This window comes from Dasypus novemcinctus, chromosome 24, assembly GCF_030445035.2.
Source record: "Dasypus novemcinctus isolate mDasNov1 chromosome 24, mDasNov1.1.hap2, whole genome shotgun sequence".
NCBI classification, from domain to species: Eukaryota; Metazoa; Chordata; class Mammalia; order Cingulata; family Dasypodidae; genus Dasypus; species Dasypus novemcinctus.
In genome coordinates, this window is record NC_080696.1 from 66,894,780 (window position 1) to 67,128,524 (window position 233,745).

Sequence of the window (233,745 nt, forward strand, 5' to 3'; positions counted from 1 at the left end):
CCCTGTGCCAGGCTCCCGCCACTCTTGCCTCCTGCTGTCCAGGGTCCACATCGTAGCTTCTTCCTGCGCCCCCCGCCCCTGCAGAGGCTCTGCCCTCCTGCCTGCCCACTACACTGCTCACTGCTGACGCTGGTCTGTTGTTCTTTCAACAAGGATATAAGCGGCCCAAGCAGGAGCCTTGCTCAGTCAGACCCCGGGTGGGCTTCCAGGGTGGGTTGAGTGGGGGTGGTGGGCTCTGGCACTTCCCTACTTTGTGGCTGAGCACGTGGAGACAGGCCGCCTGGCTCCGATGGGGAAGCCCGGCAGGCAGGGCTGGGAGAAGCGGGGAGTCTCGGCACTGTGTGTGTGTGTGGGGGGGGGGGGGGCACCCAGCTGCTGCCCCAGGCAGGAAACAGCAACTGACCCGCCCAGCCTCTGCAGCGGCTGTATTTTGGCCAACCAGAGAAAGCCAGATCTGCTCGCTTGGCCAATCAGCACAGAGGCTGGTGGAGAGACCCCCGCCCCCGCCTCAGTCAGGGCCCCTGAAGCCTTCCTGGGCCCCCGGAGGCTTTCCCCGCCTGCCCACCTCCACCGACAGCCGGCTCTGGGGAAACCCCCTGTGCTCCTTCCCCAGGGGTGTTTTTCCTCCAGGGTTGAGGGTCACAGACCTGGAGGCTGTGGGCCCAGAAGCCCCCAGGACACAGCAAGGAGGGTGGGGTTCCGGGGTGCAGGCATGCTGGCTGGGCCTGAGCCTGCTGGGGACTGGCCGCAGCCAGGCAGCCGTGACAGGCCAGCCTGGGGGGAGGCGGCCTAGAGGGGGGCCACCAGGGGCACAGCCGGAGGCCGGGGGGCCCAGTGCCTGCACACCGGACTCACGGGCTCCCGGCCCACCCCTGCTATGCCTAGGGGCCGCGCCACCTCTCCCCTGGCACTTGGCTGCACACGCCACAGAGCTGTGGCTCCAGACCCACGGCCGTGTCCACCTGCCCATCCGCCTCGTCCATGCTGGAGGCTCATCCTGGGAACGCCAGGTAGGGACCTGCTGGCCCCGTCCCAGGCGGCCCGAGCCGTGACACCATGCGCAGTGTAGGGCTTCCGGAAAACCCGGCTGCACCCCGAGCAGGGAAAAGGCAGGTGATGCCCCAGCGTTACTGAGAAGTGCTGACTGGGGGAGCCAAATGGGGCTTGGGGACCCCCAGACCACAGCTTCTCAAGGTCAGGACTGAGCCTGGGGCTGTGTGAGGCCCAGAGGGCGGCGCCGGCAGCCAGGGGCCAGGGTTTCAGCCCGGCTAAGGACTCAGCCACGATCCCTAAATCACGGAGACACAGACTATGAAAAACAGTTTATTTTCCGTCAAAATACCGAGCAGATACTCGCAAAACACGAAGTGGAGCTCAAGGCACTGCTCGGCCCACTTGCCTGGGCAGCGGCTCCAATGGAAGTGCTCACCGTCCGAGGACAGGCAGCTCCGTTTCCTCAGAACCAGGCCCGAGGCCGCCCGCCTGCCCAGCTGCCACCTGAAAGCCCGAGCCTGCCCAGTGCTGGAGGCTGCCCTCTCCGGGTGCCGGCCAGGCCCCAAGGGGGGGACCCAGATCCTCAGGGTGGGCCGGGGTGGGGGTGCACAGGCACCGGGAAGGGCTGGGGCCTGGGACTGCGGCCCCCTCAGTGGGGTGTGACCTCGCAAGGATGGCGATCGGCGGCGGGGGGAGCCCACTGGGGCCGCCTCGGGGCGTGGGACTGGCCCCAGCCTGGATGGCCGGCTCAGAGTGTCGGGGTGAGTGAGGGGCTCTGAGCGTGGCGCCTGCTTGCAGCTCACTCCGCACAGCCCTGAGATGACCCTTTCCTTCCAGGACCTTGATGGCCTAAGGGCTGAGGCAGGACAGGCCAGCCTCAGCCTTGCTCTTAAAAGAGGAAAAGCAAATCCAGATGCTGCGGACAGATGGAGGGACCTGGACTGATGGAGGGCCCTCGAGGCCGCCAGTGCCAAGGGCGCAGGCTCTCGTCCGCAGCGAGGTTTTCTGTGTGGGCTGCACTGCTGGGTGCCCGGGATGGAGGCGGGTGGGCAGGCCCTCAGGGCGAGCAGGATGGGCTGGGCACGGGCAGGGGCGCGCGGGAGGCGGCCGTGAACAGGAGTGTAACAACCCGAGGCCTGACGTGGCAAAGGGCGCTGCCAAAGCACTGAAGGGGCTTCGGGCGCATGGCGGGACGGGTGGACGCCCAGCTGCTGAGGGCAGCCCCACACAGTCCCGTGCCCTCCAGGCGAGGCGTGGCTGCTGGCCACCTGCCGGCTCGGCTCTTGGTGGGCGCTGCCCCACCCGAGGGCTGTCTGGAAGGCACCACAACCCCAGGCGGGGAGCAGCGCGAGGGCCCAGGGCCCTGCAGTGCTCACAGGCAGCCACGGGACACCTGCGCTCCAAGACCACCTTTCTCCCGGGGACCTCGGCCGCGCCCCAGAGGGCCGCCCTCTGCGGGGTCTTTCCCAGCAGGCCCCGAGTGAGGGCTACAGGTCTGGGGGCAGCTCGCCCCATAGCCGCCTGGGTGCCGCCTGCCCTGTCCCGGGCCCGGTGGCCGGGGCTGCACGGCGCCACGCTCCCCGCAGGACGCCCAGGCACCTGGGCTGAGCAACACGGCAGTGAGGCCCAGCGCGGGGTGCGAGGGGCCGAGGGGTCCTGGCGACCCCCAGCGGCTGTGCAAGGGCTGCCCTCGAGCCACCCATGCCTGCAGGCGCCCCTTCCCCAGCCCCCGGGACGTTCCCATGGTCTCCCCTCGCGCACCCTTCCCAGAGCTGCGCTGCTGCCGCCACCCCGACCGAAGCTCAGAGGGGGGTCTGCAGCAGGGACCCTCCCACAGGGGGGCACTGCCCACTCCTGGCCGGCACAGGCAGGGGCAAAGCCGTCCAGACCTTGCACTGACCTTCACGCTGGACACTGGGCACTGTTTAGGGCAAAAAGGCTCTAAACCTTGCTCTTCCTCAAAGCCTCAACAGACCACTTGGTGGCACCCACAGGACGTGGCACGGCTGGCCTATCCCGGGCGCCTCCTGGGGCTGGAGGACGAGGCGGCCCTCTGCACCACTTGGGCATGGGGAGCCCTGGTGCCGCCCAGGCCCGGCCCTCCACTGCTGCCCACCCACCCAGGTGCGGGGTCCCGGCCCCAGCAGGCAGCCTGCAGCACTCACAGACACAGGGGCGAGGCCACTGGGCGCACCGAGGCCTACAGGAAATCCCACACGTGGGCAGCCCCTTCCCTGGCGGCTGGGCCTCTGAGCGGGGCAAGCACTGGGGCGGACACGGTGCCGCCTCCAGGAGGCCCCTCACGGGCGCCAGGGCTCTGACGCACTCCGGCTCTGCTGCTACCTCCTCCCCATCGACTGCCCTCAGCTCCCGCTGAAGGCCCAACATGTAAACGGTATTAAAAAGCAACGGATGGAAAAATATATTTCCCAAGAAAAAAGAGGGAGCGAGTCTGAGCTTGAGGACTGACTTCACGAGCTGGCGCTGTCCCGGCCCTTCTCCTTCCCGCGGTTTCGGTGCTTCCTCTCTTTGGTTCAGCAGCCTGCGGCGGCCCCACACGCCCAGCCAGGCCCGCGCCCCCGGCAGGCAGGAGCGGGGCACACCCCTGTCCGGCCTGGAAAGGCCTTGCCCGCCAGCCACCGGCTACTTATGCTCGTGACCCTCTGCCACGGCGGCCACCTCAATGGTGGCCGTGTGCTCCTCGGACCCTGGGGCCGCCACGGCGCCCTCGACGGCCCCCGTGGGCACAGTCACAATCGTGCTGCCCCCAGGGCCCACCTGCGCCACGTTCTGCAGGGCGGGGCCCAGGCCGGGCAGCGTGAGCAGCTGCAGCGGGCTCACCACCTTGACCACAGTGCTGCCGTCCTGCATGGCGGCCGTGCTCAGGACCGTGAGGCTGGACGCGTCCGGGTGGATCTCCACAGCGCCGGGGAAGGCGGAGCCCGAGGAGGCCAGCACCGTGTAGCCGCCTAGCAGCGGGGAGGCTGGGGAGCTGGCGGCGGGGGTCTGCGGGGAGCCTTTGCCCAGGAGGGAGGAGGGCAGCGCGGATACCACCTTGCCGAGGGGCACACTGGCCAGCTGGGAGACGGGCACGCCCTGCGTGAGGGCGAGCTGCGTGGACTGCGTCAGCACCTGCGAGGCGATGGCGGCCGGCCCGGACGTGGCCCTTGCCAGCCGGGGCCGCTTTGTGGGCGGTGGAAGGGAGACGGGGGTCAGCGTCATGAGCACGTTGTTCAGGTGCTGCGATTTGTGCTTCAGCTCCTTGGCGCGTTTCCTGTGCTCGTCACAGCGCTGCTCCAAGGCTGGGGGGGGAAAGACACCATCACAGCGCTGCTGGGGAGGACGTCACAGCGCTCCTGGGGGGGCAATGCCACAGCACTGCCAGGGGGGACATCACAGTGCTCCTGGGGGGGACGGGACGCCACAGCGCTGCCGGGGGTGGGGGGGAGTCACAGCACTGCCGGGGGGGGACGTCACAGCGCTGCCGGGGGGGACGTCACAGCGCTGCTGGGGGGGACGTCACAGCGCTCCTGGGGGGCAATGCCACAGCACTGCCAGGGGGGACATCACAGTGCTCCTGGGGGGGGACGTCACAGCGCTGCCGGGGGGGACGTCACAGCGCTGCCAGGGGGGGACGTCACAGCGCAGCTGGGGGGGACGTCACAGTGCTCCTGGGGGGGACGCCACAGCGCTGCCGGGGGGGACGTCACAGCGCTGCCGGGGGGGACGTCACAGCGCTGCCGGGGGGGCAATGCCACAGCACTGCCAGGGGGGACATCACAGTGCTCCTGGGGGGGACGCCACAGCGCTGCCGGGGGTGGGGAGGAGTCACAGCACTGCCGGGGGGGACGTCGCAGCACTGCTGGGGACATGAGGAAACCCAGATGTCCATATGGCTGCCAAGGGGCAGTCAGTGGGCAGGACCCCACAGAGAAGACCCTCAAGATGAGATAAGGTCCAATTTGGCCAAAGTGGACAGAGATGCTGTGTCAAAGGCAGCACCTTGAGCTTCCAGAACTTTCCCGTTAATTTAAAAATATCCTCATTTTAGGAGTAATGTTCCGGAAGTTGCTTGTGCTGGAGACCAAACGAATGCGACAGCCTGCCTCACACACACCGTGTCCAGACACCAGGAGAGGCTGACGGAGACACACAGCCCGCACCGAGGCGAGCTCGGGGAAAGTGCTGCCAGGGGTCGTTTCCCTCCTCTGGAAACTTGTTACAAAATTACTTGGGTTCACTGCAGAAAGTCAGCAACCTCACTTCCTCAACGGCCACACCTGACCGCTGCGCTAGACCCTCAGTTCCTACAGTGGCCACACGTGGACTGCTGCGGTTGGACTTCACCGACTTGCCACGCGCGGCCTCAGAGCCGGGTCCCCGTCCAGCCGCTCTCCAGAGCCCCGACCCACCTGCCAGGTCCCGGGTGTACTGCTCCCGGGAGCGGTCCATCTGGCACTTGTGGCTGGCCAGCACCTTCTTCACCAGGTCCAGCATGCCGAAGTTGTGCACGATGTTGTTGAGGAGCACCGCGTCTGCGGGGGCGAGCGGGCACGCCGTGAGCCCGGGGACCCCTCCGGGAGGCAGCCGGGAGCGCAGACAGGCCCGCCCCTCGGGGTCCTGGGAGCCAGGACGCGACGTGCGCACAGCGGGCCGGGAGCCCTGCTCCTGGTCCCCGCTCCCTTCCAGCCCCAAGAGTCTGGCCTGTCCAAGCCTCCAAGGGGCAGGCCAAGCTCTGGGTCCACAGGGAGCACTCCCTGGAGAGCGGAGCCCCGTGGGGTGCCAGCCAGCAGCACGCGCCTCACCTCGGAGCTGCAGGGGCGGGTCGTGAGCCCGCTGCTGCAGGCCCCGCATGGTCTCTGCCAGCTCCTGGTGGAACTCCTGGATGACCTCGTCCAGCAGGCCAGCTTCCTTCAGCCCCCGCCAAAAGGCAAACGTGTCGTCTGCGGAGGCAAGGAGGTGGGTAGGAAGCCCCTGGCAGCCGTGGTGGGGGCATGTCTAGGACCATGCTCCGTGCAGCCTCCCCAGAGACACGCATGCCCCCAAGCCCAGGGTGCTCCAGCCGGACCAGAGGGAGCCCAGGCTGTGGGCAGTGCTCCTGTCAGGCGTCTCCCAGGAAGGAGGGTCCAGCAGCAGGGCACAGGCCTTGAACAGCCAGGATCACAGCTGCATCCTCGAGGGTGGATGCCACCATCTGAGGGGGCTGCTCAGGGGAGCCCTGCCCCCTCCAGGCAGGGTCTGGGCACTTGGGTCGCTGGGTGGTCCAGGGAATCCACCAGTTTGCAGCGGACTGGCAGACCCCACTCCCCACGCCCTACGCAGACGTTCTTGGCCACAGCCCTGCCCTGCACCGCTGCCCCCCAAGCAGCCCCCTACCTCCGATGGCTGTGGTCCAGTCGCCAGGGTCCTCGCAGGTCTCTATGGTGATGGTGGCAGGAGACCCGTTCACTGCAAGTGAGAGAGGAGCCGCGTGAGCCACTCGCGAGGTGCTCGGGCCAGCTTGCCCCAACCCCCTTCCGGCCCTGCCAAGCGCTCTCAGACTGCATGTTGACATGGCTCCTTTGTAATGATTTTCACAAAACTGACACACAGTACATATGTTGTACAACCAAAGAACTCATTGGCTTTGCTATTTTCAGTTTATTTTTAAACTTTTTAATCAAATACATTTCCAGACATAAGCAAAAGAGAAGACACTTAACCAAATCTCCTGGAACCCATCACACAGCTCTGTCAACAAGCAACTTCATGCTGAGATTCTCATCCTGGTCACTGGGTCCCCACCCTCCTTTTGTGACCTGACGTCGGGGTCGAGCCGGGAACCCTTCTAGCCCGGACTCTCGCTGGCCATTTCCGTCATGCTCGTACTTCATCTTTACTTCCTACCCTTAAGTTATACTTCATTGACATTGTATTTGTTAACATTTACTCTGTTTCTATGTTTCTAAGTCAGCAGTGATGGGGCTCTGAGACAGGGAGACAACCCATGGCTCACTCTTCAGTTCTAGTAACCAGAGAACATGATCCTCTCATAAAACAGTTTATGTTTGGCCATTTGAAACTGCTGCTGATCACAGTCTTTATACAGACCTGACTGAAAAAACAAACACAGCAAGTGGTTCAAGTTTTTGTGTGCATCATCAGCCTTTCCGCCTCTGTCAGCTGTAGCAGTGTATACTGTTGATAGTTTGGCAGGACATGAAGTGGCGCTGTTTGTGTCTGGGTGTGAGGGCGGCTACTAACCACAGACAGTCCAAGGTTCTCGGGGGATGGCTGCTAAAGAAGCCGCTGCCGCTGGAGGTGAAGGACACATGCTTCCAAACCACACTGGATGAACTGTGCTCAAACAGTGGGCCTGACCGGAGGGCCTGCCATCCCTCCCCCGTCTCTCAGTACAGGTCAAGGTCCCTCAGCTGGCCACTGACCAGGACAGGGCACGGGACTGGTCACTGGGCACCCAGCAGCTCAACCCCGGCCCCAACACCACGGAGTGACAACCTGGAGACAACCGAAGTAACATCTAGAAATTCAATACCACCAAAACATCACCAGGTAACACGACCAGAGAACTTAGGATTTAACATAACTCTAACTTCAATTTTAACAATTTCTCTATTCATAAAGCCTGAAAGAATTCCAGGACCTATTCCATCATTCCACGAATTGAAACTGCAGATTATCAACACGGGCTTCGGACACTGTGGGAGGAGTTGAGGAACGAACTTGGCACACCAGGGTGTGCACCAGGGGTGGGGGCTCCCCACTCAGGACAGGGTCCTGAGGGGAGGGAGGAGGCCAGAACCAGGGCCACCAAGCTCTGCATGCACTGGTTCGAGCTGGGTGGTGGGCAGGGGTGGGCACGGGGCTTTGCCTTTTTTTCTTTATTCCTCTCTGCTTTGCCTGCAAGCACGTACCATCGGCCGTCGCGGAGGTGAGCGGGATGTACTCGGCCGCGGTGGGGCTGCTCAGGGACACGCGGGCTCCCGAGAGGTCGATCTTGGTGCTGCGGCAGGTGTTGGAGCAGACCTTGTCGTGCTGGTAGAAGTCCAGCTCCCCCGAGTCCATGATCTTCCTGTGGGGGAGGGGAGGAGAGGGCACGTCATGTGCTGAGCGCCGGCCGTGCCGCACGTCCTTCTCAGCCCAGCGACGTGCGCCCTTGTGCCCGCCGCCCGTCCTGGGCAGCAGGCCGTGCTAGCAGGAGCGTGTCTGGGTCACGGCAGCAGCTGCAGAGCCACTCGGCCGCTCAGGCCCCACATGTGGCTCGGGGCGCTGTCCTCACGCCCTCGGCCGCTCAGGCCCCACACGTGGCTCGGGGCCCCACACGTGGCTTGGGGCGCTGTCTCACGCCCTCGGGGAGCGAAGGCCCTGCTGCAGGGGTGCAGACGCCCCAGGTCTGGCCAGAGGCTCTGTCACGGCAACTGACTACTGCGGTCAACACTCGGACAGGAGAACTAAGGCACTGCCCAGGGGGCACCCAGAGAGGCCCCGTCAAGGCCTGTGGGACTGGCCCTTCTGGGTGTCCTACCACAGCCCGGCGCCCACAGCTGACGCAGGGGCTTGTGGGGTCCAGGCCTGGAGGCGGTCGGGCAGTGGCTCAGGGGAGAGAGAACAGGCACAGGGCAGACCCCGGGCATGGGGAGGACCAGCAGGGAGGCCTTGGGCACCCGCCCAGGCCCGCTCTCCTCCCACCACGTCACCATGCACCTGTGATGACAAGGAGGGCTGGACAACTCCTGCTGCAGTCGCTGCCCTCCCGGCCTCCAGCAGTGCTGACCTCAGGGCCCTCACGTGCCCTCAGCTGTCAAGGAGACCTGGCTGCTGCCTGGCCAGCCCTGTCCTTCCAATGGCTCATCATTCCCCCAGAGCTGGGCCACCCAGCCACGCGCTAGAAAAACCAAAGGTTACTTTGTGGGACTTAGAATGCCGGGGACATTCTGGGGAAGGACCCAGGGCAAGTCGCTGCAGAGGCTCCAAGCTCTGACTCCTGGGGCGCAAGCACAGCACCTGCTCTGGGAGGGTCTGTGGACGAGGTCCGCGCTGGGCCGCCCAGGCCCCTGTGGTGTCTGCTCCTTTAAGGTGTAGCCAGTGACCGACTCCCGGCTCACGGCCCCCTGCACAGGCTCACAGGATGGTTCCTGGATACCAGCGCTGCCACACACCCGGTACCCAGGGAGCCGCTTCTCGAGGGGATGCGAGTGTGGAGGCCAGCCCCCAGGGGCGGAGCAGTGCACTCCACCCACACCCGAGCAGTCAGGGACCGGGTGAGGCACGTGGAGGCGGAGCTGCAGCAGAGACCCTGGGAACAAGCCCCAGCACCAGTGCGACGACGGAAAGGGACGCTGGACGCACTCTGCCTCGAGAGGGCAGTGGTCACCACCAAAGTGCCCAGGCAAGAAGGTGGACATACTGTCTGGTCTACAAATATTAAAACTAGGAACTTTAAAATCAGGAATCGCTCTCAGGGGTAGGCCCTTCTCCAGCTTTGCAGCAGGGGCACTTCCTGACTCGTGGGTGGAGGGGAAGGGGGCAGAAGGATGCACAGCCAGGGCACAGGGCTAGTGGCCAGAGGGCCAGGCCCTGGTAGGAGCAGGCCGTACGCAGGCAAACTGCCACCACCTCAGGGTGCAGATTGAGAATCTTCCTCTCAGAGGAGCAGGAGGCCACTGGCGGGAGGCGAGGGTCAGCCAGGTCATCCCCTGGCAGCACTCCTGGAGCTGTGACCGTGGACCTGCACAGGTAGAGGGTGGAGGGATGGCGACAGTGCACGCACGGAGATCGTGCGCGGCCACACAACAGCGTGGCGCCTCAGGGCAACACGTACACAGGAATTCTTCGCATGATGCACATCCCTTCAAATTCTAAGTTTGAAATTATTTCAAAATGAAAAACCAGCAAGAACTAAACTGCAAGGCTATGCCGCATGCAGCACCACCGAGCCGAGCCGAAGCAGCGGTGCAGCACGTCCAGAGAGCTGGCCTCAGGGGACAGGAGGCCGGTGTGCAGCCGGCTGACCCCAGGCTCCTCCCAGAGCACCATGGGCACCTCGTTCCTGGGGCCTCAGCAAGTGGCCTTGGTGGGAGCCCATCCCGTGGTTCACGGTCACTGTGAGGGAGAAGGCGGGAGGAGGGGGTGCCTGGAGAGTGAGGCGGGGACCTGGCTGGTCACGCACACCCTCGCTGTCAGGGATCAGGGCTCCGCCTCCTTCCTGGAAACGAGGTGGAAAAGGAGGGGGAGCAAGAAGCCAGCTCATCGGGGAGGCGGCGGCTGCAGGGCGACTTGAGAAGGAAATACAGGATGTCCAGGTTGTGTCCAACTCCCGGATGAACGCACAGCTATGAGGTTAACCCAAATACCACTGAATGGACACTTTGGATGGTCTGTATGCTTTATTAATATGCATCAATAAGATCAATATAAGAAAGTGAATATTGAAAAATTGAAAAAAAAGTCAACCGTCGCACAGGCAGTGAGGGGCACCGACGTCTCGCCGTAATGGATGCGGGCACTGACGTCCTGGGGTCTCCACAGGGCCTGCCCTGCGGCGTCGGGCACACTGTGCCCGCCCTGCTCCGCTCTGCCTGCTTCCCCAGGCTGCAGGCCCTTGGTGCGCCGCAAGAGGCAAAGGGACCGACGCCTCCCGCAGTTCCCATGCAAAGGAAGCCACAGCGGCCAGCGGCCATCAGGTGCTCCTGGCCGGCCATGGTCAGCTCTGGGCGTCTCTGGCCGCACAGCCCCTCCTGGTCTGGGCGGGGCTCATTCAAAGGGGGTTGACTTGTGAAAGCCCACTGAGCTGTCGCTGTAGGACTTGTGCCTTTTGGTACACGTACTTCAGTAAAAAGTAACAAAAAGACCAATCTGAAGAACGACATACAAAGCAATGCAGAGCAATTCAACCTGACCGTGCACCTGTGCCACCGCCGACACCTACCACAGTTTATTTTTAGTAGGAAAACAGTCACAAGCGGCTCCAGGTAAAGAACCTGGGAAAATCAGAATGAAACCAAAATCGAACCGGAAGGTAAGGGCCACAGCCCCGTCCCCAGGGAGGGCGCCCCGCACCCACCTGAGCATGATGCCGTTCATGCGGATGGCTCTCTTCCAGTCCTTCAGGGTGGACTTGCCGGCCAGGTGGACGAACTCCTTGGGGCTGATCACGTGCTCGTCATACTGCAGAGGAAAGCATGCGTGGGCTGGGGCTCGGCCGGCAGGGGGTGGGTGCCTCCTCACAGCCTGCCCTCCCCCTCAAGGTCGCCTGAGCCGCCCCGGGCCCAGCAGGCAGGCACAGGGGTCCTGCCTGCTGCAGCACTGCTCCAGCCTCCACGCGCCCCACAGAGCAGCGCTCGCTGGCATGCGCCACAGTGTAGGATTCTCGCAATGGCGGTCTATACAGCTGGGAGGACAACGGAGGGGAAGGGGATGTGGACTGGGACGCTGGCTTTCCAGTGTCATGAACAGCGCAGCGCTGCGCTTCTGCAGTGCGCGCCAGGCACCCGCATGCTGGGACCTGGGAAAGCTGAAGGGACCATCAGCTCAGAAGGCACAGCCAGAGCTGTCCACCAAGGCCATTCAGTGCACGCGGGCTGTGCTGCACACCACACGGCAGCAGAGGCCGCGGCTGATGGTTCCTCGCGGTGCAGCGCGCAGGCATGACCTGCTCCTGTGCAGGTACAGACGTGTCAGCCGAAGGCGAGGGCCTGCCTGCCCCTTCATGGTGCTCTAGGTCTTGCCAGCAGCAACAGTCCTGCAGCTCATCCACCCCCAGCAGGCCCATCGCCATCCTGCTCAATCCTGCTCAACAGTGACTGCAACCAGAGAACTGACAGAAAACTGTTTGCTCAGACAGCAAACAGTAACAGGCCGGACAGATAAGGCGCAAGGAGTGGCTCCTGCCTGAGGACTGCCGCCTGACTTGTGGTGGGGCCAGGGGACGCCCCAGGCCTGGGGCGCTTTGCAGGCTGCTCTGCAGCTCACAGGGGCCTGAGGAACACAAGGCACCCTCCACCCACACAGGGAAGCTCCGGCTCAGCTGCCTCTGTCCAGACCCTCCTGTGGGTGGTGAGTTCCGCCTCCAGAGCACACAGTGCCTCAGCTCATGTCCCACCCCAAAGGAGCCGACTCACTCACGCAAATGCCATTTTCCTAAGCCCCTGAGTGCCTGCGTACTTTCTCCCCTCACCCCCTGGTCACCGGCGAGGACCTAGAATCCAGGAAGTCACTCCACCCACTGTGCCCAGCTGACTCTGGGGACGTCAGCCAGGAGCCAGCCAGGCAGCGTCCACAAGGCCCCCGGCCTCGCCAAGCTGGCAGGGGCATAGCCCCCAACATCCCCTTCTTCATACATCACAGAAGACCGCCTCTGTCCCCTCTCAGCCACCACCTGGCCGAGCCCCTCCCTGGAACCCTGGTCTCCTGCCCGCACACCTGCTTTTGTCCCGCTGGTCACACCTTTCCTGAGCTTGGTTTCTTTCCTTCCTGTATCCACCTAGACAGACTATCATTCATGCTCCACATTTTCCTCTGCTCTCAGAAGTTGTGGATCTGCTCATGCAAATCAGCAGAGTCCAAGGTTAACGTGACTCCTCCCGAGGCCCCTGCTCGGCTGCCGTCTGGTCTGTGTCTTTTGCTCTTTCTAACCCCCTCGAGGACAGCACTATTGTGTTAGGAGTCAGTCCTCTTCAGCGTCACCCTCATAGTTCCCACTTTCTTCATGCCTTCTTACATCTCAAAACTAGAATCACTTTCCCTCTGCCCTTTAATGACAATTTGCTGGTAGCACACTCAGTTTTTGTCTAGAAATGTCTTGATCTCAGCCTGACTCTAGAGGTGACGTGGCTGTGCACAGTCACTCTCTCCGGGGCCGCCCGGCTCCGCCTGTCTCTGGTTTCCACTTCCCTGGAGATCGGCTGCTGCTGGGCTCTTGCTCCAAGGCACCCAACTCTCTCCCTCTCCTCTTTCAGGATCTTCTTTGACTCTGTCATTCAGCAGTTCCATTATGGTACCATCTAGAATAAATTGCTTTTTCATTTTTCTTGGTAAGTTTTTATTGTGATATATTTCAAACTTAAAGGGTAACTGCAAAAACCGTATAAGGAAGGCTCACGTGCTCTCCCACGACCCCTCCGCCAGTGCACACCACTTTTTTCTTTACTGTGTAGAGGCCCCCTTTGCCCCTAAGTACTTCATGTGTCTTTTCTAAGAACACGGTTCTTTTATATAACCAGAGTACAGTTCTCAAAACCAGGGAGTTACCACTAAAGCACCATTATCTAATCCATGGTCCATACTCAAATTTCACAGGCTGCCCAAATAACTGCCTTTTACAGCTTTTTTTTCTCTGCTGGGATAAAAACTAGTTCCTCCAAAAAGGATTTTCATTTGCTTCTCTCAGATGCCCGGGGCCTAACTGCCTGTCAGGACACATTTACCACTAAATTCTCAGCTGGAGGCTTCAGACCACACGGCCGGCATGGAGAGGTTCCAGCCCTGGCCGGCTGAGCTGGGGGTGTGTTACCACAGTCTCACCCCCACGCCCAAGGCCTGGCCCTGGGGAGGCCCCGTCTTGTGGAGGCTCAGGAGAGCCCTGGGCTGAGGAAACCAAGGCTTGAGCTCAGCCCGGTCACAGAGGCTCTGGGCCCTCTGCTCCTGGGTGCTTCCGCCCTTCAAGCCAGCGTATGGAGGCCTCTGGAAGACGCTTCAGAGAAACATTTTCACTGGCATTTTTAGCTGTCTCCTGCACGTGAGCCACAGTCCCCCACCCCGCGCCCCCTGCTCCAGTCCCCCCATCCCACGCCCCCTGCTCCGGTCCCCCCCATGCCTCCCGTTCCAGTCCCCTCCATCTCACGCCCCCCACTCTGGTGCCCCCACGGCCCCCTGTCCTGGTCTTCCCCATTCCCCCAACTGGTCGCCCCCCACCCCACACGCCCCTGCTCCGGTGCCCCCATGTCCCTGTCATGGTCCCCCCCCAATCCCGCTTGCTCCGGTCCTGACCCAAACAAGCCTGCAGGCTTTCTGCCTCCTCAGCCCGCACAGCGCTCTGGCCCCGCTCCTCTGGGGACCGGGGACTGGCTGCTTCACAGGGCGGGAGTGCCACCTGGGACGCCTCCCCTGCCCACGGCCCTGGCATGTGCGTTTGCGCTGAATACGTGTGCGTCCTCACCTGAACACACTTCACATTGATGCCAGGACACACAAACTTTCTCCAGATCAGGTTGGCTCGGCTGTCTCCACAGGTGATGGGGTACACAATTTCAGCCTCCAGGTTCTCCTCCTCTTCAGCCATCTTCACTTCTCACAAGGTGCATGGATGGGGAGAGGGCAGGAGAGGAAAACCAGTTACAACCTCTCTAAAGTGATCAACTCGGAAACCAGACAGACAGGAAGGCGCTGAGATGGGACCAAGGCAGAACTCGCTTCCCAGAGCCGCTGTCAAGGAGCTACGTTCCCACTAGTCCCTGGTCAGATTTTCAGGTCCGTTCACAAAATGATCTCACAATACCACAGTAAAATCAGTATAATTCCATTAAAATATGGTTCAACTGGGGGGGGGGAGCGGAAGTGGCTCAAGCAATTAGGTACCTCCTGCCCACATGGGAGGCCCTGGGTTCAATTCCTGGTGCCTCCTAAAAAAAGAAGAGTAGACAGTGAGTACAATGAGGGGGGAGAAACCAGTAAATAAAATAAATCTTTACCAAAAAACAGTTAAAAAAATATATGGTTCAATTGCTGAGCCACTTAAGGAAATAAAGTTTCACTTGCACAATTACAGGGAGTTTATTTTTAATGCTCAAAGGGTCTTGTCCTTTCACCCTGGGCAGTAGAACAAGAGCAGAGGCTCTACCGAGCATCTCTGCAGCACTCACTGAGGGACGGTGGGAAGGCCAGCAGAACAGTGGCTACAGGGAGAGCTGAGAGTCCAGGGTCCAGAACAGGACGGGGCTGCACACTGAGGGGCCCCTCGCCACCCGGCCGTGGGGACAGAGGCGGGCCCTGGGGCCCCTGCCACCCTTTCCCGGCCACCAGCAGCCTCAGCAGGGAGGAAGAAAGGCCTCCAAGTGAGGCCTGCGCCCGCCAGGCGCGACGTGAGAAGGCAGCTTCCTACCCAAGACGGCTTCCTTGAGCTGCGAGGAGGCTGTGAAGGCTGCTGCAGCAGCGGCCGCTGCGTTTTCCGTCTCCATGTTGTCTTCCGTCAGGTCACCCCTGTGAGCATGTGAGAGAAAGAGGGCAGGTGCCTCAGCACTGGCACGGCCGAGCCCTCTGCCGGCCTCCTGCTCCTCGCTGGCTCATCAGCCACCTTCCCGGGAAAACCCAATGGCCAGAGACGCAGGCAGAAGGGCCGCGCGCTGAGCTCCTTCCCAAGACCCAGGAAGCCAGCGCGGCAAGCTAGTGGGCGCAGTTGATACTGGAGCTGGAGTCTACCAACCCCCGAGGCTGCTTTAATGAAGTTATTTTTCCTTACTGTAATGATTCCAAATGGTTATAGAAACTCTCAGAAAATATACAATGTTAGAAAGAAGAAAGCCATCCGTGGCCCAGTCTTACCTCATACCAAAACGAATTACAGGTGAATCAAAGTGTAAATGAAAGGGAAAACCATTAGGCCTTCATAAAAAGGAAAAAAAAATTTTTTTTTTTTACTAATCTCAAAGTGGTGAAAGTTTTTCTTATATGGCACAAAACCCAGAAATAAAAAAGACTGATAAAGTTGCCTAAAAATAATTAAAATCTTGCTGGGTTTGGGTAAAGAACACAAACAATTTTTCTGGAAAAGAGAACCTGGAAGTTCTCTAAGAAAGAAAACAGTTAATTTCCTTGAATTCCACAAAGGGCTCCCACTTACGCACCAACAAACCACCACACCAACAAACCACCGCACAACAAACAACCGCACAACAAACCACCGCATGGAACACGTGCAAAGGCCTTGCCCAGGTAACTTGGAGAAAAGGGGAGGCGGTGACAACCAAATGCAGCAGAACCCACAAGGCCTGTCTGAGGCCCGAGGGCTGGCAGGAGGCCACAGCCAGGAGGAAGAGGAGGAAGCAGACCCGATGGGCGGGCTCAGGGAGGCAGGCGCCCAATGTGGTGGGAACCGTGAGGGGGCCACTCATTGGGGGCTCGGCACCTCTGGCCCAATAGCCCCCCTTCTAGGAGCAACTCCACAGACAAAGCAACCCTGGCGCAGATGGAGGCTGCCCAGGAAGGGCAAGGGGCTCGCCTACAACAGCGCCAGGAGCAGGAAGGACGAAGAACCGCAGGACTGCAAGGAGGCTGCACAGGCTCCGACGGGCCAGTGTGCCTTTCAGCCCTAGCAGAGGGGACAGTGACAAGGCAGGAAGATGTGCCCGTCACAGAGCGGCAGGCAGGATGCAGAGGTCCTGACCACAGAGAAGCCTGCTCTCAGCAGGCCAGAGGCAGCGAGAGGAGGCAGCGTCCCTCCTCTTCGTCCACGGGGCACTGCATTTCCCCAGACCAGAGGGCTGGTCCAGGCACCCACGAGCGGGCTAAGCCTACCCCACCACTGCCCTCCTGCTGCCCACGGGCTCCACTCTTGGCAGGTGTTCCATGAAATCTGACCATAGAGGGAGACTATGCAAAAGGGAAGCCTGTAGGGGAGGGTCGTGTGGTGTTTCCTCCACAACCCCTGGTAGAGAAGCTAATTGACTGGAATTTGCAGTTCAAACTTCATTTGAAAAACTTCCACTTCACTTAACACAAATATTTGTGCAGACGCTGGTTAACTACAAAAAGCTACACTCCTCCTCTCAGCCTGAGCCACGAGGCACCCTGTTGCCATGGCGAGGCTGTGGGCGGGAGGTGGCCCTCCCAGGCTGTCACAAGTGGAGAATGCTCCCACGTTTCTCCCCAACTTCCAGCAAGAAGAGACATTCCATGCCTACAAAGTAATTACCTAGCTTCTACTCCCCCAGATTTTTAAAGCACATAGGAGGAGTAAATCTCAACTTCTAACCAGTAGGGTAATACGTAAAAACTTCCCACACAAAAAGAAGAGTATCTTTAGGTCCTTCGGAATAACTGTCTTAGCTATAAAAGGTTTTTCTTCTCCAATGGAGGACGCCACGAAGACTTCCTTTCCTCCATAAATGACCAGCCAGGGAGAGCAGTTCTTTAGCAACTGGTAACAGCCTGTAGGAGAATCACCCGGCCCTGTGTGTGGCCTTCCATCTGGATGGGGGTGGGTGTGGAGGGGTGGGCATTTTCCTGTCTGTGACTTGCTCGGACCGACAGGACACAGCCGGGCCCCACCAGCTCCCACTCCTGCTGCACCATCCACCACGAGGACACCCAGCAGGGCTCCTGGCAGGAGGCTCTAGCCACGTTGGCCAAGACCACGGTGAGAGAGGCCATCCTAGAGCACCAGGCTAGGCCCCCACCAGCACAGCCGCCCACCACCCCACACGAGCCTGGAAGCTCTAGACTGCTATTTTGTGGTGGTCTGTTGTGCAGTTAAGATGTAATTGGTGCAGAAGCTGCACAGAAGTAGGTGCTGCTGTCGCAACCCAAAAGCAAGCAGCTCTGGCCTTGGGACAGGGGAAGAGGCAAAGGATCGTAAGTGAAGAGAAACCGTTAGCAGAGCCCAGGGGAGAGGGATGGCTGAAGAGAGCAGGTTAGAAAGGGGCCACCGGGCTCTGTGGGGGCCACAGCTGGAAAGAGGAGGAACCATACCTAATGAATTTGTGGATCTCACAAAAGAAAACTTCAGGCAGAATGCTAAGTGCCAACTGGCTTCTTCTAGTTGCAGATGCTAAGGTAGGGGAGAGGAAGATGAGCTAAAGAGCTACGCTGGTGAAGACAGAATCCTGTGGGGACGCAGGAGATTCAACGTCTTGCTCACCAGTCTCTCAGCTGGCCAGAGTCCAGGCGTAAGTCCCCCCAGCACTGTGGCTGGAAGACCCCCGACAGGCCCAGAATGCTTTAAGGCAAAGCCTAGCTAGACCCAAAGGCTGACAGGAACCCAGGGACCCTAAGGGCTCTGGCCCACAGCAGCCTGCCCCCACCATCACGCCGCCACTGTGGGGGTGGGGTCAGTTGTTCAGTCCATGGGTCTCAGGATCGGGAGGTGCTAATCCAAGAGGCCCCCACGGGGTGCAGGCCGGACGCAGACCTGAAGTCGTACACGGGAAGCCTGGTGCCACAGCCAGGCGAGGCCTGGAGCCCCAGGATGAGGCTGAGCAGGTTTTGTAGGTGGGAAGAATATAATGATTGTGCCAAATGACAGGTTGTGGACTGCAGAAACAGTCACAATATTTTGTAGTTCTTGCCATCAAGAGGTAGAGCCTCCACATCAAAGTGGAGGCCACGGGAGGTGGTGATGGAGGCACGGTGTTGGGGATGTGACAGGAAGGTGACTGGCATCGCTGGACGGTGCTTGGGAGGGTAAGGTGGGATATATCACGGCGCATTCGTATTACCAGGATCCACGCCCGGCATGTGTGGGTCTTGACCAATGGGACAGGAGAAGGGAGGGAAACCTCGGGGGGCAGGGGTGCACATCTCATTGGGGTCACCTTCACCAACCAGCCTGTCTGACCCCACCGTGTGGCAAGGCCTCAGCTGGCAGCAGAGGTCAGTCAAGCCAGGCCAGATGCACAGGACAGCGGTCTCAAGCCATTAGGGTCTGGGGTGGTCACCGATGCAGTGGTAGGTAACTGACAAAATAACAGCAAAGGTGAAGCCAGGGGGAGGAAGCAGCTTAGTGGTTGCCAGGGGCGGGGAGGAGAGCCGGGAGGGGCTGCAGAAGACACATGGTCCCCTTGGGCTGATGCAGGGGGGCTGCACTGGGAATGGGCTTCGCGCCCTGATTTGTACACTTTGGAATGGTATGTTTCATGTTATATGGACTTTACCGTAATTTAGTAAGTAAAAGATAACCGACAAGGAAACAGGGCAGGCAGGGACTTGGCCACTACTCTGTCTCTCACTTAGATTGTTGCTGCAGTTCTTAAAACAGAGTGATGTTACTCCTAGAAGTGTCAGCAAACTCAACGTCCTGGGAAAACAACTCATATTTAATGCTAACAGAATAAACGGATCACAAAAGCTGCCTTTATAATAATGACGAGGCAAAGTTAAGGCCACCTGGGCTCCCGGGAGCCGTGTCCCTGATGCTGCTGCTCTTTGGAGCACTCAGGCCGTCCAGCCACCAGTGGACAAGACTGCCATACAGCACGTCCACAAACACAGACTGGAGAAGGTTCCAGGAGATGTTTGTTACTGGGACCTCTTTGATTTATAACAAAATTGTATTTAAACACTGAAATCTACAAATCTCAAATGGGTAACGACAGTCTCCTTGGCGTTCCTGTGCCTTCTCTTGGATGTGTGGGGGTCTCGAACGAGGGTGGTGTGGAGGAGCGCGGGCTGCGGCCCCCGTCAGGAGCCTCGTGGACAAGGCGCACGCTGCCTTGTGCTCCTGCACTGTGCGACTAAGGAAGCAGCCCCTCGGCCCCACGTACCCCGACAGTGGCTGAGGGAGCAGCGACCCGTGACCCCCATCAGCAGCTGCAAGACCACCAACCCAATCTTGAGACTTCTCTAAATTAGAGACTAAGGGCTTAACAACCAGATGCAACTCGCCCAGGTGTGACAAACTGGCTGTAAAAAGCATTTGGAGACCAGGAGCAGTTTGATGATGAATGGAGAATGAAGAGATGAAAATTTATCAACGTGAAAAGATGGAGATCATTAAATGAAACAAAACAAAAAAAAAACAGAATACAAAACAGCAGGTACAGGATGGAATGAGCTCCTTTTGGTTATAAAAAGTAGATATTGGTGTTTTGGGAAGGGGCATGTGAGATATTTCTGGGGTGCTAGAAATGTTCTGTGTGTGCTTCATGAGAACTTATTTACACCTGAAGCATGGTCCTATGCGTGTGCTACATATGATAACAAAAACGTTTGAAGAAATCATTCCTGTGCCCCTCTAGACAGAAACCACCCAGAAGGACGTTCTAAAGCATCAGCAGCGATCACCTCTGGGTACAGGGACATAGCCCTCCATTTCTGCTCGTCAGTGTTCTCTCATTTGCTATCATGCATATAAATATTTTTATAATAGTTATAATTTTAAAGTAGCAAATCAAACATAAACATCTCGTTTTGCCCCTTGTGACATCTCATTAAAACCACGTGGAGGAGTTTAGTCTCTAAGGGGCACAGGCAGGAGGGGGCCTGCGGGCAGCACCCTTTGGAAGCTGAGGGCGGTCAGAGGGACGGCCTAAAGGTGCAGACAAGAAAGCGGAGGCTCAGGCTGCCAGTGGAATGAGAGGACCACCAACCAGATTCAGACCTCAAATCCCCAAACCCAGGGACCTGGGGTCTCCAGCTACCTTTGGGAGCAGGAAAGAAGGGGGGCTACAGCAAGGAGACCTGGCTTGAAGCTAGGGAATGAACAGCCCAGAGACCCTGCCCCAGTTCATGCGGAGAGCCCTCAGAGCACGAGGCAGGCCTGCCCCAGACCCCCAGCAGAGCGAGCGCAGAGCACAGCCCTGGAGACTGGTGGTGGGGGGACATCCAGGTCTGGCCACCCACGCTCACCCCACTCTCCCAACACTGTCCATGCCCCATGCCCTCCCCGCCTCCTGAGGCGGGGTGGCTGTCCTCCTCCAGGGCTGGCTGCAGACCCCAGCCCCGCCCTCCACAGGCAACGCTCATTCTCAGCAGAGAGCACAGATTTCCTCTTCCCTTCTCAGTCCTCTTGGCAGCAACCTGGGGCTCGGCCAGGGCCTCTCATGGACGACACCCAACGTCTCTCCAGCACAGACCTCCTACCAAAGGTGCCTGCATCTGGGTGCTGCTTGCTGTCTCTACCTGGGTGCCGCTCTGCAAATTAAATGGGCTCAAAACTGTGCTCCTGATCCATTTGCCACCACATCCAGTTCTGTTCCTGTCTCACCCCAACACAGTCGCAGGAAGGTAACATCAGATGCAGTTGAACTCCCTTACAGGGCTTTCCACTGCAGAGGGGATAAACGCCCGAACCCCAGCAGGTCCTGGAAGGCTGTCTCGACCCAGGACTGTAAATGAACGCAAACGCCATCATCCTGCCTACGTGGGCAAGTGGAACCAGTGGCTCCATCTGGCCCCCAGTCCGGTACCTTCCTCTCGAAAATTCTCTGTCAAGCATCAAGAAAGCCAACTGGCCACAGCGACACGCTGAGATCAGCTCTAACATACAAAACCCAGGACACTGCAAAGGCCAGGATGGCAGGCCACATCGGGTCAAGAAAACGCAGCGGGACACTTCCAGGTTCCTCCTCACTAAGAAGCTTTGAACAACCAGCAAGAAGTAGGAGAAACATTTTTTCCAAAAGTTTCAGAAAAGAGTTATAATATTGCAGTAACAGGGCAAGCACTGAATCAAGAAAAAGGCCATTTAAAATAGGTACGAGGGGGGTGGGAGGTATATGGGGACCTCAAACTTTTTTAATATAACATTAAAAATAAAAAGACAAAAAAATAGAAAATAAAAAATAAAATAGGTAGGAAACAAATAAAAAGAATGAATAAATAAGTAAATAAAAGAGTCAGAAACCAGCCTTCATGTTACTCAAATGTAGCCACTCTCACAGCCAAACTCAGCATGTAAATGCAGTGCAGTCCCCCCAGCGTGGGACATGACACCCGGGGATGAGCCTCCCTGGCACCGAGAAATCACTATCACATATCAGCTGAAGATGCAACTAGAAAAGGACCTTGAATTAAAGGTTCAACACGGATCAGCAGAATATCCCTGTCTACATATAATAACATGACTTCAAAATGCTGTTTGACCTAATGTAAGGGGGAAATGGAAAGGAGAAATGAGAATATAAGGCTATGAGTCTCTAAAAAAGAGTCTGGAGGTTGTCAGAAGGAATGCCCTTATGCACAACTGAGCAGAGTCTGAGAGACAGATAAAGTAGATACAACCCCAGGTATTGGTTCTTTTGAGGAATAAAGAGACCCACGCGTTCTATGATCATGGCAGATGGGGTTCACTGCCATGGCAGATGGCCCTACTTTGGAGCTGGTGTTTCTGCGTGATGGAATTGGACTCAGAGGGGATCTCTTTTCACAAGACTTGCATGCTACTTTAATGGAATTGTAGTTGGTGCTGGGGTTTTAGATACATTTAGGGGATTTGAATCTCTGGACTGATAATATGACACCCAGGCCCAGAGCCTCAACAGACTTCAGCTCCTACACTTTGATTTATTGGACTTACCCCACTCAGCTAACATCGAGTTGAAGAAGGTCAACCACCACACCATGGAGCCTAGAGTGTCTACAACTGAAAGCAGGAGGAGTGCATCCTGTATCCATGTGGAATCTAAGCCTCCTCTTGACATAAATGTGCAATGGACACAACCAATCCAATGTCCACAGAGAAAATGTGGAATGGGTGTGGGAAGGGTAGCCATGGTGGCTGCTGGGTTTGGGGAATGGGAGGAAGAGATGAGATGTGGAGGCGTTTTCAGGACGAGGAGATGTCCTGGGTGGTGCTTCACGGACAATTACGGGACACTGTAGATCCCCCCAGGGCCCACTGGATGGAACGTGGGAGAGTGTGGGCTATAATGTGGACCACTGACTAGGGGTGCAGTGATGCTCAGAGATGTACTTACCAGGTGCAATGGATGTGTCACAATGATGGGAGAGAGTGTTGCTGTGGTGGGAGTGGGGGGTGGGGGCGGTGGGGTTGAATGGGACCTCATATTTTTTTAATGTAATTTTTAAAAATAAATAAATAATTAAAAAAAAAAAAAAAGAGTCAGAAACCCCTGATACCCCAGCAGCCCCCTCCTCTCACTGTCTGCGCTCCTAGTTCCAAAAGGAACAGAGAAACCCTCATGCACAGGCTGGGAGCCTGCAGCCCGTTTGTCTGCGGTGGCCTGAGGGCTGACATGTCCCAGCCTCGCTGCACGTAGAAGGTAGCTCATGGAGCTCTCCTAGGGGATGCAGCGGCGGGGCAGGCAAGTCGTGCTGCCAGGGCAAGGGCCTGCTGCCTGGAGGACACGCAGTGCAGTGCCCGGACCATGAGGCAGCTGTTTCCTAGGAAAGAGGCAACATTTGTTTCCATGGAAACGGGGGAATTCCTAGGGCCACACACACTAGCCCAAGACAACAGGCAGGGCCTGCAGCTATTCTCTAAATCCAGGTAAGGATAAGCCTGAAGGACAGCACTCAGGTCAATCTGCAAAGGCCGAGAGAGTTTTTTCCCTTTTTTTGTTAGCTCCTATACTAGCTGGATACCAACTGAAGGAACAGAGGTCACAGGGTCTAAATCCCAGTGATAACACATTAAATATAAAAATGTCTAGGTTTCAACAAAGATTACATGACATACAAAGAAACAGTAAGTGATGGCCCAAGCAAAGGAGAAGATTAAAGCAACATGGAGGACCAGATCTGGGCATACCAAAAACTTTTAAAAGTGGTCCTAAATATGCTCCAAGAGCTAAAGAAAACATAGACCAAAAAACTAAAGGAAACCAGAGAAATGATAGATGAACACAAACAGACTATCAACAGAGACGGAAATTATGAAAGGGAACCAAACAGAGCTGAAGACTGGAGCTGAGTTCCCCAGAGGAATTCAACAGCAGACTGGAGCTGACAGAAGAAACCATCAGTGAGCAGAGAGGAAAAGAAAAAAAGTGACAGAGCCTGAGGAAGCTGAGGGACGTCTTCAGCATACCAGTATACGCACTGTGGGGGACCCAGAAGGAGGAGAGAGAAAGACTATCAAGGAAATAATGGCTAAAAATTTCCCAAATTTAATAAACAACAAAAATCAAAGATGCTTAATGAACTCCAAACAGGAGGAAACCAAAGAGATTCACGCCACGGCATATTATAATCAAACTGACAAATGCCAAAGATAAAGAGAATTCTGAAAACATGAGAGAAGCAACGTATGTACAAGGGAACCACAAGATTAAATGCTGATTTCTCATCAGAAACCCTTGAGGCAAGAAGGTAGTGAGAAAATATACTGCAAGTGCTAAAAGTAAAAAAATGCCAACCAAGAATTCTGAATCTGACAAAACTGTCTTTCAAAAATGAGGGAGGAAATAAGAGATCTATAGATAAACAAAAGCTGAGGGAGTTTGTCACCACTAGACCAACCCTACAGGAGATGCTGAAGAGAGTCTGCAGGCTGAAAGGAAAGGACAAGAGACAACAGATCAAAGCCACATAAAAAAATGAAGATCTCCAGGGAGGGTAATGACATGCGTAAAGAGAAATATCAGCACTATTGCATTTTTAATTTGTAACTCCACTTTTCACTTTCTATAGGGTCTAAAAGACAAATGTATAAGATGAAATGATATACCAATGGTTTGAACTCCATGTATAAATATGTAATTTGTGACAAGAACTACATGAAAGTGGGGGAATGAGGGATATAGGACCACAGTTTATGTTTATGATTATAGTTGTTAAGTTTGTATTAAATCACATGAGATTGTTAGAGATTTAGGATGTTACATTTAAGCCCTATGGTAACCACAAAGTTTGTAGAGAATGTGCAAACTCACAGAGACAGGAAGTAGAGTACAGGTTACCAGGGGCGAGGGGCAGGGGAAATTGGCAGTTAATGCAAAATAATTGTAGGATTTCTGTCTAGGGTATAGGGAAAGTTCCAGCAGTGGATGGCGGCGAGGGTACTGCAACAGTGTGAAAATGATGAAACCCACTGTATGGTGTGCTTGGGAGAGGTTGGGATGGAAAGATGTATGTGGTACATATGTTAATAAACACATAATTCCACAACTGAAAAAAAAAAACAAAACTAAAGGGACAATGACAAATGCAATACCTGACACTGGATGGGATTTAAGAACGTAGGAGGGGGAAGTGAATTTGGCCCAATGGACAGGGCATCCGCCTACCACACGGGAGTTCCAAGGTTCAAACCCAGGGCCTCCTGACCCATGTGATGATCTGGCCCACATGCAGTGCTGAGTGCGCGCCGTGCCACGCAGGGGTGTCCCCCGTGTAGGGGAGCGCCACGCACAAGGAGTGCACCCCGTAAGGAGAGCCGCCCCACGCGAAAAAAGTGCAGCCTGCCCAGGAGTGGCAGGCACCACACACACGGAGAGCTGACTCAGCAAGATGACGCAACAAAAAGACACAGATTCTGGGTGCTGCTGACAAGAACACAAGCAGACACAGAACATACAGCAATGGACGCAGAGAGCAGACAACTGGGAGTGGCAGAGAAGGGGAGAGAAATAAATAAAAAATAAATCTTAAAAGAAAAAAGAATGTAGGAGAAAAGGCTCAAAAGGACATTATTGGGACATAAAAAATAGGAGTATGGAAAGTAAGTTTCATATCAAAATTAAATTTCTTGAACTTGATAACTGTACTTAGGTGATTACATAAGTGAATATCCTTGCTCATAGGAATGGTAAGTATTATGTGTTCAAGGAATATGATGTGTCTCCTGCTCTCAAATGTTAAATATAGATAGGTAGGTAGATAGATGATAGATAACAGAAAAAATGATACAGCAAAGAGGGAAAATACTGAAATTGGTGGATCTGGGTATCTTGGGGAGTGGGAGGTATGCTGGAATTCTCTTATGGGGTTTGTATTATTTTGGCAACTGTCCTGTAAGTTTGAAAACTAATAACAGTATCAGGCTGATAGGAAAACCTGTCCTCATCCCCATCCCCAAGGAACTGTGTCCCTCTAGTTAAGCAGGATAGTAGAGCCCAGGTGGCCCCTGAGGACAGCAAAAGGAAACTATCAATTTGGCCAAACAAAGTAAATATTGGCTTTTTGCCAACTAGTGTTTTTTGGACTCCTACCATAGGAGATTAGGAAAACCATTCTCCAAGTTGTCTTGAGTAATATCAAGAAAATCAATGGTTCTTCAACTTCACTTTTGAAAAAACAATTGTCCCTAATGTTCCATCTCATCAAAAGATGTAAATGAAATGAAAACCACATGGCCACACTGATGCAGGAAAAAGGCACAAGATGGAGTGCAGCAACATGTTTGAGGCTGCGCCTTCTCTGCAGGCGTGGTGTTTCTACACTGCTCTCCACACTCTACTTTCAGAGACCCTGGAGTCCAGTTTCAGAACAGGTTTAAGAACAGGTTTAAGCCGAAGTACAAGCTCTAGAGTTTACCCCTACACCTATAATGACAGCCACACCAAGGAGGGACACCCGCCGCACCCCACCCTACTTACGCAGACACTGGAGACCAATTTTAGAACAGGCCCCCCACCTGTGGCGCCAGCCCTGCCCAGCCCTTACCCATGAGGCGTCAGGTTGGTTGTCACCAGCACGGTCTTCACTTCCTCCACGCCGCTGCCATCCACTGCAGTGTCAGGCGTCGTCACCACCACCACCTCTTCCATGTGGACACTCACATCCGGGGCTGCCATGGCGGAGCTGAGAGCAGGACGCCCAGGAGCGGCAGCGCCCCTGCTCCAGGGTCCTGAGGCCTGGAGAAGAGCACAGCAAGGCAAAGGTTATAGGCAGCCTTCCTGCCTGCACAATAAAGCCCTGAGCAGAAGTCCTCTAAAGTCTCTCCAAAGGCTCATCTCTAAGTTGCAGCCCACTATCTTTTGCAAATAATTAACAGCATAAAAGGGATATTGGCCCAGCTTTGAACAACCAGTAAGAACCTACAAAACATCTTTCTCAAAACTTCAGAAAACAATAACAACAAAAAATAAATAAAAAATAAAAATTAAAAAAAAAAACCAAAACTCCAGAAAGCAGCAGAGCAGATATAGCTCAATGGGTAAGCACCTGCTTCCCATGTACAAGGTCCTGGGTTCAATCCCTGGTACCTCCTGGGAAAAGAAAACAACAACTCCAGAATCGTTAAAGGACTGCAGTAAAAGGTGAATGCCAATTCAAGATGGCAGCTTCATAGAGCAGTAGGACCTTTCTTCCCACCCCTCACTGGTCAGAGCAGAGCCAGCCTTCCTCCAGTGCAGGTCCCTGCTCCCCTCTGGTTCCAGGAGCACCTGTCTGGTGGTGGCCTAAGGGACTCGCCATCCCAGATTTGCCCCGGGTGTGGGTAGAAGGCCCTACAGGAGCGGTGGGGAAGCAGTCAAGTCTGCTGCCTGGGGCAAGCGATCGCTGGCATAAGGACATGACTGTAAGAAAACTGTTTCCTAGGGTAGAGGGGACATTTGAAACCTGTAAATGGGGGACACACAGAAAGAATTAGTGAGGCTCCTCAGTTTTAGCCTGGAGCTATTCTCATATAACTCACTGTACGGATAAGTCCTGAAGCATTAGCACAGATCAATATGCAAAGGTGCTTTCTTTTTATTTTCTTTTGTTGTTAGCTCCCAGCATTCAAGGAAAACTCAGCCATAACACTAGCTGGATACAAAGTTAAGCAACAGAGGCCCCAGAGTCTAAATTTCTGTAATTACACATTAAAATAAAAAATATCCAGGTTTCAACAAAAGATTACAAAACACACAAAGAAACGGGAAGTGAACGGCCCAGGCCAAAGAGAAGATTAAAGCATTAGAAACCATCCACTAGGAGGACCAGAACTAGGACATACTAGACAAAGAATTTTAAACAATGGTCCTATATGTGCTTAAAGAGCTAGAGAAAGCATAGACAAAGAATGCAAAGAAATGAGGAAAATGATAGATGAACACCAAGGGACATCATAAAGAACAGAAATTATGAAGGAACCAAACAGAGCTGAAGACCAAAGTAACAAATTAAAATTCCCTAGAAGACTTCAACAGCAGACTGAAGCTGGCAGAAGAAAAAAAATCGGAGAACTTGAAGGTAAGACATTTGAAGTCGTCCAGTCTGAAGAGCCGAGAGAAGAAAGAATGACGGGAGTGGAGGTGGTTCAGAGAAGAAAGAATGAAGAGAGTGGAGGTGGTTCCGTGATTAGGCCCCTCCCGCCCACCTTGGAGGGATGCCTCCTGAAAAGACCAGTACCCAACAAGCAGACACAGCAAATGGGGTGGGGAGAGACAAATAAGTAAATCTTTAAAAAAGGAAGAAAAGTGAACAGAGCCCGAGGAACCTGTAGGACATCAAACGTGCCTATATATGCTTTGTGGGAGTCCCAGGAGAAGAAAGAAAGGGGTAGAGAGAAGATTCAAGGAAACAATGGCTGAAAACTTTCCCAAATTAAATGAAAGACATAAATATACACATTTATGATGCTCAACAAACTACAAACAGGAAAAATCCAAATAGACCCATGCCATGGCATATTACAATCAAACTGTTGAAAGCCAAAGAAAGAATTCTGAATGCTGAAAGAGAGAAGCACTGTGTCACGTTCAAGGGAGCCTCAGGAAGATTAAGTGTTAACTGCTCTTAGAAACCATGTATAAGAGACAGGTTCAGTTAGTTTTCACATAAAGGTAATATAAAGCAGGGAGAAAAAATATTAATTAATGTAACCTGGAAGCCTACTGCCCTAGTCTCCCACTCCCGGGTTAAGCAGGAACAAAGGAAACCAGCTCAAGCCAGTAAAAAGGATGCACAAGAAAGAGTTAAGTCAATACCAATTCAACACTAAATTCCATTCCTTATTTGGCAAAAGGAGCAGGTAAAAGACAAACGGGTTGGAATGTGATGGGAGAAACTGCTTTTTAAAAACTGGGGGACTTGGGGGGAAAGTTAAACCTCTCAGATAGGCTATAACCTCTGACATAGCCAATCTACAGAGAAAGAGAGGACAGCTTGCGTACTAGGCTTAGGGGTATAAATTGTGTCACTTGGGAAGTGGACTTGGCCCAATGGATAGGTCATCTGCCTACCACACGGGAGGTCCACAATTCAAACCCTGGGCCTCCTTGACCCGTGTGGAGCTGGCCCAGGAGCAGTGCTGATGCATGCAAGGAGTGCCCTGCCATGCAGGGGTGTCCCCCGCGTAGGGGAGCCCCACGTGCAAGGAGTGCGCCATGTAAGGAGAACTGCCCAGTGCGAAAGAAAGTGCAGCCTGCCCCAGAATAGCGCTGCACACACGGAGAGCTGACACGACAAGATGACGCAACAAAAAGAAACACAGATTCCCAGTGCCACTGATAAGGATAGAAGCGGTCACAGAAGAACACACAGCAAATGGACACAGAGACCAGACAACTGGGGTGGGGGGGGAGATATATTTTTTTTTAAATCTTAAAAAAAAAAATTGTGTCACTTTCCTTTATTCGGGGTACCACGTTTTCTGGTTGTGAGTCCCTTCTTTCAAGATTGAGAATAAATTCTTTTCTTCTCCACAATTAGGTGAGCCTTATTTTCTTTCAGAAGATTTCTTTCTTACACGTGGAGGTGAGGCAGAAGTGGGATGACATATTTTAAAAAATTGCCAACCACGAATTTTGTATCTGGCAAAACCATCTTTCAAAATTGAAGGCAAGATTAAGACATTCCCAGATAAACAACAGCTGAGGAAGTTCATCACCACGAGACCAGTCCCACAGGAGATGCTAAGGAGACTTCTGCAGGTTGAAAGGAAAGGAAAACAGACAAAGGCGAAGCTGCATGAAGACATAAAGCTCTCCAGGGAGGGTAATGACATGGGTAAATATAAATGTCGGTACTATTGTATTTTTGGTTTGTAACTCCACTTTCTACTTCCTACAGGATCTAAAATGCAAATGCATAAAATGCTATAATAAATCAGTGGTGCTGGATTCATAAGGTATAAACATGTAATTTATTTAAAAGGACAAATACTGTATGATTGTATTACTACAAACCAAATATATTATGTAACATTGTACAATTTTAAAAAATTTCTATGTATCCAGTATATCTGGTGAGAAATGTATGTTTTTATTCAACTGTGTTTTCTTTTTAGCTTTTAATTGTTTATATTTTCAATTATTAAATATATAAAATAAAACTGAAAAATAGGTAATTTTTAACAAGAACTACATAAGGGTGAGAGGACAGAGGGGTATAGGAACATAGTTTATGTATGCTATTGAAGTTTAGTTGGTATCAAAGCAAATGAAATTGTTACAGATTTGGGATGTTAATATCAGAAAATATCAGAGAATATGCAAACTCACAGAGATATAAATTAGAGTACAGGTTGCCAGGGACAGGGCTCAGGGGAAATTAGGAATAAATGCATAGGGGGTATAGGGTTTATATTTGAGCATATGGGAAAGTTTTAGTAATAGAAGGTTATAAGGATGCTGCAATATTTTGCACATGATTAAACCACTGACTGGTATGCTCGGGAGTGATTGAGATGGAAAATTTTATACTGTATAGCTGTTACAATTTTAAAAAAAGAGACATTAAAGAGATAATCCACAACATTGTGAATATACTAAAAGCCATTGATTATACACTTTGGACAGATCGTATGGTATGTGAATATATCTCAGTAAAACTGCTTAATAAATAAATAAATATTTGTGGGAAAAAAAAGGTAATGACAATTAAATGCAATACATGATCCTGGAGGGGATCTAGCAAGGGAATAAAGGTTCAAAAGAACACTACTGGGACATATGAAAAAACTGAAATAAAGATGTAGGCTTTGTATCAATGTCAAATTGCTTGAACTTGATAACTGCCATTAAAGTGGTTATATAAGTGAATATCCAGGAAGTGGCTGTGGCTCAAGCAATTGAGCTCCCATTTACCAACTGGAGGACCCAGGTTTGATCCTCAGGATCTCCTGGTTAAAAAAGAAAAAAGGTGTCCCAGGTTGGCGTAGAGAGTGCAGCAAAGAGAGGCACAGGCCCTCGCACAGCAAGGCGGTGCACCAAAAAGATGATGATGCAACCAGATGGGGGGTGAAAGTGAATATTCTTATTCTTAAGAAATGTACGCAGCAGAATTAAGTGTTCAGGAGTGTGACATATATACTCACGTGTTCAGAAAGTGGACTGATAAATAGATGAATAGATGGCTAGACAGATAGCAAGATACAGCAAATGCTGCAAGAAGTTAAAATTGGTCGACCTGGATAATGGGAGCTAGGGGTGTGTTGGGGCTTTCTGTGTAAGGTTTGTATTGTTTTTGTAACTGTCCTGTGGGTTTGAACATATTTCAAAATAAAGTTTAGGGAAAAAAAAAGGTTATTCCAGGGTTTCTTTCTGGTTAAAATGGAATAAGCACCATCCACCATGTCTTTCTGCTGAATGCGTCTAAAACCCCCAAACAGAATGCACAGAGCAGCTCTCCAGAATTAAAGTGTGACTTATGTAAAGTTGAGTTTCCAGGTTTTAATTTTTCCCTTTTATCTCCTAGCCGGAACACAAAAGAGGCCTGACTTTCATGTGAAGACAGAAAGAACGCCAAGAGAAATCCTCTCTTTCTGTACAGTCTGAGGAAGGGAAGGGAAACTTATAGGACAGAGGGTGGGGAAAACGCCCTGTTGTTATTTTTACTTTTTTGTCTTTCTTGGCCCTCTCCTCAGGCAAGTCCCAGTGCCACAACTGCAATCTGTGATGGTGGTAGCAGCATGGCGTGACCAGATTGGCATCTTAAGCTCTGGGGGTACAGGGAGCTCCTCTCTGACTAGAGGAGCTTCAGTACCAAGAGTCAAAGAGCGAGGGGGAATCCGTGCTGCTTGTTTTCCTTAGTCTCCATCCTCAAGACACGGGCCCAGAGGCAGACCCCATCTTGAGACCACAGAGGGAAGACTATTTCTACTCAGAGGACAAGGAAAGGGGACTTCTGGAAACGAGAGGAGAAGGAGGTGACAGTGGAGAGGACAGAGATGCAGAAAGGGATTCCGTACAGCTGTGCATGAGTTCGTGGATCTGACCATAAGCAACAAACCAAAGGTCAGGAGAGCTCAACTACGGGCAGATGCTGCCCCAGGTGTCGGGCCGCATGTGGACGCTGCATACACAGGGGACCCAGACAGCGCTGCGAAGGCTCTGGAAGTCAACCGACATATGAACCACAGCAAACAACATGTAAGTCAAAACTTGCAGCCTGAACCTACCCAGGCTGATTTCCTACAAAAACAAAAATACCTGCAGTCTCTACAAGATTTAAACAAGATCCAGAGTCTCATCACATAATATGCAAAGTATCCAGATTACAATCCAAGATTACTTGGCATAGAAAGAACCAAGTGGGAGGTGGATGTGGCTCAGGTGATTGGGCTCCCGCTTGCCACATGGGGAGGGTCCCAGGTTTGGTTTCCGGTGCCTCCTGGATAAAACGAGGAAGACAGTGTGCTGGTGCAACAGACAGGCATGGCGAGCTGATGCAACAAGATGACACAATAATGAGACGTAAAGAAAGAAGACACTGAGAGACACAACAAACGGCTCAAGGTGTTGGGCACCTCTCTCCCACAGGGGAGGTCCAGGGGTTCAGTTTGCGGGTGCCTCCTAAAGAGAAGACAAAACAGAGAGGACACAGCAAATGGACACAGAGGGCAGACAGTGAGCACAAACAATGAGGCAGGGTGGTGGAGAGTAAATAAAAAACAAATATTTTATTGCTGGGTGGGAAAAAAAAAAGAATTATACATCCAGTAAAAAGAGCCTGTAGAAATGAAGGTGAAAAAAAGGCATTTTCAGGTGAAGGAAAATTAAGATTTGATATTTTGTATGATCTATGTATCTTTAAATAAATAAATAAATAAAAAGAAAAAAATGAATTAAAAAAAAAGTTGATAGAAGCAGGTCTGCTCTAAAAGAAATACTAGTGGAGTTCTTCAGACAGTGAGAAATTACTGTAGAGGGAAATCCAAAATTCAGGAACGAAGGAAGAGCAACAGAAATGTCACTACCTAATACAATCAACTATTTTCTTCTCTTTTATATGCATGCTGATAAAAGCAAAAGTTATGATACTATCTGGTGAGATTTTCTATGTATGTAGACATATGACAACTACAACTTAAAAAAAGGGGGATAATAAAGGCAACTATATGGTGGTACATTTTCAATATTGCATTTGAAGTAGTAAAATACTGATTCCGAGAGGGGATGTAGTTTAAGTGGCTGAGCACCTGCTTCCCATGTATGAGGTCCTGGGTTCAATCTCCCAGTGCCTCCTAAAAACAACACAAACAAATCGAATGACCAACTCTCAGTGGGGAGCAGTTGTAGCAGTGACTGAGCATTGTGGGTTCAATCCCCAGTACCTCCTTAAAAAAATTTTTATTCTAAGTAGGTTTGGAAAAATTATGTATTATAATTGGGCAAATAAAAAGTAGACAGTGAAAGACAAGCTATAGACTGAAAGAACGCTTACTCTCACTTACCCTAGAAAATAAAAACTTGTATTGGGAAACAGACTTGACCCAGTGGTTAGGGCGTCCGTCTACCACATGGGAGGCCCACGGTTCAAACCCCGGGCCTCCTTGACCCGTGTGGAGGTGGCCCATGTGCAGTGCTGATGCGCGCAAGGAGTGCCCTGCCACATAGGGGTGTCCCCCGCGTGTGCAAGGAGTGTGCCCGTAAGGAGAGCCGCCCAGCGTGAAAGAAAGTGCAGCCTGCCCAGGAATGGTGCCGCACACGCAGAGAGCTGACACAACAAGATGACGAAACAACAAAAAAAGAAACACAGATTCCCATGTCGCTGACAACAGCAGAAGCAGACAAAGAAGACGCAGTAAAATACACACAAAGAACAGACCACCGGGGTGGAGGGGGGGAGAGAGAAATAAATCTTTAAAAAAACAAAAACAAAAACAAAACTTGTATTTACTCAAAAGCCTACACACAGAGGACCTGATGTGGCTCAAGCAATTGACTGCCTGCTTCCCCAGCGGGAGGTCCCAGGTTCAGCCCCACTGCCTCCTAAAAACAAAAGCAAACAGCAAGCAAACAAATGAAACCACCAACTCAGGGAGCCAATGTGGCTTGTGCTTAAGTGCTGGATTCCTACATACAAGGGCCCAGGTTCAATCCCCGGTCCCAGAACCTCAAACAAAACAAAACAAAAACAACACCTGCTGGAAACAACCCAAATGGCCTTCCATGGTAAATGGATAAATAAAGCATGTACATCCTACCTGAAATCCCACTCAGACAAACTCAGAATGAACTACAGATTCAGTGACGGCTGAGATGACACTCAAAGGCAGTATGCTTATTAAAAGACTCTAACCTCACTCAGGAAAATAGTTAGAGGACAGGCAGAAATGGCCTGGGAAAAAACTATTCTAGGGTTTAGGACACCAGGGGGGAGAGGGGAACAGGAAAAAAAACCTCAACGGAAAGACTGAGTGGAAGAAGCTGCAGCTGCAGCCGCTGGAGCACTTTCTCACCTTACAATCAGAAAATTTTGAATTCTCTAGCCTAGAAGCAGTGGCTACAGGCAGAGGGGGGCACAGGGGTCCACCTTCCCAGGAAACAGGAGAGGAAAGAGAGGGACACAGCCGAGGGCCAGCTCAGCTTCTGACCCTCAGTTTTGGTCTGCTGTGTCCAGGAGCCCGTCCAGCCGGGTGGGGCCGCACCATGGTTTGCCTTGGAGCTGGCACAGACTAAAGGATCTGACTGACCCTCTCAGTCCCCTTGCCTACTGACCTAGACTGGTCATTAAGAACGCAGAGAGGAGTGGAATGATCTCCTACCAGGAAAAGGGAGGGGCCTGCCAGAGAAGGCTGGAGAAAGTCTGAATTCCTGGCTCCGCCTTCAGGCAGGAAGCGCTATCACCGGGACCTGTTCCCTGCTGAACAAACACCAGCCCACCAGGCACTGAACTTCGAGGGCTGCCAAAGGCGCCAACTGCTGGCAGCCAAGGACCTGGAGCTGAGCAAATTAAATAAGTAAAAGGGGCTTTTTCCAGCCTTTACACATTCCCTCCCCAATGCCCTACAAAGCGGGTCTGCAACCAATTACTGGGTCCAGAGCCCAGTTCTGAGCAACTAACAGGGACAATCCTAAAAGATTCAGAACAGGTTGAGCCAAGAATCAAAGAGCAGTAGTAACACACAGCCTTCCACCCCTAATCTGTACGGAAGAAATTGAGCATCAGAGTAAACTCACCATAATAATCAGATGCCTAAAATTCAGCAGAAAATTACAAACCACACTAAGAAAATGGAAGAAATGGCCCAAGCAAAGGAACATAATAAAGCCCTAGATAAGACACAGGATTTGAGACAACTAATCAATGAGATGCATACAAATTTCCAAAATCAAATTGAGTAGAAAGGCGATATGGATAAAGAGATAAGGGACCTCAAGAAAACACTGAGCGAGCGCAAAGAACAATTTGAAAGCCTGAATAGAAAAATACAACTCATGGGAATGAAAGACACAATAGGTAAGATAAAAAACACAGGAGAAGCATACAACATCAGTCTTGAAAGGACAGAAGGAATAAGTGATAAGGAAGACAGAACAGCTGAAACTGAAGACAGAGAGGAACAAAGAGAGAAAAGAATGGGAAAACTGAGCAGGGGATCAGGGAACTGAATGATAACATGAAGCACAACAATGGATGCATCATGGAAGTTTCAGAAGAAGAGGAGGGAAAAGGGGCAGAAAGAATATTTGAGGAAATAATGGCTGAAAACTTCCCAACTCTCATGGAAGAAATGAATTGACATGCCCAAAAAGTAAAGCGTACACCCCAATCAGAATAAATCTGATAAACTTACTTCAAGACACATACTAAATGTATGTGTCAAAGATAAAGAGAAAATTCTAAGAGCAGCAAGTAGAAGCAAACCATTACATACAAGGGCTGCCTAGTAAGACTTAATGCAGAGTTCTGATCAGATACCATGGAGGCAAGAAGACAGTGGCATGCCATAATTAGGATAATGAAGAAAAATTGCCAGCTGAGAATTCTTTATCCAGCAAAACTGTCCTTCAAACATAAGGGTGATTTTAAAATATTCACAAATAAACAGAAACTAAGAGAGTTTGTAAAAAAAAAAAAAAAAAAAAAAAGGGTTTGTAGAAGTATCAAAGGACTCTTAGAAACCAAAAGAAAAAGACAGGAGAGAGAGGCTTGAGAAGAGTGTAGAAGGCAAGGATAGCAGAAGGACAACCAAAAGAGTAAAAAGACAGACAAAATAAGATATGATATTTGAAGTGAATAATGCATTTACAGCAATAGCATTGAATATGAATGGATTAAACTCCCTAAGTAAAAGATACAGGCTGACAGAATGGATAAAAAAAAACATGAGCCATCCTTATGCTGCCTACAAGAGACTCACCTTAGACCCAGGGATAGAAACCGGCTGAAAATAAAAGCTGGAAAAAGATACTCCATGCAAACAGTAGCCAAAAAAGAACAGGGATAACAATACTATTATTGGACAAAATAGACTTTAAATGCAAAAAAAAAGTTATAAGAGATACAGAAAGCCATTATATATTAATAAAAGGGACAATCAACCAGGAAAAAATACCAGTCATAAAAATATCTATGCCCCTAACGATGGTGCCCCAAAATACATTAGCAAAGTCTGGCAAAAATGAAGGGAGAAATAGACATCTCTACAATAATAGTTGGAGACTTCAACATAGTACTCACATCATTAGATAGAACAACTAGACAGAAGATCAACAAAGAACTTGAACAATATGACAAATGAGCTAGACCTAACAGACATATACAGAATATTGCATCCAAACCCAGCAAGTTATACATTCTTCTCAAGTGCTCATATATCTTCCTTCAGAATAGACCACATGTTATGTCACAAGGCAGGTCTCAATAAATATAAAAAGATTGAAATTACACAAAGCACATTTTCAGATCATAATGCAATGAAACTGGAAATCAATCAATAATAGGGAAAAAGGTAAATTCGCAAATGTGTGGAGGCTGAACAACACACTCCTAAATAATCAGTTGGTCAAAGAAGAAATTGTAAGTGAAATTAGTAAGCATATTGCGACGAATGAAAATGAGAACACAACTTATCAAAACTTACAGGATACACCCAAGGCCTTGCTAATAGACGAAATTATAGTCCTAAATGCCTATAATAAAAGAACTAAAATCAAAGATCTAACTGAACTGGAAAAACTAGAAAAAGAATAGCAAATCAAACCCAAAACAAGTAGAAGGAAAGAAATAATAAAAATTAGAGCAGAAATAAATGAAATTGAGAACAAAAAAAACAATAGAGGAAATCAACAAAACCAAAACTTGGTTGGAGAAGATCAATAAATAAAATTGACAAACGCTGAGCTAGACTAACAAAGAAGAGAAAGAGAGAGAGAAAGACACAAATCAATAGAATTAGAAATGAAAAGGGGGAAGTTACGACTGACCCCACAGAAATAAAAAAGGATCATAAGAGAACATTATTAGATATTAGAAACTATATGCCAACAAACTAGACAACCTAGATGAAATGGACAAATTCCTACAAACATACAAACAACCTACACTGACTCTACAAGAAATACAAGAACTAGGGAAGCAGACTTGGCCCAATGGATAGGGCATCCGCCTACCACATGGGAGGTCCGCAGTTTAAACCCCGGGCCTCCTTTACCTGTGTGGAGCTGGCCATGCGCAGTGCTGACGCGCAGAAGGAGTGCTGTGCCATGTTAGGGGTGTCCCCGCGTAGGGGAGCCCCACGCACAAGGAGTGCGCCCCGTAAGGAGAGCCGCCCAGTGCGAAATAAAGTTCAGTCTGCCCAAGAATGGCGCCCACACACGGAGACCTGACACAAGATGACACAACAAAAAGAAACATAGATTCCCAGTGCCGCTGATAAGGATAGAAGCGGTCACAGAAGAACACATAACGAATGGACACAGGGAGCAGAAAACTGGGGGGGGATTAAATTTTTTAAAAAAGATAAAATTAAAAAATAAAAAAAAAGAAATACAAGAACAAACCAATCACATTTAAAGAGATTGAATGAGTCATCAAAAATCTCCCAACAAGGAAAAGTCCAGGACCAGATGGTTTCATAGGTGAATTCTACCAAACATTTTGAGAAGAATTAAAACCAATCCTGTTTAAACGCCTCCAAAAATTTGAAGAGGGAAAATTATCTAACATGTTTCATGAAGCCAACATCACCCTAATACCAAAACCAGATAAAGATACTACTACAAGAAAAAAAAATTACAGACTAATCTCTCTAATGAACATAGATGCAAAAATTCTCAACAAAATAATTGTAAACAGAATCTAATAGCATATCAAAAGAATTATACACCATAACCAAGTGGTATTTAGTCCTGGTATACAAGGCTGGTTCAACATAAGAGAATCAATGATCCCTACACATGGGGATCTTCTGCCCCTTCTATTTAAACCTATAATTAACACTATCATATCTCTGAGAAACTTAAATCTTTGGTCTGTGTGCCAGGTGAGCCCTGAACCTCAGCAGAGTTGCAACACTCTCTAGTTCATTCGACTCACCCAGGACAACTAACAAGGAGATGCTGATGGACAACGCCCATCCCAAGGAGCAGAGAGTGTCTGCAGCTCCTCGCCAGGCAGTTCCATCCATCTGCCCCAATGGAATCTAAGCCACTCTCAATTAGAAGTAGACTGGGCAGCACCATCCCAAAATTCTCGAGATTGAGAAATGAATAATAGACTAAATTAGATTTATTACTATTCTAGCAATGGAAGAACATTCTAGCAATGGAAAAATACTTTATATCACTGATATAAAGGCAGTGGCCACCATAGGTTCTGAGGGGAGGGAAAAGGAAGAGCAGGAGAAACATGGGGCATTTTCGGGACATTGGAATTGTCCTGCATGACATTGCAGTGACGGATACAGGCCATTGTACATTTTACTATGACCTACAGAATTGTGTGGGACGGAGTGTAAACTATAATGTAACTATAGTTAGTAGCAATGCTTCAATATGTGTTCATCAATTGTAACAAATGTACCACACTAATGAAGGATGTTGTTAATGTGGGAAAGTATGGGAAGGGGAGGGAGTGGAACATATAGGAATTCCCTATATTTTTTATGTTATACTTATGTAATCTAAAGCTTCTTTAAAAAAAAAATAAAAATTTTAAATCATGAATGTAATATACCACAGTAACAGAAGGGGAAAAAAACCACATGATCATCTTGATCAACACAGAAAAGGCATTTGACAAAATCTTGATAAAAACACTTTGAACGATAGGAATAGAAGAAAAATTCCTCAATATGACAAAGGGAATATATGAGAAACCCACAGCCAACATTGTACTCAATAGGGAAAGGTTGAAAATTTTCCCTCTAAGATTGGGAACAAGACAAGGATGCCCACTGTCATCACTGTTATTTCATATTTGCTAGTTTTTCTTTATTTTTTAAAAAATTTTCCATATACATGTTTGCTTGTTTGTCTGTCTGTTTTTAGGAAGTACCAGGGATTGAGCTCAGGACTCTGTACATGGGAAGCAGGAGCTCAATCACTGCTCCCCAATGAGAGTTGGCTTTTTTGTTTTTTTGTTCGTTGGTTTAGGTTTTTGTTTTTTGTTTCTTTTGAGGTTCCAGGGCCCAAGGAATGAACTCAGGACCTCATACATGGGAAGCCGGCACTCAACCACTTGAGCTAATCCGCTCCCATTATTCAATACTGTGCTAGAACAATTGGACAAGAAAATAATAAAAAGCATCCAAAAAGAGGAAGTAAAACTCTCACTATTCGCAGATGACAAGATCTTATATTTAGAAAATTCTGAAATGTCTACAACAAAGTTACTTGAGCTAATAAACGAGTTCAGTAAAGTGGAAGGTTAACAGATCAATACACAAAAATCAGTAATGTTTCTGTACACTAACTAGTATTGAACAATCTGAGGAAGAAATCAGGAAAAAAAATCCATTTACAATAGCAATAAAAAGACTCAAATACCTAGGAATCAACTTAACCAAAGACGTACAGGATCTATATTCAGAAAACTATAAAACACCATTAAAAGAAATTGATGAAAAGCTAAACAAATGGAAAGACATTCTGTGTTCATGGATTGGAAAACTAAATATCATGAAGATGTCAATCCTACCCAAACTCATTTATAGATTCAATACAATACTAATCAAAATCCCAACAACCTACTTTACAGAAATAGAAAAGGCAATTACCAAATTCATTTGGAAGAGAAAATGCAACCAATATAGCCAAAGCAGTCTAAAAAAGAAGAGAGACATGGGAGGAATTTCACTACCTGACCTTGAAATATATTGCGAAGCTACAGTGGTCAAAACAGCATGGTACAGGCATAAAGACAGACACATCAATCTGTAGACTAGAACTGAGAGTCCAGAAACAAACCCTCACCTCTATGGACAACCAGTTTTTGACAAACCTACCAAATCCACATTGATAAGACAAAACAGTCTCTTCAACAAATGGTACTGGGAGAACAGGATATCCATAACCAAAAGAAAGAATGAGGAACCCTATCTCACTCCCTCTACAAGAACCAACTCAAAATGAATCAAAGACCTAAATATAAAAGCCAGGACCATAAAACTACTAGAAGAAAATGTAGGGAAACATCTTAAAGACCTTGTGGTAGGTGGTGGTTTCTTGGAGCTGACACCCTAAAGCACATGCAACAAAAGAAAAAATAGATGAGACCTCCTCAAAATTTTGAACCTCAAAGGACTTTGTCAAAAGGGTGAAAGGCAGCCTACTCAATGGGAGAAAATATTTGGAAATCACATGTCAGATAAGGATTTAATATCCAGGATATATAAAGAAATGTTGCAACTCAACAATAAAAAGAAAAACAACCCAATTGAAAAATGGGCAAAAGACTTGAAAAGACATGTGTCCAAAGAATACAAATGGCTATATAATAAATAAAAGCTATTTATATTAACAAAAACAACAAAAAAACTAATCAGGAAGGGGACTTGGCCCAATGGATAGGGTGTCCGCCTACCACATGGGAGGTCCCTTTAAATCCCAGGCCGCCTGGACCCGCGTGGAGCTGGCCCATGCGCAGTGCTGGTCCAAGCAAGGAGTGCCCTGCCACATAGGGGTGTTCCTGGCATTGGGGAGCCCCACGCGCAAGGAGTGCGCCGTTCAAGGAGTGCGCCCCGTTAGGAGAGCCGCCCAGCGCGAAAGAGAGTCCGGCCTGCCCAGGAATGGCGCCGTACACACGGAAAGCTGACCAACAACGAGATGACGCAACAGAAAGAAACACAGATTCCTGGTGCCACTGATAAGGATAGAAGCAGTCACGGAAGAAGACACAGCGAACGCACACAGAGAGCAGACAAATGTGGGGAGGGGGAAGGGGAGAGAAATAAATCTTAAAAAAAAAAAAGGAGCGCACACAGGGGACTTGACGGGACTGTCCTGCAGCCTCAGTACTGTGGTGGTTACACCATCTACACACGCGATGAAGCTCGTGGGGGGGAGCGGGTGCAGCTCAGTGTTCTGAGTGCCTGTTTCCCACATATGCGGTCCCAGGCTCAATCCCTGCTACCGCCTAACAAAAAAAACACAAAACAAATAACAAAAAACAACTTATAGAACTGTACACCAAAAAGCCATAAAGGTTAAATTTTTTAAGTTTTACAAAATTTAGTTAGCAAAAAAATATCCTATTACAACAGAATGACTTGGTAAGACTAGATATAGGCTAGAAAGTAGAGAATATAAAAAGTTACTGGGAGTAGATGTGGCTCAAGTAGTTGAGCTCCTGCCTCCCACACAGGAGGTCCTGGGTTTGGTTTTCGGTGCCTCCTAAAAAAAAAAAAAAAAAATGAACAAGCAAAACAAACAAAAAACCAATTCAGGGAAGCCAATGTGACTCAAGGATTGAGGGCCAGCTTCTCACAAATGAGGTCCCAGGTTCAATCCCCAGACCCCAGTACCTTAAGAAAAAAGTTACTAAAAGAAAAAATTTCAGAACTTTATTTTTTTCATGCAAATTTGTTAATGAGCAAAGCACATTGGAACAAACTCATTTGGAAACTTTTATTAGGATAACTACAGAAAGAATCTTGAGTGTTTGGAAATATTTAATACTTCTGAGTAAATAGTACCTGGTCAAATGAAACCAACTCCCCTAACTTAGAACTTGTCTGAGAAAAATATTTCCCTGACTTTTCCTACATAACGGAAGCCAATTCCTTCCCCAAATCTAAAATGGCGCTGAGGTCTCCGAATCTACACGTTAATGGGGTGGTCCCTGAGGCACTGCAGTCAGTGCCCGAAGGATTCCGATGCAGGAGGTGCCTCCCACAGAAGTTAGGGAGCTGGCGCCCAAGGGGGAGATGAGCTTCCCGCTGCACGCCCCCACCATCTGCAGACTACAGAGCCACGTGGCCTGAGCAGGAGGGAGATGGAGAGGGGCGGCAAGGGACGTCCATGATGAGTCTTCCTGTACCACCCATAGTTTAAGCATGTACACATAATACTTGGATACTATCTTAAATGGGGAGATGAGACACCGACTGGCCCTGCACATGCAGGACCCCGAGGCTTTCCAGCCCTTCGGGAGGACTGGTCAGAAGCCCTGGATGGCCACAACCCCTACAGCAATGCAGAAAGGGAGGGCAGGTAAATTTGCCCTTTCACCTGGCAAAACTAAAGAAGCTATAAGATCACTTCTATTTATTTTACAGAGGACATGAAAAATGCAACTCCAACGAACCTCTATGGACAAGGCTGAATAATCCTTACTAAACAACCAAAGATCAATTCCTGAAGGCCCACATCAAATTTCATGCTGCAACTCTCAAAAATAATTATTACCAATGACATCACCTACCCCTAGTGCAGAGGCAAAAACAGGTTTGTGGGAGGGACAAGCTGCTCCCCTCCTTCCAGCACAGCAGGAGCCCCACCCACACCTGCCTCCCCAGGCTGGGTACTTTCAACTCACCAAGAACATTCTCAGTAGAGGAGCCATTTCCCAGCAAATGCTCTGTAATTAAGTTTTCTCTGCCCGAATTAACTAGTCCAACTTGAACTACAAATTACAAAACCTGGCCTCAAGAGCTCAAGGTTTTTGTTAATTCACACTCAACCTCCACTATCTACCACGGAAATATCTTCCTAATTGTCTGCTGGAGCAGGCGCACAGTTTGGAAAGGAGCCTCCAGACTCACCTAGTTTCCCTTCCTCCCTTCCACATACACAGCCCCTTGACTTGGTACTCAGAGGACATGCAAGCTCCACTTCTTCCTGTTGTGGAATGGGTCTCTAAGCCAGGAAGGAAAAGAAACCAGAGGGTCACAAGCAAGATGAATGGGAGAAAAGAAACAGCTTTGGCTTCCCAGGCCACCAATCACAAGTGACAGCTGTGGCGGTTGAGGACTGCCCAACAAACACGTTTCTAATCCTTAAGTCTATCTATATATATATATTTTTGAGGACCAAGGATTGAACACTGGACCACATACATGCAAAAGAGGCACTCAACCACTGAGCTATACCCTCTACATGTTCCTAATATTAATCCACGTCCCTCTTGGCACAAACCCTCTGTAAATAGGACCTCTTGATGATGTTATTTTTTAGTTAAGATGTGGCCCAAGTGAATGAGGGTGGGTTTTAATCCACACTACTGGAAGCCTTATAACAAGAAGAAATAGGAAACAGCAAGACAGAGAAGACCACAGGAAGAAGTAGGAAGTCACCAGAAACCAGAAGAGCAAAGCAGAGGAGAAAGAGCATGTCATGAGATGGAGGCAGAGATGCAGGTCAAGGAACCCAAAGACTGTGGCCAGCAGCACCAGAATGCTAGGCCTTCAGGAGGAAAGCATGGCCTCACTGATGCCTAGATTTTGGACCTCTGGCGTCCAATAAATTTGTGGTGTTAAATCAAACCAGTGCATGGTATTTGTCGTAGCAGCTTGGAAACTGAGACAACAGCAAGTCTCCTTAATTAATCCCTGACCTAGATATCCAAGGAACTAAGAAATGCCGGTGAGTTAAAGGTGGGGAAGGAGAAAGCAAGCAAGCATCCTCAAAGAAAAAAGATGAGGAAATCAAGGGGAACTGTGAGCCACTTGTAGCAAACACGAATTCCTTGTATTTGCTTCTCCAGCACTAACAGACTAACAATGGCCTGGACCGTGGAAAGCTGTGAGTGTTGTTTAATCCACGGCAAAGAAGCTGGTGAGAGTAACGCCAGGGTCCTGGCATGGAAGACTTGGGTAAACTGGAGTAAGAAAGGGAAAGGGTCAAGAGCCAAAAGAACATCCAATTAGGAAATGAACATCAATGTTACCATAGAGAACGGGCTAAAAGTAGAATATATCTAAATATACAAACGAATGATTAAACGCTGACCCTAGGGACAAGGAAAGTTCTCCTTTTTCTGCTTTAGAGAAATATGAAAAACTAGCACTGGGAATAAAAAGGAGTATAAAAAATCAGGAAGGCCATTTATTAATCGTCCAATTTAGTCAGAGCAGCCATCGAACAGGTGCCTACATGGGGGGGCGGGGAGGGGACGGGACACTGCCAACACCCTCCAGCTGCTGGAGCTGCCGGCCTGTGCCAGGGTCTCCAGAAGACTGTCTTCAGATGCTTTTCAGTCAGAAAAGCTGCAACAATGAATTCATTTACAGTGACAGACTTACTTCATATTTCTAAAATAGAACGGTTTTTCACTAGCATAATTTTGGACTCTAGATTTAGGCTTCAAAGAACTTTAGGCAAACATGAATAAAGACCATTTTAAAATAACGTTTTACTATGGCACTCATTTCTCAAGGTCCAGCTCCCTTACCGCAATCAAACTCATATTTCAACCAAAAGCTGCAAAAAGGCAGGGACCAAACCAAGAGGGAGCACTGTTAAGTGGTGTGAATGCACAAAATCACACCTGCGGACATTACTTCGCAGACGACAGTTCCTGATGCCCCGTGGGGCTTTACAGGCAAGAGCAAGCGGGGGATGCTCGTCCAGGTTCACAGGAGATCCAAAACCAAAGAGCTTGGGGTCCTTACTGAGGAAAATTGAGCTCTGAGGTAAATGAGAAAAGATTTTTAAGACAATATTCTTGGGCATAAATATACAAAAATAACACGAAAATGTTGGCCTGCAGTCAGTACATCAGATTCAGAGACTTGGCTTTCCATGACTGATGGATAAATAAAAAATAATTTCCTTTGATAAAAATACCACCGGAAACATCTCAGGGGTCACACGCTCGCACTGTTTCACAACTAGTGGCCAGCTTTTTGAAGGGTTAGAGTTCACGTTTAAAAAATCCCCATGTCCAGTTTCTGCTGAAAAGCCTCAGGGCTCCCGCCCCCCGCCCGCAGAGACCCTCCCGCGCGAGCCGCAAACAGGCCGCCAGCCAGGCGCGGGGAGTCTCGGGGACCCTGCGCGCTCCGAATGTGAGCACGAGGTCTGCCCCGAAGTTTCAATTCCCTTCCTGCGAATACACAACTTCCGAACCGCCGCCCGCTTAATTTCTCCAGCGGCACCGGGGCTTTATTTCCTGTGCGATTCGCCTTGGGTCGGACTCTGGGGCAGAAAGCCTGCAGCATCCCAGGAGCCGCGGGAGAAGGGGCGCTCCGGCCCCAGGCAGGGCGGGCAGGGCCGCCCGCGGCGTGGCGGGCTACCGGGCGTGGCGGCTCCACGCGGCGCGGCGCTGGGGGCCCGCCGGGGGCGCCAAGATGGAGCGGGACGCCCGCCCGCAGCCGCCCGCAGCCGCCCGCCAGCCCCGAAGCGCCCAAGATGGACGCCGGACGCAGGACGCGCCGCCGCCCCGACGCGCCGCCGCCGCCGCCGCCCCTCCCCCGGCCCTCCCCTCCCCCCGCCGTAACGTCCTGACGCTCCGCAGGGACCCCTGACTGGACGACGGCGCGTGAGCGGAGCGAGAGGCCTCGCCGCGGGGGGGGCGGGCGGCCGCGGGTCGCGCCGCGGGCGCCGCTTACCTGGGGCCGCGGCCGGACCTGCTCGGGCGCCCGGCGCCGACGGCAACGAGCGGGGCGGCGGCGCGGCGGGCGAAGGCGGCGGCCGGCGGCTTGGCTCCTTGTTGGGGATTCGGCGGCAGCGGCGGCGGCGGCCCGGGCGCGCGCTTCCTAGTGACGCAGGCGGAGGGGGCGCGCACGCACGGGCTGAAGAGGGCCTGGTGACTTATCTTGCGCTCGCCTGGGAGGTGGGCGGCTCTGCGAAATAAGGCCCAGCGGGCCCGGCGCGCATGCGCGGAGGCCTGGACGGGCGGTGGAGCATGTGGGCGGTGTTCCGCTGTGGGCGGCCTTGCCGGGCCCTGGAGAGCTCTCCTAGCCTCGGTTTCCTTCTCGAAGAGGCTAATCTCCCGCGTGTCCGGAGCGCCGCCCGCTCTCCGGCCCTCCGGTTTAGCGCATTCTCCGCTCGAGGACCCTTGGCCGCGGAGTCGGTGGAACCCACGAGGAGGCAGGTCCTGAGCGCACGCCCCGGCCCCCGCAGGCAGGGAAGGCACCGGAGCTCCGGGACCGCGGAGAGCGGAGGCAGGGTAGGCGGGCGCGGGCGAGGCCCGCGGCGAGGAGCTGTCTCCCCGGCGCAGCAGAGGCCGCGGCTTCTGGCCGGGTTCAGGGCGTGTGTAAACGCCGATCGAACCCTGGGTCTGCAAAGCATTGCAGGGGAGGGTCGTTTGACCCAGCGCTTCCGCTGCTAAGAACCTAGTTTAAGGGACGCATAGAAGATCTGCCTATATCGCGGTTATTTATAATACCAAAATATTGGAAGGCCCTTCGTGTTGACGGAGTTAGAGTGGGTGCGTGTGTGAAACCGTGGAGAAAGTTGTGTATGAAGGCTTTTGTAAGGCTGGAGAGGCAAAGTGCATGAAATGCTAAGTGATAAAACCAAATCGGATCTACGTGTGATTTCAGGTGTGTAGGGGGAAAAAAATGTGCCAGCATGGAGAAAGGCCTTTTAGGAAAAACTGTAGACTAGTAGCTCTCCTTTACTCTCCATTTTTAATTTCCATGCCTTACGATTAAAGTGTTTTAGTTTTCATAATAAACTTTAGAAAGTGCTTTGCACATTCACTCTGTTTTTAAAGATTTATTTATTTCTCTCCCCTTCTCACCCCATCTCCTGTTGTCTACTCCCTGTGTCCATTCGCTGTGTGTTCTGTCTGTGTCCACTTACACCCTCGGCACTGGGAAACTGCGTCTCCTTTGTGTTGTGTCATCTTGCTGCGTCGGCTCTCTGTGTGGGCGGTGCCACTCCTGCGGCGCCCTGCGCTTTTTTCTCCCCATGCAGCGGGCTCCCCTATGCAGGGGACACCCCTGTGTGGCAGCGCACTCCTTGCGCAGGTCAGCTCTGCGCTTGGGCCAGCTCTCCACACGGGTCAGGAGGCCCTGGGTTTGAACACTGGACCCTCCCTTATGGTAGGTGGATGGTCTGCCAGTTGAGCCATGTCCGCTTCCCTGCACGTTCAGAATGAACGTGTACAATGGTGTAATCCTTGGTCCTTGGCTGAGCTGTCCAGTAAGGTGCCGATTTAAATTTGACTTAAAATTATATGCCTCAGTAGCACAGGCTACAAAAGCCACCCAGATGTGGGGTGAGAGGCACTCTGAAAACGGCTTTTTTTAAAGACTGTGTAAAGGGCTGTAATATGAAGTCCTTGGATTCTCTAAAACATGAGAAGTTAATTTACTGACCTTGTACTTGGGAGTCACGTCTACAACCAGTTTTGGCTGTTTAGTTGAACAGTACAACGTGACGCCTCAGTGTTGTCCTAGGTGGTACTTAGGTTTCCCTGCCCAGAGCCGAGCAGTTCTGAGGCCAGAAGTTAGTGGGATGCAGGAATGGTCTTGACTACTGGCCTCACTCATCAGTGAAGCTCTGCAGCTGTGGTGTGGGGTACGTTTCTTAGTGTCCCCAGCCTCAGTTTCCCCATGTGCACGGTGGCAGTCAGCTTATACCTCTAAGGTGACAGACTGCCCATTCCCAGAGCAGCATGGTCATGATGCCCTCTCAAAATGTGTGTGCTCCATGTGACCAAGCAAAGGCCGCCTGCTGAGGGCGCAGTGGGTCTGGACCCACCGAAGCTGAATGGACCCAAGCCCGTGTTAGGCCTGAACCCTGAGGCCGCATGCCCACTTCAGGAGGGAGGCGCTGAAGACGTTTCCCCAGAATGGGAAGTTTTCACACCAGTGATTTTATAATTGGGACACCTGCACTTTGATTCTGTTACTGAGTAATGTAGAGTGAACTCAGCCAGTGATAGGAAAAGTTACTTTTTAAACATTAAGCTTTTGGGCCTGCTTCAGTTGCTGCCACTTTATAATGATCTGGTAAATTTGAGGTCAAGTGTGCAGTCTGTGGTTGTTACTTCTGTTTCACGTGTTGGGACTAAGTGAATGAAGTCAAAGGGGAGTGCCAGGTGGGGCGCTGGAAAGGAGGCCTGCAGGGTGCAGGAGAGAAGGCCCAGTTGCACGAGTGGCACCTGGTGCTGCTGCTCCAGGGATCTGTCTACTAGAGCCCAGCCCATCCACCCCTCGACCCCTGTGGCACTTTTTTTTTTTTTTTAAAGATTTATTTTTATTTATTTAATTCCCCCCCCCCCCGCCCCCCGTTGTATGTTCTCTGTGTCTATTTGCTGCATCTTGTTTCTTTGTCCGCTTCTGTTCTTGTCAGCGGCATGGGAAGTGTGGGCAGCGCCATTCCTGGGCAGGCTGCACTTTCCTTCTCGCTGGGCAGCTCTTCTTATGGGGTGCACTCCTTGCGCGTGGGGCTCCCCTACGCAGGGGACACCCCTGCGTGGCACAGCACTACTTGTGCACATCAGCACTGCGCATGGGCCAGCTCCACACGGGTCAAGGAGGCCCGGGGTTTGAACCGCGGACCTCCCATGTGGTAGACGGACGCCCTAACCACTGGGCCAAGTCCATTTCCCCCCTGTGGCACTTTCGACCTTGGCTTATTCCAAAGGGAAGTTTGTTGTCACTCAAGTAGCTGATTTCAGAAGACCTCTCCCCCCAGCCGCTGGAAACCCTGAAAGCAGTGAGGCGTTGAGTGTCATCACTGGATCTCAGGGTGCCTTGGGGCAGCTGCTCCCTGGCCCTTTGCTCCCAGGCTTCCCAGAGCTCTTGCCTGGTGGGGTGGGAGCCTGGGGTGCACGCTTAGGCCCCACCTCCAAGGAAGACGCTGGGCCTGCACTGCTCATCCCACTGCCAGTCCCCTCCTGCTTCCCTCAGGGCGTTCCACCTGGAAACTGCTCTGGTCACGTCAGCCCCTGCCAACATGAGCAGCTCTGCTGGGTCAAGAAGCAGCACCTGTGGCCCTCTGTGCTCTTAAACAGTTGTGCTGGCCTTGTCTCACTTGCCCTCGTGCAGTGCCTCCTCGTCCCTTCCTTGCCAGCCCTCCTTGGGATCTGGCCGCTCCCAGCGCCCTTGGTCTGCCTTCTCCACCTCTGCTGGCAGTGCCCCCACCCAGATTGTTCTGGTGACCTACCTGTCTGCCTCCCTGGCAACATGGGTCTTAGTAGATGTCCTAGATTTGGTTAAACCGAAGCGGGGACTCCAGAAGACAGTCCTGGTGTGCTGTCCTGGCAGGGGAAGGGGACACTGCCCACCTCACAGCGGGAAGACATAACATCCTGTGGGCAGTGGGCGTGGCAGAGTTCCCATCAGTGGCAGAAAATAGGAAGGTGCAATACTCAAGAATCAAAGTCATAAAAGACCAGGAAGGGCTGAGGAAATCACAGTTTGGAGGAAATTAAGGGCACATGACAACCAAATGCAGTGTGGCATCCAGGAGCAAAAAGGGATGTCGTGGGGATAGTGGCTTTTAGTTGCTTGTGCCCTTGTACTCCCTAGTTTCCGTAGTTGTGCTGTGTTTGTGTAAGATGCTACCCTCAGGGATGGGGCAGAGGTTGAGTGGTGGCTGCTCGAGGTGTGTGCATGGAAGTGTGCCCTCGTTTGGAAAGAGGGTCTTTGCAGCTGTAATTAAGGCCCTTGAGATGAGATTGTCCTGGGTTCCCTCAGTGGTGGCCCCAAATCCAGGGGCAAGTGGCCTTAGCAGAGACACGGGGAAGCGGATGTGGCTCAAGTGATTGAGCTCCCAGCATGGGAAGTCCCTAGTTCAGTTCCCGGTGCCTCCTAAAGACAACAGCAAGCTGGCAGGATGGGCTGGTGCAACCGGCAGGCGCAGCAAGATGACACAAGAGACAAGAAAATGAGAGATACAACAAAGCGGGGAGTAGAGGTGCCTCAAGGGATTGGGTGCCTCTCCCACTCTGGAGGCCCCGGGTTTGGTTCTTGGTGCCTCCTAAAGAAACAAGACAACAGATAACAGCAAATCGGGGGTGGCGAATGGGAACCTCATATTTTTTTAATGTAATATCTTTTTAAAAAATGAATAAATTGAGTAGAATTTGAAAAAAAAAAAAAAAGATAACAGCAAATGCAAAAAACGTGGGATGGGGAGAAATAAATCTTTAACAAAAAGACCCCCAGGGGAGGCAGCCCTGTGAAGACAGAGATGAGGCTGCAGCAAGCCGGAGCCTGGGGCTGCAGAAGCTGGAAGAGGCAGGAAAGACCCTCCCCTAGTGCCTTCCGAGGGGCCCTTGGTTTTGGACATCTGGCTCCAGAACTGGGAGAGAATCAACTTCTTTTAAGCTCCCAGTTTGTGGTTTGTTGAAGTAGCCCTAAGAAGCTAGCGTGCCCTCTACTATTTTTGCAACTTTTCTATGCGTCTAAAATAGTTCAAAATAAGAAGTTAAAAACCTGTATTTAACGAGCATCATGTAATTAATGAGGCACGAGTTTCAGCAGTGACTAAAACGAGTCACGGGCCTTAAGGCAGTGACACTGCAGAGGAAGGAGGCCACACCTGACGAGAAGCTGGCAAAGTAGGCCAGTGCAGGAGAACCAGCGGGAGAGGGGCGGGGTCTGGGGGTGGCGGGTAAAGGCCTTGCCAAGCAGGTGACCACGCAGAAAGCCCAGAAGGAAACGAGGACTCCGGGAATTCTGAAAACCCAGGTTCAAGCCCCAGTTTCGCCACCTGCTCTCTGCAGGCCTCGGTTAAGTGGGCACTTGAGGCTGCGTCTGGCCCTGCTAGCAGGAGTGTGAGCAGGCAGTGCTCTGGGAAAGTGTCCGCGGTTTTATTCCAGACCACGAGACAACCACACACATGGCTCAGGATCTAGGAATCGGCATCAGGGAATGCTTTTGGCAGCAGGGAATGGAAAACTTGGTCCAATAAGCTTAAGCCCAAGAGATGAGAGGGAGCCCAGCGGAAGGTGAGCCCACAGGGTCCAGGTGCAGCTCCCAGCCCGCAGCTGTCTGGGCTCTGCCCTCCTCCATGCTTGGGGCCCTCCCTGGGAGCCCCTGGGACAGTGTCACAGTGCCCCTTGGGATGCACCCTCTCCCAGAGTCCCACTCAGGGTGGGTGAACACTTGCCCACAGAGCTGGTGCTGCGGAAGGCTTTGCCCAAGTCACAGGAGGAGGGTGCCAGAACAGGCCAAGTCCCTGGGAAAATAACAAGGTTTGTGTGGAAAGCAGTGCCCTGCAGCAGTCTTTATCAGAGCAAGAAGCTGGAAAAAACATGGATGTTCAACAACGGGCTGGGGAAGTGAATGTGGCTCAAGTGATTGGGCTCCCATCTACCATGTGCAGGGTCCTAGGTTCAGTTCCTGGGGCCTCCTGGTAAAGGCAAACTGACACAACTAAGACACAAAGGAAAAGACAATGAGAGACACAACAAACCAGGGAGCTGAGATGGCTCAAGCAATTGAGTGCATCTCTCCCATGTCAGAAGTTCCTGGAATCAGTTCCTAAAGAGAAGACAAGCAGACACAGAAGAACACGCAGCAGATGGACACACAGAGCAGACAGCGAGTACAAGTGGCGGGGGGTGGGGGGTGGGGTGATAAATAAAAATCTTAGGAAAAAAGAATGAGCTGGAAGGAAACTCTGATGCAGCAGTCCCCAGAGAGTGGCCTGTGGACCTCTGGGGTCTCCAGGCCCTGCCAGAGGACCCATTGGGTCAAGCCTCTTTTCAGAGTCCTGCTGAGCCCTGTGTTTGTGCTCGTTGCTGTGTGGTCAGCTGCCCTGCTGGTTCAGAAACAGCTGCGGGTAAGGGCAGCCCCTCAGAGTGGGCTAGCACTCAAGTTAAAAAGAATGGTTTCACTTTAGAATGCCCTTGATGAAGCTGTCAAATTTCCTTTACTAAGTTTCAACAATTAGCTGCCAGCTGAAGTAGCCACTCTTTTCAGAGAACCCCCAGTTTTTGAAAGATTGACAAATACAGTTCTTCGGACTTGAACACTGGGCAGACATTTTCTCTAAATGAGTCTCACTTTAAGGAAAGCAACTGAGAGCACCTATTACCAATGATAAAATACAATTTATCAAATGAAAACTAGGATTTTGTCAAATGTGACTGCCACCACGAGGTTGAAGTCTTCCTAGTACGCAGACTTGGCACATCGCGGCAGCATTTAAGAGGCTGGCTGCCTCGAGCTTCAGGTTACAATCACAGGAGGGGCCATTAAGTCCTCCTTCCTTTTCCGGCCATATCTGTGTGAGGCCAGATTTTTTCACATATTTCAACCTTTCTCACTAATTTTTTGGGGGTTTGGAAAAATGTGATTTTTCATTAAAAATATTTAACAATGAGTTTATGATGTTTAAAACAAATCTTTAAAAAATTTCTCAGATTGCTAATATAACTGTCAGTCGCTATGGCCCATCAAAGAAAGCTCCTTGGGGTCCTCTGTAAATGTTGTTTACTTTTTTAAGGAGGTACCAGAGATTGAACCCAGGACCTTGTACATGGGAAGCAGCACTCAACCGCGTGCTAAGTCCGCTCCCCCTCCGAAAGTTTTTAAGATTGTAAAGGGGTCCTTGAGACCACACAGGTTGAGAACAGCTGTTCTGAGAGCCGTAAAGTAGCTTGTGCAGCCGCTCAGGTGACGCTGGTGGAGACAGGAGGCAGGAGTGCCCAGGTACCTTAGCCCTGAGGGCCGGAGCCCGAAGGGCAGGCGCTTTCTTCAGGCTTTGCAGTGACAGTGAGCTTTTGTGAAAAGGAAGAAGGAAAAACTGATGTCGTGAAAAAGCACCTACCGTTTCCTCAGCGTCAACCCTGTGAAGAGCAAATCATTTGGAAGTGCTTTGACAGATAATGAACTGCGGTGTGTAACCAGCATACAAATCCTTACAGGCAGGAGCTGGGTCTGAAAATCTATCGCTGTTCTCTGATGTAAAAGCTCTGAAAATTGTGTTTGATATGTGAATGAATGAGCAAATGTTTTTAAACTACTCATTATATACCCACAGCTGCTAAGCAGCAAAATGGCTTTTCAGCAAAAAGAAACCCCATGGTTTTGTATGGGCCGTGCTCCGCCACCTCCTCAGCAGAGCTGCACCTTGAATCGCTCGTGGTGGCGCCATCTGGCCAGGGAAGGGCTGCCCTGGGGACAGGAAGCTGCCGTGGGCCCTCCCTGCCTCTCTGCTGGACACCCCCATTTGGGAAGAATGCCCACTGCAGGTCCCAGCACCCCACAAGTACCATCCGTGTGCGGGACACACAGGGCCACCCAGCAGAGCTTCTGAGGCTTTAAAACACGGTCACAGATTCTTTGACACACAAAACGCGCCCCCCCACCCCCCGGCAGGAGTGCAGACTCGTAGGTGACTGGTCGTGAGCACACTCAAGCAGCCCATGCCGCTGCAGTGGGCACCGTCTGGGGAGGGTATCGAGCCCCAGCCATGCCTTCTGGCGAGACCCTGAGCCCATAGAACCATCCAGATCTTCAATTCCTAACTCAGAGAAACTGAGGTGATGTGGCTGTAAGCCACTACGTTTTGGGGGCGGTTACTTGTTTTGCAGGGATGGTTAATACAGACTCTGACTGGCTTCCAAGAGTCTCATCTTCGCGTTTTGAGGTTAAGGAAAGTGCTCACCCTGTGAGCGCTTTCCCATGCCCACCTTCCGGATGGTCACTTGTGAACACCACCTGGCACTCTGCCTTCCAGGGGCCTCCTCAGAAATAAGCCCTGGCCTGTCATCAGCCTGGTCGTCCCGGGTCCCAGAGTCCACGTGTGTTTCGTGTGGCATGCATATCCCTGCTCCCAGAGTGCAGGCTCTGATGCGACACCTCAAAAACATGATCCCCCCCTTCCCACTCCTGCCACTCTCTGATGGCTCCATCTCTGCACCTGCCATGGGTCCTGTGCCCTGACTTTCTCACTCCCTGAGCAGGAAGGAGAGGTGCCAGGGGCGGGCAAGAGAGCACGGGGCAAGGGGTGCTGGGGCCTCCCTCGGTCTTGAGCAAGCCCCTTCCCTGGGCCTGGACTGGAGGCCCACGTGGACGGACACTCCCAAGTGCTTTCCCTGCTGGCCGGGCCTCTGGGGCAGGCATGCACGCTGATGGGAGTCATGCCTGTGCTTTTTGCCATGCCAGGCTCCATCCTGGGGTCATACTGGCTAGGAGGGAGACCCTGAATCCCTCTGCAGCAGTCAGGAATGGCCAGCACAAGACCCCCTGCCGCAGCTCAGGGGAAGAGACCTGGGCCTTGGGAGACCAGGGTGGGTCCCCAGCACCACCCGACCCGCCTCCTCGGGCTCCGGACAGAAAAAGTGCTGCCGTCATAACTCACGGTCATGGTAATAAAAACAAGATTTATAACAAGCTTCCGTTTGGGGTTACACACCAAGCAAACAATCACAGGGCAGAGACGGCGACCTCGGCCTGTCCTAGTCCACGGAGGCAGGACGCAGACATTGGGGCAGCTTCAACCATTTCTTTAACATAGGGGTTTTTTTAATCGTTCGTTTGATTTAATTTTTAGATTGGCTGGCTACGTGGATGAGACGGGGGCATGTGACGCTAGGCTCCCTGGAGCAGGCTCCGTGGGGTCCCGTCCTGGCGCTTTGCTCCCTCTGCAGGCTGTCTCGTGGGAATGCGGAAAGGGGGTCTCTTCTTCCTCTAAGCCCACTGTAGGGGGTGGATGCCCGCCGCGCTCTCTGGCTTGGCCCCGGAACACCACCAGCACCCTGCCACGGGTTTCCTGGTGGGGTGGCAGCCTGGGGCATGGGCTTTGGTCCGTGAGAACTTGTAGCCCATGCCCTCCCTCTCTGCCCCAGCACACAGCCATGGAGAAAGGAAGATGTTGCAGTGGCTCAGAGATGGGGTGCCCCACGCACCCCCAATATCCAGGCAGGTGGCAGCCCTTCAAGGCCAACGCTGGGGATCTGGAGTTTTCCAGGCCAAGGTCAGGAGAAGGGCTGAGTCCAAGGGGCTCTGGTCAGAAGAGGCCTGGAGCCAGGTCTCCAGCCTCCAGGCCCAGCTGGAGGGGCCCGCGCTGAGGAAATGCCTGGACACTGGCTGCGCATCCTGGCCCCCTCTCCCCAACGTCCGGATCTGCAGGCGTCTGGCTGGGGGATCCCTGCCCCCTGGTGTCTGCTGGGGGGGCTCACTGCAGGCTGCATCTGCCTGAGCCCTGGGAGGGGTGGCCACCAAGACCTCTGAAGGGCTCCAAGGCCAGGGTCCTTCAGAGGCCACCGCGAAGCCCTGGGGGGGAGGCCAGGTGCCTGAGCCCTTTCTGAGTGGCATCCCTTCTGCCTCACGCACCCTCAAGGCGCCAGCACTGGGGGGGGGCATGCCACTCCCCCGCGCGCTCAGCGAGCTGCATCTCCCGCCCTCCCCGCGCACCTGCGGCAGGTGCCCCCCCCAGAGCACCTTTAGTTCTCTACCCACCCCCACCGCACAATGACCCCATTAAGGGGGGCGCGGCTCGCAGAAAGCTCTGGGGCACACAGGCTGCCGGCGCTGGCCCCAGCTCTGACCCTCCTCCGCCACCCACCGGACGTGCCCTTCCCCCTCCCGACGGGAAGCCACGGCAGGACCCCCCGTGCTCGCCGCTGCCGCCGGCTCCCTGTGTGCGGGCGCATCCCCACCCACTCAGGACTGCCACGAAGGGACCCGGCCGCCCCTGGCCTGGGGCTCCTCGAGGGAGAGCCTGCGGCCAGCGAGCTCGCCGCGGGGGCAGGACAGCTACGGACGCGGAAGGAGAAGCGGGGGGCGGGGGGCGTCTAGACGGGGTTGAACGAAACAAAACCAAAACCGGGTGGGCTCCTGCCTCGCAGGGTCGGGCGGCGTAATGCGGCGGCCCTTTAGCCGGACACCTCCTCGCGCTGCTCCTTGTTCCTGCGCACCTCGGCCGCGTGCAGCTCCTGCGAGGGAAGGGGCGCCCGCAAGAGTGGCCGGGGGGCGCCTCGGGGGACCGCCCCGCCGCCGCCCCGCCCCCCGCCGCCGCCCCGCCCCCCCGCCGCCGCCCCGCCCCCCGCCGCCGCCCCGCCCACCTTCTCGCGCAGGCGCTCGCGCAGCGCCCCGCCGCCGCCCCGCCCCCCGCCGCCGCCCCGCCCACCTTCTCGCGCAGGCGCTCGCGCAGCGCCCCGCAGCGCCCCGCCCCCCCCGCCCCGCCCCGCCCCCCGCCGCCCCGCCCCGCCCACCTTCTCGCGCAGGCGCTCGCGCAGCGCCCCGCAGCGCCCCGCCCCCCCCGCCGCCCCGCCCCCCGCCGCCGCCCCGCCCACCTTCTCGCGCAGGCGCTCGCGCAGCGCCCCGCAGCGCCCCGCCCCCCCCGCCCCGCCCCGCCCCCCGCCGCCCCGCCCCGCCCACCTTCTCGCGCAGGCGCTCGCGCAGCGCCCCGCAGCGCCCCGCCCCCCCCGCCGCCCCGCCCCCCGCCGCCGCCCCGCCCACCTTCTCGCGCAGGCGCTCGCGCAGCGCCGCCAGGTGCGCCTCGCGGAGGCCGCGGCTGAGCTCCATCTTGTGGTGGAGCCGCCGCTCGGCCTGGCGGCTGAAGTTGCTGCTGTCCTCCAGCGCCTTGTGCAGCACCTCGCGCTCGTGCTCGCGCCGCTCCGCCAGCTGCTTCAGCACCTGCGCCTCCTGCGTCTGCGCGGGCGACGCCGTTGGCGGCCCGCCCCGGCCCTGGCGCCTCCACCTGCCCAGCCTCGGCCTGGGGGTGCGGGCAGGGCGCCCCACTCTGCCCCTGCTCCCAGCCAGCTCTCCACACTGACGGCCGTTTCCCGGGGCATCCCTGCCAGGTGCGCCCGCCCTGCGCCGCGGCCCGGCCCGGGCGGCCGCCTGCTGCCCGCTGCCACGTGGCCTCAAGGAGTCTCGTCAAGAGGGGCCACCGCGTCCCGGGTCGCCCGCGCGCTGGGACGGTCCTCAGTCCCAGGCGGGGCAGAGGGCGGCTCGCCCTGCACCTGGCGTGGCCTGCAGAGCTGCTCCTCTGCCCGCTAGGCCCAGACCACCCCCCGACTGCGCAGGGCCCCGTCTGCTCCCTCTGGCCTCCTCCAAAGCCCAGGACACATCAGGAGACATTCTGGGGGTAAATGTCAACCTGCTGTCACCGTGCCTGCCCCGCTGGGCACGCTGGGATCTAAGCACCCCGTTAAGAAGCTCAGCAGCTGAAGTGTCCCCAGGGCAGGGGTGAGCGGCCAGCGTGGGGCTGCAGGCGCCACACTGTCCGCCCTGCCAGGGGGGAGGGCTGCCGGGTAACCCCTGGGAGGAGAGCAGGAGGCAACACTGGGACTCCCGGGGGCAATTAGGCCAGCGTGCTCAGCGTCCCTTCTGCTTGCAGATGCCAGCTGCCGCTAGGTAACCCTGCAAGGCCTGCACCTGTCTCACCTGGTCTCACTGTGTGCCTTGTGCACAAGGGCCCCAGGACGGCACCCTTGAGCTTGCACCCTCTTCTGTGTGTGTTTCGGCCTCAGAGGGGCAGATGCAGGAGGGGGTCTGGAGCCCAGGCGGCCCAGAGGAACACCTGCTGAGCTCCACCTCGTGGCCTCTCTCCCCTTCCTTGCCACTTCCCAGCCCCAGAGGAGGTTGCCAGCACAGCCCCGTGCCTCAGGGTCCCCTCCAGGCCCACCAAGAGCGGACCCCCCAGGTGTCTGGTCCCTCCAGCTGGCAGCTACCTGGGATATTTCCTCCTCTCTGACCCATACCCATCCCCCGGGAGGGGAAGTCCAAGGAAGCGTGAGCCCTTCCCCCACCACATGCAGAAGCCTGGGTAAGCAGGCGCCTGCACCTTGGGACCTTGCCCATGCCAGCAGCACCCCCCTCCCCCAGGACCCCGGGGGTGGGGTGCTCCTTACCTTCCTCCGCTCCTCGGCCGCCTCCAGCCGCCTCTGCAGCTCCTCCAGGGAGACGTCCTTCTTCTTGGGGGGAGAGGAGAGCACTGGACTCTCCGGGGACAGGTCGGAAGGTGACTTGAGGATGACCTCGAAGCTCTGGCCAGAGGCACGCTTGTCCAGCTGCTTCACCTCCATGTCTGTGGGTGGGACAAGATGGCAGCACCGTCAGCACCAGGCTGGGGGCTGGGGCACCCCCAGAGCACAGCCAGAATCAGAGGCGGGGGAGGGGGTGCAGCAGCCCATGCCTGGCTCCCCAGGGCCGAGCCATTAGCCCCTAGGCCCCACAGGCACCAGGTCAGGTTTCTGAAAGACCACAGGGTCGGGGAGCAGAGGTGGGGGGTGAAGCACTGGGCGGGGGCTGGCATCCACTGCCGGCCAGGACCACTCACCCCCATACTGGTAGATGGTGCTGGGGTGCGGCTGCGAGTAGAAGCAGGAGCAGATCAGGGAAAGCACAGACAGTTCCTTCATCTTCTCCTTGTAGGCTGCAAGCATAAGGAGAGGGTGAGGGACAGGCCACCACGCGCTCCCAAGGACCCCCGCCCCCCCTGCTGGCCTGGGTCTGCCTGCTTGCCATCATCTCCTCCCCTGCTCTCTTCTATGTTCTATGTAGTTCAGTGAGGTCGTTTGTCTTGCTCTTTGTGCACCCATGGCTCTGGCTCTCAAACCCCTCCTCCCCCTCCTCCTGCTGGCTTAGACTTTGCCTGTCTCTCCCTGGCTCTGCCTCTGGTTTCCTGCTCTGCTTCCATCTCTTAGTTCCCATCACTCTCTCTTTCTGTGCCCCCTCCCTCTCTCTTGCGTTTGTCTGCCTCACTCCTCAGCTTCACCACATGTCTGTCTTTTGTTCTTTTTGAACTCCCTTTCTGTCTCTTTCTGTGTGTCAGTCCATCCCTCTGGGTCCTTCTACCTCCATTGCTCTACGTTTGTGTCTTTCTGAGTCTGGGTATGTCTCTCTGATTCGGTCTCTTTCCATTCCTCCCTTTCTCTCTATGTGCATCTCTCTGTGACTCTGTCCCGGTGTCGCTTTCTGACTCTCACCTCCCTCTGCCTGCCCCTCCCCGCCTTCCCTCTCACTCACACACACTCACCCACGTGGGTAGACAAGATTAAAACATGACACTCATGGCTAAGACCAGCACGAGAATCCAACGGCCATCTCTGTGCTAACCACACATCTCTGTTCTTGGGCCATAAACTGAGGTGAAGCCTCCTGGCCCTCCTGTCCCCTCCCCACTTAACATCCTGGATGAAACCAGACCCTCATCACATACGTGCTGCCTATCTGGGGATGGGCACGCGCAGAGACGCCACTAACGACCTAACAGGGAGGAGCTGTCCGTTCAGCACCACAGCCCGCTCTCTCGCCTTTCAGATCAAATTCCTGCCAGCCAGTCCCCGGAGGCAAGCCTACTATCAGGGTCCCGGGCCCTATCAGGGGTGGGGACGATGCCCACTCTGCAAACCGAAGTAATTTTAGCGTTTCTTCATGGCCATCCCGGTTCCAAGGTGGACACCGGGCTCTGGAGTCTCCCTACAGCTCAGCACAGTCCTGTCATCTCTGCTCAACAGGGAGGGCCCTGGAGCCCTGGTGACCAGGTGACCAAAGTCCCTCAAAGTGCAGCCCCAGGTTGTTCTCCCCCCACCCTCTCCAGCGTACAGAGCCTCTGGGCCTGTACCTGGATCCTCTGCTAATAAAGCTGGTACAAATCACCAGAGAAAACCCGACTTCCATGAAGAGAAAAGTAGGCACAGTTTATGTTCTGGTGTCCTTTGAAGAGGCAGACAAGAATTTGGACAGGTGTTTAGATGGACAAGAAACTTTTTGACCAAGCTGCACACAGGATGCTGCTTTTTCAGTTGTCACAAGAAACTGGGAAAACCATTGATGTAGAAACAGGTCATGGGAGAAAAATCATCAGGCACTTCCCTGAGGGTCCTCAGCTACCAGTGCAGAGAATGATCGGATTGGAGACAAACTGCCCAGCGACCCAACCTCTTCTGGAAAGAGAAGCATGGAGCTCAGGAGCTGTAAAGGTGAGGCCAGGTAGGCACCTGCCAGGGAAGGGCTGTGGGGGAGGGGCAGGTCTTGGAAAGGGGAAAGCAGAGTAAAGACACACTTCTTGGTCACTGTTTTTAGGAGGCTGGGAAGATGTGGAGGGCCAGGTGAGGACTTTGGCTTTCTTTATAAAGTTTTAATCTCTTACATACAGAATTTTTCATGTAATATTTGTATATTAATGATAATAAGCAAATACATGAAAGACAGGAAGTAAATTGGAAGTTACCAGGGCCGGGGGGGAGGGAAGTTTTTGCTTAATGGATCCAGAGTTTCTGTTCAGGGTCATAGAAACATTTAGTAATGGAAGGTAGTGATGGCAGCTCAACATGGGAAGTATGAATGCCATTGAGTTGGACACTTAAAAGGGTTAAAATGGCAATTTTGTGTTATACTCTCATGCACATATGCGTCTACATGCACAACACTTTTAAAGTTAGTTTTAAAGAGGAGGCAGTGGGGTATATTCCAGGGCACGTGATGAGGAGACAGAGGCAGCTTTTCAGTCCAGCAGATGGGGACGGCCATGCCCAGGAGCCCTCGGGCACGTGGGGGACCTGGGAAGTGGCCAGACCTGGCCTTGGGAGGCAAGGGTGGAGGAAAGGGTGCACAAGGCAGTCTGAGCTGGGGCAGGGCAGACCGGGCCCTGGGAGAGGCTGGGAAGGAGGGGTCTGGCCTTCCCAGCACCCTCAGATGTCCCTTCCCCATCACCCTGGATGGTTTGTCTCATAGGCAGGAACCTGAGGCCTGAGAGCTGCCCAAAGCACCTCCCACCTCAAACCTGAAACAGTCACAGGACACAAGGCTGCAGATTCATTACAGAGGGCATTCAGGGTCCCCCTGCAGCTGACTGTTACCTCAGCATGGGAGGGGGACTGGCAGTAGGTCTCTGCCCTTTTTTGGGGGGGCAGAGTCAGGTGTAAGTACTACATTGCCAGGAGAGGGGAAAGGGCCATGACAAAAGTCAGACCTCTTGGAAGCTGTGGGCTGCCCAGGGCACAGGCATGCACCTGAGCAGTGGGGGTGACCACAGGAGCTGCACACCTGGGGCTCAGCATCCGACGGTCACAGGGATTTCAGGTTCGGTTTCTCACAGTTTTTTGATGGCCTGTGAGGAGCTTCCTGCCCAGAAGGTCATTCAAGAAGTGGGACAGGAAGGGGCATGGGGCGGAGGCTTTCCTTCCCATCCAATCTGGAGGTAGGGGAGCAGGTCAGTGGGGCATGGGATGGCAGGGGGGACGAGCAAAACTTCGGAGAGGGCATGGGGCAGAGAAGCCGCACAGGCTGGGCTGGCAGAGAAGGGGTGGGGCTCGGCCACAGAGCAAGGCAGGGGAGTGGACTTGTGCTCGCGGAGCTAGAGGAGCTGAAAGATCCTGTTTCCTGCTCCTGCTGCAGAGGAAGGTGGCCAAGACCCAGAGGGACAGCTGGAGCCAGGGAAGCCCCTCCCAAGCCTTGATCACCCCTTCTCCTTCCCCTTCACCCACTTTCGCTCTCCCAGGGACCATGCAAAGAAATGCAAGGCTCCCAGGGATCTCCACCCTCCCGTGGTGCTCTGAAGTGTGTGCGCCCCAGAAAACATTTTCTCAAATTGACTCCATTCCTGTGGGTGTAAGTAGGACGAGGCCCCTTCAGCTCAGCTGGGGCCCACCTCAGATGGGATGGGGCTTGACCCTATTCCTGCAGGCCTTTCTGCAAGAATCCAGACAGGGAGAGGAAGCCTCGGAAAATGAGAAGCTGAGCCTGGCAGAGAGAGGGAGACCAAAACATGCTGCCCCAGGCCCTGCCATGTGACCAGCTAAGGGCCCCAGATGGCCAGTCTTTGGGAGAAAGCATCACCTTGATTTGGACTTTCTTTTTCCCAGTCTCAAAACCATAAACTGAACAGCTTAGAACTAAAACAACAGAGGACAGACTCAAAAGTGAAGCAGGGGAAGTAGATTTGGCTGAACATATAGAGTGGCCACATAGCACATGGGAGGTCCAGGGTTCAAACCCAGGGCCTCCTTGCCCTGTGGTGAGCTGGCCCATGCACAGTGCTGACGTGCGCAAGGAGTGCTGTGCCACCGTGTAGGGGAGCCCCATGTGCAAGGAGTGCGCCCCGCAAGGAGAACTGCCTGGTGCAATAAAAGCGCAGCCTGCCCAGGAGTGGTGCTGCACACATGGAGAGCTGATGCAGCACGATGACGCAACAAAAAGAGACACAGATTCCCGGTGCCGCTGACAAGAATACAAGCGGGCACAGAAGAACACCCCACAAATGGACACAGAGAGCAGACAACTTGGGGAGGAGGGAAGGGGAGATAAATAAATAAAAAATAAATCTTTAAAAAAGAAAAAGAAAATAACATCAATTAAAAAAAAAGTCTGAAAATAAAGTGGAACAGGAATGTACACAGGCAAAAAGAAAAGGGCACCAAGAGATGAGCGAGTCTTCCCAAGAAGTCAGGAAACGAAGCTACGGAGCTGGCAGCTGCCGAGGGACCGGCAGAAGAGCACTCCTGCTCCACATGGGAAGGAAAAGCTAAGGACAGCTGGGCGCTGGGGAGGGGGTCCTGACAGGAGAGTCTTCACCCTGGCCGTCAAACACAAGACCCGCCAGCGAGGCAGCTGCAGCACGGCAGGGACGTCTTTAGCAGCAAAGCCAGGGACCAGGGCTCATCTGAAGCCCTTTTGTCCACAGTGACTCGTACCTTACGCCGCAGCTTCTGGGCCAAGCACCACCATCTAAAGCCTTTCCTGTGGGAAGAGCGCCAGGTGAACAGAGGCAGGTGCACACGATGGCGCTGAGGACTGTGTGACACAGGCCGGGGCCCGAGGTTACGTCAGCCAGGCAGTGGCTCTCCAGCTGCTGGTCCCTGCTCGGCACTGCAGCACATCTGGGCGGACTAACTGAGTGCGCTTTGATTTCCCTTTTGTCCCTAATGGTAGCAGTCGCTTGGGTTTTCTGTTTGTTTGGCAACAACTTGTAAATTTTAAAAAGCCAAAGAGATAAAACTAGAAAAACCCCAGGGCTAAGCATGGGTCAGCAAAGCAGAGAGGGCTGGATGCCCGGGGTCTGCAGGGGAGGGTCTGGGCCCTGCCCGGCTCATGGCCATGCAAGGTGAGGCTTGGGCCGTTCCTTCAGGACCAGCTGGGATGGCATTCTTCCTTCCTTTCTGAAGGGGCGAGGGGGGAAAGGCTGGGAAGGCCTCCCTGCACGGCTCCCCGCCGCCCTGCTGCCCACCGGTCCAGGCTCAGGCATGGCCACCAGCAGGGGCCCTCAGCAAGGCCTTCATGCAGATGGGTCCCAGCTGGCCCCTAAAGGGGCAGAGCTGCCCTGGATGCAGGGGGAGGGTCCCAAAGCCCGTGGGCGTGAGGACGGGGAACCGGGTGGCGGACGCATGAGGCTGGGACACTGCTGGCGGCAGCTGCGGTCCCAGCCCCGACGCGGGCGGGGGTGGGGGGCCAGGCCAGCGTCAGGAGGCGGAGCTCTGGCGCCTCTGGCCTGGAGCGGGCGCTGGCGAGAGCACCCAGTTCGCGCAGGAGAGGGTCCCGCGGCGACCCGCCGCAGGTGGGGGGGGAGGGTGCGCGGGAGGGCGGGTCCTGAGGAGGGGGCCGCGGCCCAGCTGTCGCGGGCGCTGAGCGCAACGATGAAGCTCCCCCGGCCTTGGTAGGGCGTCCCCGGAGCCCGCGAGTCCCGCTTCCTCGCACCCCGCGCCCTGCCCGAGCTCCGCTGCCCCCAGGGCGGTGGGTCCGCAGCGCGGGGGGGCGGGGCGGGAGGCAAGGGAGGAGGACGGAGGAGGGGCCCCCCAGCCTGAGGGGGCCGCGGCAGCCTCCCCTCCCCATCCGCACCCCGAGGCGCCAAGGCTGCGGGTTTTCTCGCTGGCGCGGAGGGTGGTCCCCAAGGCCCGCGGTGCGGGGAGGCGGCGGCGACGGGAGGTCCCGGTTCCTCCAGGTGCGGCCTGCCCACCTGGCCCCGCAGCCCATGGGCGCGCTCCCGGGGGGCTCCGGCGGCGGGTCCGCGCCCCTGGCCCCCCCGCCCCCCGCGAGGCGCGGTCGGCTCCGGATCCGCGGTCGCGCCTCAGGGGACCCCGCCGCACCCTGCGCCGCACCTTCCGGCCTCGCCGCTCCGCCCACCCGGAGGCACAGGCCCGCGGGCCCCGGAGCCACCCTTAGGCCTTCGCGCCGGCCGAGCCCGGCGGCAACCGAAGGCGCGAGGTGTCCGCGCACCGACGCCCCTACCCGGGCGCTCCCCGGGGCGCCGCCCCTGCCCAGAGGCCCCCGCCCCGCTCCGCAGTCCACGCCCTTGTAAGGCCCGGCGACCCCGGCCCCCGGGCTCCTGCGGGTCCCGTCCTGCCGTTGCCGCGCGCGGGGTCCGGGTCGGCCGGCGGGTCCTGCGCCGGGGCCCCGTGTCGGGCGGGCGCAGACAATGGCCTCAGCGGAGAGCCGCCGGCCACCCGCCCCGGCCCCGGCGCGCGCCTACCGGACGCGGTGCTGGCCATGGTGCTGGCGGCGCGGCGCGCGGCGGAGACCGGAGAGGCGCGGGCTGCGGCTGGAGGTGCGGTCGGCGAATGCTGCAGTGCTGGGGAGGGGGAGCGAGGGCGGGCGCGGCGGGGAGCGAGGGAGGGAGAGGCAGCGCGTGGCGACGCGGCAGGGGCTGCAGCCTTCCGAGTGGCGGAGAGAGGAGGGGGTGGGGGAGGGAGGAGGGACGGGGAGGGAGAGGAGGAGGGAGGGGGGAGGGAGGCCGGCGGCGCACGGGGTCCTGCTGGGGACGCAGGGCACCGACTGCAATCACGATGCAAGCTCCACCACCCCCATCTCCTGCCAGGCACCGGCGGCCCCCACGTCGGCACTCTGCGGGGGGGGGGGGGGGCGGGGGTTGGAGGGCGGCGGAGATGAGCCCCCCTTCCCTAGAAGGGGTGCCCCTGGGGCAGGAGGGCAGGGAGGTGGGTGAGGTGGGACAGCCGGGAGGCTGCACGGAAACCCTGCGGCGTGCTTGCGGGTTCCGGCGCGGCGTGGGCCGGGGGGGGGGGGGGGGGGGGGGGGGGAGGAGGGGGGCGGAGCTCACAGGGGGCGGCATCTCTGGGCCCGAGGAAGGTTTGGGGGCCGAGGAGAGGGCATGGGACATGGGAGGTGGTAAGGGCTAGAGGTCAGGGGCTTTGATGCCAGGTCAAGGTGGGGTCCAGCGCCGGGCCCGACCTCCACTGGCTGTGTGCCGGGACCTGTTTCTGACTTCCCAGGACCTCTGCTCCGGGCGTCCGGGATGGAGGAGACTGCCAGGACTGAGCGGGTACCTGCAGACGTGCCCTCAGCAGCGCCCGTCCTGCTGCCCCTTCACTTCTGGCTCAGGAAGGCTGCTGGCAGCTCCGGAGGAGCCTGGCGGAGGGCTGGCCTGCCCTTCCTGACGTCTGCCACGCTCTTGGGGATGGGAAGCTGGGCAGATGGGGCGCATTCCCCTTTCAGAGCGGGTACCCCTGGGGCAGAGAAGTGCTTGCACCACAAGCAAGTAACAGGGCCTAGAATAAAAGGCATGGAGCCCGCGGGGGACTTGCAGACAGGAGGCGGCTCAGAAAGGCCCAAGGCCAGGGAGAAGGCTACAGAGCCAAGAACCTCCTGGAGCAAGTCCAGCAGGTGGGCTCCAGGAGCACGCTCTGGCCGGCGGGCGATATGCTGTGGGGCAGGGTGGACCTTAAAACAGGTCGATCATCTGAGGGGGCCTCGCCTCACCATGGGGGCCCTTTAAAGCAAAGAGCTTTCTCCAGCCGGTCACAGAAGTTAGAGAAGGTCGATGTGAGGAAGGATGGAGGGACCATGGGGCCTCATGAAAGGGGCCTCCAGGAGCTGGGAATGGCCCCTGGCTGATGGCCGGAAAGACAACCAGGACCTTGGGCCCAGGACTGCAAGGACCTGGAGTTCGCTTGCAGAAAGAATGAGCTCGGAAGTTGGTTCCTCCCCAGAGCCTTCAGGAAGCCAGCCCAGCTGCCCTCTCAGCCTCGCGAGTCTCTGAGCAGGGACCCAGCCAAACGCTGCTGGGTGCCTGTGAGTGGAAACACGGGCATGGTTTTAAGCTGCTAAACTTGTGGTCGTGTGCTATGCAGCCCTAGCACGCACTTGACCCCGAGCCCCGGTGCTGCCTGCAGGAACGCAGCCCTGGGGAGAGTTGGGAGGCAGGAGACGCACAAGAAGCTGTGCACATGGCGGCATTTACCATGGGGGGAGCCAGCCGTGCCCTCTGTGTGCAGGACCGTGGGTCCCCTCAGGGTCCATGGAGGGCGAGGTGCCCAGGTGGGCCAGGCACGGCACTGCGCTGCCTCAGATGCCCATTACCTTGGGCGCATCTCCTTGGAGTCCCTGCTTTGCATCTGGATCACAGGGAAGCCCCAGCATAGTGCCAGGTGCATGGGGCGTGCACACAGTAGGGGCACACAGTGCAGGTCTTGGAGCAGATTCTGACTTCTAGCCAAGGTCAACTGCAGGGAATTTGGGAGCAGCGCTCAAAGATGCTTTCCAGGAACGACCTTTTGTAGGTCAGGCCTCCATCTGGACTCCTCAAACTAAGCCTGGCTCCTTCCAGGAGGACCCTGCACTCGGCGGGTCATCCTGCCATTCAGCATCGAGCACCTACCATGTGCCACCCTGGGATACAGCAGCAACCAGCCACATGGCAGCTCTTCTCCAAACAGCACCTGCCGCTCCGCACAGTCACCTCATCCTGCATCGTTGTGCTAGTGCCTGTGACCCCCAATGAGTTTGTTCACTGTCCCCGCCCCCCCAGACCTGCCACACTCACCTGGGCTAGGTGTAATGATGTGTGAAGGGGTACCTGGACTTCCCTGCTGGAGCCTCAGGGGGCAGCCCTGGTGGCCAGGCCAGGGTGGGATGCAGAGCCCCTGACAGTCCCGGGCCAGGCCAAGAGCTCACAGAGCAGGGGCTTCCTCTGCCCAGCACTCGTCAAGCACCTTCAGGGACCAGGCACATTCCACCTCACAGCAAACCCCTGAGCCAAGCAGGATCTCCACTTTGGAGGGAGCAGCAGAGGCCCTTAGTGCTCGCCGCCGCCTCCTAATCCACCGCTTGGTTTCCTTGAGCTCTGCACCGCTGGGGTACCTCTCCTCCCAATCACCACTTAATGTCACCCCAGGCCGACAGACCCCAGCCCAGCATCATCTCCAGGGAAGACTTCCCTGGCCCCTCCCCATCATCTCCCTTCTTGGTACTAGTCCCAGTTTGTTGCACAATCCTGGGGTGACTGGTTAACGTTGGTTCTGCCAGCCAGATGGTGCCCTGCCTGCTGTGGGAGCCCCACAAAGCCTGCAGAATGGAGGCTCCTCTAGAGCGTGTTGAATGGCTAGAAATCCTTGCGGCCTGGTTTTTTCTTTCCCTCATCTCTTGGGCTCAGGCTCAGGAAATTGGCATTTATGTGTCTTAATTCCTGGAGGCTGCAGGTTGCCTCAGAGTCCCCATCAGCGCTGTGGGGCCAGAGACACCCGCACATCTCATGCATCTACTCAGGTTTTTGGGGCCCTCAGCTCTGGGTTGTGGTCCAGAAGTTTGCCTTGTTTCTAGAACAGATCTCCCTTTCTGTGGGATGCTGCGGGGTTGGAAGCAACTGCTCTTGGGAATGGGGGTGCCGAGGTGAAGGTCTACTCTTGGCTCCTTGAGTCACCGGCTGCTGACTTTGGAGGCCCTGCTAACTGCTCTGTGCTTCTGTTTCCTCACCAGCAAAGTGCTAATAGCAAGAGGACTTGTCACAGAGGTTGTTAGGAGGACAAGTGAGAAATGCCCAAGTGGATAGCCTGGAAGCTAGCTCCTGGCACCTAGCGAGCATGGAGGAGGTGCGTGAAGTGGAATGTCCTCCTCTTCTCCAAGCTTCCTTCTGAGATTCGGAGATACACCCCCCCCCCCAAGTCCCTTTGCCAGAACAGGCCAGGAGGGGCGGATGCCAGGGCTTCCCAGGCACAAGCACACTCGCATGGCATAAATGTGCAATCAGGAGGAAAGTCTCTGGACACCGGTGTCCATCAGAAGTTCTGGGTTAGCAGGGGCGAGAGGGCAGACCTGAGGCGGGGCGAGTGAGAGAGCCCGACCCCTACACGGGGCTGCTCGTTTATCCTGGAGACGCCTGTGGTTCCCCCAGCCAAGGTTTATCTAGAGCTTCCTGAGGCCAGGCCTCCAAAGTGGGCAGAAGCGATAGCGTTGGTCCTTTCATTAGCTTACAGTTTAGGAAGAAGAAATACAACTAAGGGTGAGATTCTTTAGTTGTGATCAGGGCTAAGAAGGAGCACGTACTACCGGGAACCTAGGCTGGGGGTTCTGGGGGCTCTGGGGAAAGGACTCTTTAGGCGACTTTGAAGGGAGGGGGATGAGTCAGGTGAGGGTAGTTGGAAATTTGATCATTCAGAGTTTGGAGCGCCATGAAAGTTGGGAGTTTGACACAAGAGCAGTGGAATGGTAAGACTTGATTTACATTTTGAGAGGATACTTTGGCTTCCAGATGGAGGTTGGATTATAGGAAAGAAAGAATTCTAAGTGAGGAGACCATTCTTAGGGGTAATTCTTGTAGGTGAGAGAAGGTAACCTAGGGTGGGCGGCAGTGGATGGGTTAAAATGGATACATAAGAGCTAAAATTGTCAGGACTCTATGGAGTAGATTAGGGATTTAGTGAGAGCTGGCACAGTATCCATTGATGATTGTAAGTGTCTGAGTAAGTTAGTAAATTATGTAAAAGAAAAAAAAAAAAAAGAACAGACTATTTTGAGACTCCCTAAGGGTTCTTTTAACCCTAGTGTACAAAACAAAAATCACAAAAAGTTTTTTTTACCCCTGGTTATATATAGTCATTATATATATAAATATTTTTTAAAGATTTATTTTATTTATTTCTCTCCCCTTCCCTTCCCAGTTGTCTGTTCTCTGTGTCTATTTGCTGCATCTTCTTTGTCCGCTTCTGTTGTCAGCGGCACAGGAATCTGTGTTTCTTTTTGCTGCGTCATCTTATGTCATTTCTCTGTGTGGGTGGCTCCATTCCTGGGCAGGCTGCACTTTCTTTGGCGCTGGGCGGCTCTCCTTACGGGGCGCACTCCTTGCGCGTGGGGCTCCCCTACGCGGGGGACAGCCGTGCGTGACAGGGCACTCCTTGCGCGCATCAGCACTGCGCACGGGCCAGCTCCACATGGGTCAAGGAGGCCCGGGGTTTGAACTGTGGTAGACAGACCTGCTAACCACCGGGCCAAGTCCGCTTCCCTAGTCATTATATTTTATGTTCCCTGTAGAAAATTCAGAATATACATAAGGAAGTATTTTTTTCTATACAGAGAGCAATAAAACCACCTATAATTCCACTAAAAAAAAAAAAAAAGTTCTGAAACCTGGCGTTTCTAGCTGGCAGTGGGCTGTCACTGCAGCAACAGTCTCTTCCTGGTGTCTTCTGGGACACGGTGGGGTGGTTTGAGACAAGCATATATGATGGCAGAAGTTGGGCGCAGAGCAGAACCCACGGAACTGTGTGGACCCCTCTCCCTGGGGACCCTCCTGCTGTCAGGTGCTGGGGGTCCCAAGGGGACCGGCTGACCGGTGGGGGCGCTGACTGCAGAGTAAGGAGACAGGAGCTGGTGAGGCTCTCAGCGGCCAGGTCGTGGGCCATGGGCAGCGTCAGTTGCCCTCAATGGCAGAATTGCCTCAGACTCCAGACTTGAAAAGATGTCCCTGGGTACTGGAAGAGGGGGCAAAACCAGGCAGGTGGTGGTTTGGCCTCGGGGGTGGTGGCGGTGGAATGGAGGCCGTGGTGGGCGGTGGCCTCGCGGGAGCAGCCGGGTGGGAGCGCGGGTTTCCCCGCGGGCAGGAGCGGACAGGGCGCGGGCGCCAGCGCCGCAGCGCAGACGGACCCCTCGCCTGGGGAACGGTTTCCGCCGAGAATACCTCGCGGAGGACCGGAAGTGGGGGCGGAAGTGACGCGACCGCTTTTCCTCCCGCCAAGTCCGAAGTGGCTGACAGCGGAGGTTGTGGTGGCGGTGCCGAGCCGGGCCGGAGTCGGTGAGTAGCTGGGCCTTTCGGTCCCGGAGGCGCTCCCCGGGGACAGGGGAGCCGTGAGCCGCGGGCACCTTGGAACTGGCTCTCTGGCCCCAGCCACTTGTCGGCGGGGTCGGCTTCCGAAACGCCGGGTCCCGGCAGGCCCCGCCCCGCCCCGGGGCCGCGGGTGGGCGACTCGGCCGCGCGGCCTTCGGGGGCCGGTAGTTTTCCTGCTTCCCTGGAGGAAAGGCCCGCCGTTCCGGGTTAGGGGTCTGGTCTGTTATTTCCAGTTGCCAGACGAATCCGAGCCTAGAGAAGAAGTTGAGCGACTTGTCCAGGGTGCCCAGATTTGAACCCCAGGTCAGAGCAAAGATACGTGCTCTTCGCTACACCTGGTGCCCACCTGCGGGGGATGGGAATGGCCACGGCGCAGCCAGGGGAGCAGACTGTAGGGGAGACGCAGGAGCAGGAGGTTCAGACACCCCACCCTGCACTGTCCACCCGCCCAGGCTGGGGAGGGGTGCTGCTTGCCCCCAGCCTCCTGCACTCTTGTGGAAATGCGTGAATTATTGCTGATGCAGTGTGTAGGTTCTTTTCGGTAAATTCCAGTGAGCCTGGTCACCTCTCCTAGAGCAGGATGGACTTGTGTGTCGCTGGAGAGCAGGGCAGGGCTGACACAGTTAGCATCCTCACTCCCAGAGCTCCTTGGGTCGGGATATGACAGGCGTGCTTTCTGACCTCCCTGGGAGGCACTTCCTGGGATGACTGATGAAGTGGCCTGGTGCCCACAAAGGCTGTTTACAAAGTCTTGTGGCCCTCCCCATGTTTGTGCTGTAGGGATTCCTGTGGAGAACGTGTATCCCAGCAGGACGTGCTGGCATTGCTTACCTGAGATTTTCAGGGAGTGTTTTGTCTCACACAACTGAACAGCCTGCTTTTCAGCCAACCTCTGCTCTCCTGAGGATAGACCGGTATGCCCAAGATAACCTTGAATGGTGTGACAGTGGATTTCCCGTTCCAGCCCTATAAATGTCAAGAGGAATACATGGCCAAGGTCCTGGAATGTCTGCAGAAGGTAAAAGCCGTGGATGGGCCCTGAGGCTCCTGTGCCTGGGGGATGGGCCAGCGTAGGCCGAGCCTCAGTAAGGGCCTGCCATGCTTCTGCCTCCCCCCGTTCCGGTTAGGTCCTACTGTGTGAGAAGTCCTGTCCTGGACGCCGGAGACTCAGTTATAAATAAGGCTTATGTTCTGGTTGGGGTAGGAGAGACAGTAAGTGAACAAGAAGGGACTGTTCCCTGGTGATAAGTGCAGTGAAGACAAAAAATAAGGTAGTACATAGGATCGGCTCTGGGGTTCTCTGAGGAGACAGCATTGAGCTGAGGCACCCGATGGGAAGCAGCCAGCTCTGCGAGGGTCTAGAGGAAGAGCCAGCGGGCGGCCAGCTCAGGCCTTTCTTTGGATGGTGTTTAAATGTCAGGAGTGATGAGGGGGTGAAGGAAGATGGGTTTGCTTTCTACTCAGTTTCTCAGGGTAGCCTCTTGTACTTGGCTTGACTCCCCCAGCCCCTGGGGGTTGGTTCTGGGACAAGTGACTCCCATGACGGGTTTGGGTGTGACCGATGGGATCTTGACTGCTGTGTGCGTGGCTGCTGGGAGCGAAGCTTTGACAGAATTTGCTTCCATGTCTCCCCAAGTTTCCTGCTTGTGGTCTCACTTGAGAGCTTGTATATAGGTCATTAGATTCAGGTTCCTTTCAGATAGGCGAGTGAACACACCAGAGTTCAGAATCACAGAGCAGTTTTCTGTTTTGAGACTTGGCACCTAATTAGTCATCTTACTATTTATATTGGGCTGAAAAATACTGTCACATTTTGGATAATGCTCTGCAAACTGCTGACGAGGGCTGAATCAACTTAGGTTTGGGAGCAAGAGTAGAAAATGTCTGATGACTTTGCTGCAGTGCCTGGGGCTTCCACCTCTGAGCAGAGCTGCCCGCAGGTGCCAGGGCTCGTCATAGGGCAGCACGTGTGGCTCGTGCCATCTCTTTGGTCTCACGTCCCCTCGCTCCAGGTAACCCCGTCTCTGTCCCCTCTCAGAAAGCCAATGGCCTTCTGGAGAGCCCCACGGGCACGGGGAAGACGCTCTGCCTCCTCTGCGCCACGCTGGCCTGGCGGGAGCACCTCCGAGATGCCATCTCTGTCCGTAAGATTGCAGAGAGGGGGCAAGGAGAGCTGCTTCTCGACTCGGCCTTTGCATCTTGGGGGAATTCCACTGCCGATGGAGACACCACAGGTGACGCTTCTTCCCAGGCCCTCTTCCAGCCCAGCATGTGGGGTGAAAAGGGGAATGCTCGGGCCAGGGACCAGCGAGGCCACCTGGCTTCTGCAGCTCGAGCAGAGCCACACATGCAGAGTTTGTTGGTGCCGCATCATTTCTCACCATCCCAGGTGTAAACATGGGGTTAGAGCTTTTTGCTGAGCCAGGGCAGAGCAGACACCCACTTACCTGTTTCTGGAGAGCGAGTGTCTGGGATAACAGTCCTGGCTCTGGGGCCGAGTTAGCCAGATGCCCCCGTGTTGCCCACACACACAGAACGTCACTGATGGGCCCCAACCTGCTGTACCTCTTTGTGCCTGGGCAGCTTGCTATGCGGACATCCCCAAGATCGTTTATGCCTCCAGGACCCACTCACAGCTCACACAGGTCATCGGAGAGCTCCGGAACACTTCCTACCGGTGGGTCGGGCACCCACCCACACCCGCCTCAGGGATTTTGGGAGGATGGACTCAGCGTGGTGCTGTGTCTGAAGCAATTGCCACAGGCCTGCCCCTGAGGGCAAGCAATGCTCTGATATTTACAGACCAGCTGAGGGTCAGGGCATCTCTAACATCCGTCATGTGGGAGGAAGCAGCTTACTGTGATGTATTGGCCTTGGGTTCAGGTCATTACCTGAACAATTTGAGCTACTTGCATGCTGGTAGGGGTCAGCCTTGGCCCCTGAGCCCTGAGCCCTTGCAGGCGCCTCCTGGAGTTGTGTACGTGAGGGAGGCGGGGAAGCTTTGCCTTTTGTCTTGGGGTCCTGCCGTGCCCTCCTGTGTGAGCGAGCATGGAGACCGTAGTCACTGCTGGAGACTCACAAGTCCTGTCCCGTCTGTCCTCTTTCCCCCACCTTGGAGGCAGCTCCTGTCCCTTGTCACTCAGTCGTTCTCCCTTCCGCCAGGCCCAAGGTGTGTGTGCTGGGCTCTCGGGAGCAGCTGTGTATCCACCCTGAAGTGAAGAGGCAGGAGAGTAACCACCTGCAGGTCGGTCTCCTGCGGAGCCCCGTGGCGTCTTCTTGTGTGGGCCTGTCCAGACTCAGTGGTTTTGGCAGGTGGAATGCTGCCTGGGCTTCCTGAGCCCTCGTCTGCTCCCAGCACACAGGGCAGGGTCTATCTGGGCTTCCCTCGTGTCTGTGGGAGGCGGTGGGTGAGGACCGGGTCGGCCCCCATAGGCTGTCCTGCCCTGGCCAGCAGCACTGGGGCTGGCCAAGGCTCTGCCCACTCTTGGCCCCGGCTTCACTGGGCATCTGGGTCCTGTCTCTTGCAGATTCATTTATGCCGCAAGAAGGTGGCGAGTCGTGCCTGCCATTTCTACAACAACGTCGAAGGTAAGGTGGGCTTGTGGAAGCTGCTCCTGCCAGTTGCTGTGCAGCAGGAGGTGGGGAGGTCGCGCTTCTTTGGGCTGAGCTCAGGGACGGCACAACCTGCTGGCGCTCAACCCACGTGGCACTAGCGAGGCCTTGTCTGGCTCAGCCGGGGAGGCCCAGATGCGCGCGTTCTGTCTCCTCTTCCGATTTGGGAGTGTGTGTAGAAGATGCTTGTGCAGCAGGCCCAGGGCCCTCCACGGAGAGGCCTGCTTGCTGGGGCGCCCGCGGCTGGTGCCATAGATCCAACTGTCCCTGCCATTCCCCGGTGAGGAGGGCCCACTGTGTCTGGTTGAGTTAGTTTGCACTCATGGTGTGGTTTACGGGGGTTTCTGCTTTCCACCTGGGACATGCCAGGCAGAGGGTACCTGCGTGACCAGCATCTAGTCACGGCCTGCACGTCCCTGATGGACGCCTGACACGTGTTGTCACAGCTTGCCGCTGGGGGAGCTAAGCACGACTTGTGTGGCTCCCCTGAGAGACGGCTCTGGTGGCTTCTGTTCTCTCCCACACTATGCCCCACGCGCCCTGTCCCTGTGCTGTCTGCGCTGTCCCCTGCTGTGGTAAACCGTTGCCGTGGGGATGCCCGGTACTGAGTCTTGGGAGTTCTCCCAGCAAACATCAAACCTGGGGGTGGGCTCGGGGGTGCCCAACAGACGGCTCACGTGCGAGGTGGGGAGCACCCTCCTTCATAGATGGCAGGGAGCGAGCACAGGCTGAGGAACAGCCGCCTACTCGGCCTGGCTTGACCTGGGGTCCCCTCGCTGCTGGCTGTCCTGAGTCCCTTGGGGTGCTTGGGGCGAGGCCAGCGTCGGGGACTGTGGCTCCAGGTTGTTCCATCTGCCCGGCTGCTCCCAGCCCCAAAGTCCTCTTAGAGCAGTTCCCTGCAGCAGAGCCCTCCCCCTGCTGCAAGCTGAGGCCTCAAGCGTCAGCACTGGCGCGCTGGCTCTGGGGCTCGGGCGCAGGTGGGGTCAGAGTTCTGTTTGTGCCTCCGCCTCCAGGGCTAGGACCAAGACTGCAGACAGCAGGAAGGCCCCGAGTGTGGTCTGGAGAGCTGCAGGCTCAGGCCGTCTGGGCCACCAGGGGTGGGAAGGTCCACCACCCAGTCGACATCTGGGGCCTCCGTCCGCCTCTCCCCTGGCCTCCATGGGTGCCTCCAGCCCACCCACTCACTCTGGCGCTCACTGTCAGTCTATCTCCAGGGAGCGGGGCTCGCAGGTCCAGCTGTGAGTCCCTGTGTCCGAGCAGCGTCCCCAGCCTGGCTCCCACGTGTGGGCCAGGCTACCCTCTCCAGCAGCTGCCAAGCCCAGCCCTCGTTGGAGTGGGCAGGGGGCCCACACAGCAGGGGAGGGGTGTGTGAGAACGTGAGGAGAAATCCCTGCCTGGCTCCTGAGGGGGGCTGAGTAAGTTAGGACCCGGGGGTGTGGGTCTGAGGACAGGGGATCCTCCCGACCGCCTGCTTGCTACCCCTGTTCAGACCCCTTGGCCCTTGTGGGGTTCCCAGGTGGCCCGTTCTTGCTGCCAGCCCCTCCGTGCTGCCTCTCCTCCCTGCTCTCTGCCCAGGAAGGGGTGGTGAGCTGAGCTCGCTGGCGCTGCTGCAGAGCATGGGGATTGGCTGCGTCTGTTGCCATGGCGCTGCTGAGTGGCTGCACAACCCCCTCCCGGCCATTGGGGGCGTTTCCGCTCTGAGCTGCTGGGGCTGGAGCCAAGGGCCTTGGAGTGTGTGCTCTGGTCTTGGCCTCAGCCCTGCCTGTGAGAGGGCCCGGCGCAGGACTGGCGCTGGCTGGAAGCAGCCATGGGGCAGGGGTCAGGGCGCCCTAAGATCCCACAGCCAGGCCCTGCTGGCCCCTCCCTGGCGGATTCTGTGGGCCTGTGGGGTCTGCCCTCACAGCCTGGTCCTGCCCCGGCTTTGAGGGAGGCAGGCGCTGCGGCCTTCTGCTCCCTGTGGCTTCCAATCCGCGGGCAACTCCTCCCAGCAGGCCCACCTCAGGTTCCCGCTGCCCCCTCCACAGCTTCTGCCTCCCTTTGGCTCCAGCCTGCTCCCAGCCTCCTGCCTGCCTCTCTGCCCTTCCCATTAAGACCCCTAACGGGGCTGCAAAGCGTCTGCTATGCTTGGGTCGCCTCCCAGACAGCTGGTCCTGGCAGGTGGCTCTGGGCAGCTGCTGTGGGTGGGCTGAGCTTGGATGGAAGAATCTGGGGCTGGCTTTAGCTGGGGGGCAGAGTGAGAGTGAGTGGCAGGAGGGCCCCTTGGCAGGGCCTCCCAAAGCAGGCAGGGTATGCAGGTCACCACCAGAGTTCAGCTGGCGTGGGGGCTCCTGTCTTGTTGCAGGATGGCCTCAGGGTGGCAGGGAGGGCCCGTGGGCCTGGCAGGATGCTGCCTTCTGTGCATCCCTGACGCTCAGGCCTGCACCAGCGCTTCTGGGGCTGAGGAGGGCGCCTGGGACGGCTCCTGTGACGTGCTGGCTCAGCCAGGCCTGGGCCCCCAGGGTGGCCTGCAGGGGAAGGCCTCGGGGTGCTGAACTCACTGCTGCTGTGCAGGAGCCAGTCCGCTTGGGCGTCCCCTTAGGCTGGGGGCCTCCAGAATGGACCCTCAAGTGCCCTTTTTATCTCTTCCATTGTCCCCAGAGAAGAGTCTGGAGCAGGAGCTGGTCACCCCCATTCTGGACATCGAGGACCTGGTCAAGAGTGGGGGCAAACACAAGTAAGACCCCCTGTGCCCAGAGACCCACTGCTGGGTGGCCATCCCTGGTGTGGCTGCGCTCAGCCCAGGGCCAGATGCTGTCCTGGACATGCTGAGGCTTAGGTGGCTTCTTCTTCCCTTTTTAAAAATGTCATGGTAACGGCCACTCTGTAGAAAACAGAGCAGTCCTGAGGTGCGTAGAGTGGAGAACGGGTTCTGTCCTCCCTGGTGCTCAGCCCCTCCCCGACGCCCTCTGGTCATTGGGGCGGGTCCTGCACCCCGTCTGCACGTGGACACGTGTGCAGTGTTCTGCTCTCAGCAGAGCACGTTTCTCACCTGGTGTGTCATGGGTAGTTTCCTGTGTGGCTTCTGGAGGGGCGTTTCCAGCCTGTGCTCCCGCCCACCCCCGGCCTGCCTCTGGCAGCCACACCTGTCCTGTCCTAGTAGGGCCGTGGGGTGCAGAGAGGGTGAGTAGCCAGGGCCCGGGGCCTGGCTGGGCTCCCGCTCTGCCAGATGGGGAGCTTCTGTGTTGCTCGCCTCTTCAGGACAGTGCTTCGGTGGGTCCTCTGAAGCTTTGGGGGATTTGAGTCACGATAAGGAGGAGTCTTGCTGTGAGGGAAAGAATTCTTTGCTTTTTCTAGTCCCTTATATAGTTGTTTTTTCCTCCCTTGATTATCTCATTAGTCTATCCAGAAAAAAGACTGGTGGTTTTTTTTGTTATTGTTGTTGTTTTTTGAGATTTTAGAATGAGTGATAGGTTCCATGGTTGAGAATGCAAGAATTATAAATTATGAGTGGGTCTGCAGTGGACGTGCCGTCTGTCCCCAGCCTGCTAGCTCCCCCTTGGAGGCCCCCACACTCTGTGTGCTCTACCCGAGGATGGGAGGGCAGGTCGGCCACACAGCGTGGAGCCACAGCGCTGTGTCTCCACCTCCTGGGCTGCCGTCTCGGCCTGCGACCTGTGGGGCACCTGCATGTCGGTCTGAACAGTCCCAGTGCTGACAGCATCTCTCTCTCTCCCTCCTCCCCCCAGGGTTTGCCCTTATTACCTTTCTCGGAACCTGAAGCAGCAAGCAGACATCATCTTTATGCCGTACAATTACTTGTTAGACTCCAAGGTGAGAGCTTGGCCCGTGTGGCTGATGATTCCTGCTGCTGCAGGGGGCATGCTTTGGCCCTCAGAGCAGCGGCCCGAGCGTCCCTGCAGCAGGCATGGGTGGGACCTGTCTCTGCCACTGCTGAGGGGCTCGGGTGCTGGCCAGGGGCAGTTGAATAGCCGGGGCCATGGGCACAGGCAGGAGGGAGGTGAGCAGATGATGACCGCGAAGCAAGGCCCTGCAGTGTTCCGGCAGCACGGCCCTTCTGCTGCCCTCAAGTGCGTGCTTTCACGTGCATTCACATGCTCAACAGTTTTTCTTCCCTCGTTTTGTTAACACACAGGGGCTTACACTCCATGTTTTTGGTGACTTGCACTTTCATTTAATAATAGACTGTGGACTTCTTTCTGTTTGAGTCACTTTGTTCATTTGTTCCTTCACTCAGGTCTTTCTTTTTAAATTTTTTTTTTAACGCTTTAGATTACATAAATGATACATCACAAATTTAGGGAGATTCCCATATACCCCACTCCTTCCCCCTCCCATACCTTCCTACATTAACAATATTCTTCATTGGTGTGGCACATTTTTTATAATTGATGAGCACATATTGAAGCATTGCTACTAAGTGTACATTATAGTTTCCATTATAGTGTACACTCTGCCCCACACAATTTTATAGGTTTGACAAAATGTATAATGGCCTGTGTCTGTCGTTGCAGTGTCATGCAGGACAATTCCAATGTCCCCAAAATGCCCCCAGGTTATACCTATTCTTCCCTCTCTCTCCCCTCAGAACCTCTGGTTACCACTGCCTTTATGTCAATGATACAAATTCTTCTATTGCTAGAAGACTAATAAATCTATAATAGAATAATAATAGGTCTACTTTAGTCCATTGTTCATTCCCCAATCTCGAGGATTTTGGGATGGTGGTACCTACTCTGTTTCTAGTTGAGAGGGGGCTTGGATCCCATGGAGCAGATGGATGGGACTGTCTTGCTTGCAATTGTAGATACTCTTTGTTTTTTGGGATCGTTGTTGGCCCTTATCATCTCCTTGTTAGTTGTCCTGGGTGTGTCCAGTAAACTGGAGAGGAGGTGTTGCAACTCTGCTGAGATTCAGAGCTCAACCAGCACATGAACAGACTGGAGATTTAAGTATCTGGGCCATGTATTTAACGAGTATAGTGCTAATTACAGGTTCAATAAAAGGGCAAGTAAATCTTTCTTGAGGGCGGGGCCCTGTTTCAGGTGCTGGTGATACAGCTGTGAGAAAGCACGGGAAAGGCACCTGGAGCTCACCTGGAGCTTCGGGTCTAGTTGGGGAGGTTGGCAGTGTGTGCATAGCCCTTGAGTTCACACTGTTGCGGGGCCTGGAAGGAGAACCAGCAAAGGACCAGGGTGGGGTCTCTGAGGGGTGCCCACCAGCAGGCCGGAGGGAAAGAGGGCCTCAGAGGGGGGCTGTTCCAGGCAGGAGGTGGTGGTGCAAATGCGCCAGTCCAGGAACACTCAGCTGCTCCCAGGATGTGAGGCGGCCAGCAGGACTGAAGTGGAGTGAGCGGGGGCAGTGGGAGGAGCGAGGACAAAGGGCAGTCCCAGAGCCCGGATGGAGTGGGGTGGTCTGCAAGGGGCTGGGAGAGCTGACAGGACTTGCTGACAGGCATGTGTGGTTCTCGAAAGCCAGAGCTCCCGACCCTGGCTGCCCATGCAAGCTGCCCGCAGAGCTGCTGGAAGCGACAGGTCTGCCCCAGCCCAGGGCCACCACATCGCAGGCGATGGGCTGATTCTAAGACTGGTGTGGAGATGCAGAAGCTCTAGAATGGAAAAAGTAAGACAGTTGTGAGGAAGAACAGAGTTGGCATCGTGTGCTCCCTGGTGTCAGACCTCCCTGTGCCGCCCCGTAACCCAGGTAGTACAGCGCTGGCTTAGGGATGGACAGGGAGGGGCCCAGGAACGGACCCCACGCTTGGGGTAGTTGGTTTTTGACAAATATCCCGAAGTAATTGAGTGGGGAAAGGAAAGTTCCAGAGCTTTTGGTGTCATGCCCAGAGCTTCAGGGAATGTCTTTGCGTGTATGTCCCTGGACTGTTCACGAGGATGGACACCCACTGCCAGGCTGCTAGTCCACAGGGCGCACACACGGTGCTTCAATGGGCATTGCCAGTCCCCTGCCAAAAAACGGTGCTGGAGTAGCTGGACATTGTTTTGGGAAAAAGGAACCTCAGCCCTCACTGCACACTGTAAAAAGTAAAACTGCAAAACTCCTGAAGAGGCCGACCTGTGGCTGCTCTTGTCTAAGGGACTCTCTTTAGGGGCTCTGCTGAGGGAGTTTCAAGAAGATGCAACTTTCACTTCAGTGATGAAATCAATCGTGAGTACTCTGAAAATCCCTAGGCAGCCGAGAGGTCCTTCAGAGCCTGGGAAAGCGGATGAGACCGAAGAGGAGCAGTTTGAAGAGTATGACTGGGACTTGAACCAGCAGGAAGCAGAGGGTCCCAGACTTCAGCTAGGATGCCGGGGACACGCAGGAGGCCTCCGTGGAGCGCACCGCGTCGCTGCACGAGGTGCATGATCCTGACTGTATGGGTGGGAAGACGTGAAGATGGTCGGCGAGAAATGTGGTGCACCATGGGAGCGCTTCCATCAAAAACTGGTGGGTGGGTTTTTTATTTTATTATTTTATTTTATCTTATTTTATTTATATTTTTTATTTTTATCCCCCTCCCCCAGATGGCTCCCTCGTCTGTCTGCTTGTCTGCAGGAGACACCAGGAACCAAACCTGGGACCTCGCCTGTGGGCCGCAGCCTCCCAATTGCTTGAGCCGCATCCATTCCCCATCAGGGATCCCTATGTGTGTAACCATTTACTCGAAATGAAGTACAGTGTTGGCTCCTATAATAAGAGGGATCTTGAGGATGTGTTTTGTTATAGGATGGGAACTCAGAGCCCACTGAGTGGATCCTGTGCTCTTTCCTATGCCAAGAGTCACCTTCCACACCATAGCCACGAACCGGGGTGGGCTCTCAGCAGCCCAAGTTGAAACAGGCAGTGAAAGACCCTTGACAATTTTGTGTAACATACTCATGGAGAATGGAAAACATTTTACTCCTAAAATGCAGTGAAAGGTCCCCAAAGAATTTCAGTTGGAATACCATTTAATAAAACCCTCCTGGAATCTGTACAAATAGGAAAACTGATTTCAGTCTTACCAAAAATAACATTGCCTCGATTACCTAACTATATAAATGAAAGTTATATGTCTTGCTAATTTTTCCCCTAGGTCATTTTAGGGGGGTGGGAAGGGTAGGTAAAACCTGTTAAATCTATAGTTTATTAATAGAGTAGAAATATAAAGAGGGCAAGACAGTGATGAGAAATACAAAGAATAACTCAAGAAAAATTATCATATTGTCCATCTAAAGATACACAGCTGGACCCAGTCCTGTAGGGAAAACAAGACTTGGGTCTCCCCAGGAAGCACAGCTTCTGTGCACTCCGGACATGGGGCAGGATTGTCTTCCTGACCAATCCTGAGTCACCGGCGTTGCAGTTGCAGGGCAGGTGGGCACCTTCACTTGGTGCTAGGATGTGGTCTGTCCATCCACCTTAGGTTTAAGATACTTACATAACCAACAAAGGGAAAGATAAAATTTGAGTTTTGACTCTCGGTGTTACTTTTGCAATTGTCCTATAAGTTTGATGTTATTTAAAAATAAAAAGTTAAAAAGTTGGTTTTCAAAAGAATATGGGGGAGTGGATGTGGCTCAAGCAGTTGAGCGCCTGCTTCCCACATGGGAGGTCCCAGGTTTAGTCCCTGGTGCCTCCTAAAAACAACAACGAAAACAAAAACAAGCAAACAAATGAAAAAAACCAGCTCAGGGGAGCCAATGTGGCTCAGTGGTTGAGCACCGGCTTCCCATATGCGAGGTCCAGTATAAAAAGAATATGGACGATACCAGGAAATTTGAACGTTATTGATAGAGGCTTTGAGGGAAAATGCTTCAGTTCTGAAAAGTGCTTGTCAAGTTCCTGCTTCAAATCGCAGCTTCACCTTCACCAGCGCTTCTGAACTGTTGGTTCCCGGCCCCAGGCTGCGCGGGGTGGCGCCTGGCGTCTCAAGGGCGTGGTTTTCAGCTCGAGCCTTGGTGCTGCGTGGGAAGTCGAGGCTGTGGCAAAGACAGCGATTCTCCCCGACACCACTCAGCATTCTCCCACCTCTCATGCTCATCCTCGTTTTAATAAGCTTGTGTAAGCATGTCTTTATTTTTTTTCAGAATTCAGTGGTTTTCCAATGAACAATATTAGTAGTTACCAATTATTGACTACCTACTATGTGCTGGGAATTCATAGTTATGATTTATACATAGGTGTCAGCCCTTACTCAAGCCGGCTTCCCTAGTGGTGGGAAGGAGATAGTTGGAAGAATTCCTCATTCTGATTACAGTTCTCCCAAGGCTCATAGAGGAGCTCTGGAGAAGCAGCACTTTGGATCTCTTTTGGAGTACAAGGAAATTTGGAAAGTCTTACGAAGGATTCAGGTATCTGCAGAGATCCACAGTGATGTCAGAGCAGCAGCTGTGGACTTCGCTGTACAAGCTACCCTCACCCAGTTCGGAAATTAATTTCTCCATCTTCACATGGACTGGAAAATAATAGTAACAGTCTTGGTTAAGAGAGAGCAGCTTACACAGAGTTCATTTTGCCTAAGAATGTTGCTTGAAAGTTTTTAGTAGGATGTTTTTAAAATGAATATACCTGGGGGAGTGGGTGTGGCTCAAGCAGTTGAATACCTGGCTCCCACACGGGAGGTCCTGGGTTCAGTACAGAAAAGAAAAGAAAAAAATGATTAAAAAATATAATGTACCTGGATAAAATAGATTCTTCCCCTTTTTCTCCCTTCTACTCAAGAGAATCCCATCAAACAAAATATTTTTATTCTCTAAGGAGATTTATGGCTTTCTTTTGATCATGATAATCTAAAATCATGATATTGGGTTACTTTTTCCTGAAGTACGATCCTTCTGTCTTTAGTCTGAACGTCAGTGTTGAGCCCAGACATTAATCGGTGGGCTCGCTGTGGCTGTCACAGTCAGGACAGGCAGTGGTACCTCTTGAGGCCATGCCTTCTGCTGCCACAAAGGCAGTTCTGGTCTTGCAAAAGAAAGAGGCAAGTGTAATTTCAAAAACAGAAAAATGTAGCTGTGATTCACCAGGAAATCTGGGGCTTTCCAGAAAAGTTTATTACATTTTTGTTTGTTGTTTTAGTCCCATTCAGCTAATGCTATCTTAGTTTTCCGCCACAGTACCACATTTCAGCAGGATATCTGCAGGATATTTTTTTTTTTTTAGATACCAGGGCCGGGGACTGAACACAGGACCTTTATTTATTTCTCCCCCCCCCCCCCATTGACTGCTTTCTGCGTCCATTCTCTGTGTGTTCTTCTGTGTCTGCTTGCATTGTCAGGTGGCACTGGGAAACTGTGTCTCTTTTGTTGCGTCATCTTCCTGCGTCAGCTCTCTGTGTGTGTGATGCCACTCCTGGGCAGGCTGCACTTTTTTCACGTGGGGCGGCTCTCCTTGCAGGGCGTACTCCTTGCGTGTGGGCACCCCTGTGTGGGGGCGCCCCAGTGTGGCAGGGCACTCCTTGTGCGTGGCAGCACTGTGCATGGGCCAGCTCACCCCATGGGTCAGAAGGCCTGGGGTTTGAACCCCGGGCCCTCCATATGGTAGATGGACACTATCAGTGGACCACGTCCACTTCCCCAGGATACATTTTAAAACCAATATTGCTAGGTCTCCTTCCCCAGATGTTTCTGTTATATAAATAAGGAAAATATCCTTTAGGGAAAAAAGTTTCAATATTTGTTTCGGTAGATATGTCAGAGAATTAGCTTAAAAAACCAGTAAAGATGATCATAAATCTAACTGAAATATTCCTTGTTTATAATTATTTTTTATTCTTTTGTTTTAAAAGATACATATATCACACAAAATGTTACATTAAAAAATAGAAGAGGTTCCCATATACCCCACTCCCCACCCTCCTATAATTATTTATCATGCATGCCATTTCCTTTCAGAAAACAAATTCTACCCACATTTATTCCACTTCTTATTTTCTCTCAGTTTCTGTCGCTTGGGATATTTTGCTCAAATGATAAAGTAAGTTGATGTCTTTTTTTCCCTATTGTTTTTAATGAAATGAAATTTTCATTAAAATGAAATTTTAGCATAGTTTGCAAAATAAAGAAACAGGAGGAAAACTGAAAAAAGAAATAGAAGAAAACTTGGGGGATGCCCTTGTGACCTTGGTGCCGGCAGTGAGTCCTGGAGGTGCCTCAGAACAGGAAAGTGAGAAAGGCGGCGGCCTCAGAATTAGGCTGTCGGCTCGGGCAGAGTTAGGGAAATTAGGTAATTAAAAGGCAAGCACAGAGGGAAGTGGATTTGGCTCAACGTATAGAGGTCTGCCTACCACATGGGAGGTCCAGGATTCAAACCCAGGGCCTCCTTGACCCGTGTGGAGTTGGCCCACAAGCAGTGCTGATGTGCGCAAGGAGTGCCGTGCCACGCAGGGGTGTCCCCCGCATAGGGGAGCCCCACGTGCAAGGAATGTGTCCCATAAGGAGAGTTGCCCAGTGCAAAAGAAAGTCCAGCCTGCCCAGGAGTGTCGCCGCACACAGAGAACTGACGCAGCAAGATGACACAACAAAAAGAGACGAAGATTCCCAGTGCCGTTGACAAGAATATAAGTGGACACAGAAGAACACACAGCGAATGGACACAGAGAACAGACAACGGGGGGAGGGGGAGAGAAATAAATTAAAAAATCTTAAAAAAAAGAAGGCAAGCACAGAAAGGGATGAGACTTCTGTGGTACGTGTGTCCTTAGTGTGTAACGAGTGTGTAACGTGCACTTACGGCTCACCAGAGCTAGTTACACGCTCCAAGAAGACGCTCAGATGGCCGGCTCATGTGGGAGCCCCTCGGCGCCAGGACCCTCCGCAGCGATGCAAACCAGGACCCCTGGCAGTGCCGTCCCTTCCTGCTGAGCTGGCTAAACCTGATGTGGAGATGGCAAGTGTTGGCCGGCCTGTGCTGCGTCTGGGAAGTTCTGGGGGTGGGCGTGTAAGTGGAGCAGGTGCTCTGGAAAGAGTGGGCTTCCCTCCGGGGCACGACCCAGCATCCTGGGCCTCGGTGTCCGCCAGGTAGGGGGACCTGTGTCCGAGGACGAGCTCCCAGAAGCTTTGTTTGCAGTAGCCCAAGCCTGGGGCGACCCACGTGTGCTCGCCAAGCGACCAGATGAACAAAATGCAGCAGCCCGGCTGATAGCACCTGGGGACCGGAAGGAGCTGCACACGTGGAGGACGCGGTTTCATCCGCTTACCTGACCTGGAAAGGGTCCGACGGATAGATAGTGACAGAAGGTGGCCACGGGCAGGAGTGCGGGGGGGTGGGGTGCTGTGCGCCAGAAGTGTGGGGGGGGTGGGGTGCTGTGCGCCAGAAGTGGGGGAGCCTGCTCTGCTGCCTCAGGGGCGGACACATGCGTGTGTTCGTTTGTCAGAACTTAGCAACTCTGTGCTGGAAATGGGCATTTTATTGCTTGGAAATTAAAGTTCAAATAAAGTTGAATAAAACAAGACTGCTCACTGCCTGGGCCCCAGCCCTGGGCATCTCCCCAGATGAGTGTGACGTGTCGCCAGGTCGGGGCTGACATTTGGGTGTGCCGTCTTTGTTTCTGGGGCTGCGCAGCGTGCCGTGGTCTGGGCCCTTGGTGGGTGGGCGTCTAGAACGGGCCCGCGCAGGGCTTCAGGCAGGGGCTCTGCACGTGACCATGGTGCCATGTGTCAGGCCTGCACGAGGACGGACGCCCAGGGTTCAACCGCGGGCTCCCGGGGGCGCACGTGGCGGTTTCGAAAGGCTGCGCCATGTTGCCTTCGCCACCACCTGCTTCCACCACCCCTGCGAGAGGTTCCCGCAGTCAGTGCACGTGGCGTTTTCAGGCCCACCCATCCCTTCCTCTTGCCCCGCCTGCCTCGCTCTCTCGGGACCCACTTCCTGCTGCCCCCACAGCTGTGTGTCCCCCACAGAGTCGCAGGGCCCACAACATCGACCTCAAGGGGGCGGTCGTGATCTTCGACGAAGCGCACAACCTGGTGAGTTCCTCCCCTGGTCTGCTTTGCTGAGACCAGTGCAGATCTCTCTGGAAGGACTTTGTCCACACTTCTGAGACCCTTGGCGTCCCTCCATTCTGCCCTGCCTTGACTTTGTCTATGCTGTCGGGCCGAGAACCTCCTCCTGGGCAGCAGGGCCCCACACCGGCCTGCTTTCCCCTGGCGGACAGCCTCCCGCCATCCTCTTGATCTAGTGGCACCTGCAGGCGAGTCTCGTAAGAGCGGCGGCTTCTCGCTGCAGGGCCCGTGGCCTGGGGCCATGGTGGCGGGAAGTAGAGGTGTCTGATCTCTGAGGGCTCCAGGTGGAAGGGAAAACGTTAGCCGCTGGCATAAAGTCGCTCAAACCCTGATGCGGGCCAGACAGGGCACGTCTTGGGCCAGGGGGGTCTGTGGCTGACCAGTGTGCCCCCCCAGGGTTGGAGGCTTTTGGGGGGGATCTGGGGGGTGGCTGGTTCTCAGCTGCCTTTACCATCTGAGACCGTGTCAGGCAGATGCCCCCCCATCTCTGCTCCCTGGAGCCCCCCTGAGCCTGAGCCCTGCCCCTGCTTTTGCTGCGACACGGATGTCCTTGGCTCCCAGGAGAAGATGTGTGAGGAGGCGGCGTCTTTCGACTTGACTCCCCACGACTTGGCCTCCGCGTTGGAGGTCGTGGACCAGGTGCTGGAGGAGCAGACCAGGGCAGCACAGCTGGGCGCGTCCTCCCGGGAGTTCAGCGCCGACTTCCCCGGCTCGGGTGAGTTTGTGCTCAGGAAACGAGGCGGTGTAGAGAGGCGGCACCACCTCGGGTCGTGGGGGCTCCGGGCCCGCTGTCGTGGGCGTGGCTGCCCAGGTGCCCCTGTCCCAGGACTGTCCCTGTAGAGCAGCATGTGCGTCTTCCTGGGGTGTACAGCGGGAATGTCGCGAAGGCTGAGTGTCGCCCCACGTCCCTGTGTTTTCTGGAGCCTCCGCCTCTCCTCTCAGCCAGGCGGTACCCAGCTGTAGAGATTCGCCCTCTGCTTGGCAAAGCCAAATAACCAACGGTGTCGCCCCTCGAGGTGTTTGAGAGCCTACGCTCTATGGCCGTGCGTAACTTACTGTTTTCAGCTCACATTTACACAGTGGTAATTATGGCACGTTGGAAATCTTATGTGGACGTTGTTCACTTTCGTCTGTTTTCTGGGTGGTCCTTGTCTGTGGCTCTTGAGGAGTCTGTGATTCGTTGTACCAGGCTGCTCGTTAGCAGAGGTTTCAACTTTTTCTTCAAATGTCCACCTTCTTTTCCTGCTGGATCATTTACTGGGATGTGTGATTACCAGGCGGAAACAACTTCAGCTTACCTCCTTTTCCTAAAAACTTGGCCACGAGTGGACAGACCCACAATAGAGCCTCCGGGGCGTGGCTCCCTCGGGCCTCAGTCCTGGTCCCCCGCCGGCAGGCACAGCCTCTGCAGCCCTACTCTGAGGCGTCCACACGCCTGTGCGTGCAGGGACGCCTTCACACTTGCATTTGCTAGTTTAGCACGGCATACCACGTCCTTTCTGTGGATTATAGCCATTCATAGTTCCTGTGCTAGGAACAAAAACTGATAAATTTTTAAAGACTTATTTTTATTCACTTATTTAAACAGCAACTAAACCAAAATATGTTAACAGAACTAACTTATTTTCTATGGAAAGTATAACTACTGAAAAATTAGAAGGGTGGTATTATTTTACAGTTTTACAAATCTCTTTTCATCTTAAAAACAATTTACTGAAGTATATTGTTCATACATGAACGTACATAAACAATAAGTGTATAGGGAAGTGGATGTGGCTCAACTGATAGAGCGTCCGTCTACCATATGGAGGGTCCAGGGTTCAATCCCCAGGGCCTCCTGACCCGTGTGGTGAGCTGGCCCACGCACAGTACTGCTGCGTGCAAGGAATGCGCCCCATAAGGAGAGCTTCCCAGTGCGGAAAAAAGCACAGCCTGCCCAGGAGTGGCACCGCACATACAGAGAGCTGATGCAGCAAGATGACATGACAAAAAGAGACACAGTTTCCCAGTGCTACCTGACAATGCAAGCGGATGCAGAAGAACACACAGCAAATAGACACAGAGAGCAGATAATGGGGGGGGAGGGGAGAGAAATAAATAAAATAAATCTTTAAAAAATAACAACCAAAAAACCCAGTAAGTATACAGTGAAAGTTGTGAACTTATAACACATGCATAACATCAAACAGGGATCCCATACATCACCCCACCACAAATACCATACGTTGTTGAGAAACATTTGTAACAAATTATGAAAGAGCATTCTCAAAGTGTTACTAATAACTATAGTCCATATTATACATGTGTATTCTGCCAACCCACCTTATTTTTTTTTCTTTTCTTGGAGTAATGAAAATGCTCTAATTTTATTTTATTTTTTTAAAGATTTATTTATTTCTCTCCCCTTCCCCCATGTTGTCTGCTCTCTGTGTCCATTTGCTGTGTGTTTTTCTGCGTCCGCTTGCATTCTTGTCAGTGGCACTGGGAATCTGTGTCTCTTTTCATTGAGTCGTCTTGCTGCATCAGCTCTCCATGTATGCGGTGCCATACCTGGGTGGGCTGTACTTTTTTTCGCGCAGAGTGGCTCTCCTTGCAGGGCGCACTCCTTGCGTTTGGGGCTCGCCTATGCAGGGACACCCCTGCGTGGCATGCTCCTTGCGCATGGCAGCACCGCGCATGGGCCAGCTCACCACATGGGCCAGGAGATCCTGGGTATTGAACCCTGGACCCTCCACATGCTAGGTGGACGTTCCATCAGTTGAGCCACAACTGCTTCCCAAAACGCTCTAATATTGATTGAAGAGATGAATGCACAACTCAGTGATTATACCAAATGCTATTGATTATATACTTTAAAGAAATTATATGTTGTATGAATTTAAAAGAAATAAATCTTTCATATCTGACTTAATGAAAGAGTTGATTTTCATAATTCCTTCTGCATTCGATCTGTTATCGCCCACCATGTGGTATGTTAGTCTGTTTGACCTGTTGTGGTATCACACACCATGGTGTATGGTAGTAGGTTTGTCTCCTGTTTGCTCTGTTGTGATGTCACATATCACACCATGAGGTGTACTGGTCTGTTGGGTCTGTTGCGACACCGCGCCTCAGTGGCTTCCCATGTCAGGCCTTACGTACCTGGCACTTCTCCTGCTTGGGTCTGCGTTCCTTCTGGAGGCGCCAGGGTAGAGTCCGCCTTGTGCCTTGCCCAGCTTTCTGCGGCCCATCTCCTCTGACTCCAGCCCCACCTCCCTCCCTCAAGGTGCTGTGATCGTGTTGTCTGGCCACCGAGGACGGGCTCCAGAGCCTTTTTTTTTTTTTTTAAAGATTTATTTATTTATTTAATTCCCCCTCTCCCCCGGTTGTCTGTTCTTGGTGTCTATTTGCTGCGTCTTGTTTCTTTTGTCTGCTTCTGTTGTCATCAGCGGCACGGGAAGTGTGGGCGGCGCCATTCCTGGGCAGGTTGCACTTTCTTTCGCGCTGGGCGGCTCTCCTTACGGGGTGCACTCCTTGCGCGTGGGGCTCCCCTACACGGGGGACACCCCTGCGTGGCACGGCACTCCTTGCGCACATCAGCACTGCGTATGGGCCAGCTCCACACGGGTCAGGAAGGCCCGGGGTTTGAACCACGGACCTCCCATGTGGTAGACGGACGCCCTAACCACTGGGCCACGTCCGTTTCCCCCTTTGCCATGGGAGGATGCACCTACAGGCGCTGCTGGTTTGGACTTGGACGGCTCTGTGGCCCAGTGTTCCGTCTACCACATGCGGCCGGTGGAAAAGTACCCTGTGTATTCATGAGAGAGTAAGAGGGGAAAAGGCAGATGATGGCGGTGGTGATGATGGCGATGATGAAGAACAGAAGTGCAACCTGCCGGTCACCTGAATGGGGTCTCTGAGCCCCACTTGGGAACCAGGTTTGATAGGAAAAGGGTGGCATTATGCTCTTTACTTTGAGCTCGCACCTTCCCCTGTAATCCTGCAGATCCTGTGGGACCCTGTGGGATCCTGCCTGCCCTGATGCAGTGGCAAGACCTTTCACAAAAGAGCTGTCATCGATGTGTTCACTTGCCTCTGACTGGAATTTCTAAGTCAGTGTTGTGCTTCGCCCCTGAGCGCCGTGTTTTGGGTCAGTAGGACAGCTCTAGAAATGGAACTTCTGGATTGACAGTCACGTGCATTTTAAGTCTTTTTATTTTAAAATTGTTTATTGAAACCATTGTATTTTTTGCTTAGGAGCCCAAAGGATTTTTTTTTTCTTTCTCTTTAAAGCCTGGCCGTTTTGTTGTAGTATGTCTCAGTGTTGGTTTTTCTGGATTGGTGTTCTTGAGTATATGGTTTGTTCTTTAAGCATAAAGTTTTCTTTTTAACTTCAGGACAGTTTTCTTATATCATAGCTTAAGTAGTTATTTGTTCTTTAGCTTTGGCTTCTTCTGCAGGGATTCCTGTCATCTGTATATCATATTTCCTTTTTCTGCTTTTCACATTTTTCTATTTTTCAAATCCTTTTTATTTTTCTTTGGTTTATAAAAATTTCCCTTTTCAACATCTGTTTTTCTGAAAGCTCTATTTGTGGTGTGTATCTGCTTTCATGTTCCTTCTAATTTAACCTTCATTTCTAAATTTTTTGTTTTCCTTTTAGTTTTCTGTGAATTCTGTCACCTCATTTTAAAAATTTTAAATATTTGATTATTGTTTCATAGCTTACATTTTGTTACTAATGTCCTTTAACTTGTTTTTAAATGTTCATTATTATTTCATAAATTTTTGTTTTAAAATAATTTCAAACTTATGGATAATTTGCTAAAAATTTCTGTTTATTCTTTCCTCAGATTTCCACTTATTAGCATTTAAAAAAAATTAATGACAACAGTTGTTAACATTTTACCACATTTGATTTATCTTTCAAATAGATTATGATTATGATTTCTCTGAAAAAAAATTTTTTTTAAAGTGTGGTACAGTCATTTCATTTGCATTTTGGATTACTGCTATACAGCATGGATTTTAGTTTCGTTGTAGTTTACACTCTCCCCCAGTCCATTTGGTGGGTTATGGCAGGGTATATAATGTCCTGCATCTGTCCCTGCAATATCAATCAGGACAACTTCAAGTCCTGAAAATGCCCCCATACCACACCTTTTTCCCTCTCCCTGCCTTCAGCAACTCCAGTGGTGAATTTTTGAAGTATAGGTTGCACATGTGATGCCCCTTTCTCTCTCTCTTTTCAGGAGGTGCTGGGGATTGAGCCCGGGACCTCGACATGGGAGGCAGGCACTCAACACTGAGCTAACCTACTCTCAATTTCTCTTAAGTATTTTAGCATTTCCTAAGAACAAGGCCATTAATTCTGTTCTACCTCTGCAGTAAAATTGTCAAGCCAAGCAATTTACATTGGTATTATATTCTTGTATAATTTATGGGTGTTATTTGAATTTTTCCAACTGCCTTAATTATAGCCAAAAATAAAAAATAGAGAACTCTGGTCCTGACGCTTCATTCTGGAGCAGTCTTAGATGTTGATTTTCAAGGCTCTGATGTGTGAAGTTTAGGAAGGCTCTGCATTTTCAGCAGGAACACCCCAGAAAGGACACGTCCTTTTTGGTCCTTTTCGGAGGCTCATGACACCAGCTTGTCGCGTAGGGCTGCCGTCAGTGTTGGCCACTCGGTTAGGATGGTGACAGCCAGGCTCCGTCACTGTGAAGCCGCTGCTTTTCCACTTGTAACTGTCAAGTCATCTGGGGGGAGATCCTTTGAGACCATGAGCATGTTCTGTTCCTCCAGCCCCTCGTTTTAGCAGTGTTGACAATTCTTGCGCAAATCAGCGGGTGCTGTGATGTTTGTCAAATGATGTCTTCTTATGCTGTCATTCCTTCCACTTCTCAGCTGGAATTATACTGTATTGAAGAGCTTTTGCACTTTATTTATAGCAGTATTGGCTCACAGTTTCTTGTTTAATTCAGTGGGTCATAATCCATTACTACCATTGTTCATTTGATGCTCAGATTGCCCACATCTGGCCAGTGTGCCTGTCAGGCTGCCCCCTGCTCCTGTGCGCCCGCCCCCAGCACGTCTCGCTTCTAGCACAAGATGGTCCAGGATCACTTGGTACTTTCCCTGCCCCAGCCCTGGACCTGCTTTTCTCCACGGAGGATGGTGCTGGAGCCCACGATGTGGGCTCTGCTCGTGCTCATTGCTTCTGGGGCCAGTCAACAAATGAGCTGGGCAGCACCTGCATGTGTGCGTGTGCATGTGCACGCCTGGGCATGTGTGTGGCTCTCTGTGTGGAGCATGCCTCACACCTCCAGGTCCAGTCAACACCAAGGGTTCATTCTAGTTTTTTCCCTTTTCATATTTACACCATTCCTTTTTTGATAGTGTGAATATTGACTTCCATTTTCATGCACCTTGCATCTCTTGTCTGGTGTCTTTTCCTTAAAACCTGCTGAACTCTCTTTAACATCTCTTGGGCTGGTCTAGTGGTGATGAATTCCCTCAGCTTTTGTTTATCTGGAAATGACTTATCCTCTCCCTTATTTTGAAAGAGTTTCACTGGATATAGAATTCTCAACTGGCAGTATTTTGCCTTCAGCACTTGAAGCCTGCCATCCTCCTGCCATCGTGCCTCTGTGGTTTCCAGTGAGAAAGTGGCCCTTCACCTTACTGCGACTCCTTTGTGTGTGACATGTTGCTTCTCTCTCGTGGTGTTCAGAGTCTTTATCTTCAGCGTTCGATAGTCTGAGCATATTCTGCTGTCATGTGGGTTAACTTGGGTTTCTCCTGTTCAGAGCTGGTTGTGTATATTCATGTCTTTTGTTAAGTTTGGTAGGTTTTAAGCTGTTATTTCCCTGAATGTCCTCTCTGTCCCTCTCTCTCTCCTTCTGGGTCCCCCACAGTGCGTATACTGGTATGCTGAAGACGCCCTCAGCTTCCTCAGGCTCTGTCACTTTTCTTCATTCCTTCCTCCCTCTGCTTCTCCGACTGGATGATTTCAGTGGTCTTATCTTCAACTTTTGATTTTTTTCCTTCCAGTTCCGATCGGTTTGAACCCCTCTAGGGAATTTTTTTTTTTTTTTTTTTTGAGGTACTGGTGCTGGAGATTGAACCTGGGACCATGTATGTGGGAAGCTGGCACTCAACCACTGAGCCACATCAGCTCCATTGATTTGATTTTCGTTTGTTTCTTTGCTTGTTTTTTTTTTAGGAGGCACCGGGAACTGAACCCGGGACCTCCCAAGTGGGAAGCAGGCACTCATCTGCTTGAGGCACATCTGCTCCCCTCTAGGGAATTTTTAATTTCTGTTACTGTGGTTTTTAGCTCTGTTTGGTTCCTTTTCATAATTTCCATCTCTCTGTTGATATTTTGTTTGTGCCCACCTGTCATTTTCCTGATTTCCTTCAGATCTCTGTCCATGCTTTCTAGGTCTCTGGTACGTCTCAGCACTGGTCCTCCTCCTGGATGGCTTCTAATGCTTAGTCTTCTCCTTGCCTGGACTGTTGCTTCCTGTTCCTTTGTGTGTCTTGTAATCTTTTACTGAAACCTTGACATTTTGATATTTTAATGTATCATCACTGGGATTTAGATTCTGAGGCATCTGTTTCTGAAGCTTATTTTAGAAAAGGAAAAAAGGAAACACCTTTCCTGTCGTGGTGGGGTGCCATGTGGTGCTCTCCTCAGGGCTCCCCGTACGTGGGTCCACGTGGGTCCGAGCCCAGCCCAGCCGGAGCCCATGGCCTCCCTGACCCCTTGTGCTCAACGGTCTCTTGGCCAAGCAGGTGCGGCCTCAGGACTTTCCCCACAGGGATTCAAGCAGGTCAGGCACTGCACGCGTGGCCTGCAGGCGGCGGCCCCTGGCCCCAGGCCTCAGGACTCACTGCTTCCCCAGGAGTTGTCCCCACACAGGCTCTGTCTGGAACGAGGGCTGCTCCCAGCATGTGCTCCCGTGCTCCCCGGGCCAGGGGCCCCCTGGGCTGGCTCTGAGCCGCAGGTGGGATGCGGGAGGTGGCATGGAGCCCACTGCTCTCCAGTAGCCTTTTTCTTGGTTCAGCGCTCTTTGTTACCGTCATCCTCTCCCTGATTTCCGGAACTTGGGAAAGCTGTTTCTGCTGTGTTTTTTTTTAAGATTTATTTATTATTTATTTAATCCCCACCCCCACCCCCCGGTTGTCTGTTCTCTCTATTTGCTGCGTCTTGTTTCTTTGTCCGCTTCTGTTGTCGTCAGCGGCTCGGGAAGTGTGGGCGGCGCCATTCCTGGGCAGGCTGCACTTTCTTTTCACGCTGGGCAGCTCTCCTTACGGGGCGCACTCCTTGCGCGTGGGGCTCCCCTACGCGGGGGACACCCCTGCGTGGCAGGGCACTCCTTGCGCGCATCAGCACTGCGCATGGGCCAGCACCACACGGGTCAAGGAGGCCCGGGGTTTGAATCGCGGACCTCCCATGTGGTAGACGGACGCCCTAACCACTGGGCCAAGTCCGCTTCCCTGTTTCTGCTGTTCTTGCTGGGCCTTCAGCGCCGCATGGGGTGGAGCCCTGGAGCGCCTCCCTCGGCCGCCTTCGCCTGCGGCCTCAGTGTTGGTCAGCGCGCACCTCTTTCTTGGTGGAACGGGTCAGGTCGTGTGGCTGGCAGCGTGTCCTGCGTTGTGCGTTCTGCTGGGGGCGTGCCGGCTTCTCTGCGTCCTGCACGTGGCCGCTGGGCCCAGGGGCCAGTCACACGCGGCTTCTGTCCCTCGCCGTGGCTGGCCTCGTCTGCCTCTGGCTCTTTGTGGATGTTGGCAGCCCCGATGCGCGGGGCGTAGGTCTGCTCCTTCACTGAGGATGGCAGAGTGGAGATGTGCTGAGGAGCCTGAGTAAGTGTGTGGCGCTCGTCTGCACCTCATGCTGCTCAGCGGCGCCGTTCACTTAGAAAGGCAGGAAAGTGCTTGATTCTTTTTTTAAGGTTTGTTTATTGCTCCCCACTCCTTCGTTATTTGTGCTGGCTGTTTGCTCTCTGTGTCTGCTTGTCTTCCTTTTTAAAAAAAAATTGTACAAAAGATACATGGATTACTCAAAATGTTACATTAAGAAGTATAACAGGCTCCCACATGCTCCACTCCCCATACCCCTCGTCGCCTTTTTTAGGAGGCACCAGGAGCCGAACCTGGGGCCTCCCATGTGGGAGGGAGGCGCTCAATGGCTTGAGCCCCCTCTGCTCCCTGCTTGCTGTGTCTCTCACGTCTCCTGTTGTATCTCCCCATTGCATCATCTTGTTGTGTCAGCTCGCTGTGCCAGCCCCATTGCAGCAGCCTGCTGTCTTGCTTGTTTTTTCTAGGAGGCTCCAGAAACCAAACCCAGGGTCTCCCGTGTGGGAGGCGGGCACTCAACTGCTTGAGCCACATCTGCTCCTGTTGCTTGATTCTTTTTCCCTGTATTTCCTCAGTTTTCAAATAATAAATAGGTTCCCTGTCATCCTCAGGTGGTGAACACTTGTTTCATATCATCATGAATGCATGTTTCACACCTATCTGATCATTTCAGTTCATTGTCGTCCACTCTTCTCATCATGCAGGCCAGTTGTCCTGTCCTCAGGCCTCTGTCCGTGGGTGCTCGCACTTCCCAGGGCTGCTCTGCTGCCTGGCAGTCAGGGCCCAGGCACTTCCTGCCCAGCTCTGAGAGGCCCTGGCCTTCTCGTGGGACAAGTGTGTCAAGACCCATGACCCAGGCACCAGGGGCTGGAGGTGTCTGGGGCTTTCGTGGACAGAGCTGGGAGGGGGGACACCTGTGCACAGACGTGCAGGTCTGTGCTCTTGTTCTTGTTTCTGAAGACGCCTCGGGAGGTGCCCCAGGTCAGACTCGGGTGGAGGGCTGTGCTTGGCCCCCTCCCGGCTGCCTCCTCACCCCGCGCCAGGCTGCTGGCTCTTCAGGACTCGGGGCCTGGCACGAAGGGATGGTTCATAACGGCCTGTTTGCTGCTTTTCTTCTCCTCAGGGCTGAACATGGAGCCTGAAGACATCGCCAAGCTCAAGAGTAAGCAGCACCCCCCGCTCCCAGGGCGGGGCTGGCGTGTGGGCGAGGGGCTGCGCGAGCACGCCCCACCTTCCCCTCTTGCCTCGCAGTGATTCTCCTTCGCCTGGAAGGGGCCATTGACGCTGTCCAGCTGCCAGGAGGTGATGGCGGTGTCACCAAGCCCGGGAGGTGAGGGGGGCCGGCCCCTGAGTCAGAGACCAGTGGCAGGGCAGTGCAGGAGGGCCCGGCGCCATCCCAGGTCGCACCTGCCCGCGGACGTCCTGCTGCTCTCCCCTGCCTGTTCCTCGAGGTGCCCTCTCTGGGCCCGGGATTTCATGCTGTGGTTGGGTCTTTTTTTTTTTTTTAAGATTTATTTTTTATTTATTTCTCTCCCCCGCCCTGATTGGATGCTCTCTGTGTCCATTCGCTGTACATTCTCCTGTGTCCGCTTGTATTCTTGTCAGCGGCACTGGGAATCTGTGTCTCTTTTTGTTGCTGCATCAGCTCTCTGTGTGTGCGGCACCATTCCTGGGCAGCCTGCACTTTTTTTGTGTGGGGCAGTTCTCCTTACAGGGCACTCCTTGCGTGTGGGGCTCCCTTACACGGGGGAACACCCCTGCGTGGCAGGGCACGCCTTGCGCACATCAGCACTGCACATGGGCCAGCTGCACATGGGTCAGGAGGCCCAGGGTTTGAGCCCTGGACCTCCCATGTGGTAGGCAGATGCCCTATCCGTTGAGCCAAATTTGCTTCCCAGTGGTTGGGTCTTGTTTAATTTTGGAGACCACAAAGGGCTCCCAGCTTTCTTTTGACTCTTGAGGTTTTGGGAAAAGATGCAGCATCTCACAGCACCCCCTAACCTCCAGAGCTCCCCACAGGCAGGTTGAGTGTCTGCACCTTCTCCTTGCCCCAGCCCTTCTCTCTGAACTCTGGTTCAGACCCTTGTTTGCAAGGAAATTGCTTTTTACACCGAGACGCCTGATTCCCTGTGGACCTTCTTGGTAGAATGATAGTCAGGTCACTGCAGCCAGGGGCTCCCGAGAGCCGGCGCAGCGGCAGCGGTGTTTATTGCATTGGTAGGAAAGGAGCGCACGGCTTGGGGCTGCCTGGTCGCCCACCTGAGGGCGCAGTGCCTCGGGCCACAAAGCCAGCTTTTGAGCGCTGGGCCGCCTCCCTGTCAGCCGCTGCCTTTGCATGTGCAGACCAAGCGCTGTCGCCCGGCACCGGGCCCTCTTTCCTGCATGGCCAGCCACCCACCACCCTAGCCTCAGCAGGGCTGCCGTCTGCTCCTTCTGTCAGACCCCTGCCTCAGAAAGCCCCCAGCTCCAGCCCGGGCCGCTGGCCTCTGCGTGGAGTCCGCTAGCCTTGGACTGTGTTTTCCTTTGACACCTGCAATTGTGTTTGACTCTTCTGCCCGGGCCTCCCCTCCACCTTCGAGCTCCTGGGGCCCAGTCCTCTCGCCTCTCCTGCTGTGGCCCCCCCGGCCTCAGAGCTTGTTCAGGGTGAAGGGAACTTCAAGGTCCAGCCCCCTCCCCTTTAGGTGTCGAGAGCTGTCGCCTGGTCTTTCGGCCAGGCCTGAGCCTCTTTCTCCCACGTGGCAGCTTTATCTTCGAGCTGTTTGCCGAAGCCCAAGTAACGTTTCAGACCAAAGGCTGCGTCCTGGACTCGCTGGACCAGATCGTCCAACACATGGCAGGACGTGAGTCTCCCGGCTTGGGACGTGGCCATTCTTAGCTTGACGGGGTGTCAGGCCCATGCATTTGATCAGGATACGGCAGGGTGGGGGGTTTGGCCTCTGCTTGAGTGTGCTGTCCTGAGCTCTGGCGGGTGGCACAGGCCAGGGGACGGCCCCTGCTTCCGTTAGCAGTAGCCGCGGTGCACCCGGAGCTTCGCCCCTTCTGTGCAGCACGTTGAGGTGCCGGCGCCGCTTACCTAGGACCTTGGTACTTTCGTAAAGCACTTGGCCAGCTCTGTTGTAGCAGTTGTGCTGTGGCTGCTTCCTGGCTGGTCCCGTTTTAAGCAGCAGGAAGCACATGAGGGAGTTGAGGGTCCAGCGGCTGCCCCCACTGCCCTGTGCAGAGGAGCAGAGACCGGGGCAGGGCCCAGGAGGCCTCCCAAGGCCACTGCGGCCCTGCCCGTGGGGGTGGGTGACAAGCGCCCGGCAGGGCTAGTGCTTCTTGGACACCCTCCCCTGCTGTGCGCCAGGCTCTGGGAGGGACGCAACCTGCAGGGCTCCCCTGCAGGGCTCCCCGGGCCCCCGAGTCCCTGGAGGCATGGCCTGCCTCCCTCGGCATGCTGGGAGGGGTAGGCGGGGCTTGGCGAGACGTGGTGCGGGCCCCTCCCCAGAGGGCAGCGAGGGGCAGCGTGAGGTTGAAGGTGCTTCCCTGCCGCCCACAGGTGCGGGGGTCTTTACCAACACGGCGGGACTGCAGAAGCTCGTGGACGTCATCCAGGTAGGGTGGTGCTGCAGGCTTCTCTCCTTTCCAGCCGGAAGCAGCAGGACGGAGGAAGTACTTCCTTTTCTTGGAGGAGTTGTTACCAACTGGGGCGATTTGGCGGGGGCAGGACAAAGGTTCAAATTCCTGAACCTGAGGCTTATTTCCTGCCCAAAAGCGTACGCGGCCTCCAGGGAGGGCATGGAGAAAGCTGGGCCGCAGCTCAGCCGTGGCGTGGCCTCTCTCGGGAGGTGCGGTGTGTTTCTAGGTTGTTCCAGGTGGTACAGAGCTTTGTGGCTCTTGTGGAAGGGCAGGAGGGAGCCCAGGGCTTCTGCAGGTCAGAGCTGAGCTGCGGCCTGGTGGGACGGGCTGTGCTCGGCGGGCAGCGGCCAGGTCACGGTGGCCGAGGCAGGCAAACCAGACGACGTCCGAGCATCGGGCCGTGTGCGCCGGGCCACGCAGCAGGCGGAGTGAGGCTGGGCCCTCAGCCAGCTTCCTGCTGCCGCCTCCGCGTCCCCACCTCGCGCCATCTCCTGAGCGGTCTCAGGCCATGCCAACTCGCCTGTCTCTGCTTCCAGCTCATTTTCAGTGCTGATGCCCCTGAGAGCAGCCCCGGTTCCGCAGTGGGGCAGGCGGTCTCCAGGTCCTACAAGGTGGGAGCTGCTTCCGGTGCCAGGGAAGCCCTGGGGGCCGGGCGGGTGTGGTCGGCAGGCGCCGGGATGGCCTTGGACCCTGTGCGGTCACTGCCCAGGTGCATGTACACCCAGATCCTGGTCAGCGGAGAAGAGCTCAGCGGTCAGATGCCTGGGGGGCTGCTGTCACCAGAAAGCCAGGTACTGGCCCTGGGGTCGGGTCACAGCCCGCCTGGCCCTGCGCGGTGGCCACCAAGCCTCAGGGCCAGGTGCGCATCAGAGCTGCGAAAGCTGCGGGGACCTCAGCGGCCTGAGCCCTGTGGGCAGGGACGGGGCTGGGTCAGCCGCGCCCTCCCCACGCCCGGTGCGTGCCGAGGCAGGGACCCGTCCGCAGGGGCCCTGCCAGTGACTGTGGGCACTGCTTCTGCTCACTCGGCCCTGGGACAAGGCCACCTGCACCCCAGGCCCCCACCTTGCTCACTCGTGGCACTGGTGCACCTGTGTCTTGGTGTCTGCAGAGACAGTGCTGCCTGGGCTGCCCCGCAGCAGGTGTCTGCGTGGGCGGCTCCCGCCTGCCCAGGTGCCGGGGAGCCGGGCGGAATGCGCGGTGCAGGCGGCCAGCACTGGGCTTCCCACAGGGCTTGCAGGCCGGGGGTTCTCTGGGCTGCCACGGCTGGCGCAACCTGTCCTGCAGCCGGCTCTCGGCACCGGGCCACTCCCCCAGGCCCTGTGCCCTCATATTCCTCGTTCCCACCCTCTTCCAGCACCACCCTGCCCCTGGGCTCTGCGTGTGCCCTTCCTCCCCAGCGCCTGATCCAGGCCGTTGCCGTCCTCCTGGCCACCCGCCTCGCCCTGTGTGTGGGCGCTGAGCTGGTGTGGGGCCCGGGGGAGAGGCTGGTGCTTGGCGCCATCGTGCGCAGCCTGGGAGGGGGCGGGGCGCGTGGGGGGGAGGTCTGGCATCCACAGGGACCACCCCGCCCCGCGGCCTGGGCGGGGGCAGCCGTCTCTGAGCCTGGTCTCTGCTTGGGAAGTGGGGAGACTGGCGTCCCCCAATTGGCTTCTGCGAGTCGCCGGCCCCCTCTGGTGCTGGGCTGGGGTCCCTGCCTTGGGTAGGTGGGGTGTCCTGTACCCACCAGCCCCGCCACCCCTAGACGGTGTGAGCTCCTGAAACACCGCTTGGGTGTTTACCGGGAATTTTCATCTCTGGACTTACTGAGGAGCGTGTGAGGAAGGGGTGGGCAGGTGGTGGGGCCAGAGGAGGGGCCGGGAAGGGGTCACCCCCAGGGGGCCGCCAGGGCGGAAATGCTGGCCGGACACTCCTCAGGGTTGCTGTTGGTCCCCCTTTCTGGGCCAGCCAGACCCCCCTGCGGCTTGGACCCCGGGGCTGCCCAGGCACCAGCTGAGGGCTGGACGGGGGTCTCGGCCTCCAAGGCGGCCTGGGCCCGCCCCCCACAGCAAAGCTGACCCTTCCCAAGGGGGAGGAGGAGTTTTCCTTTCCAGACAGTGCTGTCCCTCCTCTGTCCCTCCTGTGACCGGGTGGAGTGTCATGCTTCAGGCTCCGCATGCACTGCTGTAACCTCCAGGGCTTCCTGACAGCGGGGGACCCCAGGCCACACTTGGGCACCTCCCAGCCCTTCTGGCCTCGCTGCTGCTCAGCCCCTTGTTGGGCAGTTCAGGAGCCGCTGGGATCCTGACGTGACCCGCATGACCCCGCCCTCCTGCTCCCGGGGGCCGTGAGGGGCTGCTCTGTTTCTTGGCAGTGGGGGGCCCCTAAGGGGCTGCTCCCTGCACCGGCTGCACCCTAGCTCCCTCCAAGGCCTGGGGGGGCTGGCCTCTCATGGGACCCCGAGGGAGGGCCTGCTTGCATGCTGGCTCCGCACAGCGTGGGCTCTGGCGTGCTCAGGGGTCGCCAGGGCTGACCTGGGCTGGCTCTGGCGGATGCTCTGCCTGCGCTCCTAGCAGTCTTCGCCCTGCGCGCTGCTGTGTCGTGTGACACTGCGAGAACAGGGCAGCTGGGGTGGCAGGGATGGTCGAATGAGGGGCGTCAGGTGGCGCGAGGCTCCATGTGACCCTGGGGGCAGTCGGGGGCTGGCGGGTGGCCACCTGTTGGGTGGTGTGGGAACGTGCTCCCGCACAGGCCCCGCACGCCTGTCCTGACGGCTGCGCCCTTGCAGGGAAGGTGCTGAGCTACTGGTGCTTCAGCCCCGGGCACGCCATGCATGAGCTCGTCCGCCAGGGCGTCCGCACCCTCATCCTCACCAGCGGCACACTGGCCCCCGTGTCCTCCTTCGCCCTGGAGATGCAGATGTGAGAGCCCCCCCCCCCCTGGAGGCACCGTGAGGTGACACCAGGGGGTGGCTGCTTGGGATTGGGGGCAGAGGGGGGCTGTGGTGAGCTCCAGGCCCCCAGACCAACCCCCTGTGGCCTGAGCGCCACCCGCCTCAGCGGCCCATGGCCCCTGGGCAGTGCTGGGGCCAGGAGGGAGGGGGCCCCAGGAGGGAGGGCCCCAGGGCCCGTGCTCACCAGCGGCCCCACTCAGCCCTTTCCCAGTCTGCCTCGAGAACCCCCACGTCATCGAGAGGCACCAGATCTGGGTGGGCGTCATCCCCAAAGGCCCTGATGGGGCCCAGCTGAGCTCCGCATTCGACAGACGGTGAGGGGCGCTGCCGTGGGTGGCCTGGCGGGGGCCGCTGTGCCGTAAACGGGCTGCGGCTTGGAAGGTGCCATGCCCCAGGGCCCAGGGCCTGGATTGCCACAGAAGGGCGAGGGGGGCGGGGGCATGTCTGGGGCAGGGGCTCCAGGCCGGGCTGGGGGCCTGGGGTCGGCTCAGGGCACCGACTGGTGGTGACGCCACCTGGACGCGGAGGTGGAAGGCTGGCACTGCCGACGGGGCGGCGCGCTGGGGGCTGTGGTGCTGGTCGGCTCGGGATGGGGGTCCGTGCGCTGGGCTGCCTGGGCGCACAGGGGTCTGGCGCAGGCCTTGGGGTGGGGGCGCTGCGGCCGCGGGGAGCTTGGGGGCGCACGACGGACCTCACCACAGCCGGCTTCACTCTGCAGGTTTTCTGAGGAGTGCTTGTCCTCCCTGGGAAAGGCCATAGGTGAGTGGCGCCTGGGCTGGGGACGGAGGGCAGGGGCTGTCCCCGGCCCACCCCGCCCACGCTGTGCTCCGCCCCCCACTCCTCCCCACGCCCGCTCCGCGCCCCCCACTCCTCCCCACGCCCGCTCCGCGCCCCCCACTCCTCCCCACGCCCGCTCTGCCCCCCCTCCTCCCCACACCTGCTCCGTGCCCCCCACTCCTCCCCACGCCCGCTCCGCCCCCCCTCCTCCCCACGCCGCCCCCCCACTCCTCCCCACGCCGCCCCCCTACTCCTCCCCATGCCCGCTCCGCCCCCCCTCCTCCCCATGCCGCCCCCCCACTCCTCCCCACGCCGCCCCCCCACTCCTCCCCACGCCCGCGCCGCCCCGCCAGGGAACATCGCCCGCGTGGTGCCGCAGGGCCTCCTCGTGTTCTTCCCCTCCTACCCGGTCCTGGAGAAGACCCTGCAGTTCTGGCAGGTGCGTCCCCGCCCGGGGCTGCTCCTGGGGGGGGCCGAGGGCAGGCGGGAGGGGCTGCAGCCGCTCCTGGGCACCGCGGGGGGGGGCAGGAGCGGGCCGTGGCCCCCACAGAGCGTGCCCCCACAGGCCCGCGACTTAGCCAGGAAGATCGAGGCGCTGAAGCCGATATTCGTGGAGCCGAGAAGCAAAGGCAGCTTCGCGGAGGTCAGTCCTCGAGCGGGGGCTGCCCCCCCCCCGCCCCCGCACCCTGGGCAGGGGCCCGGCCCCCCACCCCACCCCTGGCTGCGCGGCCCCCTCTCAGGCTGTTGCGAGCGCCTTTCAGAACTGCCGCCAGCTGGATGGGCCGCAGCGAGCCGGGCTCCCCCGCCGCCCCTGGGCTCCCTGTTTGGCGGAACACGAACCAGCTCGGGGGGCGGTGGGGGCGCAACCACCCAGGAAGAACAGGCGGCCCGGGGCGCTCACCCGCTGCCTGCGCAGGTCATCGAGGCCTATTACTCGCGAGTCGCGGCGCCTGGAGCCAGTGGGGCCGCTTTCCTGGCCGTGTGCCGGGGGAAGGTGAGGCCTGGGGCTTGGCGCGTGGGCCTCACTCGCGGGCCAGGGGCGGGCGGGCAGCTCCCACAGAGCCGTTCTGGGGGTCCAGGAGCCCGCGGCCTCTGCTCCCCCAGGCCAGCGAGGGGCTGGACTTCGCAGACACGAATGGCCGCGGCGTGGTTGTCACGGGCCTCCCGTACCCCCCTCGCATGGACCCCCGGGTTGTTCTCAAGATGCAGTTCCTGGACGAGATGAAGGGTCAGAGCGTGGCCGGCGTCCAGGTGAGCGCCGCAGGGCCGGGGCCGCAGGGCCTCCTTGGAGCCCCGTGACCACAGACGTGCCCCTTGCAGTTCCTCTCGGGGCACGACTGGTACCGGCAGCAGGCGTCCCGGGCCGTCAACCAGGCCATCGGGCGGGTGATCCGGCACCGCCAGGACTACGGAGCCATCTTCCTCTGCGACCACAGGCAGGTGCCCCGGCCGGCCCCAGATGCCCCCACCGGCGGGCCCCGTCTTCTCCCTGAGAGGGGACTGATGCCAGGGGCGCTCCCCGCCCAGCGCTGCCTTTCCGGCAGCACCTGTGCCCCTGCCCGTGTCCCGACCCCCCAGGCATCTGCGCCCCCGTTGGGAGAGGACGCAGGGGCTGACGGCCAAGCTCACTGTCCAGGTTCGCCTACGCTGACGCCAGAGCCCAGCTCCCCTCCTGGGTGCGCCCCTACGTCACGGTTTACGACAGCTTCGGCCCCGTCATCCGGGACGCGGCCCAGTTCTTCCGTGTGGCCCAGAGAACTGTGGGTGCCCACTCGACCTGGAGGGCTGGGTCCCCCGGGGCGTGGGGAGGGCTGTGGACCCCAGCCGGCCTGACACCCCCAGATGCCTCTGGCCTTCCACGCCAGGTGCCTGCGCCTGTGCCCCGGGTGCCCACCCCGAGCCTGGCCGAAGGAGCAGGTGCGGTCACAGGGGTCACGTTGTCCGGCCCGTCCCCGCCAGCGAGGAAAGCCAAGACCTTGGACGTGCACGTGCCCAGCTTGCGGCCGCGGCCAGAGGGTGCGTGAGGGCTGCGTGGTGGTGGGCGCGGGTGGCAGGGGTGCCGCTGCAGGTGTGGGGCTGACGGGACCATGACTGGGTGCCAGGCTGAGCCCCTCTCCCCATGGCTGCCTGCAGGACCGCAGGACGCCCCCGGGGACGCCGAGAGCAGCCTGTGCGTGGAGTACGAGCAGGAGCCCCCCTGCGCCCCGCCGGGGCCCCCAGGGCTGCTGGCCGCCTTGGAGCGCAGCGAGCAGCAGGCCGGGGGCCCCGCGGAGGAGCTGGTGGGCGCCCCCGCCAGCTCCCCCTCCTCCTCGCCTCCTGCCTCCGCCCCTCTGTGCGCTCTCCCCCTCTCCCGTCCCTGTGGCGGGGGCCCCCTGGCAGCTGGGCCTGCTCAGACCCAGCCTTGGGCCCGCTCTTGGTTCCATCGTTGGCCTGTCCCCAGGCAGGGCTCTGGGCGCACGTCGCTGTGCTCTGCCACACCCAGGACAGGCCCAGGCCTCGAGCTGCCCTGTCCTGCGCGTCCTCATGAGCTGTGGGCGTCAGCCTGGGTCGGGGTCGTCAGGTGCAGCTCCTCCCAGCAGCCTGCTGTGCGCCCGCGGCCGGTTCTCTCCCAAGCCTTTGTCCAGACACCGCCTTCCTGCTGCTTCCTGTTGGGAGGCAGTTCGCTCTGCCCCCCTGCCCTCTCGGCATCCTGGTGCCGAGAGATGCCAGGGCCGGCCCTGTCAGGTCCCCGAGCCCACGCTGCACACCGCCCTGCAGTGACCGGGCCAGCCGGGGCTGCCGCGTGGCGGGGGGAGGACTGGCCTGGCCCCTGCAGCCCATGGGGCCCTTAGAGCATGGCTTGGACCGTGGTGTGTCCCCCCAGGTGCAGTGCTGCGGCCCCCCGTCCGTGCCGTCTGAGAAGAGGCCGGCGATGGCGCAGCGAGGCGGGAGGAAGAGGATCAAGCTAGTTGGTGGCCTGGTACGCGGCTGCCCATGGGGAGGCGGGAGGGCGTCCGTGAACCTGCAGCCTCAGGGCCAGGTGTGCCCACCCCCAGAGGCCGAGTTCCTGGTGCCACGATGCCGGGCTGGCGGAGCAGGCGGAGCTGAGGAGCACCCAGGCGTGGGTCTGGCGAGAGCCGCAGGGAGGGCAGCGGGCAGGGCTGTGGGCGCGTCCACACCCAGGCCTGGGCTGCCCTGCTGGGGCCCTTGGGGGATTGCAGTGGGAGCCCGGAGGGGTGAGGACCCACGGGGAGTTCTCGCGCACGCGGTGGGCCGGCCCTGGTGGGCGCAGTCTGCCCCCAGCTCCAACAGAAGCGGTCGTGGGCAGTCACGTTAGAAGCTGGTCGGGCCTGGAGTGGGCCCACGCTGCCCTCCCTTCCCTGGGCCTGTGGGCGCAGGCGCTGGGTGGGTGGGCGTTGGTGCGAGGCCAGCCGGGGAGGTGGTGAGTGCTGTGAGCAGAGGGGCCGTGAGGTGGGCGTCCCGTACCCGGCCTGAGCCGAGCCCCCAGCCCCTGCCCTGCTGCTCTGAGGGGTGTGACCAGCAGAGGGGCGTGAGGTGGGCGTCCCGTACCCGGCCTGAGCCGAGCCCCCAGCCCCTGCCCTGCTGCTCTGAGGGGTGTGACCAGCAGAGGGGCGTGAGGCTCCAGGGCTTTCTGTGCCTGGGGGTCACTTCCCCGCTGGGTCTCCGCCCACCCAGAGAGCCCCCTGCGACCAGGGCCTCTGCAAAGGCCACCCTGGCCCTCCGCGCAGTCACCACCCAGGGCAGGGGGAGCCCCGGGGGTGCTGGGGCCCGCGGCCTGGTGGGCACAGCAGGGTCAGACGACCAGTGGGGTGCAGGCGTGGCACCGTCCTGGCTCACGGGCCCTTCCTGCCGTACCCTGCAGGAGGAGAGGGGCGCGGCCCCAGGGGCGCAGGCGGGCAGAGCGCGGCTGTTCATGGCTGCCGCGCGGCAGGCGCTGAGCCAGGCCGCTTTCGGAACCTTCGCCCGGGCCCTGCAGGACTACAAGGGCTCCGATGACCTCCCCGCCCTGGTGGCCCAGCTCGGCCCCCTCTTTGCGGAGGACCCCGGGAAGCACAGCCTGCTCCGAGGTGCCCCCTGGCCCAGGGCAGGGCCCAGGGAGGGTGCTGGGTGGGGCCCCAGCACCAGGCCGCCCTCCCCCTCCCCGCCTTTCACCCCCCTGCCCTCACCCCCACACTCCTTCACTCTGCCTGCCTGCCCGCCCTCACCCCCACCCTCACCCCCGCCCACAGGCTTCCACCAGTTCGTGCGCCCGCACCACCGGCAGCAGTTCGACGAGGCCTGCCTGCGCCTGACGGGCCGGGGCTGCGGCTCCCAGCATGGCCTTCCTTGTAGGCAGGAGGCGCAGCCAGCCCAGGAGCCCAGGGGTGCGTGCTGGGTGGTCTGGGAGCCTCAGCCGGGCCCTCCTGCCCTGGGGCTTCTAGAACCGGCTCTTGTGTCTCCTCAGGAGGGAGGAAACCTGACCCCAAGCTGACCCTCTCTGAGGGTGCAGCTGGACATCTGGACCCTGCCCAGCACCTGAACCGGGGGGGACCCCACCTCGCCACCAGGTCCCCCACTGCAGGTGCCTGAACCCGTGGGGCTCTGAGACCCTGGAGAAGCTTGTGCTTCCCGGTGTGGCCTGGGAGGCTTCCCTGGTGCTGGGAGCCCTGCGGGACAGGGTGGCCAGAAGGTTGCCACTGAGGGTCACCAGCCTGGGCCGGGGGCGGAAGGGGGCTGAGGGTCCCAGGTCTAGACACAGCCTTGAGCTCCCGCCCTCCGCTAGGAGCTCCAGACAGCTGTCCACGCACTGAGAGACGGGGCTCGCCGGCTGTGCAGGCCTACCTGGCCGACGCCCACAGGGCCCTGGGGGCTGCAGGCTGCAGCCAGCTCAGGGCGGCGCTGACCGACTACAAGAGGGATGACGACTACGAGAAGGCCGTGGCCGTGGTGGCCGCGCTCACCACCGCGAGGCCGGAGGACTTTCCCCTGCTGCAGAGCAAGTGGCTGGGGGTGGGGGTCCTCAGGGGGGTGGGGTCCGTGGGGTGGCCCTGGAGGGGTCTGACCGCTGAGAGCCTGCCCTGCAGGGTTCGGCATGTTCGTGCGCCCACACCACAAGCAGAGGTTCTGGCAGACGTGCGCCGACCTGACGGGCCTGCCCACGCTGGGCAGGGGCATGAAGCTGCCGGGACCACCAGAGGAGAGCCCGGCCGTGCCCCCTGGCCCCGAGGCCCACGCCAGCCTCGCCCAGGAAGCCGTGCCCGTGCCCAGGCCAGGTGGGCCACCTCCTGGGGCTCTTGCCATGCTGCCTCCCGGGGAGCCCTGTGGCCCCCTTCAGACTGGTCTTCTGTCTCCAGGGCCCTCGCAGGCCGAGACACCTGGGAAGGTCCAGCCTGAGCTTTCCTCCTGCCACAAACAGCGACCGGCTGATGGGGAGGGGCACAGCCGGGCGCCCCTGCCCCCCCATGGCCACGGGGAATCCGAGTGGGGTATGTGATGGGAGGGTCTGTGGGGCTGTGGGACACGGGCCTGTCCCCTCGGCAGCAGGTCCACAGGCCCCATGTGCTCACGGGTGCCCCCTGCAGAAGGCTCCGGGTGCCCGGGCTGCGGGGCCGAGGACGAGGTGCCCTTCCAGTGCCCTGCCTGCGACTTCCACCGCTGCCGGGCCTGCTGGCGGTGGCTCCTCCAGGTCGGCACCCTGGCCTCCCTGCCCGTGGACATAGCCCCCGGCAGCTGTGGCAGGCCGCCCAGCACGCCCTCCGTGTCTCCACAGGCCTCTAAGGCGTGCCCGGCCTGCCACACGGCCACCAGGAAGCAGGCTCTCGTGCAGGTCTTCTGGCCAGAGCCCCGGTGACAGTGCCCGCTGGAGACCCTCACTGCACCACAGGGTCTGTGGGGCCCAAGGTGCCCCAGGACACGACAGACGCGTGCTTCCACAGTCCCCTTGTGGGCTGGGCTTGGTGCCAGCATCTCCTCAGCCTGGCACAGGCCCCTAGTCCAGCAGCAAGACTTGGCCACATGCCGGGGAGACCCTGGTGGTCTCCCTGGAACTTTCCCTGGCTCCTGGACTGGGGCTGGAGCCCCAGGGGCTTCAGAGCCGGGCCCGGACCTGGGCGTCACACACTGGTGCCCACATGTGGCCCAGGCCTGCCTGTAACCAGGGGCAGCTTCTAATAAAGCCCTGGCAATGCCCAGAGCAGGCATGCTGTGGCCGTGCTTGGTGTTCGTGGGATGGGCCTGTGGGCAGTCTCTCTTCCCGTGTCCTCCCAGCTCTGCCCAGTGTCCTGGTCCAAAGCCACTGTCCAGGGCTGGTGGACACATACACCTTCCAGAAGGCTAGACAGGTTGGTTTGGTGGCATCAGAATGCCTGAGCCCTTCCACCTGGACATGGGGCTGCATTCTGATCCTACTGAGATGGAGGGAGGGGACTGTGGGCCTGGACACTGCCTCCTGGAGGTCACCGTGATTCCTGTGGGTGTGGGGCCAGCCCGGCCTCCCCTATATAGGACGCAGTGGCCACCCAAGGCCACCCAGAGTGTGGACGGGGCAATGGGAAGTAGGGCGGGTCCCTTCCCCTCACTGGGGTGAACCTAGGGGCTCGGCCAGGTGCTGAGCAGTGTTCCGAGAATGGATGTCCATGGCTTTGCTGACCCCCTCTGCAGGGCGCCCCGGGAGGTCGCGCTCGAAGGAGGGCCATGAAGACGCTGGAGAGGACGGGCTGTGGACGCTGCCCGCCCTGCTGCAAGCGCTGTTTGTGCATGGGGCCGCGCACGCCTAGCCGTGGCGGGTCCCAGAGACGCGCGAGTGGCTAGCGTGTGGCTGGTGCCCCTGGGCACCTCTGTGCAGCTGCACGCTGTTCAGGAACTACCGGGAGCGCTGCCGCCACCGCAATGTCAGCTGCGGGGAGCGCGAGGCGGCGCACTGCACGGTGCTCCCCACAAGCCGCCTGCTACCGCCGGCCCCGCTGACGCGCATGCGCTCTGCCCTCCCAGGGCTGCGTGACCGTTCTCGGTGCGTGGTGGCGGGGGGTGGGGAGCCCGGCCGGGTCGTGCAGGGTCCACGGGCTCCGAGCCAGGACTCGCCCACCCCCAGCTTCCAGTGGCGCCAGCCAGAAGGCGCAGCGCCGGCCGCGGGCCCGGCAGCTCCTCCGCCAGCAGGTTGTGCTCCCAGCGCTGCTGGCGCCTTCCGGGACCAGCGCACCCGCCACGCGCACTCCCTTCCCAGCGCCCGGGGGCCCTGGCGCCAGCGCGGCCAGGAGGCCGGTGCCGAGCCGCAGAGTACGCGGCATCTCCTTTCGCCTCCTGAGGCTCCGTTGGGTCAGGGAAGGGTCCCTGGGAACGGGTGACGGCACCTGCGCCGGGGGCTTCAGCACCCTTTCTCGCCCCCACGCCTGCCTGAGCAGCAGATGGTGCCACATCCCACTTGACACTGATAAGCTGAGACCCAGGGGGTGAACGTTCGCCCGCGCCACGCAGCAGCCGGGGGGCGGGGCCTCCTCAGGACTCTGACGCTCCCACTCACCCTGCGTCCTGCGGAGCTCCCCACCCACCACGCTCTGGCCTCACCCTCCTTTAGGCCACGCCACCCACGGGCCCTCCACACGCCAAGCTTGCTTCTACCCAGGCCCTGTGCCGACCGTGCGCCCTGGCACCCGCACCCTCACCCTCTGGCACCGTCACGCTGCTCCTTGAGATCAGCCCCTTGAAGGCGGGTTTCTCTTCTACTTGGAGCCCGAGAGGGGCTGGGCGCACACTCGACACAGGGCCTCGAGCCTGGTCCCGGGACCTGGCCCCACCCTGCAGTGGCCCCACGCAGGGCATGAGGGCACGTCATCGACTTCGAGGCTTTCCAGGACACGAGGGTCAGGAGGCTCCAGCGGCTGGTGCAGGCCCTGGGGGCTCGGGGGTGGAGGCGCCCCTGCGCAGGGAGGGCTGAGTGGCCTTGCTGCAGGAGCTGCAGGACCCCTGCGCAGGCTGCAGCGTCCGTCTGGGCCGCCTGAGCCCCCTCCTGCTGCAGGCCCAGGCGCTCCTGGTGAGGATTCATTTTCCATGGAACCCTCTTGCAGGACTGGTTGTGAGGCCCCAGGCATTCTGCAGAAGGGTCCCTGCCCTGCCCTGCCCCCTACGACCCCGAGTCGACTCAGAGGTTCAGGCCAGCGCTGGGAAAGGTCACGGGAGGCAGTAGCCGTGGGGCAGAGGACTGGCTTGGACAGGCCCGTGCCCCGGCCATGGCACGCCACCAGGTGACACAGGAGGCAGGAGGGCGCCCCCTCCACCAGACCAGCAGACTTCCCAGGGGCAGCTCTGCAGGCCCCACCCGGACCCACCCCACGTGCTTCCTGGGAAACAAGCTTTTCCGGCTGCTCGAGCAGCTTGGGCTCAGCCTCCTGACCTTCCAGTGACTGGAGGATGAGTGCCCGCCCACAGCCACCCTCCCCACGGAGCCCCTGGCCACTTGCTGCTGCCAACCACGAGGGCCGCCCTGCTATCAGCAGCCCCCCAGAAAAGCAGGACAAGTCAGGTGGGAGCAGAGACACAGCAGCCCGACTCGCCTGCCTCCCCCATCCCCACTCCCAGCAACTCCCCAGGACCTTGTGGGGTGTCGGGACGACCTGAATTTCAGCCGGGAGGCCACCAAGCCGCTTCCCAGAAGCAGGAGGCATGTCCCCCGTCCAGCCTCCACAGCTCACCCACCCCTTTGGGCCCCACCTGAGGCCCGTAGGCCAGAAAAGCCTCGTGACGGCCAGCAGGACACCCCTGGAGCCATGAGACCTGCTTTATTGTGCACACAGCTGACCCCGACCACAGCCCACCGGCACGCACAGCCCTTGGCCACAAGGTCCACAGGCCCCGACCCCACAGGCACACGTGGGGCGGCGAGGACCCAGGCCATGGGCAGGCAGGGACGGTCCTGAGGGGAAGGACCTGGAGGGGGGGCTCTAGGCGCCTCGTCTGCACAGACACTTGCCAGGCCCAGGGATCTTGGGGCCTGAGGGCAACCTGCTCACCTGGGAACCCACGCTCCAGACGCCACCTTGGGCCCGACTGCTCCCCACAGCCCCCACCAGGTGGGGTGGGACACCAGGACACCCACCCCCAGCACAACCTCCCAGCTGTCCAACCACATCCCCGGGGCAGGAAGACGGGTGACGCCAGACGCCCAGGGCTGCGGCTTCCAAGGCAGGTACCCTCCTGCCCTGCCCGGCTCGGCCCGGCCCGGCCCTGCGGTGGTGTGGGGTCAGGGGCAGGGGACTGCTGGCTTCCTTAGTGGGAGAACGGCTCCCCAGGACTGCCTGACGGCCCCAAAGCTACAGCCTGTGGTGGCCATCAGAGCGAGGCAGGGCCGCGCTGGCTGCTGGCTTGATGTGCTGGCAACCCCAGCAATCCCCATTCCCTGCCAGGAAGGAGTTCCGTGGCCAGAAAGCCTGACCTGCACCCCCTTTCAGCCGTCTGCCGGCCCCGGCCCGCCCTCGGGGACCCTGCAGGCAAGGACGCCCCCCGTGCCCAGCTCTCCGTCCTGCCTCCCCAGCTGCCCCAGGAGGGAGGCTCGGGGCACCTTCGCTTTTCTGGACAGAGAGAGCAGCTCGTCTTAGAGAAGGAACAAAGCAGTGGAATTAAAACAAAAGAGCAGACTGCACCCGCAAGGACCGGTGGCCCAGGAGCCGACAAGGCGCCCCGGCCTCCTGGACAAGCTGTCAGCGCCAGGCCACGCCCCGCCTACGTGATGTCCCTCTGCCGCGGCGGCCGGCGGGCGTTGCGCACGACGCACCTCACCATCCACTCGACGCCCTCGTTCACCCCTTTCCTGAGGAGATGGGGGTGGGTGGCGTAAGGCAGGGATCTGCCGAGGGGGCGCCCCCGGGCCTGCTGGGGACCCGCGACGGGGGTGGCCCACCTACCCAGTGAGAGCGGAGCAGGCCTGCGTCAGGCAGTCCCGCCTCCCGATCTTGGAGGCGCAATCGCTGAAGGCGGTCTTGATGTCGGGGATGGAGAGGCAGGTCTGGGGAGGAGGCGAAGCATGAGCAGCCACCGGGCGGCCCGGTGCCCAAGGGGTGCCTGGACGTGGGGCTGCCTGAGGCCAGGGCCCCGGGCTTGGCTTCCTCACCTACAGACTGGGCCGACCGGGCCCCAAGTGCCTGCAGATGACCCCACACGGCTGGGCCAAGGGCAGGGGACTCGAGGTCCCCACTGTCCCCAGCCTTTGTGCAGCCAGTGATGGCCAAGGGGATGGCCAGGCCTGCTGGCTCCATCGGCCCTGTCGGCCCCAGGCCTGGTGGTGGGAGAGGAGGGCGCAGGGGCAGCAGCAAGGGGGCAGGGCCCACTCCTCCCAGGGCAGACTGGAGTACAGAGCGTGGAATGGCCTCAGGGAAGCAAGGGGCGGACAGAGCTGCAGTGCTGAGACAGCAGAGAGGCCGGCGCCATGGAGCACGAGGGCCCTGGGGCGGCCTGCAAACACGGCCGGCCAGGTCATCACATGCGGCTGGGCCTGGGCAGCGGCAGCTGGAGCCAGTGGAGCCTGTGACCAGTCGTCCCAGGAGCAGCAGTGGGCAGTGCTCGACCCATCCCAGGGCTGGGACCCCCCTCAGCTGCCACGCCCAGGGCAGGAGAAAAGATGCCCGGGAAGGGAGTCTGCGAGGGGCCCCGCAGGCCTGCGCCCTAGACCCTCCTGTCACTTGTTTCCAGAGCTTTATCTGCCCTCCCAGGGCGGGGCCTGGGGCAGCGACCGCAGGAGAGAACATGTGCCCTGCACAGGTCAGGGTGGAGGGCTGCCACCCCGCCCACCCAGCAGCTCCCCCGGCCCTGCCCCTCCGGTGGCGGGTTGGGGGTAGTGAGGACTGGCACAGCTGGGAGTGCCAGGAAAGCACAGGAACCTTCCTGGAACACAGGCGCCATCAGTCTGTGCCACAGGGCAGGCTGCGCTCGGGCTGCCGGGGCTCACCTCCACGTCCTGCTTGTTGGCCAGCACCAGGATGGGGGCGCCCTCCAGTGCCTCGCTGGTGACCATCTTCTCTGGGGAAGGCAGGGCAGGCAGCGTGAGCACCCAGGCCTCGGGCGCCGCTCCGCCTTTCACAGCCCCACCCCACGTGCCCAGGGCAGCCCTGGACACCGGGGCCTCCTGCCTGGCCACGGCCACGCCACTCACCAAACGCCGCCTTGGACTCAGCCAGCCTCTCCTCGTCGGTGGAGTCGATGACGTAGATGACGCCGTGGCACTCGGCGTAGTACTGGAAGGAAGCCAGCGGGAGTCAGCGCTGGGGCCGCCGCGCCAGGTCCCACCGCCAGGGCGGCTCGGCCTGGCTTGAGCATCGGGGCGGGTGGGGGCAGAAGGGTATTTGGTTACCGCAGGGGCCCGGTCCAAAGAACAGGGACCCCATCTGTGGATGCCCAAGTGGAAGGCCCCAGCTGGGACACTTCTGGGCAGTGGGGAGGGATTTTGGGTGGGGGCTTCTCTGGACTGCGTCACTTGCCCCCATTCCCTTCCTGGGTACTGACCCCCAATACTTGTCCTAAGCCCCACACTCCCTCAGCACCTGCTTCCGCTTCCGAGACCGGGCCTGGCTGTGGCCTGAGAGCAGGCGGAGAGGCGGGGCTGGGGCTGCCCACTCACTGGCCAGCTGGCAAGGCGGCCACCAGAAGCACTCAGCCACGGGGCTGAGGTGCAAGCAGGGGCACCATCCCGGACCAGAAAAATGAAGGCGGGCATGCGATAGCAAGACCCCTAAGCCACCTCCATCCCTGTCCAGCTGAAGGGGTGGCAGGTCCCTAAGACCCTGCAACGTCACGCCGAGGGAGCACGATGACACCTTCCCCGCAGCTTGGCAGGCACCTGGCACCCATCGCCTGGGCCCCCGTCCTCCTGAGGAGGTGCCAGGCAGGCAGAGCAGCTCCCGCGTCAGCACTCAGAGTGAGCTCTCAGGGGCCACTCCCGACTGTCCAGCAGTGGCCAGGCTCGAGCCCGGGCAGACTGATGGCCACTGGCGCATGGCAGCCGCTGACCCTCCGAGAGGGTCCTCTCCATCCCAGGTGAAGGCACGAGCAGTCTCTGTGCACATCCGCCGGGCCGGCTCTCCACCCTGTCAGAGGCCAGGGCTCTGAGACCCCCGCGAGTCCCACAGGACCAAGTGTGTTCCGCCCGCTGGGCAGGGCAGCAGATGAGCAGGGCCTGCCGGGGTGCACACGCTGGAGAAGGCAGCCTTCTGACATGGACAGAACCCAGCCCTCGGACCTCCCGGGCCAGGGGACCTCTCTGGAGGGAAGTCCCACGCAGGAGAGCACGAAAGGCCACCGGATGCAGCTGGGGCCATCCCATCGCTGGAAACCTGTGTGCTGGCGGCTCCTACGGCGCTGGGCACCCACGTTAGCCAGGGATGCTGGTGGGGTCTGCGGCGGGAAGCAGAAGCCACTGCTGCTCCCTGCAGCTCTGGGCTCTGCAGGTTAGGGTCCTGGTCACTAGAGGGGCACACTTGCCCAGAAAACATGGCAAGAGACCCCTGGACCCTAAGCCGCGGCTGCCACCAACAAGCACTTCAGGGACATGCAGGCAAGAGGCAGCCCATTTTGGCAGCGTAAGTGACCCTGGTCAGCAGGTCTGCTGCTGCCCACCACAGGCCCAGCCAGGCAGGGAAGCAAAGGAGACCAGCCGCAAGAGCTCAGTGGATGAGGGAGAGACGGGGAGTCGTGCAACCTCAGCACAGCCGCAGCCTGGAGGAACCTCTCCCCAGTGGGACTGGAGGAGAGCCCGGTGCAACGGCCACGCACCCTGCTGCGGACCGTGTGCCTGGAAGACAGCTCAGTGGTCAGCTCCTTCAGGATCCACTTTGACAAGAAGAGCCACCTGGCTCAGGTCCCACCTTCCCGGGTCTTGTTGGATGGTGGTCTTTGGCCCGGTCAGCCTGCCTGGACTGGCCTGCGTCAACCTTAACGAGCAATTCTCAATCCAGAGCTCCTGTTGGCACCTCCCTGGTCCTCCAGGTGTTCGTCCGGGACACACGCCCCACACCCCCCTTGCATCTCAGCAAATGCCCGCCGAGGATGGGGAAACGAGCCCCAGGCACCCCTGGCACTCAGCCAAGGCGGACCTTTCCCCAGGACCTGCCTGTCAGCTCAGGTGGCCACTCGCAGTATGGGGAGGCCTGCCAGCCAGTGCAGTGGGTGCTGTTCTCTCGGCTGGACACCACCTCGGAGGGGCCCAGGCCAAGGCAACGATGTGCCCGCTGCCAGGGTCACACACGAGAGCCTGGCGCTCAGCTCGACAGACACGCTGGGCACGTGTGGGTGCATGTCTGCACCAACCCCGCCAAGCCGATGGGGGGGCCCCGAGCGAAGGGGCCGTATCTGCCCTACTTTACAGCTGGACCCCCAGGCCCGGCACAGGGCTGAGCTGCAGACAGGTTCTCCTCCCCTCGTGGATTCAGTCTTGGAGTCTGGGGGCAGGGGAGCACCAGGCTGGGGACTCGAAATCACAAAACCTATGTCAGAGGAGGCGGCACCCCCAACAGGAAAAAGGGTCCTGGTTGACTGAGCTGGGATTGCAGGAGAGGAATCTGGAACCCTGGAGGGGACCCGGAGCCCAAGCCTGTGGCTCAGCACCCCATACCTCACGACCCCAGGGAGCCCTTGGCCACCTGCTATCTGCCTCCTGTGGTGACTAGCAACAGTATGTCCACGCTGAAAGGAACCAAACACTTCCTCGATTTGGGCGGGAGGTAGGAAAGAAGGCTGGTTCCCAAAGATGCTTTGACTACTATCATTTTTCTAAGATAGATGGATCACACAAAGCCAAGGATTCTTAAGGGAAAGACCTGGGGTGCTGCAGAGAAAAGGAGTATGGGCAGGCAGTGCCTGGCTAAGGAAGTGCCTGGGCCCAGGACAGCAGGGGCCCTGAGGAAAGTGCAAGGCACTTGTCTTACCTTGTCCCACAGAGACTGCAGCTCTTCCTGTCCCCCGAGGTCCCAGAACATGAGGCGAGCTTTTCCCACGTCCACAGTGCCAACTGGGGAGAGGGGAGAGGGGAGAGGGGAGAGGGTGAGGCTTGCGGTTTTGTTCCTGGAAACCCCACCCCCCGCCTTCCTAGTTGAAAGAGCAAATCCACCCTGGTGTGACTTGACAAGCCCTGGTCAGCCCACCCACCGGGCTGTGGACACCACGGCACCCACGGGGGCTCAGCTCCTCACACCTGCAGCCCCGAGGGCCCGCTTACTGTTTAGGCCGACAGTGGTCGTGATCTTGGATAAACTCATCCCCTTGTAGTTCTTGTTAAATCGTGTCTTTGACTGCTCCAGGAAGGTCTGAGAAGAAAGATACGTGTTAAATGAAGGAGTAGAACACTTTGCCAAGTCTGCTTCCTAACTATCTCTTCTTCACTCTTTCCTCAAAAAGCAGACCAACACTTGTCCTAGACTGGTGGTGGCCTTCCTGTGGTTTTAGAAAGGTCTGGACTCTGTCAGGATTAAGGTATAAGCTCAAAAGAAGAAACACTGAAACACGGAGGGGCGAGAGGGGAGAGAAACAAGCACGTACCGTCTTCCCAGCATTGTCCAGGCCCAGGATGAGGATGCAGTACTCGTCCTTCTGGAACATGTACTTGTACAGTCCTGACAGCAGCGTGTACATCCTGCCCCGGGACACCCCGAGGTCAGTCACGAGCGCCCACCTGGCAGGTGGCACTCCAGTCTGCCCGTCCTCACTGCTCAGACCAGGAACCGAGGGCCACTCCTGACTTCTTCCCTTCCACCCCCAGCCACTTGGGCACTAAGGCCCATTGACTCTGCCTCCCCAGTCTCTCCCAAACTGGCTAGCTTCTCTCCACACCACCCTGTGGCCACCCGCTTTTCCTGGACCTCTCACTGCTTCCACTCACAGCAGTGACTGTGATTTTAGAATATAAACCGGCCTGGCCCCTCCCACATGCAGACCCCTCTGCACGTCTTCACACGGTGCCCTCGGCCGGCACCCCTGCACCCTCATCGCCCGCCCACTCCCCTTGCTCCCTGAGCCTCTCTTCCCCTCGAGGCTCCCTTGGCACGCAGCTCTTCTCCCACACGGCAACAGGGACACATTTGCTTCAGCTCAGTCTGGAAAACTGAATCGTTCTTCAAATTCACTTGTGAGGAGCAGGCCTCTCTGGCCTACCGCGGAACCAGCACAGTGCCCGGGGGCAGGGGCTCCAGAAACGGCAGGAACCGCCCAAGGCTTCCAGGAAGGGGCTCTGCACTCGAGACCACCGGGGTGGGTGTGCAGCGGCCGCAAGGCCGCGATCTCGGCGGTCCCGGGATGGATCCGGAGGCGGCGGTGGACAGAAGAGCGTGGGCTGGGGACAGCCCAGGCCAGACTTCTGTGGAGGAAGGACCCCCTGGGGCCAAAGCCCCCCCGCCCCGGCTCCCGGTCGTCCCGCACTTGGACACCGAGTTTCCAGGCTTCGGACGGGCCTGCGCGCGCACCTCCGGGCTCACCCGTCCCCCCAATCCCCAGCGCGGCCCTCGGCCCAGCGGGCGGGCCGGGCCCCTCGGGAGGGCTCCGGGGGGCGGCGAGGTGACCCTCGGCCTACCTGCGTCCGCACCGGGCCTCGGAGCCGGGCGCGCACCCGCACCGCGCCTGCCCCGCGCCCGCCCCGCGCGGCGCCTGCCGGGACGAGGCCCGCCGCCCGGGAAGGGCGGGGCCGCGCAAAGCCCGGTCCCATCGGCCCCCGCGCTTCGCATCCCGGCGGTCCCCGCGCCGGCGCTTCCGGCGGCGGCGGCGCTCTGGGGGCAGCGCCTGTCGGCTGCGGGGGCGGAAGCAGGGCGGGGCGGCTCGAGCCGGTGAGGCCGGCGGGGCTCTCGATGGCGGCGGCGGGGCCACAGCGCGGAGAAGGGGCCGGCGGGGGAGGCGGGGGCCGGGGCGGGCCGGCGGCGAGGGGCCGAGCTGCGCTGGGCGGTGGGAGCCTGGGGGCCCGGGGCGGGTGGCGGGACCGGGGAATGGAGTCGGGCGGCGGCTCTGAGGAGGACTGGACGGAGGGAGTGCGGGGCTGATAGGGGGCGGGAGCGTGCCCGAGGGGAGATGACTGGGTGTTTCTTGGGTCACCCTGCTTAGGAGAGCACTGAGCACTGCGCTAGAGTGGACGATAAGCACTCCGCGGAGAACCCCAGTCAAGCGTGACAGCAAGACCCCAGGGAGGCCTTGGAAGGGAAACGCAGACCTGGACTGGTTACAGCTGAGGCTGCGGAGCCGCCCCGGGTCTTCATTGGCCAGTTGCACCTTGGGTGGGCTCCTTAACCTCTCTGAGCCTGTGTTCTCGTCCTCGAAAAGGAAGGAATAACCGTTACTGGCAGGCTGTTGTGAGAATTTTGTGACATCGGGTAAGGAAAGTTTTCAGCACGTAACAGGGTTAACAGTCCATTTTCGGTATACGGGAGCCTTCGGGGTTAGCTTCAGAGTGACAGCCAGACTCCTGAGGCTCAGCTTCCTTCTCGTTCTTGCAGCTCTGGCTTCTGCAGCCTTCTCTTTGAGAACTCAGGGACTCACCCCAAAACAAACCAGCCTCCTGTAGGATGGATGAGGAGAGCCTGGAGGCAGCCCTCCAGACTTACCATGCGCAGCTGCAGCAGGTGGAGCTGGCCCTGGGTGCTGGCCTGGATTCGTCGGAGCAGGCGGACCTGCGCCAGCTGCAGGGGGACCTCAAGGAGCTGATTGAACTCACTGAGGCCAGTTTGGTGTCCGTCAGGAAGAGCAAGCTGCTGGCCACACTGGATCAAGTGCCCCCATCCCAGGAAGATGCTGAGTACCTGGCTTTCCAGAAGGCTGTTGCTGAGGCAGGGGAGGTGGCAGAGGCAGCCCGAGGGGCAGAACTGGAGACTGTTCCTAAAAGAGAGGCAGGGACAGAACCCAACCAATCTGGGCAGGAGGAAGAAGAGGGGGAGGACGATGACAACGAGGAAGAGCTGAGTGGGACAAAGGTGAATGCCCCCTACTACAGTCCATGGGGCACTCTGGAGTATCACAATGCCATGATTGTGGGCACAGAACAGGCAGAGGATGGTTCGGCAGCTGTCCGGGTGCTCTACCTCTACCCCACTCACAAGTCCCTGAAACCCTGTCCGTTCTTCCTGGAGGGGAAGTGCCGATTCAAGGAGAACTGCAGGTAAAGCCCTTTGCCCCTGGTCCTCATTGCTGAGAGGGCCAGGGTCATCATTAGTTCCTCTGTGCTTGGGGCTTTTGTCCCCGTCGACCCAGTTGTATTACTGACAAGGAGAGAGCTTTGGGGGTGGGGAGATTTTTATACCAGTTTTCCTTGGTTAGATGTTTATTCTTACGCTACTTCGCTAAATCAGGAACTACAGACGGCTTGACAATGAAAACAATAGTCCCCCAAACTCATCACCAGTTTTATTCTCCAGAATGAAACCTTTAAAACTTACTTTCATTATGGAAAATTTTAAACATACACCAAATTGAAAAGAGTGGTATAAGAAGCACCCTATCATCCAGCTCCTTCAATTGGAAATACTTCACCAAATCTTGTTTCATCTATTCTTCCTGGCCCACTTTTTTTCATGGAGGATTTTAAAGTAAATACCAGAAATTACTGTTTTTCTCATCTATAAATAGTTCAGTGTGCACCTCTAACTGAAAAAGATGTTACCAAAAATATAATAACCACCTCACAAATGTAACAAATTTTATAGTAATACCTGGTTTGTATTCAGATTTTCAAAAATGTTGCAATCTTTTCTCCTTACGTATGTTATTTTTCTTTCTTTTTACTTTATCTTTAGAAGGGATGTTTACTGCAATGTCTAGTAGATAATTTTCTTTTTTAGCCACCAGTACAGAGCAACAGTCCCTGATTTTTTGAACATCTTGTTGGTTTGTAGACTCTTGCTGAGTCCAAAATCTTCTTGGGCAAATTTTTCCTTTTCTTTTCCCCTCCTTTCTTTATAAGTTTTATTGACGTACAGAATACCTACAGAAAAGTGCATGAGTCCTGAGTGTACTGGGGGAGTAGTTTCTGAACACACTTGTGTAGCTGCAGCTCTTCAAGGCACAGGAGGAGTAAGTACCTTCAGCTTGTCAGCCAGTAGTCTCTAGAGGTCGCCTCCTGGTCCCTACGTGATATCCCATATGATGGCGCGAGCTAGTGCTTGCACATGGTGCTTTCTGGGGTCAGGCACTGTCCAAGAGTGGGACGCACATTAACTCATCTAACCCTCACAGCAGCCCTCTGTGGTCATCTCCACCTTCAAGATGAGGAAATAGGCACAGAAGCCTAAGTCCTTGGCTCAGGGCCCCCAGCTAGACCTGCGCAGTTGGCTCTTTCTGTCTGCCTCACAGCTCTGCATGCTATGTCAGCTTCAAGTTTGCCTGTGGACTTCGAAAGCATCTTACAAACACCTACCTTGCCCCCACCCAGGACTGATAAGTTATTTTCTAGAATTTGCTTTGGTTTTTTTTGTGTGTGTTTTTTTTTTTAAGATTTTAAAATTTATTTCTGTCCCCTTTGCCACTGCCCCCCCATCCCAGTTCTCTGCGCTCTGTGTCCATTCACTGTGTTCCTCAGTGTCCGCTTGTATTCTTGTCAGCAGCACCGGGAATCTGTGTCTCTTGTTGTTGCGTCATCTTACTGCGTCAGCTCTCCATGTGTGCAGCTCCATTCCTGCAGGCTGCACTTTTTTCACTCAGGGCGGCTCTCCTTACAGGGCTCACTCCTTACATGTGGGGCACCCCTACGCGGGGGACACCCCTGCGTGGCATGGCACTCCTTGCACACATCAGAACTGTGTGTGGGCCAGCTCATTACACAGGTCAGGAGGCCCTGGGTTTGAACCCTGGACCTCCTATATGGTAGGCAGATGCTCTGTCCATTGAGCCAAATTTGCTTCCCTGCTTTGGGTTTTTAAAATTAGTGGAAATAAAATCACATAGATAATATTGAAGTACCCTTAGACACCTCCTCCTGGGAGTGACCATTATCACAAATTTGGTGTATAATTTATAAGGTATATCAATTCTTTACAGGCATGAATTTGTGAATAGTATATATTTGTGCTTTGTTTCTTTTAAATTTTAATTAATTGGTATCATACAGTATGAATCATTTTGCAACTTGTTTTTTTCACTAGCATTTTTTGAGACATCTATGATATTTATAGAGCTATTTCGCTTTAATTTTCTATTGTATTTCCTTACATGAATATTTTACATCACACGTTATCCTTTCTCAGTGGTTTTCAGTTTTTGTTTATTGCAATCTGTGCAACGGCTGTCCTAGTTCAAGTCCTCTGCACTGTGTTCTCGGGGTAGTACCTAGCACACCATTTTACCTTACCATGTGTGCTTTTCGTTTTCGCCTGGGAGTCATAAGTGGCTCCACTGTTATCTAACTTTTAAATTTGTGTCCATTTAAAGCTGTGAGGATGATACTTTGATTTAATTTGTGTTTACTTGATGATCAACAAGGTTGAGCATCTTTTCATAAATTCTCATCTGTAAAATGAAGATGAGAACACTATCTCACAGTTGTTAGGAGGGTAGAATGCATTGAAATGTACAAAGAATTTAGAACACTGCTTGGCACTTAGTAAGCACTCAGTAGGTTTTTTATTTTTACCTTGTTACTATTAAAAAAACAGACACAGGACACATACATAGCCCAGGGGATTATAATATAGTGACCACCCTGGAATCCTCCTCCCCAAAAGCCCTTCTTGCACCTTAGCCCAGACACAGCCTTCTCCCTCCAGAAAGAACCATTATTCTGATTTTTATAATAATCATTTCCTTGAGTATTTTAAATGGCTCATCACCCAAGTGTAACTATGGTGTAGACTATAGTTTAATCATGTCCATTTTTAAAACCTGATATGTCTGAATCTTGTCATCTTTACTGTTCTCAGTGTTTCTCTGTTAAAGTCCTGGTCTTTTTGGCCCCTGTGGGTGCGCCCCCGCATGCATTCCAGGCTGCTCCTCTGCTTCCAGCACATTAGCAGCTGGGCCCAGAAGCCTGGTCAGACTCAGCTTCCGTCCCTCAGTTGTGGCCATAGGTGCTGTTGGCTCTTCTTCTGGAGGCCCACAGTGTCTGCCTCTCACTTTTTGGATATTAGCTGCCACTGATGCTAAGGGCCTAGATTCATTAATTCACCAGGGATTGCAAAACGGAGATGTTCTAATTCCATCATTCATTTTCATTCATTAGCTGGAATTTTATCAGGAGATACCACGTTGGCTCCCCACCCAGTAGTATAACTCATATAGGAAGGCAGGATAAATGCTTGGTTTTTCATTTTCATTTTCCTGGTTTCCAAGATAATGAATTGCTTTCCTTTCTTTTTTTTTTTTAAAGATTTATTTTTTATTTATTTCTCTCCCCTTCCCCAACCCCTCCCAGTTGTCGGCTCTCTGTGTGTTCTTCTGTAATGCTTGTATTCTTGTCAGCGGCACCAGGAATCTGTGTCCCTTTTTGTTGTGTCGTCTTGCTGCGTCAGCTCTCAGTGTGTGGCACTACCCTGGACAGGCTGCTCTTTTTCCATTCTGGGTGGCTCTCCTTACAGGGCGCACTCTTTTAATGTGGGGCTCCCCTACACGGGGGACACCTCTGCATGGCATGGCACTCCTCGCGCGCATCAGCACTGCACGTGGCCCAGCTCATCACACAGGTCAGGAGGCCCTGGGTTTGAACCCTGGACCTCCCATGTGGTAGGCAGATGCTCTATATGTTGAGGCAGATTCGCTGCTTTCCTTTCATCCTGCGAAGGTGGTGATTAGCTTTTCTTTTTTTTTTTTTAATTATTATTTTATGAACGCATGGATTTAAGTATGTTTAATGGGTCTCAATCCATTGTGATTCTGATACTTACTGAAACCCAAATTGTCCCATCTTTGACCAGTGGAAGCCTCTTCACACTGGTTCCCAAGTTCTCTTCCCGAGACTCTCGCAGTTTTCCAAGGTTTCCTTGCTGCCTGGAGGGTAGGATGTTCCACATTCATCCATGCATTTCCTTCCCGGGCCTGGAACCAGCCAACTGCAACAAGCCCTGGTTCTGTTAACGGGAGAAGTATGTCAAGTTCCTCAGTACGCACCAGGATGCTCGCTCTTTCTGGGTTGGTCATTGTTTCTAGTCTTTTCAGTGGACAGAGCTAAAATGCATGGACATATGCATACACACAACCACACAAAGTGTATTTTTAGGACAAAATACTTAGTGCTTACTGGTATTTCCAATCTGAATTGTGGACTAAAGTGATTTTACTTAACTTGTTCTGGATTATATCCATATTTTATCACATATGACACTCTGAACACCAGCACGCTTACCAGTACCACCACCAATTATGTTTATTGAAAAACTTTTCAAATTCTTTTGCACATGCTATCCACATTCTCCTTATCATTTTTTTATTATTTAAATGACAGCACTATATCTGTGTTGTCAGATCAAACGGCCCTTACAAACTACCTTTTTTGCCAGCATATGTATTCTTTTATATAAAGTGCTTTAATCTTTTGTCCCCTCTTTATAATTGTGCTATTTGTTTTATTAATGGATTTTGAGAATTCTCCGTAGAGTCTGGTTACAAGTTCTTTATCAGATATATACTTTGGAAAGCTTTTCTCCCAGACTGTAGCTTTCTTATTCTTTTAAGTATCTTTTGAAGAGCAGTCATTTTTAATTTTGATGAAGTCCCATTTACTAATGTGTTCCTTTATGCATTGTACTTTTATTTTTTAGTTTTATTTGTACATTTAATAACTGAAAATATAAAAAAAAACACAGTTGAATAAAAACATCCATCTCTCAATTAAATGTACTGGATACATGTGCATTTTTTAAAAATCTTACAATATGTTACACAATATATTTGGTTCCTAGTAACGTACTCATGCAGTATTTGTCCTTTTGTGTCTTGCTTGCTTTGCTCAAAATAATGTCCTACAGGTCCATCGTGTTGTCATATGCTTTGCAACTTCATTTCTTCCTACAACTGCTTGATATTTCATCGTGTGACTACACCACAGCTTGTGTATCCATTCGTCCACTGATGGACGCCTGGGTTGTTTCCAGCTTTTGGCTTCATGAATAGCGCCACCATGAACATGGGCGTGCAGGTTTCTGTTCATGTCACCGATGTGCATTTCTGTAATCGCTAGTGATGCTGAGCATTTCTACAGGTGTTTTCTTGCCATTTGTATTTCTTCTTTGGACAAGTGTCTATTCTTTTGCCCATTTTTTAATTGGGCCTTTTTTTTCATTGTTGAGTTGTGACATCTCTTTATGTATCCTAGATATTAAACTCTTATTGGATATGTGATTTCCAAATATTTTCTCCCATTGAGTTGGCTGCCTTTTCAACCTTTGACAACGTCCTGTGAGGTGCAAAAGTTTTTAATTTTTATGAGGTCCTGTTTTTCCTTTCATTGCGTGTGCTTTGGGTGTAAGGTCCAAAAAACCACTACCTACTACAGACATGAAGATGTTTTCCTACATTTTCTTCTAGTAGTTTTATGGTACTGGCTTTTACATTTAGGTCTTTGATCCATTTTGAGTTAATTCTTGTGTTGGGAGTGAGATAGGGACCTCTTTCATTCATCTGATTATCGATAGCCCGTTCTCCCAGCACCATTTGTTAAAGAGACTGTTTTGTCCTGTTAACACTGACTTGGTAGGTTTGTCAGAAACCAGTTGGCTATGTAGATGACAGTTTATTTCTGGATTCTCAATTCTGTTCCACTGATCAATGTGTCTGTCTTTATGCCAGTACTGTGCTGTTTTGACCACTTTAGCTTTGTAATGTGTTTCAAGATCAGGTAGTGAAATTCCTTCCACATCGCTCTTCTTTTTTAGAATGCTTTTGGTTATTCAGGTGCACTTTCCCTTCCAAATGAATTTGGTAATTGACTTTTCTTATTCTGTAAAGTAAGCTGTTGGGATTTTGGTTGGTTTTGCATTAAATCTTTAAATTAGTTTGGGTAAAATTTTCATGATATTCTTCCAATTCATGAACATGGAATATCTTTCCATTTGTTTAGGTCTTTTAAAATTTCTTTTAGCATTGTTTTATAGTTTTTGTGCATATAGGTCCTGTACTTCTTTAGTTAAATTTCTCCCCTGATTTCCCTCTCAGATTGTTCAGTACTAGTATACAGAAACATTACTGATTTTTACATGTTGATCTTGTATCCTGCCACTTTGCTGAACTCATTTATTAGCTCAAGTAGTTTTGTCTTGGATACTTCAGGGTTTTCTAAGTACAGGATCATGTCATCCACAAACAGAGTTTTACTTCCTCTTTTCCTATTTGGATGTCTTTAATTTTTTTTTCTTGTCTAATTGCCCTAGCTAGAACTTCTAGTACAATAGTGAGTAACAGTGGTACATTGGGCATCCTTGTCTTGCTCCTGAACTTAAAGGGAAAGCTTTCAACCTTTCTCCATTGAGTATGATGTTGGCTATGGGTTTTTCATATATGCCTTTTATCAGATTGAGGAATTTTCCTTCTATTCCTATCTTTTGAAGTGTTTTTATCAAAAAAGCATGCTGGATTTTGTCAGATGCCTTTCCTGTGTTGATTGAGATGATCATGTGGTTTTTTCCTTCAATTTATTAATGTGGTGTATTACATTGATTGTCTTATGTTGCACTAGGCTTACATACCAGGAATAAATCTTACTTGGTCATGTTGTGTAAATCTTTTGATATGCTGTTGGATTCTGTTTGCAAGTATTCTGTTGAGAATGTTTGCATCTGTGTTCATTGCATTGTACTCGATATCATATCTAAGAAATCTTTGCCTAGCCTAAGGTCACAAAGATGTTCTTCTCTGTTTTGTTCTGAAAGTTTTGGGGGTTTTTTAGTTTTTATAGTTTTAAATTTTACATTATGTTTATTTTCAGTTAATTTTTGTATATGGTGTGAGGTATGGATTCAAGTTCATTTCTTTGTGTATGGATATGCAGTTGTTCAACACCACTTGTCGAAAATTCTGTCCTTTCTTGGCTGCATTGTCTTTAAATTAGTTGTCTATGTATGTGTGGATCTATTTCTGAATTCTTTATTCTTTTCTATTGATTTATTTGCCTGTCTTCACACTAATAATACCATACTTTCTTATTAAATACTGTAGTTTAATAATTCTCAGGATTTATGAAGCTACAGTAATCAAAACAGGTAATGCTAGCCCTTTTACTTTGTTCTTCTTTTGTTTTTAAAAATTTTATTTATTCCCCCCTCCTCATTGTTTGCACTCAGTGTCTGCTCTCTGTGTCTATTCTTCTTTTTTTTTTAAAGATTTATTTATTTATTTATTTCTCTCCCCTCCCCCCCCACCCCGGCTGTCTGTTCTCTGTGTCTATTTGCTGCGTCTTCTTTGTCCACTTCTGTTGTTGTCAGTGGCACGGGAATCTGTGTCTCTCTTTGTTTCGTCATCTTGTTGTGTCAGCTGTCCGTGTGTGCGGCACCATTCCTGGGCAGGCTGCACTTTCTTTCACGCTGGGCGACTCTCCTTACAGGGTGTACTCCTTGCACGTGGGGCTCCCCTACGCGGGGGCACCCCTGCGTGGCATGGCACTCCTTGCGCACATCAGCACTGTGCATGGGCCAACTCCACACCGGTCAAGGAGGCCCGGGGTTTGAACCACGGACCTCCCATGTGGTAGACGGATGCCCTAACCACTGGGCCAAGTCCGCTACCTATTCTTTTTAGGAGGCACTGGGAACCGAACCTGGGGACTCCCATGTGGGAGGAAGGCGCTCAATTACTTGCCCAAGCTCAACTCCCTGCTTGTTGTGTCTCTCGTTATGTTTCCTCATTATGTCTCCTTGTTGCATCATCTTGTTGCAACAGCTTGCTGTGCCAACCCATCGTGTCAGCTCATTGTCTTGCTCATTTTCTTTAGGAGGCACTGGGATCCGAACCTGGGACCTTGCACATGGTAGGCAGGCACCCACCTGCCTGAGCTGCATCTGCTTCCCATGTTCTCAATTTTCATCATTGTCCTAGCTGTTCTCGGTGTATTAGTTTGCCAAGCTGCTGTGACAGATACTACACTGGGTTGACTTACCTTTGGTGTTTGACAGTCTGATTAGTATGTGTGTCAGAGTAGGTCTGCCAGGATTTATTCTGTTTGAAGCATGTTGCGCTTCCTGGACTTGGACATCCATGTTTCTCATAAGAGTTAGGAAGTTTTCCGCCATTAGTTCCTCAAACACTTCTGCCCTTTTCCCTTCCCTTCTCCCTGTAGGACAATCATAATATGTATGTTTGTGCCTTCCATTCCCTGAGTCCTGGCTGAATTTTTTCCAATTTTGTCTGTTCTGTGTGATTTTTTAACTGTGTTTACAATTTCATCTGTATGTTTTTTATGTCCTCTTAAGATGAGGACACTGTCCTCAGTGTCATCTTTTTTTTTTAAGAAAGTAGCTAATTTTTATTTTTTTTTTAAGATTTATTTCTCTCCCCTTCTACCCCCCCCATTGTCGTGTTCTGCGTCTGCTTGCATTGTCAGGTGGCACCGGGAAACTGTGTCTCTTTTTTGTTGCATCATCTTGCTGTGTCAGCTCTCCATGTGTGTGGTGCCACTCCTGGGCGGGCTGTGCTTTTTTCACATGGGGTGACTCTCCTTGCGGGGTTGCACCCCTTGCAGGGCACTCCTTGCACGCAGCAGCACTGCACGTGGGCCAGCTCCATGTGGGTCAGGAGGCCCTGGGGATCCAACCTGGACCCTCCATATGGTAAGCGGAGGCTCCCTTAGTTGAGCCACGTTTAGCTTCCCTCACTGTCGTCTTAATATCCTTCATCTCCTCCTTCAGCTCATTGAATTGATTTAGGAGGTATGTTTGGACTTCTTTGATTAGTTATTACACATTCTGCGTCTCCTGCTTTTTAATTCATTTGACTGGGCCATATCTTCTGTTTCTTAGTATGACTTGTAATTTGTAATTTGAGACCAGAATTCCAAAATCAAGATGTCAGCAAGGCTTGCCTTCTTCCAGCATCAACAGCATTCTGATACTGGCTGCCAGCACACCTTGGGGTTCCTTGGCTTATCTTTTTGCCTCCTGCCACAAAACTATGATCCTCTCCTTTATCTGGCTTCTATGATTTCCAGATTTCCAGATTAAGACCCACCCTGCTTCTGATGGCCACACCTTAACTAAGAATAACATCTTCAAAAGGACCGATTTACGATGGCTTCATAGTCACTGGAAAGTGGATTAAGATTAATTAAGAAAGCCTCTGTTGGGGTAGATAATCCAGTTTACCTTTGCATTTCCTTGTGATTTTAGAACCAGCTTGCCAATTTCCACAAAAATGCTGGCATTTAAGCAGGATTGTATTGACTCTGTAGACCCAACTGAGGAGAATTGATATCTTACCACTATATATATATATTTTAAAAGTTTATTTCTCTCCCCTCCCCCCAGTTGTCTGCTCTCTGTGTCCATTCGCTGTGTGTTCTTCTGTGTCTGCTTGTATTTTTGTCAGCGGCACCTGGAATCTGTGTCTAATTCTGCTTGCATCATCTTGCTGTGTCAGCTGTCCATGTGTGCAGCGCCATTCCTGGGCAGGCTGAACTTTCTTTTGCACGGGGTGCACTCCTTGCCCGTGGGGCTCCCCTACGCCAGGGGCACCCTGCATGGCAAGGCACTCCTGCGCATGGGCCAGCTGCGCACGGGTCAAGGAGGCCCGGGGTTTGAACAGCGGACCTCCCATGTGGTAGACGGATGCCCTAACCACTGGGTCAAGCCCGTTTCTCCCCAATTCCATTCTGTTGTTGATTTCCACGTTGATTTTGTTGTGGTTGGAGTACATAATTTGTTATATTTTAATCCTTGTCAATTTATGGAGATATGTTATATGGCCTAACTTAAGGTCTGCATTGGAGAATTACATGTGATCCTGAAAAGAATGTGTGTTCTCTTCTGGCATGGAGTGGTCCATGTACCTCTTAGGTCAAGTTGATTGACAGGACAGCTCTGGTCTGCTGTATCTTTACGGTTTTTCTGTGTAGTTGTTTTGTCAAATACTGTGACAGAAATATTGAATTCTCTAACTATAATTCAACTGACTAGTCTTCTCTTTAATTCCATCAGCTTTTGCTTCATGGTTTTTGGGGCTTTGTTGTTAGGTGCATATATACACTTAACTGTTTTACCTTTCTGATGTATTGAACTTTTTATCACATGAAATGCCTCTTTGGTCTCTAGTAATATTTCTTGTCTTAAAGTCATTCCAGCACTCTTATGCTTATGATTTAATTGGTATACCTTTTTTTATCCTTTTAATTTCAACCTATATGTGTGTTAAAGTGTTTCTATTGTATATGATGCATATAATTGCATTTTTCTTTTTTATTCAGTGTGACAGTCTTTCCCTTTTGATTAGAGTGCTTATTTACACTTGAATGTAATTATTGCTGTGGCTACGTTTATGTTTGCCATTTTGCTATTTGTTTTCTGTGTTACATGTATTTTTTTGTACCCTTTTCCTCTTTTTTACTTTAAACATTTTTATGTGCCATTTTATTTCCTCAGTTGACTTTTTTAATGTTAAAAATGCTTCCTTTATTACAGTAAAGCCAATACTGCTACCTCTGAGCTGTTTGTACACCTCTATATTGTTCAAAGTGTTATTCCTCTGATATTAAAGACAATCACCTCAAAGTGTCACCAGGCAGTTGCTTCATGTGAGTGTGATGCATCACACCTGCTCCCTATTTCACGTACAGTTGACAAACTGGAGTTCTCCCAGGCTCCAAAGTAAACATTTACTTAATGTTCCCTCTCACCTTGCTGTGCCAGAAGCAGCAGGAGTTAGAAGGAGACGCTGCTGCAGCTCTCACAGGTGTCCTGGCTTGCTAGCATACTGTCTTCCACTATCTGAGTCTGTTACAGTGGAGCTCTGGTGTGCACTTGGAGTCATTCGGTTGCTACAGACATGACACCGTGATTCCCAAGATGCAAGGCAGAGCCAGTGGGGAGCCCAGCAGGGCACAGGGAGCTGCTTCCTGAATCCCCACTTTGTGTGCTTTGCAAGATTGGTCTAAAGTACGCACAGTTTTGAGGCAGTCTCCATTACACATTTGGTAAAATTAAAGCCTGCCTGGCTTGATCTTATCGTGGCAAGTGTATTAGTGTCCTAAATGTTGCAAGGGTCCTTCGTTGGCTTTTTCGCTGTTTTTTCATGTTATTTTCTTAGCAGATACTCTATGGATTCTAATATGCATCTTTTAGTTATCCCAATGAGCTATAATACTGATTTAAAGATAGCAATTTTTCTACAACATAGCTCCATTCCTCCCCCCTTTATGCTTTATTGTCATATATGTTATATCTCTGTATATTATAACTCAATACAGTGTTAACAATTATTGCTTTAAACTTATGTTTTCTAACATAAAAGGGAAAAGAGAAAAATACATATACGCATACAGTCTTTTACATCACCCATCTATTTACCTGTGATTTTGAATTACTGTCTGGTGTCATTTCCGCTCAATCTGAAGGACTTCCTTTAGTATTTCTTATAGTACAGGTCTGCTAGAAACAGATTTTCTCAGTCTGTGTTTTTCTGGAAATGTCTTTATTATACCCTCACATTTGAAGGATAATTTTGCTGGATAAAAAATTCTTGTTTGACAGTTTTTTTTCCCAACATTTTGAAATGTTACCATGTCTTCTAGACTCCATTGTTTATGATGAGAAATCAGCTGTTAATCAGATTGTTCTCCTGTAATGAAGAATCGTTTTTTCTCTTGCTGCTTTCAGGATTTTCTCTGGCTTTGGCCTCTGCCATTTGTCTGCAATGTGTCCAGATGTGGTGCTCACCCTTGGGACTCCCGTCTCATGTGTGTTAGAAAGCACGATGTTGTCCCACAGGTCTCTGAGGCTCTGTTTACTTTTCTTCATTCTCTTTCTCCTTTTTCATCAGATTGGATCATTCCTTTTGATTTTTCCTTCTACCATTTTAAATCTCCTGTTGAGCCTATCAAGTGAACTTTTCCTTTCTCTTGTATTTTTCAATTCTGGAATTTCCATTTGATTGCTTTTATAAAACTTCTGCTTTTCACTAAAGATTATTTGTTGACCTATTGTCATTAAATTTTCATTTAATTCCTTGAAACTACTTGTAGTAGCTGCTTTGAAGTCTTTGTTAAATTGAACACCTTGGTTTGGGTTATGTATCAGATTCTGTAGATGTAGATTGCTTTTTCCACCTAAATATGGGTCACAGTGTTTGTTTGCGTGTCCTTGCCACTTTTATTAAAAACTAGAGATTTTAGATAGCATATTATAGTAACCCTGGGATCTGAATTGTTTTTCTGAGGTGGTGGTTGCTGGTACTTGTGCTGGACCTAAACTGCAGAATTTGTGTCCTTCAGTGTACAGCCGCTAGCGTCCCTGCTCAGGGCTCAGGTTGGGCGTGGGTCCAGTTCCTGGCTGTGTGGGCACAGCGCAGGGCCAGCCAGTGATCTGGGTGGGGCTGTGCTCCACCACCTCGAGTCAGAGCAGCCTCCACCCTCAACCAGGAGACCCGTGCAGGGTGACCGATGGCTGTCCACTGCCTTAGAGGGGTCCACTGCACACCCCAGCTGGGACCCAGCTGCAGATATCAAAGCTATCTGTTTTCCCATAGTTTTTATCAAGGTCACCACTTTTAGTTGACACCTAGGGTTTTCACACCATCACCAAATCAAGGTTGTGCCCTCTGGAAGTCCGCTGCTAGTTTTCACAGCCATCCCTGTGCTGGTAAAGTGATGGCTGTTGTTGACCCAGGAGTGTGGCTGTGGCAGCAGCCCCAGGCAAGGAGGCTGCAGAGTTGCCTGTTCTCACGCAGTGCACAGCCGTTGCTCAAGAGTAGGTGCTTCTCCCAAATGCAGAGAATGCAGTGAATGTGCCTTGCTGGCGAAAGGGGATGTGGAGGAGCGGCGGGTGGGGTGGGGTGGGGCTATATGGAAACCTCTTAAGTTTTTCAACGTAATGTTTTGTGTCATCTATTTATCTTTTAAAAAAGACAAAACTAATAAAAAAAAAAAAAACAGTAGGTGCTTCTCAGTGTTGTCAGCCTTGGTTGTTTCCTGGAGCTTCACAATGGTGAGTTTGACAGTTTACCCAGTTTTAGACTTGTTTTTCTGTGGGGAGCATTTGCCAACCTCTTTACCTTACCATAGTTCCAACCCAGAACCTTCTTTATAATTTTAAGTGTTTTCAGGTATACGATTTTGATTATTCTAGGATGTAGTAATGTAGGTCGTTGAATTTGGTTATGGTTTTGTTGTTGTTTTTTTTTTAGTGAAAAATCAATTATTTATCTTTCGTTATGGATTCACTGTTTCCTGACTCCTTTGTGTTACATTCTCTGTCATATGAATGACATATGACAGGGAGGTCCCTTCCTGTGGTCAGGCTCCTGGACGCTCTTGCCCTGTGCACCACTTTGCTCTCTTGGAATTGCTTTACATCTGTTTCATGGCTATGCTTTGCGTGGCTGGATGTTTAGGTTATTTCAATATTTTTGTACTTTGTTAACAAAGTGGCTAAATCTTTACATACCTTCATTATTATTTCTTTAGAATCATTGCTTAGGCATACTTCCTGGGTTAAAAAGTTCACCACATTTTAAGATTTCTAAGACTGCCGAAGATTGCCCTAGAAAGCTGTGGCTAATCGACGGTGTGTGTGTGGAGGGGGTGTTGTCTAGATCAGCTCTGGGCTGGGTCCCCCTGGCAGGGCTCGGGGGCTCCTCAGGAAAGTGAGACTTTTTAGCCTGAGTCTCCTGCACGCAGCAGGCACAGCCTCTCAGCTTGAGGAGGAGCCGCCCACCTCTGGGCTGGGGGCAGCATCAGGCCTCTGTCCCCCCGGGGGAGAGCACTGAGACTCCTCATTTCGCCTCCCTCTCGCCCACCAATTCCTGCCTGGCAAGACAGCCCTGGCCCGCTCCGGGCTACTCCTCTTATGAAACGGTGCACAGGAGCAGATGGGTAGCTTTTTCCTGTCTTTTCTTGGCAAAGTTAAAAGTTGCTACCTGTGTCTGTCCCATATTTTCTGTCCTCTTTCGGTTTTGATTATTTTTTTTTTTTAAGATTTATTTATTTCTCTCCCCTTCCCCCCCACCCCGGTTGTCTGTTCTCTGTGTCCATTTGCTGCGTCTTGTTTCTTTGTCCGCTTCTGTTGTCGTCTGCGGCACGGGAAGTGTGGGCGGCGCCATCCCTGGGCAGGCTGCACTTTCTTTCGCGCTGGGCAGCTCTCCTTACGTGGCGCACTCCTTGCATGTTGGGCTGCCCTACGCGGGGGACACCCCTGCGTGGCAGGGCACTATTGCGCGCATCAGCACTGCGCATTGGCCAGCTCCACACGGGTCAAGGAGGCCCAGGGTTTGAACTGTGGACCTCCCATGTGGTAGGCGGACGCCCTAACCACTGGGCCAAGTCCGCTTGCCTCTCAGTTTCAGTTTTTTTTTTTTTTTTTTTTTAAGATTTATTTATTTATTTAATTCCCCCCCCTCCCCTGGTTGTCTGTTCTTGGTGTCTATTTGCTGCGTCTTGTTTCTTTGTCCGCTTCTGTTGCCGTCAGCGGCCCGGGAAGTGTGGGCGGCGCCATTCCTGGGCAGGCTGCACTTTCTTTTCACGCTGGGCGGCTCTCCTCACGGGCGCACTCCTTGCGCGTGGGGCTCCCGCACGCGGGGGACACCCTTGCGTGGCATGGCACTCCTTGCGCGCATCAGCACTGCGCATGGCCAGCTCCACACGGGTCAAGGAGGCCCGGGGTTTGAACCGCGGACCTCCCATATGGTAGACGGACGCCCTAACCACTGGGCCAAAGTCCGTTTCCCTCAGTTTCAGTTTTGATGTCACTAGTTCGCTGATTTCTAAAGTCCAGGCATCTCTGGCGTAACTGGGTACACCCAGTTGGTTGGGAGGAGACTCAGTCGTGGGAGCACACGTGCAGCTCACCTGCCTTGGGCAGAAGCTGTCATCCCCACTTCACCTGCCGGGCCACTGCCGTCCAGGAAGCCTGGGAGCAGCACATGGGCACATGGCATGTTCTCAGAATAGCCACGGAAGTGTGTGTGTGTGCGCGCGTTTTCACACATGTGGTTTTGTATGTGCACTTCTGCATGTACACGTGCACACGTGTCTGTGTGTGCACATCCCTGCAGTCTGTTTGCCTGTGTGTGCGTGTCTGTGCCTGGATGGGGGTCTGTTGGCACGTGTGTGGACAGTGCCTAGGCAGGGGCGGGGGCTGGCGCTCCCGGGAGTCCTTGCTCCTGAGGGCATGTGCTGAGCCACGCCCGCTGCCCCTGCAGGTTCTCCCATGGGCAGGTGGTCTCTGTGGATGAGCTTCGCCCCTTCCAGGATCCGGACCTGAGCTCGCTGCAGGCCGGCTCCGCGTGTTTGGCCAAGCACCAGGACGGCCTCTGGCACCCGGCACGGGTCACTGGTGAGGCCTGAGTATGGCACGAGTGGGCGGGTGCACACTCCGGGCTGTCAGGTGGACTCACGTGTTTTTTGGCTGACACCTGTGTCTTCACTTCCTTCCTCGCTTGGCACTGAGACAGTGCAGCCGGCATTTCCTCTGGGCTTGGCAGGCTTCGCCCGACCACAGGGCACTGTCTAACGGCCCCTGCCTGAAAGCCCCCTCCGTGTTGCAGCCAGCAGATGGCTCTCCCTGCCTGCCTCCCACGGGTGGGCAGAGGACCCCGGCCCTGTGGCCACAGAGTGGGAGTGCCCCGTCTTGGCCTATGGGCAGGGTGCAGCCCTCTGAGGCACCCACCTCCTTGCCTCCCAGTGTGGCTCCTGCCTGGGGCTCCACCAGTTGAGGCCTTTGTCCCCCGCTCCCAGATGTGGACAGCGGCTCCTACACAGTCAAGTTTGACTCGCTGTTGCTGAAGGAGGCTGTGGTGGAGGGAGACAGCGTCCTGCCCCCACTGCGCATGGAGGCTGCAGAGGCTTCTGATTCGGACAGTGGCGATGCGGACGACTCCAGCTATGGCAGAGGTAGGCGGCACTGGGTGCCCAGTGGCCAGGCCAGTGGGGAAAGCAGTAGGGGCGTGGTGAGCACTGCACGGTTTCCGGGCAAGGGGACCTTGGCTAACCAGACAGCTGGAGAGCGGTGTGCTGTGCTGCGATGGTCTGTGCAGGGCACGGGGAAGCGGCACAGTGGGTGCTTCCCGGAGCTCAGGGGACCCTCCAATGGAGAGGCACAGCCCTGTCTCCAGAAGCACATGTGCAACAGTTACAGACCACGCAGTGGAGTGTGGGTGGAGCAGGTGGGGCTGGAGGGCCTCAGTGCCCCATCCTTGGGGCCTGGGGTGGGGCGGGGGGGGCACTCGGGAACAGGCTCACTCAAGGGCTTGGAACTAGGTCTGCTGTGCGAGCTGACCGCTTCTGAAGTCCCTTTTCAGGGGAGAGCTGGTAGGCGAAGCCAGTGGTCTGGCCTCGGGTAGGGAGTGAGGCAGGGTCAGGAGGGAGGCCGTGGGGTGGCCGGGGGCAGCCAGGCCCTGGCCCTGTAGTAGGCAGCCACAGAACCTCCTGGCTGAGCTCAGGCCTGTCCCCTCTGCCTGCATGATGTGGGCCCAGGGCAGGCCCAAGGCCCTGAGAGGCATTTCCCAGTCCCGGCCCGGCCTGGGCGCTTGGCAGCAGCTGTCGGGGTCTGCCTGCACCCTGGCCCACCAGAGCCCTGCCCTCGCTTCCTGCAGTTGTGGACTCGGCAGCTGGGGGCTGCGGGAGTTGCAGCTCCGCCTTCGCTGGCTGGGAAGTGCACACGCGGGGCATCGGCTCCAGGCTCCTCGCCAAGATGGGCTATGAGCTGGGGAAGGGTGAGTGCTGGTGTGTGTGGGGGGTGGCGCAGCCCCAGGGTCCAGCAGGTGCAGAGCTCACCCCTGAGTCTTTCCAGGCCTGGGCCGCTATGCCGAGGGCCGGGTGGAGCCTGTCCACGCCGTGGTGCTGCCCCGAGGAAAGTCGCTGGACCAGTGTGCGGAGATTCTCCAGAGGAGGTCAAAGGGCATCCGGGCTGGTGTGGACAAGCCCCCGAGATGCAGACGGAGGGCTGGCAGGCCTGGGGACCACCCAGCCCCTCGCAATGTGTTTGACTTCCTGAATGAGAAGCTCCAGAGCCGGGCTCCGGAAAACCTGGAGGTCGGGGCGGCGCCCCCTGGGTGTCGGGGCAGCAAGGAGACCTATCGCGCCAGCAAGGATGCCAGGCGGGCCCTGAGCCTGCGGCTCCTCCAGACCGAGGAGAGGATTGAGCAGACACAGCGAGACATCCGGGGGCTCCAGGAAGCCCTCGCCCGCAATGTGGGCAGGTACGGGGGCGTAGGGCCGTGGGCCGGGAGCGGCCTGCGAGGGGCCCTCCTGCAACCCTCCTCGGGCACCAGGCCCTCCAGCGTGTGCAGGAAGTTGCTGACCCTGACGGCGGCAGGTGGGCGTGGGGCCTGATGTGCAGCCTCCCTTCCAGGCACAGCGTGGTGGCCGCCCAGTTGGAGGAGAAGCTGGCGGGCGCCCAGCGGCAGCTGGGGCAGCTCCGGGCGCAGGAGGCAGGCCTGCAGCAGGCGCAGAGGACGGCGGAGACCCACAGGAAGATGACGGAGTTCTAGACCCGCGCCAGCCCTGGCTCCCAGCACCCTGGGAAAGCCCGCTGGGGCCCTGAGGAGGAGCCCGCCCGCTCCCCGCTGCTCACGGGCCTGGGCCGTGTGGGCGCTGTGGCCGGACTGGCGGGGCAGGGCTGTCTCTGGACACCCACTGGGCACCTGGGCCACCTCGTGTCTTAGGGAGTCCCTCCAGCAAGAACATTAAAGCGATTTCCCGTGGTGTCTGAGTGGACTGGCCTGGTGCAGGGTCTCTGGGGAGGAGAGTGTTTCGTGCCGAGCCCCAGCATCTTCCCTTCTCCTTGAGTTGCGGCCTTGCAGGGCACCCCCTCCCCACGTTAGCAGACACTCCGCTGCCTCCCGGGGTGGGGGGGCAGGCCACAGAACAGGGCAGTGACCATGTGTCTGGGTCCAAGAGCTGGGCGGGCCCCAGCGCAGCCCCACGACCGCCTGGGCCTGTGGCGGGCCGTGCCGGGTCTGCTCAGGGCAGGGCTGCTCCCTGGCTAGGCCAGCGCGGGTGCAGGCGGCCTCGGGCGGGGCTGTGCTGGGGACGCGCAGCGGCTGGGAGCTGGGTGCTGCGCATGGGGAGGGGCGCGAGCCTTGGGGCAGGAAGTGAGGCAGGGGCTCCTCCCGTCGCATGCTTTCTCCGCCCCCGCCCCAGAGAGGACTGCGGAGCGGCTGTGCGGGCCTGGGTGAGTGCCAGCAGCAGCCCCCTGGGCTTCTGGGAGGGCGTTGCCCTGCCGAGGTCTGGGGCCCGGGCACCCTTGCCCACCCGGAAGAAGAGTGGGCCCTATCTCTGTCCCTATCTCTGTCAGAAGCGGCAGCCTTCCCCCCCCCCACCCTCCACCACTGCGGGACAAAAAAGGCAGCTGCTGGCTGCACCTTCTGTGTTGGTTGTAGGATGGGACCCCCTGCCCAGCAGCTCTGCTGAGACCCCAGGAAGGGATCAGGGCCTCTGTAAGGGGCAGTTGCAGGGCATTTGGGGGAGGGGGGAAAGCCAGACATCAGCAGGCAAGGGGCTCTACGCTCAAAGCGTCCCCCTTCCCCCACCCCCATGCTCCTGGGGGCCAGCCCCAGCAACGCGTGGCCCCTGACGCCGCGGGTGGCTGCCAGGTGAGGCCTGTGGCCTGCAGGCCCAGGGGTGTTTGACAGCCGCCCGGAGCACAGCTCAGGTCCAAGGCACTGGTGAGAGGGCAGGCCAAGCGCGGCCACCCACCTGCCCCTCTCAACAACCAGGACGGGAGCGGGAAGGTGGGAGGGAGGGGCTGCCTTGGGGCTTCCTGTGTGCTGAGTCACCGGAGGCCTCGAGGCACAGGCGTGGGGGCTGCCTGCTGGTATCTGGGACCCCCTGCCAGCCCCAACGCCTGTCTTCTGCCCCAGGCCAGGCTCGGGGTTTCCAGGATGAGCCCACAGGTACCCTCAGCCACTCCTGCCCTCTGGGTCCTGGGGAGCTTTGCCCTGCTCCTGTGGCTGTGGGCGCTGTGTGCAGCCTGCCACAGGTATGTCCACCCTGTCCAGGGGCAGCCCCCACGGGCTGGGGCCAGCGCGGGAGGGTCTAGTGGCAAGTTGGTACCCCAGCATACACTTCTGTACCAGGCCTTGGGGCAGAGGCTGACACCCCCCCACTGCCCCGCTGGACCCTCTCCCCCCAGGAGGCAGGCAGGCCTGCAGGGCAGTGTGAGATCGGCAGAAGCCATGAGGGTCAGACTGTCCCCTGGGGCCAGGTGTCCCCCATCTCTGCCGAGTCGGACCCACCTCTGCGCCCTCAGCAAGTCGGACACCAGGCTGCATGAGCTGCACCGGGGCCCCCGCAGCAGCAGAGGTGAGCTGAGCAGGCCTGCCACTGCTCCCTGGGCAGCCCTGCATCCCCCCAGCCCACGCGGGGCCACCCGCTCCCTGCCCCGAATGACCTCTGCCCTGGACCCCCTCCAGCCCCACGGCCTGCTAGCATGGACCTCCTGTACCCACACTGGCCGGAGAGGCCGCCAGCAGCCCCCGCCACCTCTCCATCCGGGCTGCTGCCTGCTGCTGTGCCCCCTGCTGGCCCCCAGGGGCCCTATTCCAGCGTGGAGCTGGCTGCTCTGCCCCGGGCCAGCCTGGCAGCTGGCCCGGTGGTGTGGGCAGGGGCCCGGCTGGCCAGCAGCTGTGCCAGGCCCAGGCCTGAGACTGGCCCGGCTGTGCCCGAGTACGCCTGCATCCGGAAGCCCAGGGAGACGAGCAGGGGCTCCCAGAGCCTGCAGCAGGGGAGTGAGGCGGGGACACCCGCCTCGCAGGTAAGGTGGGGCTGAGGGTGAGGGCGGGCAGGTCCTGGGCAGTGGATGGCACTGACCCCTCCTGGGTGGGCTTCCTCCCTGTAGGTGGACGTCCTGTACTCCAGGGTCAGCAAGCCTAGGAGGGACCCTGGAGCCGCCACGGTCCAGCAGGGCCCCACGGGCAAGCGAGCAGTTCTGGCCCTAGCGAGTGGTGGGACCCCCGAGACCCTCCCAGGCCGCGGCCCCCTGGAAAACGTGTATGAGAGCATCCAGGAGCTGACGGCCCCCGGGCGCCCCGAGCCCTCCAGCGCTGGCTCCTAGCAGCAGTGGGCATGTGCCAGGTGCCGAGGCCTCTCCTGCCCTGCCCGCCCAGGGAGGGCCCGCAGCGGGGATCCCAGGCTCAATAAACTCCTCACTTGCTCCTGCCCCTGCCCCTGCCCCTTTTTGAAAGCCGGGGGAGGGCGGCAGGGGCTGTCTGGAAGGAGGAGACCCTCACCGCTTATCTTGGGGCCGCACTCGCGCCCAGCCAGGGGCGCCCGGGCCCTGGGCCCTGAGGCCATACCCAGGTTGGTCAGCTCAGAAGGCAGGGGCGGCAGAGGCCGCCTCCAGGCCGGGCGGGTGTCCCCAGGAGGGCAGCGGGCCGGCAGGTGGCCGCCGGGATGGGAGCTGGACCCTGAACCGCGGGAGCGCTCCTCACAGTCCCTGGGGTTACGTAAGGAGGGGGCAGTCGTGCGTTAAAGAGTAACCCGCTCCCGGGAGGCGCGCCTGGGCCCGGCGGGCACGCCCCAGCGCCCGCGGCCTCCGATGCGGGCGCGGGGCGCCGGGCGGCGGGCGCGGGGCCGGCCGGGCTCCCCTCCCCCGCCTGGCGGGGCGGCCGGGGCGGGGCCGGGGGCGCGAGCCAATGGGCCGGCCGGGCCCGCTCCCCGCGGAATGTGGACGCGGCGCGCGGGCCAATGGGCACGGCGGGGCGGGCCGCGGGCGGGCGGGGCGGCGCGGGGCGCGCGGCGGCGGCGGCCGGATCCGGGGCGGGGGTCGGCGGGCGGCCAGGCCGGCCCGCCGGGGCCGCGTCCTCACGTCCGCTCGCGCTGCAGCCGCGGCCCCCTGGCCGCATGGAGGCCGAGCGCGCCCCGGGCCCGCTTGGCGGGCGCCCCCCGCCCCGCACCCCGGGCCGCCCGGGCCCCGCCCCGGCCCCCGCCGCGCTGCGAACCGAGGCGCCAGGGCTGCGGGCCGAGCGGCCGGGCCCGAGCGCCGAGTCGGCGCCGCCGCAGGTACCGGGCGGGCGGGGGCGCCGCCTGCCCCGCGGGGGCCGCCGCCGCCGAAGTTGCTCTGGCCGCAAAGATGGCGTCGGGGCGGCTCGAACTTCGGGCCCCCGGGGCGGGGCGCGGGGGGCGCGGCTGTCGGCGGGTCGGGGTGGCTGGGGTCTGTCTGCGCCGCGCCGGGTGGGGGCGGGGCCGCGCGTCCACCCCGGCCGCCGCAGGGCTGGGGGCGCCAGGCTGGCTCGGGGGGCGCCGCGAGCCTCCGGCCTGCGCTGAGCCCGCCGGCTCCGCAGGGTCCCGCCGTGGGCGGCGGCTTCGCGCGCTCAGAGTTGGCGCCGCCGCGGGAGCCGGAGCTGTGGGGCCCTGGGTCCTGGGCGGGGGCGGCGCCGGGACCCCCGAAGCCGTCGGCGCACATCCCGGTGCCGGCGCAGAGGTGAGGCGGGGCCCGGGTGCGGACTGCGCGAGGCCGGTGTCCTGGGACGGCGTGGGCGTGCGCACACGTGCGCCGGGGAGTGCGGGGCGGCGGGTGGGGCCTCGGGGGCCGCCCAGGGACAGGTCGGGGGCCGGAAACGAAGGGTCGAGCAGACGATCGCTGCAGCGGGGACCCTTGTCACCCTGGCCGAGGGCTGAAGCGCAGTGCTGGGGCTCGGGCAGTCTGGGTCTGCGCAGAAGAGTCTGCGCAGCGGGCGCGGGGCCGAGTGTCCAGGAGTCTTTGGCTCCAGACCACTGCCCACGAGCCCAGCCATGGGCCCTCCTCGCTGCCCTGTGCCTTGTCCGGCTGTGCGGGCACCACCAGCCCAGCCGTCCCGCTGGGGCTGGGGTCTCTCCCTCTGCACCGGCTCCCAACCGGCTCCCTGGCTGCTGCCCACTGCTGGCCGCTCCGCCCTCCAGGGCTGGCGCAGGGCCGCAGCTGCTGTTGCACAACCTGGTTGGTGTGGGGGAGGCAGGCGGGGCCCTCCAGGCCTGGCCCCAAGCGTGGCCTCAGACCTCTGCGCAGCACCAGGGTGGGAGAGCCGGAGGGAAGCAGGCCCAGGCAGCAGAGAACTCAGGCTGCGGGGCGACGCCAGGCCCAGGCCCTGTTCTGGTGAAGGCGGTGACCTGTGGCTCTGCCTCCAGGGTTGGGTGGAGCTGGGCCTCCCGCCCAGCTGCCGGGAAGGAGGGAGCCTGGCGTGCAAGCCCCGGCCCGCACGTGTCCCCAGCCAGGGAAGGGCCGGGAGCCCTGGCTGGGCCCCCACCTCTCCTGCTCCATCTCCCCAGAGCCCCCCACGGAAAAGCCCGGCCCGACGAGGTCATGGCTGCGGCGGCCCTCACCAGTCTGTCCACCAGCCTGTCCACCAGCCCCCTCCTGCTGGGGGCCCCAGCCGTCGCCTTCAGCCCAGGTGAGACTCGGAAGCCTGTGCTCAGGTTGGGTGGGGGCAACACCTGGGCCCCCACCTTCCAAAAGCCCTTTCTAAGATGAACACCAGAGCCCCTGGACCCCTCACGAGGCCAGAGCTGCCGTGGCCCCTGGCACCCCACCTGCCGCGCTGCCAAAAGGGTCCAGGCCCACAAGGACCCGTGCGCTGACCACGGCCTGCAGGGGGGCAGACATGCCCCCTCCCCGTGACCCACCGCGGAGGCTCGGGCTGCGGGCCGCTGTGCGGCCACGGGGGCCTGATGCTGGGCGTCTCCGCAGAGGCCGGCCTGGAGCCCTGGAAGGAGGCCCTGGCCCGCCCGCCCGGCAGCTACAGCAGCAGCAACAGCGGGGACTGGGGCTGGGACCTGGCCAGCGGCCCGTCGTCCCCATCCACGCCGTCGCCCCCGCTGCCCCCCGAGGCAGCCCACTTCCTGTTCGGGGAGCCGGCCCCGAGGAAGAGGAAGGTGAGCTCGGGACAGCCCCTGGGGGTGCGAGGCAGGCGGGCGCCTGACCTGAGGCCCCTGTCCCCCCAGGGCTCGGCGCAGGTCACGTTCCAGTGTCTGTGGAAGAGCTGTGGGAAGGTGCTGCGCACGGCCGCCGCCATGCAGAGACACATCCGCGTGGTGCACTTGGGGTGCGGCCGGGCCGGGGGCGGGCGGGGGTGGGCTGGGGCGGGGGCCTGCGGCAGCTGCCACCTGGGCTCCTCCGGGCTGTGTCCCCAGGCGGCAGGCGGAGTCAGAGCAGAGCGACGGGGAGGAGGACTTCTACTACACGGAGCTGGACGTTGGTGTGGATGTGCTGACCCACGGGCTGTCCAGCCTGACCCCCGTGTCCCCCACGGCCTCCATGCCGCCCGCCCTCCCTCGCCTGCAGCTGCCCGCTGAACCCGAGCCCCCGGCCCTGCCCAGCGTGCTGCAGCCCCTGGCCTCGCCCCCGCCCCCTGCGCAGCGCCCTGTGATTGCCCAGCAGGTGTGCCACATCCACAGTGACCACGCCTACCAGGTGGGTGAGGCCAGAGGCGGGCGGCTGGGGGCGGTTCGGGGTGCTGCGGCGACCAGGCCACAGCTGTGTCTCCCCCAGGGCTGCCTGGCGTCTCCCGGCCTGGAGCCGCAGTCCTCGGCCCGGGCCAGTGCACCGCCGGCGCCCTCCAAGCTCGCCGCCGCCCCGAGGTGTGTGCGCGTTGAGGGGCCGGGGCCGGGGCCTGGCATGGGGACGTGAGCCCAGCAGCCCCCCACCTGCCCTCGTGTGCCCCCAGGAGGCCACGCAGCGATGCCAAGAAGTGCCGGAAGGTGTATGGCATGGAGCGCCGCGACCTGTGGTGCACAGCGTGCCGCTGGAAGAAGGCCTGCCAGCGCTTCCTGGACTGACCTGCCGCGGCGCTGCCCCCTCCCCAGCACTGCCCCAGCCTGCCTGGGCCTGAAGTGGCCCGGGGAGAGCACCAGCTCCAGGTTCCGTGGTTCTCTTAATGGGGTGGGGGAGACTCCGGGACCCCAGACCCCCAGAGGTGGGGTTTCTGATCACAAAGTGCCTCTGAAGAAACCAGCCTTTTGCACTAAAGCCAAATCTGCAGTGGGCCTCCCGGGCTCGTCCAGGCGGCTGGGGGCGGCCCTGGGGCCAGGCCGTGGCACACCTCGAGGGGCGCGGAAGGGGCCTCCCCCGCTTGCCCCCAGCATGCCAGCTCCAGGGCCCCGCGGCTCGCCTTTGTGTCTCGTTCGCGAAGCTCAGGTGTCTCGCGTCTGGGCTGTGCCAGGCGAGGAGAAAAATTAAAGATGTGGGGTTTTTCCAGAAGCTGTGTCTGCCGCCTGGTTGTGGGGTTTGGGAGGGCTGGACCCTGTGGCAGAGGGAGGTGGGCAGCCCAGTGGCCAGCACCAAGCTGCAAAGGGTGAGCCACCTCGAGTCACAAGACGGACATACACGAGGCGCCCGCTCGGGGCAGCAATTTCCAGATTTATTGAAACTGAGCACTTTGCAAGAATGTCTAAGCTAATCCCGTCACAGAGAGGCCAGTGCGCACCAAGCAGCTGAGAGATCCCCAGAGCCACCCTACAGAAGGTCCATTCACCTGCACCGTGGCCACAGAGGACAGCAGAGCCGTGTTCCCACCAGCTGGTTATGGAAACTCTTTCCCCAAATATTAAACACATCTCCGATGCAAACACAGGTTTATAATAATATAAAGTTCATATAATATAGATTATTTCCAGAAAGAAATCAACAATCTTCAAACTCTGCCCTTTTGTTTTCTTTTTGTTGACAGATTGAAAACATGTTGAAAAATAAATATTCAGGAAAGCACACACAGCACCCCCACTGCAAGGAGCTCTAAAAGGCTGCATACAAAACAAAACACAGGAATCTAAAAATAAAAAGCAGCCACCATTAGGTATGGCTTCAAGAGTTGCACTTCACAGAATGAGCTGAAATAAGATTACCTTTTTTAATATTGCAAACAATTCCAGTTTTTGCATTTTCTTAGCTTTTTGTTTTAAAAAGGAAGATGTGCAAAGTTGGAAGCATTGACCTGTCTTGAGCTGAGGTCCCTACTGAAGCACGGCAGTGGTCAGGCTGACTTCCACAACCCAGAGTCCAACGACCCAGCCAGGATCCAGAGCTTCATACAAAAATCAGACGCCCTCCCTAACTCACAACCCTAACAGACTATTGTCCACTTTGGTGTTGCAAACACCAAAATACACACAAACTAAAAAATACAAAAGGTGAAGTGTAATCTACACATTTTTTTCCTCTTCATAAAAAAATATTTATTAGTTTAAACACTGGTAAAAAAAAAAAAAAAAAAACAAAAACACAAAACCAGCCACATAAAAAAACCCTTTGCTGCACGCACTGTTGGTGGCGCCCGAGGCTCTGGGATCCAGCACTGCCCCGGCTGGTGGCGGCACAAGGCTGTGCTGACCAGCACGAGGGGAAGTTGGTGGGAAGGGGTGAGGCCTCTGCACCGGGCAGGATTAGTTTTTAGGAAGAACCTCTAGAACGTCAGTGAGGGTGGCCCGGATCGCGGGGTCAGAAGGCGGGGGCGTCCTGAGTGGCAAGGTGGGGTGCCCTCTGCAGGCCATGGCCGGGGCCGGGCGGGGGTCCTGCCACTGCCTGGGGAAGGGCCGCGCCACGAGCTGGCTGAGGCCCCAGGCGTTTCACCAGGAAGGCTGCTGAGAATCGAGGTTTAAAACAGGCCAGGGGCTTCTCTCGGGAGCGTCGCAGGCACAAACCCACCAGGCATGGCCTTGCTGCGTGGCCACGCAGGCCCCAGACCCCCCGCGCTGGGCAGCCATGACCTTCGTTTCCGGGGTGCTCACAGCTGCCTTTCCCGATGCAAACCGTCAACGTTTTTGTTTTTTAAAAATCTTGTGGTTTCTCCCCTGCGGGACGAGAACTCAAAGGACAGCATGGTGCTCTCTGTCCACTCTGGCCCAGCCCGGCCCCGGCAGCCCCTGCGGGCCACAAGGAACCACTGCAAGGTGTGGTGTGGTTTTGGGGGATTTTTCTTTTTCCACGTAGGAAGAATTGATGAGACACGATACAAAAAGGTTATAAAAGCCACTTGGCTTACAGTCCGTGGAAAAAGAGGCAATAAAAACATATTTCCAAATCGGCACTAGAGGTCAGAACCCCAGGGACTCCTCCCGGGCAGGGGGCCTGGAGGGGAGGGGCGTGGCCAGCCCACACCCACCCTCAACCAGGAACCTTGTGCGGCGGGAGGGGCGGGGCCGGCCTAGCGGGCGAACGGCTTTGGTGAGGGGCGGCAGCCGGGGTCCTGCGTCCAGGCTCGGCAGCCACCGCGACCCTCAAAGCCGGGAACCGGGGCGCTCCTCCAGACAGGGGGCCTCGCTCTTCGCTCGGGAAACAGGAGGCAAGGCCTGCCCGCGCTGTCTCCTTCAAAACATTTGGTCGCCCCCGGGGCAGGTTTCAGCAGCACAGCGTGGGCCGGCAGTCCACCCTTCGGACGTAGCAGCAGGGACAACACGGGGCCGGGTGCAGAGCCTGCCCCGGGAGTCGTCAGCAGGACCCGCCGCTGGCCGGCTGGCGGACGGGCAGGCCCGAGGGCAGACAAGGAAGTGCACGCGAAGGAACCCCCCGAGCAGGGCCTGCGGCGGGGGCGGGGGTCCCCTCAGCGTGAGCCCTGCCCGTGGCACCGGGCAGCCTCGGGACGGCCTGCTGCCCGGCCGGGGGCTAGCACCGTGGGGCCTCGGCCTCCAGCAGGCTCTGCGGTTGTTCGTTAAGCACCAAAGCCCAGAGGCAGGGAGTGGGCGGCTTCTCCACGTGGCCGGGTGGTGGCCGCGAGGGTTGGGGCGCGGCTGTCCAGCAGGCCTAGTAGCCCCGGGATCCAGGGCTCATCCCTGGCTCTCATTTCGGTTGTGCAAAACTCGCCCCCCAAGCTACGTGTCCGTGGTGTCGGGGGCCTCAAGGCCCACCTGCCAGCCCATCACCCGGCCGGAGGACACCGAGCACCCCGGGGCCTCTGCGACCCCCAGGAAAACATGACAGCGGGAAAGGACGGGCAGCCGGGGCGGCGCCCACGATTCTGCCACACACGCCTGCGGGCAGTCTCCCCATCACACACAGACGGGGTGGGAAGGGGCTGCCCTGCCCTAACCTCGCCATCGGCTCCCAGCACCTTCGCTGCTGCACTCGGGTCCAGCAGAGCCGGCGTCTGTCTGGGGGGCGAGGAGGGAGCAGAGTAAAGAGCCAGGAGGCAGGCGCCTGGAGGGTGGCAAGACAGGGGCGCTGCCTGCCCAGGGCCGAGGGCCGCAGACCAACGCACACGCAGACGGGGACGGAGGGACGCTGCCGCCGCCCGGCCCCCCCCGGGCACCCTAGGAGAGCCAGGCGAAGTCCTTGTCGGGCCCCCCGGGGGGGCTGTGGGGGCCCCGCAGCAGCTCCTCGTCGTCCTTGTCGTCCCCCAGGAGCGCGTCCTCGTGGCCAACCTCGTCCTTCCACTTGGCCACGTCCTCGTCCTCGTCCTCCCCCAGCTCCTCCTCGCCCTCCCCCCGGGGGTCGTCAGGGTCCTCCAGGTAGGGCCCATCCCCAGGGAACAGCACCTCTGGGGAGCCCTCGCCGCCGCCGCCGCCGTCCAGCGGCCCAGCCACGCCGCGGCCCGTACACTCGGCGCACACGCCATGCCTCCGCGAGCCGTGCTTGATGCCCACGCTGGCCGCCGACATGAACACACGGCTGCACACCTTGCACACGTACTTCTTGTCTTTGCTGTGGACCTGCGCAGACGGGAGGGGGGTCAGGCCGCGGGGCGGGGGGTGCAGGCCCGGGGCCCTGCCTCCAGCCCACAGCCCCGACTTCAGCCGTCCTCCCTGTCCTGCGCCCCACAGGCCATCTTCCCTTGGCCCCTCACGTGCCCACCCTCGCAGCTGCCCTTAAAGAGAGCAAAGGAAACAGGCTGCGGGCAGAGGTGCTGCCCAGTGCTAACGTGACCCTGGCTTTAAGTCCTCTTCCTGCTTCCCTGGATTTCCCAGTTTTCTATGTGTGCAAGTAAATGCTGTTCTAATTAACAGCAGCCCCAGGGGAGCGGTGGCACTCAGGGGTCGAGCGCCCGCTTCCCATGTATGAGGTCCTGGGTTCAATTCCCCGTACCTCCTAGAAACAAAACAGCAGCCCTTGTGGTCTGTGCTTGCTCTCGGGACTGGCCGACCCTCCCGATGAGAAGCCGCTGTGGCCGCTGGCCTGGCTGTCCTGGTGGCCAGAACCTCGTGAGGCCGCTTCATCCTGCTGTTCTCCCGCACCCCAGCCTGACCTGGTGGTCCCTTCAGACCCCGCCCTCGGCCTTCCTCCTTGATGCAGGGGTTGCCACTAGTCTCACGAAACACCAAAGCACGGAGGCTCAACAACTCGGGGGTCCATTTGACCCGTGTCAGAATAATCAGTAAAGCTGGAGCGCGAGGCAGGCCACGTGTGGAAAACCGAGACACCTGGCCGCCCGGCCCAGGCCCCCCAAAGCTGCCGGGGCTCTGCCAACAGCTGCTTCTCGAAAGCCCCAGCAGATGCCAATTCCAGAAACCGAGTCTCGAATGAACTGGTGCCCACGTCCCTTCCTTGGGGTCCTTTTTCTTTTTTTCTGCTATTCTGTGAAACTCATCCAGTCACGTAAAGTTTGCATTAAAAGGGGAGTAATCTTGGTGAGCAGCTGGAGGACTGACGACCAGGATGCTGGACCCACCGCGGCCCCTTGGTGCCCGGCCTCCCTGGGCAAGGGTGACTGGCCGTGAGAGCACAAGGTGCGCTGGGGCCTCGCGGCCCAGGATGGCCAGTGCTCGCCTGAACAGACGCTCCGGAAGGAAGGAAGCAAGCGCAGGAAGGATGCTGGGGGCCAAGCAGCTGGCGGCACGGGCCCCTGGGGGTGGGGTTTCCGGGGTGTGGCCTGCAGCCCGCCCTGGCCCACAGCCACTAGCAAACCACGGTGAGGTGCTGCCCCCCAGCAGGGCGCAGAGGGAGCACCTGGCACCGCACGCCCACCCAGAGGGGCCGGGCACTGCCAAAGAAAACGCGAGATGCAGCAAATTAAAACTGCTGCTGCCGGGTGAGCAGGGGCTGTTGAGCAGGGGTCCCGGGCCCCCTGGCAGACAGGCTGCCCCTCTGCAGGGCTGGGGGTCGGGGTCGCCCCTTATGACAACCTGAGGAATATCCCCTCAAAGGTCCACAGCCCAGAGAGATTCTCTTCCCGGGGCTGGAGAAGCCAAAGCCGACAGCGTGAGGAGGCACCCCAGCCCAGGGCGGACAGTGGGCGGGTCCCTGCTGGAGGCCTCGGCGCGGCACAGCCCTGCTGACCGCTTGGCCATCGGGGACCAGCCCACCCACCCTCGCCCCCCCACACCCTCCCTCACTCCTGCCAAGCCCACTGCACCCCGCTGCAGCGACCCCCCCCAGAAGACCCCAAATTCTCCTGCGCTCCCCAAGGCCCTGCCCTCTACCCCCGCCTGCCCTGACCGCACCCGCGCCCTCTCCCAGTCCAGGGGCCACTGCCCCTGCGCTGGTGGGCCAAGTCCCTGCCCGCCGCCCCTCGGCCGGCAGCTCCGGGTGCCTGGCCGGCTCGGCCTGGCTCGTGTCACCCTCTTCCCTCTTCCGGCAAACCTGCCGGCTCGGCCGTGCTCGGTGACCGCGGTCCTCTCCGCTCTCTGCCAAGCAAACCCAGTCACATCTCCCCCAAGCCCCGCGAGCCGGAGAGCAGAGCCACGGCAGAGGTGCCACCGACAGACAGACAGACAGCTGCTCTCGTGCAGGCTGAAGGGCGGGGCGTGCGCGGGGAGGCCGGAGCCGGGGCTGCGCCGGGGGTCAGGGGTCGGGGGTCGGGGGTCGAGTCGCCCCGCGGTGCTAGCACAGAAGTCTCCCCGCACAGGCTAGACTTCCCTCCGCGCGAGTCCCAGGGCGCTTGGCACGCGGGCCCCCCGCCCCCACCCCGGCCCCGCCTCCCCGGGCCCCGCCCCGCCTCCAGCACCCCCCCACTACCTGACCCCGGCCGCCCATGCCCGGCCCCGCTCCAGGACCCCGCCCTGCCACCAGCCCCCCCCCCCCGCCCCCCCCCCCGCCCCCACCCAGCCCCTCCCGCACCCCTGCCCCGCCCACCCCGCCCCGGGGCCAGCGCCCCGCGCGCACCCCCCACTCACCCCCCACTCACCAGCGTGTGCCGCTTCATGTGCTCGCGCCGCGTGAACTTCTTCCCGCAGATGTCGCAGGGGTAGGGCCGCTCACCCGTGTGCGAGCGCATGTGGCGCTTGAGGATGCACTGGTGCATGGCCGAGAAGCTGCAGTAGGGGCACTTGAACTTCTTGCGGATGACCGTGAACTCGTTGACTGAAAGACAGCGCCCGGCAGCGTCACCGCCTGCGCCCCGCTCGGGAAGCCCCCACTCCGCGGGCCTGGGGGGCCCTGCCCCACCGGCCATTGCTGCTGGGGGTCCCGGGACCCCTGTGCTCTACAGGCACCTGCCCATGGCCAGGCGGGGCATGACGAGGCCAGACGCCTCGGGGAGGGGCCTGGCAAGCCCCCCAGGGGGCCTGGAGAAGGCTGCAGGGGCAGAAAGAGGGCTTCTGAGGACGTCCGGTGCCCACAGGCGAGGGACAGGCCGGGGCCAAAGACCAGGGGCAGGTGCTTTGCTTTACAGAGTCGGCTCTCCTGGGGGAAGGCACCACCTGGCGTGGGGCGTGACGCAGTGACGAGCCAGCGTGCGATCCCAAGAACACCCCTCTGTCGCAAGCTGGGCTTTGAGATGCCCCTGAGATGCCGGCCGTCCAACGGCCAGAGCGCCCGGTCAGCCATTTCTGGAAAGGCACCCTGGCCGAGCACGTGCCCGACCCTTGCAGATACGTAGGGGCCCCTTGCTCCCAGCGTGCTCATCCCCCGTCCCTTCTAGCGGCCGCCACGGGCCCCCCAGAGGTCAGGGCAGGCGCCCACGTTCCGTGCCAGGACACAGCTCCGCCCCATGGGCGAGGCAGGAAGGGCCGGCCTGCCAGGCCTCAGCGGCATCTTGTCCCCAGTATGGTTGGTTTTGGGGCCTTGGGGTGTTAGCAGGGCACCCGACTCTACTGCTGGACACTGGAGCAGGTCACTCAGCCCTGGCCCCGGGGGAGGCCCCAGTGACCAGAGGCACCTGAGCACTCCCGGGGCCGCCGCACGGTTCACGGTCCCCCAGCACGCATGGCGTCTGAGCCGGCGCTTGGCGCTGCGCGTGCTCTCGCTCCCCACCACGAGTGCACACAGAGGACACACAGCAGGTGGGCACCAGGACCCTGGGGTGGGCTGGGCCCCAACGGTTAAGAAAAGTGTGCCAGGGGAAGGCGGGCCACCAGACGAATGGGCAAGAGGCACGGGCTGACGGTGGGGCACATCTGTCCCCATCCCAGGCCAGACCCAGGCCGCCCCCATGCCCACGCACCCCAAGTGCTGGTTGCCTGACAGGTGTGTGCTCGGCAATGAGCCCGTCCCCTGGAGCGCCAGGAGGGCAGCAGAGAGAAGATGCCACAGGATAGCAAAGGCCCAAGAGTAGGGGTAGGACACAGGCAAGGCTGAGGCCCAGAGCCGGGGAGGAAGCGCCCGTCTGCTGCCTGTGCCAGGCTGCGGGGGGCTCTGCCCCTGCAGGGGGCACCTGGACCTGGACTGCTCAGAGCTGGCCAGCCTGAGCGGCCAGCCCCACGTGCTGTTCTGCACCCCGCATTCTGCCGTGTAAACATGGGGAAATGCCGAACAGACACTGCATATCGTTGTTCAAACAAACCACATGTTTTCTCTCAAGAACTCCAAACGGCAAGCAAGCGATGCAGACACCTCTCTCTTCCAGGCACCAGCGGCACGGACTACCATGTACGCCACGAAGAACCACGCCCCCAGGCCACAGGAGGCCGAGCCTTGGCTCTCCAGGTGCAGCGCACCCACCCCAATCAGGCAGCTGAGGCTAAGGGGGCGGCCTCAGGCAGGGCGAGCTGTGGGTGCAGGCGGCACCCCTCACCGCCACTGGTCCAAAGGAGCACCCCCGAGGCCACGTGCTTGGGACCACACCTGGAGGGCTGCGTGTGCGCCCTGCAAGGCCGCCGGCTGCACCCCAGGTGAGGCCAGGTGAGGCCAGGCCCACCAGGTGAGGCCCAGGCCTGGCTCCCACAGTGGTCCTCACGCACCTCACTGTTTCTGGGCCAATGGAAGGGAATCCAAGTCTCCAGCAAGAGCTGAGACTACGGAGAAGCTATTCCTCATCCTTCTAGACCCTTCCACAGGTAGAGCTTCCTGTTTCACGTAGAGCTTTTGTGGCAGGAGCTGTGAATGGAGGGTAGGAGGGAGGGCGCGGCTGGCGAAGGCCCTAACAGCAAAACGTCGTCAGGGACTCAGCCCCCGGAAGACGCAGGAGAAATTAAAAACAGCCAGCATCTCGCCACGCAAAGATGACCATGGCCAGGTAACGAGGACGCCCTGTCTTTGGGGCTCTCCCTATGCAAAAGCGTGGATTTTTTTTACACATTTGGAACGATGAGCACAGATGCCCCCCTCCTGTGCTGTGACCGTGCTCTCAGCTGTGGCTTTAATGGCTGGTTTCATTTAATGACTGAGCCATAACTGGTTTACTAGACAGCCTCACTGTCGGGCTTTTGGGTGGCTTCCTTTCCTTGCCTCTGTGAGCAATCTGCACACATCCCATCTCCCTCCAAGGTAAGCCCTGCAGAGCTGACTACGTCGACTGCCCTCTAGGACAGCTGCCCCATCTGCCAGGTGCTCCTGGGCTGTGCCATGGAGCCGCCCTGGCACGCGCCCAGGTGTGAGGCGCCTTGAGGTGGCTGCCACGCCTGGCAGTCGGCTCTGTTTGGCGTCCCCGAGCAGGGACGGGGCAGGGCGGTTGCAGAGGCAGACACGCTGCCCCGTACACCCTCTGCCAGCGTCCGCGTGGTCCAAACAGGGTGCCTGGCCCGACAGCTGCTGGAGGAACAAGCTGCCACCGCACACACTGCAGACGCCGCACCCAAGCCCCAGCACTGTGCCCCTGCACGCCCCTCTTCAAGAGCGCCCCTCCTGTTCCCCTCCCTGCCCACCCTCCCCGCCGCCACGCGCTTGTGACGCGGCCCTGCCTCGCTCCCTCAGGCCTCCCAGAGCAGAGGCCCTCTAAGGCGCAGAGTGAAAATGGAAAGAAGTGTCAGGTTATCGTCCTTCAAACACCTTTTCTGAAGCACTCGTGGCTTCTATTCTGCTTCTGTAAACATTATCAAACTTTGAATGATCTTACATTTCAATCTTCTGTATTTAATAATCGAGACCTATGTGCTAAGTAAACAGTACACTTACACCCATACAGAAGTGCAGTCTTTTTTCCCCAGGGAAAGAAAAATCAGAATGTTGACTGTAGCAGTTTGATATTATGGATGAATTCCAAAATAGAAGGCATCTGTTTGTAAACCGGTCTGTCCCTCTGGGTGTGAGCCCCTTGATTGTTTTAGATTCAGCTGAGATGTCTTTGGCTAAATTATATTTGTTACCATTAGGGCTTTGATTCGACCCCATCAGAGGGTGTAACCCAGGTTAAGTCCCCACTCCCTTGAGGGGCTGATATAAATGGGCACTCACTCAAGATGACACATAGGAAGAGGGAGAGCTCCACAGACACGCAAGAGGAGAGAACTTTGATCCTGCAGCCCCAGGAAGAGAGACGATCCCTCTGCCGGCCCACAGCTGAGATCGGAAGAAGCTGGGCCCACAGAGCCTTCAGAGGAAGAGGAAGGAGAGACCGGGCAGGCGTGGCCCGCCATCTTGCTGCGCCACGTGGCAACAGGCTGTGGTGAGAAAGTGCCTCTTACGGAGGCTTGCGCTGGACTCTTTAGGGCCTTGTGACATAAGCGCCCACCCCAAATCAACGCCCTTGATAAAAGTCAGCAGATTTCTGGCACATTGCACCGGCACCCCCGTGGCTGACGAATTACGGGGGCCATGAGAAAGAATCACGGCTCGTGAACCGCCCCACGGCGTGGCACAGTGGCCTCCGCCGGGCGCATGCCTGGTGAGGACACGGTTCGGTTTTCTCTTAACCTGTTAGTTTCCTGGGGCTGCGGCAGCATTCCCAGAAACTGGTGGCTTAGAACAAGAGAACTTGCTTCTCCCAGCAGCCCGAATGGCGACGCTGGCGTGCTCCCCCCTGCCCTGCGGCTCCGGGGTCTCCGGGAGCTCCGGGCTCAGGCCACGTCGCCCATCCCTGCCTCCTCTCGAGGCACTGCCCTCAGCTTCCCTCCTGTGGGGTCTTGGGTAACCCAGAAGGGGCTCCTCACCTCAGGAGCCCTCAGTGAATTCCACACCCTCCCGCTCCAGGCGAGGATACAGACGGACCTTGGGGGGTGGGCGGCAATCCAACCCACTACAATAATTCCTTAGCACTACGGTGGCCATGGAGGGAGCTTTTCATTGTTGATACTATTAAAATAATTTCTTATTGGGAACAAATTAACCCTCCTAAACTTTTGTGATTTACAGTGAATACGTTAGAAGTACTTTCAACTTCATATAGTTCCATTTTCATCAACGTTAATAAAGCATTACACACAATGGAAAGCACACAGTGAAAAAGTAACTGAAGTAATGAAATGGCTCAAATACCACTCAGCTGAAGCTCACACTGTCCACAGCGAGTCCTAAGCCAGAGCCCGTCCGCCTGGTCTTGGGCGTTCTCAAGACAGACAGGAGGAGCTTCCCAAAGAAGGAGCGCCCGCAGGCTGGTGTCGGAGCACCTGCCACGTAAGGCGAGCAGCCGTCTCCACACCTGGCGGCAGCGTCTCCTCCACACCGTGGTTCCGCAGGGAGCTCCGAGCCCACGGATGGGGCAGGTCCCCGTGTCCCCTGCTCTGCGCCTGGACTCACACCTCACGCCCGCCCTTCCTGCCAGCGACAGCTCACTTCTGACTCGGCACAAATATCCACCGTACAACGGCCGTTCCGGAACCGCTGTGCCCGAGGCCCCACGGTGACGTCCACGATGCCGAGAACCAGCGGGAGAATCAGGAGGGGAGGGCGGGGTGTGGCTTCCTCAGAGGCGCGAGTGCATTTGGCCGGTCTCCACTCGCTTAACCTTCCTGGGTTTTTTATTCTGCCTCTGATTATAATTTCCAAGAGACAGTCAGGGCATTTCAGAAATGGATTCAAATGTGATCCATACGTTGTTTTTCCATTTACAAGTTTATGTGGCTACCACTTATTTTGTGTTAGAATACAACGCAGCTATTATGCATCCAAATTATTTTAGCAGAGGTTTTAACCTTTCAGTGCGTGCCTTACCTGGACGGCTCAGAGAATTCCACACACCCACTTAACTGCCGCCTCGTCATGGGCTCACATCTCGCAGCACCCAAAGCCTGCTCTGGGTTCCTCCTCGAGGCGCAGACCGCTCTGCTCTCCGGGCATGCTTTGCTGCTTTGGCGCTTGATGTCCATGATCAGACGCTGCTCTTGTTTGTCCTTCTTCACACATCATCCTAATGCCTGGGAAAGTCATCTGTGTGGCTGGACGCAGCCCCGCGTGCTCTCCCGCTGCCTGGGAAGACGCCACGTGTACCCGTTCTACAGCGGGTGGGCCCTGGCGCATTTCTTGTTTGGGCTGGTGTGAACAGGGTGCTAAGATGCCCCTGTACCTATCTTTTGGTAGACATAAGCTCTCTTCTGTTGGATAAACACCCAAAAGAGGAATTTCTGGATCACAGGGTATTTCCTATCTCCACATTAGTTGATACTGCCAAAGTTTCCCAAAGTGGTTCTGACGTTTTACACGTCCCCAGCCACGTGCGAAAGTTCAGCTGTGCCATGTCCTCGCCAAGGAGGGCTCGGGTCCCTCACGCTCTTCCGCTGAGGCTCCCTGGGCACCCTCTGGTGCAAGCCTGACCAGTCTCTTGCTCATTTCCTAAGTTGCCTTTTTCTTATTACTTTGCGGTTGGTTTTTATGCATTCTGAACGAGTCCTTTGTCATATATATTTATGGCAAATATTTTCTCTAGTTGTGACCAGCCTGTTTACTCTTGTAATGGTGCCGTTTAGTGAAGAAATTAAAAATAATCTTAGTAAGGGCCATATTACTGGAATTTTATTTTTAATGCTTTTTATGAACTTTTAAAGGAACTTTGCCTACCACCAAGATCATGAAGCTATCCTATGTCTCCTTCTAGAAACTTTTTTCTTTTATATATAGATTTATGACCATCTTGAATTTTCTTTTTGCGTGTGTGAAGAAGGGGCCAAGAGTCTCTTTGTCCATGTGGTTAACTAGTTCACTCGGCACATCCTTTTCCCACTGACTTGCAGAGGGGCCTTTGTCAGAACTAATCATCTTACTGTCCGCACTCTCGGTTCTGTTTTGTTGTCTATCATTTCAACAGTACCAGTGCCTTGTAGCCCTAGAATCTTTTTTTTTTTTTAAGATTTATTTTTCCCCTTCCCCTCCTCCCACTCTGCTGTTTTTACTGTCTATGTCCTTTCGCTGGGTGACCCTCTGTATCTGTTTCTCTTTTTGTCTTCTCTTCTCATTTTTTCTCCTTTAGGATTCACCAGGATTTGATCCTGGAGTCCCCAGATGTGAAGAGAGGTTCCCCATCAATTGTGTCACCTAGTTCCTGGTCCCTCCTGCACTTCACCTTGACTCTCCTCTTGTTTCTCTTCTGATGTGTCATCATACTGCTGCATGACTCACTTGTGTGGGCACCGGCTCGCCACGTGGGCACGCTTTCTCTTCTTCTTTTTCACCAGGAGGCCCCAGGGATCGAACCCAGGTCCTCCCATACGGCAGGTGGAAGCGCTATCACCTGAGCCACATCCACTTCCCCCTAGAGTAAATCTTAATGGCTATATTATAAACCCTCTAGCCTTCTTTTTCTTCAAAAAGGTCTTGGCTATTTCAGACCCTTTGCCTTTCCAAATATATTTAGAAGAATATTTAGTAGGATCTTATCAATTTACACACACAAAATCTGCTAGAATTTTAATTGGGATTGCAGTGAAATCATAAATAAATTTGGGGACATCTGACATCTTAACAATATGTCCCATTAACATAGTACATTATTCCACATAGCTACCTCTTCCTCAGTTTCCCTCAGCAGGGTTTCGTAGTTTTCTTTGCACAGGTCTTGGTACCATAAATGGAATTGCTTGTTTGTTGCTAGAATATAGAAACAGAGTTGACTTCTAAATATTGACTTTATATCCAGTACCTTTCGTAAATTCACTTATTCTAATTTTTAGGTTCTTTTAGGTTCTTTTAGGTTCTATGTCCAAAATCATTTCATCTGCACATGATGGCAGTTCTACTTATTCCTTCCCAATCTTCACTCTTTTCTTTTAACTGCACTAGGATCAGGGGTGGGACTCGGGTGGGGCGAGCGAGCCCGGGTGCGAGCGTAAGCGGCTCACCCCAGCGCCAGCCGCACACTCACGCCCGCCCAGAGCCTCCAGCCTACACCAGAGGCGAGAGACGTGCTCCCGCCCCAGGGCAAAGCAGTCACCACGTTTTCATAGGTACCTGTTCGCAAAGGAAGGACATTTATTTCTATTTTAAGTCTGATAAGAATTAGAAATGCTACTGAATTTTATCAAAAGCTTTCTCTGCATCTGTTGAGGTGACTATAGGTGTTTTTCTCCCTTATTCTGCTAATGCGGTAAGTCACACAGATTGATTTTCAGATGCTAAGTTAACCCTGAATTTCTGGAATAAACCCACCTGGCCACCTGGTAATGTTGTTTTTCTGTGTTGCTGGATTCAGTGTGCTAATATTTAGTCTAGCAGTTTTGCATGTATGCTCATAGTGATAATGGCCTATACTTTTATTTTCTTGTGAAGCTCTCTGCATGTCTGGATCAAGGCTGTGTGTGCCTCAAACAAGCTGCTGAGTGCTCAGTTGCTCGCTTTCTCTCGTCTCTGCCACTGCTATCACTTCTTCCATCCACTGATATTTGGGAGAACTTGCCAGGGAAGTCAGTTGGCCTTGGAGAGTTTTCTGTGGGAAGATGATTTAGTCAACCAAAGGGGTGCTGATGCAAAATACCAGAAATGGGTTGGTTTTTATAAAGGCTATTTATTTGGGGTAGGAGTTTACAAATACCAGGCCATAAGCATAATTTACTTCCCTCACCAAAGTCTATTTCCACATGTTGAAGCAAGATGGCTGCCGACGTCTGCGCAGGCTCAGGCTTCCTGGGCTCCTCTGGGCTCAGCTCCTGTTTTCTCCACAAGGTCAACTGTAGACTATCAGGCGAACGGCTCTGTCTCTTTCCCTGGAGCTCCAGCTTAAGACTTCAGCATCAAACTCCAACATCAAAACCCCTCAATTCTGTCCTTTTCCATGCTTTTTATCTGTGAGTCCCCACCCACCAAGGGGCGGGGACTCAACGCCCTAATGACGTGGCACAATCAAAGCCCTAATCATAACTCAGTCATGCCCAGGTACAGACCAGATCACAAACATAATCCAGTATCTATTTTTGGAGTTCATAACCATATCAAACTGCTATAATCTACCCTCTGAATTCCAAAAAGACATTACAATATTTGAAAAAAACCTTAAATTAGTAACAGTGCAAGTACTAAATCACATCACAATTGCTTTAAAGAAACACAGTTTGTCTTGGGGCAAAGTCCTATCTGCTATAGACCTCTGAAGCTTACAAAACAATTTATCTGTTTCCAATACACAGATGGACAAAGGATAAACATTTTCATTACAGTAAGGAGAAACTGGGAGGGAAACATGAGTCATGGGTTTCCTACAGTTCAGTAAATCTGCAGGGCATCCTCCACTCGATTTCAGTCTGAGAATCATTCTTAAGATGATAGTTTCTTCTCCTTGGTGCCATATGGGAACTCACCCTTTCCACAGTCTTCCCCAATGGCCATTTTCTTGATTCCACCCTCATCAAACATCTGGGTGTCGACCAAGCTGCAGACCTCTCCCTCCGAGAGTGTTGGGGTGATTGCCACACCTCATCCAATCTTTGGGTTAGAGTCTTAACCCCCCTAGTACAGTGATGTGAAGACAACATTCCCCCTAACCTTTGGCAAACAGGCTCAACCCTCTCAGAACAACGGGCTGACCACCTGGCCTTCCCTAACCTTTGGGGGACAGATTTACCCCACTCAGACCTGTGGGGTGCTGACCTTAACTGCCCTAATCTTTGAGGAATGTGCTCCACCCTCTCTGTACCCTGGGGCAGCAAAACTCTCCCAGAACATCGGACAGGAACATCCTCCCTCTTCAACTGCTGGGCAAACTCACCCTCTCTGTACACATGGGGGGGCTCCTCTCTTGGCCCAAGGTGATGTCCTAATTCAGCTTCCATGGTTTTCCTCTTAAAGCTGTTTCTCCTTCAATCTCTCCTTTCCATGTCCCTTTTATTCCAGACTGACTGTGGTTTTGTTCATACAGCTCTCTCAAAAAGTCTGTTGGTTTAGCATGCAGGAAGCAGGGGTCCAAGCCATCAGATAGTAAGACTTTCCACAAGTCTTTCCGACATAACTGCATCTTCGATCCTGATGTACAAGTTCCAAGTTTAGTTAAGTCCTCCAATGGGGCACTTTCATCTGGGAGCTGATTTCCAGAGGCTTGGAATTTCCAGAATCAGTTTCTGTTTTCTTTGTGCCTGACAGGTCAGTCCTCAGCATATCTCTCTCATCTAGTATTTTGCTATAAGCTGAAAGCAGAAGCCAAGCCACATTCTCTGGGTTTCCTTTGGAAATTTCTTTAGCTAAATGCCCAGGCTTGCCATTTTCAAATTCTGCCTTCCATAAAACACCAGGAGTTAATCTTGCTAAGTTCTCTGCAACTTTAAAACATGGACTGCCTTTCCTCCACTTTCCAATAATAGCTTCATCATTTACTTCTAAGGCATCATAAAAAGTCTCTTTAGCATCCATATTGTTATCAACAGTCTCTTCAAATCAATCTAGACCTGTTCCATCAAGCATTTCATGATTCCTCCAAAAAATAACTCTTACCCATTTATAAAACCATTCCAGCATGTTGGTAATTGCAAAAGCACTTCCCCACTCCTCAGTACCAAGTTCTGTATTAGTCAGGATTCTCTAGAGAAACAGAATTAGCAAGAGATAGATCTGTCAATAGTATGTGATTCTATAAGAGTGTCTCACGCAGCCGTGGGGATGCACAAGTCCAAGTTCCACAGGCAGGCTGCAACCAGGGGCTGCAATGGAAGTCCAATGAAGGTTCTTGACGAGTTCTGGAAGATGTTGGCTGCCCAAAGATGAGCTGGGAAATTCTCTCCTTTCCAGGGTCTTGCTTCTCTCTGGGTTCAAGGTTGCTTTCTCCCTGGGGCTGGCTTCTCTTTCCTCTGTGTGCTTACTTCCCAGGGCTCCAGCTTAAATCTTTAGCGTCAAACTCCAATATCAAAACTCCAACATCAAAAACCCTCAACTCTGTCCTTTGCCATGCCTTTTACTTGTGAGCCCCCACCCACCAAGGGGCTGGGACTCAACACCCTAATGACATGGTCCAATCAAAGCCCTAATCATAACTCAATCACGCCCAGGTACAGACCATATTACAAACATAATTCAATATCTATTTTTGGAATTCATAAGCATATCAGATTGTTACAGAAGGCTTTAAAATTATGAATTAAGTTTTTAGTAGACCATACAACTACTGAGCTTTTCCCTTTCTTTATGCTTGTTTTGATAAATTGTGTTTTATGAAGAATTTGTCCACTTCCTCTAACTTGTCAAATATACTGACGTAAAACTGTTCATAATATTCTCATTAACTTTTTAGTATTTGTAGACTCTGTAGTCATTATTTTTCTATCTTTTATTGGTAACTAGCACTTTCCTCTCTCTTTTTTTAAAGATTTATTTCTCCCCCTCCTCATTGTTTTGCACTTGCTGTCTGCTCTGTGTCCATTCACTGTGTGTTCTCTGTCTGTTTGTCTCCTCTTTAGGCGGCACCAGGAACCCATCCTGGGACCTTCTGGAGTAGGAGAGAGGCGCTCAATCTCTTGCGCCACCTCAGCTCCCTGGTCTGCTGCGTCTCATGTCTCTCTGTGTCTCTTTTTATTGTGTTATCTTGCTATGCCAGCTCTCCACTGGGCCAGCTCACCTTCACCAGGGGGCCCCAGGAATCAAATCCTGGACCTCCTATATGGTAGGTAAGAGCCCAATCACTTAGGCCATATCCTCTTCCCTTTCCTCTCTTTATATAGATCATTTTTTATACAAGTTTATCAGTTTTATTAATCTTTTCAAGAAGCCAACTTTGGGCTTTGTTCATTTTTTTCTATTTTATTGATTTCTGTTCTATATTTCTCTCCTCTTATCTTCTTTGGGTCTCATTTACTATTATTTATCTCAGTTCTTGAGACTGAATATTAGAACTTTCCTGCTTTTCTTTTTTTTTTTAAGATTTATTTTATTTATTTCTCTCCCCTTCCCACCTGTTGTCTGCTGTGTCCATTCACTGTGTGTTCCTCTGTGTCCGATTGCATTATCTGGCGGCACTGGGAAACTGCATCTCTTTTTTGTTGTGTCATCTTGCTGCATCAGCTGTGTGTGTGCAGCGCCACTCCTGGGCAGGCTGTGCTTTTTTCACGCAGGGCAGTTCTCCTTGCGGGGCGCACTCCTTGTGCATGGGGCACTCCTATGTGGGGACACCCCTGCGTGGCAGGGCACTCCTTGCACGCATCAGCACTGCACGTGGGCCAGCTCCACACGGGTCAAGGAGGCCCGGGGTTTGAACCCTGGGCCCTCCATATGGTAGGTGGATGCTCTATCAGTTGAGCCGTGTCTACTCCCCTGTTTTCCTTTTCTTTTTTTTAACAAGTAGTTCCTTTTATTGTTTATTTTAAAGATTTATTTATTTTTATTTATTTCTCCCCCCTTCCTCCCTACCCCAGTTGTCTGCTCTCTGTGTCCATTCACTGTGTGTTCTTCTGTGTCCGCTTGTATTCTTGTCAGTGGCACTGGGAAACTGCGTCTCTTTTTTGTTGTGCCATCTTGCTGCGTCAGCTCTCTGCGTGTGCGGTGCCACCCCTAGGCAGGTTACACTTTTTTCATGCGGGGCAGCTCTTCTTATGGGGTGCACTCCTTGTGCGTGGGGCTCCCCTACGCAGGGGACACCCCCGCGTGCCATGGCACTCCTGTGTGCATCAGCACTGCACGTGGGCCAGCTCCACACGGGTCAAGGAGGCCCGGGGTTTGAATCCTGGACCTCCCATGTGGTAGGCAGATGCCCTATCAGTTGAGCCAAATCTGCTTCCCCCTGCTTTTCTAATAACCACACTTAGAGCTGTAAACTTTCCACTAAACATTGCTTTAGATGCATCCCGCAAATTTTGACATGTTGAACTTCCATTATCATTCAATTTAGAGTATTTTGTAATTTCTACTGTGATATAGTCTTTGACTCAGGGACTATTTAAAAGTACACTGTTTCTCTAACAGACATTTGGGACTTTCTGGGATCTTTCTGTTACTGGTTTCTAATTTAATTTCACTGCAGTCAAAGAACATACTCTGTACAATTTCAAGCGTTTGAAGTAGGGACACTTTTCACGGTCCTGATGTCATCTCTTTTGGTAAACGATTCATGTGCCTTTGAAATATTCTGCATGTGCTCTGTTCTAGCTGGCTGATTGTGCTGGCACAGGCCAATACCTCTCAACACAGATGCAAAAATTCCTAAACAAAGTGTTAGCAGATTTATTAGAAAAATAAAGCTTAGTGACCAGTTGGGTTTATTCCAGGAATTCAAGAGCGTAATTTAACATCTGAAAAGATGTTAAAATCTCCTCTAGCCCTACTGGTATTTTGTCTGCTTGTTCTACTGGCCACTGAGAGAAAAGTGCTAAAATCGCCAACTCTAACTGTGGGCTTATCTATCTCTTCTTTAGAACTGTCGACTTTTACTTCACGTATGTTGAAGCTATTAGAAGTGTAAGAATTTAGGATTGTTATATTTCCTACTGAGCTCTTTTATCATGAGGAAATGTGCCTCTTTAGTAAGACTTACTCACGTTCGTTTTGCTGATATTAATATAGCTAGACTCACCTCCTTTGGTTAAGTGTTTGCTTGCTTTACCTTTTTCTATCTTTTTATTTTAAACCTTTCTGTGTCCTTATCTGTAACGTGTCACTTATAAACAGCTAAGAGGTAAAAAAAAAAAACCATAACAACTGACACAATAAAAAAATAAAAAGAAAGAGCAAGTAAGGAGACAATGACAATTAAATGCAATATATCATCCTGAATGGGCTCTAAAAAGGGAGGAGAAAAGGCTCAAAAGGACTTGAAAAAGCTGGAAAACTGTCAGGTTTCTATGCATGTTAATTTGTTTGGACTTGGTAACTGCACTTGATGTGGTTATGTGCGTGAATATCCTTGGTGTTCAGAAATATACATGAAGTGTTACGCTCAAGGAGCGTGAGGTATACAACCTACACTCAAGCGTTCAGGAAATGGATTAATAGATACAGACGTACAGGTGGAGCGATAGACAGATTGACAAGATGGCAGCAAATGCAGCAAAATGTTACAACTGGTGGATCTGGGTGTCTGGGGTGGGGGAGAAAGGGGTGAGCTGGCATTGTCTGTACAGGTTTGTGTTATTTTTGTAACTGTCCTGTAAATTTGAAAGGATTTCAAAATAAAAATAAAAAAAAAATCAGGTTGCCAATCTTTGTCTTTTTACGGGTGTGTTTAGTGCATTTATAATAATACAATTACCAACACAATTGGGTTTAAGTTCTTCCATCTTGTTATTTTTTTCTATTTGCCCTTTATGTTTTTTGACTCTTTATCACTCATTTGCCCACTTTATAATTAATCAAGTATTACTATTCCATTTTTTCTCCTCAATAAGCCTTTGAGTTGTACATTCTTTTACTAGCGTTTAACATTATTCATGTGACTTCTCAAAGAATGCAAATGCCATACAAGAATTCAACCTTGGCGGCGGACTTGGCCCAGTGGTTAGGGCATCTGCCTACCACATGGGAGGTCCGTGGTTCAAACCCCGGGCCTCCTTGACTGGTGTGGAGCTGGCCCATGTGCAGTGCTCATGCACACAAGGAGTGCCGTGCCACGCATGGGTGTCCCCCGCATAGGGGAGCCCCACGTGCAAGGAGTGCGCCCCGTAAGGAGAGCCGCCCAGCGCGAAAGAAAGTGCAGCCTGCCCAGGAATGGTGCCGCACACACGGAGAGCTGACACAACAAGATGACACAACAAAAAGAAACACAGATTCCCATGCCACTGACAACAACAGAAGCGGACAAAGAAGACGCAGCAAATAGACATAGAGAACAGACAACCAGGGTGGGGGTGGGGGAGGGGAGAGAAATAAATAAATCTTTAAAAAAAAAAATTCAACCTCATTTATTCCCCTACTACTCTTCAAACTATTACTGAAATATATATTACTTCGATTTATTTTATTAACCCACAATAAATTAATACTGTTGCTTTCCGCTACCTGTATCTTTAAGGAGGTATCATGCATGTGAGGGCCATGTGCAGCCACTGAGCTGCACCTGCTCCCCCGGGGACTGAACCCAGGACTTCGCATGTGTGAAGCATGTGCTCAAACCTTCTTTGTGGGACCCTCTCAATGTAAAGCCCCACGTGTTCCAGGCACCCCCCGCGTGGCCGGGGCGCTGCTCGGTGCACGTGTGGCCTGACGTGGAAGGGGATCTGCTTACAGATTTGGGGGCTCCTTCTCTGGGGTTCTTGCTCTCTAGTCCGAGAACTTTGGCTGCCCAGTACCCTTTTCTCCTTAGCACAAAGACACTGTTGCTTTCAGCTTGGAATCTAGCCCCGCTCCACGGTTTAGAAAATAGGACTGAGAAAAACGCGGTGACAGCTGAGCTCACCTTGCGTGCTTCCCCCCTAGGACTGGAACCTCCGACTCCTACCTACATCGGCTGCTCCCCAAGGGCACGGGTGTGGCTTTTTTTGTCTTGTTTTGTGTGTTTTTTTTGCTGGCTTTTGACATTGTTTTTGCCTGGAGGGTAAATCCAATACAAGGTAGTCATGGCTGAAACTGGCAGTTTTGAAGTTTTCTTTAAAAATAAATCAGCAGGGAACCGATGTGACTCGGTGGTTTGGGCGCCGGCCTCCCACATGTGAGGTCCCAGGTTCAATCCCTGGTCCCAGCACCTAAAAAAATATATATTAAAAAATTTTCCTCGACACCTGAATTATGTGCAATTGTGGAACTGACAATGATAAAGGCTGCTTTCATATTTTAAATTTAGCCTAAATGAGTAAAGTCATATTTCCAAGTGAATGGAAGTCTTCATTTCTACAAACACCACACACGAAACCACCACATCCATGGATGTCCAATTTGTCATTCAAATTTCAGGAAAACGATGCCTACGATGTGAACCCCAACAGGAAGTGGAGTGAACAGTCCTAGACCAAGAACCAGACTTTTACCACTGAAACTTTCTGTTTTCAAGAAAGGTTAAGTTCATATCGACAAATTTATTTTATTTTATTTTTTTAGGAGGTACCAGGGATTGAACCTGTGACCTTATATATGGGAAGCAGGTGCTCAACTACTGAGCTACATCCACTCCTTGACAAATTTTTAAAAATCTTTGAAATCAATCCCTGAGGCATGATATTTCAGTGAGAAACTCAAAAAAGAGTAGGTGATGAACTATCTCAGTGAACCTGCTGAAAATTCCGTATGTTAGATGACTTAACAATTTTAAGGGAAAAATGTGACATAAACATAGAATCAGATAGCTATTGGTTCTAAAATGTTTCCTACATCCCTTATCATTTTTCCATCCACCACAAGCCTAGTACTTTTGGGTTATATGGAACCTGTCTAAAAATTTTTTTTTTAAGATTTTTAAATTTATTTCTCTCCCCTCCCCCCCCCAGCTGTCTGTGTTCTATGTCCATTCGCTGTGTGTTCTTCTGTGACCGCTTCTATCCTTATCAGTGGCCCCGGTTATCTCTGTTTCTTTTTGTTGCGTCATCTTGTTACATCAGCTCTCTGCGTGTGCAGATGATGGCCTCAAGTAAGACTTCACCCCTGTCTGCTCTGCTGGTGTGCCCAGGTGTGGACGTAAATCTCCGAGATCTAGCAGTTTTAAAAAAACACTCTGCAACCAACACAAAAAGAAACAACCTGACACCCAAGCTCAGAAAGGCACTTTACAATAATAAGGCCCCTGACACGGCAAGGGGGCACCCTCACGGGTCTTTTGAGATTGGTGGGGGCTGGGAAACGGTCACCGTCGTACAAGACCCCAGGCCTCTCCAACCGCCCGACTTCTCCCTGGCCTCAGAAACTCATTTCCTGCTCGTAAAGGCTGGGCGCGCCAGGGCGGCCGGGGACCGGCTTACGTGGTGGCCGTCGGGCAGCAGGGCCCCCGCTCCCCCAGGAGCCCGCCCATGCCCAGCTGGACAGCACATCTCCCACTGTTCTGGGACCCGGAAGCGGTCCCGCTGCAGGACCCCTGCCCCTGCCCCGCGTTGCTGGAGCCCACCACGCCCACAGCTACCTGCTCTGGACCAAGAAGCCAGGGCCGCACCAAACATGGCAACGAAAATGGACGCAATGAACACGAGGTGTTCCTTCTGAAAAGAAACAGCCCGGGGTCATTCTCAGCCAGCGCTTCCTTCACACGGGGCGGGAAGCCTGCACAGTGTCAGGGACGTCAGGGGCGAGGCTTCGTCCTCCTGACTTTCTAGAAAATACGTGGGTTCTGAGGATTTGGCCCCAGATCCGTGGATGAGGGCGCAGCCCCCGCCACACTCCCCACCTGCCCCCACGAGCCGTGCCCAGCTCCCGGCACTGGGACAGGCACGATGGTCCACCCACGCCACACGGTCACAGCGCAGCCACGGGAGACCACGGCAGGGATTTCCAAAATCCAAAACAAGCTCGAGTGCTTTAAAGATTTTTTTCCCTCAGGAGGCACACATCCAACAGACTTTCTTCACGTGCACCATCTGTGACTTCCGGAACAGTTCCGAGAGCTGGCTGGGGGCGCGGGGTCAGAAGCAGCAGATGCGCATCACGTGGCTGCAGGTGGTCAGTGCAGCTCGTTCATGAGAGGTTTCCTCAGAGAAAGGTTCAGAGAGACGTTTTAAATAGAGTATGGATTAGAGTGCACTTACTGCTATTCTACTGCGGAACTACTGTGATTAGTAATGGAAGAAATTGTAGCACTGATGTGGAGAAAGTGGCCACGGTAGCTGCTGAGGGCAGGGAGAGGGAAGAAGAGATGTGATGTGGGGGCCTTTTCAGGACTTGGAGTTGTCCTGGGTGGTGTTGCAGGGACAGATGCTGGACATTGTATGCCCTGCCATGGCCCACTGGGTGGACTGGGGGAGAGTGTAAACTACAATGTAAACCATTATCCATGTGGTGCAGCAGTGCTCCAAAATGTATTCACCAAATGCAATGAATGTCCACGATGATGAAAGAGGTTATTGACGTGGGAGGAGTGGGGTGAGGGGGGTGGGGGGTATATGGGGTCCTTGTATTTTCTGAATGTAACATTTAAAAAATAATAATAATAAATATAAAACCACCTTTACTTCATACGACATATCACTGTGAGAGTGAAAAAACAGCTATTGCAAAAGCTCATCGTGATGTTAGGCTAGAACTGGCTTTCTATGCTACGTGGCCTGGCCGAGCGGGGAGGAGTGCCCGGGAGGTGGGCTGTCTTAGAGGACCCCTTTAGACGCTGCTCCAAGGAGCCCGCAGCACGTCCAGTGGCGATTAGCCGGGAGGCTTGGGGCCCCGCACTGGGCCCCCGGGGCAAGCGGCCACAGCCACCGCCCGCGAGCCTCTGCCCGCCTGCCCAGGGAAGTGGCCATCGGCCCTCAGGCTCCTGCCTGGGCCAGGGCAGCACCTGCTCCTGGGCCTCCAATTGGACAAGGGGGCGCAGGGGGCGGCGGCTTTGCTGCTACTGAGCCCACAAGAGATGTAGGCCGGGGACACGGGAGACGAGCCTCATCCGGGGACAACGCCAGTGGACGGCTCAGCATCCCGAAGCGCTGTCCACGATCCTCCCGCGAGAGGCGCAAGCGGGCCTCGATGGACGTGGCGTCTAGGTGTCCACGACACGCCCGAGCGCGGGCGCCTCAGAGGCAGCCCCTCCCCGCGCTGACAGTCGCCGAGGGGGCTCCCTGGAGGTCGGCCGCTGGGCGCAGCTGCGCCTGCGGCTCCAGGAGGGGCCTTCGGAAAGGGCTGCAGGATCTGTCAACTGCTCCTCGACAGACGCGGAACTTCTCCCTCCAGATGCTCTTTCCAGGAAGCTACAATCCCAGTGCGCGCTCAAGGCTTCCTGGCTCGTTTTTCGAACACCGTAAGGAAATACCCTCTAAAGCAGAGACGAGTCACACGGGCTCACTGATCCAGCCTCCTGCAAGCCTGGGCCCCTCCACAGACGAGCGCGGCGCCGCAGCCCCCCGGGGCTCCACGGTCACCGCCAGCGCCAAGAGCCACGGCAGCAGAAGCCTCCCGTCCCACACCCCTCGGCCGACCAGAGGGTGCGCCGGTTCTCTGACGGAGAAACACGGCACGCTCTTCCAGGGACACAAGGCGGGGACGCCCGTCACCGCCAGGGGACTCGCAGTGTTTAAACCCAGGGATACGCTCAGCGGCGGGCAGAGCTCGCGCCGACACCCGGAGCCTTTCTGGCTCGATGCTGAAATGATGCCGCACCCTGTGGACAGTCACACCAATGCTATTCATCCTCTGAAAACAGGTTTTCTAGAAGGCTCCAGAGCCATCCAGAGAGCACCTGTCCCCTGCCCTGCGCTGCTGGTGCGCTGCCTGCGTATTCCACGCTCCTTTTGACCGGGCCACACCACAGTGCCTGGCTCGCGGGGCCCACGCGGGACTGGCCAGAGCTTGGCGACCCCAGCCCAGGCCGCCCCCATACAAAGCTGTCGTCACAGCAACGTCCACACGGACTGTGTCGTCCTCCTCTCGCTGCATGAGGATGTCACCACCCCAATGGGACTATCGCCAAATCTGCCTGGTGGCTCATTCCTGATGACCGGCTTCCGGGCCAATGAGGCGGGGCAGGCGGCCGGCGCCCGGGGGCACTCACGGCCCCCAGACCCCACCGCAGACGAGGCTCCTGGTGCCCCTGGAGGCTGAGGAAAGAGCCACATCGCAGCCACGGCCCGGGAGCCCACGTCTTCCGGGGCCACCACCCCCGGCACTCACCTGGCCGTGGCTAGCGCCGTTCTCGGCTCCCGGGGCCTGGCGATGCTCCCCCCGCAGGGAGGCCCCCGGTGAAAGGTGGGTGACACGGCGGGGGCCATCAACCGAGGCACCTCTCCTGCGCACAGCCCCGTGATGGACGAGCTGCCACCAGGGAGGAGCGGACGTGCAACGGCCGCCACCCTTGGGGACGCGAGAGGAGCTGGAGAGATGGACTCACGCAGGCCTCACGCAGGGTCCAACACCCCACGGCCCCTCCCTCCCCTGCCGACCACACCGCGGGCACGGCTTCTCCAACGAACGTCCAGTTTACTCCCATCAACGGTGGCATTTTGGAAACAGCAGTTCTGGTAGGACACGAACGAGGCAAAGGGCTGGTGTGACGTCTGTAAACTAAAGCCCGCAGAGCAGTGGACAGAACACCAGCCCAGCGTCCAGGCTGCCTTCTGGGATCCGGTATAGAGATGCGGAAAAACAAACCACGGAGCGAGGAGCCTGCTGACACGCTTCATACACGCCACAGCGTTAAAGTACGTTAAACCAGGGGCCTGGAGAGCTGGACGCCTCCTGGGACCAGCAGCTGGCTTGGGGCCACCTCCCGGTGGCCAGCAGTCCTGGCCATGCCCATCTGGACCAAACAGCATCCATCCCACCGAGGAGAGGAGCACAAAGCCTGGCAACGATGTGCCTACTGTGAGACAAGTTGACGAAATTTTGGAAAGCAAAGTTTTCTTTTTCTGGATATTTCCATCCTTCGTTCTAGTGCATGCTCCGAAGCAAGCAGACTCTACTTAGGAGAGCCAAAGAGTTGGAAAGAGCCCGTTCCGCCGTCCACCTCACGCTGCCCACAGCCTGGCCAGCGCGGCCCTGCCACTTCTACAACCTTGTTACGGAAGACGCAGGAGCAGATTCCTAGGACACGTGGAAAATCCAGACTCTTAGAAGAGAGGACGGTGAAACGCAGAAGAAGGAGCTGGCTCAACTGGAACCGGGCGCAGTCGTACGAGAAACAGAGCGGGGTGGAAGCTGCTCCCCGGCTCTCCACAGCACCACGGGCGAGGAGAGGGCGCGAGGCAGCCTGGCGTCCGCGCTGCCGCCCTCACCCCGAGACGCACGTGAAAGACAGCAAGGCCCGAAAAGAAAAGCCCACCGAGCGCCCCGGGTGCCATGCCGCAGGGCTCAGGAGGCCGAGGCGGCTGCAAGCAGGGGGCCGGGGAGGGTGCAGGGCAGAGCGCGCCCCGTGCGCCGGCCAGGATAGGCCAGCTGAGCGACCGAGACAGGCCGGATGCGCCCTGAAGGCTGCTGGCGCCTCGGGACAGGTCCTCGCCCTCCAGGAGTTGGTAGCGCACAGTGCGCACAAGGGACGGGGCGTCGGGAGAGAACAGACGCGCCCGTCCCCCGGGGAGTGGCGTGGGCAGATGGCACGCGGGCGGGGGCTTGGCCTGGCGCCCGCCACACCTTCCCGTTCCGTCTGCGCGTCCAGAGCCCACCCGGCGCCCCACGCCGCACCCTCTCGGCGACAGGCAGTGACCAGTCTGCTGGGCATGCGTGGCCGTCATTTTGGTCACGCTCGCAACCGCTGTAATCACAGGGACACTGCCCCATCCCGCAGACGCAGAAGCGAAGCCTGATGAGGGTTTGAGAAGGAGCCAGGTGGCCGAGCCCTTTGAATGACCGCCGCATGGGCACGCCTGGGGCGACACCGGCAACGGCCCCTCACGAAGGAACAAGACCGTAACATGGTTTTCCACTCTTAGTTTTTATTAGTCACAATTTCATCATCCCTCAGTCCAACGTGAAAACCTCAAAAGAATTTTTTAGCACTCATGATGAAGTCGAAAGAAAAATTGTTTTTAAAACTAGAGTGAGAGTTAAAACGATGCTGCACTTGCCACCCCCCAGTCGCCAGCCCCTCGGCTGCCGGGGGCCCCTCCCACCTTGGGTGCCTCCTCTCTGCAGGCTGAGCCTTCTCCCACGAGCCCAGGCCGACCGGCCACGTTTTCCCAGGATGCCAGGGAAAGACGCCTGCTCCCAGGCTGGCACCCGTGGCGCGGGCACGTCTGGAGGCTTTGCGTGCGCTGCATGCCCTCCTGCCTCACCGAGCAAGGACGCTCGGGCACGCGCGGGGGCAGCCGCTCTGTGGGCTCGCCTGTCATTTGCTCCGGGGCAAGCGGAATTCAGCTGGGGCCATTCAAACACACACCCGGCTCGTCACAAAAAAGTCACGTGTACCAGCACTATCTGGCAAAAACACAGCCAAAGAATGTACACTCCTGACTGCACCTTGCTTGTAAGCAGCTCTGCTACCCATCGCCCCACACAGGCTGGTCACGGCACACGGAGTGGGCAGTGGGGACAGGAGGTCCAGACCTGTCCCTGCCCCCATCTCCTTACGGCCCCCACTGTCTTACCACCCCCCATCTCCTTCCGGCCCCCGACCACCTCTTTCCTGTCCCGTCTCCTTACCTCCCCCCATCTCCTTACGGCCCCCCACCATCTCTTTCCTGGCCCCCCCACTGCCTCCTTCCAGCCCCCCACCCCAGCCCGGCACGTGCAGAGCTGGTCATCGCTTCATCCCTCGTGCGCACTTGTACACTCGTTGGCGTTAGTGACTCACGCGCCGTGGACTCAGGCAGGAAACGCCAAGCGCAGGGCTGCCCCTCCCTGACCCCTTCTCAGGACACAGCAAGGACGGGGAAAGCGGGTCCACCCCCACGTGGCCTCCACGTGGGTCGGCAGGCCTGGGGGAGGGCCCCGAGGAGGTCCCCAAGGCCGACCCCCGCCGGTCCCGTCCGCCGTGCTTCTGACACTTGCAACGCTCCCGTCAACATCGAGACCAAGCCGGCGGCAGGCGGCGGGGACGTGGACTTACGTGACAGGGAGTGGGCGCCTCTGGGCAGGTACTCGAGCAGCAGGGCGCTGTCGTCCCCGAGCACATCCGCCTTGAGGGACAGCAGGCTGTTCTTACTCGCCAGGGCCGCCCGCAGGCTGGCCACCGCCGTGGCCTGGTGCAGCGCGTCCTCCTTCTCGGGCGTGAGCGGCTGGCCCAGGTAGCCGCCTTCTGCCCCCAGGAGGCCCTCGTCGGCGTGGGCGAAGAGCTCGGCCCTGTCCCCTCGGCCGTCAGAGCTGCTGGCCTCGGCCACGGTCAGGTCTGCGTCTGGGGGCGGGGAGACAAGAGGCAGGTCAGTGGAGAGTTTGGGGGGAGGGCTGCAGGGGAGTCGGGCCGAGGGCACCGGTTCCCCTGCTTTCTGTTGGTGGGTGCAGCCTTGCAACGGCCCACGTCCCGTCCATCCTGCAACAGTGGCCGGTCGCAGCCCCGGCCACGGGAGGGGCCAGGCGCTGGCCCAGGGCTGAGGGCAGGCGGCAGCATTCCAGCTACGGGACATTCAAAATGGACCAAAGACCTGTCGGAGCCAAAACTGTAACACTCAGAGAAAACGCGGTGTCGCTCTCCCTGCGCTCAGATTGGGCAACGGATTCTTAAATACGACACCAAACGTACAAGCAACAGAAGGGAAAAACAGATAAATGGGACTTCATCAAAATCTGTAACTTTTGCGCTGCAAAGGACACTATCAGAAAAGTGAAAAGACAGCTCAGAATGGGAGAAAATTTGCAAATCACATTACCTGGTAAGGTATATTTGTACCTATAATATATAAAGAACACTTACAAGTCAATAATAAAAGGACAGATAATATAATTTTAAAATGGGAAAAGGATATGAATCGACATTTTTCCAAAAAAGATAAAGGAACGGCCAATAAGCACACGGAAAGATGCTCATCATCCGCCGTCAGGGGAGGCAGCCCAGAACCACGAGATGCTACCCGACACCCCCCAGGACGGCTCTAAAAGGTCGACGACAAGCGTTGGCGAGGACGCGGGAAATCAGAACCCTCGTGCGTGGCTGCTGGGAATGCAAAACGGTGCCGCCGCTGTGGAAACAGCCCGCCAGCTCCTTGCGGGCTTGCACAGGTTCCCTGCGGCCCAGCAGTTCCACTGCTAGGTGTACGTCCAAGAGAAACTAGAATTCCTTTGTCCACACGAGAACGTGCACGCGCATGTCCACAGCTATCCTACGAGCCCAAGGCGGGGAAGACCCAAAGGCCCATCAGCTAAACGGAGCTCACGCAGGCGTAGAAAGGAATGTCGTGAGGGTAGGTCGACGGACCGTGGAAACGCCACATTGAGCACAATAAAGCCAGGCGTGAAAGGACAAGTATCGTACGAGTCCACTGATAGGAAAACCCAGAAAAAACAAATTCATGGAGACAGAAAGTACATCCAAGGCCACCGGGGGCTGGGGGAGAGGCCAGTGCCTGATGGGAGCAGTTTCTGCAGGAAAAATCGGTTTAGAAAGGAAGGTAGTGATGGGAGCGCGACACCGAGAATGTAAGTAAGGTGATGAAGTATACACTAAAAATGGGTAAATGGCAAATATTGTTAAATATGTTTGCCACAAAAGAAAATATATGCAGGGAAGCAGATTTGGCCCAATGGATAGGGCGTCCGCCTACCACATGGGAGGTCCAAGGTTCAAACCCCGGGCCTCCTTGACCGGTGTGCAGCTGGCCCATGACAGTGCCGTGCCACGCAGGGGTGTCCCCGTGAACGGTCACCGAGAGCAGACAACCAGGGGGGAAGGAGAGAAATAAACAAACAAACAAAGAAGGTACCAGAGCAAGACGGTGGGACAGAGAGGGGCCGAGCCCGGCCAGCACCCCCCGTGCGGGTCCCAGCTCTCCTCTGTGGTTCTGGAAGGTTCTCGGCCTGTGTTCAGGTCCTGACAACCGCAAGCAACATGTCGACAGGCAGAGGCGGCGCTGCTCTGAGGCCAGCTTCCGACGATGGAACACACCGCTGAGCCGCCGCTGCGCGCTGCTGCCCAGAACCCCCATGCCCCGCTGGCACCTTCCCGGTCCACCCCGCAGACACACTCAGCTCCTCGTCGCCTGGGCACCCGGGTTGCTGTGGCCAGAGGACGTGTCCCATCCTGGAGTCTGCAGGCCTCCTCACCAGCCAGGACCCTGCCCTGCTCTGCTGGCCAAGTGCCAGGAAGCCCCCGGCCCAAATGTGCTGCCCATCGCCCCTCAAGGCCCCTGTGTTCCCAAGCTCTCGGGCCAGGAAGTGCCGCCTCCCCAGGCACTCAGAGCCTGTCTCTGTGCCAAAGGCCCCGTGTCCTGAGCAGAGGGCCGGCGCCTCCCACATCCCTCCTGGCTGCGTCAGACCCCTGCCCCTCCGCGGCCCAACGAAGGAGAAAGGCGTCCCCAGGGACGTGCCAAGCAGCCGCCGCCGAGGAACCTGGGAAGCGCTGCATTAACAAGCCGGAGGCGGGAAGCGGATGCGGCTCAAGAGACTGGACTTCGCCTCCCAAATGGGAGGACCCGGGTTCAGTCCCTGGGGCCTCCTGGTAAAAAAGTGCCTGCGCCGAGAGCACGTGCCCACGCAAGCGAGTCACGTGGCAAGATGAGGACGCAACAAAAGAGAGAGGAAGGTGAGCGTCAAGGCGAGACGCAGCAGAGACCAGGAGCTCAAGCGGCCAAATCGACAGGACCCTCTCCCCACAGAGGTCCCCAGGACCGAATCCCAGAGCATCCTGGAGGAGAAAGACGAGAAGAGAAAAAGAGAAACAGACACAGAAGGTCACACAGCGAATGGGCACAGACAGCAAACAGCAGGGCGGGGGGGAAGCCCGTGGCGAGAGCAGAGGACCCTGGGGGGACTTGCTGCCGGCCGGCAGTCGGGCCCGAGACCCTCCTGTTCCTGTCGCTGACGACTGCGTAAGAGGTCAACACTGGGAGCCAGGGGGAGTGCGCTGACCCCAGGGTCGACCACCAGGCTGAGGGCGCAGAGCGACCACGGGTGAGCCAACGGGAGGCCGAGGGGCGCTGGGGGGCGCGGGGGGGGCGCGGGGGGGACGGGCACTGAGGGGGGCGCTGAGGGGGGAAGGGGGGAGGACAGGCGCTGAGGGGGTGCTGAGGGGGGTGCTGATGGGGTGCTGAGGGGCGGGCACGGGGGGGTGCCGAGGGGGGCGCTGAGGGGCGGGCACGGGGGGGTGCCGAGGGGGCGCTGAGGGGCGGGCACGGGGGGGTGCCGAGGGGGCGCTGAGGGGCGGGCACGGGGGGGTGCCGAGGGGGGCGCTGAGGGGCGGGCACGGGGGGGGCGCCAAGGGGGGTGCTGAGGGGCGGGCACGGGGGGGCGCCAAGGGGGGTGCTGAGGGGCGGGCACGGGGGGGCGCCGAGGGGGGCGCTGAGGGGGGCGCCGAGGGGGGCGCTGAGGGGCGGGCACGGGGGGTCGCCAAGGGGGGCGCTGAGGGGCGGGCACGGGGGGTCGCCGAGGGGGGCGCTGAGGGGCGGGCACGGGGGGGCGCCGAGGGGGGCGCTGAGGGGCGGGCACGGGGGGGGCGCCGAGGGGGGCGCTGAGGGAGGCGCTGAGGGGCGGGCACTGCGCACAGAGTCGTGACGAGCTAGGGGCTGAAGGGAGGACGAGGTCTGGCTAGCCCCTGCAGACGCGGGCACGCGGCGGAGTCTTCAGGATCTGAGGAAAAGAGGGTTTGAGAGGTTTGAAGGCAAAGGGGAGGGCGACCGCGGACCGGCCGTGGGGCCCCTCGGAAAGCGCAGAGCCTGACGCTGACGGGCCGAGAGCTCCGGGGGCTGCTGGCAGGTACCCGGGGGGGTCGCCAACTATGCACCGGAAGACCACGCTCAGCGCAGACGCGCCTCAAGGCGAGTTCAGAGCTGACAGTGGAGGGACACGGCCGAGGCCGGGCGGCCCCTCTGCCGGGGCGGGCTCAGCTGAGCAGCCGTCCTGGCCGTGTCACCCGCTGCCTCGCAGGGAACACGACTTCAAGTTCAGGGGCCACTAGGGGTCACTGGTTGCCTGGCCTGGAACTTGGCCGCAGATCTCCAAGGACGTCAAAACTGGTCTAGACCCGCGCCTGCTCAGCGGTTTCCCCAGAGCAGCCACGAGATGGTGCAAAGGGGAGATGGTTCAGAGGTCAGAGGGTTCACAGGTGAGAGGGTTCACAGCAAGACCTTTCGAAGTGCCTGCAAGACTCCGAGGAGATGAGCAGGGTCACCACAGACTGCAGGTTTCACAGATCATCTGCTAGCATCAGCCAAACACAATACTATAACATGAAGATATGTCAAAAAATAAATCAGGGAAGCGGATGTGGCTCAACTGATAGAGCACCCGCCTACCACATGGGAGGTCCAGGGTTCAAACCCCAGGCCTCCTTGACCCGTGTGGAGCTGGCCCACGTGCAGTGCTGATGTGCGCAAGGAATGCCACGCCATGCAGGGGTGCCCCCCACATAGGGGAGCCCCACACGCAAGGAGTGCACCCCGTAAGGAGAGGTGCCCAGCGCAAAAGAAAGCGCAGCCTGCCCAGGAATGGTGCCGCACACACGGAGAGCTGACACAGAAAGATGACGCAACAAAGAGAGACACAGATTCCCGTGCCGCTGACAACAACAGAAGCGGATAAAGAACGCGCAGCAAAATGGACACTGAGCAGACAACTGGGGGGGGGAGGGGAAGGGGAGAGAAATAAATAAAAATAAATCTTTAAAAAAAAAAAAGACACCTTTAGAGAAGAGGACGAAAGAAACAAACCATCAGGCTGACAAATTCTGGAGAGAAGCCCGTGCTGGGTGTCGTTTTGAACCCCGCGAATACTGACGACATTGGCACACGCCTGCAGGTCTCCAGGCTCCCCTCACGTCTTACGCACATTTCTTCTCCAAGGAAACGGGCAAAAGCCCCGTCAAAGGCAAATAAGTGGATGTGGCTTCTGTTCAAACTGCCTGCTCAGAAACAGAAGGCTTTGGGAAGGAGACTCAAGAGCCCGCGGCGGGACATGTGGCGTTGGCGTGCGCTGGCACGTGTGCCCTGGCCAGAGCCCGGCCTCCAGCCCCCCAGGCCGGTGCTGGCGGCTGCTCCCCTCAAGCGGCGCCTCCAACCCTGGCAGTGCCGGCCTCCAGCCCCCCAGGCCGGTGCTGGCGGCTGCTCCCCTCAAGCGGCGCCTCCAACCCTGGCAGTGCCGGCCTCCATCCCCCCAGGCCGGTGCTGGCGGCTGCTCCCCTCAAGCGGCGCCTCCAACCCTGGCAGTGCCGGCCTCCAGCCCCCCAGGCCGGTGCTGGCGGCTGCTCCCCTCAAGCGGCGCCTCCAACCCTGGCAGTGCCGGCCTCCAGCCCCCCAGGCCGGTGCTGGCGGCTGCTCCCCTCAAGCGGCGCCTCCAACCCTGGCAGTGCCGGCCTCCAGCCCCCCTTGCCCTCGAGCCCCCGCCGAGTTGAACCCCCTTGGGCTTCCAGCCTGTAACTGCCCTTTTAACCCTCTCCTTCCTCCCGTGCCTCACCTTCTCAGACTCAGGCCAGGTCCTGTCGACACCTGCAGGGACACGGGCTCCTGGTGAGCCACGGACAGGCCTGGCAGGGCGTGGGGGGCTCAGCCTCCCACCTTGCTCTCGTGGGAGCTCCCCTCACGGGGCGTGCACGGGGATGAGGAGGTTCACAGACCCAGCAAGCCACGCCTGCAGCCTCGATTCTTGACTGTGGCTGCAAAGCAGACAGCATCACCGGAGGGAAGGGGGCTGGGCCGGACCTGCCTGAGGCGCTCTGCTCCTGGTGGGAAGGGAGCAGGTGGCCCCGTGGCCCTGGCACAGGACAGGGGGCGCCCGGGGAGCCAGGCCCAGGGAGGGCCCCGCACCAGACCCTCTTCCCCCATCTTGGTGCTCAGAGCTAGACCAAACCCGCTTGGGACCATCTCGAGCTGGACGCACGCTGCTTCCAGTTACATGGAGAGGACAGCCTGAGCCTTTTGAAAATCTAAGCTAAAGAGGCAAGCTGAGTATTTTGAAGTGTAATTTTTTGGGTAAATTATACCTGCATCTCTTTTCACTGTACATGCTCTGAACTGCCACAAAGCGCATCTTGTCTCTAAAGACCTGCCTCATCTAGGACACCCATATACTGCGCTGGTGGCCAAATTCAAAGCAAGCCATAGAAGGTGGGAGAAAGGCACTGCCCTTCCAGCCTGGGGTTTCTAGAGGAAAACGCATCAGGTTTCACGCAGATTTGTGCGGCATCACAGCGTCCTGCCTGCTGGGAAGGCAGTGCCACTATTTGAGTAAAGATGTCCATGGATTCTATTTCAAAATTAACCTCCCATAAAAATTTTTTTAAAAAGTCTTCCACATCTTCTGGAATTCCTGGAGCTGGGAGCAGCACCCTGCTTTGAGAGCAGCACATTATTTCTAGAAGGGGACGGTAAGGAAGAATCTGGATTGGCGCAGACGCCGTCTCGCCAACTGCACTTCAGGCCTTGAAAAGAGGCTCCACGAGGTTCCTACAAAAGCACCGTGCACGGCGGGGGTCCAGGTGAGGTAGGTCGGGGGCCCCGGGCGCACAGGCCAGTGGGAAGGCCTGCAGCCACCTGACGTCAAAATTGTCCAAACTGGAAACTGAGCCTTTCTGTTCCCAGACCCCAAATACTTAACAAAGCAACAGCAAAGAGAGGTAATCCCATATAACCTGTATTAGGTATCTTGTGCAGCGTAACAAATTAGCCCCAAAGTCGGCAGCCTAACACCACAGCAAGCTTTTTATCCCCTCACGCTCCTGTGGGCCGGGACTCGGCAGCTTAGAGGGGTGGCTTGGGCTCAGGGACACCCAGCGGTCCCAGTCGGGCTGTTGGCAAGTTGGCGCTGCCGCTGCAGGCTCGGCTCCGCATCCCGTGGCAGCCTCATGACGTGGCTGGCAGGAGACGGTCGGTCCTGTGACGATGTGTCTCGGGCGTCGCGCACCATCACCACGCCACGTTCTTTTGGTCACAAGTATGTCACAAAGTCTGCCAGGGCTGGTGGGTACCCAGGGCTGCAGGCACACCTGAGAGCCCGTGCCGTCCCGTCTATGGTAACGGACTGGACTCCCACTCTCCATCGGTGAGGCGTGGCGGCAGACGCAGTGTTGCAAAGCACAGGTTCTGTTCTGTAGGATGATTCCAGGGGTCCCCAGGAGCAACCTCAGAAGAGGCCTCTAAGAGGCACAGGGGCGGCCACACACCGACTTCCGGTAAAATCCATGGTGCCGTCAAAACTAACTGGAAACCTACCCTCAAATTAATTCTTCCTTCTCCAAAAGTAGTTTTACCCTGTGGACTTGTTTGTTTGAAACAGTCATTTAAAAACCTAACTGGAATCTAAATTTGTAAAATTATCTTACAATAGTCATAAAAAGTCTGGGAAGATGACTTCCACTCTTCTCTGAAACAACAGCTTTAAGGAAAAAGAGGCACGAGCAGTTCAGCTTCGGTCCCTCGAAGACAGACACCAACCCGTGCTCGACGCCCGGACTCGACGGGCCCAGAAAGGGGCGATTCTGCACCTTGACTGACTCTTGAAACAGGAACAGATAATTATGACAGTGATTTGGGCACAGACTGACTATATTTCTGCATATTTTATATGGACATAGGTGGCCATGAACCCAAAGAGAATTGCCTTCCTACCAAAAGAAAATGCCAAATCTGTTCTCCTTCAGAGCCAAGGCTTTCAGATACAGAAACAACTGGTGCCAACATAGAAAACGGGTTTTCTGTGTCACTTTTCTGTAAGTGACACACTGTAACATTTTGCAAATTTATCTCACTTAAAAGGTTTTTTTACAGTGAGACAATGTAATTACATTTTTTAAATAAAAACAAAACTAAAGAGTTCCCATAGATGCACATATAGGTAAAAGTATAAAAAGGACTGCAGTGGACACGGAGAAACAGATGGCAAGAGAGAAGCTCCACTAGACACAGCAGAGGCCCCGGAAGAGAGATGAGCCTGGTGGCCCACAGCTGACCTTGTGCAGAGAGCAGAGCAGCTGGGCCCAGAGAGAAACGAGCCCTAGGGAGAGAGACGAGTCTGATCCCAGCCTACAGCGAGATCGGGAGAAGCTGGCACCACGGAGCCTTGAGAGGAAGAGGGAGGCTGGACCCTCAGAGACCAGCAGCCGTCTCGCTCCAACATGCGGCCACAGACTTTGGTGAGGGAAGTAATTCATGCTTTATGGCCTTGTGACTATAAACTTGTATGCCAAATAAATACCCTTTATAAAAACTGAATTAAAAATAATTAATTTAAAAGAAGGATTGCAAGGACACACCAGATGTATAATAGTGGCTAACTCCTGGGAGAAGAAAATCACTTAAAATCTTCAGCTGAGAAATGGAAAAGGTATTATAATTAAAATAAGTGAAGCTGATTTATTTACCGCCCCTGCCCTCACTGTTCACTGTCTGCTCTCTGTCTGCTTGTCTCTCCCCAGGAGGCACAGGGAACCAAACCTAGGCCCTCCCACCTGGAAGAGAGGCACTCAGCTCCCTGGTCTGTCACGTCTCTTATTGTCTTTTCCTCTCTGTGTCTCTTTTGTTGCATCTGCTCCCAGGTATTTATCTAAGAGGAATGGACACATATATCCAGTCATTGATTTGACAAGGATATTCATGAATGCTTTATTCATAATAACCCGAAATTGGAAATAACCCGAAAGTGCATCAACAGGTGAAGGAATAAATCAATTGTGCTATATCCAGACAATATGGCAAAAAAAGAAAGAGAAAAAACAAAGAAATAACACACAACAACATGGATGAAGCTCGAAAATGTGAGATTTATGGAAATGGAGGGCAGATCGTTGGCTGACTGTGGTTAGAGATGAGACGCAGTACCCTGCGTCCTTACAGGCATGTTCTTGGGAACGAGACTGTACAGATAGAAAAACTACACCTGAGGCGGGAGGCGGCGACCAGACACACACGAGCACAGTGAGGCCGGAGCCCTGGGGAGGGCCAGTGACCGCACGGCGTCAGCTCTACGTTGTTCTCGCAAGGCCTTTCCCCCACGAAGCCGGGTGACCCGTGCGCAGCTCCTTTGGTATTATTTCTTACAGTTGCATGTGAATCGACACTTATCTCAAAATGAAAAACAAACTTGAGTGAAACAAGCAGATGCAGGGCTGCGGGGTGAAATCACATGGGCCCAGGGTCATCGCAAGAGCCTGGAAGTGACAGAGGGAAGAGGAAGATCCATGATAAACCAGTGGTCAGCAGGCGGGCAGTGCACGAAGGTGTGCAGGCCGCCCACGGGCTGGAGAAGGCCAGGAGACGGCCGAGCTCCAGGAGGAACGCGGCCCACCAGCCCACTACAGATTTCTGACCTCCAGCACTGGGAGGCCACCATCGTGCTGGCTGCAGCCACGAAGCGCGTGGCCGTTTGTTACAGCAGCAGTGGCAAACTAACGCACCCCACGACGAGCCATTCCTACATAAATACCCAAAGGCAGACAGAGAAGCTCCTCGGGACACGGACCGCGACGCCCGAAGCTGGCCACAGCCCAAGCCTGTCAGCAGTGAGATGAAGGTTATGGTGGGGTGCTCGCGAAGGGCGGCCGCTGCCACAGCAACAGGGATTCGAAAGGAGCCGGAAACCAAGAGGACGGGTAATGACACTCATTTAAACCTCAAAAACAGCAAAAGCACCCTCTGGGGACCCGATGGGGGTGGAGGTCGGTGAGCACAGGGGACCCTTGCACTGTCCTGGTGTCATACTTCACTTTAAAAAAAAGGTCATGTAGCCTATTTATGAATATCAAAAAATATATTATGTGTGTAAACTGGTCTGTTCCTCCAGGCATAGCCCCTTTGATTGTATTAGATTCAGCTGAGATGCCTTTGGTTAAATTAGTTACGATTAGGGCTTGATTCGGCCACATCAGTGGAGTGTCGCTCAGGCTGAGTCCCCGCCCACTTGGTGGGCTGACAAAACGGGCACTCACTCAAGAAGACACACAAGAAAGAGAGCGCCACAGACACGGAAGAGGAGAGAACTTTGATTCTGCGGCCCTGGGGAGAGATGAGCCATTGGCCTGATAGTTTACAGCCAAAGAGAAGAGAGCCTCTGAGCAGCTGAGGCCCGAGGGACCAGAGGTGCCCCCCCTTGCTTCATCACGTGGCAACAGACTTGGGTGAGGAAGTACCTCTTAGGAACCCTGAGTTGGGCTGTTTAGGGCCTTGTGACTATAAGCTTTTACCCCAAATAAATGCCCTTTATAAAAGCCAGCAGAGTTCTGATACTTCTCATCAGCAGCCCTTTGGTTAACACAGGTGGTAAAAACTTTCAAATAGAACACTTCAAAATTACAATACTACTCTTTCAAAACCCTCCATTGAAATGTAAGTTTACAAGCTGTTTCTCAATGTAACTAGGCATTTTTTCTCTCTCAATTGTTACGGATCATGGAACACTGGGAAGAAAAACAGACTCCTCTGCCGTGAGCAGTGTCCCGGACCCAGTAAACCCATTCGTCCCAGGGGCCAGCCTGCAGGCGCCAGAGGGGAAGGGAGACCCTCACAGGGGAACGCGACCCCTGGAGGTCAGCTCGACGCGGGAGTGGCCGTGACGGCCGCCCAGCCCTGTGAGCGCACGGAGCACCAGGGGCATGCCGGGCGAGCTGCGGGGACGGGATGCCAGCAGGCTGGGCGCGCCTCCACGAAGCCTGGGGGAGGACACGGCCACGACGGGGACGGAGCAGAAAGCCTCTCCCTTCCGCGTGCTCCCAGCACTGTCTTTACTTAGAGTAGGACCAGATGGCCCAAACCACCTACAAAACTGCACCCCGGCGAAAAAGAACTGTTTTTTAAAAAATCACAAGCGAGTTTTGCTTAGCAAAACAGCTCCTGTACTGTATTAGTCTGCCAAAGGGGTGCTAATGCAAAGTACCAGGAATCTGTTGGCTTTTATAAATGGTATTTGTTTGGGATAGAACTTTATAGTTCCAAGGCGCCAAAGAGTTCAACTCAAGGCTGCTCTCCCACCAGAGTCAGTTGATGTGTGTTTTTCTTGTTCTGTTTTTTTTTAAAGATTTATTTTTCTCCCCTTCCCTCCTGTTGTCTGCTCTCTATGTCCATTCACTGTGTTCTGTGTCCACTTGCATTATTAGGTGGCACCAAGAAACTGCATCTTTTTTGTTGCATCATCTTGCTGCATCAGCTCTCTGTGTGTGCGGCGCCACTCCTGGGTGGGCTGCGCTTTTTTCACATGGGGCGGCTCTCCTTGCAGGGTGCACTCCTTGCACATGGGGCTCCCCTATGCGGGGGACACCCCTGCGTGGAATGGCACTCCTTGTGCGCGGCAACACTGTGTGTGGGCCAGCTCCACACGGGTCAGGAGGCCCTGGGTTTGAACCCTGGACCCTTCATATGGTAGACAGACTCTCTATCAGTTGACCACGCCCGCTTCCCAGCTGACAGGTGCTGAAGCGAGGTGGTCACTCATCTCTGCAGGGTCCAGCCTCCCTCTGGGTTCCTCTCTCAGCTGCAGGCTTGCCTCTCAGGGCTTCCTCTTTCCTGGTAAGGCTTGTTTCTTTCCAGGCCTTCTTCTGTCAGTCTTGGCTTTCTCCCCTAGGTCAGCTGCACACTATCGGGTGAATGGCTCATCTCACCCTGGGGCAGGCAGGCGTCTCCTCTCGCCCACCCCTCACCAGCTCTGGGTCGGGGCGGGGACTCAGCCTGAGTCCTGCCTCACTGATGGGGCCCAATCAGAAGCCCTGAACTGATGTCATCAAGTAAACTAAATCAGAGGCACTTCACTGAATTTGATACAACCTAAGGGTATCACACCCAGATGCACAGATTAGTGTACAAGCATAACCTTTCTCTTTTTGGGGCTCATAAATAATCTCAAACTGTCACATATACCAACTCATTTTGCCGACTGCTGAAACCCGCCTTCCTTTCGTTGAGTCGGCAGAGCTCTGGGATCCTGGAGGCACCGGACGCTCGGGACCCCTCTGCTGCCTCGCCCGAGCCTGGCTGCCGCCTGGCACAGCTCTGCTGCGCCGCTTTCTTCTGCCTGAGCTGGGCACAGCCTCACGCGCAGCCCCAGCTCTGCCCTCGTCCCCCGGAAGCGCTCTGTTCCTGTGGGGGCAGCGGGGGCCGTGGCTTCCTCCTGACGGGGCGGAGGTGGTGCCCACCCCAGCCCCGCCAGCCCCTACCTCTGGGGACTGGACAAACACTCAGCACCACTCAGCCTATTTCCTTAAAATGAAAAACACACTGGGCTGATGTCCACAAAGAGTCCTTCGAGCACCAGCCTCTCATTAACTGGATTTTCTAGAAAATCCAGTGGCAAAAGAAAGGTGCTGCCATTTAAGTGGGACAACAGAGTCCAGGTCACACCAGTGGCAAAACGAATGGGTGGGAACCGCAGCCGTCCTCCAGGTGCTGCCGTGGCCGAGGCTCGTCAGAGGCAGCTGACGACGCACTTCTTGTTTCCTCAGGAAATAAGAAAACCGCAAAGGTGGGGCCCCTTTCATGCCGAAGGGGAGGAGGGGAGGGGAGGGGAGGGGAGGGGAGGGGAGGGGAGGGGAGGGGAGGGGAGAGACGGGCTCCCCTCTCCCGCTCGCCAGGGCCTGCTTCAGCTCCAGGACCCCGGCCACGGCACAGGAGCTGGCCTCCACTCTTCCCTGAGCTGGGGGGCTGGGGGTCCAGAGCCCATCTTCACCCACCCATTTTATAGTGGCAGAACATTTTTTTTTAATCCCAATATGTCAAATTTCAACCTTACCAAAGTTCAAATACAAATATTTACTTACAAGGCCACAAATCTTGTTCTAGAGTCAAGAACTTTAATTTTGTGGAAACTTTCAGGAACATGTGTGGGAGTGCAAGTAGGAATCTGCTCCAGCTCCTGACTTGGTAGCTTTACACTCAGCCCATCAAGTCCTCACGGCCACCCCCGGGATTGTCACCGTCCTCTTGAGGAGGCCAGAGACCAGGGAGGCCGGAGCTGGGGAGGGTGGAGCTGGGGAGGGTGGAGCTGGGGAGGGTGGAGCTGGGGAGGCCGGAGTTGGGGAGGCCGGAGCTGGGGAGGCCGGAGCTGGGGAGGCCTAGTGGAAGGTACCTTGGCGCTAACAAGGTCTATCTGTATATAATATACATATGGAACAACCAATCTGCAACGTTAATATTTCCCATGAGCTATGATACAAACTACCTGCTAGAACTCAGAAGCGTAAGTCATTGGAAGCTGTAACTTGGGAGCTGCTAAGATAGAATGTGTGGTTTCGGAAAATCATTCCTAAGGCTAACGGGCCCCAGAGGCACCCCAAGCTGAAGAGGGGTGCTTGGGGGAGGCAGGGTGGCTGGCCCTGCTGGTCAGGCATGGCTGACACCTTCCTTAAAAATGCCTTTTCTAAAACGAGAGAGGATGTGGAGAAACAGGAGCATCCCTCCTTCTCGGAGGGCACAGTGGTCAGTCACTGGGAAGGCAGCCGGGCAGCTCCTCAGAAAGCCAAGTACAGAGAGACCACAGGCCCCGCAAGCCCACTGCTAGGTATGTTCCCCGAAGGACTGGAGGCAGGGACTCAAGGACTTGCACACCGATGATCACAGTGGTACTATTCAGTTGTCAAAAAGTGGAAGCAACCAACGCATCCATCAACCAAGGAATGGGTAAATAGAATGGTCCATCCATGCAATGGACTATTTTTTTTATCCCCCCCCCCAGTTGTCTGTTCTCTGTGTCCATTTGCTGTGTGTTCCTCTGTGACCGCTTCTATCCTTATCAATGGCACCAGGAATCTGTGTCTCTTTTTGTTGTGTCAGCTCTCCGTGTGTGCAGCCGCCACTCCTAGGCAGCCTGCACTTTCTTTCGCACTGGGCGGCTCTCCTTACGGGGCTCACTCCTTGTGCGTGGGGCTCCCCTACGCGGGGACACCCCTGCGTGGCAGGGCACTCCTTGCGCGCATCAGCACTGCACGTGGGCCAGCTCCACACGGGTCAAGGAGGCCCTGGGTCTGAATCCTGGACCTCCCATGTAGTAGGTGGACGCCCTATCTGTTGGGCCAAGTCCGCTTCCCACAATGGACTATGATTCATCCGTAAGAAGGAAGGAAGTCCTGACACATGCAGCAATATAGAAGAACCGTGAAGACATCGTGTCGAGGGAAATAAGTGGGACACAGGAGGACAAATACTATCTGATCCGCTGATGTGAGATAATTAGGCTAAGCAAAGCCATACTCAGGAACTAGAACACAGGTTACGGGGCATGGGGGCGGGGAACGGGGAGTGAGAGCGTAACTGGCACAGGGCTTCTGTTTGAGGTGATGAAACATTTTAGAACTGGACAGTGGTGATGGCGACATATGGTGAATTTAACTAACTACTGAACTATGTATCGGACTGTAGTTAGAAGGGGAAATTTTAGGTGGTCTATATGTTACTAGAATAAAATTTTTTAAGTGGAAGAGGCGTGGCAGTATTTCAAGGAGCATGACGTACATAAACCACTCTTAAAGTTTAGAAAACAAAGATTAACGGATGGACGGATGGATGGACAGATGGAGACGGATGGATGGATGGATGGACGGACGGATGGATGGATGGATGGAATGGCACAGCAAATGTGGCAAAATGTTAAAAGTTGGCAGATCTGAGTTATCTGGGTGGTGGGTATATTGGAATACTCTGTATGGTTTTTGCATTATTTTTGCAACTGTCCTATAAATTTGAAATTACTTCAGATTAAGAAGTTGGTTTTTTTTAAAGTGGAAGAGGGAGGCAAAGAGCCAGTCAGCCGGTGACGTGACGTGAGCAGCTCGGTGGCCCTGCTGTGAAGGTGGAGGAATGGCCACAAGCCGAGGAACGTGCAGCGCCTCCGGAAGCCTCCGGAAGGCAGGCAGGAAGCCGATCTCCCCCAGAACCTGCCATCCCTGTGATTTTAGCCCACTGGGACCCAGGCCAGATTTCTGACCCTCAAAAAACCATAAGATCAATTTGTATTGCTTTAAGAAAAAAAACTAAAAAGGCCTTCATCCTTGTTCTCCTAGAAATGCGATGGAATAGAAAACACTCCTCTCCAAGATGTAAGAAATCACCGGCGGACAAACGGCCTCCATCGGGAGTGCGAGTGTGCTCCGAAAGCCTGCCCGCCTGGCCGGGGTGGGCCGCAGCCAGGAGCGCGGCCCCCGCGCCGCCCACCAGCGCAGCGCCTTTTCTTAGCAACTCTGGCTCATCTAGCGAGCGCTTCTCTGTTGCCCGGGTAACCCAAGCGACTGAAGACTCTGACAACAGTACGCGGCCTAAATCACTTGTTGGAGTCTAAAAACACCTTCTGCTAGACAGCTGCCTCAAGACGTCGGCACAGGCCTCGCCTCTCCCGGGCGCTGGTCGGCTCTCGACACCTGAGCGTTAAGAAGACTGACCTCAGAAGCCTCCACCACCGCCACCTGCCCGGCTCAGCCAGGTGTCATGGGACGGGTAGGAAGGGGCCGCCCCACCTGGATGAGCTCATCCTTGAGTCGTCGTGCCATGTTCCAGCTGCGCCGCCGGCTTTTAGCAGACAAAGCCGCGAGCGGGACACCTACCGTGATTCGCCAAAGCTCGCGTGCCTCTGCCTGTGCACGGCTGGCAGGACAGGACGTGACTTTTCCTTGGGCTCGGGATTTGGCTCAGTGGAGGCTCAGTAGCTCTGGGGGTGGGGGCTGCCCCGAGGGGCATCTGACAGAGCCTGGAGACCTCTGTGGCTTCGGGACTCAGCGTAGGGTGCTGCCGACAGCCTCTAGGAGAGCAACCCGGCCCGGCGCGACGGTGGGGCCGAGCTGGAGGGGCTCGAGCTGACCGCAGCTACTGGACAGCAGTGAGGCGAAGGACAACGAGAGCACAGTGGACAAGGGCGTGCGCTCTCACAGCCGCCACTCGGCCTCCAGGCCGCGGGCGCGGGGCCGCCTCTGCCCCCCTGGTGTGTTTCAGTGCTCAGGACGCCCTGGCTTGCTGCCTTCTTGTCCAGCACTGTCCACAGAGCTGATTTCAAACTTGCCTGGAGAGGGCGGAGGGGCCTCCTGGCAGACCCTCCCCGAGGCTGCTAATCACCCCCTGCCCCCCCCACCTACCCCCACGGTACAGAGACGCTTCTCAGCACAGAGAACAGCGAAGGCCAGCGTCCGGCCCTGCTCGGAAGCGACTCCCCGTTCCAATCTAATATTCTTCCCTAAACTGCACTGGCAGCCCCCCAAGGCCGGGAGAGGGCAGAGCCCCCAGCCCCACTGGGCGTGCCTCCTGGCCACACGGAAGGGCTCAGGACCGCACCTGCTACTTAGAAATATTCCAATATTATTTACTAGTTTGGGACACAGGTGCAAAAATATGTTCAGATCGTGAGGGACCCACTTTTAGCTGAGCTCGGGAGCTGCCCGAAAGTGACGTGGTGGATAGCACAGAGGCTGCGAGACAGAAAACCAGGTCACCGGAGCCTACAGGCGTCAAGTAACACGTGGCAGCGCCGAGGCCCAAGGAACGGCAGCGGGTGTGCCGCTTCTGCTCGGCGGTCCCTACAGCGGCAAGTAGCAAAGGGTGCCGCTGCGGTGGGAACGAGCAGGTGAAACCTCTGCACGCCCTTCCACGGTCCACTCCGTGTCTTTCTCACCTCTTTTAAATGTTAATGTTCTACATTTAACTAATTTCTAAACCATGTAAAATTAATGATCACATTCACAACAGCCCAAAGCTGGAAACAGCCCAAGTGCCCAGTGACAGCGAATGAGGAACAAAGTGCGGTCCACAGGAAGATGGGGCACTACTGGGCCGGGAAAAGGAACGAACTGCACGTGCTACCGCGCAGGGGCGACAGGAAGACGTGCGGAGCGGAGAGGCTGCTTTGAGCGTGTCCCGAGCGGGTAGGTCACCTGGGCCAGACAGCGGCTCGCCTCAGCGGTCGTCAGGGGCCGGGGGGGTGGGGGACGGGGAGTGGGCTCGGGGTCTCCTCTTCGGGTGGCGAAAGGCAGACAGCGGTGCTGGCTGCCCAAACACTGAGCAGAGAGAGCCGCCAGTGGTACCCGTGACATGCCGTGTAGGAAGGACATCCGCTGACCGAGACCAGTGCTCGCCCAGGTTCCTGTGCGCAAAGCCAAGCAAGCCCCAGCGCTGGCCCCGCCCCACCCCACGGCCGCAGGAGCCCCTCCCGGGCCACTCCCTTTTCCCAGCCGCAGGCCCCCTGCTTAGGCACCCTCAGCTTCAGGGCAGTGCCCCTCGGCAGCGAGCCTGGCCGGCGCCTGGCCGCCGTGTCGGACACCCCTCAAGAGGGCTGTGCGGGCGCCTTGGCTCAGAACGTGCCATCAGTGCTCCCTGCACTCACGCCACCCACCCTGGGGAGGACCTGGGGCCCACGGGAAGGTGGGGACCCAGCACAGTGGACCCAGAAGCCTCGGGCACAAGCTCTGGGCCGTGAGGGGCACGCTGAGCTCAAGAGCACCTGTGACAAGCGAGAGGCTTACTTGAATCGCGGCTGCTAAACGGCCACCCTGAAGCTGGCAGGAAGGAGGGGAGCGGGGAGCTGGCCCGGCTGCTGTCCTCCACCTGCTGAGTGATGTGCCGGACGGTCTCCTTGTTCTTCCGATTCTTCCTCCGGCCCGTGGGCTGCCAGCCGTCCCCCGCACCTGGGTCGGAGAAGTTCTGTGCTGCTTCCTTCGCGGGAGGCAGCTCGTGGCCGCCATAGTGGGACGGTGACATCTGCTCCTCTTTGATGCGCAGAGACCCGTAGCCCCCATCTCCGGACCACAGGGGCTGGGAGGCGCCGTCGTCGGGGCCATCGGCCTTCGGCTCCGTGTCCTCCTTCCCGTAGCTGCTTCCTCCCTCGTGGCAGCTGGCGATGGCCGAGTCCCCGGAAGAGTTGGCGGGGCTCGTGCGCCGCGCCAGCCACGGCGAGATGCTCCTGCCGGCCATGACGGCTGAGATGAGCGCGTCCGTGCCGCCGCCGGCCGGGGCGCCCATGTCCAGCTCCGCGAGCTCGTCGGACGCGTCGGCCTTGATGCTGATGTCCAGCGCCGCCTTGATGAAGTCGTGGCACGCCTGCACGATGTCGGTCATCTGCAGGAAGCTTGCGGCCGACATCACCTCGATGACGTTGCCGCTGCTCAGCGCCAGGCGGGCCGAGTACATGAAGTCGATGATGGCCTTGAAGCCCTGCGCCGTGACGATGTCCAGGTGGGTGACCGTGGCCTGCTCGGACGTCTTCTGCACCTGGCAGTAGAGCGTCTTGAAGTAGCGGCTGCTCCCGAGCAGCACGTTCTTGTGCGCCTTGAAGATCTTGCCCTCGACGACGATGCATGCGTCGCACAGGACGCCGTGCCGCCTCTGCTCATCGAGCTCGCGGAGCAGGCGCCGGTAGTGGGACGCGATTTCCATATCTTCCTGCCGGTTATTCATCTGGAAGCCTTGGTGTTTCCCCTCTACGGACTCTGCAGGGGAGAAACAGAAGAGTGACTACGAGGTCGGCACAAACACACTGCGCAAAGCGGCAGGGTCGACGCGGGCGACGCGGGCGGCGTGGGCGTGTGAAGGGCTGTGTGCGCCGCCGGCCCCCGGCCCGATGGCGCGTGCCCGAACACGCAGCGGAGGGGCGCTGGGCCCCAGACCCCACCTCTACCTGGAGCCAACCAGGAAGCGGCCACAGACGCCGGCGATGCCAGCACAGGACTGCGAGGGACCCCGCAGCACCGCGGGGCAGCTGGAAGGAACCTCACATGCGGCCACCACCCTCGGCACAGAAACAAAGCAGACCCCCACGCTGCTGGAAGCAGCTTGCCTACCCAAACCGGCCCTCCAGGTTAAAGAGCCCAAGTGGTGGCTGGAGCCCCCTCCACGTGGCTAAACACAAACAAAAACAAACCCTGGCACCACTAACACCCACACAGCAATAAGGATTTAGAGCAGACATCCAAAGCCTCAGCCCCTCAAAACTTCCAAAATTCTGAGCTAAAGCTAACTTCAGAGGCTGCTGGGTCCCTTCCTACACCTGAACCAGCAGCTCAGCTCCAAGAGGTTTTCCATGTCGGGGGAACGTGGGAGAAGCAGTTAGGACTGCTGGCCCCACCCCACGAAACACAGCGGGGCGCAAGAGAACCACAGAGCTGTCGGAACGTCCCTGGACTTGGGGCGCACAGCGCACACAGGTGCACGAACACACACACGCATGCACACACAAGCGTGCACACATGACACACATGTGCGTGCACACACACGTGTGGACATGCCCACAGGCTCGTGTGCATCCGTGTCCCCACACACGCAGTTACCCCAACCTTCTCTATCCCATTCTGTCTCTCACTGCTGCCTGAGAGGGACAAGGCGGTCGGGGCCGACCTTTCGCTGTCAGGCACCCCGTTTTCCCGCCGGTGAGCCAAGCGGCGGAGCTCTGCTGACCTCGGCAGGGCAGTTAGGGTCCTTCCTGGAAGAGCCGTCCCACACAGCTGAACGCAGCCCCAGCTGGGAAAACAGGACCGGGGCGCCGGGGGAGAGAAAAGTGGGGGGAGATGTAAGTGCGAGGGGCGGGGGAGGCGGAACTGTGAGGTACGGGGGAAGACAGGACTGGGGCACGAGGGAGTCCCTCGTTTTACTACATACGTCTTTATTCAAATCTGTTACAATAAACGTGCATTCCGTCGTCTCCCAACGTTACCTGAAATCATCTTTCGAATGCCCTTGTGAGAAGAGCAGCTGTCCCCTTAATACCAAACAGGCTGGGGAAAGAGGAGTCGCAGGGGCGCAGGGGCCCGTTGCCCCACCTCAGACCCCGGTCCCCGGCTGCTGCCAGGTAAATGCGGGGAGTTTCCCACCTTCCTTGCAGCGTGGCTGTGCCTCGTCTGGGGCCGTGAGCAGCGCTGGGTGGGGCGCTAAGGCCCCTCTCCCCTTGGTGCCCACCCAGTGGCTGGACTGTGGGTGTGGCGGCTGACCCCCCAGGGGGCCCCACCCTGAGGGCCAGGAGTTGGCACACCTTGTGCCCCAGCCTGCCACAGAGGCCCCGACCAGGCGCCCAGCTCGCCCTCCCGCTACGCGGTGGACCCTGCACCCACAGGCCATGGCCCGCGGAGAGGAGCCCCACGAATGGCCTGCAGCGCAGGCTGGGGCGCAGGCTGCAGTTCTCGGCCTGGAGCTTGTCGGCTTGGGGGGCTGGCCCAGCCCAGGTCGGTGGGCACATCCGATGGGGCAGCTCCACTCTTGACATGTGTCACCGCGTGCACAGGTCAACTAGCCATCGAGGAAGAGAGCAAACCACACTTCAAATGGGGGGAAATGTCATTGTTCAAAAAAAGCACCAGCTCAGCGTCTGCGGTCCATCTGAGTGAGACCGTGACTGGGGGCAGTCTGATAGGAGGTATCAAACCCTAGGTTAAAATTAATTATTTAAAAAAAGCTCTGGGGAAAGAGGATTTGGCTCAACGGATAGAGCATCCACCTACCACATGGGAGGTCCAGGATTCAAACCCAGGGCCTCCTGACCCGTGCGATCAGCTGGCCCACGTGCAGTGCTGATGTGCACAAGGAGTGCCGTGCCATGCAGGGGGGGGTTCCCGCGTAGGGGAGCCCCACATGCAAGGAGTGCGCCCTGTAAGGAGAGCCGCCCAGCACAAAAAAAGTGCAGCCTGCCCAGGAGTGGTGCCGCACACATGGAGAGCTGACGCAGTAAGACGACGCAACAAAACGAGACACAGATTCCGGGTGCCGCTGACAAGAATGCAAGCAGACACAGAAGAACACACAGCGAATGGACACAGAGAGCAGAAAATGGGGGGGTGTAGTCACCCCTCGGGCTGAAGTGTGGTTTGCTGGCCTGGCGAGGGGAGCGGCCGCGGTAGGCCTAATTCCGCTGCCCCCATAATAGGGTGGCTGGTCGGACTCACCGCCACCCCTGAAGGGAGCTCGGCATGGGCGCAGAGTGCCCTCGGGCCTCCCCTTCTCGGCAGCCATGCTTCCGCGGCCGCCCCTCCTCCCGGATGGCGCCACACGATGCCTGTAGGGCAGCACCCTTCTTCTTCTTTCTCCCTGCGCAGGCGCAGGGCGGAAAATTCCAGTCTGCCCTTTTCCCCTCCCCCGACAGCAGCAACAGCCAGGCGTGGGCGGGAAACTCAAGTCTGCCCTCCACCCCAGCAACAGCAGCCACCAATCCCTAAACCCTGCCCCTTCCCCCAGCAACAGCGACAGCCAATCCCTAACCACCACCCCTCCCCCGTCCAGTACCACCCACTGACCTTTCACCAGCAACCAATCAGAACAGGGCGTGGCTTCGACCAATCAGCCTTCCCCAGCCCCTATAAAACTGTTGCCTCTCCCTCAGTAAAGTGGACTCGCGTGTTTACCTTGTCTCCGCGGTAGTTCTTCTGCCGTGCACCCTCCAGTCCTGAGAGCCCCCGACAAGGGCCTGGCCTCCCTTGTCCCCAGTTCATCGCCTGCTTCTCCGGGCGACCCCTTCATCGCCTGCTTCTCCGGGCGACCCCCTCGTCGCCGGCTTCGCTGGGCGACCCCGTCAGCCGAACCGCGCAACCCCTGTGAGACCGACCCCTCGTCTGCTGCCGGACCGACCCCTCGTCCCAAGTGGGACCGACCCCTCGTCCACAGCTGGACCGACCCCTCGTCCGCAGCCAGACCCCACCTCTACCGACTGAGCAAGCCACCGCGGGGGGGGGGGGCGGAGAATAAATTAAAAAATAAAAAATAAATCTTAAAAAAAAAAAAGCTCTGGGTCACCTGTCACGTATCTCAGACACAGTCCCAGCAAGATGAGTGTTGGGCGTCAAAGAGTAAAGTTGTTCGGTATCCTGAGGATGGGAAATGTCCTCATTTATTGATGGTGGAAGTCTCCAGAAGTAGTATCCAAGGGAAAAAAACGGAAAGGGGGAGTAATAATACCCCAAGGAAAGTTTTGGAGCAGAAACTAAGGAAAACTGCACAAGCGGCACATCCCACGCTGGGCCGGGGCCAACCCGACGGAGGGCACGGGTTTCCGCGTATCCGGATAACGGTGAACCTGGCCTGGGGTCGCTTCAGGAGTTAACAGCCTTGAACCACCTGCTGGACAGATGCGAAGCCCTTTGCTCTGTTTCAGATGTTGAGGTTCCTGCTTACAGAGCCAGGAAACTGCCTCACTGTGGGCCACTGAGTCGCTCTCCCCATATTTCACCAGAAGGCGGAATCTTGGGGCAGAGGAGCCAATGTGGGACCAGGGCAGTGCACGCCAGGCGCCCCAGAGCACTGTCCTCCACTCGCCTCTGAAAGAAGCACGGTGCCATAGGTGCTGCAGGTGCCGCAGGTGCCGCGGGTGCTGCAGGGGCCACGGGTGCCGCAGGTGCCACAGGTGCTGCAGGTGCCACGGGTGGCTGAGCGCTTCCTGCCCAAACGCCGGGTTTGCTTTTGAGGACGACCATGTTCTCATGAGCACCAGAACGACCTGAACAAAGCCAAAGGCCCGTCCACAGGTGGGGCGATCCGCAACATAGGCCCCGTCGGGAGAAGAGGCGAAGGACTCGTTTCCTGCGTCTGCCCACCTTAGGCCCGGCTGGAAGCTGGACGGTGTAACCGAACGGGTCCATCTCCAGCCCACTGATTTATACTGGAGCTGCCTTCAGAAACCCCGCCTCATTCCAGAGACACACAAAGGCTTTGAACGATTGACAGAGAAAACACGAGTTACATGTACCTATGCAGATCTGATACTAGCACACACGAGAAAACACAAGCGATAAATGGCATTTGGTTTCAGCTGCAAAATGCTCATTTAATACACTAAGACACACATACACTAAATTTTCTATAGGCAGGCATATCTTTTTTTTTTTTAAAGATTTATTTTATTTATTTCTCTCCCCTCCCCCTCCCCAGTTGTCTGTTCTCTGTGTCCATTTGCTGCATGTTCTTCTTTGTCCGCTTCTGTTGCTGTCAGTGGCACGGGAATCTGCATTTCTTTTTGTTGCATCATCTTGCTGTGTCAGCTCTCCGTGCCTGCAGTGCCATTCCTGGGCAGGCTGCACTTTCTTTTGCGCTGGGCAGCTCTCCTTACGGGGTGCATTCCTTGTGAGTGGGGCTCCCCTACGCGGGGGACACCCCTGCGTGGCAGGGCACTCCTTGCGCGCATCATCACTGCGCATGGGCCAGCTCCACATGGGTCAAGGAGGCCCAGGGTTTGAACCACAGATCTCCCATGTGGTAGATGGATGCCCTAACCACTGGGCCAAGTCCACTTCCTCAGGAAGGCATATCTTGAATAATTCCCATATTTAGGGTAATTTCTATGTTGAAGCGTCAAAATCAACTTTAGATCCATTTAAGGGTCTGTAAACCTTTTTTGTAAAAATTGATTTATTTTTAAATTTACTTCTCTCCCTTTCCCTCCCCCTCCCAGTTGTCTGCTCTCTGTGTCCGTTCACTGTGTGTTCTGTGTCCGCTTGCATTCTTGTCAGCGGCACTGGGAATCGGTCTCTTTTTGTTGCATCATCTTGCTGCATCAGCTCTTGGTGTGTGCGGTGCCAGTCCTGGGCGGGTTGCACTTTTTTCATGCAGGGCGGCTCTCCTTGCAGGGCATGCTCCTTGCGCATGGGGCTCCCCTACGCGGGGTACACCCCTGCGTGGCACAGCACTCCTTGTGTGCAGCAGCACTGTGCATGGGCCAGCTCACCACACAGGTCAGGAGGCCCTGGGTTTGAACCCTGGACCTCCCATGTAGTAGGTGGACGCCTTATCAGTTGAGCCAAATCTGCTTCCCTGGAAGCCTTTCAATTTGGTACTTCTGAAGAAGGAAGATGTTCTTTTTTTTTTAGGAGGTACTGGGATTGAACCTGGGACACTGTACATGAGAAGCAGGCGCTCAACCGCTGAGCTATACCTACTCCCCATGAAGCTGATTTTTTAAAGAAAACATGGGCAGGACAATTGGTTCTGATACTACCTATTGATTTATGGTCACTTTTTTCCTAATTTGTCCTCCCTTTCCATCTAAAATCATAAGTTTCTGGAATTTAATTATTTTATTTTTGTTTAGCTTTCTAATATAATGATATTCCTATTTCCCCTATTTATAATGACAGATTTTTCTGTAATTTAGGTGTGACTAAACCTGTTGGCCATGAAGATTTTGTTATGTACTAGTCAATGGTTTCTGTGAAATGGAATTAAATTACTTCCATGAGGTTTGGGTGCATTTTTTAATTGTCTAGAAAAATTGTCATTTCCTGCCACCAACATTATTTTCTTGTGCTAATTTATTCAATTAATTTTGCAAAATGAGGACCACTAACACGGGTGCCAGTTATCTTGTTATTGTCTTATTACGGTCATAAAAAGAGAATTTAGTTTTCCTTGTATTTGGTTTGCTGGGTGGTATCGTGATAATTCTCTAGTTTTAGTATTTGAAAATAAAGAGTATGAGTCCACAGTGGCCAACTGAAGACGGAACTGCTGCTGACAACTATGTGTTGGGCTTGTGATTTTTAAACGTGGGCTTAGACTGCACAGGTAACTCCTGAACTGGAAGTGTCAGGATAAAACTCCAACATTCTATTCTTGCAACATTTCCACAAGTTGCTTAAACAAAATTATTATTCTGACTGTCCCTGCTTCCCTGTCTCAGTGTAGAAGTGCCTGTGTTTTTATTTATTGTCCTGATCACAGATCGAAACTTTTTTAAAATGTTTTTTTTTTGTTTTGTTTTTTTTGTTTTTAGGGTTTGCCATTCTTATTTATTGAGGATAGTACTTCCCTGGGTCAGGCCAATCTCCCATTTCTTTTTTTTTTTTTTTTCAAATTCTACTCAAAAAAATATGGAACGCTTCATGAATTTGCGTGTCATCCTTGCGCAGGGGCCATGCTAATCTTAACTGTATCATTCCAATTTCAGTATATATGCTGCCGAAGCGAGCACTTAAATGTATTTTGTGTGATATTTTATTTGTATACAGTGTTGTTGATAAAATATTTAACCAGAGCATTATATTTTAAACATTAAGGTGTAATATATGTTAAATAAAGTTATTTTTTAATTAAAAAATAAATTTAAAAAAGCTTTGGGTGGAGCTCTGTGGATGAGCACCTGCTTTTCATGCACAACGTCCTGGCACCTCCTAACAAAAAAAAATTTAAAAAAAAAATAAAGCTTTGAGCACCCTATGTTCAAATTCAGAAGGTGACCATTTCACTATCTGATTTCCTATTTGAATTAGAAATCTCTCTACTCGTCAGCAAAACATATCTTTTAAGAATAGGGAGAACAATGAAAAGAAAATGCCAGTGACATTTTATGGACACAATGTCCCTTCACAGGACTTGTACCTCTAAAATAATTTCAAAAAAGATTCTGAAAGTTCTGGAATAGATTATTATTCAATCAGGGCAGCTTAAATATCAATTATGTATTTCATGGTGATTGTGAAATTTAAAAAAAATAAAATTTTCATTTGGGAAATAAAGCTGTGCAATCAAAAGAAAAGGCCGAGACGGACTAAATGGGAATTCTGCCGTGGGAATGCTCGGGCTCTAAGCCAAGGGTGAAGAGTATTTGAATTTGTATCCAACCTAATCCTCTTTCGGCATCAGCGCAGCGCTCATGGGTCGGTCCACCTCCTAGCAGGAGGCTGGCTGGACCACCGCCCTGCTTGCCGGCTGCTTCGGCAGCTGCAGCCCTCGGCAGGGACAGGTCCTGCACTAGTTGTGAAGCGATACGACTGCAGCAAGTGGTGAGAAGTAAACCCCGCCCTGAGACTGAAGCACGCTGTTTTCTTCTTTGAGGGGAAGGATGGACAGACACCTCCTCCTCTCTGGATGCATTGAGCTCCTCCACGGAGCACAGGTGCTCTCTTGCATCCAAAGGCCCACCTGGGTCCCTCCCCTGGAAAGGGGCCCTTGCGTAGAACAGCTTGTGGCCCACTGAGGGCACAGGCACTAAAGTATGGACAGGCAGGATGAGAGCGCGGTGCCAACGGGGGAACTGCTGCTATACTGGTTTCTAAGACAACCCAAAAGTTGGACCAGTGCTACCTCCAAGTTACGCTGTTGCCCCAGTGTTTTTCCCAAGCACCACCTCTGCTTTTTACTTATTTTGAGTAGGGTACTCCAATATTTATTTATAGCTTGCTATCTCAAGATACTTTGATTTCAAACAGAATCCTTATGAGACGGTGCTGGCTTCCAAAACAACTTGAATTTGCGTTCAGATCACAGAGCCAAACTCCAAAAGACACTAACCCAAAGGGGGCTGGGCGTGAGAATGTGAGAAGTCGCCCCGCCCCTCCACAGGTGACACCCCCCAGGGGCAACGTCCACAGCCCAGCAGGTCCAGGCAGCGAAGGGGTGGCCGCAGTGGGGCCAGGTTGCCACAGGACCCTTTGCAGCCTGACAGTCACTGGAAAGGAGGACGCCCCGTGTCGCTGAGGCAATGAGGCTTGAAGATTTGCCGACAGCCTCAGAACCAGCACGTGTGGAGCCCAGAGTCAAAGCCAGGGTCCCGGACGCCCCAGGCTCTCGCTGCCATGTGCGGCTCCGACCGACGTAACGCCACGTCTCACGCCGCTGCTCGGCGCAGGGCCGGGTGCCTCCAACAAGACCAGCCCGGCACACCTCGCCCACCAGCCCTTCGCTCCAGCCAGCTTCTGCGTGACAGGTGCCACCAGAACCCAGGGGGCGTGGGTGAGCGGAAGAGAAGAGCTGCAGGACGCCCTGCGTCCCAGCCACAGCCTCATCTCGGGAGTAATACAGCACATCCCAAACTTTTCTCCCACCATTATCTGAAGGCAAAGGACGTCAACCATAAAGCCATTTTTAGAATTACAAACAGAAGCTGTACTACTGAAAATGCACATTTATTATTCACGCCAGCTCCTTCATATGACTGTCAGTGCTTCATGGGTAAAGGCCAAATAAATCACCATGTCTTAAAATGCACGAGAACCATGAAATTTTAAGACTGCTATGAATATATTTCATTTGCTGCACTGTGTGTCCAAAGTATTAAGTTAGGGAGCAGGATGGGTTTTTCCTTCCGTCCTTGGCCCCGAAGGAGCTACACATACCAGGAGGCCACTGCTCTAGTAAGAAGGTAGAACAACAGGTGTAGTTTAGACCTTGTAACCAAGAGAAGGCGAGATCTGCGCAGTGGCTCGCGCTCCCAGCCTGCGCTGCCCAGCCCAGCGCCCGCTGCCTCGGAGCGCCCCCTGCTGGCCGGGCCAGGGATGGCGTGGGGTGCAGGTCAGGCTGGGGGTCTGGGCCCCCCACCGTCTGCTGAGGCCCCATCACTGAGCTGCATTTTAAAAAGCCCAGTTTTTCTCTGGAACACAACGAACTCTTAAAATACGAATGTCCTCGTCAAACGTCACCTCACGTCTACTTTACTGTCCATCCTTCATCTCGCTTTTTAACTTAGACATAAAATCTCTGTATTTCGGTTATGCTTCAACTTTTTAAAAATCCTTAAAAGTTAATCTGACAGACAAACCCTTATTTCAGCACTAGAACCAACGGCCACGCAGCCTCCTAGGAGGCCCCGCAAGGGAAGCTGTGCGGGCAGCTGTCAAGGCCAGGTTTAGCTCCACCATCACAAACTGCTCTTTATCGTTATGTCAGTGGAAGCTGAAAAACGGGCATTTTGAACAGACATGTCACAAAGAAGGGACGTGAACAGTCAAACACAGGAAGATGCTCAATACCATTAGTCACCAGGGAAATGCGAATTAAAACCACAATAAGATACCACAACACACCCAGCAAAATGACTAACATCATAAAGAACAGCAATACCCAGTGTCGGCACGGAGACGGAGCCTCTGGAGCGCTCATTCGCTGCTGATGGGAATGAACAGGGAGCAGCCACAGTGGGAAGCCATGTAGCTACAGCTTAAAAGGCTAAACATACAGGGCTGGGACCTACCCAGAAGAAACGGAAACACATGTCCACAAAGACGCCTACGTGAACGTTCACAACAGCTTTATTCATAGCAGCCAAAATTTAGAAAAGCCCTCACGCTCGTCGGGTACCTGGGAACCCAACATGGGGTGTGTCCGGACGACGGAATACTGCTCGCTCGGCATTTACTTGTTGCGTGTTCTTCTGTGTCTGCTTGCATTCTTGTCAGCGGCACCTGGAAGCTGTGTCTCTTTTTGTTGCGTCATCTTGCTGCATCAGTGTGTGCAGCTCTCCGTGTGTGCAGCGCCACTCCTGTGCAGGCTGTGCTTTTTTCACGTGGGGCGGCTCTCCTCATGGGGTGCACTCCATACACGTGGGTCTCCCCGACGCGGGGGACACCCCTGCATGGCACGGCACTCCTTGCACGCATCAGCACTGCACATGGGTCAGCTCATCACACGGATCAGGAGGCCCTGGGTTTGAACCTTGGGCCTCCCATGTGGTAGGTGGACGCCCTATCCCTTGGGCCAAATCCGCTTCCCCTGTACAGCATTTAGAGGCAACCCAATGCCTGTTCAAGTATCACCGCCATACTACAACGTGGGTGAAGTACAAGTTAATCATGCCGCATAAAAAGAGCTGACTTCCTTTATATGTAACTCTAGAAATACAAACCAGGCTACAGCACCAGATGGCAGGTGAGTGGGGGCCAGCGGCCAGCGGTGGAGGGCGGGAAGGTGACAAAGGGGCAAGACCATGTTTGGGATGACGGACGCATTCCGTTCCTCGGTTCTGCTAGAGGGTCAGAGTTTACACACTCACCAACGTACACTCTCTAAGGAGGGCCATTCACCGTGTGCAAGACGCACCTCAAGGAAGTTGACCTGGAGTTTAATTTTGTGAAAATATTCTTCCTCAACTACAATCGAGGCTTATTTATCCAAGGAATTCACTGCCCTTATCTCCAGGAGCACACAGCCACTGACGCCAACTCTCCATTTCCACATAGAACAAAACCTGTTCGTTCTGAGTTACAGGATGGAGATCTGCTAATCTGCCCTCGAATCTGCTCGTCCTCACGGCCGGATGTCATTTCCCACAGTCGGAGGTGTGCAGGTTTACGTCTTCTGAAAAATGTGAGGTCAAGACACCACTCTATAGACCGGGATTCACGCCCACCCTGTTACTGCAGTTCGTGGTTGCATTTTAAAACTTAAAGTGAGTCCCTACTGGAAAGAAATTTTCCAAAAATGATAAGAGAAGCATCTCTGGATGGGAAGACAGGGCGCTGGCATCCAAGTTTTCTCCGGTGAGTGCAAATCGGCGCTGCGGCGGGCTGGGGCTCCTCGCCCCCCACTTCTGCAAGTGCCAGCCTGAGCCAGAGCTCCCCTGCTGCCCGGCCCACAGGCCCCGCCCCGCCCCCCTCCCGCTGCTCTCCGGCCCCCTTCCGGTTCCCTCACCCCCAGGCCCCCGCAGTCTCCCTGCCTCGCCTCCCACTGCCCTACCCAGCCCCAGGCCCGGGTGGCACCAGCCCTCCTGGCCCCGCACGGGCTTCCCCTCCACCCGACACAATCCTCGTCCCGATGAGCCTGACCCCGCGGCCAGCGCAGGCGGCCCAGTGAAGGCGCGCAGGGAGCTGTGGGAGACCCTGTAGCTCCCATGGCATCGAAGCTCGAGCTCGAGTCAGTTTCCCTATCAGCTCCCACTTGGGCAGCTCCCACCAGGGCTCGGAGCCAGCCACCCTGCCTGGGCGGGCTCAGAGCTGGGGGGACCCAGGTCCTCAAAATGGTGCCGTGGGGGGCACAGAGGGAGGGGGCTGGGCTGGGCAGCTTCCAGGAGACGGGGACAGGGAGAAGCGCCCAACTGGAGGGTGGCCGCTGGCTCCCGGGGAGGCCCCCGCCAGTCCCGCCCCAGGATTCGAACCTCAGGTGCCCCCAGCACTGAACAGGCGTGAGTGGCAGGCACGCTGCGCAGTGCCCCCCACGAGGGGCCCGGACACTCGGCCGAGCAGCAGAGGCCCTGACCAGCTGCCCGCCATCCCCACGTCCCAGTCGCGCCAGCCTCCGTACTGACCCTGCCGAGGCACCAGACGCGAGCGCACCATCACGGCCGCCCCGCCCGGACACCCCAGTCACGACACAGAACCTCGAGAGACCAGAGCTGGCACCTTAAGTGAGAGCAGGTGGCCGGAGGCTGGCAGGGGTCAGCCTGAGGACAAGCGAGTGGCAAGAGGCAGAGGCGAGAGTGGGGGAATGAACAGGCACGGGGGCCCAAAGACAGAGGAGCGGCCAAGCAGCCGGGAGGTGCTCCAAGCCACCAGGCCCCAGGAAGCAGGGCCCCAGAAGCAGCCACGTCCAGGGAGCAGCCCAGAAAAGCCCCCGCGGCGCAGCGGACGGTGCTGGGTCGGGGGTGAGCACGCCACGGCCAGTCCCTGCCAAGCAGGTGCCTCCTCGCTCTGCTTCTGAGTGAACAAGCTGCACCCGTGTCACTTCCAGTTTCTTTGCTGATGGGAAGTTGGGGGGGTGGTGTCTACTGGTTCTGGGGCGGGGAAAGAAAGGGGAAGAGGTCACTTTTTTTATGCGCTGAGTTCCAAGCACCTCTGTGCTAGACTCAGTGTGGCTTCTAGACCTTTCATCCTGAAACCACAACTTCATTCTACAGGGCGGCTAAACTGCTGGCTCCTTCAGGCTATGGCCCAGGCTTCAGGAAATAGAACTGCGCCTGTTTTAACAGGTCAGCGCCACAGAGAGGACGCTGCCCGGTGGCCCGGCAGGGACCGAGCCCTCGTCTGGGAAGCCCTTCGGGTGGCCCACTGGGGCGCCTCCCGCACCGCCGCTCTGGCTGCCCCCGAATCTGGAAGGCTGCCCGGCGCAGGGGCTTTGCACATCTCTTTCTCGATGCTGCACTAGCACAAACCGTACTCTTGGAGTCGACAAAACTATAGACCTTTATTCACGTTAAGCAACATTCACAATAGCCAAAAGGTGGAAGCGACGCGGGCGTCCATCCGCAGAGGACAGAGAAACACAACGGGAACAAAGCTGTGTCCAGCCGTAAAAAGGAATGACGTTCTCGCACATGCCGAAACGTGGATGAACCTCGAAAGCACACCGCGTGAAACAGCAGATAAAAAGGACAAATATTACATGGCCCACTTTACGGGAAATTTCCAGAATAACCAAATTCACAGAAACAGAAAGTGGACTGAGGTTATGCGGGCGGCAGGAGTGGGGGGTTACTGTTAACGGGCACATCTGCCTGCAGAGATGCTTACAGAGCTCCAGAACAGTGGTGCCGGAGACACGTCCCTATGACGTGCGTCCTCAGTGCCTCTGAATCGTACACGTACACTTAAAAAGCTGTTAAAATGGTGACACTTTAACCTATGTATGTTTTATCAAAACAAAATAGTATGAAGAAAAAAAGCCCTTCAATATTGAAATCTTACATTCTTAACTCCAGAAGTATTTTTTTTTAAATACTGCATATTAGCACTGATGAAAGTGAAACAAGGATTTATTCAGAAGATTCCCAATCCAGGCAGTGGCCTCGGGAGTAGACGGTGAGGCTGAGACGGCGAGGCTGAGCCTGACGGCCACACCCTAGCACCCCGCCCTGAGTCCCAGACCACGGGATGAGCTGTGGCTCTGAGGGACACGGACAGGCCACGGCCACGCGGCTGTGACGAGTCATTCCTAGTCACTCACCAATTCCTTTTATTTTTTTTATTTTTATTTTTTTAAAAAGATTTATTTATTTATTTTAATTTCCCCCCCTCCCCTGGTTGTCTGTTCTTGGTGTCTATTTGCTGCGTCTTGTTTCTTTGTCCGCTTTTGTTGTCGTCAGCGGCACGGGAAATGTGGGCGGCGCCATTCCTGGGCAGGCTGCTCTTTCTTTTCACGCTGGGCGGCTTTCCTCACGGGCGCACTCCTTGCGCGTGGGGCTCCCCCACGCGGGGGACACCCTTGCGTGGCACGGCACTCCTTGCGCGCATCAGCGCTGCGCATGGCCAGCTCCACACGGGTCAAGGAGGCCCGGGGTTTGAACCGCGGACCTCCCATATGGTAGACGGACGCCCTAACCACTGGGCCAAAGTCCGTTTCCCACCAATTCCTTTTAAACTTCTGACTTTCCTTAAAAGAAAGCTGGTCAACAAGAGGCAGAAAATGACTTCTGTGAATTGTCTGCACTAAACTGTGGCTTAAACTGTTACCGGTAAACACTTGAGCTCCCGGCCACCAAGAGAAAGAACCCAAATAGGAAAGCTGGAGCCCTGCCTGGGGCCCACGGCCGCCCTTCTTAAAAGCTGTCCACTGCGGAACAGAGAAGCTGCCGTCCGTGGACGTGGGACCAGTATGCAGTCCTGCTCGAGCCACAGCCACTGAGTGGACACACGCTCTTCTACAGATGGGCCACACTTCAGCGTCTCTTTCCTTCCTCTCATTTCAGTTCCAAAATCGGCGTCAGCATCACACGGTGATGTGAGACGGTGCCCCAGAGCCCGGAGGCGCAGGCCGGGCCGTGGAGGCTGACGTAGGGGGCTGGAGTGGGGGTCAGCCCACGAGTGCACGGAGCCAGGGCCAGCTTGGGCCCGGGGAGGCAGGCGGGGGTGGGCTGCTGCCACAGGCGGACCCCTGCCTTGCTGCGTAGCCTCTGGAAACAAACCCCGGCACTGCACAAGAACTAGGGTCTGCCGGCAGGGGCCGGGGCTCTGGGGTTCTCGGGGCCCCCCTTCGGCCCGACCGCAGGGGCGGCGTCACCTGAAGGACACGGAGACTTTACCAAAACGAGTGTGACGAGCACAGGGTCCCTGGTGAAGAAAACGTTCTTGCAGCGGGCGGGGGCGAAGGGATGGATACCTCGAAACCATACACCAGAAATGGGTAAAATGGCAAATTTTATGTTTTAAGTGATGCCGCAATTTTTAAAAAGTGCAGGTTCACGGCAGGAGAGGAGGATGGGCCAGCACCCCCTCCCAGTGCCCTCAGCGCCCCCTCCCTGCCTCCTCAAGCCCGGAGTCCCTGTGCTACGGGGAGGGGCCCGGGGCTCCTGCCGAAGGCGCGGGAGGGTGGGCAGCAGGTCTGTGGCTCGGAAAGAGCGTTCTCACCGCGTCCTGCCCCACCTCCCCAAGGCCGGCCGCCCGCGGTGCTGGCAATATCAGATTTTCCTCACCAGGGGGTGCTGGGCAAAGCCAAAAATGAGGCCACCGTCCCTTCCTTCCTTCAAAGCCCAAATCCGCCCGATGCCTGCGCGTTACGCCTCATTTACGCGTGGAGCCCGTCAGGGTTTCCAGGCAGGGCCTTAAAGAAGCCAAGCGGCCTGCGCTGGGCCCGAGATTTCAAAGAGAAGCGTGAACATGCGAGGCCGGCGACGGTGAGCTCCCCGTCCTGCGCGCGCAGACGGCGCACAGTGGGCGCGCAGACGGCGCACAGTGGGTGCACAGAGGGCACACAGCAGGTGTACAGCGGGCGCGAGCCGGCTCTTCCGGAGTGCAGGCCGCCTCAGACAGGCCCCGAGCTGCAAGCGCGCCTACCTTCTGACCCATTAATTCTACTTTTGGGACTCTACCCCAAGGATATAACCCAAAAAGGCGATTTGCTCAAAGAAGTTCCCGGCGCTGCTATTTATAACGGTGAAGAGCGAGAACCCCCCAAATGCCCAGCAACCACGCAACGGTGAGGAGCGTGGGGACCGTCAGAGCAGCGCGATGGCCGGGAGGGGCGTTGAGAAGCCGCGGACGCCAGCGGGGCCTGGCTGCGCGGCTGTGGACACCTGTCCTGACGGGGCGCTGGCCGGCTTCTGCTCGGCCCTCCGCCCCCCAGAGCAAGGTCCGCTTCCGGGAGCACCAGCCCCAGAGGGCGGCCAGATGCCGAGCGCGCAGCCCAGGGCCGGCGGCGACGCGGTCCCCGAGGCTGGATTCCGCACGGGCGCAGGAGCATCCCACGCCAGCCTTTGTTCTCGCCGGCGGAGCTGGGGCTGGGGACGCCACCACAGGTTCTGGCCTGTATCCCTCTACTCGACACGCCCCAGGGCCTTCTAACGGCGCGGCGACCTGCCCCCGGGTCCAGCACCCACGGGAGGGTGTGACCTCCACACAGCAGGAGGCCAGGTGGGCACGCGGGCCTCCTCGGCCCTCACCTCCACTTCCCGTTTCCCAAAAGCCACCATCGCCTCTAGAGCCTGACATGGGGGTGGGAGTCACCCCAGGAGACGGTGCCGTCCTCTCCCCCATGCCCCCAGCCCCTCAGAGAGAAGCTGCCCAAACGCACAGCCTCCGACTTGGACTCTGAGGAAGGAAACCCCGAGGCGGGGCCCTGGGCGCCCCACGGCCCTGGGAAACCCTCCTCTCTCCCCACAAACTCCCTGGAAGCCACGGTGCCCGGCCACGCGCAGACGCAGGGGAAGGGCCTGTTTGCGCAGAAAGCGGTGTGTGCGTGCGTTAGGCGCAAGGCCACCTCCGTGCCTCCCTCGGACCCGACGGCACGGCTGGTTCTAGGACTAGTTCTGGTCCTTTCCACCCGTCACGAGCCTGAGCGGAGGCCGCGGCTCCAAAGGGAAACGCCGCCTCGAGTGTCAGCTCCGTGTGGGCACGCGGCAGGCAGGGGCTCAGCGCCACGAGGCACGTGTCTGAGCTGGTCTGCTCCGCGCTCCTCCACTACATGTTACACACGGGCTTCTGGAAACATCTAGTGGGTGACCCACGACGAACGGGTGAACCCCCCACCCGAGCCCCACCGTCCTCGCCGGCTCTCACAAGCACTGGAATCAAATCCACGTCACAGAGCCGCTCGTCTGCCGTGGCAGTTACCACTTTCCTAAGAGACCAGGTGACACCTTTTTCAGACTCAGTGTTCGCTATGATAAAAATGATTCCTACGAAGTGGATCACCAGGGGGTGGGGGACACTGAGAGGGTGTGACTGCTGTTTGAGGTGATGAAAAGTTTGGGTGATGAAGGGGAGCAGGGGTGGTTCAAGCAGTTGAGCACCGGCCTCCCACACGGGAGGACCCAGGTTTGGTTCCCGGTGCCTCCTCAAGAAAAAACAGAAAACGAGCAGACAACAAGCAAAAACAATCAGCAGACGATCGCAAACAACAAACAAAAACAAGCAAACAGATGAAGGAGCCACCGGGGGGCGGAGTCTGGGCGGTGGATGTTGGTGATGGCAGCACAGTATCGAGACCGTCGGGGATACCACAGGACTGTTCTTAAAAGCGGTTAAAATGGAAACATTGTGTTGTCCATGTACTACAATAAAAAGCTTAAAAATTATTTCCATGGAAAAATTTTAAAAACGAAAGTAAAAAACAGTTCATGGCTCCAAACAAACTGAGATGCATGCTTTAAAATATTCAAAAGAAATATTTAAAACCCTACAAATACCAACTTAAGGTTTTAGTACTAATCCACTGAAATGGCAACCTTTTGGTAACAAAACCTCTTACTAATAGGAAAAGTCCAGATTTGGGCAAAATTATACATTCACTTTTTCTACATTAAAAAAGAAAAGAAAAGGTAGATTTAATTTGTATATTTAGTAAAAAAGAAATTAAAATCAATTTCCAATAAAAGAACTGAGACATTTCTTACAGGTTAAAAGAAATTTCACTACATTTTCTATACTTTATTAATCAATGGGAAAGCTAGAAATTTTAAAATAGAACACACAGGTGATAATTACTTTGAAAAATCCATGTACATCTTTTTAGCAAAAGGCATACGTCTTTAAAAGCCAGCACCAAAACATAAAAACCATTAGTGCTTTAAAATACTATAGGGGAAGTGGACTTGGCCCAGTGGTTAGGGCATCCGCCTACCACATGGGAGGTCCACGATTCAAGCCCCGGGCCTCCTTGACCCGTGTGGAGCTGGCCCATGCGCAGTGCTGATGCGCACAAGGAGTGCCGTGCCATGCAGGGGTGCCCCCGTGTAGGGGAGCCCCACGCGCAAGGAGTGCGCCCCGTAAGGAGAGCCGCCCAGCGCGAAAGAAAGTGCAGCCTGCCCAGGAATGGCGCCGCACACACGGAGAGCTGACACAGAATGACACAACAACAACAACAACAACACAGATTCCCATGCCGCTGACAACAGAAGTGGACAAAGACGACGACGCAGCAAACAGACACAGAGAACAGACAATGGGGGTGGGGGTTGAGGGGGAGGGGGGATAAATAAATAAATAAATAAAAATAAAATACGATTGGGAAACCCCACGTAAGCATCACTGTTCCATTTTAGACTCCGATTCACACATGTGCCCCCCGGCTCACGGGGAGCCGAGGGCCGTTCCACTCAGGACCCCGACGCCACTGAGAGACACCCGGCGCTCCGCTGCCGCCTTGCCTGGGCTGGACTCGGACGACCCCCAGCCACGGGTTCTGACCCAGCCCGAGAGCGCACACGAGCCGGGCGGGCGCCGTCCAAGAATCCGTCCTCTAAGCGCTGGGGCTTAAAATTAAGTCGAGATTTGTTTTAAACTCGGGGGCAGGAGGGTGCGAGGGAGGGAGATAAATGCAGGCACGACCAGAGGACGCAGAAGCGCGCAGCTGGTGACGGGACACTCTCTATTTTGTGGATGCTCGAAAACTTCCAAAACAAGTCTTCAGGGCACATGAAACGACCTAACTTCCGTGACCTCATCTGTGACTGAAGCTGCAGGCGCCGCGCACCCGGCATGGGGTGCACACAGGCAGCTCCTACGACCCGGCACGGTCCGCGGCCCCCGCCCCGCTGGGACGCGCGGTCGTGGGGGGCTATGCCCCCACCCTGTCAGCCGGCAAGAGGTCGTGATTGGTGGTGCCTGCGAAGGTGGACGGTGCCGCAGGCGTGCGCTCCCCACGTGAGGGTGCCGGGCGCCGGGTGGGCCCGCCCTGCCCGCGCCGGGGGGGTCTTAGCGAACGAGCAGGAGGCCCGTGAGCGCAGTGGCGAGCCAAGGCAGGGCCAGCGGGCTGTCCCTCCACACCGGGCAGACACCTGGCAGTGTCCTTCACACTCGTCACTATTTCAAAACCACGACACCCACGGCCGGTCCCTGAGTATGACACTTAATGCTTACCTGTTCCACCTGTTACCGTATCGCAAATGAGGCGGCCTGTATTTTGAGAACTGTGCACAGTCATCGCTGTCCTGCTTTTGCCTGTCTCACTGCGCACGTTAAACCATCATTCCAAGGAGGGGCCGCAGGCCCCCCTCCACCAGAGGGAGAGGGAGGCTGAGAGTCGCAGCCTGGCGCCCATGGGCTCTCGTGCAATCAGCAGGGCAAAGGCTGGGTGCCGGGAGTGGGCGCTGCGTCCCGAGGCAGGAGCAGGGGTGAGAACTCAGCTGCCCGGAGCTGCCCCTCCCCAGGCACCGTGGCCCCTCCGCCCACTCCGCCTCGCTCGTGGCACGCACAGCCACCTGGTACATGGCGCACCGTCTGTACCGTCGCTTTCCTGCCAGGATGCCCGTCCCGGGCAAGGCCTGTGCGTTGCTCCACTGCGTCTCAGGACAGGAGCCCTGCCGGCCACAGGCTCAGGCCAGGAACACATTTGCCGGACACACTCTTGCCGTCTCTGCCAAAAATAGCAGAGCTGTCCAGGACACACCTGCAGTGAGAGGCAGCAGCTGGGCGACGCTGCAGGAGCCTCCGTAGATGGGGGGACTGAGGAAGGCATGTGGCAACAGGGCAAATATATGCTCCCACGACCAGCGAGCACCAGGGGCTTTCCAGTTAGAGGAGCCGCAAGAAGGGCCCCCGACCTGGTCCCAAGCTGGCCCCGAGAGGGCCTGACCTGTCCCTGACCTGGCCCTGACCTGGGTCCAAGCTGGGTCCGACCTGGCCCCGAGCTGGCCCCGAGCTGGGCCATGGCAGTTCTCAGCCAGGGCCAACCCAGATCCCTGCAGCAGACGGGGAGAGGTGGCTGCGAGGGGCTGGGGTGGACCCGACAGAGTCCGCCCCGCCGCTCCCCAAGCGCGGCGCATCCTGCCAGGCACAGGAAAGCCCCACAGCAAAACCACTCAGGGTTCAGAGTACAGACCCCGGCGCCTCGGCCAGGGCACTGACCACTGCCCGTCCCGCCCCACACGGACAACTGCAGGGGGCGGACTGCAGGCACCATGTGCAACATATGACGCCCGGGCCGCTCGGGAGCCACGGGCAGAACACCTGGGGACGCCCGGCCCAGGGTGCCCTCCCAGGCGGTCGACGGCCACTCAAGGGAAATACACTGAAGATCTTAACCAGGATTCGCCCTCATGGTCCTGTGGATGGCCTTGCTCCTCAGGATAAGCACGCGCGTGTACAGGTGAAAAGGTGAGACCATCATCACCTGGGTCGGTCGACTGCGGTTGTGCACAGGCGAGTCAATGACATCCCAGCCCACGGTTTCTCCAAGACCTCTGAGGAGGCACGTGCGCCGAGGGCTGGCCTCGCCGCGCACGGCGACCCTCCCAAACGCCTTCCCGGGCACAGGCGTCGAGGCACGCACGCTCATGCGCACCCTGCAAAGGCCGAGGGCTGGAAAGCACCCACAGCTCTGCTCCTGTGCCTCGCCTGGCCCCCGCGGTGGCCGCACAGCGCCGCAGGCGATGAGCCCGCAAGGAGGGGCGGAGCTCCTGCTCTACCTCTCTGCCCTCCATCCACCCCGGGTCTGTGGCATCAGAAGATCCACCGAGCGGAAAAACTGCGATTGTGTACAGGAACCCAAGCAGAAAAGGAGGTGCAAGGACCTAAAAATACAACTACTCGGTACCCCAAAATACGTAGTCCAGTTGTCTAATTAAATTCAGTGAGCAACTATTAAACCAACTGAAAGGGACATTAACCACAGTGTCATCTTTTTAACGCCTCAATCTTGTCTCATTCTGTCAACAACATAAGAGAAAAATGGGAAAGTCAAAACACACCCAAAATTAAAAACCACTTAGTTCCGCCGGCCTGGAGGGGCCCACTGCGAGGCAGTTTTGTTAAACCAGTGGCAAATGTTGTCTGCTGATGACTTCTGAAAAGTTCTTCAAAACACCCTGAGATTAGAGAAAAAGTCTTTATACAAAGTAAAATAGAAACAATGGACTAATATCGATAGGTGTTTCTAAGTCTCTATGGGCAACCAAAATATCAATAATTTCTGCATCTCTATAGGCAACCAAAAATAATTATATCCACATGGAAAAACGTGCAAACTTCCTACTAACAGTCACTTATATATAACCAAAAAGAGAAAGCAAAAATGACAATATATAATAGTATCACCTTAAACAACATAAATGCTAAAAGGAACTACTTAGAGTGCAAAGAGTGCTGCTAACCCTAAAATGAAAACATCAGCCGCCGTTTAAGAAGCATCCATGTGGTTTGTTTGTTTTCGATTTATTTATGTGTTTCCCCTCCCCCCATCGTCGGCTCTCTGTGTCCATTCGCTGTGTGTTCTTCTGTGTCTGCCTGTGTTCTCATTAGATGGCTCCGAGAACCAATCTTGGGACCTTCCAGAGCGGGAGAGAAGAGATTACTCTCTGGCACCACCTCAGCTCCCTGATCTGCTACATCTCTTATTAGGTCCCCTCTGTGTCTCTTTTTATTGCATCATCTTGCTGCGCCAGCTCTCTGCGTGGGTCAGCACTCCTGCGAGGGCCAGCACTCAGTGTGGACCAGCTCACCACACGGGCCAGCCTGCCTTCACCAGGGGGCCATGGGCATCAAATCCTGGACCTCCTGTACAGCAGACGGGAGCCCAATTGCTTGAGCCACATCCGCTTCCCCCATGTGCTTTAAATACACTGGCTCCTGGGGAGCGGGTACAGCTCAGTGACTGAGTGCCTGCCACGTACAAAATCCTGGGTTCAATCCTCGGTGCCTCCTTAAAAAAATAAATAAAAACAAAACAAAATAAATAAACATTCTGGCTCCCTTCAGAAATAAAAAAACTACAAATGGACACGTGGTCAGCAATAGATATTTCAAATCACAGGAAAAAGCACTTCATGTTACCAAAAAGTCAAAACATAAGCAGATTCTGCAGCCCGTCCACAAGCACTTATTAAAAAGGAAAATGAAGTCATTTCTCAGCACACTGCAAGAACTTACCTTTTAACTAATAAAGTTTCTACAAAAAAGTTACCACCTAGAACTTTTAGTCAGTAGTTAATTCTTACCATTAACATTTTAGAAAGCGATAAAGGGCTGACCCCATAGAACCAATACATAAAACAGGCAGAAAACATGAAATACCACTTAAAACGCAGCCACGTGGGCACAGCTACAGGTTTTAGGTGGGAAAGGAGGTCTGCAGGAGAGCAGGGAGCAGACAAGAACACACACCCAGCCCTTTTGTGCCTGAATACCCTGAAATAATCTCACAAAACATTTACCAGTGGTGAAAGAAAAATGAGCGTGTGCACACACAAATGTGAGGGGAGGGGCTTCTGGGCGCCAAGCAAGCGCAGGGGGTTCCCGCCTCTTAACATCGCGGGGCTCTCAACCAGCTCACGCCCTGAGCTGCAGCTTTCCGGATTCAACTGCCCTCGGCGGGGAAAGGAGCCATCGAGCGAAGGCTGTTGGGGAAGAACAAGTAGCACCTTCCACACAGGAGGCACGCACGGCATCGAAAGAGAGAACCGGCTGAAGGCAAGCCCTGGGATCCCAGACTACGGCAAACCCCACCAGAGACCACACATGCCCCAGGACAACTTCTTTTCTTTAAACCTGCGTGTGTGTCCATGGTGTCACTTAGGGTCCACTGTTTGTGCTGTGTGGTTCCACAGACTTTTTGAAAATTTTTATTCTAGTAACATATATACAACCTAAAATGTCCCCTTTAAACTACATGCAAATATGTAATTCAATGCTATTAATTATGTTCACAATGTTGTGCTACCATCACCTTTTTATTTTGAAATATTTCAAACTTATAGGACAGTTATAAAAATAATATAAAACCTGTACTGAGAACTCCACAATACTCCCTACTCCAGATACTCAGATCCACCAATTTTAACATTTTACCACACTTGCCCTATTTTGCTATCCACCCATCTATCTATCCATCCATCCACAGGTCCATCCATCTATCCATTCACCATCCACAGGTCCATTCATCCATCCATCTATCCATCCACAAGTCCATCCATCTATCTATCCACCACCCATACGTCCACCCATCCATCCATCCCACCATCCACAGGTCCATCCATCCCTCCATCCTCATTGTCCATCCATCTATCCATCTATCCATCCACATGTCCATCCATCCATCCATAGGTCCATCCATCTATCCATTCACCATCCACATGTCCATCCATCCATCCATCCATCCACAGGTCCATCCATCAATCTATCCACCATCCACACGTCCATCCATCCATCTATCCATCTATCCATCCATCCATCTATCCATCCACAGGTCCATCCATCCACTATCCACAGGTCCATCCATCTGTCCATCCCTCCATCCACAGGTCCATCCATCTATCTATCCACCATCCACACGTCCATCCATCCCTCCATCCACAGGTCCATCCATCTATCCATCTATCCATCCACAGGTCCATCCATCCACTATCCACAGGTCCATCCTTCTATCCATCCCTCCATCCACAGGTCCATCCATCTATCTATCCACCATCCACAGGTCTATCCATCTATCCATCTACCCATCCACCATCCACAGGTCCCTCTATCCATCTATCCATCTATAGCAGTTTGATATGGTTATGAATTCCAAAAATAGATACTGGTTTATGTTTGTAATCTGATCTGTACCTGGGCCTGATTGAGTTATGATTGGGGCTTTGACTGGGTCACATCATTAGGGCCTTGAGTCCTCACCGCTTGGTAGGTGGGGACGCACAGATAAAAGGCATGGCAAAGAGGTGCGGGTCGTCTGATGTTAGAGTTTTGATGTTGGAGTTCTATGCTGAAGACTTAAGCTGGAGCCCCGGGAAGTAAGCACAGAGGAAAGAGAAGCCAGCCCCAGGAAGGAAGGAACCTTGAACCCAGAGAAAAGCAAGCCCCAGGAACATAAGAACCCAGGAAGCCTGAACCCTCGCAGACGTCGGCAGCCATCTTGCTCCAATAGACTTTGGTGAGGGAGGTAACTTATGCTTTATGGCCTGGGATCTGTAAGCTCCTACCTCAAATAAATACCCTTTATAAAAACCAACCAGTTTCTGGAATTTTGCATCAGCACCCCTTTGGCTGACTCATACATCATCCATCCACAGAGCCATCCATCTACCTACCCCGAGAGCAATCCTGCTCTTTCCACATCCCTTTCCTCGGTTCTGGTTTCTACCGTGACCTCACAGCCTGTGCACCTATGGTCTGCAAAACAGCTCAATTTTGTTTGTGACCCAAATAACGGGTTCTTCTGCAGCGATGGGCTAACATAAACGATCAAATTATGCTTGAAAACTGAGCTTTTAAATGCAGGGGGAACTTCAGGCTGCAAGAGCTTCATCACAGGCCAAAGGCCCAAGCTCCTACCTCAGGCCAGTGTTCACGATCTCCTTAGATGGGAAACGATGGATGGCACGTGTGATTCTAAGCATCAAGTCCCTTCAGACAAATATATGATATGAATACAGGATGTTAATAACAGGGTAGATTGGGGAAAATATGCCAAATGTAAGACATTGGCTATAGTTAGCAGTAATATTTTTTATGATGCTTTTTCATAGTTTTTAAAAATGTTCCACAACAATGCAAATTGGTGGGATGATGTATGGGAGCCCTGTATGCTATGCGTATTTGCTTTGTAAGTTCACAACTTTTACTCTACACGTGCTCACATATGAATTAAATACTTGAATAAAAAATTTTAATGCAGAAAAGGGCCCTTGTAAAGGGGAGCACCTCTGCCTCTCGGACTAGTGGCAGCAGTTTCCCTTTGACGTGGGCGAGGAGCTAGGGCCTTCCATGGGTTTGCAGATCCTGCTCTGCACTGGAGGCTGAGACCATCCTGAAGCTTCTGGAGATCCTCCACATGCCCCTGGGCAAGCAGTGACCTCCTTCAGCCAGTCCCTTACCTCAAAATAACAGAGTGAATTTTGCTTCTTTCAAAAATTTCTAAACTGGTTTTGAACTTTCTTAATAAAAGGACACTGCCACTCACAAGTTTCATTACGTGAAATGGGATAGGACGAGAAAACAAAATAAAACTATTGTAACTTTCAAAGAGCACCGCACCAGAGCAAGAAAGACGACAGGACAGCTCTTTTTAAAGCTCGTTTCAGGCAGAGGTCTGATTAATAATTCACGTCGGAGGCACTGTCCTCTGTCCACCCTAATCCTGAGCTTCCCCCCATGGCCTCTCCTTCCTCCTGGTGTGTCTAAGTCTAGAGACAACTTGAGACTGCAGCATCACCCAAAGCTGCACCCATCGAAGGATCCTCGACATGCCCCCCGGCCATGGGGGACAGCGCCTCGGGCGCCCGCCAGCCCTCCCTCCCTCTGGGATCAGCCCCCGGCCCCCCATGGCACTCTCCTGGACCTGGTCTCCCCCAGTGCCTCCTAACAGCCACGTGGCTGCGTGGAACCCTCCGGGGCCTGGCTCTGCAGGCAGCTGTGGCGATTTCCGGCGCGTCCGGAAAGACCTTTGTCTGGACCAGCTCCTCACACCTTTACAACCTAGGGCAGCACCTAAGCCAGGGACTTTCCGCGGCATTAGTTCAGGGAAGTCAACCTGGAGAACAGTGAACTGATGCTGCAGACACAGCCACGTTTCTTTTGGGCAAACTTCTCATTCTTCAGCCCAATTAGAGCCATTTTTCTGCTTCCTGCACCCTGGGTATATAACCAGAAAATCACAGATCAGACTTTCATTTGCCTGGCAACCCGCACTCTAACAGGTGATCTGCCCGGCCTGGGCACTGGCTACTGCCCAGGTGCGTCTACCTCCACGGCGCAGCTTCGAATAGTTGACATGCTCAAATGCTCATGGTGCAGCCAAAGAGAGGTGCCGTCCCCCCACACCCGCTCTGCAAAGGGTGAACAGCACCGCACAGAGCTCCAGGACACGCAAGGTGTCGGCGAAGGGAAGGATGGTCCACGATGCACAAGAGGCTGCATCTCCTTTGGAGTAGCTGAAAATATTATGGAAGGAGACGCAGCAACAGGGAAAACGGAACTATCTTACAAGTGAAGTGTGTCCCATGCAAACAACAAAGCTACCCAAATTGGACATAATTCGCACACGCAACTGATCTTTCAGAAGCATGTGCGACGGTAAACGACTGAGCCCGCATTGAAACGCAGGGGGAAAGGGGGAGCAGCCAACTCCGCGAGGTCTCCACGGGCAAATGTGGGCACGGCCTGAGCCAGGACTCAAGAAGAACGCGGGACGAGCCTCGGAGGCCTTTTGCAACAACGACCCCTTCTCGGGCCCACCTACAACCAGCCCTCGAAAGAGAAGAGGATTCGCCCCACAGCCTGACAATACCTGCCGGACCCGACTGTGGGGGAAAGGGGAGACCCCCGTGGGCACCTCTCCTCGGCCGGCCTTGGAGGCTCCGACGCCCCCTGGCCAGCCGACGCCCCCACCTCCCTCTGTCACAGGCATTTGCCACCCACACCAGCTCACATCGGTAGTCCCCATGCCCCCCCAACGTGTCCCCCAAGACCACCATCCTCTCTGCCCCGACTCGGTGCCCCCCACCTGGCCTCTGCGGCGGCACACGACAGGGCCAACGTCATGAAAAAGTAACCTTGAGACCAGTCTCTAACGTGCATCAAAAAACATATCTGTCAAAATGCAAAAGCTCTGTAAATGCTGGTGGGAAATATCCTAATATCATTTCTCGACATTCTTGGGTTTTAGGTTAAAAAAAACAAAAAAAACAACCTAAGTTGGCAACCTACTTGCTAAATAATAACATTTTAAAATATCAAGTTACGAATTTTTTGATCTAAGTAAGAATTAAAGGCCCTATGATATATATGCAACTATTTAACACAAAACTCCATCCTCAGTCATACCTAGGTCCAACGCGGCTGGCTGGGCTGCTTTAACCCTTAACAGACCTTTTCAGTTTATGAGTTTATTAGAAGCGATTATTTCTCTTTCCACTTTCTATCTACACACAATACCACAGGACGTATCCCGTGACACTAACCACACAGGACATTAAGCTCACGTTCGTGTCTGCGGTGCCCAAAGAGTTGAAACTACAGTGACAGAAGAGGAGGGGGTCCTCGACCGGACCCTGAGATCCCAGCACTCTCAGCAGTGGCCACGCCGAAGCCAGAGCTCAAGCAGACGGGGGACAAGAAGTCCCCACGTGGCCCTCACGGAGGTTCTTCGAGGCTCTTGTGAGCCAAGTCATTAAAGCAAACTCACAGCAAGAGAAAGAACCTTTCCTTTTCCGGGAGGGGTAGACTCACAATCTACCAAAACTCGACAGACTTTTAAGGTAAAACACGTCCCATCAGAGCAGAAGATGAGCCTGCCGCTCTGTGAGGACCGGCCTGAAGGGGACAATGTCTCCAAGCCCGCCTCTCGCTTCAAAGCAGCAGCCAAGGGCAACGCAGCCCACCCGGGGAAGGTGAAGCAAGGGCTGCTCTTGCACAGCTTCTGGCAGGGGCGCTGGGATGGGCCCCCAGCGCTCAGCCCGTTTGGAAACCTCTGACAGGGAACCAAGCACTGCCGCCGTACTGCTGGCCCAGAAAGGCACAGCACAGGGACAGAATGGCCCAATTTCCCTTAATTCCAAAACCCCACGTGAGGACAGGGCTGGACAGTTTGCTCTGAGACGACTCAATTTGGCTGAAGAGTATGTGTAAATAACCCATGGCCCGGCAGTAACAGCCACGCCACTCCCATACCTCCAGAGGGTCCCCCAGATGCCGGGAGCCAGCTTCTGAGCTGCACGGCATTCCCCGCAGGCTTGCTGTGCTACTGGGGCGAGCAGCGGATCAGGTGGACCCCGAGGCAGCAGGCAGCCACCCCGAAGGTCTGCAGAGGGGGGCGTAAAACTGAGCACAACATGACAACTTCTCTCACGTGCCAAACCAGGCGTTTGCATCCAGGCCGTGCTTAGGTGAGCAGCACCCCTGGGCTGGCCTGCAGGAAACGCTAAGACCCGTGAGCACCCCACAGGGAGCACATTTCCCCGCACCACCTATCCAGGCAAGAAAGCACAATCAATCCTCCACCCCCACGTCCCTTCCACAGAGGATACGAAACAACCACGAATCTCGCAAAGGTCTCGGAAGGTAGGTGCCATTTAAGTGTGCAGTCGTTCTGCCAAATCATGCCCATCGTTGGCCAGAACAAAGCTGGGGTGACAAAGTTGTCTTCAAAACAGCTAATGCTATCAAAGACATACCAAATGGATGGGTGCTACATAATGAAATACTACTGTTTATGTCACTGTTCCTGCGAAAATCCCTGGGGGTTCCACTCTTCTCGAGGGGAAAGGCTGCCTGGCCCGCGCGGCGTGCGCGCAAGCAGCGGAGAATCCACAGGTCTGTGACCCGAACGGGAGGCGGCTTTTGGGAACACGCCAAACGCGCGCCACTATTCCCCGCACAGGTGCCTGCGCCCAGCCTCCGGCTGCACACGTTTCCGAATTAGCATTTCTTTGAACAACGTCGATAACAATCTTGCCCTGTAATCCACGCCCACAGCAGCGCTGAGATTGTAGCTCGGAAAGCCGGAGGAAATTCGTGGAGAATCTCGGTCAAACTTTCTTTGTTTATATTTCCTCGGTGCCAGAAAACAGATGCTCTTCGGCCCGCGGGGCCGCCCCCGGCTCGGCCGGGCCCGCGGTGCGGGGTCCGCTGCGCCCGCGGCCAGGTGCCCGGCGCGCGCCGCTGCTGGCGCGGAGACTCCCCTCGGCCGCCAGGATTGAGTTGTCAGGCGCCGCTCGCGCTGCTCCGGGAAGCTGACATCTCTATTTACCGAGAAACAAAGACGCGGCTCGCCGCGGACCCCGCTCCGCGCCCGCCGCCCCGCCGCCCCCCGGCCCCGCGCCCCAGCCCCGCCGCCGCCGCGCCCCGCGCGCCGCGCCCCGGCCCCGCGCCCCGCGCGGCCCGTCGTGAAATGGAGGCGCGGCCGGGCGGCCGGTGCCCGCTGCGGGGGAGACAATGCCCCCCGAGGCCCGGCGGGGGCGCGGGAGCCCGGCGCGGCCCCCGCGCGCAGTTCCGACTCTTGGCAAACTCGGCGCGCGGGCGGCCCCGGGAGCGGCGCGGGCGGCTCGGGAGGGGCGCGCGGGCGGCTGCGGGCGGGGGGCGCGGGACGCCCCCGGCTGCGCTCCCGGGGCCGGGCGTTGACGCAGCAGAAATTACCAGCTGGAAAATTCCCCTTTCGGAGGGGACGGGGGAGGGCCCGCGGCGGCGGCGCCGGGGCCGAGGGGCGCGGGGCAGCGCCTCCGCCCGCCGCCTCGGCGCGCAGCCCCGCCGGGACCCCGCGCCGCCCGCCGCCGCGCCCGCGCGGCCGGCACGCGGGGGCCGGGCCGGGGTCGCCGCCGCCGCCCCCGGAGCCGCCGCCAGCGCGCGCCGAGCGCGGCCGGGAGGGCGCCCCCGCGGGGCGGGGCGCGGCGCGGCGGGGCGGGGGGCGGCGGGCGGGGGCGCGCCCGGCTCGGACCGGCCCCGACCCCGGGCCCGAGCGCCCCCGCCGCGCCGCGCCGGCCCCGCCGCGCGGACAATGAGCCGCCGCTTACCTGTGACCCCATGGGGCGCGGGCGGAGGCGCGCGGGCGGGCGGCCGCGGGGCCGGCGCCGGTGGTCGCCGCCGCCGCCGGCCGAGCGCTGCGTGCGGGCGGGTCCGAGCCGCGCGCTGGCCTGGGCCGCTCGTCCGTCCGTCCGTCCCGCCCGCCGTCCGTCCGTCAGGCCGGCGCGCGCCCCCGCGCCCGCTCCAACCCCGCGGACCCGCCGCCCGCGCGCGCGCCCCGCCTGCGGACCCTGACCCCGCCCCCCGGCGCGCGCCCGGCCGCTCCTGATTGGCCCACGCCGCGCCCCGGCCGCGGCCACCGCCCCGCGCCCCGCCCCCCGGCAGGGCCGCCGGCCCCGCCCCTCGCTCGGCCAGGGGCTCTCCGCGCCGGGCGGTGGGGGGCGGCGGGCGGGGGTCGCTTGTGCCCCCACCCCCGCGGCGGCCGGACAGCGGAAGTGAGGGCTAGAGCTCGCTGCGCATTGTGGGAAGCCCCCTCCCCTGGGCCGGCGGGGTGGCGGCACGGCGAGGGGGTGTCCCCCGGGCCCGCGCCCCCTTCCCCGCGGGGACCCGGAGCCGGCCGGATCCAGCGGCCCGCAGGCCGCCCGATGGGAGAGGTGGACCCGGGCGAGAGCACCCCAGCCCCTGCCGCGACTGCGGACCCCGGCCTCGCCCGTGCGCCTGTGCCTCGGGGGCGCGCGGGTCCCCGAGCCGCAGGCCATCCCCACGCCCGGTCGCGCCGCGCGAGTCGCAAACTTCGCGGCCCCCTCGCCCTGGGAGGCTCCGCGGGCCGCGCCGTCCAGCGAGAAGGCGCTCCCACGGCGCTCGGGGCGTGCGGGGCCGGGCTGGGGAGGGCCTGGGCGCCGCGCGTTCCCGCCGCAGCTTCACCTCGGCGCACCTCGGGGCCGCCGGGACCCGGTTTGGTCCAAGTAGGAGCACGGGCGGCCGCGCGTCGGTCCTTCCAGCCGCGCCGCCTGCCCCATGCGGGAGTGGAGGGCTGCGCGGAGGAAGCCGTCCGGGGCCCTTCCCGGCGCTCCCCGACCCGTGATCGCGAGTAACGTGCGCCGGAGCCGCGAGGTCGGAGCGGTCGGGCCGCCGGGGCTGGTGACCCAGGCACCCGGTCCCCGCGCCTCCCTTCCCGCCCCCGCCGTCCCGGGGCGCCGCGCCTGGGATGGGGCGGGGGGCGGAACGGGAAACGCGGCCCCGCATTCCTGGCCGGCCTGCGCGGGGCAAAGGCCACCTCGCTTCCTCCCCCGGGAGCGGCGGCGGGAAGGGAGGTGAGCGGGTGGCGGGCCAGCCGCGCAGGGGAGGCGAGCGCGGCCCGGCCGGTCCGAGGGGGAGGCGCCCGCGGGCCCGCGCCGCTGCATTCCTCCGGAGGTGGGAGGCGGCGGGCCATCATGGATGCTTGCTCAGGACGTGTGAGGAGGCATTCAGGGCGGCAGTGGGAGGGCAGGCGGGGGCAATTCTCCTTGAGTGAGCAAGGGCGAGCCGCAGTCTGGCAGCCTGCGATGAGCGCCCTGGGCACTCCCTCCCTGCCGCAGGCGCCTGGAAAATGGCTGCGCAGATACCCCCACCCCTTCCCCTGCCAGAAGTCCCCATCCCCAGCCTCTCTTCTGGGGCACCTTGGCGGTCACATTGGATCCTCAGGAGGTGGGGGGCCGGGTGCGGGCGCCCCCAGGTCTGGGGCTCTCCCGGCCTCTCGGAGGGGCCGGTGGCTGGCAGTGCTTCTCCCTTCCAGCAGCGAGAGGGTGTGCCCTGCAGGAGTCCTGGGAGCACACCTGGTTTACCTTCCTAGAGGTCGGTTGTCACCCAGGAGGAAAGGAGTCCTGGGGGACTGTCAGGAGGTGGGGTGCCGTGTGAACTGTCCTTGCAAAAAGGAGAACAGCGAGCGCCCCCCCTCCCCAGCCCCCAGCGCACGCAGTGACTGCTCAGGAGGCTCTGCCGGCCAGAAAGAAGGAAGATTTCGCAGCACTTGGTGGGCTGCGGCTGCTGCAAACCCGCCAGGGGGCTTCCAGGTCTTGGTAGAAAACCTTGCCAAGTTCTAGACCGAGCCGAGGCAGAGGCGACTGGGAATCACCAGGGTCCTGGAGCCTCCCTGTGCCTTGGCTCAACTGGGAACCACATTCCTACGCCAGTGCCCCACCCTGCACGGTGAAGAATCGCGGTCCCCTCCGTGGATACCCTGCCAGGGGTTGGGGGCCAAGACTCCCGGACTCATCTGCTCCAAGACCCAAGAGTGGGACAGACAGCCTGAAGATGAAGGACACACCCAAAAGGCAGACCCAAGAACCACCCCAGAAAGTCAGAGACAGAACCCTGATCAACCCACGCCTAAAGCTCATCAGCTGCCACACCGTCACTGTTCTGTGAGCTAATGAACCCTGGACCATGAAAACACACGCACAAGACCAGCAGGGATGGAGAGCAAGAAGAGACTCCGGTGGCTGGAGCCCCCGGAGCCAGCTCAGGGTGTCTGCGGTGAGGCTCGGTGCCCGTGGGACAGCCACAGGAGCTCCCTACCTCCCAGCACCGGGCACCAGCCGTACTGGCGATCCCAGCCCAAGATCACTGGGCAGGCGCCAGGCCGGCCAGAACGCCTCCTCTCTTCCTGGGGTCCCCAAACCCTGGTGCAGACTTCACTCCCTCAGCCTCACCCGAGACCCTGGCCCCACCCGGGCTGCCAGCCCCAGCTGACCACCAGCTGACCTCTCACGGAGACCCAGGCAGCCTTGAGAGGGCAGCGCCGCCCTGGGGACAGCTCTGGGGACCAGGCAAGAGTCAGGGGCATGGGGTTGGCCCCTGGAGCGCTCTGACCAGCACCTGGGGGTCGGGGGAGGCACCTCTGTCTTCCAAGGCCTGGGAATCCGCGGTGAGCTGGGCGCGGCTGCTACCCTGCTAAGACGAACTCTCCCCAGATGCCCAGTGCAGCTCTGCATGGTGGGGTCATTCCAGAAAGTCACCACCAGCCCAAGGCACCTGGAGGAAAGAAGCAGCGCCAGGGCCAGGGACCCAGGGGCTCAGTGCAGAACCTGGGGTGGTCAGGTCCATGCAGCCTGTGCCTGCTGGTGGCACCCCACAGCTGGCCCCCTTCCTGGCCCAGAGCCTCCCAGGGGCCTGGAACTGGGAGAAGGAAAGCCCTTGGGGCAGGCCCGACTAGAGCCCACGTGGCCAGCTGGCCCCCAGAAGGGCTCTGGCCCAGCCCTCACTAGCCATCCTCCTCCCCTGCTGAGCAGCTCCAAGGGGCCAGAGCAGCCCGGAGCCAGCCCCCGGCCAGGTGCACTCACGCCAAGAGAGCAGGGACCTTCCTTTAGGGTCTGCTCCTGGGAGGGGCAGCCTGGGAGGAGCTTAGGGAAAGAAAATTAAAGAACGAAAAATATTCCTTCAAACCCTCCTTCCCAGTGCCCCTCCGCGTGACCCCCATGGCCGGCCCCTTCACCCCCACCCCCACCTTGCCTCCAAGGCCTTGGGCCCACCCCCAGCTGGACTTTCTCCAGGTTGTCACAGTCACTGGTCAAGGAGCCTGCCTGTTTACTCTCCAGCCAGTGGTGTCTCTCGGTTGTCCCCATGGCAACAGCCCTGGGAGTCCTGCCCTCTCCCAGGGAGCTGCCCAGAACCTGTCCCTGCCCTCTCCAAACCTCCGCTGGAAGCCTGGGCAGGGAGGGAGAGGAATCTGTGCGCCAGGCAGAGGCAGGGTGGGGAGGGAGACACGGAGACGCGCTGGCGGGCTCGAGGATGCTCGGGGCTGCCCCGGGGAGCCGCCCGCAGACGCCATCACGGCCCTGCGGGGGGACTGGGAGGCCGGCTCCGGGCTGCCGCTGAGCCTGCCTGTGGGGCTGGGAGAGTCCGCAGAGGCCTGGGCCTCCCCAGCCTCCAAGACCACCTCCCCAGAGCCCCCGCAGGGCCAGGGGCTACCTGCCAGCCCCAGTGCTGCCCCACCCCACTGTCCTCCACGCCTGTGCCCCTGCCAAGCCCCAACTGCCGCTCCAGCTGCCGCCGCCAACTGTCACCCCATCTCCCTTCCAAGCCGCTCACCCCCAGCCGTCCTCCTGGAGGCCCCTGCCAACTGCCAGCCCCTCCTTCCCGAGCACCAGCTCCACCATCCTTCCCAGTGCCTGCGGCTCCAAGTCTCCGCATTCCACACCTTCCCAGCCCTGGACAGAGGCTGAGCCAGCCTGCTCTGTGCTAGGCAGGCAGCGGGGCAGGAGAGGGCTAGGGCTATGGGGCAGAAGCAGGAGAAGGTGCTGGGGCAGGGGGCTGGCAGAAAGCAGGGGAATGGGTGGGGGAAAGAAGAGGGGCAGAAATGGAGCAGGGAGTAGGGGAGGGGAGGGGAGGGGGAACAAGGGAGGAGGAGGAGGCAGGGGGCAGGGGAAGGGAGGGGCGGAGGGGGCAGGGGAGGGGGAGAGGAGTTAGGGGAGGGGAGGGAGAGAGGAGTTAGGGGAGGGGAGGGAGGAAAGGGGAGGGAGAGAGGAGTTAGGGGAGGGGAGGAGGGCCGGGTGGCCTGGGCCCAGCACAGGGGTGGGAAGGCTGGCAAGGCAGGGTCCCAGCAAGGAGACACTTCGGCTGGCCTTTGCCTTGCCTGGCTCAGGAGGGTCCCAGCAGTGCTCAGGAGGGCACCTTGCCTCCCTCCCCCATCAGGCCACCCCCTGGAGCCCATGAGCCTTGTGCCACCAAGGTGGGCCCAGCTCCCAGGTCTCGGCTCTCCCAGGCCGGCCAGAGCGCAGAAAGGCAGCTCTGGCTCCTGCACGCTGTGGCCGGCACCACCGCCAGCCCAGGGTCCCTTTGGGTCCCGCCCCTGCAGATCTCCCCGGGCCCTAGCCTCCCTTTGCCACACCCTCTGGCCCATGCTCTGGCGCCGTCTGTGGCTGCTGTGCCCCGGCCTCTGCGGGCCCTGGGCACACAGTGGGCACTCTGTCCGCATCAGCCCTCACTGGGCAGAGCCGGGAGGTACTGCTGCCCCCGCAGGTGCAGGCTGGGGGGCTGTAATTCCACCTTGTGGCTCTGGGAAGTGGGAGGCCATGTGGGGACCAGCCGGGCAGCGCCTCGGCCTCCCACCGCGCACTGGCCGAGCAGGCACGGGGGTTGAAGAAACACAGCTGCCAGCCAGGGCCGTCAGCCTGGGAGGGCTCGCATTGCAGTGGGCTGGCGATTGCTGTGCAGATAGGCCCATCGGGTGAAATGGACACCGGCTCCCCTGTGCTGTGCTGGGCTGCCAGGCCGGGCAGTGGGCCTCTGGGACGTGCAGCGGGGGCGGTTTGGGGGCTTGCCATGTCGGGCACCGCCGGGCCACCTTGGTGCCTTATGGTCTGGCCTCACGAGGAGGGGGAACACGGGGTCTTATGGGCCAGGCGTGGCACGTGCGGAGAAGAGGGGAGAGGTGCTTGCCCAGTGCCTCCTGTGGGCTGAGGAGCTGCAGAGAAGGGGCACCGTGTGGCCTCCGGGGCTTGCCGGACAGGACTCTATCCCCCCAGCCCTCCTCCAGGGTCTCTCTGGTGGGGCAGGGAGTGGCCCCTTCCCTGTCCAGTTGAAGAGGCTTTCTCTGCCCTCTGGGCACACTGACTCCTTCCCTCCCACGTGGAACATGCCACATGCCAACCACATCCTGTGTGGACAGCCAGGGACTGCGTTCAGGGAGGGGGTCAAACAAGACCATTTCGGGGGTCAAACAAGACCATTTCAGATGACAGAGTACCAAGAGGAGGGGTCCGTGAAGAAATTCAGGACAAGCATTTTCAGTGGCGTGAAGCAAGGAAGCCACAGGGGCCACTGTGAAGGACAGCCAGAGCTGGGACAAGGCAGCCACGAGGCAAGGCTGAGCTGGATTTTACCCCAGAGTGTAAAACAAGCGCCCGAGGGACTGTGTGAGCGGGCAGCTGCGTGGGAGGGAGGCTGGTGGAGCTCAGGTCCCCACCCCGACTCAGCATGTGGGCTGGACAGGGAGACTCGCTTCTGCAGGACAGCAGGCCCCTTAGCCAGGCGACCACGGAGACCATCAGCAGCAGTGACAATTACCCCCATCTTGTCCCAAGGAAGCGCGAGACAAACCTGAACTCTGGAAAGCTAGGGAGGTCCGAGGACCCCCAGGAGGCGAGATGGCCACACATGAACCGCGACCTGGACGCGACCCTGGGACGGAAGGAGAGCATGCAGGGAGAGGCGGGCGAGATGCTATCAGCCTGTGGAGCCGTGGAGTCACGCCCCAGGGTGGGATTCTCAGTGTGAAGAATGCACCCAGGGTCGGAGACGGCAGAGTTTGGGGGTCCTGAGTGAGGAACGCTCTGCTCTTGTATATCCAAAATGATTCCAAAACAAAGTTTATTTCAAAAAAGGGAAAAAATGCAACAACAAACCCCACAAAAAACTTGGAAACCAAACCGCCTCCTTTCGCTCTGGCACTGGGGAGTGAACAGGCCTGAGTCTTCCCACCCACAGGCACATTTTCATTTCCAGGCTCAGACCTCAGGGCGCACTTGACTGCCCAGCCCCAAAGCCCACGCAGGGCCCCAGAGGAGTCCTGCAGTGCCCCACGCGCATGTAGGCGTAAGCCCTTGGTCCCTGTGTGTGCACATGTGTGTCTGTGTGCATGTTTGTGCACACATGTGTGTGCCCATGAACCTTTGAGCCCACCTGCACGCTTGCCCATGCACCTGTGTGCACGCTTGTGCATGTATATGTGTGTGCCCATGAGCCTTTGGCCTGCTTGCGTGTCTGCACGCTTGCCCGTGGGTCCATGTGCACACTTGTACACGTGTCTGAGTTCCAGTTTGAGCACTGTGTCTGTGAAGGTAACTATGTCCCTGCTTGCCCAGGAGTGGTAGGGCTGTGTTTGTGTGCTTGTCTGTAGGAGGCCGTTCGCGTTTGTACATGTGTCAAAGTGTCTGTGCAGCCTTCGTGCACTCTCTGTCTACCAAGGGGACAAACTCTTACCAGATGCCTTCTGCGGTGCTGACACTGGACAGGGATGGTTCTGCCCTCCAGGGGTTCCCACCCAAACGGGGAGAGAGCCTTGAGCCCGGTCCCAGGTTGACGCACCTCTGGATGGGGAGGGCGGGGAGTCTGGCAGCTTCCTGGGGGAGGCTTTGGAGATGGGCAAGGACAGAGCATTCGGCTTTAGCCGGGTGGGCTGCTCCACGGCCCAAGCCCAGAGGGTATGCAGGGGGGCTCGCAGGGGGCGGGACCACATGCGTTGAGCCAGCCTCCAACAATCACCAAGCTGGGGCTTTTGGGCTTTTCCACAAACTGTCAAAGACTTTGCACAGGAAAAGACGCTTAATCAAATGATGATGAGTCTGACAAACTTTTAGGGATATGCCCGATGTGTCCTGGGAGTGACCAGACGTTGAAGATGAGGGAGAAGTCAAGGGAAGTGGTGCCTTCCAGCCATTCCCAGGGTCAGGAAGCCAGCGAGGGGCAGGGAGCACGGCAGGGACGAGCTGGCCCATGGTTAGCACTCTGGAGAGGGCAGGGAGGGCGGTCAAGGTAGGGGACACCCAGAGGAAACCGGAGGGGGCAGAGCTGCAGGCACCCCGTGGTGCCAGGGATCCCCCAGGGATCTCTGCAATGCAGAGGGGCTCCCCAGCCCCAGGTTGGTTGGAGTCAGGGGACCCCTGGAAATGCTCTCGAGGTTCCAAGGTCTTGGGGCACTTCTCCTCCTTCCCGCTGTGGGTTCAGCTGTCACTTGGATAGCACAGGGTGGGAGACTCGACCTCAGGATGTCCAGGACCCGGCTGGACTCCCCCACGCCGAGCCCGAGGGAATGGGGCTGCAGCCACCCTGGTCCAGGTCTCAGCTTGCCCAGGACCCCCGTCTCCCATCCTCCTCCACCCAGACCCCAGGACAATGGGGTCTGCTCTCAGAGAGTCCCCACAGCTCAGCCTCCAGGGCCTGCCAGGTCGGCAAGTCTGGAGGGAGAAGCGAAGCTGCCCCCCCTCCCTGCCCAGCTGCGCTCCACCTGCAGCCCCTGCAGGCCCACCTCTCACGGCACCCACGGACTGGGTCCTAGGAAACTCAGGACATGCCCTGCACCAGCCTCAGCCACTGCCCGGCCATCGCTGCCGGCAGCACCTGCTCGCTCACCTTCAGGTCTGCCAGGCCGCTGGCCTGCAGGGCCCTTCCCATGGCTGTCCACCTGGGGACTTGCCCCAAGCCGGCCCCGGCTCCGCAGCACTCAGCTCCGCCCTCCTTCCCCAGGCTCGCCCAGCACCCATGCCATCTGTCTCCCCCTGGGGGCTGTGTGCCAGCAGGGCTGGGGCCGTGTCCGAGCCCCTCTGGAGCCAGCCTGCCCAGGGCTGGAGCCCCCTACCTGCCGTGCGATTGGGGGTGGTAGCCTCTCTGGGGGAGTCGTCTGCTCCTGAGGGACCAAGATGGCCCAAAGAAGGCAGCTCCTTTAGCACGGGGCCCAAACGAAGCCACGGAAAACACCAGCCTGTGCTGTAGGGCACCTTCCAAACAATGAGCTTGCACATTCGGACGGAGGGTGAGTGGTGCGGCGCCGGAGGTGGCTCTGAAAGCCAGGAGCTGTCTGTGTCTTTCTGGTGCAGTTTTGGGTCTCATAGTTCCTGCAGGAGCGTCCGTCTGGCTGGGATTTGGACGAGATGTCTTATCTGCTGCCGGGAGTCCCGGGGTGACGGGCCCCCGGGGGAGGCTTGTAGGGGGCAAGGGCTTGCCCGGTGCTGCGGTGAGTTGGCATGATGGCCCGAAGCCCAGCAGGGGGCAAGCTCTGGGGGCGTGGGGTCATCTCCACTCTGGACTTCTGCCCCTGACAGCCCATCTCAGGAGGGCTCAGGCCAAACAGCAAACCCCAGGGGGCCCCTGACCAAGGCCTGGGGGGGGGCCCTGCTGGGCGAGGGGACGTCACAAACCCCAGATGGGGCCACACAGGGCTCTCGTCCCCTGGAGCCGCTCGGGGGGCGCAGGTGCTCAGAGGTGTCGCACAGCGCGGGAAGCGGGGCCTGCGTGGCTCTGCCCCGTCCTCCGGGGCGCCGGTGCCTGGGTGGTTCTCGAGGCCGTATCAGACCACAGGTTTTCCTGAGGAAGGAAGGGAGGGACAGCCTGTGGGATGGGCGCCTCCTGGCCGTGCCTGGCCGGCAGAGGGGTGCAGTGGGCACCCGGCCCGAGGCCAGCCCTGACCCTGCGGCCCTGCTCCCCAGGGTTAGGGTCTGTGGTTTGCAGGCCGGATCTGGACGAGTCCTGGCACCTTTGGGGAGCGGCCACCTCTCCCCCCCGCAGACCCCCAGAAGGGTCTGTGGCCTGGGCGTGGCTGTGCCCCCCTTAACCGACAACCCCACCCCTAGGTTGCTACCCAGTGGAGACCCCCGCCCCCACCAGCGGGCTCTGGAGGATGTCCAGACAGACCACCGGGCGGCCGACACACAGACTGTGGGGAGGCAAGGGGTCCCAGGCCCGGCCTGGCTCTATCTAAGTCAAGTTTGGAATCAGGCAGAAGTCCATGGCAGGGAATGAGGAGTGCCAACGGGGAGCCTGCGGGCCTCGGGGGGCCTCGGGGGAGTCTCGGGGGGGCCTGGGGGGTGGCGCCAGGTCTGTCCCTGAGTCTGGTCTGTGTGTAGATGAGGCCGTGAAAATTCACAGAGCTGCATCTGTGATATTGCACTCGCTCTGTGTGTGATGCTGCAATAAAAATGACAAAAAACAAGCAAACAAACAAAAACATCTCGCCTCCCACCCTCCCCCTCCCTGTGGTGGCAGAAGAGCAGGCTCCGCTCCTGGCGCCCAGCCTCTCCCCCTCCAGGGAGGAAAGGGGGACTGAGCAGGGGCGGGTGCTGCCCTGAGGAGCCGGGCCAGGAGGGGGCCGCAGGGCGGGTCCCTGCACCCCACAGGTGGGGCCTCGCGGATGTGGGGCCGCCTCGAGGGGCCGCTCTGCTGGAGCCGGTGGGCTGGCCCGGAGCACGGGCTGGAGCCGGGGACCCAGGTTGGGGGCCACCCCTCCTCCCCGGCCGGCTGGAGGCCTCTACCCCTTCCGCTCCCTGAGGCCCTGGGGCTATTTTTAACTTCAGCCGCTGTGCTGAAGGTGGACAGGCATGGCAGGGTGGGAAGAGGGGGCGAGGAGGGACGCCAACAGCTGCCTTCCTGCCCCACCCCCAGGGTCCAGGCTCACAGAAACAGCATCCCACCCCACAAACAGGCAGGCGGGCCGCGCTGCCCGGGAGCAGCGCGCTAGGGGACAGCCCAGAGGCACCGACGGGCACACGCACCCGCACAGAACCTCGCACAGACACACACGCACCCGGAGGCGCCCAGGCTCCCTCGAGCACACCCCAGACACACACACCTCCACAGGCACCCCCAGCGCCCGGGCACACACTCGGAAACACGAGCCTGCGGGGCTCACGGACAAGGACACGGAGGACGCAGGCCCTGCCACCCGGAAACACGCAGAGCCACACACGCCACGACACACACGGGGCCCTCGGGCCAGATCCCCCGACTGGAGCAGGGCAAGAGCCTGGTGGGGGCTGAACCAGCCCACCTTCCCAGAGCAGCCTTGGGGGGCAGAGCCACAGCAGCCTCCGTCTCCCTCCCCACCCGTGACCCTCACCCCGCCCTCGCTGCCCCCCTCCTGAGGGGCGTGGGTGTGGCGGGAGCCTGGGCTGAACGATTCCCATCCCCTCTGCCCCCCATCCTCGCCCACACACCCTGGGAACAGGAAGCCCCAGGAACGGGACTCGGGGGAGGGCAGCACAGGGTGGGCAGCCCGGAGAGGCTGACCTCAGAGCAGCTCAGCCCCTTCCCCTTCCTTTTCCCTGCTCCCCACTTCCCCTCTCCTCCCCCCAAGCCTTTGTTCCCTGGAGCCGCTGGCCCCTCCAACCCCGCTGCGGGGCTGGAGTCTGTCCAGAGGCGCCCTGATGCTGCCCTCCACCCCAGCCCCCTCCTCAGCCCCTGCAGGCCCGGGGGCAGCTCCTGGGAGGGGCGGGGGAGGGCGGGGGTCCATCCTGGAGGACAGGACATCCTCTTGGCAGGACACAGGGGACCAGGCCGGAGGTTCCCAGCTCCAGTCAAGGCCGTGGGGGAAAGGTCGCTGGGATCTGAGCCGGCCAGTTCCAAGAAGGGCCAGCGCTCCATCTCCAGTCCAGCCTCCTCAGGCATGGCTGCCGAGGCCAGTGGACAGTGCCGCCCCGTGGGCCGGGCCACCCACATGCCCGCCTTGGTGGGCCTGCCTTTAGCACCTGCTGGGAAGCGGCAACTCCAGGCCAAGTCCCAGGCCCAGCCCGAGGACAGGAGGCCTGGGCCCAGCCCGGCATGCACACCCACAGTGAGCCTGATGGGTCTGCTCACCAAAGCGTGGGGTTCTGGGGAGATGAGGGTCCCCAAGATGCTTAAGGGAGAGGGTCCCCCTGGGGTACCCACCTCCAGGCCTGCAGGGGACATGGAGCCAGAGGACTCTCCCCAGGGGCTCCCTGGGCTCTGCCCCTGGCCGGCGGTGAGCTCGGACCAGAATGCCCCATCTGGGGAGCCCTGCCCCCACGCCTTTCTCCTCCCACGTGACTGCCCACCGGCCATTCGCACACCTCTGCCCCAGACTCTGCCAAAGACCCTGCAGAAAGCAGCCTCCCGCCCCCGACAACCTGCAGAAGTTAACCCCCGCGCCCTGGGCTCGAGTCTGACTTGCATCTGCTTATGGAAACACGGATGTTAAGTGCAGGGTCACCATGCGACCCAGCTAGTCCACTCCTGGGTGGCCACCAGGAGAAAGGCTGGTCCTGGCACGAGGCTGTGTCCTCCTCTCGGAGCTGACACCCTCTGCCCAGAAGCTCACCACCCCTTCTGACCCTGTCACCTCCGCCCTCCCCCCACCTCCAGGACCCCATCACCTCCACGTCCCTGTCACCTTCCCCCTCCCCCACCTCCACGTCCCTGTCATCTCCCCCACCACCTCCTTGGCCCTATCACCTCCCCCACCACCTCCAAACCCCTGTCACCTTCCTCCTCTCCCTCCTGACTCTGTCACATCCTTGAACCTGCCACCTCCCCCTCTGGACCCTGTCACCTCCCTCATCATCTCCCCCTCTTTCTTTTTTCCAATCACAGCCTTTACATTTCTTTTTTATATTAAGTTTTGTTAAAGTATGTTACATACAATGATATTCACCCATTTTATGCAATTTCATGAGCTATAACAAAGGTATAGTCTTGTGACCATCCCCACAATCAAGATACAGCACATGCCTGTGGCCCCGCCCATTGAGGCACTGCTCCCCCTCCCCACCCCATCCCAGCGCCTGGCCTCCACTGATCTGCTTTCCACCCCAGTTTTATCTTCGCTAGAATTTCACATAAATGAAATAATTCAGTATGTATCTTTTGTGTTTGGCTCCTTTCCGTTAGCAAAATGTCTTTGAGATTCATTCATGGGGTGTGTGTGTGCACGCGTGTGTAGTTCCCTCCTTTTCATTCCATTGAATGGATTGCCATGGCTGGTTTGTCCATCACCAGTTCATGGACATTTGAATTTTACCAGTTTGGGGTGATTATGAGTCATGGGATGAACAATTAAGAACGACTCTTGCTGTGAACATGCTGCCTTTCTTTTTAGTAAATATCCAGGAGCGGGGTTGCCTGTTTCCTAACCCTATCTATGTGTTTGTTCCACTAGGTAGCGAGCGCCCCAAAGGCAGAGGCCATGAGTGAGTGGTGGTAGGATTTGGTGACGTTGACAGGGAGGGGATGATGGAGCTGGAGGCGATCCCGGTGACAATGCTGATGGAGCTGACCATGGTTCTGATGGGGGGCTGTGGTTGCAGATGGTGTGATGGAAGTAGAGGCAGGTGCTTGTAATGGAGATGCCTCCTTCCACCTTCCTTGGAGACATCTTAAACCCATCCAGCATCCACCCGGGCTCCTCTCCTTATGGCCCCTCACCCTCACCACCAAAGAGTTTCAGCCCCTCCCAAGATCACGCCCTTGATCCTGTTGTCACCAGAACCCCACACCCACTCTTTTTCCCTCTCCAGGGCTTGTCACAGCTGTCAACCTCACTAGGTCCTTCCCTCCAGAGACAACCTTCTCTCCCCCTTCTCTTTGGCTTTAAAAACAAAAACCTAGTTTGAATTTTGTGGTCCATCAACATAGTCACTCTCTTACAAATAATCCAGACACTAGCATTTCTGTCCCTTTGTGCCATCCACCTAGAAAAATCCTACCCACCCACTGTCTCCATGCCAAAGCTCTAGCCACTGATCACTGCCGGGAAAATCAAACTAGGATGACTAGGGCCGCCAAAAATCCATTCCTCAAGTGGGCCGACGGTGGTGCTCCTGGGCCCCTCCCTGCTGGTGAGGAAACTGCAGTCAGCACGCAGAACTCCCGCACTGCTCCCCAAACCCAGAGAACAAGGCTGAGTGCTGCCGCTATGTATTGAACTTTTCCATCTTTGGTAGGCTTCCCACCAGCATTAACGATGCAGGAGCCTTCAGACCGGCCTGTGCGCCCTCCAACCTCCCTCCACAGAGGCAGAAGGATGTCTCTGAAATGCACACCTGAGTAAGGAACGTTCTTGCTTAGAACCTTTCCCGGGAGAAGTGGCTTCCTTCAAACTGCCTACCTGGCCTTACCTGATCTGCCTCTCCATCTCCAGCCTCGTGTCCCCCTACTCCAGAGGTCCAGCCACACTGGCTTTGCGATTTATTCCTCCAGAGGCCCAGTTCCCTTGAGCCCGGGGTCTCCCCAGGATGGTTCCCTGCCCACTGGCCCTGCCCAGGCCGAGTCCTCTCTTCTCTGGTCTCTCCCACTCTCCTGAGTAAACCGGCTGGGACTGGCTCCCAGGAACTGCCTTCTTTGGGTTGAACCCTGACCAGTGCAGGGCAAGCACCCTGAGGGCAGGGATGGAGCCTGCACCCAGCCACCCACACAGAAGGCCTCATCAGAAGACAAACGGTACCCATTGAGGACGGGGGTGTCGGGTCATCACCGGCCACAGAGAGGAGGACTTCAGCGAGATGAAGGGGAAGAGGAGGGGGCCTGGAGGACCCAGGGGCTTAGATGGCCCTGTGGGTCCTGCCCTGACCCCAGCCCCAGGCCCAGGGGCTCTGCCAGGGACTTTCCAGGGGGCTGTGCCCACGGACAGCGAGCCTTTCCTGGGGCAGCCAGTGCGGCCCCGGGCATTTCCTGAGGCCTTTTCTCCACCCCAACCCCGCTCCTTCCTCACCGCCCGGGGCTTTCCTTTCTGCACAGCCCCAGCCCAAAGCCACTATTTTTAGCTGAGGGAGAGACCAATGCCTGGCCCCCTTGCTGCCCCTGTGGGAGCAGAATCGGGCCAAGGTTGGGTCTAGAGAAGGGGAGGGGATCCAAACAGTAGACCCCCTCCCCCCGTCTCCACGTGCACCTGGTCACAGAGAGGGCAGCTTGAGCCTGAGCTCTGGGTCTCCCGTCAGGGGTGGCGTGCCCTGGCTAGGGTGGGCCCAGGGCTGAGTGGGCTACCGCCCACTTCCTGCGGCTGCGCCCAAGCACTTCAAAGGCTGCCCTGTGGTCACTCCCTGCTCCCACGCTGTGCACGCACCCCGGCAGCTGGGCCCACTCCCGGACAGCTTCAAGGCCGCCGGGCTGGGCAGCCCTGTGTTTAGGCTGATCCCCCGGGAGGAGGTGAGGGGCAGGAAGGGGGGTAGCAGCTCATGGGCAGGCCCCCTCCTCTTCTCCCCACCTCACTGCCTCCCTGGGTGGGCTCAGGGCAAGGCCCACTGTCTTGGGCCTCACATTGCGCCCCAGATTTTGTCCTGGAGCTGGGGCTGTCTGGTGTGCGTGTGGGTGCCTGTCTGTAAGATTGCATGTGGGGGGCTGTGGGGGTCACCTTTAAGTTCAGTCCCCGTTAGAGAAGCTGCAGGAACCAAGCGGGAGGGTGTGCCTCCACAACCCTCAATTCCGGAGACACCCTGGCTGGGACAAGGCAGGGATAGGCACGCGCCCTCTTTCCTCCCGCTTTCTCCCTTGCCTCCCTCCCCACTTCCCCACTGGAAGCCGGTGGGGGCGGGGACGGCGACAGAGGGAAGAAGGGCTGCCTGTCCGGCCCGCCCCGGCCGCAGAGGTGGGCTGCCCCGGCCGCGGTGGGCTTGACCTTGCGCCAGCTCCCGGGGGAAGAGGGCGGGCGAGGGGCGGGAGCCTCGCAGCAGCCGCCCAGGTCCGACCGACGCTGAGAACAGAGCGTCCCTGTGAGCAAGGAGGGGGCGGGAGCTCGCGGGGTCCCCTGGGGTCAGCTCCAGGACAGTTGCCGTTTTTAATCTGAGCAAGTGACTTACAAGGAGCCGCGCGGGCTGTAACCTACATCCGCTCCGAGCGCGCTCGGGAGGCGCACGGCCCAACAAGCGCCCCCCAGCCGGGCGCCCCAGCAGGCGGGGCGCCCCCGCACGCCTCCTTCGGCCCTTTAGACCGGCCACAGTCCCGGCCGCTCCGCGGGCCATCGCGGCTTGGCGTCTGCCCTCCTGGTCCTCCAGGCACCGCCGCGTGGCCGCCGGGCCGGGGCTCCGCCCATCTGGGGGTCACCGAGGAGCCCCAC

The 233,745-nt window shown here is 56.5% G+C and overlaps 8 protein-coding genes and 1 non-coding gene across 25 annotated transcripts; 4 read left to right on the top strand and 5 right to left on the bottom strand.

The window, feature by feature from the left end:
* Positions 1-1,310: 1,310 nt before the first annotated feature.
* Positions 1,311-46,004, bottom strand: GMEB2 (glucocorticoid modulatory element binding protein 2). Of its 5 annotated transcripts, none has more exons than XM_071211806.1 (11): positions 45,431-45,565; positions 44,686-44,825; positions 26,269-26,459; positions 15,092-15,189; positions 14,150-14,277; positions 11,057-11,160; positions 7,908-8,065; positions 6,370-6,441; positions 5,799-5,936; positions 5,406-5,528; positions 1,311-4,295 (listed from the first exon to the last, which is right to left on the bottom strand). In XM_071211806.1, the coding sequence occupies exons 3-11, from the start codon at positions 26,397-26,399 to the stop codon at positions 3,637-3,639; spliced, it is 1,611 nt and encodes a 536-aa protein (XP_071067907.1). In that variant the 5' UTR covers positions 26,400-26,459; positions 44,686-44,825; positions 45,431-45,565; the 3' UTR covers positions 1,311-3,636. The 5 variants fall into 5 exon arrangements, with proteins under 5 accessions (XP_071067907.1, XP_071067910.1, XP_004458272.1 ...); XM_071211809.1 differs by having other exon boundaries at positions 14,150-14,272; positions 45,431-45,547; XM_004458215.5 differs by lacking the exons at positions 44,686-44,825; positions 45,431-45,565 and adding an exon at positions 45,746-46,004.
* An 8,405-nt stretch (positions 46,005-54,409) lies between these two features.
* Positions 54,410-64,997, bottom strand: STMN3 (stathmin 3). Its single transcript, XM_058287314.2, has 5 exons — positions 64,464-64,997; positions 58,335-58,430; positions 57,907-58,082; positions 56,510-56,701; positions 54,410-55,983 (listed from the first exon to the last, which is right to left on the bottom strand). Exons 1-5 carry the CDS (start codon positions 64,480-64,482, stop codon positions 55,924-55,926), a joined length of 543 nt encoding a protein of 180 aa, XP_058143297.1. The 5' UTR covers positions 64,483-64,997; the 3' UTR covers positions 54,410-55,923.
* A 4,936-nt stretch (positions 64,998-69,933) lies between these two features.
* Positions 69,934-107,984, top strand: RTEL1 (regulator of telomere elongation helicase 1). 5 transcript variants are annotated; one of them, XM_071211810.1, is made up of 36 exons: positions 69,934-70,013; positions 70,827-71,064; positions 72,059-72,280; positions 72,581-72,723; positions 73,209-73,290; positions 73,574-73,634; positions 76,296-76,371; positions 77,384-77,468; positions 85,538-85,603; positions 86,201-86,354; positions 95,607-95,645; positions 95,735-95,813; positions 97,226-97,323; positions 98,022-98,077; positions 98,638-98,712; positions 98,811-98,892; positions 100,866-100,998; positions 101,231-101,344; positions 101,749-101,789; positions 102,161-102,246; positions 102,373-102,450; positions 102,724-102,801; positions 102,912-103,058; positions 103,128-103,243; positions 103,444-103,567; positions 103,673-103,823; positions 103,941-104,086; positions 104,671-104,766; positions 105,670-105,874; positions 106,037-106,171; positions 106,252-106,368; positions 106,570-106,782; positions 106,871-107,059; positions 107,141-107,272; positions 107,369-107,472; positions 107,557-107,984. In XM_071211810.1, the coding sequence occupies exons 2-36, from the start codon at positions 70,963-70,965 to the stop codon at positions 107,635-107,637; spliced, it is 3,906 nt and encodes a 1,301-aa protein (XP_071067911.1). In that variant the 5' UTR covers positions 69,934-70,013; positions 70,827-70,962; the 3' UTR covers positions 107,638-107,984. The 5 variants fall into 5 exon arrangements, with proteins under 5 accessions (XP_071067911.1, XP_058143299.1, XP_071067912.1 ...); XM_058287316.2 differs by having other exon boundaries at positions 103,444-103,823; XM_071211811.1 differs by lacking the exon at positions 107,369-107,472.
* A 2,559-nt stretch (positions 107,985-110,543) lies between these two features.
* Positions 110,544-117,434, bottom strand: ARFRP1 (ARF related protein 1). Its single transcript, XM_004458221.5, has 8 exons — positions 117,331-117,434; positions 116,304-116,397; positions 115,984-116,071; positions 115,694-115,776; positions 112,927-113,008; positions 112,723-112,793; positions 111,683-111,783; positions 110,544-111,588 (listed from the first exon to the last, which is right to left on the bottom strand). Exons 2-8 carry the CDS (start codon positions 116,394-116,396, stop codon positions 111,501-111,503), a joined length of 606 nt encoding a protein of 201 aa, XP_004458278.1. The 5' UTR covers position 116,397; positions 117,331-117,434; the 3' UTR covers positions 110,544-111,500.
* Positions 117,435-117,484: 50 nt separating this feature from the next.
* On the top strand, positions 117,485-136,560 carry ZGPAT (zinc finger CCCH-type and G-patch domain containing). Of its 3 annotated transcripts, none has more exons than XM_004458225.5 (8): positions 117,485-117,580; positions 117,852-118,117; positions 118,241-118,899; positions 134,058-134,191; positions 134,593-134,748; positions 135,450-135,569; positions 135,647-136,055; positions 136,208-136,560. In XM_004458225.5, exons 3-8 carry the CDS (start codon positions 118,310-118,312, stop codon positions 136,344-136,346), a joined length of 1,548 nt encoding a protein of 515 aa, XP_004458282.1. In that variant the 5' UTR covers positions 117,485-117,580; positions 117,852-118,117; positions 118,241-118,309; the 3' UTR covers positions 136,347-136,560. The 3 variants fall into 3 exon arrangements, with proteins under 3 accessions (XP_004458282.1, XP_058143307.1, XP_023444458.1); XM_023588690.3 differs by lacking the exon at positions 117,485-117,580 and adding an exon at positions 117,615-117,695; XM_058287324.2 differs by lacking the exon at positions 117,852-118,117.
* Positions 136,561-136,690: 130 nt separating this feature from the next.
* On the top strand, positions 136,691-139,019 carry LIME1 (Lck interacting transmembrane adaptor 1). Of its 2 annotated transcripts, XM_023588691.3 has the most exons (5): positions 136,691-137,029; positions 137,718-137,836; positions 137,990-138,159; positions 138,270-138,610; positions 138,695-139,019. In XM_023588691.3, the coding sequence occupies exons 1-5, from the start codon at positions 136,919-136,921 to the stop codon at positions 138,908-138,910; spliced, it is 957 nt and encodes a 318-aa protein (XP_023444459.1). In that variant the 5' UTR covers positions 136,691-136,918; the 3' UTR covers positions 138,911-139,019. The 2 variants fall into 2 exon arrangements, with proteins under 2 accessions (XP_023444459.1, XP_004458280.1); XM_004458223.5 differs by having other exon boundaries at positions 137,718-138,159.
* On the top strand, positions 138,829-143,029 carry SLC2A4RG (SLC2A4 regulator). Of its 3 annotated transcripts, none has more exons than XM_058287327.2 (8): positions 138,829-138,930; positions 140,139-140,278; positions 141,103-141,224; positions 141,521-141,705; positions 141,775-141,875; positions 141,964-142,243; positions 142,322-142,410; positions 142,497-143,029. In XM_058287327.2, the coding sequence occupies exons 1-8, from the start codon at positions 138,922-138,924 to the stop codon at positions 142,606-142,608; spliced, it is 1,038 nt and encodes a 345-aa protein (XP_058143310.1). In that variant the 5' UTR covers positions 138,829-138,921; the 3' UTR covers positions 142,609-143,029. The 3 variants fall into 3 exon arrangements, with proteins under 3 accessions (XP_058143310.1, XP_058143309.1, XP_058143308.1); XM_058287325.2 differs by lacking the exon at positions 138,829-138,930 and adding an exon at positions 139,615-139,857; XM_058287326.2 differs by lacking the exons at positions 138,829-138,930; positions 142,322-142,410 and adding an exon at positions 139,614-139,857.
* Positions 143,030-143,154: 125 nt separating this feature from the next.
* ZBTB46 (zinc finger and BTB domain containing 46) lies at positions 143,155-219,380 on the bottom strand. 4 transcript variants are annotated; one of them, XM_058287319.2, is made up of 5 exons: positions 219,145-219,380; positions 188,241-189,203; positions 170,790-171,074; positions 148,884-149,059; positions 143,155-146,472 (listed from the first exon to the last, which is right to left on the bottom strand). In XM_058287319.2, the coding sequence occupies exons 1-5, from the start codon at positions 219,227-219,229 to the stop codon at positions 146,074-146,076; spliced, it is 1,908 nt and encodes a 635-aa protein (XP_058143302.1). In that variant the 5' UTR covers positions 219,230-219,380; the 3' UTR covers positions 143,155-146,073. The 4 variants fall into 4 exon arrangements, with proteins under 4 accessions (XP_058143302.1, XP_058143305.1, XP_058143303.1 ...); XM_058287322.2 differs by lacking the exon at positions 219,145-219,380 and adding an exon at positions 218,261-218,369; XM_058287320.2 differs by lacking the exon at positions 219,145-219,380 and adding an exon at positions 216,926-217,505.
* Positions 195,549-195,655, bottom strand: LOC111764081 (U6 spliceosomal RNA). The gene has a single exon (XR_002796779.1). It is a non-coding gene; the product is annotated as a U6 spliceosomal RNA (small nuclear RNA).
* Positions 219,381-233,745: the final 14,365 nt, after the last annotated feature.

Excerpts from the sequence above, each read along its gene's own strand:
- GMEB2 (XM_004458215.5), bottom strand. The coding sequence starts at position 26,399 with ATGGCAGCCCCGGATGTGAGTGTCCACATGGAAGAGGTGGTGGTGGTG. Across the intron at positions 5,529-5,798 it reads CCCGCCCCTGCAGCTCCGAG|ACGCGGTGCTCCTCAACAAC; the intron begins GTGAGGCGCGTG and ends TCGCCCCCGCAG. Across the intron at positions 4,296-5,405 it reads GTACACCCGGGACCTGGCAG|CCTTGGAGCAGCGCTGTGAC; the intron begins GTGGGTCGGGGC and ends TTCCCCCCCCAG.
- STMN3 (XM_058287314.2), bottom strand. Across the intron at positions 58,083-58,334 it reads CACCATCTACCAGTATGGGG|ACATGGAGGTGAAGCAGCTG; the intron begins GTGAGTGGTCCT and ends TCCCACCCACAG. Across the intron at positions 55,984-56,509 it reads GCGAGCGCCTGCGCGAGAAG|GAGCTGCACGCGGCCGAGGT; the intron begins GTGGGCGGGGCG and ends CTTCCCTCGCAG.
- RTEL1 (XM_058287316.2), top strand. The coding sequence starts at position 70,963 with ATGCCCAAGATAACCTTGAATGGTGTGACAGTGGATTTCCCGTTCCAG. Across the intron at positions 77,469-85,537 it reads ATTACTTGTTAGACTCCAAG|AGTCGCAGGGCCCACAACAT; the intron begins GTGAGAGCTTGG and ends TGTCCCCCACAG. Across the intron at positions 106,783-106,870 it reads GGACTTTCCCCTGCTGCAGA|GGTTCGGCATGTTCGTGCGC; the intron begins GCAAGTGGCTGG and ends CCTGCCCTGCAG.
- ARFRP1 (XM_004458221.5), bottom strand. The coding sequence starts at position 116,396 with ATGTACACGCTGCTGTCAGGACTGTACAAGTACATGTTCCAGAAGGAC. Across the intron at positions 116,072-116,303 it reads TGGACAATGCTGGGAAGACG|ACCTTCCTGGAGCAGTCAAA; the intron begins GTACGTGCTTGT and ends CTTTCTTCTCAG. Across the intron at positions 115,777-115,983 it reads GACCACTGTCGGCCTAAACA|TTGGCACTGTGGACGTGGGA; the intron begins GTAAGCGGGCCC and ends CCCTCTCCCCAG.
- ZGPAT (XM_004458225.5), top strand. The coding sequence starts at position 118,310 with ATGGATGAGGAGAGCCTGGAGGCAGCCCTCCAGACTTACCATGCGCAG. Across the intron at positions 134,749-135,449 it reads CGACTCCAGCTATGGCAGAG|TTGTGGACTCGGCAGCTGGG; the intron begins GTAGGCGGCACT and ends CGCTTCCTGCAG. Across the intron at positions 135,570-135,646 it reads GGGCTATGAGCTGGGGAAGG|GCCTGGGCCGCTATGCCGAG; the intron begins GTGAGTGCTGGT and ends GAGTCTTTCCAG.
- LIME1 (XM_004458223.5), top strand. The coding sequence starts at position 136,919 with ATGGGGAGGGGCGCGAGCCTTGGGGCAGGAAGTGAGGCAGGGGCTCCT. Across the intron at positions 137,030-137,717 it reads GAGCGGCTGTGCGGGCCTGG|GCCAGGCTCGGGGTTTCCAG; the intron begins GTGAGTGCCAGC and ends CTTCTGCCCCAG. Across the intron at positions 138,160-138,269 it reads GGGCCCCCGCAGCAGCAGAG|CCCCACGGCCTGCTAGCATG; the intron begins GTGAGCTGAGCA and ends GACCCCCTCCAG.
- SLC2A4RG (XM_058287325.2), top strand. The coding sequence starts at position 139,699 with ATGGAGGCCGAGCGCGCCCCGGGCCCGCTTGGCGGGCGCCCCCCGCCC. Across the intron at positions 140,279-141,102 it reads ATCCCGGTGCCGGCGCAGAG|AGCCCCCCACGGAAAAGCCC; the intron begins GTGAGGCGGGGC and ends CCATCTCCCCAG. Across the intron at positions 141,225-141,520 it reads AGCCGTCGCCTTCAGCCCAG|AGGCCGGCCTGGAGCCCTGG; the intron begins GTGAGACTCGGA and ends GCGTCTCCGCAG.
- ZBTB46 (XM_058287319.2), bottom strand. The coding sequence starts at position 219,229 with ATGGGGCAGGCGGCGCGGCTGGAAGGACCGACGCGCGGCCGCCCGTGC. Across the intron at positions 171,075-188,240 it reads GTTTAGCAGCCGCGATTCAA|ACGCAGACCTGACCGTGGCC; the intron begins GTAAGCCTCTCG and ends CCCCGCCCCCAG. Across the intron at positions 149,060-170,789 it reads AGGCGCCCACTCCCTGTCAC|TCAACGAGTTCACGGTCATC; the intron begins GTAAGTCCACGT and ends GCTGTCTTTCAG.